We start from the raw sequence: 224,762 nt of genomic DNA, 5'->3' as shown, positions 1-224,762 counted from the left end.
GCTGCCAGGGGGCATTGGGTACAGGCAGAGGTTGAAGCAGGCCGGCAGGCTTGCTGTGAGTCACTTTGTTAGAGGCACACACCGTGCAAGAAGAGACAAAGTCTAGAACATCCTTATGTAGCGTGGACCACCAAAAGTGACGAGCGATCAGGTCTCGGGTTTTACGGACACCGGCGTGCCCAGCAAGTTTAGAACTATGTCCCCAGCGGAGAATTCTTCTCCTGTCCGCCAACCGAACAAAAGTCCTCCCAGGAGGGATGTCTCTAACCTGCAGAGGATTAGCAGTGACGATGCAGGACGGGTCTATGATGGTCTGGAGGGACTCCACCATGTCTTCCGTCTCAAACGATCTGGACAGGGCATCTGCCCTCACATTCTTGTCCGCGGGACGGTAGTGGAGCGCAAACAGAAAAAGGGTGAAGAACAGCGACCACCTGGCTTGACGAGGATTAAGTCTTTGAGCGGACTGAAGGTAAGTGAGGTTCTTGTGGTCAGTGAAGATCAGGATGGAGTGAGCAGCGCCCTCCAGAAGATGTCTCCACTCCTCCAGGGCCAATTTGATGGCCAGCAGCTCCCGATCTCCAATGGAATAATTGCGCTCAGCAGAAGAAAACAGTCTAGAGTAGTAGCCACATACTACTGCCTTTCCTTTGGAGCTCCTCTGGAACAGAAGTGCACCTGCACCGACAGAGGAAGCGTCCACTTCCAGTGAGAACTGCCGAGATACGTCAGGATGATGGAGGATCGAGGCTGAAGTGAAGGCACTCTTCAGGCTATTAAAGGAACAGTGTCATCACAAATAATTTTTTTATATGTTAAAGATGTTAGTGCTTTAATAAAAACGTTTATTTTCATTTGTGTGTTTGTGTTTTACTGTTTCTTATTTTTACACTTTTTCTTCCCTATGGGGGCTGCCATTTTTTGTTCCATTTCTGTGTGTGTCGATTAACGACACACACAGACATGGAATACGGCAGCCACAGTCCCATAGGGACTGTGAACGGCTCCCGTCCCATTGACTGCCGTGTACGGCGTCTGTGTGGGAACTGCGCATGCGCCGCTCCCACACAGTCCTATTCGAAATTGGCGCCGTCCGGCGCCATTTTCCTGTGGACCGGAAGTCGCGGCCGGACAGTAATATTACTACTTCCGGTCGCGGCTTCCGGACTTGTGCACACGGAACAGCGGCAGCAAAGGGAGCGGACGGGCCGGAGGGAGCCGCGGCGGCAGGAGCAGGTAAGAGATTTCAATGTATGTTAGTGTTTGTGTGTGTTTACTACTGTATGTAAACCTACTACACTGTGGGTTACCTCAAAAAATGGCGACACACAGTGTAGGAGGTTAAACCTTTCAAACCCCTCGTTTATCCCGGCACTAGCCAGGATAAAGGAGGGGGGGATGCTGAGAGCTCACTAGAGCGAGGGCTTTTAACCCAATGTTGCAATGCTGCAATTTTGGGAACAGCTCCATCTAGTGACCAAAAATGGGTAGTATTATAAATTAGAAATAATTTATAATATTACATGGACTCGTGCAAAAAAATAAAAAAAATTTGAACAATGTTTAATCACCCACACACTAAATGTTTAATTTTTTTAAAAAAAACATGTTTTTCTGGCAACACATTCCCTTTAAATGCAGACTCTGGCTCTGGAGTCCACACTTTGGCGTTCACACCCTTCTTGGTAAGGGTCGAGATGGGAGACATCAGAGAAGAGAAGTTAGGAATAAACTGCCGGTAGAAATTGGCGAATCCCAGGAACCGCTGTATGGCCCTTAAGCCTTGGGGACGTGGCCACTCCAGGACAGCCTTCACTTTTTCGGGATCCATCTTGAGGCCTTGATCCGAGATGATGTAGCCCAGGAAGGGCAGAGAACTCTTCTCAAAGACGCACTTCTCCAGCTTGGCGTATAAATTATTCTCTCTTAATCGTAGTATAACCTGACGAACATGCCTCCGATGAGTCGTCTGATCTGGGGAGAAAATCAAAATATCATCGAGATAAACAACAACACAGATATAGAGTAGATCTCGGAAGATGTCGTTAACGAACTCCTGAAACACTGCTGGAGCGTTACACAGTCCGAAGGGCATCACCAGGTATTCGTAGTGCCCCTCCCGGGTGTTAAATGCCGTCTTCCATTCGTCACCCCGGCGAATCCGGACTAGATTGCAAGCCCCACGCAGGTCTAGCTTAGAAAAAATTTTGGCCCCTCGTATGCGATCAAATAGCTCAGAGATGAGTGGCAACGGGTATTTGTTCTTGACTGTGATCAGGTTGAGGCCCCTGTAGTCAATGCAGGGACGAAGGGATCCATCCTTCTTTTTAACGAAGAAGAATCCAGCCCCGGCCGGGGAGGAAGATTTTCGTATAAAACCCCTCTCCAGATTCTCCTTTATATAGGCCGACATGGATAGAGACTCAGGCAAGGAGAGAGGATATACCCATCCACGGGGAAGAGAGGCATTAGGAACCAGTTCAATGGGGCAGTCATAGGTGCGATGTGGAGGCAGCATCTCAGCCTCCTTTTTGCTGAAATTATCTGCATACTGAGCAAAATGGGGAGGCAGTCCCGACAGCGACTGAGGCAGAGAAGGCATGACAGGATGGATCTGCAACAGACAACGACCATGGCACTTGGAGCCCCATTGGAGAACCTCTCCAGAATTCCAGGACTGGGGCATGAAGTCGAAGCCAAGGCAGGCCCAGCAGAACAGGATTGATGGCCTTGGGCAAAACAAGGAATGAAATAAATTCAGAGTGAAGTACTCCAACCTGGAGCTTCAACGGCTTGGTTTTAGAGATAATAGGATCAGGCAGAGGCAGTCCATTAACTGAGGCCACAGCCAAAGATGTCTCCAGGGGAACTGTGGGCAGCTGAAGATGATCCACAAGCTCTTTCTGGATGAAATTTGCAGCAGAGCCAGAGTCAAGATAGGCAGAGACTTGATGCGTCCTGTCGCCGGATACCAGGGTCACAGGAATAGTCAGTTTGGAAGCGAATCCTCTGTTAGATTCTGTTCCACCTAGTGTTGTCTCTCCAACCAATCTTAGGCAATGGGGTCTCTCCGGCCTCTGGGGGCACAGACGCACAATATGGCCTCCATAGTCGCAATACAAACAAAGTCCAGAAGTGCGTCTGTGTTGTTTCTCCTGGGTAGACAATTTAACATAATTACTCTGCATCGGGTACTCTGGTGGGACGACTGAGGAGGATTGCGGGACAGCAGAATCCAGCCTAGGAAGTTCTCTCTCCCGGAGAACCTCTTGGGAACGTTCCCGGATCCTCATGTCGACGCGGGAGGCGAGTAAGATAAGATCGTCCAGGGTAGATGGCAGATCGCGAGCAGCCAGCTCGTCCTTGATCCCTGAAGACAGTCCCTGCCAGAATGTAGCCACCAAAGCCTCGTTGTTCCAGGTCAATTCAGCAGCCAGGATACGGAACTGAATGGCATACTCGCCCACGGAGAGGTCTCCCTGGTGTAGGGTCAGCAAGGATGCAGCAGCCGAAGAAACTCTCCCAGGTTCCTCAAAGATCGAGCGGAAGGTCCGTAAGAAGCACTGCAAGTCCCGGGTCTCAGGTCCCTGATGTTCCCACAGAGGATTGGCCCATGCCAGGGCTTTGCCGGTAAGGAGAGAGATGATAAAGGCGATCCGGACGTCATCCGAGCAGAAGGACCTGGCATGTAGTCTGAAATGGATCAGGAACGGATTCAAAAATCCCCTGCAGGACCTCGGATCTCCGTCATAGCGTGGAGGTAGCGGCAACAAACACAGGGGGTTGGTACCGGTACAGACAGGAGGTGTAGCAGGCGGAACCGCAGGAACGGGTGCGGTGATGACTGTGGACGGAGCAAGCAGCCGATGGGCTATGGCGTTCACCGACAGGAGGAGCTGGTCTTGTCGTGACTGGAGATCCTCCATCTCGCCAGCATGGCTTGTGTAGTCAACGTCTCAGGTTGACCAGCGGGGTCCATGGCCTGAGCGTACTGTCACGAAGCGGGTTAGTGGACCCACTAGGCCGTACCGCCGCAGCGGGGAGGCAGCTGGCCAAACAACAGGACACCCCAGAAATACAATGTCCCGCACAAGGGTACCTGAATAGTCCAGATGGTGGCCGCAGCTCTGGCACAGATGAGAAGGGTGCAGCAGATGGCGCCAAACGTGGCGGATGACACAGGAGCCGCAAGTTGCGCCAGACGTGGCAGATAACACAGGACGTGGTGGATTCCTTCGGACGTGGCAGATGACACAGGACGTAGCGGATTCCTCCGGACGTAGCAGATGACACAGGACGTGGCAGATTCCTCCGGACGTGGCAGATGACACAGAAAGTAGCGGATTCCTCCGGACGTGGCAGATGACACAGGATGTGGCAGATTCCTCTGGACGTGGCAGATGACACAGGACGTGGCACAACTAGATACTAGGGCAAAGCACGGGAAACAGGAACGGGGAACAAGGTACGGGTAACAACAGGAACGGGAAACACTAAGGGACCATTTGCAAGACAGACTGGGAAAACTAACAACGCTCAGGCATCGAACTAGGGGGCTGGACCCCTCTTATAGCCCAGGGTACTCACGGGTCAAAGGTCGTTCAAGATGTCCGGTGCGCGCGCTGCCCCTTTAAGAGCGGGGACGAGCGTGCGCGCGCACCCTGCGGGCTCCAGCGGAGGTGAGTGGATGCAAGCGCTGGCGTCTCCTGAGGAGGCAGGGGCCAGCGCTTGCCGACTCGTGGCTGCGGCTGTCACCGGGAGGCTGGAGCAGACAGCCCGCAGCCACGGACATTACAGTATCCCCCCTCTTACGCCCCCTCTTCTTGGGACCGGAGCGAGAGAGAAACTTCTTTAGAAGAGTAGGGGCATTGAGGTTCTCCTCTGGCTCCCAGGACCTCTCTTCGGGACCAAATCCCCTCCAATCCACCAAATACAAGGTCTTTCCTCTCACTCCCTTGGTGTCCAAGATCTCCTTTGCCTCAAAGATGTCCGAGGAGCTGCTGGGAGCAACCGCAGGGCTGGGAGTCTTGGAATAGCGGTTTAGGATCACAGGCTTCAGGAGGGAGACGTGGAAGGAGTTGGGAATCCTGAGGGTAGGAGACAGCCGAAGCTTGTAGGCGACAGGGTTGATCTGCTGCAGGACCTCGAATGGTCCAAGGAACCTGAGAGCAAACTTGTATGAGGGCATCTTCAAGCGAATGTTCCGAGAGGACAGCCAGACTTTAGTCCCTGGAAGATACTGAGGTGGCTCTCTTCCCTTAGTATCTGCCTTTCACTTCATGCGATCTACTGCCAGCAAAATAGAGGACCGGGTCTGTTGCCAGATTTGCAGGAAGTCCCCATATGCAGAGTCAGCAGCGGGAACCTGGGATGAAGTCGACACAGGAAGAGGGACTCTGGGATGTTGACTGTAGACTATGTGAAACGGAGAGGAAGTGGTGGACTCACTTGTGTGGTTGTTGTAAGAAAATTCGGCCCATGGTAGAAGCAGTACCCAGTTATCGTGCTGTGAAGAGATGAAATGGCGGAGATAATTTTCCATGATCTGGTTGATCCTCTCAACTTGCCCATTGGACTGGGGGTGATAGGCAGAGGAAAAGTCCAATCTCACATCCAGGAGTTTACAGAGGGCTCTCCAGAACTTAGAGGTAAACTGAACCCCCCGGTCGGACACAATGTGAAGAGGCAAGCCATGCAAGCGGAAGATGTGCTGGATGAAGAGACTTGCCAGACGAGGAGCAGAAGGTAGGCCGGTCAGAGGGATAAAATGAGCCACCTTAGAGAACCGGTCCACCACCACCCAGACAGTGTTACATCCTGCTGAAGGGGGAAGGTCTGTGACGAAGTCCATCGCAATGTGCTGCCAGGGGGCATTGGGTACAGGCAGAGGTTGAAGCAGGCCGGCAGGCTTGCTGTGAGTCACTTTGTTAGAGGCACACACCGTGCAAGAAGAGACAAAGTCTAGAACATCCTTATGTAGCGTGGACCACCAAAAGTGACGAGCGATCAGGTCTCGGGTTTTACGGACACCGGCGTGCCCAGCAAGTTTAGAACTATGTCCCCAGCGGAGAATTCTTCTCCTGTCCGCCAACCGAACAAAAGTCCTCCCAGGAGGGATGTCTCTAACCTGCAGAGGATTAGCAGTGACGATGCAGGACGGGTCTATGATGGTCTGGAGGGACTCCACCATGTCTTCCGTCTCAAACGATCTGGACAGGGCATCTGCCCTCACATTCTTGTCCGCGGGACGGTAGTGGAGCGCAAACAGAAAAAGGGTGAAGAACAGCGACCACCTGGCTTGACGAGGATTAAGTCTTTGAGCGGACTGAAGGTAAGTGAGGTTCTTGTGGTCAGTGAAGATCAGGATGGAGTGAGCAGCGCCCTCCAGAAGATGTCTCCACTCCTCCAGGGCCAATTTGATGGCCAGCAGCTCCCGATCTCCAATGGAATAATTGCGCTCAGCAGAAGAAAACAGTCTAGAGTAGTAGCCACATACTACTGCCTTTCCTTTGGAGCTCCTCTGGAACAGAAGTGCACCTGCACCGACAGAGGAAGCGTCCACTTCCAGTGAGAACTGCCGAGATACGTCAGGATGATGGAGGATCGAGGCTGAAGTGAAGGCACTCTTCAGGCTATTAAAGGAACAGTGTCATCACAAATAATTTTTTTATATGTTAAAGATGTTAGTGCTTTAATAAAAACGTTTATTTTCATTTGTGTGTTTGTGTTTTACTGTTTCTTATTTTTACACTTTTTCTTCCCTATGGGGGCTGCCATTTTTTGTTCCATTTCTGTGTGTGTCGATTAACGACACACACAGACATGGAATACGGCAGCCACAGTCCCATAGGGACTGTGAACGGCTCCCGTCCCATTGACTGCCGTGTACGGCGTCTGTGTGGGAACTGCGCATGCGCCGCTCCCACACAGTCCTATTCGAAATTGGCGCCGTCCGGCGCCATTTTCCTGTGGACCGGAAGTCGCGGCCGGACAGTAATATTACTACTTCCGGTCGCGGCTTCCGGACTTGTGCACACGGAACAGCGGCAGCAAAGGGAGCGGACGGGCCGGAGGGAGCCGCGGCGGCAGGAGCAGGTAAGAGATTTCAATGTATGTTAGTGTTTGTGTGTGTTTACTACTGTATGTAAACCTACTACACTGTGGGTTACCTCAAAAAATGGCGACACACAGTGTAGGAGGTTAAACCTTTCAAACCCCTCGTTTATCCCGGCACTAGCCAGGATAAAGGAGGGGGGGATGCTGAGAGCTCACTAGAGCGAGGGCTTTTAACCCAATGTTGCAATGCTGCAATTTTGGGAACAGCTCCATCTAGTGACCAAAAATGGGTAGTATTATAAATTAGAAATAATTTATAATATTACATGGACTCGTGCAAAAAAATAAAAAAAATTTGAACAATGTTTAATCACCCACACACTAAATGTTTAATTTTTTAAAAAAAAACATGTTTTTCTGGCAACACATTCCCTTTAAATGCAGACTCTGGCTCTGGAGTCAACACTTTGGCGTTCACACCCTTCTTGGTAAGGGTCGAGATGGGAGACATCAGAGAAGAGAAGTTAGGAATAAACTGCCGGTAGAAATTGGCGAATCCCAGGAACCGCTGTATGGCCCTTAAGCCTTGGGGACGTGGCCACTCCAGGACAGCCTTCACTTTCTCGGGATCCATCTTGAGGCCTTGATCCGAGATGATGTAGCCCAGGAAGGGCAGAGAACTCTTCTCAAAGACGCACTTCTCCAGCTTGGCGTATAAATTATTCTCTCTTAATCGTAGTATAACCTGACGAACATGCCTCCGATGAGTCGTCTGATCTGGGGAGAAAATCAAAATATCATCGAGATAAACAACAACACAGATATAGAGTAGATCTCGGAAGATGTCGTTAACGAACTCCTGAAACACTGCTGGAGCGTTACACAGTCCGAAGGGCATCACCAGGTATTCGTAGTGCCCCTCCCGGGTGTTAAATGCCGTCTTCCATTCGTCACCCCGGCGAATCCGGACTAGATTGCAAGCCCCACGCAGGTCTAGCTTAGAAAAAATTTTGGCCCCTCGTATGCGATCAAATAGCTCAGAGATGAGTGGCAACGGGTATTTGTTCTTGACTGTGATCAGGTTGAGGCCCCTGTAGTCAATGCAGGGACGAAGGGATCCATCCTTCTTTTTAACGAAGAAGAATCCAGCCCCGGCCGGGGAGGAAGATTTTCGTATAAAACCCCTCTCCAGATTCTCCTTTATATAGGCCGACATGGATAGAGACTCAGGCAAGGAGAGAGGATATACCCATCCACGGGGAAGAGAGGCATTAGGAACCAGTTCAATGGGGCAGTCATAGGTGCGATGTGGAGGCAGCGTCTCAGCCTCCTTTTTGCTGAAATTATCTGCATACTGAGCAAAATGGGGAGGCAGTCCCGACAGCGACTGAGGCAGAGAAGGCATGACAGGATGGATCTGCAACAGACAACGACCATGGCACTTGGAGCCCCATTGGAGAACCTCTCCAGAATTCCAGGACTGGGGCATGAAGTCGAAGCCAAGGCAGGCCCAGCAGAACAGGATTGATGGCCTTGGGCAAAACAAGGAATGAAATAAATTCAGAGTGAAGTACTCCAACCTGGAGCTTCAACGGCTTGGTTTTAGAGATAATAGGATCAGGCAGAGGCAGTCCATTAACTGAGGCCACAGCCAAAGATGTCTCCAGGGGAACTGTGGGCAGCTGAAGATGATCCACAAGCTCTTTCTGGATGAAATTTGCAGCAGAGCCAGAGTCAAGATAGGCAGAGACTTGATGCGTCCTGTCGCCGGATACCAGGGTCACAGGAATAGTCAGTTTGGAAGCGAATCCTCTGTTAGATTCTGTTCCACCTAGTGTTGTCTCTCCAACCAATCTTAGGCAATGGGGTCTCTCCGGCCTCTGGGGGCACAGACGCACAATATGGCCTCCATAGTCGCAATACAAACAAAGTCCAGAAGTGCGTCTGTGTTGTTTCTCCTGGGTAGACAATTTAACATAATTACTCTGCATCGGGTACTCTGGTGGGACGACTGAGGAGGATTGCGGGACAGCAGAATCCAGCCTAGGAAGTTCTCTCTCCCGGAGAACCTCTTGGGAACGTTCCCGGATCCTCATGTCGACGCGGGAGGCGAGTAAGATAAGATCGTCCAGGGTAGATGGCAGATCGCGAGCAGCCAGCTCGTCCTTGATCCCTGAAGACAGTCCCTGCCAGAATGTAGCCACCAAAGCCTCGTTGTTCCAGGTCAATTCAGCAGCCAGGATACGGAACTGAATGGCATACTCGCCCACGGAGAGGTCTCCCTGGTGTAGGGTCAGCAAGGATGCAGCAGCCGAAGAAACTCTCCCAGGTTCCTCAAAGATCGAGCGGAAGGTCCGTAAGAAGCACTGCAAGTCCCGGGTCTCAGGTCCCTGATGTTCCCACAGAGGATTGGCCCATGCCAGGGCTTTGCCGGTAAGGAGAGAGATGATAAAGGCGATCCGGACGTCATCCGAGCAGAAGGACCTGGCATGTAGTCTGAAATGGATCAGGAACGGATTCAAAAATCCCCTGCAGGACCTCGGATCTCCGTCATAGCGTGGAGGTAGCGGCAACAAACACAGGGGGTTGGTACCGGTACAGACAGGAGGTGTAGCAGGCGGAACCGCAGGAACGGGTGCGGTGATGACTGTGGACGGAGCAAGCAGCCGATGGGCTATGGCGTTCACCGACAGGAGGAGCTGGTCTTGTCGTGACTGGAGATCCTCCATCTCGCCAGCATGGCTTGTGTAGTCAACGTCTCAGGTTGACCAGCGGGGTCCATGGCCTGAGCGTACTGTCACGAAGCGGGTTAGTGGACCCACTAGGCCGTACCGCCGCAGCGGGGAGGCAGCTGGCCAAACAACAGGACACCCCAGAAATACAATGTCCCGCACAAGGGTACCTGAATAGTCCAGATGGTGGCCACAGCTCTGGCACAGATGAGAAGGGTGCAGCAGATGGCGCCAAACGTGGCGGATGACACAGGAGCCGCAAGTTGCGCCAGACGTGGCAGATAACACAGGACGTGGTGGATTCCTTCGGACGTGGCAGATGACACAGGACGTAGCGGATTCCTCCGGACGTAGCAGATGACACAGGACGTGGCAGATTCCTCCGGACGTGGCAGATGACACAGAAAGTAGCGGATTCCTCCGGACGTGGCAGATGACACAGGATGTGGCAGATTCCTCTGGACGTGGCAGATGACACAGGACGTGGCACAACTAGATACTAGGGCAAAGCACGGGAAACAGGAACGGGGAACAAGGTACGGGTAACAACAGGAACGGGAAACACTAAGGGACCATTTGCAAGACAGACTGGGAAAACTAACAACGCTCAGGCATCGAACTAGGGGGCTGGACCCCTCTTATAGCCCAGGGTACTCACGGGTCAAAGGTCGTTCAAGATGTCCGGTGCGCGCGCTGCCCCTTTAAGAGCGGGGACGAGCGTGCGCGCGCACCCTGCGGGCTCCAGCGGAGGTGAGTGGATGCAAGCGCTGGCGTCTCCTGAGGAGGCAGGGGCCAGCGCTTGCCGACTCGTGGCTGCGGCTGTCACCGGGAGGCTGGAGCAGACAGCCCGCAGCCACGGACATTACAGTATCCCCCCTCTTACGCCCCCTCTTCTTGGGACCGGAGCGAGAGAGAAACTTCTTTAGAAGAGTAGGGGCATTGAGGTTCTCCTCTGGCTCCCAGGACCTCTCTTCGGGACCAAATCCCCTCCAATCCACCAAATACAAGGTCTTTCCTCTCACTCCCTTGGTGTCCAAGATCTCCTTTGCCTCAAAGATGTCCGAGGAGCTGCTGGGAGCAACCGCAGGGCTGGGAGTCTTGGAATAGCGGTTTAGGATCACAGGCTTCAGGAGGGAGACGTGGAAGGAGTTGGGAATCCTGAGGGTAGGAGACAGCCGAAGCTTGTAGGCGACAGGGTTGATCTGCTGCAGGACCTCGAATGGTCCAAGGAACCTGAGAGCAAACTTGTATGAGGGCATCTTCAAGCGAATGTTCCGAGAGGACAGCCAGACTTTAGTCCCTGGAAGATACTGAGGTGGCTCTCTTCCCTTAGTATCTGCCTTTCACTTCATGCGATCTACTGCCAGCAAAATAGAGGACCGGGTCTGTTGCCAGATTTGCAGGAAGTCCCCATATGCAGAGTCAGCAGCGGGAACCTGGGATGAAGTCGACACAGGAAGAGGGACTCTGGGATGTTGACTGTAGACTATGTGAAACGGAGAGGAAGTGGTGGACTCACTTGTGTGGTTGTTGTAAGAAAATTCGGCCCATGGTAGAAGCAGTACCCAGTTATCGTGCTGTGAAGAGATGAAATGGCGGAGATAATTTTCCATGATCTGGTTGATCCTCTCAACTTGCCCATTGGACTGGGGGTGATAGGCAGAGGAAAAGTCCAATCTCACATCCAGGAGTTTACAGAGGGCTCTCCAGAACTTAGAGGTAAACTGAACCCCCCGGTCGGACACAATGTGAAGAGGCAAGCCATGCAAGCGGAAGATGTGCTGGATGAAGAGACTTGCCAGACGAGGAGCAGAAGGTAGGCCGGTCAGAGGGATAAAATGAGCCACCTTAGAGAACCGGTCCACCACCACCCAGACAGTGTTACATCCTGCTGAAGGGGGAAGGTCTGTGACGAAGTCCATCGCAATGTGCTGCCAGGGGGCATTGGGTACAGGCAGAGGTTGAAGCAGGCCGGCAGGCTTGCTGTGAGTCACTTTGTTAGAGGCACACACCGTGCAAGAAGAGACAAAGTCTAGAACATCCTTATGTAGCGTGGACCACCAAAAGTGACGAGCGATCAGGTCTCGGGTTTTACGGACACCGGCGTGCCCAGCAAGTTTAGAACTATGTCCCCAGCGGAGAATTCTTCTCCTGTCCGCCAACCGAACAAAAGTCCTCCCAGGAGGGATGTCTCTAACCTGCAGAGGATTAGCAGTGACGATGCAGGACGGGTCTATGATGGTCTGGAGGGACTCCACCATGTCTTCCGTCTCAAACGATCTGGACAGGGCATCTGCCCTCACATTCTTGTCCGCGGGACGGTAGTGGAGCGCAAACAGAAAAAGGGTGAAGAACAGCGACCACCTGGCTTGACGAGGATTAAGTCTTTGAGCGGACTGAAGGTAAGTGAGGTTCTTGTGGTCAGTGAAGATCAGGATGGAGTGAGCAGCGCCCTCCAGAAGATGTCTCCACTCCTCCAGGGCCAATTTGATGGCCAGCAGCTCCCGATCTCCAATGGAATAATTGCGCTCAGCAGAAGAAAACAGTCTAGAGTAGTAGCCACATACTACTGCCTTTCCTTTGGAGCTCCTCTGGAACAGAAGTGCACCTGCACCGACAGAGGAAGCGTCCACTTCCAGTGAGAACTGCCGAGATACGTCAGGATGATGGAGGATCGAGGCTGAAGTGAAGGCACTCTTCAGGCTATTAAAGGAACAGTGTCATCACAAATAATTTTTTTATATGTTAAAGATGTTAGTGCTTTAATAAAAACGTTTATTTTCATTTGTGTGTTTGTGTTTTACTGTTTCTTATTTTTACACTTTTTCTTCCCTATGGGGGCTGCCATTTTTTGTTCCATTTCTGTGTGTGTCGATTAACGACACACACAGACATGGAATACGGCAGCCACAGTCCCATAGGGACTGTGAACGGCTCCCGTCCCATTGACTGCCGTGTACGGCGTCTGTGTGGGAACTGCGCATGCGCCGCTCCCACACAGTCCTATTCGAAATTGGCGCCGTCCGGCGCCATTTTCCTGTGGACCGGAAGTCGCGGCCGGACAGTAATATTACTACTTCCGGTCGCGGCTTCCGGACTTGTGCACACGGAACAGCGGCAGCAAAGGGAGCGGACGGGCCGGAGGGAGCCGCGGCGGCAGGAGCAGGTAAGAGATTTCAATGTATGTTAGTGTTTGTGTGTGTTTACTACTGTATGTAAACCTACTACACTGTGGGTTACCTCAAAAAATGGCGACACACAGTGTAGGAGGTTAAACCTTTCAAACCCCTCGTTTATCCCGGCACTAGCCAGGATAAAGGAGGGGGGGATGCTGAGAGCTCACTAGAGCGAGGGCTTTTAACCCAATGTTGCAATGCTGCAATTTTGGGAACAGCTCCATCTAGTGACCAAAAATGGGTAGTATTATAAATTAGAAATAATTTATAATATTACATGGACTCGTGCAAAAAAATAAAAAAAATTTGAACAATGTTTAATCACCCACACACTAAATGTTTAATTTTTTAAAAAAAAACATGTTTTTCTGGCAACACATTCCCTTTAAATGCAGACTCTGGCTCTGGAGTCCACACTTTGGCGTTCACACCCTTCTTGGTAAGGGTCGAGATGGGAGACATCAGAGAAGAGAAGTTAGGAATAAACTGCCGGTAGAAATTGGCGAATCCCAGGAACCGCTGTATGGCCCTTAAGCCTTGGGGACGTGGCCACTCCAGGACAGCCTTCACTTTCTCGGGATCCATCTTGAGGCCTTGATCCGAGATGATGTAGCCCAGGAAGGGCAGAGAACTCTTCTCAAAGACGCACTTCTCCAGCTTGGCGTATAAATTATTCTCTCTTAATCGTAGTATAACCTGACGAACATGCCTCCGATGAGTCGTCTGATCTGGGGAGAAAATCAAAATATCATCGAGATAAACAACAACACAGATATAGAGTAGATCTCGGAAGATGTCGTTAACGAACTCCTGAAACACTGCTGGAGCGTTACACAGTCCGAAGGGCATCACCAGGTATTCGTAGTGCCCCTCCCGGGTGTTAAATGCCGTCTTCCATTCGTCACCCCGGCGAATCCGGACTAGATTGCAAGCCCCACGCAGGTCTAGCTTAGAAAAAATTTTGGCCCCTCGTATGCGATCAAATAGCTCAGAGATGAGTGGCAACGGGTATTTGTTCTTGACTGTGATCAGGTTGAGGCCCCTGTAGTCAATGCAGGGACGAAGGGATCCATCCTTCTTTTTAACGAAGAAGAATCCAGCCCCGGCCGGGGAGGAAGATTTTCGTATAAAACCCCTCTCCAGATTCTCCTTTATATAGGCCGACATGGATAGAGACTCAGGCAAGGAGAGAGGATATACCCATCCACGGGGAAGAGAGGCATTAGGAACCAGTTCAATGGGGCAGTCATAGGTGCGATGTGGAGGCAGCGTCTCAGCCTCCTTTTTGCTGAAATTATCTGCATACTGAGCAAAATGGGGAGGCAGTCCCGACAGCGACTGAGGCAGAGAAGGCATGACAGGATGGATCTGCAACAGACAACGACCATGGCACTTGGAGCCCCATTGGAGAACCTCTCCAGAATTCCAGGACTGGGGCATGAAGTCGAAGCCAAGGCAGGCCCAGCAGAACAGGATTGATGGCCTTGGGCAAAACAAGGAATGAAATAAATTCAGAGTGAAGTACTCCAACCTGGAGCTTCAACGGCTTGGTTTTAGAGATAATAGGATCAGGCAGAGGCAGTCCATTAACTGAGGCCACAGCCAAAGATGTCTCCAGGGGAACTGTGGGCAGCTGAAGATGATCCACAAGCTCTTTCTGGATGAAATTTGCAGCAGAGCCAGAGTCAAGATAGGCAGAGACTTGATGCGTCCTGTCGCCGGATACCAGGGTCACAGGAATAGTCAGTTTGGAAGCGAATCCTCTGTTAGATTCTGTTCCACCTAGTGTTGTCTCTCCAACCAATCTTAGGCAATGGGGTCTCTCCGGCCTCTGGGGGCACAGACGCACAATATGGCCTCCATAGTCGCAATACAAACAAAGTCCAGAAGTGCGTCTGTGTTGTTTCTCCTGGGTAGACAATTTAACATAATTACTCTGCATCGGGTACTCTGGTGGGACGACTGAGGAGGATTGCGGGACAGCAGAATCCAGCCTAGGAAGTTCTCTCTCCCGGAGAACCTCTTGGGAACGTTCCCGGATCCTCATGTCGACGCGGGAGGCGAGTAAGATAAGATCGTCCAGGGTAGATGGCAGATCGCGAGCAGCCAGCTCGTCCTTGATCCCTGAAGACAGTCCCTGCCAGAATGTAGCCACCAAAGCCTCGTTGTTCCAGGTCAATTCAGCAGCCAGGATACGGAACTGAATGGCATACTCGCCCACGGAGAGGTCTCCCTGGTGTAGGGTCAGCAAGGATGCAGCAGCCGAAGAAACTCTCCCAGGTTCCTCAAAGATCGAGCGGAAGGTCCGTAAGAAGCACTGCAAGTCCCGGGTCTCAGGTCCCTGATGTTCCCACAGAGGATTGGCCCATGCCAGGGCTTTGCCGGTAAGGAGAGAGATGATAAAGGCGATCCGGACGTCATCCGAGCAGAAGGACCTGGCATGTAGTCTGAAATGGATCAGGAACGGATTCAAAAATCCCCTGCAGGACCTCGGATCTCCGTCATAGCGTGGAGGTAGCGGCAACAAACACAGGGGGTTGGTACCGGTACAGACAGGAGGTGTAGCAGGCGGAACCGCAGGAACGGGTGCGGTGATGACTGTGGACGGAGCAAGCAGCCGATGGGCTATGGCGTTCACCGACAGGAGGAGCTGGTCTTGTCGTGACTGGAGATCCTCCATCTCGCCAGCATGGCTTGTGTAGTCAACGTCTCAGGTTGACCAGCGGGGTCCATGGCCTGAGCGTACTGTCACGAAGCGGGTTAGTGGACCCACTAGGCCGTACCGCCGCAGCGGGGAGGCAGCTGGCCAAACAACAGGACACCCCAGAAATACAATGTCCCGCACAAGGGTACCTGAATAGTCCAGATGGTGGCCGCAGCTCTGGCACAGATGAGAAGGGTGCAGCAGATGGCGCCAAACGTGGCGGATGACACAGGAGCCGCAAGTTGCGCCAGACGTGGCAGATAACACAGGACGTGGTGGATTCCTTCGGACGTGGCAGATGACACAGGACGTAGCGGATTCCTCCGGACGTAGCAGATGACACAGGACGTGGCAGATTCCTCCGGACGTGGCAGATGACACAGAAAGTAGCGGATTCCTCCGGACGTGGCAGATGACACAGGATGTGGCAGATTCCTCTGGACGTGGCAGATGACACAGGACGTGGCACAACTAGATACTAGGGCAAAGCACGGGAAACAGGAACGGGGAACAAGGTACGGGTAACAACAGGAACGGGAAACACTAAGGGACCATTTGCAAGACAGACTGGGAAAACTAACAACGCTCAGGCATCGAACTAGGGGGCTGGACCCCTCTTATAGCCCAGGGTACTCACGGGTCAAAGGTCGTTCAAGATGTCCGGTGCGCGCGCTGCCCCTTTAAGAGCGGGGACGAGCGTGCGCACGCACCCTGCGGGCTCCGGCGGAGGTGAGTGGATGCAAGCGCTGGCGTCTCCTGAGGAGGAGGCTGGGGCCAGCGCTTGCCGACTCGTGGCTGCGGCTGTCAGCGGGAGGCTGGAGCAGACAGCCCGCAGCCACGGACATTACACGGCGTAATGTGTTACCAATGGTTTTCTTGGTGACTGTGGTCCCAGCTGCCTTGAGATCATTAACAAGTTCCCCCCGTGTAGTTTTCGGCTGAGCTCTCACCTTCCTCAGGATCAAGGATACCCCACCAGGTGAGATTTTGCATGGAGCCCCAGATCGATGTCGATTGACAGTCATTTTGTATGTCTTCCATTTTCTTACTATTGCACCAACAGTTGTCTCCTTCTCACCCAGCGTCTTACTTATGGTTTTGTAGCCCATTCCAGCCTTGTGCAGGTCTATGATCTTGTCCCTGACATCCTTAGAAAGCTCTTTGGTCTTGCCCATTTTGTAGAGGTTAGAGTCAGACTGATTAATTGAGTCTGTGGACAGGAGTCTTTTATACAGGTGACCATTTGAGGGTATGTTCACACGGCCAAATTTCAGACGTATACGAGGCGTATTATGCCTCGTTTTACGTCTGAAAATACGGCTCCAATACGTCGGCAAACATCTGCCCATTCATTTGAATGGGTTTGCTGACGTACTGTGCCGACGACCTGTTATTTACGCGTCGTCGTTTGACAGCTGTCAAACGACGACGCGTAAAAATACAGCCTCGTCAAAAGAAGTGCAGGACACTTCTTTGGACGTTTTTGGAGCTGTTTTCTCATAGACTCCAATGAAAACAGCTCCAAAAACGGACGTAAAAAACGCTGCGAAAACGGCGCGAAAAACGCCACGAAAAATGCGAGTTGGTAAAAAAACGTCTGAAAAGCAGGGTCTGTTTTCCATTGAAAACAGCTCTGGATTTTCAGACGTTTTTGTTGACTACGTGTGAACATACCCTCAGACAGCGGTCTTTAATGCAGGCACCAAGTTGATTTGGAGCGTGTAACTGGTCTGGAGGAGGCTGAACTCTTAATGGTTGGTAGGGGATCAAATACTTATTTCTCTGTGCACAATGCAAATAAATATATATAATTTTGACTATGTGATTTTATTTTTTATTTTTTATATTATCTATCTCTCACTGGTAAAAGTAACCTAGCCTAAAAATTCTAGACTGTTCATGACTTTAACAGTGGGCATACTTACAAAATCAGCAAGGGATCAAATACTTATTTCCTTCACTGTATACAACAAATGATGATGCACATGTCAAGAATTGTTTGATATGGAAAATCTTGCCATTTGTCGGGTGTCTAAACATATTGCCCTTTACCATGATGTTGCAATTCACGCAATTCAAGCATGGAAAACATCCCAATTTTTTGGGGGCCAAAGTTAACTGGCGGCTCGTTTGTGAAGACCCCACATCAGCATGTACAAGTTGATCCATTAAGTTTTTTTGACGCCTAACGGCCATCATAGGGGGATTGCTAAATTCGGGGACCGCACCAGACAGGTTCCCAAGAATATGCCACTCTTGACGTATGATATTAGAGATCCTGTAGCTAATGTCACAAAAAGTTGAAACAAATGCTACTCTATTTGAAGATTTTTTACTTTGTGATATTAGTGACAGATTCAACCCTGTCCCTCTGTTTAAGTAGGAGCGTCCGTGGATATTTACGCTGGGCGAATTTCTCACCCATGTCATCGAAACGTGATGTAAGATGTTGAGGTTCTGCCACAATAGGTTTAACCCTCAACATTTGGCTAAAAGGTAAAGATTCAATCATCCGTCGAGGATGTTGACTGTCAAATCGTAACAAACTGTTGCGGTCGGTGGTCTTATGGTATAAATAGTTTGTCATCCACCCTATATACAAGAGTATCCAAGAAATTTAGATGTGTGGTAGAGCACTCCATTTTGAATTTAATATCTTGATCAATGGAGTTGAGAAACCCTTTTTTGAATATAGAAGGAATCAATAAACAGAAAATAATTCTCTGTAAGAATCAATTCCAACAGATCCATCAAGAAGCATGTGCAGCCTCAGAATGTTCCGACCTCTCTAAGGCTTCCCTTACTACATTGAGTCCTCTGTCATGATTGATGGAAGTATAGAGACTGCAAACGTGAAAGGACGCTAAAATGATGTCCCCAGTCAGGGTTACTGGTGTTAATTTTACCAGAAAATCAGTTTGTGTCTTGGATGTAGGATGTTGCAGAGATGGCAAATCCCCTAAGTGTTTTATCAAGAAATACTGCTATGGGATTAAAGAAGGGCTCATTCCTCTTAGGGTATGTTCACACGGCAGCATCCGTAACGGCTGAAATTACGGGGATGTTTTCAGGAGAAAACATCCCCGTAATTTCAGCCGTAACAGAATGTGCAGGCGCTTGAACGCCGCGTCCATTACGGACGTAATTGGCGCTGCTATTCATTGGAGTCAATGAATAACGGCTCCAATTACGTCCCAAGAAGTGACAGGACACTTCTTTTGACAGCGACGCGTAAATATACGCCTCGTGTGAACAGACAAACGTCAGCCCATTGCTTTCAATTGGCAGATGTTTGCCAACGCTATTGAGGCGCATTTTCGGACGTAATTCGAGGCGTAAAATGCCCGAATTACGTCCGTAAATAGTGTGTGTGAACATACCCTTAGTCTCTGCTGTCCATGTGTGTATACTACGTATAACACACGTGTGATCTGCTTGCGATACATTGCAAAATCACGCAAAGATCACAAGCAGCTATTCCCGCGCATGCGCACTAGATCGTGCACAGCGCGGCGGCCATCTTGGCAAAAAACTGCTATGTAAATTTTGCGCATGCGCAGGGTGTACTTCACTACGTGACGGCCAATTTTAAATTATAAATATTTATAGATTGTCTATTTTTTCATTTCCAGATTCTGTCAATGGGCTGGACTGTTTCCTCTGGTTTCCAGAGTCCGTATAGAACTGTTCTAATTATTCACGTGTATGGCTATTTTTTTTCATATCTATTTTTTGGTCCAATATTGACACCCTGTGGTTATAGGGGGCAGTACAGCATGGGATATTTGTTAATTTTATTTAGAGATTAGCATTTACATTAGTTGATATACACCATTTTATATAGGGATCAATTGTAGTATCACATTAATAAGGACACAGTGGCGGATCATCATTAGGGCCCGAACCCCCTCATGCCCAGTGGCGTTGCTCGCACCGGAGGGTGCCTCGGTGCCAGGACCGCACCTGTAATGAGGCGAGGTGAGCTTCGCTCCTACTTAGCAGCCGTGGTCTGTGCTGCTTTAGGAGCTCCCCCTCCAGCCCCCCTTCCCTGCTCTACACACCTGTCCTCCTGCTGCTAGAAGTCGGGACATGGGGGTGGGGAGACTGGGCGGGCTCTGTGTCGGGCTGTGAGCAGAAGAGCTGCAGTGAAGGCTCCCACCACATCAACCTGCTGAACGCCCTTCACAAATATCCTACATAAAAGGTAAGTGCATGTGTGTTTATAATGAGTTTATATGTGTAAAACGTGCATACTCATGGTGTGTGTGTGTGTGTGTGTGTGTGTGTGTGTGTGTGTGTGTGTGTGTGTGTGTGTAAAAACACAATTTCCTCCATTTTTGCTGCAGAAAATGGTGCGTATTTTGCGGCATTTTTCTCAATGTTTGGCGATGGTGACGTCTCCTCTGAAAAAACGCAGCAATTCTGTCACTTCCGGCAGCAGGAACTGACATGCTGCAGTACAAGAAATACGCACCGCAGGACAAAATGTCTGGTTGGAAATTTTACACAGCGTCTGGATGAGATTTGGTAAATCTCACTCACTTTGCCGCTACTATATTCTGCGTATTTTCCGGGGGGAAAATACGCAGCAATTCCGTTAAGTGTGGACAAGCCCTAAAACCATAGCAGCAGAGTAGATTAGATATGAGCAATTCTCATCACACGCTGCGTAAATGATAAGTGGGGAAAAAAAGCTCAAACATTTACCTGTGGTGCGTTTTTTTATTCTGCAGCATGTCAATTGTATTTGCGGAAACGCTGCTCATTTGTTTCGGGTTTTCCCCATTTAATTCAATGGGGAGGTAAAACCTGCAACAAAAAACGCGATTTAGAAAAAATAAAAATAAAAATCTTATACTTGCCCAGAATTCTGTTTCTTCGCCCGGGCCGGCCTCCTGGGATGAAGTTTCACCCCATGTGACCGCTGCAGCAGTCATATGGGATAAAATTTCATCCCAGGGCTGCAGTGTAGCACTATATACAAGGGGAGGGGGGGCGCTGTGTGGCACTATATATAAGGGAGCGCTGTGTGGCACTATATACAAGGGGGAGTGTTGTGTGATGCTATCTATAGGGGGCTGTGTGACGCTCTCTACAGGGGGTTGTGTGTGTGGCACTATTTACAGGGGGGTTGTGTGTGTGGCTCTATCTACAGGTGTGTGTGTGTTGCGCTATCTACAAGGGGTGTGTGTGGCTCTGTCTACATGGGGGGTTGGTGCTATCTACAGGGGGCACTGTGTATGTGGTGCTTTACTTTACAGAGTGTGACACAATTATATTCAGGGGCGCAGTGCATGGTGATATATTTAAGGGCTGCAGAAATGGGTCATGGCCAGGAGAAGTCGTCATTTGCTCTGGACCGGATGGAGAAGACAAGAGGAAAAAAACTACTAGCATCTGAGACGTCGTCACCTGTGAGTCACTGGATTTGTAAAGAATCTGTCCCCTCTCTTGACATGTTTATTATAGGAAATCCTTGTATTACACATAACGTCTTTGTGAAGTCCAGGACTGATAAAAAAAAAAATGGTGTTACCAATCCCCTTGTCAGGAGGCTGTGTCCCTGAATAGTGTGATACTGTCAGTATGTATGGACACAGCCCTGTGAAAGGGGAATCATAACACCCATTTGTTAATGCCTGTGCAAAAAGGTAGTGTTAGCAATAGTTACGGCGCGGCAGGGTGGCGGTGGAGAAGGGGTGCCCAAGTTTGGGTAACAGCCCAGGGCCCATGGTCTTCTTAATCCGCCACTGTAAGGACACTATTATAGGTCATATTTATAGATATTTTGAGGCACAATGCCTTGTGGAAAAAAATAATAAAAAATACAGCAAAAAGAACTTAAAGGGAATGTGACGCTAGTTAAACAATTATTGTATAGGTGATTTTGTATATTGTTCTAATTTTTTTCACGAGTCAGGAAATATTATAAATTAGGATTCTAATTTATAATATTTCCCAGTGCTGGTCACTAGATGGAGCAATTCCCAAAATTGCAGTATTGCATGTGGTAAAGCAACCACATTGCTTTATGCTGCAAAATTTGAGAACACTCACTCGCTCTAGTGAGCTCTCAGAATCCCCCCTCCTTTATCCTGGCTAGTGCCGGGAGAAACGAGGGGATTGAACAGTCAAACCTCCTACACTGTGTGTCGCCATCTTTGAGCTAACACAGTGTAGTAGGTTTACATACACTAGTAAACACACAGTAAAACACTTACATACACAGAAATAACTTAACTGCTCCTGTCGCCGCCGCTCCCTCCGGTCCGTCCGCTACCGCCGCTCCAAGTGCACAAGTCCGGAAGCCGCGACCGGAAGTAGTAATCTTACTGTCCGGCCGCGACTTCCGGTCTACAGGAAAATGGCGCAGGACGGCGCACAGTTCAACTTGGACTGTGTGGGAGCGGTGCATGCGCCGTTCCCACACAGACGGCGTACAGCATAGTGGATGGAACGGGCCCCGTTCGCATTCACTATGGGACTGTAGCTGCCGTATTCCATGTCTGTATGTGTCGTTAATCGACACATACAGAAATGGAAAAAAAAATGGCAGCCCCCATAGGGAAGAAAAAGTTCAAAAAGAAAAAAAAAGTAAAACACAAACAAACAAATAAATATAAAAGTTTTTAATAAAACACTAAAATGAAACTGATGTAAAAAATTTTTTTTTCGTGACACTGTTCCTTTAAAGTAACTTACTTAAAGGGAATGTGTCGCTAGCAAAAAATGTATTTTTTTTTTTAGTTAAACAATTAGTGTGTAGGTGATTAAACATTGTTCTAATTTTTTTATTTTTTTTTTCACGAGTCAGGAAATATTATAAATTAGATTCTAATTTATAATATTTCCCAGCACTGGTCACTAGATGGAGCAATTCCCAAAATTGCAGCATTGCATGTGGTAAAGCAACCACATTGCTTTATGCTGCAAAATTGGAAAAAAATCCCTCGCTCTAGTGAGCGCTCAGAATCCCCCCCTCCTTTATCCTGGCTAGTGCCGGGAGAAACGAGGGGTTTGAACGGTCTAACCTCCTACACTGTGTGTCGCCATTTTTTGAGCTAACACACAGTGTAGAAGGTTTACATACAGTAGTAAACACACACTGAAACACGAACATACATAGAAATCACTTACCTGCTCCAGTCGCCGCCGCTCCCTCCGGTCCGTCCGCTCCGTCTGCTGCCGCTGCTCCAAGTGCACAAGTCCGGAAGCCGCGACCGGAAGTAGTAATCTTACTGTCCGGCCGCGACTTCCGGTCCACAGGATGTCGCTCGGCCGAAGACCTTCCATTTGGACTGTGTGGGAGCGGCGCATGCGCCGTTCCCACACAAACGGCGTACACCATAGTGGATGGAACAAGCCCCGTTCGCATTCACTATGGGACTGTAGCTGCCGTATTCCATGTCTGTATGTGTCGTTAATCGACACATACAGAAATGGAGAAAAAAAATGGCAGCCCCCATAGGGAAGAAAAAGTAAAAAAATAAAAAAAAGTAACACACAAACACACAAATAAATACAAAAGTTTTTAATAAAACACTAACATCAAACTGATCTAAAAAAAATTTTTGGGGTGACACTGTTCCTTTAAAAAAAATAAATGATAAAATATCTTTTGCGACACATTTCGTTTAATCAAGACCAACTGTCCAATATATTTGTATTCCAACAGACTTGTAAGCCTTAAAGAGGCTCTGTCACCAGATTTTGCAACCCCTATCTGCTATTGCAGCAGATAGGCGCTGCAATGTAGATTACAGTAACGTTTTTATTTTTAAAAAACGAGCATTTTTGGCCAAGTTATGACCAGTTTTGTATTTATGCAAAAGAGGCTTGTAAAAGTACAACTGGGCGTGTTGAAAAGTAAAAGTACAACTGGGCGTGTATTATGTGCGTACATCGGGGCGTTTTTACTTCTTTTACTAGCTGGGCGTTCTGACGAGAAGTATCATCCACTTCTCTACACAACGCCCAGCTTCTGGCAGATCACGCTGTGACGTCACTTCCCCAGGTCCTGCATCGTGTCAGACGAGCGAGGACACATCGGCACCAGAGGCTACAGTTGATTCTGCAGCAGCATCAGCTTTTGCAGGTAAGTAGCTACATCGACTTACCTGCAAACGCCGATGCTGCTGCAGAATCATCTGTAGCCTCTGGTGCCGATGTGTCCTCGCTCGTCCGACACGATGCAGGACCTGGGGAAGTGACGTCACAGCGTAATCTCTCGAGAACACGCTGTGTGTCTGTACACTGCCAGACGCTGGGCGTTCTGAAGAGAAGTGGATGATACTTCTTGTCAGAACGCCCAGCTAGTAAAAGTAGTAAACACGCCCCGATGTACGCACATAATACACGCCCAGTTGGACTTTTACTTTTCAAAACGCCCAGTTGTACTTTTGCAAGCCTCATTTGCATAAATACAAAAATGGTCATAACTTGGCCAAAAATGCTTGTTTTTTTAAAAATAAAAACGTTACTGTAATCTACATTGCAGCGCCGATCTGCTGCAATAGCAGATCGGGGTTGCAAAATCTGGTGACAGAGCCTCTTTAATCATAATGAGGGGCTGCTGGTCAATAGTATGTTCTTGGTATAAAAAAAAAAAAAAAAAAAAAAAAATCCACTTCTGGGGAAAAGATGTGACTTGTGCCGCGAGATTCAAACAAGAGATCCCTCGTTTCCTGTTGTATTACTACAGATTGCCCCATAAATGGGCAGATATCCAGAATTAAGCTTTATCAAAGTAATCCCTATACAAGTGATCCACCCGCATTACTGATTTTTGGAGCAGCTTCCTCCATTTCCACATCCCGCTGAGGCTTCTTGGATTTTCTATTTGAGGTGCTGCTCCCAACTTCCATGCTATGGATAGGTTTTTGAGGTTTTGACGTAGGTTCCGCTAGAAACAAGAAATATATAAATATTAGTAAGCACTGTTCAATAAGGTTTTTATTATAAACATATTTTTTAATTTGACGCTTTTTTATGTGACTAGATTAAAAACAATCCTGCAATATTGCGGTTTTCACACTGTTCTGAAATTTTTCTCATGGCAAATACAATCGGTTTGACAGGCAGAATAGTGTAATGGATTACACTATACTACGCCATAAAAGAAAATGGAAACGCGTTTGTTTTACCATTAGAACGGATCGGTCATCAGTTTATAGAGAGGCTTATAATATTGGGACTCCGTGGGTACTCCCGTTCTGGGCACCTTTCAAAAGTGGGTGCCTCATGCCAGGCTGGTTGGGAAGTGCTGGAATTGGCATACGGTACTCGCTTTAGCTCTTGATTAAGGGGATGTTAGATTCCCTTTATGCCTGGGCTACACAGAGATTTTTTTCTAGACTGACTACAGACTTTAAAGTGACATCTGCAGTCCACAAGATTGCATACAACTCAATATATTCCTTTGGACTGCAGATGTAAGGGTATGTTCACACGCAGTGAGCAAAAACATCTCAAAATATGGAGCGGTTTTCAAGAGAAAACAGCTCCTGATTTTCAGAAGTTTTTTGTGCCACTCGCGATTTTCGCGACGTTTTTTACGGCCGTTTTCGGAGCTTTTTTCTATAGTCTATGGAAAACGGCTCCAAAAACATCCCAAGAAATGTCCTGCACTACATTTTCGTGGCCGTTTTTTTACGCGTAAAAAAACGCAGCGAAAAACGCTCCGTCGGAACGAAACACAGTTTTCCCATTGAAATCAATGGGCAGATGTTTGGAGGCGTTCTGCTTCCGATTTTTCGGCCGTTTTTTGGGCGTTTACTGCCCGAAAATAGGCCATGTGAACATACCCTAACAGTTAAAATCAGCAGAACTACAAAAAGTCTTTGTTAAAAGTTAAATCACCTCACCACTCTGTTGGTTTGGGAAAGATCATGATCAATGCTCACAGTGAAGTACTGCTCTCCTCCAATGCAAGAAAACGCTTTAAAGAGGCTCTGTCACCAGATTATCAAATCCCTATCTCCTATTGTATGTGATCGGCGCTGCAATGTAGATAACAGTAAAGTTTTTTGTTTTTTTTTAAACTATCATTTTTGGTTAAGTTATGAGCAACTTTATATTTATGCAAATGAGTATTTCTAATGGACAACTGGGAGTGTTTTCTCTCATTTCCAACTGGGCGTGTATTGTGTTTTTAGCAACTGGGCGTGTTTACTTCTTTCACTGCACAATCACACTGTGCTGTGGATCATGCTGGGCTGGAACAATGAGAAGTGTAGGACACTGATCAGTCACTGATTGGTCAGCCTCATACACTCCTCTGTACAACACCCAGTTAGTAAAAAGTAAAAATACGCCCAGTTGTCCATTGAGAAACTCATTAGCATAAATCTAAACTAGCTCATAACTTGCTCAAAAATGATCGTTTTTCAAAATAAAAACCACTGCAGCGCCAATCAGATTATGTAGGAGACAGGGCACTTATAATCTGGTGACAGAGCCTTTTTAATACCACACCAGCCAATGCATTATCACAGAGGAGTGATTCAAAGCATCACTCAGATCTTCCAATTACCATAGGCTGCAGTGTCTCCAAGCAAGACTTTTATTCCCACTCTTGAGTGGTACTCGCTTTGTACCCCTCTCCTGTGATAACACACTGGCCGGTGGGGCATTAAAGAGGCTCTGTCACCACATAATAAGTGTCCTATTTCCTACATAAGGAGATCGGCGCTATAATGTAGGTGACAGCAGTGCTTTTTATTTTAAAAAACTATCTGTTTTCACCAGTTTATTAGCGATTTTAGATTTATGCTAATGAGTTGCTTAATGCCCAAGTGGGAGTGTTTTTACTTTAGACCAAGTTGGCGTTGTACAGGGGAGTGTAGGACGCTGACCAATCAGCCTCATGCACTCCTCTCCATTCATTACCTCAGCACATAGGGATCCTTTTAGATCCTTATGTGCTGTCTTATACTAACACATTAACAATTCTGAAGTGTTTAGACAGTGAATAGACATTCCACGGGATGTCTATTCACAATCCCTGCACTTCGTTACGGTGTCTGTGGTAGTTACAGCAGAGGAAGCATGATCTCGTTGTAACCTGTCATTTACAGCGAGATCTCGCGAGATTACACTTCCTCTGCTGTAACTACCACAGACAGAGCAACGAAGTGCAGAAATTGTGAATAGACATCCCGTGGAATGTCTATTCACTGTCTAAACACTTCAGTATCGTTAATGTGTTAGTATAAGACAGCACATAGTGATCTAAAAGGATCCCTATGTGCTGAGGTAATGAATGGAGAGGAGGGCATGACACTGATTGGTCAGTGTCATGCACTCCCCTGTACAACGCCCACTTGGTCTAAAGTGAAAACACGCCCACTTGGGCATTAAGCAACTCATTAGCATAAATCTAAAATCGCTAATAAAGTGGTGAAAACAGATTGTTTTTTTAAATAAAAAGCACTGCTGTCCCCTACATTATAGCGCCGATCTCCTTATGTAGGAGATAGGGCACTTATAATGTGGTGACAGTCTCTTTAAAGTGTTTTCTTGTGCTGGAGGAGAGGATTTATCGTCAGCCGGACTTTTCCATACCAACGTAAAGTAGTTAGGTGATAGAACGTTTAAACTTTACCGAACAGTGTATTGTCTCACGCTTCTTCACCTGCTCCATTTTTAAGAGGGCTTGGAGGGACTGTTAGTCTCGGGTGTACTCCAGGCATTACAGTCAAATGACATCTGTAAGGATCAGTTATGTTTTCCATTACGTTAAAAAAAATCAGTAGTGTGAACAGATCCTAACAAACATTTTACAGTTATTTAGATAGCGAGAACAAAATGTATTTATTACAATTTATTATATAGCCCTCATTATCCCCAACAGTACCATCCATGGCCTCTCTCTCTTTCTGGAGATGACGGATTTGTTTAATCATTTTTCTCTTCTTCTTCCCAGAAAGTGTGATATTAGCTCTTGCGCTAGAACTAGAAAGACAAAAATAGAACATTTTACACATAACAGAAATGTGACTATTGACTACAAATAATGGCACAATCCTGGTCACGTGCAGTCATATTAAGGAGTCAGGAAGGACTGTAATTCATAAAAATATATGAAATAAATGGATGAAATGTCCTAACATGGTGTTATTATTAGAATAACTTCTTCCTTTAGCTGCTAATAATACACTAGGGCGGACCTGGATTCTGCTGATGGATGTGCAGGGTCCTTGCCTCGCTGCTCTATCACTTGAGCACTTTCATAGTAAGGCTATTGCTGTAATGGGAAATGCAGTGCATTTAGAAAGTCTTCAGACCCTTTCACTTTTTTCAAATTTTGTTATGATGAGGCCTTGTGCTAAAATAAAAAATCACGTTTTTCCCCTTCATTCTGTACAAAGTGAAAACGGCATTTTAGATATTTTTGCACGTTTATTAAAAATGAAAACCCCAAATTTCGAATTAAGATAAGTATTCAGACCCATTGCTATGACACTTGAAATTTAGCTATGGGGACTCCCATTTCTCTAGATCTTTGAAATGTTTCTACACCTTGATTGGAGTCCACTATGTGGTAAATTCATTGATTGGACAGGATTTGGAAAGCCACACCCCTGTCTATATAAGGTCTTACAGCTCACAATAGATATCAGAGCAAAAACCAAGCCATGAGGAGGAAAAGTACTGCCTGTAGAGCTCAGAGATAGAATTGTGTGGAGGCACAGATCTGGAGAAGAGTACAAGAAAAATTTCGGCTGCACTGAAAGTTCCAAAGAGCGCAGTGGCCTCCATAAATTCTTAAATGAAACATGTTTGGAAAAACCAGGACTCTTCCTAGAGATGGCCACCCCACCAAACGAGGTAATCGGGGGAGAATGTCCCTGGTAAGAGAGGTGACCAAGAGCCCAATGGTCACTATGGCTGAGCCACAAAGATCCTGTGTGCAGATGGGAGAAACTTCCAGAAGGTCAACCATCACTGGAGCACTCCACCAATCTGGGTTTTATGGCAGAGTGGCCAAAAAGACAAAATGATAGCCGCCTGGAGTTTGCAGAAGAGCACCTAAAGGACTATCAGACTATGAGAAACAAGATTCTGTGGTTTAATGAAACCAAAATGGCACTTTTTGGCTTCAATTCTAAGCGTCAGGTCTGGAGGAAACCAGACACTGCTCATCACCTGCCCAATACCATCCCTACAGTGAAGCATGGTGGTGGGAGCATCATGTTGTAGGGGTGGTTTTCAGCTGCTGGAACAGGGAAATTGGTCAAGGTTGAGGGAAAGATGAATGGTGCAAAGTAAAGAGATTTTCTTAATGAAAACCTGAGCCAGAGTGCTCTGGACCTAAGACTGGGACGAAGGTTCACCTTCCAACAAGACAATGACCTTAAAGGAACAGTGTCATCACAAATAATTTTTTTATATGTTAAAGATGTTCGTGCTTTAATAAAAACGTTTATTTTCATTTGTGTGTTTGTGTTTTACTGTTTCTTATTTTTACACTTTTTCTTCCCTATGGGGGCTGCCATTTTTTGTTCCATTTCTGTGTGTGTCGATTAACGACACACACAGACATGGAATACGGCAGCCACAGTCCCATAGGGACTGCGAACGGCTCCCGTCCCATTGACTGCCGTGTACGGCGTCTGTGTGGGAACTGCGCATGCGCCGCTCCCACACAGTCCTATTCGAAATTGGCGCCGTCCGGCGCCATTTTCCTGTGGACCGGAAGTCGCGGCCGGACAGTAATATTACTACTTCCGGTCGCGGCTTCCGGACTTGTGCACATGGAACAGCGGCAGCAAAGGGAGCGGACGGGCCGGAGGGAGCCGCGGCGGCAGGAGCAGGTAAGAGATTTCAATGTATGTTAGTGTTTGTGTGTGTTTACTACTGTATGTAAACCTACTACACTGTGGGTTACCTCAAAAAATGGCGACACACAGTGTAGGAGGTTAAACCTTTCAAACCCCTCGTTTATCCCGGCACTAGCCAGGATAAAGGAGGGGGGGATGCTGAGAGCTCACTAGAGCGAGGGCTTTTAACCCAATGTTGCAATGCTGCAATTTTGGGAACTAGCTCCATCTAGTGACCAAAAATGGGTAGTATTATAAATTAGAAAAAATTTATAATATTTCCTGACTCGCGAAAAAAATAAAAAAAATTTGAACAATGTTTAATCACCCACACACTAAATGTTTAATTTTTTTAAAAAAAACATGTTTTTCTGGCAACACATTCCCTTTAAAGAGGCTCTGTCACCAGATTATCAAATCCCTATCTCCTATTGCATGTGATGGGCGCTGCAATGTAGAGAACAGCAAAGTTTTTTTTTGTTGTTTTTTTAAAAACAATCATTTTTGCCCAAGTTATGAGCAATTTTATATTTATGCAAATGAGCTTTTCAGTGGACAACTGTGCGTGTTTTCTCGTTTTACCAACTGGGCGTGTATTGTATTTTTACCAACTGGGCGTTGTGAATAGAAGTGTATGACGCTGACAAATCAGCATCATACACTTCTCTTCGTTCCCACCCAGCTTCTTTCACAGCAGACACACAGCGTGACGTCACCCACAGGTCATTCAACCTTGTCGTCGGGAGTTGTAGTATTACAACTGATGGAGTAGCGAAGGTTGCTTTCCCCTGATCTACGATATATTATAAATGCTTTATAGAGTATATCTCAGACTAATAGGGAGTCTATGGTTTTGAATGACATCTTGAAGCATACGGGGGGGGGGGGGGGTGCTGAAATGAAGTGAGCTACACTACATATGGTAATGAGCATGAGGCGGCACTCTACCCCGATTCTATTAAAAAAAGATCATGCGAGTCGATTGAGGACTAAACACTGCGCAGCTCCTGTCCATGTCAGGTGATCATCTCAGTGTGACTAAGCTGCAATACCAGACACCACCCATGCACAGGAGAGACGCTGTTTCTGAATGAAAGCAGTCATGTTTTTGGAAACCTCAAAACCCCCTTAACATATGCTGCCACCTTCCCGTCAGCTCCGTTCTGAAATTAGGGATTTCACTTACAGGGGGCATTGACGTCCTGATTTAAAGCGCTCTCTACTACTCTGAGTGGCTTCAATAAGAGAATACAGATACAACAAATATGGCTGCCATCTCAGCTCCCACGGGGCTCTCCACAACTCTGAATGGCCACTCGACATTTAAAAATTGCCATGTATAGCATCACTATATAGCTAATTTGATTTGCTCTTCAGGACCCTAGAAAAGCTGGGTGACCGATGTAATGTGGGTCATGTTGGGTATTTTTCATTTTCCCCTTATATGACTTGGCCTCACAGACTTAGACAATCCACGGGGCTGAGATCTGATGATGGATTTGCAAAATATGAAACCACATCTGAGGTAAATGGATTTTCCGTATAAAGTAACAGTAAGCACAAAGGAAAGACAACACAGGAGTGGCTTAGGGACAACACTGTGAATGTCCTTGAGTGGCCCAGCCAGAGCCCTGACTTGAACCCAATTGATCATCTCTGGAGAGACCACCAACGGCCTTTGTCCAACCTGACAGAGCTCGAGAGGATATGCAGAGAAGAATGTCCGAAAATCCCCAAATCCAAGTGTACAAACCTTGTGGCATCATACCCAGAAAGACTGCATACTGTTATCTCTGCCAAAAGGTGCTTCAACTAAGTACCGAGTAAAGAGTCTGAATACTTATGTCAATGCAATATTATCGTTTTTCCTTTTTAATAAATTAGCAAAGATTACTAACATTCTGTTTTCACTTTGTCATTATGGGGTATTGTGTGCAGAATGATGGGGAAACCGTGAATTTTTATTTTATTTTTGCACAAGTCCTCAACATAGCAAAATGTGAAAAAATTTAAAGAATCTGAAGACTTTCCGAATGCATTGTATATAGTTACATAGCTGATAAGGTTGGAAAGAAAAAAAAAAAAAGAAAAAAGTAGACAGCTCCATCAAGTCAGGCCTATAATCCTATCATGTTGATCCAAAAGGAAGGCAAAAACCCCCATGAGACAGAAGCCAATTGCCCGATTAGGGAATAAAAAAAAAAAGTTTCACCCAGATTCCAAATATAGAAATCCTTGGATCAATGTCTTATCTCCAGAATCTAGTACCCATAAACGTTCCGATTATATTTTTCAAGAAAGGCGTCCAGGCCCTCCTTGAACTTGTCCACAGGTCGTGAAAAGAAATCACGTCGTTACCACAAAATCAATTACTCCCTTTTCAAGTACACACTGTAAAATCCTTTTCTCGCCCAGTCCATTGGGGCAGACAGACCTTTTTCAATAGTATATACAACCCACCTTCAGGCACTGAGCAAGTCAGTCTGTAAAAAAGCAGTAGAAGCAAAAAACACAAGGTAAAAGAAAAACTATTATCATAACCATAGAAGAAAATCGGACGGACAACCTTATGAGCTTCATAACCAAAATAGGGTGGGAGCTAGGTTCCCAAACGGACTGGACGAGAAAATCCTATTTTCGTCTCATTGGGGACATAGACCATGAGACGTCCCAAAGTATCCACAGGGATGGGAACCGAAAGAAAGAAAATAAGAATCTACTCCACAGATGCATGCAACACCTTGCGACTGAGCGAAATGTTTCTGTGGACGCCAAGGTATGCACCCTGTAAAACTTTGTGGCAAGGTAGCTGCCTTGCAGAGCTGAAAGCTGAAGGACCGAAGTCTGATGGCGCACAATCCTGGAAGCACCAACCGGCCTAGTGAAATCGGAGGTAATCCTCACGAATAGTCAACTGCAGAGAATCAAGGGATTGTAGCCTTAGAAGCCGCCAAGCCCTCCCTCGGGCCCTGCGTTTCAACGAACAAGGGGCCAAACTTTCGGTCACTTCCTCCAATCGTCATTCTAACTGCAAGTTGTTGACAATATCAAATTTGTGAACAGGGTGCACCGCAGACTGGCAGAAGAACGCCACCTTATCCTGGTGGAGAGTCATATGGAGGACGACAAAAGAGGGCTGTCAGTTTGGTGACCATCCGAATGGAGGTCACCGCCACAATGAATACCACCACCTGCCAGGTAAGAAGTCGCAACAAAATCTCACAAAGAGGATCAAAAGGAAGCTGACTGCATTGCATAGGAAACAACGTTCAGATCAAAAGATGGAGTCGGGGGCCGATAAGGGGGCACTGCATGCATAGCCCCCTGCTAGGAAATCCAGACTTGAAAGTCAGAGGTCTGTTGGAAAAATAAAACAGACAGCGTCGAGGGCAATCACATAATTCAACCTCTCCTGGAGGAAACCAAGAAGCCTGGGCATGGAGGAAACTAAGGGAGGAAGATCTTGATCCTAACACCACTGTAAATATGTGTTCCAAATACAGTGATAAACGCCGGCCAAAGGCGGGTTCCGGGACTTAAAGGAATAGTGTCACCAAAAAAGAATTTTTTATATCAGTTTGATGTTAGTGTTTTATTAAAAACGTTTATATTTGTGTTACTTTTTTTTATTTTTTTACTTTTTCTTCCCTATGGGGGCTGCCATTTTTTTTTCCATTTCTGTATGTGTCGATTAACGACACATACAGACATGGAATACGGCAGCTACAGTCCCATAGTGAAAGCGAACGGGGCCCGTTCAATCCACTATGGTGTACGCCGTCTGTGTGGGAACGGCGCATGCGCCGCTCCCACACAGTCCAAGTTGAACTGTGCGCCGTCCGGCGCCATTTTCCTGTGGACCGGAAGTCGCGGCCGGACAGTAAGATTACTACTTCCGGTCGCGGCTTCCGGACTTGTGCACTTGGAGCAGCGGCAGCAGACGGACCGGAGGGAGCGGCAGCGGCAGGAGCAGGTAAGTTATTTCTATGTATGTTCGTGTTTCAGTGTGTGTTTACTACTGTATGTAAACCTACTACACTGTGTGTTAGCTCAAAAAATGGCGGCACACAGTGTAGGAGGTTTGACCGTTCAATCCCCTCGTTTCTCCCGGCACTAGCCAGGATAAAGGAGGGGGGGATTCTGAGAGCTCACTAGAGCGAGGGATTTTTTTCCAATTTTGCAGCATAAAGCAATGTGGTTGCTTTACCACATGCAATGCTGCAATTTTGGGAATTGCTCCATCTAGTGACCAGCACTGGGAAATATTATAAATTAGAATCTAATTTATAATATTTCCTGACTCGTGAAAAAAAATTAAAAAAATTAGAACAATGTTTAATCACCTACACACTAATTGTTTAACTAAAAAAAAAAAAAAAATATTTTTTGCTAGCAACACATTCCCTTTAAAGGTAAAAAAAAATTTAGTTAAATAGTTAGTGTATAAATGATGAAACATTGTTCTAATTTTTTCACGAGTCAGGAAATATTATAAATTAGATTCTAATTTATAACATTTCCCAGTGCTGGTCACTAAATGGAGCAATTCCCAAAATTGAAGCATTGGCATGTGGTAAAGTAACCACATTGCTTTATGCTGCAAAATTTGAGAAAACACACTCGCTCTAGTGAGCTCACAGAATCCCCCCTCCCTTATCCTGGCTAGTGCCAGGAGAAAGGAGGGGGTTGAACGGTCAAACCTCCTACACTGTGTGTCACCATTTTTTGAGCGAACACACAGTGTAGTAGGTTTACATACAGTAGTAATCATACACTAAAACACGTACATACACAGAAATAACTTACCTGCTCCTGCCGCCGCCGCTCCCTCCGGTCCGTCTGCTCCAAGTGCTTGCATTAGAACACAAGTCCGGAAGCCGTGACCGGAAGTAGTAATCTTACTGTCTGGACGCGGCTTCTGGTCCACAAGAAAATGGCGCCGGACGTCGCTCGGCCGAAGAGCTTCCATTTGGACTGTGTGGGAGCGGCGCATGCGCCGTTCCCACAAAGACGGCGTACAGCGTAGTGAATGGAACGGGTCCCGTTCGCATTCACTATAGGGCTGTATGTGCCGTTTTCCATGTCTGTATGTGTCGTTAATCGACACATACAGAGATGAAAAAAAAAATGGCAGCCCCCATAGACAAGAAAAAGTTCAAAAAGAAAAGTAAAACACAAACATACAAATAAATTTTTTTTTTTTTAATAAAACACTAAAAGCAAATGGATATAAACATTTTTTTTTTTTCGCAACACCCTTCCTTTAAACATGTTTTCAATTACCCACTGTGACCAGCCTTGAACTTTCAACACTGTGGCTTCTACAACCACATCATTAAACGTAGCGACTGTAAACTCGGGTGGAAGAGAGGCCCCTGGGAAAGCAGCTTGCACCGAAGAGGTAAGCGCCAAGGAAAGTAAGTTAGCAAAGCCACCATGTCGGCATACCAACACAGCGCGACCAGTCTAGAGCAACAAGGATGGTGGGGATCCCCTCGACCCTGGTCCTCTTAAAAACCTTGGGAAGAAAAGGCTGCAGGGGAAACATGTCATTCTACTCGGTGCCAGGGTGCCACTAGAAGGTTGTCCGCATATGCCTTGGGATCTTGAGACAGAGGGGAACCAGGCAATCGAGGCAAGACGCCAGTAAGTCCACATTCAGAGTGCCCCACCTGTAAGAAATTTATACAAACATCTCGTGATAATAGGGCATGAGCCTTTCTGTCGACTCGTTTAGGACTGAGATAATCTGCGACCAAATTATTGCCCCCGGGAATTTGCACTACCGAAAGAGCAGGAACGTGAAGCTCCGCCCATACTAAAGTCTCGGATACTTCCGCCATCACCGCTAAGCTCCAACTGATTGAGGTAGGCAACTGCCATGACTGCCTGCCAGAAACGTCATCCAGTGACTGAGACAGGGGAAGATCGCGCTCAGTTCCAGAATTTTGATAGGGAGAATAGCTTCCTGGTGGGACTAGAGGACCTGAGTCATGAGATTCCGGAGGGCCCCTCTCCAACCCCAAAGACTGGCGTCTGTGATGAGGAGTTGCCAGCCGAGCGAAGGAAAGGAGCGGACCCGAAGGCTCGCCAGGGAGAAGAGCCAACAGAGAAGAGACCGGCAGACGGTCAAGGGACGAAGAATTTGGAAGTCTAGTGAATCTGGGGAGCAGTTTCACCTGCAGAGGGCCTGGAGCAGAAACGTGTGAATTTGGGTAAAGGAAATAGCCTCGATGGCAGCCACTATGGTGCCCAGAATCTTTAGCCAAAACGGAAGAGGGAATAGTATTCCCCACCGCAGAGCACAGACTCCCAGCTGCAGGAGGAACAGCTTCTCCGGAGTAAGGGGCATCTGAGCAGAGTTGGTGTTAAATACCATTCCCAGGAAAGTGAATCTCTGAAAGGGAGTCAGGCTGGATTTAACAATTCATGTGAAACAAGAAAGGGTATTGAGAGTAATTTCTAGACTGGACAAGTTGCCCTCCCAAGACAGTGACATGATAAGGATATTGTCCAGATAAAGGATGATTGAAATCCCTCTGGAACAAAGAATCGCCATGATCACAGACAAAATCTTTGTGAAAACCTGTATGGCCGTTGGCAGACCCCACGGTATGGCCTCAACTATTCGTGGTGAGGGAGGACTGTGAGACACAGAAAACGCTTTTAGGAAGGGCAAACCACGATGTGCAGTTACATGTGCCTGTCACGATCGCAGGGCATGTGGACCCACTAGGCCGCGCCGCCATAGCGGAGAGGCAGCTGGCCTAGTCAAAGTGATAATGATGATGATTTTGTGCGCACCCTACGGGACACAGCGGACCGGAAGTGACCGATTGTGTCTCCTAGGAAGGAGATGCGAGCCAGCTCTTCTTGGGGCCTGAGAATACTATCACGATCACAAGGTATGTGGACCCACTAGGCTGCTCCGCCGTAGCGGAGAGGCAACTGGCCTAGTCAAAGTCTATACAAGAGTCTCTATCAGTTCGTAACACAAGGGTACCTGAGATAGTCCAGACAGTGGCCAAGGCTTCAGCACGGATAGAAGTGGGTGCACCAGGTTGCGCCGGACGTGGCAGACATCGGACGTGGCAGACGACAGCAGGTGCAGTAGGACTCGACTCAAACATTAAGGGACCATTTGCAAGACTTACATGGGATATATGAACAACGCTCAGGCAAGGATCAGAAGGGCAGGGCCCTTTTTATAGTCCAGGGAATCATGGGCAGTTGATGATGGATTTGTGCGCGCTGGCCCTTTAAGACCAGGCACGAGCGTGACACAGCTGACCAGAGCGGAAATGAGATCCATGGCTGCGGCCGCCGGTGGCTGAGTAAACCAGACGGTCCGCGGCCATGGACGTTACAGTCCCTGATATCCACTGGGGAAAGAAAATCCTGATTACCTACTGGAGGGCGATTACCAACTGAAGGGACTCCATGCAGAGATGCCGGATCCTGACAGAGACATTCAGCCATTTTTGGTCCAGAATGGGACGGAGCTGAACTGTCCCTTTTGGGGATGACGACAACGTTTATGTGAAAACCTAGAAATTCCTGGTCTTGTGGCACAGGAACGATGACACCTTCACTCAAGAGGGATTCTATTGCTTGAACAAAGGTGGCTGCCTGGCATCAGACAGAGGGGGAGTCGACAGAAAGAACCTGATGCGCGGTAGACTTAGAAACACGATCTCGTACCCGGAGAACGCTTCCTGCACCCAGGCGTCCGAAATGTGATAGAGCCAGATGTCCTTGAAAAGTAGAAGTCTGACCCCCACCCGATTGGGGACGAACCTTCAGGCGGAACTGGTCTTACTCGCTGCAGGCTTAGCAGCCTGAGGTTGGGAGCGTCAAGAGGATCGGGGCTTGAAAGAAGGTATTCTTAAGAATCCTGTATGACTGCTGTCCGGATGCTTGTGGGCAAAGGAATGTACCAAAACGGACAAATACGAGGTCCCGGTTTCTTGAGGTTAGAAGAACGAGTCCCCAGTAGGTTGGTCGGCAAGGCGAACTAAGATGCCGGTCATGAACTGGGTGACTTTGTTTAGGTCACAAACTACTCTGGAGGGGGAAGAAGTCCCCCTAGTGGCAATAGCCTATACCCGTGGTCTGTCCCCCAATGAGACAAACGAGAAAAGCGACCTGTGGATTTTCTGTAACGGTCGCAAGGTTCCTTGTGACTTTTCCTTTCTTTTTGGAGGCTGGACCCACATCAATCAGACATTTATGGCATTTACTGTAGATCATTTTAAATATTTTTGCAACTTACGATCTCTTCCTTAAGTGATGAACAGTTATTAACTCTTTGTCTACAACAGCTCCAACTATTTTATGCTTCCTCCGTTTCTCCCGAGTAATGACACGACGCCGTTTCAGGATATTTTTTTGCAGGTCCTGTTGTACAAAAACATGGTGAACATTATAGCGGATGGCAATGCTAATAATATAGCAATAAATAAAAGCAAAACATAAAACCCAAACAAGCTTTGTGTCTCACAGAAGTTTTTGATCGAATGGAGCAGTGGCCATGCATGCAAACTACTGCTCCATTCACACGGGGGAACTCGGGACCCACCTTCTTGTGAACGCTGAGGATCCCTGTGGTCGGACCCTCAGCGATCAGACATTTATCCTGTACTTATGCGATAAATATTGTTTATGGGAAAACCCCTTAATGACCAGGCTTTTTGCACGTTAATGAAAAAAGCACTATTCTTTGTTTTTCACCATCACACTTCTAAGGCCGGATTCACACGAGCGTGTGAGCATTGCGCGCACAAAAAAACTGCAGCGTTTTGCACGCGTTGCAGTTCCGTGTGTCATCAGTGAATGGTGCGTGGCTGCGTGATATGCCATCCTTATGACACGCGGTTTAGATGTTTAGAAAAATAAATTAAGAAAGTGCTTTTATTTTTTCCTTCATTTCTTTATCTACTGTTGCACGAATTACGCGCGACACACGGAAGTGCTTATGTGTGCTGCGCGTGATTTTCACACACCCATTGACTTCATGACTTCCTAATAAAGGCCCCCATGTCTGCCTGGAGCGAATGCCTGCTAGATCATGCCGCAGGCATGACCTAGCAGATGCCTGTCCGTTTTAAACGGACAGGCAGTAATACACTGCAATACAAAAGTATTGCAGTGTATTATAATAGCAATCGGAGAATCGCATATTAAAGTCCCCTAGTGGGACTAGTAAAAAAGTTAAAAAAAAGTTTAATAAAGTTAATTCAAAAAAAATGTGAAAAAAAAAATGAAAAACCCACTTTTCCCCCTTACAAAGTGCTTTACTATTAAAAAACCAAAATAAAGTAAAAAAGTTACACATATTTGGTATCGCCGCGTCCGTAACAACCCAGACTATAAATCTATTACATTATTTAACCCGCACGGTGAACGCAGTAAAAAATTTAATAAAAAACTATGGAAAAATTGCTGTTTTCTGTGAATCCTGACTTTAAAAAAATTTGATAAAAAGTGATCAAAAAGTCGCATCTACTCCAAAATGGTACCAATAAAAACTACAAGTCTTCCCGCAAATAAAAAAAAGCCTTCATACAACCGCATCGGAGAAAAAATAAAAACGTTACGGCTCTTCAAATATGGAGACACAAAAACAAACAATTTTGAAAAAAAAAGCGTTTTTACTGTGTAAAAGTAGAACATACAAAAACGATACAAATTTGGTATCCTTGCAATCGTAACAACCCGCTGAATAAAGTTATTGTGTTATTTATATCACACGGTAAATGGCGTAGATTTAGGACGCAAAAAAAGAGTGGCGAAAGGTCAGGTTTTTTTCTATTCCCCCCCAAAAAAAGTTAATAAAAGTTAATCAATAAATAATATGTACCTCAAAATGGTGCTATTAAAAAATACAACTTGTCCCGCAAAAAAACAAGACCTTATACAGCTATGTCGATGCAAAATAAAAAAGTTATAGCTCTTGGAATGCGACGATGGAAAAACGTAAAAAATGGCTTGGTCATTAAAGGGAATGTGTCGCTAGAAAATTGTTTTTTTTTTTGTTTATTTAAACAGTTAGTGTATACATGATTAGACATTGTTATCATTTTTTTTAATTTTTTCACAAGTCAGGAAATATTATAAATTAGATTCTAATTCCCAAAATTGCAGCATTGGCATGTGGTAAAGCAACCACATTGCTTTATGCTGCAAATTTGGTGTAAACACACTCGCTCTAGTGAGCTCACAGAATCCCCCCTCCCTTATCCTGGCTAGTGCCAGGCGAAAGGAGGGGGATTGAATGTTCAAGCCTCCTACACTGTGTGCCGCCATTTTTTGAGCGAATACACAGTGTAGTAGGTTTACATACAGTGGTTATAACACAAAACATACATAAACATGACTTACCTGCTCCTGCCGCCGCCTCTGCCTCTGGTCCGTCTGCTCCTAGTGCTTGCTTCTGAACACATGCCCGGAAGCCGCAACCGGAAGTAGTCATCTTACTGTCCGGCCGCGGCTTCCGGTCCACAAGAAAATTGCGCCGGATGTCGCTCGGCCGAAGACCTTCCATTTGGACTGTGTGGGAGCGGCGCATGCGCCGTTCCCACACAGACGGCGTACAGCATAGTGAATGGAACGGCTCCCGTTCGCATTCTCTATGGGGCTGTATGTGCCGTATTCCATGTCTGTATGTGTCGTTAATCGACACATACAGAGATGGAAAAAAAATGGCAGCCCCCATAGAGAAGAAAAAGTTTGAAAAAAAAAAAAGTAAAACACAAACACACAAATAAATAAACTTTTTTTAAATAAAACACTAAAAGCAAATTTATCTAAAAAAAAAATTTTTTCGCGACACCCTTCCTTTAAGGTTTAAAATAGGCTGGTCATTAAGGGGTTAAATGTCCCCAGCTACACAATGGCAAGTGCCATGGAGGCGGACCCCTAATGTTCAGTGCTCTGGACTCTCTGCACGCTCCTAAGACCCCGAGTGATGGCTCTAGCGTCCAATCAGGAGACAGTTAGAGCCGTCACTCATCAGAGCGTGGCACTTGTGATTGTGGCCCCAGGAAAATGATAATGTAGATGTTTCGCTCGTGCAATTGTCATCATCCCCCATATAGCGCGGTCAGAAGTTGAGGAATCACAGCTAACATGTTACCAATGTAAACCAACCAGATCGTGGCTTTAATTTTCCAAAAGGCCACTGCAAAATAAACTAGAATCCGATTGGCTGCTGTCGACAACTACTGCATTTTCCCTCGCACTAGTTTTGATAACTCTCCCAGACTGGCTTCATGCTTCTACTACTTAGCGGTCACTCAGATTAGTACGTATCAGTACACATGTACCAAATACCATGCTAAGTCTAAAGAAACGTGTCTGGGAGTATCTGTATTTGTGGGTTCCCTCATATAAGTAAATACCGTTTTCGGCCGGTTGATCTTTCCTCCGGGAGCCATGTTGCTGTCACGTGCTCCTTAACAAACAACTTCCGGTTTCTCTTGCGTTCCGAGTCTCAGTTCTAATGGCCTACAGTTCTGACCAATCACAAATTAGTAATTGGGCGGGCCGCGCGTATTGAGGAGGGTATATAAGCGCTGACCACGCTCTGTTCGATCTTTTCGTGGTAATGCAGGTGAGCTGGTCATGAGAGGAGGTGATGGGTATATGGGAAGTTCTGTGTTGTGCCTCCATTTCTTGGCATGCAGGGTTTGTCTGTGCCCATGTGTGTAATGTACGGAGGTAGATGACTTCCGGTGCTATGTCTTCGGTGCCAGCTCTTTTCTGGGCTGGTTCTATCCTCAATCATCGGGACAAGCAATGTGCGGACTCCGCATTGTCTGCTCTGTCGCCGCTTCTTTGTGTATAACGTTATGAGGGCTGATGGTGGTAGCGTGCATGCAGGTGATGTGGCTGCATTGTGTTCTACAGCTTCTATGGATGACTTCAGTAGACTAGACCTGCGGTATATTCTAGTATACTCCCTTTTAATCTGCTGATCTGTTGTCACGAATGGGCTAGGCCTCATGTGGCTTCCGTAGTGACTTGTGACATAGATATGAGTCTTGTGCAATACCTGTGTTTTGCCCCACCCTACCAGCACATTGGAATGGGGTAGACCTATGCATATTAGTATAGTAATGAAGGAGCTGGACTGGTCCACATTCATAAACTGGGTGCATGTCAATCTTACATAGAGTAAAGAAATGGAAGCTCTTCATGGCTGTGTTTGATGCAATGACAGCCCAGTTATCAATTTAAAGTCTGTCACCAGATTATAAATGCCCTGTCTCCTACATAATCTGATTGGTGCTGTAATGTAGATAATAGCAGTGGTTTTTATTTTGAAACGATCGTTTTTGAGAAAACTAAGAGCAATTTTAGACTTGTGCTAATTCGTTTTAGACTGGGTGTGTCTTAACTTTTTACCAACTGGGCGTTGTACAGAGGAGGGTATGATCATACACTTCTCATTTTTCCAGCCCAGCTTCTTTCACTGCACAATCACGAACAATGAGAAGTGTGTGTGTGACACTGGTCAGTGTCATACACTCCTCTGTACAACGCCCAGTTGGTAAAAAGTAAAGACACACCCAGGTGTCTAAAACGAATTAGTATAAGTCTAAAATTGCTCTTAATTTGCTCAAAAATGATCGTTTTTCAAAATAAAATACTTATCTACATTACAGCGCCGATCAGATTATGTAGGAGATGGGGCACTTATAATGTGGTGACAGACTCTTTAAGGCACCCTTGTGTCCTGGAACAAGTAGCGCAAGGGCTTCATAAATCTGGCATTTGTCCTGAATGCCCTTTTATTATGTGGTGTGCATAAACTATGTAATGTGTCAGAGTTCTAGTCTGTATGTAGACCCTTACTTCCCTGGATCATCTCTGCAGGTGGTCATAGAATTTAGTGTACTCTATTAGGCTAATATTGTTTGGTTAAGCTGTAGAACCTCGTGATGTGGTGGTTGACAGTCGTCTGCTTTTGCCTGTGCTGTGTATCCTAACTTATGCTATCTTTCAGCTTCTTTGAGGAGAGAGATCTACGTGTTTCTGTTGGAGGTGTCAAACTACAAATACCGATGTGAATGCACCAAATCGGGATGAAGACTGAGGAATCTTGGTTTGTATGCTTGGATTTAGTGTAGTGGATAGACCCCTTGGTATTGCAAAGTGCGTTATCTGGTCATGATTTAGATACTATACAGGCGATCAGCTGTAGGTGGGGGTAAGTTACTGTGTATTTAACATCGAAATGCAAGTCTCGTGTGTACCTGTTAAGAGAGCCTCCTATATGGCCAAATAGTAATGCTGCTTTGTTTACACGGACAGACCATGGCATTATGTGTGCAGGCTGTTAAAGGGGTTTTCCAGCTTCTGATGATCCGTACATGATCTAAAAGGGTCTGACACCTGGACCCCGCACAGATCAGCTGGTCTGGTGCCTCCGTGCACCGGATGTACAAGCCAGAAGCAATTGGCTCCGGCGACGGAATAGCAGCTGTACTGCAGATCTGCTCTTAAAGAGGCTCTGTCACCAGATTTTGCAACCCCTATCTGCTATTGCAGCAGATCGGCGCTGCAATGTAGATTACAGTAACGTTTTTAGTTTCAAAAAACGTGCATTTTTGGCCAAGTTATGACCATTTTTGTAGTTATGCAAATGAGGCTTGCAAAAGTCCAAGTGGGCGTGTATTATGTGAGTACATCGGGGCGTTTTTAATACTTTTACTAGCTGGGCGTTCTGATGAGAAGTATCATCCACTTCTCTTCAGAACGCCCAGCTTCTGGCAGTGCAGACACAGAGCGTGTTCTCGAGAGATCACGCTGTGACGTCACTCACAGGTCCTGCATCGTGTCAGACGAGCGAGGACACATCGGCACCAGAGGCTACAGATGATTCTGCAGCAGCATCGGCGTTTGCAGGTAAATCGATGTAGCTACTTACCTGCAAATGCTGATGCTGCTGCAGAATCAACTGTAGCCTCTGGTGCCGACACGATGCAGGACCTGTGAGTGACGTCACAGATCTGCACTGCCAGAAGCTGGGCGTTGTGAAGAGAAGTGGATGATACTTCTCATCAGAACGCCCTGTTAGTAAAAGTAAACACGCCCCGATGTACGCACATAATACACGCCCAGTTGTACTTTTACTGTAAACACGCCCAGTTGTACTTTTGCAAGCCTCATTTACATAAATACAAAAATGGTCATAACTTGGCCAAAAATGCTCGTTTTTAAAAATAAAAACGTTACTGTAATCTACATTGCAGCGCCGATCTGCTGCAATAGCAGATAGGGGTTGCAAAATCTGGTGACAGAGCCTCTAAGTGAATAGGAGCAGACAAGCAGTACTGCAGCATGGCCGCTATGTACAGAGCCAATAGTTTCCTTGCTCCTTTCATAGCATTATGTGCCACAACATCTGGTGCCCACAGGCCACTGGAGCAGCTTATCGGTGCAGGGGTCTGGGTGTTGGACCCACACCGATGACATACTGATGACCTAACCGGTGGATAGGTCAGAACTTGGACAACCCCTTTAACATCTGTGTTGAGGCTTCTGTTGCCTGATGGAACCCTTTGACAAGCAGCCTTTGATTTGTTTTGGTAGGGGCAGCAGTGCGAGAGTTTTCTAAACATTGTATTCACACCCTTTGGCTTAAAGAGGCTGTCACCAGATTATAAGTGCCCTGTCTCCTACATAATGTGATTGGCACTGTAATGTAGGTGACAGCAGTGGTTTTTTATTTTCAAAAACAATCATTTTTGAGCATGTTATGAGCAATTTTGTATGTATGCTAATGAGTTTCTTAATGACCAACTGGGTGTCTTTTTACTTTTGGCCAAGTGGGCGTTGTAAAGAGGAGTGTATGAGGCTGACCAGTCAATGTCCTACACTTCTCATTGTTCCAGCCCAGTGTGATCCCCACAGCAGTGTGATTGTGCAGTGAATGAAGCTGGGCTGGAACAATGAAGTGTATGTTGATTGGTCAGCGTCATACACTCCTCTGTACAATGCCCAGTTGGTCATTAGGAAACTCATTAGCATAAATCTAAAATTGCTCATAACTTGCTCAAAAATGATTGTGTTTAAAAATAAAAACCACTGCTATCTACATTACAGCGCCAATCAGATTATGTAGGAGACAGGGCACTTATAATCTGGTGACAGAGTCTCTTTAAAGCATTGCTGAATCTGCCCCAATGTTATCTAATTCTGGCATAAAACAGCTGTAGTAATTAATGTTAGTATGACATTTAATGCAACCTTACTCGCACAGTAATTTAAATCAAAGCCTAGAATATCTGACAGGTCAGTTATTTGATAATCTTCATTTCTGTGTACTTTCCCATACCACTGTTTTAGTGTGTTGCAGGTATACATCTAATGAAAAAATTCCCCATAGTTATCCTATACCCTCCCTATTTTGCTCAGGAATATACAGACACCATAAAACAGGCTTTGCTATATGGATTCTTAAAAGGAAAGGTTTCATGAATTATTATTTTAATGAAGTTGTGTTTTTTTATGTAAAATTATATTTACTACCTTTTTTTTTTTAACACTTGCATTACTGGGGGCTGCCATGTTTTATTTAATCCGTGTATGTCTCCTAATGACTGATGCACACACATGGCTCATGCAGCTTTGTGTACCACCCGATGTGTATAAAAGATGGCCGGACCATTGTACTGAACAAACACTTTTACACTTTGTCTCATTTCCTCATAGATTGTAAGCTCTTGAGAGCAGGGTCCTGAATACTCCTGTCTGAATTGTAAATTAGCATTGTCACGATGTAATGTCTGTTTCTGTTCCCTCCAAATTGTAAAGTGCTGTGTAATATGATTGGCGCTATATAAATAAAGATTATTATTATTATTATTATAGGACGTGTGTTTATTTACAAGTGTAAAAAAAGTGTATATACCAACATTGCACTTTACCAATTATGTAAATAAAGCGTAAACTGTTTTTTGAGGTGGAGTTTGCCCAAAAACCACATCAAATAGTGTGAACCTATCAATTGAAAAGTCATTCACTTCACTTTCATCCTTAGCCTTTTGGTGTGTCCTATAGCTTCTACCAGCTGCGAAGTAAAAGCTCTCCCAAAATGGTAGTTGGACGAAGCTTAACAATTTGAAGACACCTTTTCCTGGCTTGTAGCCAAAAATAGGGAGGGGAGATCCCCTCCCACATTTACAGCAGCGGAGTCAGGTTTCTTTCCCTTCACCTTGCTGTAATCCTGTGAAGTGCTCCCTCTGGTGGCCAACATAAGGAAACTTGTCAAATTATTTAATACTTCCCACCATGTGGAAGAAAAAAAGAAACCTGCAACAAAACTTAATATAAAAATTTACTTAATGTCCATTAAGTTTGCAACGTAGTACTTTTAAATTGAAAAAATACATACTTAAAGGAACAGTTTCATCACAAATTATTTTTTTATATGTTAAAGATGTTAGTGCTTTATTAAACGTTTATATTCATTTGTGTGTTTTACTTTATCTTATTTTTACACTTTATCTTCCCTATGGGGGCTGCCATTTTTTGTTCCATTTCTGTGTGTGTCGATTAACGACACATACAGACATGGAATACGGCAGCCACAGTCCCATAGGGACTGCGAACGGCTCCCGTCCCATTGACTTCAGTGTACGGCGTCTATGTGGGAACTGCGCATGCGCCGCTCCCACACAGTCCAATTCGAAATTAGCACCATTTTCCTGTGGACCGGAAGTCGCGGCCGGACAGTAATACTACTTCCGGTCGCGGCTTCCGGATTTGTGCTCTTGGACCAGCGGCAGCGGACGGGCCGGAGGGAGCCGCGGCGGCAGGAGCAGGTAAGAGATTTCAATGTATGTTCGTGTTTGTGTGTGTTTACTACTGTATGTAAACCTACTACACTGTTAGCTCAAAAAATGGCGACAGTGTAGGAGGTTACACCGTTCAAACCCCTCGTTTATCCCGGCACTAGCCAGGATAAAGGAGGGGGGGATGCTGAGAGCTCACTAGAGCGAGGGCTTTTAACCCAATGTTGCAATGCTGCCATTTTGGGAATAGCTCCATCTAGTGACCAAAAATGGGTAGTATTATAAATTAGAATTAATTTATAATATTTCCTGACTTGTGAAAAAAATTTGAACAATGTTTAATCACCCACACACTAAATGTTTAATTTTTAAAAAAAAAACATGTTTTTCTGGCAACACATTCCCTTTAAAGGGAATGTGATGCTAGAGAAAAATGTGTTTTTTTTTTTTTGTTTTTTTTTTTTTAGCTAAACAATTAGTGTATAGGTCATTAAACATTGTTCTAATTTTTTTCACGAGTCAGGAAATATTATAAATTAGATTCTAATTTATAATTTTACCCAGTGCTGGTCACTAGATGGAGCAATTCCCAAAATTGCAGCATTGCATGTGGTAAAGCAACCACATTGCTTTATGCTGCAAAATTTGAGAACTCACTCGCTCTAGTGAGCTCTCAGAATCCCCCCCTCCTTTTATCCTGGCTAGTGCCGGGAGAAACAAGGATTGAACGGTCAAACCTCCTACACTGTGTCGCCATTTTTTGAGCTAACACAGTGTAGTAGGTTTACATACACGAGTAAACACACAGTAAAACACGTACATACACAGAAATAACTTACCTGCTCCAGTTGCCGCCGGTCCGTCTGCTACCGCCGCTCCAAGTGCACAAGTCCGGAAGCCGCGACCGGAAGTAGTATCTTACTGTCCGGCCGCGACTTCCGGTCTACAGGAAAATGGTGCCGGACGGCGCACAGTTCAACTTGGACTGTGTGAGCGGCGCATGCGCCGTTCCCACACAGACAGTGTACATTATAGTGGATGGAACGGGCCCCGTTCGCATTCACTATGGGACTGTAGCTGCCGTATTCCATGTCTGTATGTGTCGTTAATCGACAGGAATGGAAAAAAAAAATGGCAGCCCCATATGGAAGAAAGTTCAAAAATAAAAAGTAAAACACAAATAAATAAGTTTTTAATAAAACACATCAAACTGATGTAAAAAAAAAATTCCCTGTGACACTGTTCCTTTAATGCCTGTTTGTATACAACTATATTTTATCTTAATACTATAGTGGATTCTAATTGTAATAACCATTCTGTAACTAGGGCTTTTGTTTTTTCAGATTATTCACTGCTAAACCTAAGTTAGATTTTGGATGGAGTTTAATAGACTTTGAAAAAAATTTGACCCCAATCTGATCTTGGGGCAATTTCAAAGCAAGTGTAAGGGCTGGTTTAGAGTTTGATGCAGGAAACGCACCAAAAAATGGCCAGAAATGCCTCCCATTGATGTCAATGGGAGACGGAGGCGGTTTTCCCGTGAGTGGGAAAAAGCAACATGCCTTATCTCTGAGTTTACATCTGACTTCACATCAATGGGAGGCAGAGGAAGCGTTTTGCCCACGGTGCTCAATGGCTGCAGAAGAAATGCAGCACTCTGCCACAAAATTCCAGACCATTTTGAGGCAGTTTAAAATTACTCCTGACAGCACAAAGTGGATGTCAGCGGGGATGAGCAAGGACTGCTCACATGAACTCTTGGTAGGCTGTACATGCACTCCTTACAGCCTGCAATGCATGCAGGAAAAAGTATCAGAAGGAAACGTTAACACCTTCCTGACATGCTGCATCGGTACGCCATGGAAAGCATTGACTACCCGCCTTTGGCTGTACCCATACGCCAAATGTTTGGCACCGGCTCAGAAGCTGAGTCGGTATCATCGTCGGATCTCAGCTGTATCTTACAGCTGACATCCAACTGTAAGGGCGGGGACCGAAATTAGCTTCGATTCCTGCCATTAACCCCTAAAGTTCAGCGCTCAAACTTGTTCGCTGCAAAAAAGGTGTTTGCAGCTCATTGGAACCCCAGCAATGAAATCTGGTGGCTGCAATGGCAACCGGAGGCCTAATACTGGCCTCCCGGTCTGCCTAGCACGGAAACCGGTCAAGATCCACCCGGGGGTGGAGCCTGATCGGCTGCCGGCAAGATGGCGCCGGGTCAGGATCTGATTCTGTCAGGTCCGTATTTCACACCGAATAACCACCTCTGTAAATTGAAAGCTGAAGGCATGCCTGGAGAGAAGTACACCACACAGATGTTTGGTACAGCTTCCCTCTGTCAGGAGGAAGACTGAAAACTTTTTATTCAGAACAAAGACACATGCCTCCGCCCCAGAGATGTGGGAGTGCCCAATCCCCCACCAGTTTCTCAGACTCACTCTTCTTGCATTCCAGGCGGCGGTGTCTTCCATAGGTGTGTCCGACATGAACAAAGAACATGTTATATATATCAGTATATTACACAAAGAACTGAAATGTATATACATATGTGTGAGGATAATATTTTTCAAACAATATACATGGTAATGATCCCTGACAATTTGGCGTCGGCTGTATGTTACAGCTGACGTCCACCTGTAACGGCAGGAACCGGAGCTAGCGCCGATCCCTGCCATTAACCCCTTCGATGCAGCAATCGAAAGCGATTGCTGCATCTTAGCGGTTACTAGCAGATCGCCAGCCCTGACAAGCAATCGGGACTGGTGACTGCTGCTATGGCAACAGGATGATACAATGGTCTCCTCTGCCATTACGGAAGCCGATTAGGCCCCGCGGGGAGGCGTAACCTAATCTGCTTGCTGTCAGTGAATAACTGACAATCTAATACATTGCACTACGTAGGAAGTGCAATGTATTAGAAAAAAAATAAAGCTGACAGCTGGACCTTTAAGTCCCCTAGTGGGACTTGAGAAAAAGTATAAAAAAAAGTGAAAAAAAATAAGTTTGAAAACAATAAGTTGCAAGTAATAAAATAAGAGTAAAAAGGGGATTGCGTTTTATCAAGTCCTTTTATTGAAAAAAATAAATAATGAACCATATGTATTTGGTATCACAGCGACTGTAACAACCTGAGGTATCAAAATATTATATTTATTGCACGCGGTGAACTGCATAAAAAAAACGTAAAAAACTATACCAGAGTTTCTGGTCACTTTGACCTATAAATATTGGAATAAAAAAAATTATCAAAAAGTCGCACGTATTCCAAAAATGGTACCGATTAAAAACTATAGCTCGTCTTGCAAAAAACAAGCCCTCATACTGCTGCGTCGACTAAAAAAATTATGGTTCTCAACTTGGCGACAGAAAAAATACTTTATTTTTACAAAGGTAGTTTTATTGTGCAAAAAGTTGCAAAACAAAGTCCTATAAAATCGGTATCGCCGGAATCGTACTGACCCCATTACTGACATGTAATAACGCTTGGTGAACGCTGTATAAATAAAACTATGCCAGAGTTGCGGTTTTTTGTTTACCTGGCCTCCCAAAAAATAGGGTAAAAAGTGATCAAAAAGTCGCATGTACCCCAAAATGGTACCAATAATAACTACAGCTCGTCCCGCCAAAAAAAAGCCCTCATACAACTACGTCTATGAAAAAATAGTTATGGCTCCAATAAGTCAGGAAATAAAAAATATGCAGTTGTCTGAAGAGGCGATTTATCAAGGACCTAAAATTAGGGAATCAGGAAAGGGAGGGCCCAAACATGTCCGCTAGAAGCGACGGTGCTCGTATTCTACCAGGACAACACTTTCCCAGCAAAATTCCCCAAACTGCAAAGGTGCGGAGTGTGGACCACAAGGGGCGTAAGAAAGGACGACATATATCAGTGCGACACCGGCCTGTGCAGAAAGGATTGCTTCACAGCGTAACACACATCTATGGATAATTTTATTGTTTGTTTTTTTTACCCCATTATTTACCACCTGACTATGCCCCTGATGTACTCTGCCCAGCTTACATGTACCCCCACATTATAAGTGGAAACACCAGCAATACTCAAACAAAACTACTGCCAAGCAATATCTGCTCTCCAAAAGCCAAATGGTGCTCCCTTCGTTCTGAACCCTACAGCGTGCCCAAACAGCAGTTTCCTTCCAGATATATGGCATCGCCATACCCGGGAGAACCCTTTTAACGATTTTTGGGGTATGTCTCCAGTGGCATAAGCTGGGCATGACATATTTGCCACTGAAATGGCATATCTAGGGAAAAATATACATTTTTAATTTGCACCATCCGCAGCGCATTGGAAAGACCTCACTACACCCCTTAGTGACCACCAATACGCCTTTTTACGTCGGTCACTAAGGGGCCTAAGGCTAGGCTGACGACTTTTTACGTTCGTCTAGCCTAAGTCCTGCACGGGTCTCCCGTGCAGCCAGGAGTCGGGGCTCTGCTGTCTAATGACAGCTGAGCTCCTGCTCCAACGCCCGCGATCGAAGTTTACTTCCGCAGCCATTTAACCCGTTAAATGCCGCCGTCAATAGCGACCGCGGCGTTTAACTTTGTTTACAGAGGGAGTGCGCTCCCTCTGTCACCCATCGGCGGCCCGCGAATGCAATCGCGGGTCTCCGATGGGCTGTCATGGCAGCCGGGGGCTTGATAAAAGCCCCCAGGTCTGCCCTGGACATATGCCTGTTAGGACGCGCCGGAGGCACGTCCTAACAGATTGCCTGTCAGATTTACACTGACAGGCAATAATGCTCTGGTATACGAAGTATACCAAAGCATTATAGCAGCGATCGGATGATCGCACAGTAAAGTCCCCTAGTGGGACTAATAAAATAAGTCATCAAAGTGAAATAAAGATTATTAATAAAAAGTACAGTAAAACAAATAAATAAAACCTTTTTTTTCCATATAAAGTGATTTTATTTAGTAAAAGTGTAAAAAAAACACATGTGGTATCGCCGTGACCGTAATGACTCCATTAATAAAGTTAATATGTAATTTAAACCGCAAGGTGAACACCGTAAAAAAAAGAAACGCAAAAAACAATGGCGAAATTGACATTTTTTTCCATTGCCCCCCAAAAAAGTCATAATAAAAATGAATCAAGAAGTCCCATGCACCCCAAAACAGTACCATTCAAAACTACGTCTTGTCCCTCAGAAAACAAGCACAAAAAATCACTACATTGATGGAAAAATAAAAAAATTACGGCTCTTGCAAAGCAATGATGCAAAAACAAATAATTTTAGTTCAAAAGTGTTTATATTGTGCAAAAGTCGTAAAACATAAAAAAACCTCTACATATGTGGTATCGCCGTAATCGTACCGACCCATAGAATAAAGGTAACATGTTATTTACGTCGCATAGTGAACGGCGTCAATTTAAAAACGCATAGAACAATGGCGGAATTTCAGGTTTTTTTTATAATCCCCCCCAAAAAGGTTAATAAAAGTTAATCTAAAAATTATATGTACCCTAAAATGGTGCTATTAAAAAGTACAACTAATCCCGCAAAAAACAAGTCCTCATACAGCTATGTAGACGAAAAAATAAAAACGTTATAGCTCTTTGAATGCAACTATAGAAAAACGAATAAAATAGCTTGGTCATTAGGGCCTAAAATGGGCTGGTCACTAAGGGGTTAATAAATGCTTTGAGGGGTGCAGTTTCCAAATGGGGTCACTTCCCACAGGCGCCCAGAAACCAATCCAGCAAAATCTGCACTCCAACTGGCGCTCCTTCCCTTCTGAGCCCTGCCGTGTGCCCAAATAGAAGTTTCTAACCACATATGGGGTATTGCCGTACTCTGGAGAAATTGCTTTACAAATGTTGGGTTCTTCTTTTCCTTTATTTGTTGAGAAAATGAAAAATTTTGCGCTAAAGCGACGTTTTATTGAAGAAAAAGGATTGTTTTTATTTTCACTGCCCAATTCTAATAAATTCTATGAAACATCTATGGGGTCTAAATGCTTACTACACCCTTATATGAATTCCTCAAGGGTTGTAGTTTCCTAAATGGAATCACTTTTTGGGAATTTTCTTTGTTTTGTCCCCTCAGGGGCTCTGCAAATGTGACATGGCCTCCGCAAACCATTCTTGCTAAATGTGATCTCCAAAAGCCAAATAGCGCTCTTTCACTTCTAAGCCCTGCCGTGTGTCCAAACAGCTGTTTATGACCAGATGTGGGGTATTGTTTCACTCAGGAGAAATTGCCTTACTAATTTTGCGGTGCTTTTTCTCCTTCAGTCCTTGTGGAAATGAGAAAATATTAGCTAAACCTACATTTTCTTGGAAAAAATGTAGATATTAATTTTCACGGCCTAATTTCAATAATTTCTGTAAATAATCTGCGGTCAAAATGCTCACTATACCCCTGCATAATTTCCTCAATGGGTGTAGTTTCCAAAATGGGGTCACTTGTGGGGGGTTTCCACTGTTTTGTCCCCTCAGGGGCTTTGTAAATGTGACTTGGCCTCCGCAAACCATTCCTGCTAAATGTGAACTCCAAAAACCAAATGGTGCTCCATGCCTTCTAAGCCCTGCCGTGTGTCCAAACAGCCGTTTATTACCACATGTGGGGTATTGTTTTACTCGGGAGAAATTGCTTTATAAATTTGGTGGTGCTTTTTCTCCTTTAGTCCTTGTGGAAATGAGAAAAAAAAATGCTAAACCTACATTTTCTTTGAAAGAATGTAGATGTAATGGCAGGAAGGAGGTGAAGGGAAAGTGAGCCCTAATCTACCCACCGCCCTGTCCCTGCCTACTTGCAACGACCCGCCCTAGGCGACGGGGTACCACTGGGCGGCGGTCCCTACGCTGTCTAAGTGCACGGGAGAACAAACAGGGAACACGCAAGGGAAGGGGCAGTAGCCCAAGGAACGCCGCGAGGAAACGGAGCGGTGAATGAGTTGTCAGGACCAGGATGAAGTGGAGTATACCCAAGTGTGTCCAAACAGCTGTTTATGACCAGATGTGGGGTATTGTTTCACTCAGGAGAAATTGCCCTACTAATTTTGCGGTGCTTTTTCTCCTTCAGTCCTTGTGGAAATGAGAAAATATTAGCTAAACCTACATTTTCTTGGAAAAAATGTAGATATTAATTTTCACGGCCTAATTTCAATAATTTCTGTAAATAATCTGCGGTCAAAATGCTCACTATACCCCTGCATAATTTCCTCAATGGGTGTAGTTTCCAAAATGGGGTCACTTGTGGGGGGTTTCCACTGTTTTGTCCCCTTAGGGGCTTTGTAAATGTGACTTGGCCTCCGCAAACCATTCCTGCTAAATGTGAACTCCAAAAACCAAATGGTGCTCCATGCCTTCTAAGCCCTGCCGTGTGTCCAAACAGCCGTTTATTACCACATGTGGGGTATTGTTTTACTCGGGAGAAATTGCTTTATAAATTTGGTGGTGCTTTTTCTCCTTTAGTCCTTGTGGAAATGAGAAAAAAAAATGCTAAACCTACATTTTCTTTGAAAGAATGTAGATGTAATGGCAGGAAGGAGGTGAAGGGAAAGTGAGCCCTAATCTACCCACCGCCCTGTCCCTGCCTACTTGCAACGACCCGCCCTAGGCGACGGGGTACCACTGGGCGGCGGTCCCTACGCTGTCTAAGTGCACGGGAGAACAAACAGGGAACACGCAAGGGAAGGGGCAGTAGCCCAAGGAACGCCGCGAGGAAACGGAGCGGTGAATGAGTTGTCAGGACCAGGATGAAGTGGAGTATACCCAAGTGGGCACGGAGGAGGAAGCAAGCCGGAGGCAAATCAAAGCGGGTTAAGCAGAACAGCAGCAAGGCAGAAGCACGGCAGAAGCAGGCTGGAGCAAGCAGCAGTGGGGCCAGGAATCCAAAAGAATTACAAGCACTGAGGAGGAGAACACAGCAGGTAATAAAGGACAGGGGGCGGAGCTAACTCCAACTGACCAGGCCGCGATAGGCTCTCCCACTCCTGAGCCTGCCACCCTGGTTGGTGGGAGATGGTGTCAGTCGAACAGGTCTGGCCTCAGGTGTGGATTGATTAATCCCAGGAGTATACCTAGACGTAGTACCTGGCAGATCCCTAACAGTACTCCCCCTTTTATGAGGGGCCACCGGACCCTTACTAAGAGGACCCGGTTTAGTAGGGAAGAGAAGGTGGAACCTCCTGATCAATGCCCCAGCGTGAACATCACGGGCAGGTACCCAAGTCCTCTCCTCCGGCCCATACCCTCTCCAATGGACCAGGTACTGGAGGGAGCCCTGGACCATCCTACTGTCCATAATCTTGGCCACCTCGAATTCCACCCCCTCAGGGGTGAGAACGGGAACAGGAGGTTTCCTCGAGGGGGACCAGGACGGGGAGCAGCGTTTAAGGAGGGAGGCATGGAAGACGTCATGTATGCGAAAGGATGGGGGCAGCTCCAGACGGAAGGATACAGGGTTGAGGACTTCAATGATCTTATAAGGCCCAATAAATCGGGGAGCAAACTTCCTGGACGGGACCTTAAGGCGCAAGTTCCTGGACGACAACCAGACCAAATCCCCGACGACAAACCGGGGGTTAGCAGAACGTCTACTATCCGCCTGAATCTTTTGTGCGCTCTGGGACGCCTCTAGGTTCTTCTGAACCTGGGCCCAGACAGTGCACAGTTCCCGATGAACATCCTCTACCTCAGGATTATTGGAACAACCAGGGGAAACGGAGGAGAACCTTGGGTTAAACCCGAAATTACAGAAAAACGGGGAGACCCCTGACGAGTTACTGACCCGGTTATTCAGGGAAAATTCAGCAAGGGGAAGGAATGAGACCCAATCGAATTGACAGTCAGAGATGAAACACCTTAAATATTGTTCCAGTGACTGGTTAGTCCTCTCCGTTTGGCCATTAGTTTCGGGATGGAAGGCGGAGGAGAACGACAGATCAATCTCCGACTTTTTACAAAAGGCTCTCCAAAATAAGGAAACAAATTGTACCCCTCTGTCAGAAACGATATTGACTGGGGCCCCATGGAGACGCAGGATGTGTTTCACAAACAAAGAAGCTAACGTCTTGGCGTTAGGTAGCTTCTTAAGGGGCACAAAGTGGCACATCTTGCTGAAGCGGTCTACTACCACCCACACCACCGACTTGCCCTGAGATGGAGGCAAATCGGTGATAAAATCCATGGAGATATGGGTCCAAGGTCTCTGGGGAATGGGCAAGGAACGTAGTAGGCCCGCAGGTCGGGACCTAGGGGTTTTGGACCTAGCGCAAACCTCACAAGCGGCGACGTAAGCCCTAACGTCTTTAGGCAACCCAGGCCACCAATAGTTTCTGGTAATGAGGTGTTTGGTGCCCAAGATGCCAGGATGACCAGATAGAGCGGAGTCATGGTTTTCCCTGAGTACCCTTAGCCGGTATTGCAGGGGAACAAACAGTTTGTCCCCAGGGACGTTCCCGGGAGCTGCACCCTGATCAGCCGCGATATCAGAAGCTAAATCAGAATCCGTGGCAGAAACGATTATACCAGGGGGTAAAATACAAGCAGGATCCTTCTCGGAAGGAGGATTGGCCATGAAACTACGTGACAGGGCATCAGCCTTAATATTCTTGGACCCAGCCCTATAGGTAACCAAGAAATTAAATCTGGTAAAGAATAGTGCCCACCGAGCTTGTCTAGGATTAAGCCTCCGGGCCGATTCTAGGAAAACCAGATTCTTGTGATCCGTAAGGACCGTTACCTGGTGTCTGGCCCCCTCCAGGAAGTGCCGCCACTCTTCAAAAGCCCATTTAATGGCTAGAAGTTCGCGGTTGCCAATATCATAGTTACTCTCCGTGAGCGAAAACTTCCTAGAGAAGTAAGCACAGGGGCGGAGATGGGTGAGGGAGCTGGTACCCTGGGACAAGACGGCCCCCACTCCCACCTCGGATGCGTCAACCTCCACAATAAATGGCTCCTCTTGGTTGGGCTGAATCAGCACGGGGGCCGAGATAAAGCACTTCTTGAGGGTCTCAAAGGCCTGGACGGCCTCAGGGGGCCAATGGAGGACATCAGCACCCTTGCGAGTAAGGTCCGTAAGAGGCTTAGCGACGACCGAGAAGTTGGCAATAAATCTCCTGTAATAGTTAGCGAACCCTAAAAAACACTGTAACGCCTTAAGGGAGGCAGGTTGGACCCATTCCGCCACAGCCTGAACCTTGGCAGGGTCCATGCGGAATTCATGAGGAGTGAGGATTTGCCCTAAAAATGGTATCTCCTGTACCCCAAAGACACATTTTTCAGTCTTAGCAAACAGATTATTCTCCCGAAGGACCTGGAACACCTTCCTGACATGCTCCACGTGGGAGGACCAGTCCTTGGAAAACACCAGTATGTCATCAAGGTACACAACAAGAAAATTACCCAGGTAATCTCTCAGGATTTCATTAATAAAATGCTGGAAGACAGCAGGGGCATTACACAACCCAAAGGGCATGACCAGGTATTCGAAATGACCCTCGGGTGTGTTGAACGCAGTTTTCCACTCATCCCCCTCTTTGATGCGGATAAGGTTATATGCCCCCCGTAGATCGAACTTAGAAAACCATTGGGCTCCCTGAACCTGATTAAAAAGATCCGGAATCAAAGGAAGTGGGTACTGGTTCCTTACGGTGACCTTATTCAGGTTACGATAATCAATGCACGGCCTAAGACCACCATCCTTCTTCCCCACAAAGAAGAAGCCAGCACCTACAGGAGAAGTCGAGGGGCGAATGTAACCCTTGGCCAGGCATTCTTGGATATACACCCTCATAGCTTCACGTTCAGGACATGAAAGATTAAATATCCTACCCTTAGGAAGCTTGGCACCAGGCACCAAATCGATGGCGCAATCGTAATCTCTATGGGGGTGCAACACCTCGGAGGCCTCCTTAGAAAACACATCGGCGAAGTCCTGAACAAACTCAGGAAGCGTGTTTACCTCCTCCCGGGGAGAAATAGAGTTAACAGAAAGACATGACATAAGACATTCACTACCCCATTTGGTGAGATCCCCAGTATTCCAATCAAACGTGGGATTATGCAACTGCAACCAGGGAAGACCTAATACCAGATCAGACGATAATCCCTGCATCACCAGTACAGAGCACTGCTCCAAATGCATGGAGCCAACCAGGAGTTCAAAAACAGGAGTATGCTGAGTAAAATAACCATTAGCAAGGGGAGTTGAGTCGATACCTACTACAGGGATAGGATAAGGTAAATCAATAAAAGGCATTTTTAGAGACATAGCAAATTCCACAGACATGATATTAGCAGATGAGCCAGAATCCACGAAGGCACTGCCAGTGGCAGACCGGCCAGCAAACGAGACCTGAAAGGGAAGCAAAATTTTATTGCGTTTCACATTAACGGGAAATACCTGTGCGCCCAAGTGACCTCCCCTATGATCACTTAGGCGCGGAAGTTTTCCGGCTTTTTATTCTTGCGCCTGGGACAGGTGTTCAGAAGATGCTTGTCGTCCCCACAGTAGAAGCAGGGACCATTCATTCTGCGAAACTCCCTACGTTGTCGAGGGGACATGGAGGCCCCGAGTTGCATAGGTACCTCCGAGTCCTCCGTGGAGGGGCGAGGAGACGGGACCTCGGGGGGGATCGCAGAAAAATCAGAGGGGAGCACATTGAAGCGTTCAAGCTGACGTTCCCTAAGACGTCGGTCAAGTCGTACTGCTAGGGCCATAACCTGGTCAAGGGAGTCAGAAGGGGGGTAACTAACCAGCAGATCCTTCAGGGCGTCAGATAATCCTAACCTAAACTGGCACTTTAGGGCCGGATCGTTCCACCGAGAAGCTACGCACCACTTTCTAAAATCAGAACAGTACTCCTCAACCGGTCTCCTACCCTGACGTAAGGTCACCAGCTGACTCTCGGCTAAAGCAGTCCTGTCAGTCTCGTCGTAAATGAGTCCGAGGGCAGAGAAAAAGCGATCAACAGAGGAAAGTTCAGGGGCGTCAGGAGCCAAGGAGAAGGCCCACTCTTGGGGCCCTTCCTGGAGTCGGGATATGATGATACCGACCCGCTGGTTCTCGGAACCTGAGGAGTGGGGTTTAAGGCGGAAATACAGTCTGCAACTCTCCCGGAAGGAGAGAAACGTCTTACGGTCCCCTGAGAACCGGTCAGGTAACTTGAGGTCGGGTTCTAGAGGTGAGGTGAGGGGAACTACTACGGCAGCGTCACCCTGGTTGACCCTCTGGGCCAGGGCCTGGACCTGTAGGGAGAGGCCCTGCATCTGCTGGGTCAGGGTCTCAAGGGGGTCCATGATAGCGTCAGCGTAGGGGAAATGGTAGACTAGGTAAAGGCTTGTAATTATGTAATGGCAGGAAGGAGGTGAAGGGAAAGTGAGCCCTAATCTACCCACCGCCCTGTCCCTGCCTACTTGCAACGACCCGCCCTAGGCGACGGGGTACAACTGGGCGGCGGTCCCTACGCTGTCTAAGTGCACGGGAGAACAAACAGGGAACACGCAAGGGAAGGGGCAGTAGCCCAAGGAACGCCGCGAGGAAACGGAGCGGTGAATGAGTTGTCAGGACCAGGATGAAGTGGAGTATACCCAAGTGAGCACGGAGGAGGAAGCAAGCCGGAGGCAAAGCAAAGCGGGTTAAGCAGAACAGCAGCAAGGCAGAAGCACGGCAGAAGCAGGCTGGAGCAAGCAGCAGTGGGGCCAGGAATCGAAAGAATTACAAGCACTGAGGAGGAGAACACAGCAGGTAATAAAGGACAGGGGGCGGAGCTAACTCCGACTGACCAGGCCGCGATAGGCTCTCCCACTCCTGAGCCTGCCACCCTGGTTGGTGGGAGATGGTGTCAGTCGAACAGGTCTGGCCTCAGGTGTGGATTGATTAATCCCAGGAGTATACCTAGACGTAGTACCTGGCAGATCCCTAACAGTAGATATTAATTTTCACGGCCTAATTTCAATAATTTCTGTAAAAAATCTGCGGTCAAAATGCTCACTATACCCCTGCATAATTTCCTCAATGGGTGTCGTTTCCAAAATGGGGTCACTTGTGGGGGGTTTCCACTGTTTTGTCCCCTCAGGGGCTTTGTAAATGTGACTTGGCCTCCGCAAACCATTCCTGCTAAATGTGAACTCCAAAAACCAAATGGTGCTCCATGCCTTCTAAGCCCTGCCGTGTGTCCAAACAGCCGTTTATTACCACATGTGGGGTATTGTTTTACTCGGTAGAAATTGCTTTATAAATTTGGTGGTGCTTTTTCTCCTTTAGTCCTTGTGGAAATGAGAAAAAAAAAATGCTAAACCTACATTTTCTTTGAAAGAATGTAGATATTAATTTTCACGGCCTACTACCAATAATTTCTGTAAAAAACCTGTGTGGTCAAAATGCTCACTACACCTCTAGATAATTTCCTTGAGGTGTGTAGTTTCCCAAATTGGGTCACTTTTGGGGGATTTCCACTGTTTTGGCACAGCAAGAGCCCTTCAAACCTGACATGGTGCCTAAAAATAAAATTTGGTAATAAAAATAAGGCCCCAAAATCCACTAGGTGCTCCTTTGCTTCTGAGGCCGGTGCTTCAGTCCAGTAACACGCTAGGGCCATATGTGGGATATTTCCTAAAACTGCAGAACCTGGCCAATAATTATTGAGTTGCATTTCTCTGGTAAAACTTTCTTTGTTATAAAGAAAATTGGATTAAAAATTAATTAATTTCTGCAAAAAAATATGAAATTTTTTAAATTTCACCTCTACTTTGCTTTAATTCCTGTGAAAAGTCTAAAGGGTTAAGACATTTTCTAAATGCTGTTTTGAATACTTTGAGGGGTGAAGTTTTTAAAATGGGGTGACTTTTTGGGGGTTTCTAATATATAAAGACCTCAAAGCCACTTCACAACTGAACTGGCCCCTGTAAAAATAGCCTTTTGAAATTTTCTTGAAAATGTCTGAAATTGCTGCTAAAGTTCAAAGCCTTTTAACGTCCTAGAAAAATAAAAGGATGTTCAAAAAACAATGCCAATCTAATGTAGACAAATGGGGGATGTTAATTAGCAACAATTTTGTGTGTTATAACTGCCTGTCTTACAAGCAGATACATTTAAAGAGGCTCTGTCACCAGATTTTGCAACCCCTATCTGCTATTGCAGCAGATATGCGCTGCAATGTAGATTACAGTAACGTTTTTATTTTAAAAAAACGAGCATTTTTGGCCAAGTTATGACCATTTTTGTAGTTATGCAAATGAGGCTTGGGTGTGTTTAAAAGTAAAAGTCCAAGTGGGCGTGTATTATGTGCGTACATCGGGGCGTTTTTAATACTTTTACTAGCTGGGCGCTCTGATGAGAAGTATCATCCACTTCTCTTCAGGACGCCCAGCTTCTGGCAGTGCAGACACAGCGTGTTCTCGAGAGATCACGCTGTGACGTCACTCACAGGTCCTGCATCGTGTCAGGCGAGCGAGGACACCGGCACCAGAGGCTACAGTTGATTCTGCAGCAGCATCAGCGTTTGCAGGTAAGTAGCTACATCGACTCTTTAAGTTGAGAAAAATGCTAATTTTTGCAATTTTTCGCTACATTTTGGTGTTTTTCACAATTAAATACTTGAGCAAATTTTGCCAGTAACCTAAAGTCCAATTTGTCACGAGAAAACAATCTCAGAATCGCTTGGATAGGTAAAAGCATTCCGGAGTTATTACCACATAAAGTGAAACATGTCAGATTTAAAAAATGAGGCACTGTCAGGAAGGTCAAAAGTGGCTAAAGAGGGAAGGGGTTAACAAACCGGACCTGGAGTGTATGTAAACAAACGGTGCTAAATTCAAAGAAGTGATGTAAGTGGATTTTTATTTTTTTTAAATACTGATTTATTTAGGTTGTCTGTATAAGGGGAAATGTAAAACACTATGAAAATATGATGGTATCTCGGATAACCCCATATATATATATTTATATATATATTAGACAAAAACAGACAGCACTCAAATGTGGATGGAAAAAGGTGATGTGTTTTAATCACCCCATAGGCAGGCAACCTTTCAATCCAACTCAATGCAATCTTTGTCAAGGCTTGACAAAGATCCAATTGAGTTGGATCAAAACGTTGCCTGCCTGTGGGTTTGTTAAAACAGATCACCTTTTTTCACCCACTACTTTATGGAGTGCTGTGTTTTTTTTTTGGTCTATATTTACAAGGGTTTGCAACCTGAACCTAGGAGGAGTTGCACCCACGACTGGAGTGGTGCTGCTACACACACACACACACACACACGCACACGCACACGCGCACACACACACTTTATTTTTCGGAAATGAGCAGGTAATCCCAATCCAAGGGATATGTGTAAATATAGAAGAAATCCCACAGCACTCTGATGTAAGAAAAAGTGGTTTATTCAGTCAGCACAAGCTGCAACGTTTCTGTCCTGCTATAGGACCCTTTTCAAGCATAGTGATACAACATGTGTGGAATATATAGTAAGTGTCTTAAAATAATGAGCAATCATTAAGACAGTATGCAATCAAAAGTTGTACTGATATACACAATAGTAGAAACCCCCTTAAGGATACAGCCTGTTTTGGCCTTAAAGGGAAGGTGTCATGATTATTTTTAATTTTGTGTTTTTATTTAATAAAATATATTTGATTTTTTCCTCCCCACTCCCTATCTAACGGCACGAGGCAAGGTTGTCCCTTGTCTCCTTTAATTTTCATTTTGTGCTTGGAGCCCTTCCTGTGTCCGGTTCGCTCCAATCCAGACATAGTGGTTGTATCGCTGGGAAGACGGTCCGATACGGTCGCAGCATATGCGGACAACTTGCTTTTCTTTCTCACCGCGCCCCGGATCTCCTTGCCCAATCTCATGGCAGAGATGAGTAGATACTCGAAATTGTCCAACTTCAAAATTAACTATCAGAAGTCGGAGGCTCTCAATGTCTCATTGCCTCAGTCTCTGGTGGAAGATCTGTAGGAGTCCTCTTTTAAGTGGGCTAGAAACTCACTCAAATATTTGGGGGTCCAGCTCTCCAGGGATCTATCTTGCCTTTATGCAGTTAACTCCCCTCCAACGTGTAAAGAGCAATTTGGACGACTGCCACTTTTACTTAGTTCGGCAGGTGTGCAATTTTTAAAAAGAATATCCTGCCGTGGATCTTGTATCTCTTCCAGGCCCTGCTGATTCATATCCCTCGTACCTTCTTTCGCACGCCCTGTTGTCCTTACTCCATAGATTCATATGGGTGGCGAAACCAGCCCGTATAGCCCGCGCCATGCTTTTCCGTTCTAGGTGTGAGGGTGGAGTGGGTCTTCTGGACTTTGTCTCCAATCACCAGGCCTCACACCTGGCACGAATTCTGGATTGGTTCAGGCACACAGAGGTTAAACAGTGGGTGTCTATGGAACAGACCTTTCTGGCAGTCCCTTTGCAGACTCTGCCTTGGTTGGGCAAATATATCCCCTTATCGGCGGGGACACACCCAACGATTGTACCCACCTTGGCGGTTGCGTCCCGGCTCTTTCCCTGGAAAGAGATCTCCCAGTCTCCCTCCTCCTGTTTCCAGTCCTGGGCAATTCCGCATTCCCTTCGGGGCGAGAAAGGGGTCCATTTCGGCGCTGGTTGCGGGTAGGTAAGAGACATGCTGCTCATTTCATACAAGGGGAGACCTGGATGACTGGCCCACAGTTAGCGCCGCTCCCTTTTACCTCTTGGCAGATTACTCAATTGAGACATTTTCTCGTGTCCTTGCCTAACCCATTGGAATATGCATGGGATAGTTCCCCTTTTGAGTTCCTTTGCACAGGTATGGGCATGTTGCGTCACTCTCTGTCCAGACTATATATCTTACTGATTTCCCCGTCCAATCTTCTTACACCTTCCTACCTGCTCAGCTGGGAGAGAGACTTGGACCTAACATTTACAGCAGAACATAAGGGTCGTTTGTTTACAATGACACACAAGTCCTCCATGGCTAGCAGGTTTCAGGAGGTGGGATTTAAGATCTTATCGTGTTAGTATAGAGTGCCTTTCAGATTGCATGCAATGATTCCTGCGGTCTCACCGCTGTGTTGGTTTCAGATTGCATGCAATGATTCCTGCGGTCTCACCGCTGTGTTGGAGATGTGGAGACCAGGTGGGCACGATTTTACATATCTTCTGCTGCCAGATTTCTGGTCGCAGGTGTGGCGCATCTCCAAATTCACGGATTTCCTCCCGCGTACGCCGGCCTTTTTCCTGCTCCATTTGTGCGAGGCTCCATTATCTTCGTACCGACGCTCGGTGGTTTGCCACTTGGTTAATGCAGCTAGAGCGTGTTTCCTGCGCTGTGAAGACAAACTTGCCCTCCATCGATTGATATGTGGTTCGGTAAGATCCAGGAGGTTATGAGAATGGAGGATCTCACGGCATCCATGAGAGGGACCCATGCTAAATGCCTCAAAACTTGGTATCACTGGGTCAGATTCCAATCTTCTGTCGAGTTCAGGAATATTGTGGCTTCATGAATATAATCCTGAGGCATAGGGGGCATTGTTAGTTTTCTTTCCTCTCTCTGTCTCTCATCTTTTTTGCTTTACTCTCTCTCTCTCTAATATGTCTCCCTGCTCTCAGCTGGCAGAGGTAGCTGAGGGCTGGGGGCATCGCTGCTCGAACGTGTGAGATCGATATTAGTATCGATCTCACCTGTTTAACCCCTCAGATGTGGCGCACAATAGCGAGCGCCGCATGTGAGTTGTTTTGGAGAGAGGGAGGGAGCTCCCCCTCTCTCCCGCCGACACCCGGCGATAAGATCACCAAGTGTCTGTCTTCTGTGGCAGCCGGGGGGCCCAATAAAGGCCCCCAGGTCTGCCTGTAGAATATGCCTGCCTCTGGCATGACCTAGCAGATGCCTGTTAGTTTTACAGGGACAGGCATAATAAACTGCAATACCGAAGTATAAATGTGATCGTATAATCGCATATTGAAGTCCCCTAGTGGGACTAGTAAAATAAGTTTAATAAAAAGTGAAAAAAAATAAAATTAAAAACCCACTTTTTCCCCTTACAAACTGCTTTATTATAAAAAAAAAAACAACAAAATAAAGTTAAAAAGTTACACATATTTGGTATCGCCGCATCCGTAATGACCCCAACTATAAAGTTATTACATAAGTTAACCCGCACGGTGAAAGTCGTACAAAATAAAATAAAAAACCATGCAAAAATTGCTGTTTTCTTTGAATCCAGCCTAAAAAAAAAGTGATCAAAAAGTCGCATCTACTCCAAAATGGTACCGATAAACTAAAAGTCGTCCCGCAAACAAAAAAAAAGCCCTCATACAACGGCATCGGCGAAAAAATAAAAAAGTTATGGCTCTTCAAATATGGAGACGCAAAATCAAATAATTTGGAAAAAAAGTGTTTTCACTGTGTAAAAGTAGTAAAACCTACAAAATCTATATAAATTTGGTATTGTTGCAATCGCAACAACCCGCTGAATAAAGTTATTGTGTTATTTATACCACAAGGTAAACGCCGTAAATTTAGGCTGCAAAAAAGTTTGGCAAAATTGCAGGTTTTTTCCTATTCACCCCCAAAAAAAAAGTTGATAAAAGTTAATCAATAAAATCTATGTACCCCAAAATGGTGCTATTAAAAATGACAACTTGTCCTGCAAAAAACAAGACCTTATACAGCAATGTCGACGCAAAAAGAAAAAAGTTATAGCTCTTTGAATGAGACGATGGAAAAACATAAAAAATGGCTTGGTCATTAAAGAGGCTCTGTCGCCACATTATAAGTGCCCTGTCTCCTACATAAGGTACAAACATACAAATATAATGGTGGTTTCTCTTGGCTCAAATACCCACAAAATCTCTCTCAGACCGGAGCAGGCAAAACTAAATTGGGTATGATCCAACAAATACCCTAAATAACATATATAAAGTACAGTGAAGTTTACCGCTCAGACGGCACTGGTAACAGTCCAATATCATCATGCCCCAGAGGAAGCCGGAAGGGCAAAACCCAGGGTCGGGCGAGTGTGTTTGGCGTGCCGCCTAGAAATTTTAACGATTTTTACTTACCTTGATGCTTTTATTTCTTGTTACTTCTAGACATAAGATCCTTTTCCTACCAGGAGTTCTTTGAATGTGGAGAGAGACGATAAGGAGCTTGGTGGAACTACAAGGATAAGAATTACCATCCACCCCCTCATTGGATTGCGGACTGTCCACTGCATTTTTCTGGGAGAGAGCCCATACTGAATGATATTGGACTGTTACCAGTGCCGTCTGAGCGGTAAACTTCACTGTACTCCTACATAAGGAGATGGGCGCTGTAATGTAGGTGACAGTAATGATTTTTATTTAAAAAAACGATATTTTTTCACAAAGTTAGGAGCGATTTAAGTTTATGCTAATGAGCTTTCTTAATGCCCAAGTGGGCGTACTTTTACTTTCGACCAAGTGGGCGTTGTACAGAGGAGTGCATGACGCTGACCAATCGGCATCATGCACTCCTCTACATTCATTTACACTGCACTAGCGATATAGATATATCGCTATGTGCAGCCTCATACACAAACCCTAACATTACTACAGTGTCCTGATAATGAATACACATGAAATCCAGCCTGGACGTCATGTGTACTCAGAATCCTGTCACTTCTGACTCTTTTTTTGTGAGATTCCAGCAACGGATACGAAATCTCGCGAGATCTCGGAGCTAAACGAGATTTGGTTTCACTTGCCGGAATCTCACAAAAAAAGATTCAGAAGTGTTTTACTACTTTATATAGGCGCATTACCTGACCTCTGTGTCTTGTCACCACCTGTGACCTATACAGTGCACTCCGTCCCGCTCCTGTATTTTTAGGGATCACTTTTTAGTTATATTGTTTATGGGGAGTTTTATTAGTTATTATATACTGTACCATACCAATATGGCCCAGAGAGTTTATAGTCTAGAGGAGGCATATGCCATGTTATGCTCAGACACCGACTGCAAGTGATGATGAGATGGAATTTGTTATTTCATCTTCATCATCATCTAGCGAGTCTGGCAGGGTTCAAAACTGGACCCCCACAGACCCAGTGGAACTCCGAAAATTTTGGGGCCTATTGTTAAACATGGGCCTCATAAAAAAAAAACACGTATCCGGGACTACTGGTCTTCTGACGTATTGTACAATACACCCCTCTACAGTACGGTGATGAGCAGAACACATTTTGAGGCCCTGCTCAAGTTCTTGCATTATAACGATAATTCCCGTTGCCCACCACCCCAGGACCCCCATTATGACCGGCTATATAAGATTAGGCCTGTCATCGACCTCTATAATATAAAATTTTCTGAAAATTACACACCTGAAAAAAATATAGTAGTCAATGAATCCCTCGTAAATTTCAAAGGGAGTCTGCACTTCAGGCAATACCTCCCAAACAAAAGGGCCCGGTACGGAATAAAATTATACATGGTGTGTGAGAGTGCCACCGGGTACACACACCGTTTTACAATTTCTGAGGTGAAAGATTAAAAAATTGAACCCCCAGACTGCCCCTCATTTCTTGGTATCAACGGCAAAATAGTTTGGGACCTGATACACCCTTTACTTGGTCAGGGATATCACCTATACGTGAACAATTTTTATAACAGTATTCCCCTCCTAAAGTCCCTTTTGTCCAGATCCACCGTGGCCTGTGGCACCATCCGGAAGAATCAGAAGGGCCTCCCCAAAGCCCTGCTGGGACAGACGTTGTGGAAAGTAGTGCCGTCTGCAGCGATAATCTGCTCTTTCTTAAATTTAAGGACAAAAGGGATGTACACATATTGTCCACCATTCATAATGCTAGCAGCAGAACTGTTATAGTACGTGGATCCAGCACCCCAAGCACCAAGCCTACCTGCATCCTGGACTACAATCGCTTCATGGGTGGGGTGGACCTATCCGATCAAGTGATCAAACCATACAGTGCCATACGTAATAGCAAAACATGGTACAAAAAGCTGGTCGTACACCTCACCCAATTTGCCTTTTATAATGTGTTTGTGGTGTCCAGGTATGCAGGCAATCCTGAAACCTTCCTGCAATTCCAGGAGAAGGTCATCAAGGCCCTAATATTTGGAAACCCAGAAGGGGAGGGTACCTCAAGTAATATATGTTGCATTATTTCAGGCCAGCATTTTCCAACAGAAATACCCACTACCGAGAAAAAAATAAGACCCCCAAAAAAATGTAGGGTGTGTACAAGAAGAGGGATCAGAAGAGACACCACCTACCAATGCGATACATGCCCCACAAAACCTGGCCTATGCATAAAAGAATGCTTCAAAATTTATCACACCTCATTAGAGGTTTAAATTATTTTTTATTCATCAGTCCCCTCTTTCTTCATATTAGACATTATAAAGTAATTTTATTTATTTCCCATTTTCTGCCCACTGACAAATTTTAATAACCCCAAAACCAAACTAAAAATTCTCACTATACCCCTAGATGAATACCATAGGGGGTGTAGTTTCCAAAGTGGGGTCACTTTTGGGTGATTTCCACTGTTTAGGTCCCTCCAGTGCGTTGCAAACGCGACATGGCTCCGAAAACCATTCCAGCAAAATCCAAATGGTGCTCCTTCTTTTCTGAGCTCTGGCGTGGGTCTAAACAGCAGTTTATTACCACATATTGGGTATTGCCGTAATCGGGAGAAATTGGTTTACAAATATTGGGGTGCTTTTTCTCCTTTATTCCTTGTAAAAATTCAAAAATTCTATGTTTTTTCAGAAAAAAAGTAGATTTTTATCTTCACAGACTAATTTCAGTAAATTTAGCAAAAAAAACTGTTGGGTCAAAATGCTAACTATACCCCTAGATGAATTCCTTGAGGGGTGTAGTTTCCAAAATGGGGTAACTTTTTGGGGCTTTCTATTGTTTTGGCACCACAAGACCTCTTCAAACCTGACATGGTGCCTAAAATATATTCTAAAAAAAAGGAGGCCCCAAAATCTAGGTGCTCCTTTGCTTCTGAGGCCTGTGCTTCAGTCCAGTAGCGCACTAGGGCCACATGTGGGATATTTTTAAAAACTGCAGAATCTGGGCAATAAATATTGAGTGCGTTTCTTGGGTAAAACCTGTGTTACAAAAAAAAATGTATTACAAATGAATTTTGGCAAAAAAATATGAAATTTGTAAATTTCACCTCTACTTTGCTTTAATTCCTGTGAAATGGTTAAAAGGGGTTAAAACACTTTCTGAATTGCTGTTTTCAATACTTTGAGGGGTGCAGTTTTCAAAATTGGGTGATTTTATGGGGACTTTCTAATATTTAAGGCCTTCAAAGCCACTTCAGAACTGAACTGGTCCCTGAAAAAATAGCCTTTTGAAATTTGAAAAATGTCTTGTAACGTCCTAGAAAAATAAAAGGACGTTCAAAAAATGATGCAAACATAAAATAGACATATGGGATATGTGAAATCTTAACTATTTTGTGTGGTATTACTATATGTTTTACAAGCAGATACATTAAATTTTAGAAAAATGCAAATTTTTGCAAAGTTTCTCTTAATTTTGGTGTTTTTCACAACTAAATATTAAATTTATCGACCACATTTTTTCACTAACATAAACTACAATGTGTCACGAGAAAATCTCAGAATCGCTTGGATACGTAAAATCATTATTACCACATAGTTATTACCACATAAAGTGACATGTCAGATTTGAAAAAAATGGGCCTGGTCCTGAAGGCCAAAATGAGCTTGGTCCTGAAGGGGTTAAGCATCATTGAGGCCATTGGACATAGACTAGTGACATCGACATACAGTGCACCATGCTGTGAATTGATTATCTCTCTACTGGAATTGATTCTGACCTCAAATTATTTTTTGTTTGACAATAATCTTTATTTGCAAGAAAGGGGCACGGCCATGGGTTCAAACATGGCGCCTACTTATGCCAACATTTTTGTTGACATGATGGAGGAGATGTCAATCTATGTATCCCACCACTTCTCTCATGTTTTGAGGTGGTGGAGATACATAGATGACATCTTCCTCATCTGGACAGATTCTGAAGAATCTTTACTTGAGTTTCATACTTTTTTGAACCATATAGATTCAGATATTCAATTTACTATCACATACTCCACGACAAATATCTAATTTTTGGATGTCTCTGCATGCATTGGCGATAATGTTTTTCAAACTAGTCTTTACACTATACACACCCATCAGAACACATTGCTCAGATTTGAGAGCTGTCATCCGAAAAAAATGGCACGCTGTCTCCCACACAGTCAGATGCTTCAAGCAAGACGTATATTTGATGATAGTGTTAAATTGGATTAGATGGTTATTAACTTCTCCCAGAGGGGTTATACAAATAAATTGTTGCATACATGTGGAGAGAAAATTAAATTGACTTCTAGAATGAGTGTCCTTGATGGTTCAAAAGTGTCTAAACCACAAAACCGTATCCCATTTGTTACAACATACAATGATTTGAGTGGGGAGGTGTCTAAAATAGTAAACAAACATTGGGGCATTATCAAAAATGGCTACAAACATATTGAGACATTTAACAATACACCCCTTATGTCATATAGACGCCCACAGAATTTACGGGACAAACTTGTCAACAATCGAGTCGGTACAGCACACCAGATAGACCAACAAACATTACGAAGACTCAGAAAAATTGGGAATTTCCCTTGTCTTCATTGTGTCAATTGTTGATTTATGTGTAAGGGGAATGCTTTTTTACATCCTGTTACTCAAACAATGAAAAATAAATAATTTCTTACTTGTGACTCTGATCGGGTAATTTACGTGCTCTGGTGTCCTTGTTTACTCCTATACGTAGGTTAGACTACATGTGACTTTAAAGAGGCTCTGTCACCACATTATAAGTTACCTATCTCCTACATAAGGAGATGGGCGCTATAATGTAGGTGACCGCAGTGCTTTTTATTTAGAAAAACTATCTATTTTTACCACGTTATTAGCGATTTTAGCTTTATGCTAATGACTTTCTTAATGCCCAACTGGCCGTGTTTTTACTTTAGACCAAGTGGGCGTTGTTCAGAGGAGTATATGATGCTGACTAATCAGTGACCAATCAGGGTCATACACTTCTCTCCATTCATTTAGTCAGCGCATAGTGACACTGCGTTGTTCACTATGTGCTCTCTTATACTGACACATTAACGTTACTAAAGTGTTTAGACAAAGTGTAATCTCGCTGTAACCAGTCATTTACAGCGTGATCTCGCGAGATTACGCTTGCTCTGCTGTAAGTACCACAGAAACGTTAACGAAGTGTTGGGATTGTGAATAGACATCCTGTCCTGGCTGGAAGGAATGTCTATTCACTGTCTAAACACTGTCTAAACACTTCAGTAACGTTAATGTGTCAGTATTAGGCTATGTTCACACGGGGTATTTTGCCGAGTTTTTGGACGCGGAAACCGCGTCGCAAAACTCGGCAAAAACGGCCCGAGAACGCCTCCCATTGATTTCAATGGGAGGCGTCGGCGTCTTTTTCCCGCGAGCAGTAAAACTGCCTCGCGGGAAAAAGAAGCGACATGCCCTAGCTTCGGGCGCTTCCGCCTCTGACCTCCCATTGACTTCAATGGGAGGCAGGAGAAATCGTATTTCTCGCTGTTTTATGCCCGCGGCGTTCAATGGCCGCGGGCGAAAAACGGCGCGAAAATCGGCGTGCAGGGAGAGGAATATCTGCCTCAAAGTTCCAAACGGAATTTTGAGGCAGATATTCCTCCCCAAAAATACTCCGTGTGAACATAGCCTAAGACATCACATACTGATCTAGCAGGATCCCTATGCGCTGACTAAATGAATGGAGAGAAGTGTATGACGCTGATTGGTCAGCGTCATACACTTCCCTTTACAACGCCCACATGGTCATAAGTAAAAACATGCCCAGTTGGGCATTAACCCCTTAAGGACGCTGCCACTTTTGGACCATATGAGACAGCCTCATTTTTTAAATTTGACGTGTCACTTTATGTGGTAATAACTCCAGAATTCTGTTACCTATCCGAGCGATTCTGAGGTTGTTTTCTCATGACATATTGTACTTTATGTTAGTGAAAAAATGTGGTCGATAAATTCAATATTTATTTGTGAAAAACACCAAAATTTTGAGAAAATTTGAAAAAATGTGCATTTTTCTAAATTCAAATGTAACTGCTTGTAAGACAGATCGTAATACCACACAAAATAGTGACTTGTTAACATTTCCCATGTGTCTACTTTATGTTTGCATCATTTTTTGAACATCCTTTTATTTTTCAAGGGCGTTACAAGGCTTATAAGTTTAGCAGCAATTTCTCATATTTTCAATAAAATTACTATTTTGTCAAGGACTAGTTCAGTTCTGAAGTGGCTTTGAGGGCCTTATATATTAGGAACCCCCACAAATCACCCCATTTTAAAAACTGCACCCCTTAAAGTGTTCAAAACAGCATTTAAAACGTTTCTTAACCCTTTATGCTTGTCACAGGAATTAAAGCAATGTGGAAAGGAAATTTGCAAATGTAATTTTTTTTTGCAGAAATTGCATTTTAATCCATTTTCCCTGTAATACCGAAGGTTTTTACAAGAGAAACAAAACTGAATATTTATTGCCCTGATTCTGCAGTTTTTAGAAATATCCCACATGTGGCCCTAGTGCGCTACTGGACTGAAACATAGGCCCCAGAAGCAAAGGAGCACCTACTGGATTTTTCGGCCTTTTCTTAAATTATATTTCAGGCACCATGTCAGGTTAGAAGAGGTCTTGTGGTGCAAAAACAAAGGAAACCCCCCAAAAGTGACTCCATTTGGGAAACGACACCCCTAGAGGAATTCATCTAGGAGTGTAGTGATTATTTTGACCACACAGGTATTTCATAGATTTCATTAGAATTGGGCAGTGAAAATGAGAAATGACATTATTTTCCAATAAGATGTAGCTTTAGGTCAAAATGTTTAATTTTCTCATCAAATAAAGGAGTAAAAGCACCGTAACATTTGCAAAGCAACTTCTCCAGAGTACGGAAATACCACATATGTGGTAATAAACCACTGTATAAATACACATCAGGGCTCAGAAGGGAAGGAGCGACATTTAGCTTTTGGAGTACAGATTTTGCTGGATTAATTTCTCAGCACCATGTCTCATTTGTAAAGCTCCTAAGGTACCAGTACAGTGGTAACCCCCAAAAGTGACTCCATTTAGGAAACCACACCCCTAGAGGAATTCAACTAGGGGTGTAGTGAGCATTTTGACCCCCAGGTGTTTCATAGATTTCATTAGAATTGTGCAGTAAAAATTAAAAAAATTTCCACTAAGATGTAGCTTTAGGTCAAAATGTTTAATTTTATCATCAAATAAAGGAGAAAAAGCACCGTAACATTTGCAAAGCAACTTCTCCAGAGTATGGAAATACCCCATATGTGGTAATAAACCACTGTATGAATACACATCAGGGCTCAGAAGGGAAGGAGCGCCATTTGGCGAGCAGATTTTGCTGGATTGCTTTTTCTGCACCATGTCGCTTTTGCAAAGCCCCTTAGGTACCAGTACAGTGGAAACTCCCCAAAAGTGACTCCATTTGGCAAACTACACCCATTGAGGAATTCATCTAGGGGGGTAGTAAGCATTTTGACCCAACAGGTGTCTCATAGATTTTATTACAAATGGGCAGTGAAAGTGAAATATGACATTATTTTCCAATAACACGTAGCATTATTTCTAAATTTTTCATTTTCTCAAAAAATAAAGGAGAAAAAGCACGGTAACATTTGTAAAGCAACTTCTCCAGAGTAGGGAAATACCCCACATGTGGTCATAAACTGCTATTTGGAAGCAAGGCTCTAAAGGGAAGGAGCGCCATTTAGTATTTGGAGTGGAGATTTTACAAGATTCGTTTTTTGACACCATGTTGCATTGAGCTATAGTACCAGTACAGTGGTACCCCCGAAAAATTACCCCATTTTGGAAACTAGATCCCTCAAAGAATTGATCTAGGGGTGTAGTGAGCATTTTGACCGCACAAGTGTTTTGCAAAAATGAGTAAACCATAGATGTTGCAGATTGATATTGCTGTTTTCCACAGATATGCCATTTCAGTGCCCAATGTGTTGTGCGTTTTGAGAGTCATAACGTGTTATTTTTCCGTCGACGGAGCTGTGTGAGGGCGCGTTTTTTGTGGAACGAGCTGTAATTTTTATTGGTTCCATTTTAGGGTACATGCGTTTTTTTTTTTGTTTTTTTTTAATCACTATTTATTCCATTTTTTGGGAGATGAAGAAACCAAAAAACAGCCATTGTAGCACGTTTTTTTTTTTTTGTTTTTTTTACAGTGTTCACCGTGCAGTATAAACAACATGTTAACTTTATTCTGCGGGGCGATACGATTACAGCGACACCAAATTTATATAGTTTTTTTACGTTTCACTACGTTCCCACAATAAAAATACTCTTTTCTAAAAAAAAAATCATGTTTTAGTGTCGCCATTTTCTGACAGCCATAACTTTTTTATTTTTTAGTTGATAACGCTGCAGGAGGGCTTGATTTATGCATCACTAACTGTAATTTCTATTGGTACCATTTTGCGTTACTTGCAACTTTTTGATCACTTTTTATAAAAAAAAATGTTGAGACAAGATGACCAAAAAATAAAATGCTGTCATTGTTTTTTATTAAAAATTTTTACGGTGTTCACCGTGCGGTAAAAATAATGTGAAATTTTTATAGATCAGGCCGTTCCGAACGCGGCGATACCTATTATGTATAGTGTTTTTTTCATGTTTTCATTTTTTTAATAATAATAAAGGAGTTGATCAAGGAAACAGGGCGATTTATTGTTTTTATTAGTTAAAACTTTTATTTATTTATTTTTCTTTCACATTGTTTCTTACTTTTTGGACTTTTTCTTTTACACTGACCTGGGGACTTGAAGATCTGGTCTTCTGATTCCCGGTACAATACACTGCACTACTTATGTAGTGCAGTGTATTGTAACTGTCATTCATCAACTGATAGTTAGCCTATTAGGACCTAATAGGCTTGTAACGTCTAGTAACGGCTTCCTGGTTGCCATAGCAACAATCGCCACCCGCGATCCATCATGGGGAGGGCCCGCGGGGGGGGTACAGAGGGAGCTCCCTCCCTCTATGAACCACTTCAATGCGGCGGACGTCATTGACAACCGCATTGAAGGGGTTAAATGGCTGCGATCGGTGGTAACAGCTATTGCAGTGGCATGTCAGCGGTGTATGACAGCTGACAGCCGTTGAAGATAAAGCACGCACAGCTCCTGTGCACGCTTTATCTACTGGGCGTGACTGTACGCCCGTGTGCGGGAAAGCACTTTGTATTTGGACGTACAGTCACGCCCGTGTGCGGGAAGGGGTTAAGAAAGTAATTAGCATAACGCTAAAATCGCTCATAACGTGGTAAAAATAGATTGTTTTTCTAAATAAAAAGCACTGCTTTCACATACATTATAGCGCCCATCTCCTTATGTAGGAGATAGGGCACTTATAATGTGGTGACAGAGCCTCTTTAAGACCTCATTTGAATAACCACAGGCTATCCGTTAGAAGAGATGTGATTTGCCAGTGGCAAAGCACTTTTCTGATTTGGGACATTCTGAAAGAGACTTTAGGTTCATGATACTTGAACATATTCCTGTTTCTCATAGGGGTGGAGATAGGCATATGTTATTACACAAATGTGAATTAAAGTGGATACACCTATTAGATTCTTTATAACCGAAGGGTCTGAACATTTAATGTGGCGAGATTAAGCAATTAAAATGTACATAATTTCTATTTCTTCAGTATCCTTGCAGTGTCCTTCTTGATGAACGTACACACACACACACACGTGCGTCTATGTGCATGTGTGTTTGTGTGTGATACATGTTGTATTTTTTGTTTCTCACAATTGAATAATCATTTGCTTATTTATATGTATTATGTTTCTCGTTACAGATATCAGTTGAACATCGTGATCACTCACCATGATTGATTTTTCTATGCAATAATGGTATACGGAGATGTCTCATACACAAGAGAAAAAGCAGAGCTTATAGCCAAATTTCTAAAAAATGTAAATATTTTATTGAACACATATAACAAACAATGTATTAAATGTATTAAAACCATACATAAGGACAAGACTCCAGTAGGATAAATAGAGCAATTGGTCAAAAATACTGAGTTATATATATAAATGCTGTAGGCTAAAATGAGTAATTTAGTGGTTTTGTATTTAGATGAAGGATGGGTTCCCTATTCCTAGTATATAATCCCCATACATATTGGATTCTATAGTACAGAGAAGGGAGAGGGGAAGTTAGGATAAAGTATCAATGCTTCTGTAATGACAGGGTAGGGAGACAGACAGGTGAGCCCTAATCTACCCGCCACTCGGTCCCTGCCTACTTGCAACGACCCGTCCTAAGTGACGGGGTACAACTGGGCGACGGTCCCTACGCTCAGTAAGTGCAAGACAGACAAGGGTACACAGAAGCTAGGGAAAACGGGGCAGCTGCCCACTGAGACACCGTGAGCAACAAGAGTAGTGAACGAGCCGAGTCAAACCAGGAGAGAACGAGGTACAAAACGCTGAGCAGGAGAGTGGTCCAAAAGCCAACGTCAATAACAAGCAGATGATGAGTAGTACAAGCAGCAGCAGCAAGCCAGGAAACAAGCATAGAAGAATCACAGGCAAAGGAGGAACAGGAAAGGCAGGTATAAATAGACAGTGGGCAGGAGCTAGCTCCGTCTGGCCAGGCTGTGATAGGCTCTCCCACTCCTAAGTCTGCCATCCTGAGTGGTGGAAGATGGAGTAAGTCTCACAGACATAGGAGCAGGTTCAGACTGATTGCCCATGGGCGTCGACACAGAAGCTGTGTCTGGCAAATCCTTTAGGGTATGTTCACACGTAGTCAACAAAAACGTCTGAAAATCCAGAGCTGTTTTCAAGGGAAAACAGACCCTGCTTTTCAGACGTTTTTTTACCAACTCGCATTTTTCGCGGCGTTTTTTACGTCCGTTTTTGGAGCTGTCAAACGACGACGCGTAAATAACAGGTCGTCTGCACAGTACGTCGGCAAACCCATTCAAATGAATGGGCAGATGTTTGCCGACGTATTGGAGCCGTATTTTCAGACGTAAAACGAGGCATAATACGCCTCGTATACGTCTGAAATTTGGCCGTGTGAACATACCCTTACAGCACCGATCCATAATAGGTAACCCTAGCCTTACCCATAGCAACAGCAAAAGAGTAACTCAGTACTTGCTCCTCCACATGGACCCCAACGCACGTTTCGCTTCCAGTGCTTCCTCGGTGTGTGTGTCCTGACAGAAAGTCGCCCTTAAATAGTGAGGAGAGAATGCGAAGCAGGTGTCATTTAGGCGACGAGTAACGGCGCATGCGCAGTGGCGCGGCCGGAAACGGGGCCTGCCCCACTTACGTCTCCAAGCACTGCAGCGCACATCCGGATTCCCGACGCGTAACGGGAGTTCCGGACATGCGCAGTGCGCCCATAGGAGCCGGAGGGGACAAGACATCGTCACCGACAGCCTCCACATGCATGCGCATCTCGTCGTCAAACTTGAATATGGGATGAACGAGATCAATTATAATAAATAAATAGGGAGGACATAGATGATTTAACTGACCTGTGGTATTACGTAGCCAAAAATATATATATATATAACCCTGAAAAGAGGTATTATGTGAATACATAAAAATTAAGGGGTGTGGAATAGTGTGGAAAATAATTAGAAAAGGTAAGTGAAAAATAAAAAATGTATGAATAAAACACATGTGGGGAAGTAGTAAAACATAAAAATAGGAAGACCCCACAAAAAGTCATACTGCACAGCAACAGAAAATACAAAGTGAAATGGACAAAATAAAAAAAAATGTGATATAGGATAAACATTATATTCGAATAGTGCATAATTAAATAACTTGTTAATCCCAATTAGGGCAAAATATAACAGTGCAGTGCTGAAAATATGTTTAATAATATTTTTACATAAGAAAATATATATATATATATATATATATATATATACACATAAGTGAGAAAACACTAAGGCCTCATGCACACGACCGTAAAAACTCCCGTTATTACGGGTCGTAATTACGACCCGTAATAACGGGCTCATAGACTTCTATTGGCGACGGGTGCCTTCCCGTTTTCTCACGGGAAGGTGCCCGTGCCGTTGAAAAAGATAGAACATGTCCTATTTCAGGCCGTATTAACGGCACGGACAGTCCATAGAAGTCTATGGAGCTCTCGTAATGACGGGTGGCTACATGTGTGCACCCGTCATTACGGCAGCGTTGCTAAGCGACGTCAGTAAATAGTCACTGTCCAGGGAGCTGAAAGAGTTAACTGATCAGCAGTAACTCTTTCAGCACCCTGGACAGTGACTACCGATCAGTATAAACCTGTAAAAAATAAAAATAAAAGACTTTCATACTTACCGACAACTTCCTGCTTCCTCCAGTCTGGTCTCCCGCCCGTTGCCTTGGTGACGCGTCCCTCTCGACATCCGGCCCGACGTCCTGGATGACGTTTCAGGCCATGTGACCGCTGCAGCCAATCACAGGCTGCAGCGGTCACATGGACTGCCGCGTCATCCAGGGATGTCGGGCTGGATGTGAAGAGAGGGACGCGTCACCAAGGCAACGGCCGGGTAAGTATGAATTTCTTTAACTTTTATTACAGAAAAGGCTGTCCCTTCTCTCTATCCTGCACTGATAGAGAGAAGGGGCTGCCGATTAGTGTAGTGCTATTTTGCCGCCAAAAACGTGCCCGTAAATACGGGTGGAATACGGGTGACACCGGACCCATATTTACGGGCACGGGTTCGTAAATACTGGTGCAAAACGGGTGGAATACGTGTGACACCGGACCCGTATTTACGCCAGTATTTACGGGTGGGAAAAAATACGGTCGTGTGCATGAGGCCTAAAATAGTGGATAATAATACTACTATTCAGGGGTTTACATCAAATTAGCAAATCAACCATTGTGCATCACACAAAGCATAACCGAGTACGATGGACAATGGGTATCTATCATAGTAATGAAAAAGATTTTTTATACTCATTAATGATAAGTAAACAAGAGTCAAATGTCTCATAAATATGCATTTCTAATCAGTTATAGATGGATATTCAAGATGAAAGAATTCATCCATTTGATTTAATATAACTAAGGTAGAGACGCAAATTCCCATATTCACGATGTTGTTTTGTATGATGTTTGAAGAGTATCTTCTCCCCAGTTCAAAGTATCAGGCAAAGGACAAATATGTATATCGTACACGGAACCTAATAAAAACATGCAATACAGAACACAATTAACCCGTTAGTTACCGGCCCATAGTGTTTCTAGGTCGGTCACTAACGGGCCTTATTCCCATGCAATAAACTTTTTACGTCGCTGCATCGGAATAAGTAAACAGAGCAGGGAGCTGTCAAATCTCCCTGCTCTCAGCTGCCAGAGGTAGCTGAGGGCTGGGGGGGCGTCCCTGCTCGAATGTGTGAGATCGATATTAGTATCGATCTCACCCGTTTAACCCCTCAGATGCGGTGCTCAATAGTATGCACCGCATCTGAGTGGTGTTGGAGAGAGGGAGGGAGCTCCCTCTCATCTCACTGACACCCGGCGATAAGATCGCCGAGTGTCTGTGTCTCCGATGGCAGCCTGGGGCCTAATAAAGGCCCCCAGGTCTGCCTGTAGCGAATGCCTGCTAGGTCATGCCGGAGGCAGTAATACACTGCAATACATAAGTATTGTAGTGTATTATAATAGCGATCGGAGAATTGCATATTAAAGTCCCCTAGTGGGACTAGTAAAAAAGTTAAAAAAAAGTTTAATAAAGTTAATTTAAAAAAAAGTGAAAAAAAAACAAATGGAAAAACCCACGTTTCCCCTTACAAACTGCTTTACTATTAAAAAAACAAAATAAAGTAAAAAGTTACGCATATTTGGTATCGCCGCGTCCGTAACTACCCCGACTATAAATCTATTACATTATTTAACCTGCACGGTGAACGTAAAAAATTTAATAAAAAACTATTGAAAAATTGCTGTTTTCTGTGAATCCTGACTTTAAAAAAATTTGATAAAAAGTGATCAAAAAGTCTCATCTACTCCAAACTGGTACCAATAAAAACGAGTCTTCCCGCAAAAAAAAGGCCCTCATACAACTTCATCGGCAGAACAATATAAACGTTACGGCTCTTCAAATATGGAGACACAAAAACAAATAATTTTGAAAAAAAGCATTTTTACTGTGTAAAAGTAGTAAAACATACAAAAACTATACAAATTTGTTATCGTTGTAATCGTAACAACCCGCTGAATAAAGTTATTGTGCGATTTATACTACACGGTAAACGGCATAGATTTAGGACGCGAAAAAGAGTGGCGAAATTTCAGGTTTTTTCTATCCCCCCCTAAAAAAGTTAAGAAAAGTTAATCAATAAATTATATGTACCTCAAAATGATGCTATTAAAAAATACAACTTGTCCCGCAAAAAACAAGACCTTATACAGCTATGTCGATGCAAAAATAAAAAAGTTATAGCTCTTGGAATGCAAAGATGAAAAAACGGCTTGGTCATTAAGGTTTAAAATAAGCTGGTCATTAAGGGGTTAATAAAAAAGAGACTATAAAAATGGAACAAAGCTGAGTTTTTGATTTAATCCTTGGGGTGCCATGGATCCCACCATGACAATCCATTTGCACTCTCTTTGTGCTAACACTCTCTTCACATTGCCCCCCCCCCCCCCCCCCCCTAATGCCACCATGTATTCTGTCAATTCCTCTCACTAATAGTGTTTTAGGATTGCAGCCATGGTATAGCTTAAAATGTCTGGGAAGGGTCTTTAGCTGTGTTAAATCCTCTATCTTATCAGCCCCTACAATGTCGCGTACGTGCTCACATACGAATTCTCAGCTCTCTGGAAGTTAATCCAACGTAAATTTTAGGACAGCCACACGTGGCACAATATACCACATGTGTGGTGCTACATGAGATATACCCTCTAATTTCAAAGTCCCTCATTCCGTCGGCTGAGGAGAAGTTGGTTGCCCTGCAGATATTTGCGCAGGCTCTACAGTCGCCACATGGGTAGCATCCCTTTCTCAGTCTCCTGGAGCCAAAGGGACATATCTGGCATGGTATATAATGGCTTTTAACGAGGAAGTCTTTCAGATTTTTAGCTCTTCTGGCTGTCATCATCGGCCTATCTGATAAATTTTGGGCCAATAGTGGTTCAGATCTCAGGATGGGCCAGTGCTTTTCCAAGATGGTTCTCATCTTGTTCCACTGGCCATTATATGTAGATATAAATCTTACACCTGATTCACTGATCTGTTGTTGTTTAGATCTCAAGAGATCATTGCATAAAGTAGCTCTTGCTCTCCTATACCCCAATTTGATGGTTCTGTTACGTCTATGGCCGGGGGTCGTCGTTCAGACTTACCCCTTGACGATCCCGGCCATGGGCAGCTCTCTTCTCGGCGTCCGCTCCCTCCAGGGAGACGCCGGCACTCTCTTCCGGGTCCTCGGAAGGTTTCCTGCAGGGCGCGCGTGCCCGCCCGTGCTTGCACGGCCTTAAAGGGCCAGTACGCGTCCAGTTGTCTAACATCAATTATTAGACCAAATGGCTGCTGGACTATAATAAGGGGCCCTGCCCACTGGTTCCTTGCCTGAGCGTTGTTGTATACCCTAGTTTGTCTTGCAAAAGGTCTCCCAGTGTTTTCCAGTTCCCAGTGTTACCCGTTCCTGGTGCCTGTACCCTGCATCCCGTGCTATTGTATCTACAAGTGAAAGTCAAGTCGTGCCTTCCCGCTGCATCCGCGGCATCACCTGCTGTGAAAGTCAAGTCGTGCCTTCCCGCTGCATCCGCGGCCTCACCTGCTGTGAAAGTCAAGTTGTGGTCCCGCTACTGTCTACATTGCTTCAGGCACCCATTCTGAACTATAGACATTGTTTTGTACCTTGTTGGCCAGCTGTTACCCCACTACGCGGTACGGTCCAGTGGGTCCACACCCCGCGCCGTGACAGTTACTATAGCCCTTCTCTCTAAAACTTGATCTCAGGTCTTTAGATTGTTGTTCGAATAGGGCATCTGAGGAACAGATCCGCTTCATCCTGAGGAACTGGCCAACTGGGATGGCTTTAATGGTTGACGGAGTGTGGGCTGATGTTGCATGCAGTAAAGAGTTGGCTGATGTCGATTTTCGAAAGACATCAGTATGTAAAAAACCTAGAGTGTCTGCAAAAATGCGTATATCCAGAAATTCTGTACATTGTTGATGGTATTTGTAAGTCAACTTAATATTAAATGAGTTATTATTAAGTTCCTGCATGAAATTCATCAGACCAGACTCCGATCCTTGCCAAATAAAGAAAATGTCGTCAATGTAACGTAACCATAAATAATATACCACATGCGGCGCCATCCCCATGGAAAGCCCGTCTCTCCCACAAACCAGGAAACAGGTTTGCATAGGACGGAGCACACGCCGCACCCATTGCAGTGCCCTGTTTCTGTAAATAATAACAATCCTTAAATACAAAAAAATTGTGACTCAGAATGAATTGTAATAAATCCAAAATAAAATCATATAGTTGGCCATCCCGGTTGCTGGTACCCAGGATGAATCGGACCGCCTCTAAACCATCACTAAGCCTTATACTCGTGTAGAGTGATTCTACATCCGCTGTCACAAGATACATATCTGGTTCGAATTGGATCCCATTGATCCTCCCAAGCATGTCCGTCATGTCCTTGACAAATGAAGGTAAATCATTCACCAAGGTTTTCAAGTAGTGATCAATAAATTTACTCACAGGATCGCATAAGCCATCAATCCCGGACACGATCGGACGTCCCGGGGGGTCAGTGGGATCCTTATGTATCTTTGGTAGGAGGTACAGCGTGGGAATTTTGGGATCATTTATCAATAATCCCTCATAAAAAAATTTTTAAGAATGAATCCCCTATCAAGGGCTGTGTCCAAAATTCCACGTAATTCCTGGGCAAAGATAGTAACTTGGTTTGTTGGTAATCTAGCATAGGTCTGCCTGTCCCGCAACTGTCTGAATGCTTCCTTTTCATATTTTACTGTTGGCCAAATCACGTTTCCTCCCTTGTCCGCAGCCTTAAAGACTACATCGTCCAATGCTTGGAGTTCCTTAAGTGCATTTCTTTGCTCTAGGGTTAGAGTATCATTAGTCCTATATGTAGATAACCTTTTAAAGTCATCAATGACCAATTTGGTAAAAATTTCTACCTGAGGGCATAGGGACAAGGGGGGAAACCTGGTTGATCTGGGCACAACAGTTGATGGAAACATACCTGGCACTTAAGCTGTTTGTTCTTCCAGTGCCAGCAAGGCTTCCCTTTACATCTGGCTAGTAATTTTCGAGGATCCCCTACTGTATAATTTCTTTAAAACCAACTTCCTTGAGAACAGATGTAAATCTTTTAGAGCTGTAAAGAAATTGAAGGAGTTAGTGGGTGAAAAATTCAGACCTTTACCCAAGATCTCGCATTGGAGAGAGGTTTATTACCTCCAAGTTGTTCTTAGGTTTTTTATCCCGTCGATGATTGGATATGTTCTTTCGTTTTGCTTGACGATCAAAATGCCATCGTGGGCCTTGGGAACCCTGAGTAGTATTGGATTCTAACATATTTCTAGTCTCTCTAGATCTAGGGGGCTTATCTATCTCGCACCTCCAATTATTTTTCCACACTATTTCACACCCCTTAATTTTTATGTATTCACATAATACCTCTTTTCAGGGCTATATATATATTTTTGGCTACGTAATACCGCAGGTCAGTTAAATCATCTATGTCCTCCGTATTTATTTATTCTAATTGATCTCGTTCATCCCATCCGGGAATCCGGATGTCCGCTGCAGTGCTTGGAGACGGAAGTGGGGCAGGCCCCATTTCCGGCGCACCACTGCACATGCTACACCTGCTTCACATTCACTCCTCACTATTTAAGGCCGACTTTCTGTCAGGACACACACACACACCCCCTGAGGAAACGCGCGTTGGGGTCCATGTGGAGGAGCAGGTACTGAGTTACTCTTGCTGTTGCTATGGGTAAGGCTAGTGTTACCTATTATGGATCGATAGACTGACACTTTATTCTAACTTCCCCTCTCCCTTCTCTGTACTATAGAATCCAATATGTATGGGGATTATATACTAGGAATAGGGAACCCATCCTTCATCTAAATACAAAACCACAAAATTACTCATTTTAGCCTACAGCATTTATATATATAACTCAGTATTTTTGACCATTTGCTCCATTTATCCTACTGGAGTCTTGTCCTTATGTATGTTTTTAATACATTGTTTGTTATATGTGTTCAATAAAATATTTTCATTTTTTAGAAATTTGGCTATAAGCTCTGCTTTTTCTCTTGTGTATGGTTCATGATATGGAGCTGCCTTTGTGGTAAATGATGGGGGGATGTTTTGTTTCAAACAGTGCCCAGCCCGCATTATAACTGCTTTTGGAGTTTATATAGTGATTATACGGAGATGTCTGTTTGACTTGTCTGATTGTATTTCTCTTTCTCTCTGGTCTTATTATACTCCGTTCTTGAAGTACTGAAGTGCATATAATATAGTCTATGTGTTACATTGTAATTTTCCCTGTTGATATCATTAACGATGAACACTTTAACCCCTTAAGGACATGGCCAATTTTGGCCTTGAGGACAGAACAATTTTTTTACATTTCCCTCTTTGCATCCCGACGCTCATAACTCTTTTATTTTTTGTACGACGTAGTTGTATGAGACTTTGTTTTTTGCGGGACGAGTTGTACTTTATGTAGGTACCATTTTTTGGTACAATACATTATTGTTTCATTTCTCAAAATTTTTATTTTGGTCAAAATGCAGAAAAAAAGCAGTTCCGCAGCAGTTTTAATGTATTTATTTTTTTTTACACCATACACCGATCATCATAAATAATGTTATACATTTGTTGTACAGGTTGTTACGGTTGTGGTAATAGCAAATATGTCTATATTATTTCATGTTTTGGGACTTATATTTTAAAAAGTTAATTTATTATAAAAAAAAATAGTTTTTGTGTATTTTCTTTACTTTTTATTTATTTATTTATCATAAAAAATTTTTTACATTCATTAACTTTTTTTTTTTTAATCCCATAAAGAGATTTATCGTTTTGATTTTTATTTTGTAACTGTAATGTACTGGCATAGATCTATATGCCAGTACATTAGCCTGTGCACTGATTGTACACAGGCAGTTGTTAGGGCATACCTCAGTATGCCCTAACAACAGGAAATATGTTCAGACAGCCCTGGGGTCCTTCAATGGACCCTGGGCTGTCTGGACATACGAGTTGTGTGCTTTGATCGTGTCACAGTTATTTTCTGTGACGCGATCAAAGGGCATTCCCCTCTCCTTGAACGCCGCGATCAGCTTTGATCACGGCATTCAAGGCGTTAACGACGAAGAGAAGATGTTTCTCTCCTCTCTGCTGTCAGAGCGGGGCCATGGCTGTGTATTACAGCCGTTGCCCCGCTCTCGATCGCGCGCACAGACGGCTGTCACACAGGACGAGAATGCTCGTCCTAATGCACCAAGTACCCGCCGCTGAGGACGAGCATTCTCGTCCTGTGTCGGCAACCGGTTAATTTGAAACAAATAATGGCACCACTATAATATTAGGATTGTCATGTTTTATTGCATATCATCCTTTAACCCCTTAATGACCAGCCTATTTTAAACCTTAATGACCAAGGTATTTTTTACGTTTTTCCATCGTTGCATTCCAAGAGCTATAACTTTTTTATTTTTGTGTCGACACAGCTGTATAAGATCTTGTTTTTTGCGGGACAAGTTGTATTTTTTAATAGCACCATTTTGGGGTACATATTTATTGAAGAACTTTTATTAACTTTTTTTGGGGGGAATAGAAAAAAACCTGAAATTTCGCCACACTTTCTTGCATCCTAAATCTACGCCGTTTACTGTGTGGTATAAATAACACAATAACTTTATTCAGCGGGTTGTTACGATTGCAACAATACCAAATTTTTATAGATTTTGTATGTTTTAGTACTTTTATACAGTAAAAACGCTTTTTTTTTTCAAAAATATTTGCTTTTGTCTCCATATTTGAAGAGCCATAACTTTTTCTTTTTTTGCCAATGCAGTTGTATGAGGGCTTTTTTTTTTTGCGGGATGACTTGTAGTTTTTATTGGTACCATTTTGGAGTAGATGTGACTTTTTGATCACTTTTTATCCCATTTTTTTTAAGGCAGGATTCAAAGAAAAGAGCAACTTTTGCATTGTTTTTTTATTTTATTTTTTACAACGTTCACCGTGCGGGTTAAATGATGTAATAAGTTTATAGTTGATGTCGTTACGGACGGGGCAATACCAAATGTGTGTAACTTTTTTACTTTATTAATAATAAAGCAGTTTGTAAGGGGGAAAAGTGGGTTTTTCATTTTTCACTTTTTTTTTCACTTTTTATTAAACTTTTTTTACTTTTTTACTAGGGGACTTCACTATGCGATTATCCGATCGAATTTATAATACACTGCAATACTTTTGTATTGCAGTGTATTATGCCTGTCCGTGTAAAACGGACAGGCATCTGCTAGGTCATGCCAGCTCCCTCCCTCTCTCCAAAACCTCTCAGATGCGGCGCTCGCTATTGAGCGCCGCATCTGAGAGGTTAAACGGGTGAGATCGATACTAATATCGATCTCACCTGGTTGAGCAGGGATGCCCCATCCCTCAGCTATCTCTGGCAGCTGAGCGCAGGGAGATTTGACAGCTCCCTGCTCTGTTTACTTATTCCGATGCAGCGCCGTTAAAAGGCTATTGCATTGGAATAAAGCCCGTTAGTGGCCGCCGTAAAAACACTATGGGGCGGTCACTAACGGGTTAAAGAAAATGGTCTCCTTTTTTAGTTAAGTTCATCCATGCTTCATTATAGGATTTTCATTGAATGTAGTGTGTTTACATGGTGAGAGCAGTATACTCTAATTGCGATAATCTTCTCAATTGCTTACTGTAATTCAAGGTTTTACTGACTAAGCGTAAGTGAACACATATCTGAAATTCTGCAGATTTTCTGTCTGGTTTTACAGACTTAAAGTCCAATGGAATAAAATACTTGCCAAATCTACATGATGCAGAATTGTTCTACGTATAAATTGATTTGCGATGTGGAATTTAATCTGCAACATGTTAATTTCTGTTTGATTTTCTTAGCGGTTTTCACTTTTTTCAATGAGGCAAGACACCTAAATTAAACATAGATTTTGCTGTAAAACCGGTAGGCGGACTTTTGCTGTAAGAGTGCTTGTACACAATGCGGCCAAGCCATAGTATTTGCTGCATGGTAGAAAAACGTGCTTTACCACAAGTTGTCGTGGTTTTGGGGAATATACAGGTGAAACCCATAGGTTTTGTGCTTCCTGTACTTGGCTAAGAAATAAGCTGCATGTAATTACTGGGCTGCATCATGTATAGGCACTTTTAGGCCTCCCACACACAAGCGTGTTTGGTCCGTGATATACAGTCCGCATTTCCCGGACCAAACACTGCAGGGAATGGGCTCCCAGTATCATATTTATCTATCACAGTCGGGAATGGAAGATCAGGCTAGGAAGGGGGAGAAGCTGTATGATTGGACAGCGTCATACAGAAAACATTCCACTGCCCAGAGTAAAAAGTCACCTATTTGGCTATTATAGCTACATTAGCATATTTAGAAAGACTCATAACTTTGCAAATAAGCGTTTCTGGGGGAAAAAATCATGCTAGTTATCAGCATCATAGTGCCTGTTAGATTAGTTAGGAGATAGGGAATTAATAAACTGGTCACCGATCCCCTTTAAAACTGCATGGGAAAAATGCCATCAGATTTGACTGCTCTAAATCAGCCTAAAGGGGTTCTCTCATAAGAACTTGATGGCCTATCCTTAGGATCGTCCATCAATATCTGATCGGGGGGGGGGGGTTCTGATTGCCGGTACCCCTACCAATCAGCTGTTTTGAAGGGGATGCAACACTCCATATAAAGAGGATCTGTCATCAGTTTATAACTGCCCTATCTCCTACCCAGTGCCGCATCTGCCATGAGGCCAGGTGAGCCGACGGCCTCAGGCGGCACCACCTACCCAAACGGGGAGGGGGCGGCATTTTCAGCCCGGAACGGACTGGACCGGGGAGAGACGTGCCGAACGTCTGTAATACTCCTCCTCTCTGACACTGCACACAGCACATGCAGGCAGAGAGGAGCAAGTCTGCAGGAGGAGCGACTAGCAGCAGAGGTAAGTTCCTGCCTTGCTGGGACCGGGACCCGTGACGTGAGTATACTGCAAGGGGGGGGTCTGGGCATTTTACCGACAGTAGAGGGCTCTATGGGGCTGGAATAATCCACCCCATAGAGCCCTCACATCACTATAATGAAAGGATTAGTGTGGGTGGGGGAGGGTCTGAGCGTCTGACTTACTGCAGAGAGCTCCATAGGGGGGGATTCTGCCCCCCCTTTAGAGCAGTCAGTCAGATGCTCAGACCCCCCTAACCTTTCAGTATAGTAACTAGTCAGGGCTCTATGGTGGGGGGATAATTCCCCCCTATAGAGCCCTCTGCTGTCAGTAAAACGCCCCCCCCCCCCCCTTGCAGTATACTCCTGGCTTCGTAGCTTTCCTGTGCTTAATTAGCGTGGGAAAGCTATAAACAGGGCTGTGACTGGTGAGTCTCACAGTCACTCACAGTGCACACCGAATGCGGCAGCCAGTCTGACTGTGAGTCTCTGACCAGTCACCACCCACACGCAGCGGAGAGACGAATAGTGCCTGTCATTGAATAAACCCTGAACTACTACAGTTTCACAGGGATTGACTATGACAGCTTCTATTGTGTAGAGGTTAGCTTGTCTGCCTTACACATGGAAGGTTGCTGGTTCAAATCCCAGCTGGGGTTTTTTTTTTTTTTTTTATATTAATATCTTGTATTGGGCTTTGTTCACACTAGCATTAATATACGTTTACCTCTCCCGTCAGAGGGAGAGGATCGATACGTTAAACGGAAAGCAACGGTTCCATTAGAATTACCATTGCTTTCAATGGTAATTCTTTTGTATCAGTTGCTTTCCGTTTGTCTCCGTTCACTAGGTTTCCGTTCTTTTGAACGGAAATAAAAGTTCTGCAGATTGCACTTTTGTTTCCTTTAAAAAAAACGGAAACTTAGCGAACGGAGACAAACGGAAAGCAGCTGATACTAAAGAATTACCATTGAAAGCAATGGTAATTCTAATGGAACCGTTGCTTTCCGTTTAACGTATCGATCCTCTCTTCCTCTGACCGAAGAGCGGTAAACGTATATTAATGCTAGTGTGAAAGAAGCCTTAGGGCCTGTTCACATCAGCGTTGGCTTTCCGTTCTGGGGTTCCGTTGGAGGTAACGCCACAACGGAAAGTCAAACTGAAACCACAGCTTCCGTTTCCGTCACCATTAGCGCAGTCGACTGCGCTATTGATTCCGTCACAAAAACGGAAACCTGCCGGAATGGTGACGAACGGAAACCATTAGCAATGTTTTCGTCACCATTGATTTCAATGGTGACTGAAACGGAAGCTGTGGTTTCAGTTTGACTTTCCGTTGCGGGGTTCACCCGACGGAAACCTCCCACGGAACCCCGGAACGGAAAGCCAACGCTGATGTGAACAGGCCCTAATCCTTCCCCATAAACCTGCCCCCGCTAATTAAAATAAATAAATTATATAATGTATATAGCGCTGTATCCTGTATCCGTCAGGTCAGCGGGTCCTGCAGGATCGAGCTGTTACCGATGACATCTAAGTTCATAACTTAGATGTGATCGGTAATAGGCGACCTAATGGATTCAGGTCTCAGCGCTATATACAGCTGCTCTGTATACAGGATACAAAGCAGCTGTATCTCAAAAAGTACAAATCATTTTCAATAAAAAGTAATTAAAACTTGCACCAATCGCATTAATAGATATCTTTATATATCATAGTGACATGTCCGAAGTTTTCATCTTTGGGGGACCGAGCACTGAGGCCCCCACCGATCGCTAAAACGAAGCAGCATAAGTGCTCGGGTGAGCGCTGTGCCGCTTCATTTGTGATTGACTTTCAGCCGAGTGAGCGGTGTACGGACTCCTAGACTTTCTATTGAGCCCGTACACTGCTCCAAGGAAAGCCAAACAGAATTGAAGCGGCACACCGCTCACCCGAGCACTTCTGTTGCTTCGTTTTAGCGACTAGTGGGGGGTCTCAGTGTTCGGACCCCACTGATCAAAACTTCTGACATGTCAAAAGTTTTTAAAAAAGTTGTTACACTTTAAAGAGAATCTTTCACCTGCCCACAGATTTGCATTTGAGTGCAGCATGTAATGGTCAGGGCTGCACAAACTCTGGGGCGCTTTACATTTTTTTTCCTACCCTCTTTCCTTACTTAGATATCGGTGCCGTAATGTTTGGCGCCGATATTTAAATAACCCCATGAACTGCCAATGGGGCGGTAATTGGCAAGGGGGCGTGTAACATCGCTGTGACACTGTCCAATCAGCTACGGACAATGTCGACAGCAAGAGCTGGAGAGAGGAGAGCATGTGCGCGTGCACACACTCTCACTCTTCAGCTCTCGGCAGGCAAGTACAAGACTGTGATCTCAGGTGAGAGATCAGTCTTGTCGTCCTTGTCTGCCGAGAGCTAAAGTGTGAGAGCGTGTGTGCACGCACAGCTCTGATGCCATGGAACAGAAGAAGAAGAATTCACACTCTTCTTCTGTTCCTTAGTGGTGGCGGAGCTGCGCGCACGCGCTCTCTCCAGCTCTTGCTCTGAAACTGTCTGTAGCGGATTGGACAGTGTCACAGCGATGTTACACGCCCCCTTGCCAATTACCTCCCCATTGACAGTTCAGCGGGTTATTTAAATATCGGGCACCAAATATTACAGCACCGATATCTAACTAACGAAGGAGGCTAGGAAAAATATGTAAAGTGCCCCAGAGATTGTGCAGCCCTCCCCATTACATGCTGCACTCAGCTGTACATGTATGGGGAGGTGAAAGGTTCTCTTTAAAAGAAAGGTGTTATAATTTTTTTTTTTTTAATTTGATATGTTTTATTTTATGGGCCTAATTTTTCTAATTATTTTAATATGTTCCCGAAGGTAGCTATTTATTCATATGTCTGTGGGGGCAGCCAACTTTATTTTTATTTTTCATACTGCTAATTTTTGTTTTGCAGGTTCTGCTGGACCATTTGGACTACGTCGTAGATTCGTTGGACTACTTCGCTGATGTAAGCTTTTTTTCTTTTTTTTTTTAATAAAATGGTTAAAGTGGATTGTGTGGAAGAGTTGTCATTTCAATAAAATAAATTACTTTATGTCTCTGTTTTTTAATACTTCATTACCGCCTTAGTAATGGCTGCTGTCTGATTGAGAGCGTCCATTACTAAGAAGGGGCTTAGTGTTAGCCAGTAATAAGGCCATCAATAAGCCCTATTATTACCCCGGTACCCACCGCCACCAGGAGTACCGGGAAGAGCTGGGTACGATCCAGCACCCGACCATCTGAAGTGAAGGGTACTTGGGTGGCCGCAGGCTGGTACTATCAGGCTAGGAAGGGACAAAAACCATGGCCCTTCCCACCCTGGTGATGCTATGCTGCTGCTGCTGCTTTATTGTATCTGGCTGGCTATGAAAAATGGTGGGGATCTCACGTAATTTATTTTTCAATTTATTTTTAAAAAATGACGAGGGGTTTCCCCAATTTTTCATAACCAGCCAGATACAATAAAGCAGCTGCAGCCTAGCATCCCCAGGGTGGGAAGGGCCACTTTTTTGGCCCTTCCCAGCCTGATAATACCAGCCTGCGGCCTAACAGTCGTTTCAGATGGCCAGGTACTGAATCGTACTCGACTCTTCCCGGTATCCCTGGCGGCAGTGGGAACCGGGGTAATAATAGGGGTTAGTAATAGCCTTTTTACTGGCTAATGCTAAGCCCCAGCCTTAGTAATTGAACGCTGTCAATCAGACAGCTGCCATTACTAAGGCCATAATAAAGTATTAAAAAAAAAGACATAAGATTTTTTTTTTATTGAAATCAAAACTCCCCCATGCAACCCTCTTTCACAATTTTTTTTTTTTTAAAGTAGATCATTGAAGTAGTCCAATGAATCTACGACGTAGTCCAAACGGTCCAGCGGAACCCACCCAAAAAAAGTTAGCAGTATAAAATGTAAAAAAAAAATTAATTTGCCACAATAGAAACCCCTACTCCGCCATTTGCTCTTGTAGGCCACAGCTTGGTTTAGGCCTGAGGCCTACAAGAGATCGGGAGCACGCTGATGACGTCAACTGCCCGGCACGATTACGTCACTGCATCATGCCGACCACGCCGGGCCACTGAACTCGGTTAAAAATCATAAGTCAATTAGGTAATAAAAAGGGGGCATAGAAGATGTTAAACCATTTTCAGTGTTAATGCTGCGTTGCTGATCTATGATACTAAAGTAATACAGTAAAAAGAGTTCTTCTCTATACATTAAACAGCACTTTACAAATAAACAACAAATGTTTTCCTATTTAATTTTTTTTTATATATTGCGTGTTTCATGTGTAAAGGTAGTAATGAGAAAACTCCGATAGATTGGGGGGGGGGGCGCCTTTTTATAGTTCGCCTCAGGCAGCAGAGGGGCTAGGTTCACCCCTGCTCCTACCTAATCTAAAAAACACTTTGATGTAGATAAGTCAAATTTTTTTTTTAACACGTTTATTTTCGAGAAAGTTATGAAGATTTTAAGACTTATGCTAATTTTTTATTTCTTACGTTTTTCTGTCTTATACTACAACAAAAGATATTATATATCAAATCCGACATATAAAATGCCCCAACCCCCCCTCTCCCATACAAGTGAAGTTTAAAAATAAATAAATAATAATAAATTAAAAAATTATAAAAATAAGAGACCTTTATTTGAAGCTCAGAACATAGTTAATAAAGCAGGGTTTCCATTTACTATAAAAATTTTCTCAGAAATTTACCCAAATAATGATTTTTTATATTTCAAAATCTTCCACACCTGCCCTTTCCATTCACGAAGGTGGGGAGATCTCTAAACATGCTAAAAAAAAAAAGCAGTTGGAGAATCAATTGAACTCTAACTTTATTATATACTTTATCAATTCAATAGAATCCGCTAAGAGAATTAGAGTAAGATCTTGATCAGGCCAAAGGTGTAAAGTCAATTTAATACATTCTATTATCTGTGACCAATAGCGATGTTATTTGGGACATCTCCAAAGCAAATGTATAAGGTCTGTACTTGCAGACCCACATTTAAAGGCAATGTGTTGCCAGAAAAACATGTTGTTTTTTTTTAAATGAAACATTTAGTGTGTGGGTGATTAAACATTGTTCAAATTTTTTTTATTTTTTTCACGAGTCAGGAAATATTATAAATTAATTCTAATTTATAATACTACCCATTTTTGGTCACTAGATGGAGCTATTCCCAAAATTGCAGCTTTGCAAAATTGGGTAAAAAGCCCTCGCTCTAGTGAGCTCTCAGCATCCCCCCCTCCTTTATCCTGGCTAGTGCCGGGATAAACGAGGGGTTTGAACGGTGTAACCTCCTACACTGTGTGTCGCCATTTTTTGAGCTAACACACAGTGTAGTAGGTTTACATACAGTAGTAAACACACACAAACACGAACATACATTGAAATCTCTTACCTGCTCCTGCCGCCGCGGCTCCCTCCGGCCCGTCCGCTCCATTTGCTGCCGCTGGTCCAAGTGCACAAATCCGGAAGCCGCGACCGGAAGTAGTAATATTACTGTCCGGCCGCGACTTCCGGTCCACAGGAAAATGGCGCCGGACGGCGGCAATTTCGAATTGGACTGTGTGGGAGCGGCGCATGCGCAGTTCCCACACAGACGCCGTACACTGAAGTCAATGGGACGGGAGCCGTTCGCAGTCCCTATGGGACTGTGGCTGCCGTATTCCATGTCTGTATGTGTCGTTAATCGACACATACAGAAATGGAACAAAAAATGGCAGCCCCCATAGGGAAGAAAAAGTGTAAAAATAAGAAAAAGTAAAACACAAACACACAAATGAATATAAACGTTTTTAATAAAGCACTAACATCTTTAACATATAAAAAAATAATTTGTGATGACACTGTTCCTTTAAGACAGTCATCTATAGTTCTATACCCCATTTGAACCAATTTTTTCGGCGTGTAGTGCAATCTATAAATCACTATGAACTGTGAAAAGCGGTGAGCTACATTACATAGTTACATAGTTTGTACGGTTGAAAAAAGACACATGTCCGTCAAGTTCAACCAAGGGATGGGAAAGGGGAAGTAAAACATTTCTACACATAGGAGCTAATATTTTTTTGTTCTAGGAAATTATCTAAGCCTTTTTTAAAGCCATCTACTGTCCCTGCTGTGACCAGCTCCTGCGGTTGTCTATTCCATAAATTCACCGTTCTCACAGTAAAGAAGGCTTGTCGCTTCTGCAGGTTGAACCTTTCTTTTTCCAGACGGAGGGAGTGTTCCCTTGTTTTTTGAGGGGGTTTTACATGGAACAGGATTTCACCATATTTTTTGTATGTGCCATTCATATATTTATATAAGTTAATCATGTCCCCCCTTAGTCGTCTTTTCTCAAGGCTAAATAGTTTTAGTTCTTTTAATCTTTCCTCATAACTTAGATTCTCCATGCCCCTTATTAGCTTCGTTGCTCTTCTTTGTATTTTTTCCAACTCCAGGGCATCCTTTCTATGAACTGGAGCCCAGAACTGGACTGCATATTCTAGATGAGGCCTCACTAATGCTTTGTAAAGTGGTAATATTACATCCCTGTCCCGTGAGTCCATGCCTCTTTTGATACACGACAATATTTTGCTGGCCTTTGAAGCAGCTGATTGACACTGCATGCTGTTATTTAGTTTATGATTTACAAGTACACCCAGATCCTTCTCAACAAGTGACTCCCCCAGTGTAGCTCCCCCTAGGACATATGATGCATGCAGGTTGTTCGAACCCAGGTGCATAACTTTACATTTATCTACATTAAACTTCATTTGCCAAGTGGACGCCCAAACACAATCCGCTTGCAATTCACAAACATCTTCCATAGTCTGAACTATATTGCATAGCTTGGTGTCATCTGCAAAAATAGAAATAGTGCTATTAATCCCATCCTCTATATCATTAATAAATAAGTTGAATAATAGTGGTCCCAGCACTGAACCCTGGGGTACACCACTTATAACCGGGGATCATTCAGAGTAGGAATCATTGACCACAACTCTCTGGATACGGTCCTTGAGCCAATTCTCAATCCAATTACAAACTATACTTTCTAAACCTATAGTCCTTAATTTACCCATTAGACGTCTATGGGGGACTGTGTCAAATGCCTTTGCAAAGTCCAAAAACACTATATCCACAGCGGCCTCTCTGTCTAGGCTTCTGCTTACCTCTTCATAAAAACAAATCAGGTTGGTTTGACAGCTTCTGTCCTTTGTAAAACCGTGCTGGTTGTCACTTATAATACTATTTATTGTCACATAATTCTGTATATAGTCCCTCACTAGCCCCTCAAACATTTTCCCCACAATTGATGTTAAGCATACTGGTCTATAATTACCCGGCGAAGACCTAGAGCCCTTTTTGAAAATAGGGACCACATTTGCCCTGCGCCAGTCCGGCACTATACCAGTCATGAGAGACTCTCTAAATATTATGAAGAGGGGGACAGAAATAACTGAACTAAGCTCCTTAAGAACTCTAGGGTGTAACCTATCTGGTCCTGGGGCCTTGTGTACGTTTATTTTATTTAATTTAGCTTGCACCATATCTACATTCATCCAATTCAGTATATCAACTGATATATAACAGCACTGGTAGCGGCTACATCAGCTGCTCTTTCTTCTGTTGTATATACAGAGCGGAAGAACCCATTTAGTAACTCTGCCTTCTCTTGATCCCCTGTGACCAACTCCCCATTACCACTATCTAAGGGTCCTACATGTTCAGACCTTGGCTTTTTTGCATTTATATGCTTGAAGAATTTTTTAGGATTTGTTTTACTATCCTTGGCCACCTGCCTTTCATTTTGTATTTTTGCTGATTTTATTATCTTTTTACAGATTTTATTAAGCTCTTTATATTTTACAAAGGCTACAGCTGTACCCTCAGATTTGTATTTTTTAAATGCCCTTTTTTTTGTCACGTATTTCCCTTTTTACAGAAGGTGTAAGCCATGTGGGGTTTAATTTTAGTCGTTTATACTTGTTACCTGTAGGAATAAATTTTGCACTATAATTACCCAAAGTAGATTTGAAAATCTCCCATTTATCATTTGTACCATTATTTAACATTAGTTCTTCCCAGTCTATATCCTGAATTGCAGCCCTCATCCTGGGGAAATTGGCCTTCTTAAAATTAAGTGTTTTTGCCCTCCCAGCCTGTGTTTGTTTTTTACTGTATATTTAAAATGTAACTACAGGGTGGACCATTTATACGGCTACGCCTAAATAAAATGGGAATGGTTGGTGATATTAACTTCCTGTTTGTGGCACATTAGTATATGGGAGGGGGGAAACTTTTCAAGCTGGGTGTTGACCATGGCGGCCATTTTGAAGTCGGACATTTTGTATCCAACTTTAGTTTTTTCAATGGCAAGAGGGTCATGCGACACATCAAACTTATCGAGAATTTCACAAGAAAAACAATGGTGTGCTTGGTTTTAACGTTACTTGCACTTACACTATTCATTTATTATTTCTTACTACACATCCCATGCACCACACACACCACTCCCCTCAAGACTAGTGGGAGTGGCTATTATTATTTAAAGCACCTGCTCACTCTCCCTCATCAGCGTTTCTGACCTGGCTGTGTCCATTTGTAAGTATGACCTTTTTCGGTGTTTTTGTATATATGTCCCCTTGTTTTTATCTGTGTTGTCTGTGCATCAGGAACATTCAGTTCCAGTTAAGGAGTTAGGGACTCGCAAGTCTGGGGATCCTTGTCGTGGATTGCGAGCTTGCGTCCTTTTGGCCAAAATGATCACTAATACCCCAGGTATATTCGCTTCTCTTGGACACAGCTGGGTCTTTGATGCTGGGTGTTAGGGATCTGCCAGGTACTACGTCTAGGTATACTCCTGGGATTAATCAATCCACACCTGAGGCCAGACCTGTTAGACTGACACCGTCTCCCACCAACCAGGGTGGCAGGCTCAGGAGTGGGAGAGCCTATCGCGGCCTTGTCAGTCGGAGTTAGCTCCGCCCCCTGTCCTTTAGTTCTCTTCCTCAGTGCTTGTAATTCTTCTGGATTCCTGGCCCCACTGCTGCTTGCTCCAGCCTGCTTCTGCCATGCTTCTGCGTTGCTGCAGTTCCGCTTTACCTGCTTCGCTTTGCCCCTGGCTTGCTTCCTTCTCTGTGCTCACGTTGGTATACTCCACTTCATCCTGGTCCTGACTATTCGTTCACCGCTCCGTTTCCTCGCGGCGTTCCGTGGGCTACTTCCCCTTCCCTTGCGTGTTCCCTGTTTGTTCTCCCATGCACTTAGACAGCGTAGGGACCGCCGCCCAGTTGTACCCCGTCGCCTAGGGCGGGTCGTTGCAAGTAGGCAGGGACAGGGCGGTGGGTAGATTAGGGCTCTCTTTCCCTTCACCTCCTTCCTGCCATTACACTGGGAGAGCATGGTGTGTTGTTGTTTGGCATAGCAAGCAGGGTAGCCCGCTCTATGAACTATCAAGGCGTCACAAATAGGCTTCTACCTGGCTATACACGTTGTGCCTCATGACGTACACACTATTCCTCCATGTTTCAAACACTTGCACCCCATTATTCATTTATTTCTATTGAGGCACTTCACTCATTACTGCTGTAAAGGATCTGCCAGGCACAGCTTCGGGGTTAACGCCCATAGATAATCAGTCTGCACCTGCTTCTATGTCTGTGAGACTGACTCCATCTTCCACCACTCAGGGTGGCAGGCTTAGGAGTGGGAGAGCCTATCACAGCCTGGCCAGACGGAGCTAGCTCCCGCCCTCTGTCTATTTATACCTGCCTTTCCTGTTCCTCCTTTGCTTGTGATTCTTCTCGTTTAGTTTCCTGGCCCTGCTGCAGCTCTTGTACTATTGTCCTTGCTTCATATTGACCCCGGCTTGCTGACTACTCTCCTGCTCTGCGTTTGGTACCTCGTACACTCCTGGTTTGACTCGGCTTGTTTACTACTCTTCTGCTCTGCGTTTGGCACCTCGTACTCTCCTGGTTTTGACTCGGCTTGTTCACTTCTCTTGTTGCTCACGGTGTTGCAGTGGGAAACTGCCCCTTTCTCCTCCTAGCTCTGTGTACCCTTGTCTGTTTGTCTGTCGTGCATTTATTGAGCGTAGGGACCGTCGCCCAGTTGTACCCCGTCGCCTAGGGCGGGTCGTTGCAAGTAGGCAGGGACTGAGTGGCGGGTAGATTAGGGCTCACTTGTCTGTCTCCCCACCCCCGTCATTACAACTGCCCCCTATATTTCACTTATAGTATTACACTTGCACTTACACTATTCATTTATTATTTCTTACTACACATCCCATGCACCACACACACCACTCCCCTCAAGACTAGTGGGAGTGGCTATTATTATTTAAAGCATCTGCTCACTCTCCCTCATCAGCGTTTCTGACCTGGCTGTGTCCATTTAAAAATAGAATCCTGCAGCACAGGCTTAAATGAAAGGGGGTGCAAGCCTTAGGGAACTGATCACTGTCCCTATAGACATAAAGCAGTAAATAGGCAGTAAATAGAACAGAAACGAAGCAGCTGAGCGCTCACACGAGCGCTTCAGCGTCTTCGTTTTAGCGATTGGTGAGGGTCTCAGTGCTCGGACCCCCACCAATGCAAACTTCTGACATGTCACTATGACACGTCAGAAGTTTGTTAAACGTTTACCAAACACTTTAAGTATAAAAATGCCTAAATGGATTCTCCATATGGAGTTAAAAGGGTTATCCAGTCCCTAAAAGTTCATGACCTATCCTTAGGATAGGCCATCAAAAGATGATGGGTCGGGGGTCCGACTTCCGGCACCCCCTGCTGATCAGCATTTTTGAAGGGGGTTCAGCGCTCGAACGAGCGCTGCTTCCCCTTCGTTTTTTCTTGTTCACTGTGAATCTTCGACACAGATGTAGTGGCGATTCACAGTATTGCAGCCTTCTAACATTGAAGTGAATTGGGAGAACAGGCTGAAATACCTGTGAATCGCCGCTGCATCTGTGTCGGAGATTCACAGTGAGCAAGAAAAAACTAAGGGGAAGCAGTGCTCGTACAAGTACTGCACCCCCTTCAAAACAGCTGATCGGCGGGGGTCGGAGGAGTCGGACCCCGAGCCATTAGCTATTGATGGCCTATCCTGTGAATAGGCCATCAATTTTTAGGGATTGCAAAACCCCTTTAAAGGGGGTTTCCCACAACCACATGTATCCCCTATCCATTGATACAATGTTCGCTGAGGGTCTGACCACTGGGATTCCCAGCGATGAGATCGGGGGACCGAAATTTCCCTGAAGTACTCCATGAGAATGGAGCACTAGTGCACTTGCTCGACCATTGCTTTATTAATTTCTATGGAGCTGCCGGAGATAGTGGTCCCCTAAGTCCCTAGAAATGAATGGACCGCTGGCCACTTCGGGGGACTTTCAGTCCCCAGTTCTCATCTCTGGGGTCCCCAGTGGTCGGACCCCCAGCGATCACACATGTATCCCCTATCCTGTGGATAGGGGATACATGTGTTTGTGGGGAAAACCCTTTTAATTTGTAATATATGACATTTCAGAAGTTCATTGATGTCTAGTTTCTATTGCATCGCAGGGAAGAAGACAGAAGACTGCTGGAGGTGAGTATAAAAATTTTTATTTTTCAAATTACTAAATTCATTTTTATTTTTTTTGTTTTGCATGTTCCGCTGGACCGTTTTATTTAGGTCGTAGATTCGTTGTACTACTTCGATGATCTACGTATTTTTTTTATGTGGGGAAGTTCTTATTTCAATAAAAAAATATTTTCTTATGTGTCTATGTTTTCTTTAATACTTTAATAGCGCCTTAGTAATGGCAGCAGTCTGATTGACAACGTCCATTCCTAAGGTGGGGCTTAATGTTTGCTAGTATAAAATGGCTGCAACTAACCCCCCATTATTACCCCTGTACCCACCGCCACCAGGGGTGCTGGGAAGAGCCAGGTGCGATCCAGTACCAGACCAACTGTAGTGATGGTCGGGCACTGGGCAGCAACAGGCTGGTATTATGAGGCTGGAAAGGGCCAAAAACCTTGGCCTTTCCCACCCTTGTAATGCTAGGCTGCTGCTGTGTTGTATCTGGCTGGTTATGGAAAATGGGGGGGACCCCACGTCGATTAAAAAAAAAAAAAAAAAAGAAAACGACATTGCTTTCCCCCCATTTTCCTAACCAGCCAGATTCAACAAAGCAGCAGCAGGCTAACATTACCAGGTTGGGAAGGGCCACAGTTTCTGGCCTTTCCCAGTCTAATAATATCAGCCTGCGGCCGCCCCAGTGTCCGGCCATCACTACAGATGGTCGGGTACTGGATTGTACCCGGTTCTTCCCGACACCCCTGGTGGTGGTGGTCACCAGGGTAATAATGGGGGGTTAGTTGCAGCATTTTTACTGGCTCACACTAAGCCCCACCTTAGTAATGGACGCAGTCAATCAGACAACTGCCATTACCAAGGCGCTAATAAAGGATTAAAAAAAACACAGACACATAAGAAAATATTTTTTTTATTGAAATAAGAACTCCCCCACACAACCCTCTTTGACCATTTTATTTTAAAAAAACCGTAGATCATCGCAGTAGTCCAACGAATCTACGAAGTAGTCCAAACGGTCCAGCGAAACCTGCAAAACAAAGTAATAAGGTTCGTAATATGAAGAATAAAAATACTTCTCACCTCTAGCGACTTCTGTCTTCTTCCCTTCGCTGCGATATATACTAGACGTCAATATAATTCCCCTTCATGTAACTCTGCTACCTGTCAGCTGAAAAGTCATCCACCACAGGGAAAAATGTTTCCCCACCATGTCTGATTCCCCAGTGTTTCTTTGTGGTACTCCGCCATGGGCAAACATTTTTCCCTCTTGCAGATGATTTTTCCATTGACAGGTAGCAGAGTTATACCGCAAAAACAATTCCCCATCATGTAACTCTGCTACCTGTAAACTGAAAAGTCATCCACCACAGGGTCTCCCTCTTGACTTTCATTGTTCTCAGCCTGTTGGTTTGTCCTGCAGCTGCTGCTGCCGTGATGAGCAAATGTTATACCCAAGTTAGGAAAAGTAACATAAAGACGATATAACCTGAAATATAATATCTGTGATATCCAGACAGTCTAGAGATCCGCAGTGAGAATGTGCGCACGTTATTTGAAGAAGGATCTGGCCGTGATTTGATGGGCTTATGCAGGATATTGGGCGTGGTTAGGGGACGTGGCTTAAAATGTCCCTCTTTTCCGAATTCAAAAGTTGGGAGGTATGCCATAGAGCCCTCACATCACTATAATGGAAGGATTAGTGTGGGTGGGGGAGGGTCTGAGCGTCTGACTTACTGCAGAGGATTCTACCCCCCCCCTTTAGAGCAGTCAGTCAGATGCTCAGACCCCCCTAACCTTTCAGTATAGTAACTAGTCAGGGCTCTATGGTGGGGGGATAATTCCCCCCTATAGAGCCCTCTGCTGTCAGTAAAACGCCCCCCCCCCCCCCCCCCTTGCAGTATACTCCTGGCTTTGTAGCTTTCCTGTGCTTAATTAGCGTGGGAAAGCTATAAACAGGGCTGTGACTGGTGAGTCTCACAGTCACTCACAGTGCACACCGAATGCGGCAGCCAGTCTGACTGTGAGTCTCTGACCAGTCACCACCCACATGCAGCTGACAGACAGGATAGATTGATAAACCCTCAACTACTACAGTTTCACAGGCATTGACTGATGGCTTCTATAGTGTAGTGGTCAGCTTGTCTGCCTTACATGTGGAAGGTTGCTGGTTCAAATCCCAGCTGGGATTTTTTTTTTTTTTTAAACCCCTTAATGACCGGGTCTGTTTGGGCCTTAATGACCAAGCCAGATTTGTTAAATCTGGTATGTGTGACTTTATCAGAGAATAACTCAGCGAAAGTTTTGAATATCCAAGTAATTCTGACATTGTTCGTCACATGTTGTACTTTATTTTAGTGGTAAAAGTAGACTGATACGATTTGCGGAAATTAATAAAAAAATAGAAAAATTGAAGAAATTTTGTAAAAATTATCATTTTTCCCTATTTTTAACGGCAATATGTCACATATGTACATACATACAGTACAATTTTTTTTATTAAATATATATTTCCATCTCTTTACTCTATTTTGGCAGCACTTTTGAAAAAAAAAATATTTTTTTTAAGCAATTTAGAAGACTTACAAGTTTAGTAATAATTTTATACATTTTGAAGTACATTTGGTTTTCCTCCACCAAGCCAGGTTTTCAGAGGCTCATAGGTGTCAGAATGGTGGAAACCCCCACAAGTGACCCCATTTTGCAAACTACACCCCTTAAGGTATTTATTAAGGGGTGTTGTAAGTATTTTGACCCCACAGTTTTTTTGTAAGAATTCATGCAAAGCAGGCGTAAAAAAATATAATCTCACTTTTTTCATAAAAGTATCACTTTGAAGACCGATTTCTTTGTAAAGCGACCATAAGAATGAAGAAACACACCCCAAAATCTATCACCCTGTTTCTCCTGTTTTCAAAAATGCCTCCATTGTGACCCTAATGTGTTGCCTGGACACACAGCAGGGCCCGAAAGAAAGGGAGCACCCGGAGGCTTTCAGGACTCCTATTTTGCTTGAAAATGTTTTAGGCCCCACTGTATATTTGGAGAGGTTTTGAACTACCAGAACGATAGAAACTCCCCATAAACGACCCCATTTAGAAAACTAGACCCCTTAAGGTATTTATCCAGGGGTGTAGTGAGTATTTTGACTCCACAGTTTTTTGCTAAATTTAATGCATAACAGGTGGAAAAAAAATAAATCACTTTTTTCATAAAAGTATCAGTTTGAAGACCGATTTCTTTGTAAAGCGAACATGAAAATGAAGAAACACACCCCAAAATCAATCACCCGGTTTCTCCGGTTTTCAAAAATACTCTCATTGTTGCCCCAATCTGCTTATAAGACGTGTGGCTGGGCCAAAAAGAGAGGGAGCACCCTTTGGCAGCATCGGCGTTTGCAGGTAAGTCGATGTAGCTACTTACCTGCAAAAGCTGATGCTGCTGCAGAATCAACTGTAGCCTCTGGTGCCGATGTGTCCTCGCTCGTCTGACACGATGCAGGACCTGGGGAAGTGACGTCACAGCGTGATCTGCCAGAAGCTGGGCGTTCTGAAGAGAAGTGGATGATACTTCTCGTCAGAACGCCCAGCTAGTAAAAGAAGTAAAAACGCCCCGATGTACGCACATAATACACGCCCAGTTGTACTTTTACTTTTCAACACGCCCAGTTGGACTTTTGCAAGCCTCATTTGCATAAATACAAAAATGGTCATAACTTGGCCAAAAATGCTCGTTTTTTAAAAATAAAAACGTTACTGTAATCTACATTGCAGCGCCTATCTGCTGCAATAGCAGATAGGGGTTGCAAAATCTGGTGACAGAGCCTCTTTAAAGGTATTCATCTAGTGGTGTAGTGGGCATGCGGACCAAACATTTTTTAAAGGAGGAAATAAAGGGTATCATTTCAGACACTATGGGTATATAATGTTTTCTTCAAACTCTTATTACGTTTCCACATGAAATAGAGGAGACGTGGTAGAAGGTTATTTAGTTAGAAATATGCCACATTAATAAATTTGTGCGGCATACAGAAGAGAAGTGAAGCCGTGTATTCATGACGGATACATGTTGCTATAGACGTATTTGCCTGTACTTATGACTATGTCTTGCTGAAGAAGCAGTTGGTGCCATTATGATGTCATTGTGGACAGAATTCTGTCCTAATATAAAATCAGTCAGAGAGGAAAAAATAAACTGTACTGGAGTGACGGGCAATATCTTCAAACAAATGGAGGAAAATGTATCCAACTATGTTGCAAACTCGAGTCTGTTCCCTAGATAGAAGAACACCTGTAGGGCTGTCAAGACAAGCTTTTTTTTCAGTGACTGGTTGTACAACGTCTCTTTAGCTCCATCAATCCTTATGAGGGACGAATGTGCCAAGTGACGCGGTACACCATAACAGGCCCCTGCCCGGCAAGGTAGGAACCGCTATGTGCACAAAACAACCAATCACCTACAGAATATATAGAGGGGCAATGTCCAAAACCATCTATAGGAACAGTAAAGGATCAGTAATCCCCAAAATGATGTCAGTATTTCCATAAGAACCGTAACAAAGCCCATGGTGTATTGATAAGGAACAGCTCAATTAATAGAGATCCTCCAAAAAAAAAATATCATGCCCGTATCACGGTACAGAATTAGGAATGTAACAGCTGTATGTGGCAGGACATAGTCATAAGAAAAAGGAAATACATCCCCAATTTATTCTTGTAACCATTGCTAAAATGCACGACTTCCACTAATTCAGGGGCGGCACGGGTCGCAGGTGTTGGATTTATCTACTAATAAATGCAATGCCCACATTTATTTTTTATTTCAAGAACACTTGTGGGGTCCATGTTCTGAATAGACAGATGTGGGCTCCTGCACAATAAACTGTATCCATTTGTGATTGATCAAGTCCAGGATTTAATTGTCCAAGAATTGTATAAAAAAAATCATAAAGGGGAAATTTAGTTTTACAGTCTGAAATAAATAAACCTCCCCATGAGAATCCCTCCCTCCCTTGGAAAGCCCAGAAACTAAACAAAAAAATATGCATAAATGAAATTGACTCCCTAAAAAGAATCCCCCCCCCCACCCTTTTTGGTTTTCCATAAATTATAGATAAAAATAATAATTAGAAACGGTGTGGTAGGTCTCAAAACAGGGGTAGTTGCCCAGGCCTGGAATTGAAGGGCACATGGGGCAGTAAAGCCGGGAATCGCTCCTCCTTCCGTGTTTACTGCACACCCGGCATCTCTTTTGGGGGTATCTTTGGTTCACAGAGGCAGGGACGGGGTGAAGGAAGTGGCGCTCAGTGAGCCTTTTGACATCCTCTGACTCGAAGGAGTCTCTAGGTGCGGGGGAGTCAAACAGGAGGTGCTCTATAATTTTCTCCTGATACTGGAGGAAACTGAGCGTTCCCTGGGTCTTGTACAGCACGTAGCTGTTGTAAGTGACCATCTGGATAAGGTAGATCGCTACCTTTTTATACCAGGCCCTAGTTTTGCGCTTGACCAGGTACGGTTGTAGGACCTGGTCAGATAGATCGACTCCCCCCATGAACTTGTTAAAGTCCGCCACGCAGACCGGTTTCCTCTTATCAGAGGTAGAGCCCCTCTCTCTTACTGCCACTGTGGTGTCCTCGTGCACGGTGGAGAGCATGTACACGTCCTTTTTGTCACTCCATTTGACAGCGAGCAACTGGTCACTTGCAAATGAGAGTGACGCACCCCTTAAGTCGCCTGGACACCAGTCGTTGAGGGAAGCCGACTCTATTTTTCGTACCGTCCCACAGGCCCCTGTATTCGCAGCATGGAGGGACTTATACAGGGGGACACTGGTGTAGTAATTGTCGGTGTACACATGGTACCCTTTTTGTAGGAATGGCACCATGAGTTCCCAGACAATTTTCCCACTAATGCCAATATCCTCTGGGCATCCTGGGGGATTAAGGTGGCGGTCCCTGCCCTCATAAATGAAAAAGCCACAGGTGTAGCCCGTTGTGCTCTCGCACACCTTATAGAGTTTCACTCCGTATCGGGCTCTTTTGGAGGGGATGTATTGGCGAAACGATAGACGGCCCTTGAAGGACATAAGGGACTCATCTACCGCTAGTTTTTGGCCTGGGGTGTATAAATTGAAAAATGAGTCACTTAGGAGGGAGATTAGGGGTCTCAGTTTGTTGAGGCGATCATAGGCTGGGTCACTTCTTGGGGGGATTTGTGTATTGTCAGAAAAATGCATGAAACGCATTAGAGTCTCATAGCGCGTTCGGGCCATAACGGCTGCAAATACAGGCGTGCTATGGATAGCGCTGGTAGCCCAATAGGAGCGGATAGAGTTGTTTTTTTACTATGCCCATGTTTAGGGTAATTCCCCAAAAATTTTTTATTTCAGAAACTTGTGGGGATCCATCCTCTGGCATAGCAAGACCTGGGATTTTGGGTGCCAAATTGCCTGGCGTATAAATTCGTCTGCTGGACAATTAGTTCCAGGACCTGATCGCCTATAAACAAATGAAAAAAATTATAGGGACTAAAATTTGAGACATCTGCGTTGATGCCTGGAGTCGCTGTAAAGGGCAAAACTTGGGGGGAGAAAGCAATTGCAGGATCCCAAATTGCGGAAGGGACTGCAGTACTAGGCCCGTCTCCTGACGCTTCACCGCTGACCGCTGCGTCCACCACCATAGGGCTGGGGGATCCAGTGGCAGAAGCAGAACTTGTGTCGCTTTCTGAGCCAAGTTCTGCTTCTGACGCAGTGTCCGTATCACTGCTGGAACCGCTAGAGCACAGCATGGCGTATGCCTGCTCTGCAGAGAACGTTCTGCGGCTTCTGCGGTTCATGTTCACCACACTAATAATTATTTTATTTTTTTTAGAAGACAAACAAAAAAACGGGGGTGATTACGTGTAATCTGGGGTGATTACTGGTAATCTGGGGTAATTACGGTTAATCTGGGGTAATTACGGGTAATCTGGGGTAATTACGGGTAATCTGGGGTGATTACGGGTAATCTGGGGTAATTACGGACAATATTCGGATAATATCGGAACACTGGCGAGTAAGTATGTGGTGTATTTTACAGTATAATAAAGCACAAGATTTGTATAGTATCTCTCTCTCTCCTCTCACAGATCAACTACAGTGAGAGGAGGGAGGGAAAGAGCACAAATCTTGTGCTGTATTTTGAAAATATGGGACTATGGTCACTGTGATAGGTATATCACAGTGACCATCTGATCAGGGACCAATTATAACGGTCCCTGATCAGTTTACATTTACAGGCAGAATAGCTGCCTTTCAACTGACAGCGCATGCGTGCGCCATTTTTATTTTTTTTCCCCGGCGGTTGGGGGGAGGGGGGGCACGATCGGGGGCCTAACAAGTAGTTTTTTATCTTCTCTCACCAAACATTCATGGTGAGAGGAGATAAAAAGTTAGATTTCACTGCTGCACTAATTGTAACGGCGATCGCCGGTATTCGTTGAATACCGGCGATCGCCGGTTTGGGGACCGCAAACAACGGTCCCCAGACTGTGCTCCAAGCCCTCAGCTACCTCTGGTAGCTGAGGGCAGGGAGCTATCCCTCTGCACGGCGCTGCAATCTTAATTAGATTGTGTGCGCATGCGCGGGCGCCATTTTTTTTCTCTTCCCGGCAGCTGCGGGAGGAGAAGAGAAGGGGGGCCACGATCGCGGGCATCGGAGGCCCTTCAGGTTAGTTTTTTATCTCCTCTCACCAAACATTCATGGTGAGAGGAGATAAAAAAGTTAATTTTCCACCGCTGCGTTAATTGTAACGGCGGTCGCCAGTATTCGGCGGTCGCCAGTATCCGGTTTGGGGACCGCAAACAACGGTCCTCAGACTGTGCTCCAAGCCCTCAGCTACCTCCGGTAGCTGAGAGCAGGGAGCTATCTCTTTTCACGGCGCCGCAATTTTATTCTGATGCAGCGCCGTGAAAAGGCCTATGCATCAGAATAAAGCCCGTTAGTGGCCGCCGTGAAAAGGCGTATTGGCGGTCACTAACGGGTTAAATATTATTAATATCTTACTTGTATTGGGCTTTGTTCACACTAGCATTAATATACGTTTACCGCTCTTCCGTCAGAGGAAGAGAGCATCGATACGTTAAACGGAAAGCAACGGCTCCATTAGAATTACCATTGCTTTCAATGGTAATTCTTTTGTATCAGTTGCTTTCCGTTTGTCTCCGTTCGCTAGGTTTCCGTTCTTTTGAACGGAAATAAAAGTTCTGCAGACTGCACTTTAGTTTCCTTTAAAAAAACGGAAACTTAGCGAACGGAGACAAACGGAAAGCAACTGATACAAAAGAATTACCATTGAAAGCAATGGTAATTCTAATGGAACCGTTGCTTTCCGTTTAACGTATCGATCCTCTCTTCCTCTGACGGAAGAGCGGTAAACGTATATTAATGCTAGTGTGAAAGAAGACTTAGGGCCTGTTCACATCAGCGTTGGCTTTCTGTTCTGGGGTTCCGTCGGAGGTAACCCCGCAACAGAAAGTCAAACTGAAACCACAGCTTCTGTTTCCGTCACCATTAGCGCAGTCGACTGCGCTATTGATTCCGTCACAAAAACGGAAAACTGCCGGAATGGTGACGAACGGAAACCATTAGCAATGTTTCCGTCACCATTGATATCAATGGTGACTGAAACGGAAGCTGTGGTTTCAGTTTGACTTTCCGTTGCGGGGTTCACCCGACGGAAACCTCCCACGGAACCCCGGAACGGAAAGCCAACGCTGATGTGAACAGGCCCTAATCCTTCCCCATAAACCTGCCCCCGCTAATTAAAATAAATATATTATTAATGTATATAGCTCTGTATCCTGTATTCGTCAGGACAGCGGGACTGACTGATTCAGTGTCAGCGAGTCCTGCAGGATCGAGCTGTTACCGATCAATCTAAGTTCATAACTTAGATGTGATCGGTAATGGGCGACCTAATGGATTCAGGTCTCAGCGCTATATACAGCTGCTCTGCATACAGGATACAAAGCAGCTGTATCTCAAAAAGTGCAAATCATTTTCAATAAAAAGTAATTAAAACTTGCACCAATCGCATTAATAGATATCTTTATATATCATACTGACATGTCAGAAGTTTTCATCGTTGGGGGACTGAGCACTGAGGCCCCCACCGATCGCTAAAACGAAGCAGCAGAAGTGCTCGGGTGAGCGATGTGCCGCTTCATTTATGATCGACTTTCAGCCGAGTGAGCGGTGTACGGACTACTAGACTTTCTATTGAGCCCGTACACTGCTCCAAGGAAAGCCAAACAGAATTGAAGCGGCACACCGCTCACCCGAGCACTTCTGCTGCTTCGTTTTAGCGACTAGTGGGGGGTCTCAGTGTTCGGACCCCACTGATCAAAACTGACTTGTCAAAAGTTCTTAAAAAAGTTGTTACACTTTAAAGATAACCTTTCACCTGCCCACAGATTTGCATTTGAGTGCAGCATGTAATGGGGAGGGCTGTACAAACTCTGGGGCACTTTATATTTTTTTTCCTACCCTCTTTCCTTACTTAGATATCGGTGCTGTAATATTTGGCGCCCGATATTTAAATAACCCCATGAACTGACAATGGGGCAGTAATTGGCAAGGGGACGTGTAACATCGCTGTGACACTGCCCAATCCGCTACGGACAATGTCAACAGCAAGAGCTGGAGAGAGGAGATCATGTGCGCACGCACGCTCTCACTCTTCAGCTCTCGGCAGGCAAGTACAAGACTGTGATCTCAGGTGAGAAATCAGTCTTGTCGTCCTTGTCTGCCGAGAGCTAAAGAGTGAGAGCGTGCGTGCACGCACAGCTCCGATGCCATGGAACAGAAGAAGAAGAATTCACATTTTTCTTCTCCTCTTGTGTTTCTTAGTGGTGGCAGAGCTGCGCGTGCACGCGCTCTCTCTCCAGCTCTTGCTGTAACGCTGACCGTAGCTGATTAGACAGTGTCACAGAGATGTTACACGCCCCCTTGCCAATTACCTCCCCATTGACAGTTCATGGGGTTATTTAAATATCAGGCGCCAAATATTACAGCACTGAAATCTAAAGTGCCCCAGAGTTTGTGCAGCCCTCCCCATTACATGCTTAACTCAGCTGCACATGTATGGGGAGGTGAAAGGTTCTCTTTAAAAGAAAGGTGTTATAATTTTTTTATTTGATATGTTTTATTTTATGGGCCTAATTTTTCTAATTATTTTAATATGTTTCCGAAGGTAGCTATTTATTCATATGTTTGTACATCTGTGGGTGGGGGCAGCCTACTTTATTTTTATTTTTCATACTGCTAATTTTTGTTTTGCAGGTTCCGCTGGACCATTTGGACTACGTCGTAGATTCGTTGGACTACTTCGCTGATTTAAGCTTTATTTCTTTTTTTTTTCTTAATAAAATGGTTAAAGTGGATTGTGTGCAAGAGTTGTCATTTCAATAAAATAAATTTCTTTGTCTCTGTTTTTTTTTTTTAAATATCCTTTTTATTGTCAGTTTTCACATTTTCTTACAAACATTTCACGTAAAAGTTACATCATGAGTGCGCAGCACTCAGCTGTTATTGAATTAACTTTGAATTAAATTCAACATAACATAACATATAAACATATAAACATGGCATAAGTGTCGATATTCAAATGGATCGAAAACATGACTTCCCCCAACCCCGACACGACCTAGGTCATCAATGAGTGTCTACTTATCATTTATCACCCAACTAGTTCAAAGTTGCAACCCCCCTAAAGTGCCTGCCAAGAGCTGTGTGTAGTACCACTTTGTGTGCTGGAAAGGCTTAACAATTTCCGCTATTTCGGCTGCTGTACATTGCGATTCTATGAATATTTGCCACTTATCAAATAGATTCTTGGTTCCTGTTTCTTTCCGCCTTTCCACCTCCACCCTCTCAAGAACTAATAACTGTTTCAGCCGTGACACAATCAGTTCTAACCCCGGCGTGTCTGCCTCCAACCATTTACACAGCAGGCATCTCAAGGCTACCAGTAAAATCGTGTGCACCAGCACTGGAGGTGATCCCACTCCTCGAGCACCCTCTTCCTCCGGCGGCCGCGCCTGATGTAATAGTAGCGCTTGAGGTGTCATTGGGAGGTTCGCTTTCCAATGATCCACAATATATTTTTGTACCATCCCCCAAAATCGTTTCGTATGTACGCACCCCCACACTCCATGCCATAAATTCGTCAGAGGTGTATTGCATTTGGGACAGCACGTAATGCGGTCAGGGAAAGATTGTGAAGGCAAAATATTAAAGCCATATATAGCTGAATACATCAACTTAAAATAGGTTTCCCTCCAGCTCTCATTTATAACACTCTTCCGTACCATCTCCCAACCCCCCAGTATGATCTCTCCTATACCTGGATCTTGGGTCCACCGTTCCCAGTTTTTGAAACAAATCCTTGATTGCGGACAAACAAAACCATCTCTCAGTGCTCTATACAACCCTGAAATGGTCGCCCGCCCAGTTGTTGGACCTATGACCTCATCTAAAGTGTGCGAGGTAGCTTCCTTACTCAAATCCCTGAGCCTGGAGGTGCAGAATGCTCGTACCGGAAGTATTTGTAAAAAATTGACCCTACCTGCTATGGGTCTGAGTTTAGTGGTGATTTCCTCCCCAGTTAACCACCTCCTTTCCTCTATGTGCATAAGATCCCCTGCGTTGTCAATGCCTACCCTCCCCCATGAGACAAATCCGTCCCCCTTGCCTACTCCCGGTAAAAATTCCGGGTGTCCGCTCAATGGCATATATTTCGAAACCAGGTGAGGTAACCCAAACTGCTTACGTACCACTTTCCAAGCTAGGACTGTATCTCTCAATACAATGGAGGTTTTGAGACGGCACGGAAGAGAAGCAACTCTACAATGTAACAAAGCTTTCAGGTTCCAGGGTGAGGCATACTCCCCCTCCAGATCTAAGTTGGAATAATTACTCGTTTCGTGAAGCCAATCTACTACATGACGAAAGAGACAGGCCACGTTATAACCCCTGACATTCGGAAAGTTCACACCCCCTTCTTGTTTGCCCATCATGAGCTTGGTAAGTGCTATGCTAGGCCTTTTTCCTGCCCATATAAATTTAGTGAATGAGGCCGTCAGTTTAGAGACATCCACATGGTTCAATAAGAGAGGGATTGTTTGAAAGGGGTATAGCAATCTGGGGAAACTAACCATCTTAATCAGGTGGCACCTTCCCAGAAGGGACAACGGCAGTTGGCCCCATCTAGTGAGTTCCGCTTGTATTTTTTTAATTAACGGGGGATAATTTAGGCCATACAGGGTGTCCGGCACCCTCCCTATTCTGATACCCAGATAAGTAATGCAATGTTCAACCGGGGATATCCCACACCCCAAGGATTGCCAAAAGGTCTTAGGCAATGGCCTGCCCAACTCCAGCAGTTCGCTTTTAGCTAGATTGACTTTATATCCCGAGCATTGCCCAAATTCCTGCAAAAATGGAAAAACCGTCCTTAAATGCTCTTGAGGATTTGACATAAAAAGTATAACGTCATCAGCGAACAGGGCTAACTTCACTGCCCGAGACCCTACTTGAATGCCTCTGAACATATCCGATTCCTCCAGAAATCTAGCCATAGGTTCCAATGCGAGATAGAATAACAGGGGCGACAAGGGACAACCCTGTCGTGTTCCTTTATGTAATTGGAAGGGATCCGACAGGAACCCTGAGGAGTGGACACGTGCCTGCGGGTTATTGTAGACACCCTTCAGGAAGAACCAGAAGTCTCCCTGAACGTTCATTTTGTCCAGCACCATCCCCAGCCATTCCCATTGTATGTTATCAAAGGCTTTCTCTGCGTCTAATGCTAATAGTGCCGGCCTGGTACCTGGCTGGGGATCGTGCCTGACTGTTTCTAGCACCGTCAGCACTTTGCGTAAATTCGTCACTGCTGCCCTGCCCTTTACAAATCCTACTTGGGATTTTCCCACCAGTGTGGGTAGATACATAGCCAGCCGATTGGCCCAAATTTTTGTGAGCAATTTCTGATCTTGGTCTATCAGTGAAATGGGACGGTACGACCCCGGGTCAAGAGGATTCTTCCCCTTCTTGGGTAACACCTTTATATGCGCTACTTTGGCCTCTGCTGGTAAAGCACCCGTCCTTAGTAAAATATTATAGTATGCCACCAAGGTAGGGCTGATTTCTTCTCTCAGAGATTTAAAAAACTCTCCTGTGAATCCATCCGGACCCGGGGCCTTTCCGTTAGATAAGGTCTTAATGGCGCTCCGAACTTCCTCTAATGTAATCTCTGCGCTCAAGTGACCGTTCTGCTCCTGAGTGAGCCCTGGCAGCTTCACCTTCTCCAAAATTTCCCTCCCTTTTTGGAGATCTATGGGTGTTTCTGAGTAAAGGGCTTGGTAGTATTTACTTAATATGGTGTTGATTTTTTTTGGGTCTGAGGTAGAAGTTCCATTAGATTCGTTAAGTGTTGAAATGTGTGACGGTGCATACCTCCCCTTCGCTAATCGCGCTAATAATTTGCCCGCTTTATTGCCGAAACGCATTAGATCGGCATCAAATTGGGACCGGTAAATACTCTCTCTTTTGTCTAACCACTGATCAAACTGTCGCTTGGCTTCCCTCCATTTCTCCCCCAATGGCGGTGATGGAGAGTGTAGAAATGCTGTGTATGCACACCATAATCTGTCGCTCGCTGCCTTGTATCCTTCGGTCGTCTTACGTTTAAGATTAGACATAAATTGCATAACTTTCCCCCTTATTACCACTTTGGCTGTACGCCAATACAATGACGGTTCCGAACGATGCGATACATTATCCCCATCAAATTCCATCCACCACCCCTTAAGCTTCTGTATAAAGCCCTCATCCTTTGCCAGAAAGGCGGGAAACCTCCAGATAAAATCCGTTCCTCTAGCTACTGTGTCGGCCAAGGTAATGGTAACCGGGGCATGGTCCGAAATAACTAGATACTTCATTACCGCCTTAGTAATGGCAGCTGTCTGATTGCGAGTGTCCATTACTAAGAAGAGGCTTAGTGTTAGCCAGTAATAAGGCTAGCACTAACCCCTATTATTACCCCGATACGCACCGCCACCAGGAGTACCGGGAAGAGCTGGGTACGATCCAGTACCCGACCGTCTGAAGAGAAGGGCGGGTACTCGGGTGGCCGCAGGGTGGTAATATCAGGCTGGGAATGGCCAAAAACCATGGCCCTTCCCACCCTGGTAATGCTAGGCTGCTGCTGCTTTATTGTATCTGGCTGGTTATGAAAAATGGAGGGGATCTCACGTAATTTTTTTTTTATTATTTATTTTTTTAAAAGACGTGGGGTTCCGCTATTTTTCACAACCAGCCAGATACAATAAAGCAGCTGCAGCCTTGCATCACCAGCGTGGGAAGGGCCACCTTTTTTTATCCCTTCCGAGCCTGATAATACCAGCCTGTGGCCGCCCTGCTGCCTTACCGTCGTTTCAGATGGTCGGGTACTGGATCGTACTCCCCTCGCGGCAGAGAGAACCGGGGTAATAATAGGGGTTAGTGATAGCCTTTTTACTGGCTAACACTAAGCCCCTTCTTAGTTTTGGACGCTCTCAATCAGACAGCAGCCATTACTAAGACCATAATAAAGTATTAAAAAAAACAGACATAGGAAGAACTTTTATTGAAATCTAAACTCCCCCATGCAACCCTCTTTCACCATTTTTTTTTTTTTTTTTTAAAGTAGATCATCGGAGTAGTCCAAACGCTCTAGCGGAACCTACCAAAAAAAAAGCAGTATAAAAATTTAAAAAACTTAAATTTGCCACAATAGTCACTCGATATAACTATACTGTAATCACTTATATGGTCTGCAGATATCTTGTGTATAAGTGGCATCTACCTCTATAAGGTCACTATATGGTGGTAATATTGGTCTATATATAGTGTGATTTATTCACTAACAGTATGGTGGGTTTTTTCTGACACTATGTTGTAGTAATATGTGATCATGGTTTGGTAGTTTTATTCAGTAACCGTATGGAGGTATTATTCAGTAACAGTATGGAGGTATTATTCAGTAACAGTATGGGGGTATTGTTCAGTAACAGTATAAATGTATTATTCAGTAACAGTATGGGGGTATTATTCAGTAACTATGGCGGTATGATTCAGTAACAGTATGGCGGTATTATTCAGTAACAGTATGGGGTATTTGTTATGGCAGGAAGGAGGTGAAGGGAACAAGTGAGCCCTAATCTACCCACCGCCCTGTCCCTGCCTACTTGCAACGACCCGCCCTAGGCGACGGGGTACAACTTGGCGGCGGTCCCTACGCTGACTAAGTGCAAGGGGATACAAACAGGGAACAAGCAAGGGAAGGGGCAGTAGCCCACGGAACACCGTGAGGAAACGTAGTGGTGAACGAGCCAGTCAGGATCAGGATGTAGTGGAGTATACAAACGCAGAGCAGGAAGCAAGCCAGGGGCAGAGCGAAGCAGGATAAGCGGGAACTGAAGCAAGGCAGAAGCACAGCAGAAAGAGGCTGGAGCAAGGCAGCAGTGGGGCCAGGAATCCAAGAAGAATCACAAGCAATGAGGAAGAGAAAACGGCAGGTATAAATGGACAGGGGGCGGAGCTAACTCCGACTGACCAGGCCGCGATAGGCTCTCCCACTCCTGAGCCTGCCACCCTGATTGGTGGGAGCCGGTGTCAGTCTAAGAGGTCTGGCCTCAGGTGTCGACTGATTAATCCTGGGAGTATCCACAGATGTAGTGCCTGGCAGACCCTTTACAGTACTCCCCCTTTTATGAGGGGCTACCGGACCCTTACTAAGAGGACCCGGTTTAGTGGGGAAGAGAAGGTGGAACCTCCTGACCAATACACCAGCGTGAACATCTCGAGCAGGTACCCAAGTCCTCTCCGGCCCGTATCCTCTCCAATGGACCAGGTACTGGAGGGAGCCCTGGATCATCCTACTGTCCACAATCTTGGCCACCTCGAATTCCACCCCCTCAGGGGTGAGAACGGGAACAGGAGGTTTCCTCGAGGGGGACCAGGACGGGGAGCAGCGTTTAAGGAGGGAGGCATGAAAGACGTCGTGTAAGCGAAAGGATGGGGGCAGCTCCAGACGGAAGGATACAGGGTTGAGGACTTCAATGACCTTATAAGGCCCAATAAATCGGGGAGCAAACTTCCTGGACGGGACCTTAAGGCGCAAGTTCCTAGACGACAACTACACCAGATCCCCGACGACAAACCGGGGGTTAGCAGAACGTCTTCTATCAGCCTGAATCTTTTGTACGCTCTGGGACGCCTCTAGGTTCTTCTGAACCTGGGCCCAGACTGTGCACAGTTCCCGATGAACGTCCTCTACCTCGGGATTATTGGAACAACCAGGAGAAACGGAGGAGAACCTTGGATTAAACCCAAAATTACAGAAAAAAGGGGAGACCCCTGACGAGTTACTGACCCGGTTATTCAGAGAAAATTCGGCGAGGGGAGTGAGGTTTTAGACAGAAGTAAAGTCTGCAACTCTCCCGGAAGGAGAGAAAAGTCTTACGGTCCCCTGAGAACCGGTCAGGTAACTTGAGGTCGGGTTCTAGAGGTGAGCTGAGGGGTACTACTATGGCAGCGTCAGACTGGTTGACCCTCTGAGCCAGGGCCTGGACCTGTAGGGAGAGGCCCTGCATCTGCTGGGTCAGGGTCTCAAGGGGGTCCATGATAGCGTCAGCGTAGGAGAAATGGTAGACTAGGTATGGGCTTGTGATTATGTTATGGCAGGAAGGAGGTGAAGGGAACAAGTGAGCCCTAATCTACCCACCGCCCTGTCCCTGCCTACTTGCAACGACCCGCCCTAGGCGACGGGGTACAACTTGGCGGCGGTCCCTACGCTGACTAAGTGCAAGGGGATACAAACAGGGAACAAGCAAGGGAAGGGGCAGTAGCCCACGGAACACCGTGAGGAAACGGAGTGGTGAACGAGCCAGTCAGGATCAGGATGTAGTGGAGTATACAAACGCAGAGCACGGAGCAGGAAGCAAGCCAGGGGCAGAGCGAAGCAGGATAAGCGGGAACTGAAGCAAGGCAGAAGCAGGCTGGAGCAAGGCAGCAGTGGGGCCAGGAATCCAAGAAGAATCACAAGCAATGAGGAAGAGAAAACGACAGGTATAAATGGACAGGGGGCGGAGCTAACTCCGACTGACCAGGCCGCGATAGGCTCTCCCACTCCTGAGCCTGCCACCCTGATTGGTGGGAGCCGGTGTCAGTCTAAGAGGTCTGGCCTCAGGTGTCGACTGATTAATCCTGTGAGTATCTACAGACGTAGTGCCTGGCAGATCCTTTACAGTATTATTCAGTAACAGTATGGGGGTATTATTCACTAACAGTATGGGGTATTATTCAGTAACAGTATGGAGGTATTATTCAGTAAGAGTATGGAGGTATTATTCAGTAACAGTATGGGGGCATTATTCAGTAACAGTATGGGGGTATTATTCAGTAACAGTATAAAGGTATTATTCAGTAACAGTATGGGGGTATTCTTCAGTAGCAGTATGGAGGTATTATTCAGTATCAGTATGGGGGTATTATTCAGTAAGAGTATGGAGGTATTATTCAGTAACAGTATGGAGGTATTATTCAGTAACAGTATGGGGGTATTATTCAGTAACAGTATGGAGGTATTATTCAGTAACAGTATGGAGGTATTATTCAGTAACAGTATGGCGGTATTATTCAGTAACAGTATGGGGGTATTATTCAGTAACAGTATGGGGGTATTATTCAGTAACAGTATGGGGGTATTATTCAGTAACAGTATGGGGGTATTATTCAGTAACAGTATGGAGGTATTATTCAGTATCAGTATGGGGGTATTATTCAGTAACAGTATGGGGGTATTATTCAGTAACTGTATGGCGGTATTATTCAGTAACAGTATGGAGGTATTATTCAGTAACAGTATGTGGTATTATTCAGTAACAGTACGGGGGTATTATTCAGTAACTGTATGGGATATTATTCAGTAACAGTATAAAAGGTATTATTCAGTAACAGTATGGGGGTATTTTTCAGTAGCAGTATGGAGGTATTATTCAGTAGCAGTATGGAGGTATTATCAGTATGGGGGTATTATTCAGTAACAGTATGGAGGTATTATTCAGTAACAGTATGGGGGTATTATTCAGTAACTGTATGGCGGTATTATTCAGTAACAGTATGGAGGTATTATTCAGTAACTGTATGTGGTATTATTCAGTAACAGTACGGGGGTATTATTCAGTAACAGTATAAAGGTATTATTCAGTAATAGTACTGGGGTATTATTCAGTAACAATATGGGGGTATTATTTGTAATGTTGGTCTTACAATCTATGTACATTACTGTGGTGGGGGCTGTGGGGAATTGTGAGTGTGGCAGCAGATGATCAGGCTAAGAGACAGTCTGCAGAGTGGCATGTGATGTACTTTGACATGTAGGTGATACTTACGAGTGGTATGTGGGCCCATAACTTGTGTACAGCCCAGGGCCTAAGATCATATTAATCCACCACTTGCATCAAGTCAGCACAGGCAGACCACAACAATACAGCAGGTAGAGCAAAGAAACCAGCCCCGGATGTGCCGCTTCAAAACAGCGCTAAGCACGATCCGTCCTGGACTGGCCTGAATGTAATTGCAGAGAGTGACGCCACAAATGAGACTGGCTGCCGAGGAGAGATATGGGGCCGTGCAGACTGTACTATTTGCACTGCACTGATTGGCAGTAAGAATAAGTCTTTAAATATTTTCCATACTTCAAACAGCACTTTAGGCTATGTTCACACAGAGTTTTTTGCAGGAGGAAAATTCTGCCTCAAAATTCTGTTTGGGATTTTGAGGCAGATTTTGTCTTTCCTGCATGTCGTTTGCCGCGATTTTTTAGCTCGCGGCGATTGAGTGCTACGGGCAAAAAACTCTGCGAAATACCCTTTCTCTGCCTCCCATTGATGTAAATAGGTGGTCAGAGGCGTAAACGCGCGAAGATAGGGCATGTCCCTTCTTTCTCGGGAGGCATTTTCGGACTGTTTTTGACGAGTTTTGCGGAGCGGTTTCCGCGCCCAAAAACTCGTCAAAATACTCCGTGTAAAGAGGGCCTAACAAATAAACATCAAATATTTTCCTATTTAAAAAATGTATATATTGCGTGTTTGATGTGTAAAGCTAGGAATGAGAAAACTCCGATAGATTGGGGGGTGGGGGGGGCGCCTTTTTATAGTTCGCCGCAGACGGGCTAGGTTCACCCCTGGTTAGCAAGTAGTATAATGTATACATGTGTCTGTCTTACTTATGGAGAGACTGTGACTGACAGTTTTGGGGGTACTTTGGTTGTCTCTGTTAAGGTATGTTCACACAATGAGAGGCATTTACGTGTGAAAAGACAGACTGTTAACAGCTGCCTTGTTTCACACGTAAATGCTCCTCCTCGCATTTTGCGAGCCGTCTGAGACGCTCGTAAATCTTGAGCTGTGCTTCATTGAGTTCAATGAAGAACAGCTCAAATTACGTGGCAAAGAAGTGTCCTGCACTTCTTTGCCGAGGCAGTCCATTTACGCGTCGTCGTTTAACAGCTGTCAAACGACGACGCGTAAATTACAGGTCGTCGGCACAGTACGTCGGCAAACCCATTCAAATGAATGGGCAGATGTTTGCCGACGTATTGTAGCCCTATTTTCAGACGTAAAACGAGGCATAATACGCCTCGTTTACGCCTGAAAATAGGTCGTGTGAACCCAGCCTAAGATGGCACTGGTATGGAAGTAATTCCGGCTATCCGTGATTAACATATGGTGGAATGTGGTTGGCACTGTTATGTGGAAAATGTCAGATGTTAGAAAAAGGTATTTGAAAGAATTTCCACATTATTGTATTACATCATCACAATTTGAGTTCTACAAGATAAAGAATAAGAGCTCTTTCAGCTTGCTCGTGACGTCACGTTTTCTGAATGAAGAGTGTATGGGCGGGGTTTTATGATTGATCGGAACTCAGGCCAATTAAAGCTAGAAGCGATGACATCCTCCAATCCCCATAGTAGAAGCTTCCAGAATTCACCAGCCAATTCACAATACACAACTCGACCAATAGATCGCAATCATTCAGAGGGGAGGGTTTTAATGATGCCTGGCAACTCCTGCAAAGGATAGAGAGGGGAGCGGCCTTTTGATTGACATAGAAGTTGTCCAATCCACAGCGTGCATTTAAAGACATCCACGAATGGTGTGGCACTGACTGGGCAGGCTTTGAACTGTCATCTTTTAGTAGGTTCGAGAAGACGCGTGGAGAGGCCGGAATACAGTGCAGCTATGGAGACGGTGAGAGGGCTCGGGGTATGAACAGGTTTAATCGGTTGAATCTTTACGTCGTTATATCAGGGGGAAGAGGAGGGGCTGTACCGTGCCTGGTTACTGTGTGTATTAGAGCGGAAGACTGGCAGTAGTGACTGGCCTGTTACATGAGGCAGGTTTATTAACTTTACTTGCAGTTTCCTGTGCTGGCCTGCACTTTACATGGACGAGCCTCTGCGTACGTAGTGGTGATGGCTGTATTGGTCAAATGTTGATACCACCGATGAAGGACGTGGCATTGAGCTGGTATTTGCTCAGTGTGGTGACGCATGGGGCAGTTTCAGAGTCTTGATCTGGTCATAGAGGCCCATTTACATAGAGATGAGTAAGGCAACGTTCACACTGTTTTTGTCCTCCGTTTAATGTATATGCTAAATATGGACATGATGGATGCCTGTGGCTCCTGCACACGTAGCGTAGTTGCTGCGGATTTGAAGTCAGGATTAGCTGACTGAAAATCTGCTGTGTATTGGGGCATGTTCACACGTGGCGGAATTGCTGCGGACAGTCCGCACTGGAAATCCGCAGCAGACCGTTTGTCCTTTTGGCTTCCACACCTTTTTAGGTATCTTCGTGCAGACGTTGCGGACCGTAGGCTGCGGTGCGGAATTTGGTGTCCGCAGCATGCACTAGCTGTTGTGGACTTGATGTGTAATTTCTCCATTGACTTCAATGGAGTTGCAAAATTCCGCAATGAAATCCGCAAATGTTATGTGCGTTGCGGATTGCTTTCAGGAACAGGATGTTTAATCATTCTGGCTGGACCTATGTATTTCGAGGTCTGTAGCCAGACTGAGATGGAATGTTTTAAAATCGAGCAGGATGTTCACCTAAATACGCAACGGCTAATCCGCAGCAATTTACTTCACATTTTAGGCAAAGGCGCAACGGAATCTGCAACGCAGATTATGTGCGGCATTGATGCGGACAATGTCTTCAGAATTCTGCCACGACTGCTGCTACTGTAAGGGCATGTTCAAAGTGTCTGAGATTATAAAAAATCTCATCCACATCCTGGAGAAATTGATCTGTGGATTTTTTTAATAGTTCCTTATTTTGTTCTGGACTTTCCACTTTGAGTTTAACGGGGAAGTGAAATTCCGCAACAAATATCAAGTTTTGCGATGTGTTTTTTTTTTTTTGCTGTGGTAAAGCTGCAATTTCGCAGCAAAATGTACAAGTAAAAACAAAAATTACTGCACCTGGCGTTTCCATAGCGACACATCACTCCTCCCCTGTCTGGCCTCAATGATGATGTTTCATCCCATGTGACCTCTGCAGCCAATCACTTTCTGCAACAGGCACATGGGAGAAAATGTCTTCCCAGTAGGCCGGCAGCACGGACACCAGCCCTGGAGGGAGTTATGTATCGCTACGGGAGACCAACCAGAGGGTGGTACAGAATTATTTTTACTTTGGTATCCATTACCCTGAGGTTAATATGGTTTGTGTTTAATGGATGCCTTTCTTTTTTAAAAGGATACCACAAGATGCATTAGCACAATACACGCCCAGTTGGTAAAAACACAATACACGCCCAGTTGGTAAAAACACAATACACGCCCAGTTGGTAAAAACACAATACACGCCCAGTTGTCCATTGAAAAGCTAATTTGCATAAATATAAAATTGCTCATAACTTGGGCAAAAATGATAGTTTTTAAAAAAAAAACAAAAAAAAACTTTACTGTTATCTACATTGCAGCGCCCATCACATGCAATAGGAGATAGGGATTTGATGATCTGGTGACAGAGCCTCTTTAACCTCCTAACATTATATCCCAAGCTGCGCTCGGGCTGCAGGAAAAGGTCCTTACAATACGGTTCGGGCAGTGTATCTGTAGTGGCAGTTTCTACCCTAAATGCTCCGGCTAGAACAGGCTGGAGACGTGGTTTTGGTCTGGTTTTAAATCTAAGAGCTAGAGCAGGTTGAGGTGGGTGCTGCATTTACTGTACTTGCAGCTTTCACTTCAGCCTAATGTAGATGAGTGGGGCAGCGGGAGACGTGCACTCTGAAGGGAGAGGCGAGGGTAACATGGAATTTTGTTTGATATCACCTCCCCCTTCTCCCCTTATTTATCAGAGAGCATACTTACTCCCTTATTACATATGGGTTTGTCTTTTTATTTACTCCATGACCCGGCCATTTTGGGAGGGTTTTTCCAATTTTGAGTTGACTTTTATGGGGTTAAAATGACTACACTAATACTACTATAATTTAAATGTCGCCAGGGCTGAAACCCCATTCTTTATCCTTTAGGATCACGTTAGTGATTTAAAATGATTGTCCGGTTTATGTATAATATTTACAAGTGCATTGGAATTGGGAAAATAGCCAACTTACTAAAATAGTCATTAAAAGTTCTGCGCTGTTTATTCACCCTGGCAAGCCACGACCCCTTTCAAGCAAAGCCTTCTCCACCTGACAGCAATGCTGCTCTAAAAATGGCAGGAAATGTATCGGCAACTTCTAATGAAACACACTGCACCTGCGCTAGTTACCTAGACATCCAGGACCTGCGCAAGCGCAGCGTCCACGTGAAAAATCCTTTCTGATGTTTTCCGCAGGCCTGTCCGCAGTATACAGGCTCTCCATAAAATGGTATTTGTAGAAAAGCTACAGGGAATCTTCATTGTCCTATAGCTTCTTATAATGGAAGTATATCAGTTCTCCAAAGGGTCTTTGGCACTTTATCCACGAAGCTCCCATATAAGGCCTCATGCACACGACCGTAAAAACTCCCGTTATTACGGGTCGTAATTACGACCCGTAATAACGGGCTTATAGACTTCTATTGGCGACGGGTGCCTTCCCGTTTTCTCACGGGAAGGTGCCCGTGCCGTTGAAAAAGATAGAACATGTCCTATTTCAGGCCGTAATAACGGCACGGACAGTCCATAGAAGTCTATGGAGCTCTCGTAATGACAGGTGGCTACATGTGTGCACCCGTCATTACGGCAGCGTTGCTAAGCGACGTCAGTAAATAGTCACTGTCCAGGGAGCTGAAAGAGTTAACTGATCGGCATTAACTCTTTCAGCACCCTGGACAGTGACTACTGATCAGTATAAACCTGTAAAAAATAACCATAAAAGACGTTCATACTTACCGAGAACTTCCTGCTTCCTCCAGTCCGGTCTCCCGCCCGTTGCCTTGGTGACGCGTCCCTCTCGACATCCGGCCCGAGGTCCTGGATGACGTTTCAGGCCATGTGACCGCTGCAGCCAATCACAGGTCAATCACAGGCTGCAGCGGTCACATGGACTGCCGCATCATCCAGGGAGGTCGGGCTGGATGTGAAGAGAGGGACGCGTCACCAAGACAACGGCCGGGTATGTATGAATTTCTTTTACTTTTTTTACGGAAAGGGCTGTCCCTTCTCTCTATCCTGCACTGATAGAGAGAGAAGGGGCTGCCCATTAGTGCAGTGCTATTTTGCCGTCAAAAACGTGCCCGTAAATACGGGTGGAATACGGGTGACACCGGACCCATATTTACGGGCACGGGTTCGTAAATACTGGTGCAAAACGGGTCGAATATGTGTGACACTGGACCCATATTTACGGCAGTATTTACGGGTGGGAAAAAATACGGTCGTGTGCATGAGGCCTAACTAAGCACCAAAATGTACGTTTTTGGAATTGAATACTCTGAGAAGTCTTGAACTGTGGCGGCAGGACTGTGCACGCTCTGGAGCCTGTCCATATAGGCTATGATAATCCTTAAGCTCCTATGTATGCAGTTTATATAAAGGTAAGTTATAGAATATATATGCCTTTTTTAAACTTTTATTTTTTCCCCTCCGTCGTAACTAAACTGCTTCCTGGCTAATCTTGGCCTAAGTGATAAAATTATACCGTAGCCTATGCTTGAGATAATTACCTTGCAGCTCACGAATTCTATGGATCGCGATACAAAAGAAAATGGTTACAACTGTGCCGTCTTTCTCTATCCAACCCACGCTGCCCTGAGTGAGTCAGAGCGGGGGTGGTATGGTTAGAGGGTTTCTAGAACATGAGGGGTTAAGTGATGGTTTGCAAACTATAGCAGGGAAGTCTGTCATCTGCGTGGTACCGTAACAGGGCTGTCCAAATATTTACACGTTACATATGAACAGTACATGGCTTCAGGCCAAATACTTTGTATGTTGGAGACTGGGGGGAAAAATGAAGAATATTAGCTGGAGATATCAAGATCCAGAATGATAATTGTTCAGGGAACCAGGGATGGTATTACACCGTTGGATGTCATGTGAAGATATTGCTTTAGGTACCGGTGAACAGGAGGCTGACCATTTTCTACATAAGTAGTTCATTCGGCTCGGACTCCACAGCAACACGGAGTCACGTACAATTAGCAGTAAAATTTTGGCATTACCGTAACACCTGGTCGACTGTTTCCTGAGATTGACGTTTTTTTTTTTTTTGCAGTGGTAACCAGGTTTCTTTCAACTCTATATTCTCTCTATCTAAGGCCTCATTTACACGAGCGTAATATACGCGCGTGCGACGCGCGTGCTTTTCACGCGTGTCGTACGCACCTATATTACTCTATGGGGCAGTTTAGACGATGCGTGAATTTTGCGCAGCGTGAGTGCGTTGCGTAAAACTCACGACATGTTCTATAATCGTGCGTTTTTCACGCAACACGCACCCATTGAAGTCAATGGGTGCGTGAAAACAACGCATGCCACACGGACGCTACTGCGTTGCATGCGCGAAAATCACGCAAGAGCTGTCAAAAGGATGAATGTAAACAGAAAAGCACCACGTGCTTTTCTGTTTACAAACATCCAAACGGAGTGTCAAATTAGAGATGAGCGCACCGAACTTCACCGGGTTCGGCCGAACTCGTTTTGACCGAACCCGGCAAAAAATGTTCGGGTACGCGACGTCAGGAGACAGTCACTGCCCACGGTGCTGAAAGACTTAAACTGGTTCAGCACCGTGGACAGTGACTTTCGATATACATATACGTGTAAAAAAAAACAGAAGTTCGGCCTTACCGATAAGTCCCAGCTCCTTCCTCCAGTCCGACCTCCCGGGATGACAATTCAGGCCAAGTGACAGCTGCAGCCAATCACAGGCCAAGCACAGGCTGCAGCGGTCTCATGGACTGCCGCGTCATCCTGGGAGGTGGGGCCGGATGACAAGAGAGGGACGCGTCACCAAGGCAACGGCCGGGAGACCGGACTGGAGGAAGCAGGAAGTTCTTGGTAAGTATGAACGTCTTTTTTTTATTCACAGGTTGGTGTATATTGTGATCGGCATTCACTGTCGAGGGTGCTGAAAGAGTTACTGCCGATCAGTTAGCTCTTTCAGCACCTTGGACAGTGACGGGCGTCGACTAGCCTCATCTCTATGATGGCGGCTGCGCGAAAATCACGCAGCCGCGCATCATACACGGATGACACACGGAGCTGTCAAATGCCTTTTGCGCGCGCAAAACGCAGCGTTTTTTGCGCGCGCAAAACGCACACGCTCGTGTAAATCCGGCCTAATGCTGATAAAGATTTCACAAGTAAACCGAAAATAAAAGCTTATTGTGCTATTTACATTTCTTCGTTACTCTTTTTGTTAGGCTAATGAATTAAAAGAGAAGGGCAACAAAGCGCTTTCAACTGGGGATTTGGATGAAGCCGTGCGATGCTACACAGAAGCCATCAAACTAGACCCCAAAAACCATGTGCTGTATAGCAATCGCTCCGCAGCCTATGCCAAAAAGAGGGACTTCTCCAAAGCGTTAGAAGATGGCTGCAAAACTGTTGAGCTGAAGTCTGACTGGGGAAAGGTAGAACCATATTGGATTATAAAAAATGAAATGGATTAAGTTGATGTAGCGGAAATCTGCTGCAAGATTTGGGAAGACAGATTATTTTTGTGTAGGCTGTATCACTCAGTGGGGTGGTAGAAGTCTATGGAATGGCATGGGGCTCAGTGGATCACTATGCCAAATAGGACAAAATAGTACTTGTGTTTTTGAGATACCAGCGATAAAATAGTGGGGAATTGTTATTCGTAGTAGTTCTTCAATACATAGTTTCTGCCAGAGTGCCCACAAGAAGTTGAAATGGATCCTGTCCGCAAACTATTGGCTGCTGATCAGAAGTCTGCAAATGGGATGCGCAAAGAAGACCGATGTATAAAAGTTTATCTGCTGACCTGGAGTTTACATTCCCCCTTTTTAGTTGCCCTTTACGTAAAAATCAGGCTTCAAATATGGAGGTGGACATTAGAGATATTAACAGCACTAGACCCTCGGGTAACATGGTTCATTAACAGCACTAGACCCTCGGGTAACATGGTTCATGCTGACATCAGATTTACACTACTTGCTTTTGACAAGTGGCAGTAAATAGTTATTATAAACCTAGATTTTATTTCCTATTCCTGGCTGTCGTGCATGCTCCATGATGTACTCTGCAGATGTAACGTCACCTTGCATGATTATAAGGGCTTATTTAGACGAACGTGATATACGTCCGTGAAAATCATGCGCGTCGCACGGACCTATGTTGGTCTATGGGGCCGTGCAGACTGTCCATGAGTTTCGCGCAGTGTGTCCGCTGCGTAAAACTCACGACATGTTTTATATTTCTGCGTTTCTCGCACATCACGCACCTATTGAAGTCAATGGGTGTGTGAAAATCATGCGCAGCACACGGAAGCACTTCCGTGTGACGAGCGCGATTCGAGCAACAGCAGTAAAAAGTATGAATGAAAACAGAAAAGCACCACGTTCTTTTCTGTTTACAAACAGTGTCATAATGATGGCCGCTGAGCGAAGATCACGCAGCCACGCATCATATGTGATGACTCACGGAGCTGTTAAGTGCCTTTTGCGCGCGCAAAACGCTGCGTTTTTTGCGCGCACAAAAGGCACATGCTCGTGTAAATCCAGCCTAAGATTGGTTAGAAAAGTTCTTTCTGCCTAGATAGAACCGGTTTAATGACCACCTGTTTAATGTCCTTCTCTTGTATAGGGATACTCGCGTAAAGCTGCAGCCTTGGAATTTCTTAATCGATTTGAAGAAGCCAAGAAAACCTATGAGGAGGGTCTAAGACATGAGCCAACAAATGGACAGCTTAAAGAGGGGCTGCAGAATATGGAAGCAAGGCTAGCGGGTACAAATTTAGTTCAAATTTAGTTCAAATTGAGCTGTAAAGAGCATCTCTCTCGTCTTATTTTTGGGGGTTTTTTTTCATTATTTTTTTTTCATACTCCACAGAGAGAAGGTTTATGAATCCCTTCAACTCCCCTAACTTATTCCAGAAATTAGAGTCTGACCCTCGTACACGAGCCCTCCTTAGTGACCCTAGCTACAAAGAACTTATAGAACAACTGAAAAACAAACCATCTGATCTTGGCACGTGAGTACTGAGCAACTGAAGAGGTTAATTTGCAAGCTCCATAGGTGTATTATGTATATTTAACTTCAATGTGGGAGTGTCTTTCACTTGTGTACTAATCCATGTAAGTACAGTTGTATAACTAGAAAAATAAGATGTATATAGGGAAAAAAAAACGCTGCCACATTCATTGCAGTGACCCCTTACTGACCTTTGAGGTAAATGTATGTCCTAGTGGGTGGGGGAGTGTGGAGCAGGCTCACTGAGTGTCCGCTGTATATTACACTCGCACTAATGGCTGCGGTCAATAGCAAACATAGCATCTAAAAACATTAGGGGCCCACCCTTGTTACTCCAAGGCCCCCAGGTCTGCCCTCTGGTTGCGACACAGGATGAGAATTCTCGTCCCGAGTGGCGAATACTTGGCGCATTAGGGCGAGCATTCTTGTCCTGTGTGACAGCCGTCTGTGCACGCGATCGAGAGCGGGGCACCGGCTGTAATACACAGCCACTGCCCCGCTCTCTCTGCCATTAACCCCTTAATGACCAGCCTATTTTAGACCTTGATGACCAAGCCATTTTTTACGTTTTTCCATCGTCTCATTCAAAGAGCTATAGCCTTTTCATTTTTTCGTCGACATAGCTGTATTAGGTCGTCTTTTTTGCGGGACAAGTTGTAATTTTTAATAGCACCATTTTGGGGTGCATAGAATTTATTGATTCACTTTTTTTTTTGGGGGGGGGGGAATAGAAAAAAAGCAGCAATTTCGCCACACTTTTTTTTTTGCGTCCTAAATTTTCGCAATTTACCGGGTGGTATAAATAACACTATTTTTATTCAGCAGGTTGTTGGGATTGCAATGATACCAAATTTGTATAGTTTTTGTATGTTTTACTACTTTTACACAATGAAAACACTTTTTTTGAATTTATTTTTTCTGCATTTTTGCCAAAATAATAATTTATTGAAATTAAATGATGTATTGGTACCAAAAAAATGGTACCTACATAAAGTACAACGCGTCCCGCAAAAAACAGTGTCATACAACTACGTCGTACAAAAAATAAGAGTTATGAGCTTCGGGATGCAAAGAGGGAAATATAAAAAAATTGTTCTGTCCTCAAGGCCAAAATTGGCTGTGTCCTTAAAGGAACAGTGTCATCACAAATTAATTTTTCATATGTTAAAGATGTTAGTGCTTTATTAAAAACGTTTATATTTATTTGTGTGTTTTTGTTTTACTTTTTCTTATTTTTACACTTTTTCTTCCCTATGGGGGCTGCCATTTTTTGTTCCATTTCTGTATGTGTCGATTAACGACACATACAGACATGGAATACGGCAGCCACAGTCCCATAGGGACTGCGAACGGCTCCCGTCCCATCCACTTCTGTGTACGCCGTCTGTGTGGGAACTGCGCATGCGCCGCTCCCACACAGTCCAATTTGAAATTGGCGCCGTCCGGCGCCATTTTCCCGTGGACCGGAAGTCGCGGCCGGACAGGAAGATTACTACTTCCGGTCGCGGCTTCCGGACTTGTGCACTTGGGGCAGCAGACGGAGCGGACGGGCCGGAGGGAGCCGCGGCGGCAGGAGCAGGTAAGAGATTTCAATGTATGTTCGTGTTTGTGTACGTTTACTACTGTATGTTAACCTTCTACACTGTGTGTTAGCTCAAAAAATGGCGACACACAGTGTAGGAGGTTAGACCGTTCAAACCCCTCGTTTATCCCGGCACTAGCCAGGATAAAGGAGGGGGGGATGCTGAGAGCTCACTAGAGCGAGGGCTTTTTACCCAATTTTGCAATGCTGCAATTTTGGGAATAGCTCCATCTAGTGACCAGCAATGGGAAATATTATAAATTAGAATCTAATTTATAATATTTCCTGACTCGTGAAAAAAATAAAAAAAATTTGAACAATGTTTAATCACCTACACACTAAATGTTTAATTAAAAAAAAAACAAACATGTTTTTCTGGCAACACATTCCCTTTAAGGGGTTAAGCCCTGCCAGAGGTAAAAATCACAATACACTGCAACTGCAATACATAAGTATGGAGTAAAAAGTGCTCAAAGTTGTATGCACCACTAAAAACTACAGCTCGCCGCACAAAAGAAACACGCCCTCACAGCGCTCAATCAACGGAAAAATAAAAAAGGTATGGGTCTCGGAATATAGGGACACAAACAGTTTTGTTTTTTTTTCTCCTCTTTTGAAAGTAGTAAATCCATAAAAAAAACAAAAACACCATATAAGTTTGGTATCTCTGTAATCTTATTGATGCGCAGAATAAAGTTAACATTTTTTTACCGCATAGTCAACAGTGAAGGAATCGGTGTTTGTGTTTTTGTTTTCCGCCTCGTAACGTGTTTTTTTTTTTTTTTTTTTTTTGCAGTACAGTAAATGGTGTTGCTAAAAATTACCACTCCTCCTGCCCCAAAAAAACCACACGCCCTCATATGGCTATTTGCTGGCATGTATGTAATGCCACATAAAATTTGTGTTCCCTCTTTATAACAACTGACGGGGGTAGAGTTGCCAGACTACTGATGATCGTCTGATCGCCATGATATCCTCTTCAGAAAAAAAAGGGGTTGTCTTCAAAAGAGTATTTCTTTAACGAAGGCGACTTATGTTTTTTTGAAGAATACCAATCCTAAATACATGGTCCCAACCAACACAAGTGTGTCTTGACTTTTAGGCACATCCTAGCCGCTGATGTCCCATGCAGCTATGGCATATAGATCATCTACAGTCCTAACTTTAATGGTAGTCCACACTGTATAGCACCCTGCTAAAAAAGAGATGGGGCTGTCACCGACACACTCCTGAGGCGAAATTACCAGAACTTGACCACAAAAAGCGCTAAACACTGCGTTCAAAGTGACCACTGGGAACTGAATTCAGGATGCTTCCTTCCTGCCTTCAGGCCATTGCCATTAAAAGCTGCAATGATTTCAGATACCTACAACTCTTAAATGCAGAAGAGGAGAATCCTCGGAGGACATGATAGGTGCCCTCCCATCATTCCTCTGTATGCCAGCAGCCATTTGATCACTTACATCTGATTATGTCAACTTTTAATCATTACCATTATAAAAAGGGTTAAATTAGGGCTGGGCGATTTTGCTAAAAAAAAAAATTCTAGATTTTTTCTTTTTTTTTTCTTTCAGCACTAATGGGCGATTTTTGATTTTGAATCTCGTGTTTTTTTTTTTTTTTGTTTTTTTTTCTTTTCTGTTAAACAGTAATAACGAGAGATTCTTTAATTTATTTTCTTTATATAAAAAACGTAACCTGTATTGCTCTAATAATTGCACAATTTTTAACCTCTGCAAATACTTTTTTTTAAAATCAGAAATACAAAATAGGAAAAAATGTATATCTAATTGATTCCCCGGCAGGGCACAAGTTAACGGAATTTATAATCAATTATGCGCTGCATGCCCTAACGCTGCCCGTCAGCACCTCAGCCGGTCTCCAACATTTCAGGCGAGAGCAGTCTGAATTGCAGCAGGGTCAGGCAGATTGCGCCGAGCAGGCACTCTGGGGAGAGATTACGTTAGTGTCTGAAGTGTGAGCAAGACCCTGTGCAGTAACTGTCCCACGATGGTTTTTAAATAAATGACATGAAGACCGGATTCATACGACCATGAAAAACGGTTTGTGTGTCAGCCAGATTTCCCTGCCCAACCACGGTACATGTGAATTGTACTCCTGGCATCGTTCATTTAGGCTACAGTAATACGACTGTGGAAAAAAAAGGCCATTAAAAAACTAACCAACTGTTCGGTTTTTCATGGCCGTTTTGCATCAGTGTCTCCAAATTCTTATCCATTTCCAGTCCGTCTGTTTGTTTTTAATGGCCTTTTGTCATCCATTTGCCATCTCTTTTTCATGGCCGTTAAAAAAACCTGATGGATTTAAAGAGACAGGGCACTTATAAACTGGTGACCATCTCCTACCTAAACTAATCTGATAGGTGCTGTAATGTAGATAACATTAGTTTTTATTTTGAAAAACTAATTTTTGAGCAAGTTATGAGAATTTATGCTAATTAGTTCTTAATAACCAAGTGGGCGTTGTAAAGAGAAGTGTTTGACGCTGACCAATCAGCGTTATACACTTCTCTTCATTCCAGCCCAGCTTGTTTCACTGCACAGCGTGATCTCGCGAGATCACACACTGACGTCCTTCACCGGAGCGATGGAAGAGCCAACAGACATCGCCTCCAGCCGCTACAGGACGTTTAGCCGAATCTCTAGCGGCTGGAGGTGATGTCTATTCAGGCTTCCGTGGCGCCGATTTAAGAACCTGTGTGAGGAAGTCCTGTCACAGCGTGATCTCGCGAGATCACTCTGTACAGTGAAACAAGCTGGGCATAAATGAAGAGAAGTGTATGATGCTGATTGGTCAGCGTCATACACTTCTCTTTACAACGGCCACTTGGTAAAGTAAAAAACGCCCACTTGGTCATTAAGCACTAATTAGCATAAATCTAATTGTTCATTACTTGCTAAAAAAAAATTATAATTTTTCAATATAAAAACCGCTTATCTACATTCTAGCAACTATCAGATTAGGTAGGAGATAGGGCACTTATAAACTTTTTTTTTTTTTTTTGTCCCCATCCCCTGAAAACACCACAGTGCCCATGTAGATAGTGCCTACACTGTGCCACCACCCCTCCATGTAGTTCCCCCTCGTAGATTGCACCACCGCCCGCCCCCCCGCCTTGTAGGTCGCATCACCCTCCCCCACTCTATATATGGACAGGCGTCAGGGACTTCCACTAGGAGCAGAATCCCTGGCCTGAGTTTGCCGGCACCTTGGCTGGTGATTTGGCTCCTAGTGGGAGCTACAGTGGTGCTATTTTTCTTAAGGGGTGGTGGTGCCATCTGCAAGGGGGTGGTATTTACAGCGGGTGGTGGTATATACTAGGAGTCCTTTCTTCCCCGTGGAACTGCTGTTCTGTACTGAAAAAATAAAAATACCGTAACAGCAGTTCCATGGGGAAGCAGGGACAGAATGGGGCGCAGCTTATTAGACTGGGCAGACAAGGCGGTGGGGCAGAGCTTCTTCCTGCAGGACGGTGCCGCTAAAGAATCTAGCCAACGTTTCTGTTAAACAGAATCGTCAGAGGCCTTGGGGGCGAATGAATTTGATCGTCCAGCCCTAGTTTAAATAGACTAACCGGCCAAACGGATAACAAAAATGTAGGATGTCTAATTGTCCCGGTACCCGATGCACACTGTCGCCGACAGTGTGCATCGCAAACGGCAGTGACGTCCTGTGACTCTGACAAAGTCTATCAGGAGGCTGATCCTGATAGGCTTCCGTACATGGCAGACACGGAGGCCATTACTTGGCCTCCAGTCGCCATGCTAGCCGTCTGCAAACTTCACGATTTCATTGCGAGGTCTGCCGATGTGCTAGAAACCCCTAAATTGCGGTGATTGCATTAGATCACCGCAATTAAGGGGTTAATTACCGAAATAAGGCCCCATGCCCACTTCAGTTTTTTCCTTCAGGGTGCTATCCGTTTTTGTCACTGATGGCACCCTGAACCCATTCATTTCCATGGGGCCATGCACACTTCAGTTATTTTTTTTTGACGGTCCGTTGCTCCGTTCCGATCCAAAGTAGAGCATGTCCTACTTTGGTCCGGGATTCCGTGATCGTGATGCCCATGCAAGTCAATGGGGCCGTCAAAAAAACTGAAGGCATCCGTGTGTGACGGAGCCGTTGCCTAGCAACCGCCGGGCGGGCAGTAGAACATAACATAAATATTACACTAATCGGCAGCCACTTGTCTCTATCAATCACTGATAGAGAAAAGAGGCTGCTGATTAAAAATCGGTTCATACTTACCCGGTCGTTGTCTTTGTGACGTGTCCCCCTTCTTCCTCCAGTCCGACCTTCCAGGAGGCCGCGGCGGCCTGTGGTCGGCTGCGGGGAGGCCGCGGCAGCCTGTGGTCGGCTGCGGGGAGGCCGCGGCAGCCTGTGGTCGGCTGCGGGGAGGCCGCGGCAGCCTGTGGTCGGCTGCGGGGAGGCCGCGGCAGCCTGTGGTCGGCTGCGGGGAGGCCGCGGCAGCCTGTGGTCGGCTGCGGGGAGGCCGCGGCAGCCTGTGGTCGGCTGCGGGGAGGCCGCGGCAGCCTGTGGTCGGCTGCGGGGAGGCCGCGGCAGCCTGTGGTCGGCTGCGGGGAGGCCGCGGCAGCCTGTGGTCGGCTGCGGGGAGGCCGCGGCAGCCTGTGGTCGGCTGCGGGGAGGCCGCGGCAGCCTGCAAAGGTGGTCACGTGGGATGAAGCGTCATCCCTGGAGGCTGGCCTTCTGACGTGTGTGACCGCCACTACAGCCTGTGATTGGCTGCAGCGGCGACATGGATGAAACGTCATCGCTGGAGGCCGGACAGTAGGAAAGTAAGTATACATTTTTTTTATTTTATTACATTAAAATTTTATTTTCCACGCACCGAGCATGGTACTGTCAGGGGGCTGAAAGAGTTACCGGCGATCAGTGCAGTCCATTAACTCTTTCAGCACCCTGGACAGTACCATGCTCGGTGCGCGGAAACGGAAACACGGAGTGCACACGGGATTGCACACGGCCAACAAAACGGACGCACGGATCCGTCAAAAACGGCCGTGAAAACCGTGTCGGAAGTGTGCAGGAGGCCTAAGCCGCTGATCGGCATACAGTGGAGTGTCGGCTGTCAGGGACAGCTGGCCTCCCGGTTCCTGGTACTGTGCAGTAGCTGTACGTCCCCGTGCGCTAAGACACTAGAGGTTAACGTTCCCTTATTCGCACTTTCAGCTCTCTTGTTGTGAGCCAAACATAAATCTTCGGGCAGGGACATTGTGCGTAATAGATGACCCCTCTGGTATTGGGCCATGTAATTTGATATGTTACTGACCTAGCCGAGTCGCAGAAGTCCTTAACTTGTGTCGATATTTGGGCAGACGATGCATCGTCCACGACGAGCGGCTGATATATCCACCCCAAGCAGGTGTTCGTTCCCGCATAGCGACAGATATATCAGTCACTCTGATCGGGTGGGTCCTGCTGTGTACCCACAGCCTGGCTCCTGCCCACAACTGCCGGATTCGAAGTGTGCTATAAAGTCCCTCAGGTCTACAAGATGCATGGCCTAATTGCCTGTCAGTTTTACACTAACCGGCAATAAAGCATTTGGTATACCAAAGCGATCAGCAGATCGCATGGTGAAGTCCCCAAGTGGGAGAAAAAAAAAAAAATTCAACCGTTAAAGTTTATGGGAAAAAAAAAATTACAGTAAAAAAAAAAAAAATTCTCTCCCAAAAAAGTGTTTTTTATTTAGTAAGTGTAAAAAATAAATATATAGTATCGCCGCGATCGTAATGACTCAAACAATAAAGTTAACACCCTAATTAATCTGCTTGGTGAACGGCATCCAAAAAAAACAATGGCAAAATCATTTTTTTTTTATATATTTTTTTTTCTCCTATTCCCACCGTATAAAATAAAAGTTAATCAATAAGTCCTATGTACCTCAAAATACTACCAATGAAAACTACACCTTGTCACGTATAAAATAATCCCACATATGGCTACATCTACGGAAAAATAAAAATAAAATGTTGTGGTTTTTAAAGGGTTTTTATTTTGAAAATATAGGGAACATGTTATTTATGCTGCATAGTGAACGGCGTAAATTTATAACGTGAAAAACAATGCTGGAATAGCTGTTTATTTTCAATTCTTTCCTAAAATAAAGTTAAAAGTTAATAAATATATTATATGCATCCAAAAGTGGTGCAGTTGAAAAATACAACTCGTCCTGCAAAAAACAAGCCGCGGCTATGTCGACGGAATAAAAAACAACTTATGACACTTAGGCCCCATGCACACGAACGTAAAAACGCCCGCAATTACGGGCCGTAATTACGGCACGTTTTTACGGGCCCATGGCCACGGGTACCTCCCCGTATGCTTACGGGAAGGTGCCGTGCCGTTGACAAATATAGAACATGTCCTATTTCAGGCCGTAATTACGGCACGGCCAGGCCCATAGAAGTCTATGGGGCTCCCGTAATTACGGGTGACTACGTGTGTGTGCCCCTGTAATTACGGGAGCGTTGCTAGGCGACGTCAGTAAATAGTCACTATCCAGGGTGCTGAAACAGTTAAACGATCGGCAGTAACTCTTTCAGCACCCTGGACAGTGACTTCCGATCACAATATAGATCAACCTGTAAAAAAAAAAAAGACGTTCAAACTTGCCGAGAACTCCCTGCTTCTTCCTCCAGTCCGGCCTCCTGGGATGACGTTTCAACCCATGTGACCGCTGCAGCCAATCACAGGCTGCAGCGGTCACATGGACTGCCGCGTCATCCAGGGAGGTCGGACTGGATGTCAAGAGAGGGACGCATCACCAAGACAACGGCCGGGTAAGTATGAATTTCTTACTTTTTCTGTGGAAAGGGCTGTCCCTTCTCTCTATCCTGCACTGATAGAGCGAAGGGCTGCCGATTACTGCAGTGTAATTTTGCAGCGAAAACGTGCCCGTAAATACGAGTGGAATATGGGTGACACCGGACCTGTATTTACGGGAGAACAAAAATACATTCGTGTGCATGAGGCCTTTGAATGCAACTGTGAAAAAAACAAAAAAGAATCCTTGCTCATTAATGTGTCAAATGACCTGGTCATTAATGAGTTAAATATCATAAAGGGGGTTAAACCAGGAAACTGACGGATGGCCCTGGTATAAGGCGGCAAGTTTATGCCCAAGTACACTGGCACACCTTAAAGGGGATTTCCCATCAGGGACATTTATGGCATATCCACAGGACATGTAGATATTCATATATTACATATTGTTATACACTGCAGAAAGGGAGGCTTCTATTTTGCTATAAAGCTTTGTGTTTTTTTTTGGGGGTTACAGTAATTCCCTTCTTTTTTCTCCCCCCCTAATATAAAACTAAAAAATGAAGTTTGGTTGAGAAAAGAAAGTTCACATGGCAGTATATTGGTGCAGAAACACGGAAGAGGTGTGAATCTTTCCATTGTAATTTTCTCTTTATGTTCTACTTCCGGTTTTAGAAATACTGACAAATACTGTTGTCTAAACGGTGACACATTCCTGTGGACATTCAGGGTTTTGAAACTCTTGGTCCTGAGAGGGTTAAATTAATAAGACAATACATTACTTATTATTATCAAACTCTTGCAAACCTTTTTCTTTTGGTTTCCAGAAAGCTCCAAGATCCGCGAGTTATGACTACACTAAGTGTATTACTTGGAGTGGATCTTGGAAGTGTTGATGATGAGGAAGAGGAACCGCCTGCACCACCTCCCCCTCAGCCCAAGAAAGAGACTAAGCCAGAGCCAATGGAAGAAGACCTCCCAGAAAACCAGAAAAAGGTGAGGAGGGATAAGTACTGTATTTTTCGGAAAAGACTCACCTGACCATAAGACACACCAGGGTTTTAGATAACAGAAAATAAGGGAAAAATTATTGTTAAAAGGTGTGAGAGGTTTTTTTATTGGCACCATTTTTTGGTACGGTTATTTATTTTATGCCGTTCACCGTGCGAGTTAATTGCATATCGTAAAAGATTGGACTTTTATGGACGCAGTGATGCCAAATTATTTAATTTTTTACATTGTGCTTGGGGGAAAAATAGGAAAAGTTGTATTTGTTTTTTTTAACTTTTTTAAAAAAACATATATATATATATATATATTTATTTTTTTTACATGTTTTATTAGTTCCCCCTTGGGGACTTGAACCAGCGGCCACTTGGTTACATGTTGAGTTACTGAAACAGCGTAACTCACTGAGCTACACTGTTTCCGTAACTCCCATAGGAGTGAGTGGGAGTTACGGAAACAGCGTATCTCAGCAAGTGCCGCTGTTTCAGTAACTCCACATGTAATCAAGTGGCTGGGAGAGCACAGAAACGTAGTATGGGGTTTAGCGGGCCCCGTTCCAGAGATAGGTGGGACCCGCATCTATCTGACATTTGACATATCCTGTGGATATCATAAATGTCCTTTATGGAAAAACCACTATAAATGCCGCGGTCGCTATTGACCGCGGCATTTAACCAGTTAAAGGGGTTTGCCATAAAACATGTATTTACCCCCCCCCCCACAGGATAGGGGCTACATGTGGGATCACTGGGGGTCTGAACGCTGGGACCCTCCGCAATAAGAGCAGGGAAACAAAAGTCACCCAGAGCGCTACATGAGAAGCTTGGACTTCCGGGTTCTGGGTCCGGCTTTTGTTCGGCAGCTCCATAGAAATCAATGGAGAGCCGCTCACGCGTGCGCAGAAGAGTCCCATTTAGCTCTGTGGAGCTGCCGGACACAGAACGCAGAAGTCAAAGCTTCTCATGTAGCGCTCTTGGTGACTTTCGGTCCCCTTTCTCTTTATCCCTAGGGGTCCAAGCGGTCACACATGTATCCCCTATCCTGTGGATGGGGGATACATGTGTTTTATGGCACAATCCCTTTAAATGGCCAGGACCTGCAAAATTGCTGTTCCTGGCAGTTAGCAGCGTGTCGGCTGTAAAACACAGCTGACACCTGCAGTGTATCCATGCATCACCCCCCCCCCCCCCCCCCACCGCTCCATGATGTGGCACGTCATTGGCCAGAAAGGGGTTAAGTAATGAAGAGGTCGCCGGGTCCCTCGACTACGGGCCATAGGACGCAGGGACTTTTTAGCAAGATTTATTCTTGCTAAAAGCTGCATCTTGTAGTCCGAGAAATAGTGTTTATTAACTTTTTCTTGTAATAAACTTGCTTCAAGATTATTTGAGAGCACTTTATTTTTAGCAATTCATTTTTTTTTTTTTCCCCCCTGCCGTGCTTTTTACATTGTCATGACTATTCTACCAAGAAATAAAAGGCAACGCTAATTAATGTTCCCAAATAAAGTGAGTCCTAAAACATATGCATAAATGCACAGCCAACTCGAGAGAATCATGCAGGACATGAATTTTCCTCCAATATGAAACCAAAATATTTATTAATTTCCTTTTAAAAGAAATTCTGTACCATACAAAAAAAATTGTCTCAGAGAACACACGCATAGAGGAGGGGCCCCTTGAAACACAATAGTGACCCCCAAATAGATATAACAAATATATGGTACATGAGACCGATGTGTTAAGTACTGTAAATACAAGATCCTGGATATGATTAATCTAAAGTAACTTAGTAGCCTCCACTGTAGGAATAAGAAGGCGAACAGATAAAATCCAATATAAAAAAAATAGTACCTCCGAGTTAATGTCCAAAGGGTAAATGGTCAGAAGGCTAAAGTCAGGGAGTCCACCACACCCGATGTGCATTTGTCACTGAATGCTTCATCTGTGGGGGGTATGGGACAATTTAAAAATAAAATATTTTTTTTTGTTTTTTCCCCTTCCAGAAACTGCCACTATTGTCCTTGGGCTGTGTCTTGTATTGTACCTTGGCCCCAAACAAGTAAGCTGCAATACCCGCTAAAAATCATGGACAAGAGTGGCTCTTTGTCTAAAAATAAATGTCATAAATCCCTTTTACTTTTTATTATATTCTTCACCAAATAGAGGGAATTTAAAGTTTGCCATGTGTACCATTAATCCCTTAAGGACACGGCCAATTTTGGCCTTGAGGACAGAGCAATTTTTTTTTTACATTTCCCTCTTTGCATCCCGACGCTCATAACTCTTATTTTTTGCACGACGTAGTTGTATGAGACTTTGTTTTTGCGGGACGAGTTGTACTTAATGTATTTGTACCAAAAAATGGTACGTACATAATCGTTTAATTTCTATAAATTTTTAATTAGATTAAAATGCAGAAAAAAGCAGTTGCGCAGCAGTTTTAATAATTTTTTTCTTTCACCATACACCGATCATCATAAATGTTATACATTTGTTGTACAGGTTGTTACGGTCGTGGCGATACCAAATATGTCTATTTCATGTTTTGGGACTTATATTTTAAAAAGTTTATTATAAAAAATGTGTTTCTGTGTATTTTACTTTTTTATTTATTTTTTTTTTACATTCATTTAACTTTTTTTTGTTTTTTTTAATCCCATAAAGGGATTTATCATTTTGATTTTGTAACTGCAATGTACTGGCATAGATCTATATGCCAGTACATTAGCCTGTGTACTGATTATACACAGGCAGTTGTTATGGCATACCTCAGTATGCCCTAACAGGAAATATGTTCAGACAGCCCTGGGGTCCTTCAATGGACCCTGGGCTGTCTGGCCATATGAGTTGTGTGCTTTGATCGCGTCAGTTATTTTCTGTGACGCGATCAATGTGCAGTCCCCCCTCTTTGAATGCCGCGATCAGCTTTCATCGCGGTGTTCAAAGGGTTAACAGCAGAGAGAAGATGTTTCTCTCCTCTCCGCTGTCAGAGCGGGGCCGTGGCTGTGTAATACAGCCGCCGTTGCCCCGCTCTCGATCGCACACGCAGAGACTGCTGTCACACAGGACGAGTATGCTCTTCCTAATGCGCGAAGTGCTCGCCGCTCAGGACGAGCATCCTCGTCCTGTGTCGGCAACCAGTTAAGGAATTTCAGCTGTCAGAAGCAGCAAAAAAAAAAACGGGTAAGAGACGGACTAAATATCACACTTGCATAGTAACAGTCTGAATCAGCTCTGTTTTTTTTCTACTTCAATTGGCTTAATCTGGTCACTCATACAGGCACCAGAGCTTCCTGTGTGATGAAAGTGCATGGACTATTCCACACAGGCTTTCCACGGGACACGCAATCTCCTATTACAGTTACTGCTGTTGGTTATACACGCTTCTGTCATCCAGTTCTAATGAAGAGGATCACCGTTCATCCTCGAGCTGTATACTTAAAATCTTATATAAACTTATGAGTGTATTGACAAAAGATTAACCAGACTGAGTTGGTATTTGCTGCTGCTTCTCATGTGATTCTGTACTAAGACATCATGGCATTGATAAAATAGCACATAGGAAGAGAAAGAAGGGTGAAATCTAAAATTCAAGATGTGTGATCAGAAACAAATTTCAGGTTAAACTGCAGGGAAGTGAGTACAATATATAGACAAACAGATGGGGGAGGGAGCAGTGATTGTAAGTTTGTCTTTTTGCTTGAGGTCTTCTTCTTTAATGGCTTGACAAATTTTCAAACTTTCTGATCTTCCTCAGGCTCAAAAGGAGAAAGAACTTGGAAATGAAGCCTATAAGAAGAAAGATTTTGAAACGGCACTAAAGTACTACGCTCAAGCCCAGAAACTTGATCCAACTAATATGACTTATATTACAAATCAGGCAGGTAAGTTCCAAGCTCGGTCGTCTTTTGTAAATATATCAGGATTTTTTTTAATTATTTTTTTTTTTTTTCCATCACTAATTTATACAAAATAAAACTTATTTTCCAAAACCTTACTGACCATTATCTTCACTTCCAGCTGTATACTTTGAACAAGGGGATTACAATCGATGCAGAGAGCTATGCAAAACAGCAATTGAAGTAGGAAGGGAAAATCGGGAGGACTATAGACAGATTGCCAAGTGAGTAGAGTCACAATGTAGTGGTGTTTGATCAAGGTTTGCACTTTGCCTATGTGGTCCCCTAGCCAAGATCTTTGGGACTGTATTGGAGGCAGTTTGTGTTGTGTATACGCACATTCGTATTGTAGTCTATAGGTGCACACTGTGTTGGTAGACATCCGTGTACGCAGCAGGTCTATAGACTGTAGTACGCATTGTCTATATAAATACACAGTACCTCTGGATAGCCACACTGGCCAGGATCTCCTCTATCTATCTGTCCATATAGACACCACATGCTTTATACTGATTTCTAGTAGCCAAATATGTTATTTTTGTCTCTTTCTGATGCAAAACATATTGTCTGAATTGGCAACTTGGTGGCCCCCCTTGGGTTTTGTAGCATGTATAATTTAAGTAAAATGCAGCTCTGGCCGTGGACTTAACCTTATGAAAGATTTCTCTTCCCAAGTGCCTCTTGAGAGATATTGCTGTGATTGATATCAGAAGAGTTTCAGACTTCAATTTCTTCTATCTGTCCTTGTTGAGAATGTTTTCTTTCTGCCTGCAGAGCATATGCTCGTATTGGAAACTCTTATTACAAAGAAGATCAGTACAAGGAAGCCATTCAGTCCTTCAACAAATCTCTGGCAGAGCACAGAACACCCGATGTTCTCAAGAAATGTCAGCAGGTCTGTATTCGTAGAAGCGGAAGATAAGTAATAAACTTGTAATGGCTAAATGCATAGGATAATACCCAAAATACTGTATATCATTGAAGAGATTTATTAATCTCCCCCCCCCCCCCCTATGAGCGATACGCTAGTTTCCACCCTGCTGACTCATTTTGTTGTCTGTCTTCTGACAAAGTTGGAAAACTTTTATAAATCCCCAACCACTTTTCCAAAACATTTGTACGTGTTTGAAAAAGCAGCTCGAACGCCATATTTTTCAATGTATTTACACCAAAAACTGGCCTAACTACATGGACAAATCTTCCCCAATTAGTATTGTAATGAGAAGTCATTGCAATTTGCTGATCTTTGAAATGTTCCAGTCAGGTTTTACGTGTTGCAAATACAATATTACTTGTGTAAGGATTGGTGTCCTTGAGTCATAATACAGGATTTCATATTGCTCAGTATAAAACTAAAGATAAAATCAGAATATCTCTTATCTGTAGGCAGAGAAAATCCTGAAGGACCAGGAACGACTGGCATACATCAATCCTGTGCTGGCTCTGGAGGAGAAGAATAAAGGCAATGAAGCCTTCCAAAAAGGTAAAGTACTTTATCTGTCTGACAAAACGGTGTATAGAAATACATAGAATATATATTTATGATCTATCATGTCAAACGTTGTAGAACATCTCCGTTTTTTTTATTAATTACACCGGTTAATGTCTCAAACGTACTTTAAAATGAAGGCTTAGAAGAAAAAAGTTAATATGAATAAAAACACTGGATTACCTTTGTTTCAACAAATTAAATCTAGACTTGTGACTCTTCACACTAGCCACCTCTAGCTGATATAACCGCTTTACACAATCCAGGCGTTCTCTCTACAATTGTATTCAGAAATTTCTTCCTAACATTGTTGCAGAAGTTCCCACAAATGTGCTGCGCTTGTAGGTTGCTTTGCTTTCACCGTTCTGTCCAATTCATCCCAAACCAGCCCAATGGGGTTTAAGTCTGGAGACTGTGCAGGCCATTCTATTATTTGAAGTCTACCAGCTTCTTCTTGACTTCTTAGGTAGTTCTGACATAACCTAGAAGTATGTTTTGGATAATTGTCTTGCTGTAATATTAACCCCTGACCAAGTAGGCGTACACCAGAGGGTACTGCATGGCGCATCAAAATGCTGTGGTAGCCCTCTTTATCCAGTGTGCCAGTAACCCTGTGAAAGTTGCCAACTCTGGATCCAGCAAAAAAACAAAAAAAACCCTAGACCATCGCGCCTCCTCTTCCTTGGTCTTGTTTGACAGTTGGTGTCACACACTGAGGAAGAATCCGTTTACGTACTCCACGATGTACAAAAACCCTTCATGATGTACTTTGTGCTGTGATGTGCCGATCACGAAAACTATTGACTATAAACGTGTCATGTGATTTTTGTAGTGGCCTTTGGTCTGTCAGATCTTTCTGTCGGTTTCCACATGCCTTTTGACGGTATTGGAAACTGTTCTGACTGCCACCTTGGCTTTCTTGGCAGTTTCTATGTACGACAGACCTACACTTCTAAGGGTTATAATTGTCTGTCTTGTTAACTGCCTCTTTCTTGCTATCATGATAGCAATGCGCTCTGTTGTGAAGAGCAAAACTGTCCAAACCCTGCCCTCCTGTGTGTTGTAATGCAGTCTGTTCAACACTGGTTATAAAGAAACAGAGTTTGAAAGTAATCTCCAAAAGTTGAGACGCCTGTAGGAATAGTTTGCCTCTAATTCCAAACCATAATTTGCTTTCTGTGCTGCAGAGCAGCTGTCCTCGATGTCAGACTATTTGTTGCGTTTTGAGGTTAAAAATTCATGTTGTGTTTAACTTACTTTTGAACCAATTTCACATTATTTGCTGTACTAGAACTGTGTTAATGTAAAAAAATAACTGGAAACATTGAGGTTTTCTAAAGCTTTTGACCGATGGTGTATATCCATATTATTTTTTTTTTTTTTTTTTAACCCACTTTGGTATTGACCTGCAACGGCTGTATGCACTTTCACCATTGTAAGTGGAGTATCACGTCTTGGACACATCCGATGCATTGTTTCTCTTAATGTTTTGCCCCATAGAAAAATGGCGGGCACCGCAAATATTGTAGGGGTACAAAAACCGCAAGATTATTATGGCGACAACCCGATCATCAGTAGGGTAAAACTAACCTGTTCCACGACGGTCTAATCCCTGCTCTTGTTCCCTATTAGTGTGTGAACAATCTAACGCTTGGTGAATTCTGCTTCTCAATGATAGGATGAGCACCCACAGAAGGCTTGCACACCCAAAATAATATACTTTATTGGCAAATAATATATAAGAAAATAATTATATACAGACAATATACTTTAAAACACCACTAAAAACAGATCCGAATGAGGGTCACAAGGAATAATGTGACCCTCTTGTGGTGGAAACCAAAAAGGAGGCTGAAAACCATATCAAGATATACCTAACAAATACTCTATGAATAATGTATACTCCAAAGGGCTATGCTGTAAAGGTATAGTGTACAAATCAAAATGTATAAGGGTAGGAACACACAGCGTTTTCATGGTCGGATATGCTGCGTCAATGTTCGTAGCGTATCCGCCCTGAATAGCGCAGGGAATGCCGTCCGAAAAACCGCACCACTTTGTAATGCGCTTTTCCAGAGGAATGTCTGCTACGATAAAGCAGCGCCAAAAAAAACAAACCCTGTTCATACTTGCCCCCTCCCTCTTCTCTGTGCGGAGTCCGGTCTCCTGGGATGGCGTTTCAGGCAATGTGACCGCTGCAGCCTGTGACCACTGCTGCCTGGAGGCAGGACTGGAAAAGAAGCAGGGAACTCTGGGTAAATAACTTTATTTTTTTATTTTTTTTATTTTTTTTTCTACTCATTCTTTGTTGCGATTTTTGTGGCGGAATCGCTGTGATTCCGCTGCAAATGTCGCAACACACACCACTTTGTTGTGGCTTTAAGCATCCCATTGAATTCAGTGGGGAAAACACGGAAAAGAGCTGCGATTCCGCAGCATTAATTGACATGCTGCAGTTGAGGAAACCGCACCGCAGGTCCATTTATGTGCATGTCTTTTTCGGCTGTTTTTTCCGCTGTGGGGATGAGATTTGTTGAAATCTCACTCACACTGCTGCTACTGTGATATGCTGCAGATCTTTCACAATGAATCCGTTGCGGAAAATCCGCAGTGTTTACACGGCGTGTGTTTGTGCCCTAACAGATAAAAGTTTATAAAGAGCAGGTGATAAAACCGTGTAAACAATATCGAAAATTTCCAAGTCCACCAAACGCCGGGTAAATAGTATGCGCAAAGCACACCAGTGAAACAATGCACTGAATAATACGAAGAGTACATGAGATAAAATAGTGGAGTCAGGTCAGAAAAAACACTGCAAAGAGAACTCCCGCGTATCGCTGATCTCCATAACCTCTTCCCATGCCACGACGTACTATTGCGTCGTGGTGCGTGAGGTGATGTTTGGAGCGGGCTCACCCTCTCCGTACGCAGCGGGTATCTGCTTTGCTTTACAGCTGACACTCGGGACTAACGTCCAGGAACAGTGGTCGCGCTGTTCCTGGCTGTTTAACCACTTAGATGCTGCGGTCAAGCATGATTGCAGCATCTAAGATGTTACAAACGGGGGCGCTTCCTCTGACAGCTCATCGCCCCCCCCTGAGTTCAGGGGGGCGTCAGTGGTTGTCATGGCAGCTCAGGGGCCTAATCAAGGCCGCCAGGGCTACAGTCTTTCATCTCCTGTTAAGCCATGTCTCTGGCACGGTGTAACCGAAGCCTGTAAAAATTACAATATACTGCAATACATTATTATTGCAGTGTATTGTACCAGCGATTTAACAATCGCTCTTTCAAGTTCCCTAGGGGGACTAAGTGTGTAAAAAAAAAAAAATAAACTACAAAATTGGTATTGCTGCATCCGTAAAAGTCCTAACTATTACGCTGTAGCATTATTTAATGCGCATGGTGAATGCCGTAAAAAAATTAAAACCACCAGTCCACTTTTTTTTATTTTTTTTGTCACTACATATCCCATAAAAGATCAAGATGGTAGGAAAAAATGAAAGCGGAAATCCAAAAAATGACTGTCCTTGAAGGGGTTAATGGTTTGAGTATAAATGTTAAACACGCGATGTTTGCAAATGCAACGATGTGCCCAATACTTCTTGGGAGTATTAGGCTATGTTCACACGGGGTATTTTGGGGGAGGAATATCTGCCTCAAAATTCCGTTTGGAACTTTGAGGCAGATATTCCTCTCCCTGCACGCCGATTTTCGCGGCAATTATCGCACTGTTTTTCGCCCGCTGCCATTGAGCGCCGCGGGCATAAAACAGCGAGAAATACGCTTTCTCCTGCCTCCCATTGAAGTCAATGGGAGGTCAGAGGCGGAAGCGCCCGAAGATAGGGCATGTCGCTTTTTCCCGCGAGGCAGTTTTACTGCTCGCGGGAAAAAGACGCCGACGCCTCCCATTGAAATCAATGGGAGGCGTTCTCGGGCCGTTTTTGCCGAGTTTTGCGACGCGGTTTCCGCGTCAAACTCGGCAAAATACCCCGTGTGAACATAGCCTAATAATTATTGTGTGCATTGTTTTAATAAGACATCAACCAAGCCTCACTTACAGCAAACGTTAACCCTTTGGCAAACCTTTGCTTGTAGATGAATGTTGTATGTATGGAGTTGAATTATCAGACACTTTCTAATATACTTCTATTATTCTTTCATATATTGCCATCTGCTGTAATACTGTTCAGTCTGGGGTGTGACAGATCAAACATATCAGTAACAAAATGTTGTACACAATGGATGATGTTGTTATTATTATTATTATATTTTTTATTTGTTTCCCCAAGCTAAATTTAGGATTGGAGGAAATATGCACCTTGTTAATGTGGTAGCGCCAAGCTATTGTCAGGTTGGTGACCAGGCTGACCGCCCACCTGGAGCTAGGAGAGAAAAGTAATAAAACTAAAGTAGAAAATAGCAGCAGTTTGCCTCCTACAGACACTAGGCTAAAGCGAATTTAACTAGTGTCTGGGAAGGTGACCAGAGGAATTGAACAAGCGATCAGTTGATCACTGTACAATGCAATACTGTTGTATTGTTCTATTTACCGGTTCCTATTAAAGGGGTTTTCAGAGTTAACACTTATGTGTCGGTGCTTTTAACCACTGCCCTGTTTCCTGCTGCTCCCATGGGGCACATGATTGGTGGCATCACTCTTTGCCCCCTCTGTTTACGAGCTGTATACCTATCATGTGGTCAAACTGTTACGTTTTGCCTGCATGCGCGGTCCCTGCTGTTCTCTCACTTGTCCGCTTGATGGTTTTTTTTTGTTTTTTTTTTTGTTTGTTTTGTAAACCCCTAACTACCATACTTCAAAGATGGAATACATCTAGATTCTCTATTTTATTTCTTTGGCAGGAGATTACCCACTAGCGGTGAAACATTACTCAGAGGCAATAAAGAGGAATCCAAAAGATGCCAAACTGTACAGCAATCGTGCAGCATGCTACACAAAGCTGCTTGAGTTTCAGCTTGCACTAAAGGTAATAAATATTCTAAATCGAAATATTATTAGAGGGGTTGTCTGGGCATGGGATGTTTTTTCATACTGATGATCTATCCACAGGATAGGTCATCAATATGTGATCAATGCGGGTGTCTGACCCCCACCAATCAGCTGCTCCGGCTGCCTTTGGGCAACAGATGTTATGCAGTGTGCCGGAAGCAGGTGGCTCTGTACACTGGAGAGTGGACGTGCTGCAGAACTGCTCCTATTCACTTGAATAGGAGCAGAGCTGCAGTACTGCAGCTATGCCGCTATACTGTGACCTGAGCCATCTGCTTCCGTCATTGACATCTATTGTCCAGAGGCAGCCGGAACGGCTGATTGGTACGGGTGTCAGACCCCCACCGATCATATACTGATGACTTATCTTGTGGATAGGTAATGCGTATGAAAAAAACACTGTGTGCCCAGAAAACCCCTTTAAGTCTAAAGAATTCGGACTATTTGACATGGTCTCCGGGCAGCGTGTGTGTCATGGACACCGCTCCCTTCCTGCACAGTGACATCTGCACAGGTCACCGCATGTCTACAAGTCTTTCCCATAGAAGTCATTGAACATCTCTGGTCTAAAGATTCCTATGGTACATGTAGAGACTGTAAAGCAGATCTCTAAATGCTATATATATATATCTCTAATTTTATTATTAATTAGTAACAATATATAAATGATCAATTCCTTATAAATACTAATTTGCAGTAAATCTAATTTCAATTCACTGAGATATCTTAGGACTTTATACATGTCAGAAAATGATCTTGTTTTGCTCCTCTTCTTATCCCAGGACTGTGAAGAATGTATACGGCTAGAACCTGCCTTCAGTGAGTATATTTTCATTCTGTGTTTTGCAGTTAGTGGAGAATACTATTATACATGTTTTAGTAGACTGTTTGCATAGTGAGGTGTTCTTCTTTTAGGAGAAAAAAGTTTTGTGTAACGTGCCTAGTGATAATTGATACCTATAGTGCACCCTTTGGACTTATGTCATTCACTCTTGTGGGTTGTTTCGCTGTCACTTTAACCCCTTAATGACCGCCGATGAGCCTTTTCACGGCGCTGCATCAGAATATAGTAAACAGAGCAGGGAGCCGTTAAATCTCCATGCTCGAATGTGTGAGATCGATATTTGTATCGATCTCACCCGTTCAACCCCTCAGATGCGGTGCTCAATAGCGAGCGCCGCATCTGAGTGGTTTTGGAGAGAGGGAGCCCCCTCTCTCATCACACTGGCACCCGGAAAATAAGAAGGCCGGGTGTCGTGTCTTCTATGGCAGCCGGGGGGCCTAATAAATGCCCTCAGGTCTGCCTGTAGTGAATGCCTGCTAGGTCATGCCAGACGCATGTCCTAATAGGGCCTGTCCGTTTTAAACGGACAGGCAGTAATACACTGCAATACAAAAGTATTGCAGTGTATTATAAAAGTGATCGCATATTAAAGTCCCCTAGTGGGACTAGTAAAAAAGTTGAATAAAGTTAATACAAAAAAAAAAGAGAAACCCACTTTTTCCCCTTACGAAGTGCTTTACTATTAAAAAAAAAAACACCATAAAGCAAAGGTGACACATATTTGGTAACGACTCCTACTATAAAGCTGTTGCATTATTTAACCCGCACGGTGAACGCCGTAAAAAAATAAAAATAAAAAACAATGGAAAAATTTCTGTTTTCTGTTAATCCTGACTTTAAAAAAAAATGTGATTAAAAAGTGATCAAAAAGTCGCATCTACTCCAAACTGGTACCACTAAAAGCTACAAGTCGTCCGGCAAAAAAAAAAAACCCCTCACTACTGGCGGAACAATAAAAAAAGTTATGGCTCTTCAAATATGGAGACACAATCAAATAATTTTGAAAAGTGTTTTTACTGTGTAAGTAGTAAAACATACCAAATCTATACAAACTTGATATCTTTGCAATCGTAACAACCCGTTGAATAAAGTTATTGTGTTTATTTCTACTTATGACGTAGATTTAGGACGCAAAAAAGGTGGCAAAATTTCAGGTTTTCTTCTAAAAAAAATAATTAAAAGTTCATTAATAAATTATTAGTACCCCAAAATAGTGCTATTAAAAAGTACAACTTGTCCTGCGAAAAACAAATCCTTATACAGCTATGTCGACGCAAAAATAAAAAAGTTATGGCTCTTGGAATGAGACTATAGAAAAACGTAAAAAATGGCTTGTCATTAGGGCCCAGAATGCAGGCAGGGGGAAGGGGTTAGCCCCTTAACGCTCAGCGACGGAATATTACGTCGCAGGAGTAACGGCCATTTCGGCCGTCTTCCCGACACGTGCAGGAAGTATGTCAGCTGCTGTCTCGTACAATACCGAACGCGGCTTTTTAGGGGTTAAGCTACCATCGCCGGCCTGCTACACGATAGCGGCCGGCGATGGTAACTATGGCAACCGGACACCTAACAATGGCGTCCGGCTATGCCATCGACGGAAGCCTAGTGGGTCCTGACAGTCAGGACCCACTGTGCTTGCTGTCAGTGAGTAGCTGACAGTTCTAATACATTGCACTACGCATGTAGTGCAGTAGAATAGCGATCAGGGCCTCCTGCCCTCAAGTTCCCTAGTGGGACAAAGTAATAAAGTAAAAAAAAAAGATGTGTGAAAATAAAAGTTTTAAAAGTAAAAATCCCCCTTTTTCCCTTATCAGTCCTTTATTATTAATAAAAATATATATATATAAACAAACAAACTATACATAATTGGTATCGTCGCGTCTGTAACGGCCTGAATTCCAAAACTATTTCGTTATTTATCCCGTGCGGTGCACGGCGTAAAAGAAAATAATAATAAACCGTACCATAATCACAATTGTTTGGTCACTTCACCTCCCAAAAAATGGAATAAAAAGAGATCAAAAAGTCGCATGTACATAAAATTGGTCCTGATCGAAACTACAGTTCATTATGCAAAAAGTCCTCGCACGACTTTCTTGATGGAAAAATAAAAAAATTCTGGCTCTTAGAATAAGGTAACACAAAAAGTGAATGATTGCACAATAAAATACTTTTTGTAAAAAAAAACCGCTATAAGACATAAAAAAAACTGTAAACATCTGGTATTGCCGTAATCGTATCGCCCAGCCGAATAAAGTGAATGTCATTTATAGCGCACGGTGAATGCTGTAAAAAAAAATAGAAAAAACAATGGTAGAATTGCTGTTTTTTAGTCACCACGCCACTTAAAAATTTAATAAAAACGGATCAAAAAGTCGCATGCACCCCAAGAAAACTGCAATGAATTCCTCAAGGGATCTAGTTTCCAAATTGGGGTCACTTTTGGGGGTTTCCCAATGTTTTGGCACCACAAGACCTCTTCAAACCGGACATGGTGCATAATAAAAAGGAGGTCTCAAAATCCTCTAAGTGCTCCTTTGCTTCGGAGGCCGGTGCTTCAGTCCATTACCGCACAAGGGCCACATGTGGGATATTTCTCAAAACTGCAGAATCTGGGCAATAAATATTAAGTTGCGTTTCTCTGGTAAAACCTTTTGTGTTCTAAAAAAAAAATGGTATAAAAATGATTTTCTGACAAAAAAAAATAAATATGGAAATTTCACCTCTACTTTGCTCTAAATTTCCGTGAAACACCTAAAGGGTTCATAAACTTTCTAAATGCTGTTGTGAATACTTTGAGGGGTTTAGTTTCTAAAATGGGGTGTTTGATAGGGGTTTCTAATATATATATATAGGTCCCTCAAAGCAACTTCAGAACTGAACTGGAACCTCAAAAAAAATAAAAATGAGGCAACACTTTGCTTCTTACATTATACTGATGATGATGATGATGATGATGATCATCCGTGCCCACCCCGAGATGACCCCAGTTTTGACCATTTGTATAAACTGAGACCCCTATTAGATAGTTTCAGTGCCCGGTTTTCCCAAGCATACACCGCCGAGAATTGTATTTCTCTTGATGTGTCCTTGGTAGATTTTAAAGGGAGGCTTCAATTCCGCCAGTACCTGCCGGGTAAGAGGGCAAGGTATGGCGTGAATATGTATAAGCTGTGCGAGAGCGCATCAGGGTATACCTACAAATTTAGGATATATGAAGGGAAGGACACCAGTACTCAGCCCCCAGAATGCCCCCACTTACTGGGAGTTAATACAAAAATTGTGTGGGATTTGGTGCTGCTGGACCAGGGTCACCAACTCTACCTGGATTAATTTTATACCGGCGTCCCACTCCAAGTGCCTCGCTTCCAGAAGTACTGCGGCATGCGGCACTGCTAGAAGAAATCTGAGAGGCCTCCCTAAGACTCTGCTTGGGCAAACACTCCGAAGGGGTGAGAGCAGGGCACAATCTAGCAGCAACATATTGTGTGTCAAGTACAAGACAAGAGAGATGTCCTTGTATTGACAACAATACATGGCGACACCAGTACCCATGTACCTGTACGAGGTACCAGTACAGAAACACCCAAACCAGACTGCATCCTGGACTACAATAGGTACATAGGAGGGGTGGACTTGTCAGATCAAGTCCTGAAGCCCTACAGCGCCATGCGGTGTGGTATAAGAAGCTGGCCGTGCACATCATACAGATGGCATTGTACAATGCGTACGTGCTACGTCGATGTGCAGGCCAGAGGGGAACTTTCCTGGAATTTCAAGAGGTGGTTATCAAGAATCTAATCTTTAGGGACCAGGAAGGGGGGCACCCAGTACTTCTGGAAGCGAGGCCACACGTATCGTACCAGGGCAACACTTTCCAGGAGAAGTTCCCCAAACTGGCAAGAAGGGAAAAAGTCAAAAGGTGCAAACTCTGCTATAAGAGGGGGATAAGGAAGGACACAATATACCAATGTGACACGTGTCCCGAAAAATCAGAGCTCTGTATGAAAGTGTTTTAAAATGTATCATACATTCCTTGATTTTCAATCTACCCCAGTTTTACTTACCCTGATGCACTCCGCACAGCTTATCCCCCTCATCTTTCCCTTCTGAGCCCTGCTGTGTGCCCAGGCAGCTAACAGCCACATGTATGGTATTGCCGTACCCGGGACAACCCACATTACAGTTTATGGGGTGTATGTCTCCGGTCAAAATGCTCACTACACCTCTAGATGAATGCCTTAAGGGGTGTATTTTTTAAAAACGGGGTCACTTATTGGTGGTTTCAACTGTACTGGTACCTCAGGGGCTTCTGCATACATGACTTCGCACCAGAAAATCCCCAGTAGGCCAAACGCTGGTCCTTTCCTTCTGAGCCCTCCCGTGGTCCCATACGGCAGTTTATCACCACAAATGGTGTATTGCCGCACTCAGGACAAATTGGGCAACAAAATGGAGTATATTAACAAAAGTTCTGTGAAGAAACTATGTGGTCTAAATGGTCACAACACCCATGAATGAGTTCCTTGAGGGGTGTAGTTTCCAAAATGGGGTCACTTCTGGTGGGTTTCCATTGCTTTGACACCTCTGGGGCTTTGCAAATGCGACATGGCACCCAAAAACCAATCCAGCAAAATCTGCACTCCAAAGAACACACAGTGCTCCTTCCCTTCTGAGGCCTCCGATGGGCCCAAACGGCAGTTTATCGCCACAAATGGGGTATTGCTGCACTCAGGAGAAATTGGGCAACAAAATGGGGTATTTTGTTCCCTGTGAAAATAAGACATTTTGATGAAAAATGACATTTTATTGGAAGACATTTTTATTTTTTTAAATTTCACAGCCCAATTCAAATACGTGCTGTGTAAAAACTGGAGTCAAAATGGTAACAACCATAAATAAATTTCCTGAGGGGTGTAGTTTCCGAAATGGGGTCACTTTTGGGGGAATCCTACTGTTTTGGCACCTCAACACCTCTTCAAACCTGGCATGATGCCTAAAATATATTCTAATAAAAAAGAGGCTTCAAAATGCACTAGGTGCTTCTTTGCTTCTGGGGCTTGTGTTTTAGTCCACGAGCACACTAGAGCCACATGTGGGACATTTCTAAAAACTGCAGAATCTGGGCAATACATATTTAGGAGTGTTTCTCTGGTAAAATCTTCTGTGTTACAGATTTTTTTTTTTTTAATACAATTGATATTCAGCAAGAAAAATGAAATTTGCAAATTTCACCTCCACTTTTTGCTTTAATTCCTGTGAAATGCTTAAATTGTTAAATAAACTTTCTAAATGCTGTTTTGAATACTTTGAGAGGTCTAGTTTTCAAAATGGGGTGTTTTATGGGGGTTCTAAGCCCGAACTCAGTGCAGGGAGCCGGGCTCCTAGCATCATAGTTATGTACGATGCGAGGAGTCCCTGCCTCTCCGTGGAACTACTGTCCCGTACTGAAAACATGATTACAGTACGGGACAGTAGTCCTGCAGAGAGGCAGGGACTCCTAACATCGTACATAACTATGATGCTAGGAGCCCGGCTCCCTGCACTGAATTCGGTCCGGGACTTCCGGCCGAAATACGTCCGTCTATTACGGACGTTAATGTGCTCGTGTGAACCCAGCCTAAGGGGTTAAAGAATCAATGGCCATGTGAAGCATGATTAAAGAAAAACAACCGCGGAAAGCAGTGTGCCGCTAGTGGGGACTACGAAGCCTAAAACAGATCCTGTTTTAATACGTTGGAGCCTTCAACATAGAGATATTAACTTACGATATTATTTAAGAATACAAATGTCTTCAACCCTTTAAGGACGCAGCCTATTTTGGGCCTTAGGGCTCAGAGCCCATTTTTCAAATCTGACCTTTCACTTTGTGATAATACCGTCGGAATTCCTAAACCTATCCAAGTGATTCTGAGATTGTTTTCTCGTGAGACATTGTGCTTTATGTTGGTGGTAAAATTTGGATGATCTATTCAGTGTTTGTGAAAAATTGCAAAATTGAGAATTTAAAAAAAATAGCATTTTTCTGAATTTAAATGCATCTGCTTGTAAAACAGATGGTTCTATCAGCCAAAATATTTACTAGTTCACATTTCCCATATGTCTACTTTAGATTGGCATCGTTTTTTGAACATTCTTTTATTTTTCTTTGACCTTACAAACCTTAGAACATAAACAGCAATTTCTCAAATTTTTAAGAAAATTTCAAAAGGCTTTTTTTGAAGGTACCTGTTCAGTTCTGAAGTGGCTTTGAGGGGCCTATGTATTAGAAACCACCATAAAACACCCATTTAAAAACTAGACCTTCAAAGTATTCAAAACAGCATTTAGAAAGTTTTTTTTTTTAACCCTTTAGGGATTTCACGGGAATTAAAGCAAAGTGGAGGTGAAATTTGCAAATTTAATTTTTCTTCCTGAATTTCAATTTTATTCTATATTTTTTTTTTTTCTCTGACACAGAAGGTTTTACCAGAGAAATACTACTAAATATGTATTGTACAGATTCTGCAGTTTTTAGAAATGCCCCACATGTGGCTCTAGTGCGCTCGTGGACTAAAACACAAGCCCCAGAAGCAAAGAAGCACCTAGTGCATTTTGGGGCCTCTTTTTATTAGAATATCTTTTAGGCACCGTGCCACGTTTGAAGAAGTGTTGAGGTGCCAAAAAAAAGTAGGAATCCCCCAAAAGTGACCCATTTTGGAAACTGCACCCTTCAAGGAATTCATTTATGGTTGTTACCATTTTGACCTTAGTTTTTTCACAGCGTGTATTTGAATTGGGTTGTAAAATTAAAAAAATAGATTTTCTTCCCAATAAGGCGCAAAGAGCCACAGGGACAGTGACTGCCGATCACAATATAGATAAAGCTGTAAAAAAAAAAAAAGGCGTTCATACCCAGAACACCCTGCTTCTTCCTCCTGGGATAACGTTACAGCCCATGTGACCACTGCAACCAATCACTGGCTGCAGCGGTCACATGGACTGCGCGTCATCCGGGGAGGTCGGACTTGATGTCGAGAGTGACGCGTCACCAAGACAACGGCCGGGTAAGTATGAATTTCTTTTACTTTTATTACGGAAAGGGCTGTCCCTTCTCTCTATCCTGCACTGATAGAGAGAAGGGCTGCCGATTACTGCAGTGTAATTTTGCAGAGAAAACGTGCCCGTAAATACGGGTGGAATACGGGTGACACCGGACCCGTATTTACTGGCACGGGTCCATAAATACTGGTGCAATACGGGTCGAATTCGTGTGACCAAGGACCCGTATTTACGGGTGGACAAAAATACGGTCGTGTGCATGGGGCCTAAGATGTAGTTTTGGCTCAATGTCTTATTTTCACAAGGATTAAAATGCCCCAATTTGTCCTGAGTGCGGCAATACCCAATTTGTGGTGATAAACTACCGTTTGGGCCCATGGGAGGGCTCAGAAGGAAAGGAGCGCTATCTGTTCTTTGGAGTCCAGATTTTGCTGGATTGGTTTTCGGGTGCCATGTCGCATTTGCAGAGCCCCAGAGGTATCAAAGCAATGGAAACCCACCAGAAGTGACCCCATTTTGGAAACTACACCCCTCAAGGAATTCATTTATGGGTGTTGACCATTTAGACCCCACAGTTTATTCATAGAATTTATTTGAATTGGGCTGTGAATTAAAAAAATAATAATTTTTTCCAATAAGATGTAGTTTTGGCTCAATGTCTTATTTTCACAAGGAATAAAATACCCCATTTTGTTGCTCAATTTGTCCTGAGTTCGGCAATACCCCATTTATGGTGATAAACGGCTGTTTGGGCCGATGGGAGGGCTCAGAAGGAAAGGACCACCATTTGGCCTACTGGGGATTTTCTGGAGCGAAGTCATGTATGCAGAAGCCCCTGAGGTATCAGTACAGTTGAAACCCCCGAGAAGTGACTCCATTTTAAAAACTGCACCCCTTAAGGCATTCATCTAGAGGTGTAGTGAGCATTTTGACCCCACAGGTATTGTCTAAAAGGTAATGCGCAGCAGATGGTGCAGTGTTAGATTTGCAATTTTCTATACATGTATGCCATTTCAGTGTCCGATATATTGTGCCCAGAATGCGCCACCGGAGATACACACCCCATAAATTGTAATGTGGGTTCTCCCGGGTGTGGCAATACCCTACATGTGGCTGTTATTGGCTGCCTGGACACATGGCAAGGCTCAGAAGGGAAATATGAGGGGGATAAGCTGTGCATCAGGGTAAGTAAAACTGGGGTAGATTGATAATCAAGGTATGTATGATACATTTTAAAACACTCTTTCATACAGAGCTCTGGTTTTTCGGGACACGTGTCACATTGATATATTGTATCCTTCCTTATCCCCCTCTTATAGCAGACTCTGCACCTCTTGACTTTTTCCCTTCTTGCCAGTTTGGGGAACTTCTGGAAAGTGTTGCCCTGGTACTATGCTTGTGGCCTTGCTTCCAGAAGTACTGGGTGCCCCCCTTCCTGGTCCCTAAAGATTAGGTTCTTGATAACCACCTATTGAAAATCCAGGAAAGTTACCGTCTGGCCTGCACATCGATGTAGCACATACGCATGGTACAATGCCATCTCTATGATGTGCACGGCCAACTTCTTATACCACACCGCATTGCGCTGTAGGGCTTCAGAACTTGATCTGACAAGTCCACCCCTCCCATGCACCTATTGTAGTCCAGGATGCAGTCTGGTTTGGGGGGATTCTGTACTGGTACCTCGTACAGGTACATGGGTACTGTATTGTCAATACAAGGATATCTCTCGTGTCTTGTACTTGACACACAATATGTTGCTGCTAGAATGTGCACTGCTCTCACCCCTTCTGAGTGTTTGCCCAAGCATAGTCTTAGGGAGGGCTCTCAGATTGCCGCATGCCGCAGTACTTCTGGAAGCGAGGCACTTGAAGAGTTGGACGCCGGTATAAAAATTATCCAGGCAGGGGTGGTAACCCTGGTCCAGCAGTGGGTGCACCAAATCCCACACAATTTTTGCATTAGCTCCCAGTAAGTGGGGGCATTATTGGGGCTGAATACTGGTGTCCTTCCCTTCATATATCCTAAATTTGTAGGTATACCCTGATGCGCTCTCGCACATCTTATACATCTTCACGCCATACCTTGCCCTCTTACCCGGCAGGTACTGGCGGAATTGAAGCCTCCCTTTAAAATGTACCAAGGACACCTCAATAGAAATACAATTCTCGGGGGGGTGTATGCTTTGGATAACCGGGCACTGAAATGGTCTAATAGGGGGTCTCCGTTTAATACAAACTGTCAAAACTGGGGTCATCTCGGGGTGGGTGCTGCTCATTATTCGTATAGTACAAGAAGCAAAGTATTGCCTCATAACGCATCCTGTACATGGCCATGCGGTACATCGGGGTGTGGTATAAGAAAAAGGCTTTTTTTATTTTTATTTTATTTTATTTTTTTCCCCCTGTAAAACAGAAGGTTTTACCAGAGAAACGTAACTCAATAGTTATTGCCAAGATTCTCCAGCTTTGAGAACTATCCCACAGTGCGGTGGCCCTAGTGCGGTAATGGACTGAAGCACCGGCCTCCGATATACGATTACGGCGATACCATATGTTTCGTTTTTGTTTTGTTTTATGGGGTTTGCACAATAAAATACTTTTTATTAAAAATCATGTACTTTTTGTGTCGCCATAACGTAGTTTCGATCAGCACCATTTTTAGGTACATGCGACTTTTTTTTTTTTTTTTTTGTATTTTTTTTTTATTCCATTTTTTGGGAAGTGACGTGATCAAAAAATTGTGACTAGTATGGTTTATTTTTCTTTTACGGCGTTCACTGTGCGGCATAAATAACTAAATACTCTTGTAGTTCAGGCCATTACAGACGCAGCGATACCAATTACTTATAGTTTATTTTTATTAATAACAAAGGACTGATTAGGGAACTTTTTAGGATTACTTTTAAAATGTTTTATTTTCTTATTTTTACACAACTTTTTTTTTAAACTTTATTACTTTGTCCCACTAGTGTACTTGAGGGCAGGAGGCCCTGATCGCTATTCTAATACACTGCACTACATGCGTAGTGCAGTGTATTAGAGCTGTCAGCTACTCACTGACAGCAAGCATAGTGGGTCCTAACTTAGTCAGGACCCACTAGGCTTCCGTAGATGGCATAGCCGGATGGCATTATTAGGCGTCCAGTTGCCATAGCCACCATCGCCGGCGGCTATCGTGTAGCGGGCTGACGATGGTAGCTTAGCCCCTAAGAAGCCGCTATCACTATTGAACGCGGCTTCCAAGGGGTTAATCAGCGAGGACACAGTGATCGGTCCCCGCTGAAGGAGCTGTGGCAACTGCTGTACGAGACAGCAGCTGTCACAGCTCCTGTATGTGTCGGGAAGACGGCCGACATGGCCGTTACTCCCACGACATACTATTCCGGAGCTCAGTGCGAACGATGCACTTAGCACGGCGGAATAGTACGTCACTGAGCGCAAAGGGGTTAATATAATAATTTTTTTCTCCCTACAGTTAAAGGCTATACTCGCAAAGCTGCTGCACTAGAGGCCATGAAAGATTACACTAAGGCTATGGATGTCTATCAAAAAGCACTAGAGTTGGAATCTGCTTGCAAGGTAGGGTACAAAGACCTGCCATAGGTTACCATCTATTTGTGGATACTCTTCACAACCTGTGTATTAACCTTCGCTATGATCAGTATGATGCTTTCATGATTTTATTTAAATGGGTTCTCAGGCAATAAGAAAAACCCATGAGGCTCCACCAAATTGGAAAAAATAAACTTGTAATATACTTTTACAATATTCTTTGGTCTCCCACCACTGTCCTCTATTCGTCCCAGTCATTATGGTGCTTTGATCATGGTGCGGTGATGTCATTCATAATAACCATTCTGTTACGCCAATTAGAAAATCCCCTGAAGTTGGCAAACTCCTTTAACCCGTTAGTGACCGCCAATACGCCTTTTAACGGCGGCCACTAACGGGCTTTATTCTGATGCATATGCCTTTTTACGGCACTGCATCAGGATAAGTAAATAGAGCAGGGAGCTGTCAAATCTCCCTGCTGTCAGAGGCAGCTGGGGGCGTCCCGGCTCTGCCGTGTGAGATCAATATTAGTATCGTTCACCCGTTTAACCCCTCAGATGCGGTGCACAATAGCTTGCACCGCATCTGAGTGGGTTTGGAGAGAGGGAGGGAGCTCCCTCTCTCTCCCACCGACACCCGGCGATAAGATCGCCGAGTGTCTCCGGGGGCCTAATAAAGGCCCCCAGGTCTGCTTGTAGCAAATGCCTGCTAGGTGATGCTGAAGGCATGACCTAGCAGATGCCTGTCCGTTTTAAACGGACAGGCAGTAATACACTGCAATATAAAAGTATTGCAGTGTATTATAATAGCGATCGGAGAATCGCATATTAAAGTCCCCTAGTGGGACTTGTAAAAAAGTTTTAAAAAAAAGTTCAATAAAGTTAATTTAAAAAAAAAATGTGGAAAAAAAAATATGAAAAACCCACTTTTTCCCCTTACAAACTGCTTTACTATTAAAAAAACAAAATAAAGTAAAAAAGTTACACATATTTGGTATCGCCGCGTCCGTAACGACTCAGACTATAAAGCTATTGCATTATTTAACCCGCACGGTCAACGCCGTAAAAAATGTGAAAGTATGGAAAAATTTCTGTTTTCTGTGAATCCTGACTTAAAAAAAATGTGATAAAGTGAGCAAAAAGTCGCATCTACTCCAAAATGGTACCAATAAAAACGACAAGTCTTCCCGCAATAAAAAAGCCCTCATACAACTGCGTCGGCGGAACAATAAAAAAAGTTATGGCTCTTCAAATATGGAGACACAAACAAATAATTTTGAAAAAAAAAAAAGCGTTTTTACTGTGTAAAAGTAGTAAAACATATAAAATCTATACAAATTTGGTATCGTTGCAATCGTAACAACCCGCTGAATAAAGTTATTGTTATTTATATCACACGGTAAACGGCGTAGATTTAAGACATGAAAGAGGCGAAATTTCAGTTTTTTTTCTATATATGTACCTCAAAATTGTGCTATTAAAAAATACAACTTGTCCCGCAAAAAACAAGACCTTATACAGCTATGTCGACGCAAAAATAAAAACTTTATAGCTCTTGGAATGAGACGATGGAAAAACGTAAAAAATGGCTTGGTCATTAAGGTCTAAAATAGGCTGGTCATTAAGGGGTTCACTGGTTCCCTACCGCTGGCTGTGTTTTTATTGCGAGCTGTCAGGGTCCTTAAAACCCACGCCATAGACTCTTTACGGCCCTGGTTTTAACTTTCTGCCCGCGTGATCGGGCAGCTGAATGTCGGGTCTACGGCTGTCAGTGACTGCCGGGAACCCTGAGGAGAGGATAGAAGCAGCTTTCGCTGCTTCTGTCTTCTCTAATCACTTGTACACAGCGCTCAATGCGCGCTGTGTATAGAAATAGAGGCAGCGGCCGTGCCGCTGTCTCTCTTGCTCCCAATGTTCATGTGACTGGTCACATGATCGCCGGGTGCCGTTACTGACAGACTGCTGCTGGTTCTAACTAGACCCAGCACAGCCCTATTCGTGACAATCGTCACTATGAGAGGACTGATTTCCCTCTGTAACTGGGGCTGCTGTGCAGCTCCAGTTAGGGTATGTTCACACGGCTTATTTACGGACGTAATTCGGGCGTTTTCCGTCTCAATTTACGTCCAAAAATGCGGCTCGATAGCGTCGGCAAACATCTGCCCATTCATTTGAATGGGTCTTACGATGTTCTGTTCCGACGGCCATTTTTTTTACGCCCTGCTGTGAAAAGGCGGGGCGTAAATAGACGCCCGCGTCAAAGAAGTGCATGTCACTACTTCAGACGTTAAATGGAGCCGTTTTCCATTGACTCCATGGAAAAACGGCTCCATTTACGTCCGTAATTGACGCAGCGAAAAAGCACCTCAACATGCCATGACGGCTGAAATTACAGAGCTGTTTTCTCCTGAAAAAAAACCCTGTAATTTCAGCTGTAACGGACGCTGCCGTGTGAACATACCCTTACAGTGAAAAAGCATGGTGTAAAAAGAAAAAAAATATATAAAGTCCCCCAAAGGTCTTTTTTGACCTTTTGAGGGACAGACCATAGTAATAAATAGTAAAGTGCAAAAAATTTTTAATAATAAATACACATAAAATACCCACCCCCAAAAAAAGCCGCCCCCCGCCAATCATTGTTGTAACGCTAGCGCTCACCCAATTACCCTAATATAGACTTGTAATATGTTAAAATTTACGGTAGACAATGATGATCACAAATAAAAGGTCTATTTTAGGGTAAAACTATGTCATTACCAAAAAAAAAATAGCTGAAATGTAAAAAAGCTTATTTTTTTTACAATTTTCAAACTTTAAGAATAAAAATTCTTAAATAGCAAAAAGGATGTGTATAAAAAAAGAAACCTGCATTATCTACGAAAAAAAACATCGCAATTATCACGTTTACATCCGTTCGCAATTTACTGTGGCATCTAAGGGGTTAAACTAGCGGGATTCCTCTAGTTAATCTAGATAAAATAATCTAGGTAAGATACAGCCGACACGCTTGTTCTATGGAGATACAGCCGACACACTTGTACTATGAAGCGGGCTCAGCCAGAGAGCGCGCTCCATACCCGGCACCCTGCAGCGTGTCTCTATCTATCTCGGGAATGGGTTAAAGATGCTCAGGACAATGTTGGTAAATTTTATTATATAATCCAACTTTTATATGTGCTGTTAGTTTAAGGGGATGTTTACAGATGTGCAAATGGATAGAAATGGCATTAAAATGACTTATGAAGTGTGGTCAATATATCCGAAGAGCCACTAGCTAAAAAGACCAGAATGAAATCTGTGCTGTGATTGGTTGCTATAAGTAACAATGCCGGTCTTGCATTGCATTTTAGTGTTTTATTACATGTACAATAACCAAGTGATGGTGTCTCGGTACTTCTCTCATCTCTTTATATCAGAGTTTCCCAACCTTTTCAGGCTCGAGGCACCCCAAAAAAAATAAAAATTCTCAGGGCACCCCTACCAAATTGTTTACAAAACGACAAAAATGGCTAAAACAAGCACTACACTCTTAGGGTATGTTCACACAACGTTTTTTTTGTAAGGCAGAAACTAAAAATCTGACTCCAAATTCATCTTACATGTCCAGGCTGTTATTATGGGATATTATAAGTCATTACAGGAGGAGGTATAAGAACTACAACTCCCAGCATGTCCAGGCTGTTATGGGATATCCGAGGACATTACATGAGGAGGTATAAGAGGAGAGGACTACAACTTCCGGCATTCTGGCTCCATTTCTCACACAACTGCTAACAATGTAAAGAAAAAAAAACACTTACCCTGCCCAGCGTTAAAGGCTCCTCTCCCTCAGTCAGTGGGAAGTGGTGGGCGATACTCGTAGCAGACGTCCGCGCGTCACGTCTGCTACAACGGGGGCGGAGCTTGAAGCAAAAAAAAAATCTATATATATTTTTTTTTTAATATTATTTTTTTTTTTTGCTTGCAGTGGATCAGCGGAGTGCCGCGGCACGCCTGGACGGCTCTTTGCCGCGGCACCCCGGTTGGGAACCGCTGCTTTTATATGCTGTTGAATGATCTGGAAAGCAGCTATGGCATGTAATAAAAATGCATCTGTTTTATTTATACAGGAAGCAAGTGAGGGTTATCAAAGGTGTTTGATGTCTCAGTACAACAGAAATGACAGTCCCGAGGATGTAAAGCGCAGAGCTATGGGAGATCCAGAAGTACAGCAAATAATGAGTGATCCAGCAATGAGGCTTATATTAGAACAGATGCAAAAGGACCCACAGGCACTGAGCGAGTAAGTAATACACTTGAACTAACTGTCAAATGCATTAACATTTAATATACAGGGTGGGCCATTTTATATGGATACACCTAAATAAAATGGGAATGGTTGGTGATATTAACTTCCTGTTTGTGGCACATTAGTATATGGGAGGGGGGAAACTTTTCAAGCTGGGTGTCGACCATGGTGGCCATTTTGAAGTCGGCCATTTTGTATCCAACTTTAGTTTTTTCAATGGGAAGAGGGTCATGTGACACATCAAACTAGAGAATTTCACAAGAAAAACAATGGTGTGCTTGGTTTTAACGTTACTTTATTCTTTCATGAGTTATTTACAAGTTTCTGACCACTTATAAAATGTGTTCAAAGTGCTGCCCATTGTGTTGGATTGTCAATGCAACCCTCTTCTCCCACTCTTCACACACTGATAGCAACACCGCAGAAGAAATCCTAGCACAGGCTTCCAGTATCCGTAGTTTCAGTTGCTGCACATCTCGTATCTTCACAGCATAGACAATTGCCTTCAGATGACCCCAAAGATAAAAGTCTAAGGGGGTCAGATCGGGAGGCATTTCTTCTGCGGTGTTTCTATCAGTGGGAGAAGAGGGTTGCATTGACAATCCAACACAATGGGCAGCACTTTGAACACATTTTATAAGTGGTCAGAAACTTGTAAATAACTCATGAAAGAATAAAGTAACGTTAAAACCAAGCACACCATTGTTTTTCTTGTGAAATTCTCTAGTTTGATGTGTCACATGACCCTCTTCCCATTGAAAAAACTAAAGTTGGATACAAAATGGCCGACTTCAAAATGGCCACCATGGTCGACACCCAGCTTGAAAAGTTTCCCCCCTCCCATATACTAATGTGCCACAAACAGGAAGTTAATATCACCAACCATTCCCATTTTATTTAGGCGTATCCATATAAATGGCCCACCCTGTAGAAGTACTGTCATAGGCTTTAGCAATTAAAATATAAAATAATTCTGTCAGTAGCGAGTACAACGCGGTGTTGGTAAACTAGTTGTTGTTTTTTGATTTGTTTTTTTACTACAATCACAGAATATTACTCAAGCTCTCTAATACGAATTCATGGCAAAGGAACCATCTCAATAAAGATTTAAAAAAAATATAATTTGGTGAAGCTATCCATGATTTAAATTGATATTGTTAAGAAAAAAAAAAATCTTGGTAAGTTCACACAGGGCGGATACAATGCGTAAAAAACAGTGTTATCGCCCTGGGTGCTGCAATGGAATTGCGGCCAAAGAAAACGCAAAAAATTGTGTTGTCGTTTTTCAGCTGCAATGTCGACTGTGGAAAACTGCACGTAAAAAGTAGCCATGGCGACGCGTCCCTCTGCAACCCGGCGTGCTGGGATGATGGCTCATCCTATGTGACTGCTGCAGCCTGTGATTTGGCTACAGAGGTCACATGGGATGAAATGTCATCCCAGGATGCCAGCCTAGATGAGGCTCAGAATTCTGTGTAAGCATAATATTGAGTTGTGATTTTTTTTTTTTTGCAGCGGAATTGCAGCTTTTCTGCCGCAAAAACTGGTTTTACCTCCCCGTTTAACTCAATGGAGAAAATCCGCAGCAAAAAAGAAGCGCATTCGCAAATACAATTGACATGCTGTGGATTTAAAAAATAAATAAAATAAAAACGCACTGTAGGTCAAGAGCGTTCTCCACATGCTGGATAAATAAGCAGAAATTAGAATTGTTCAAATCTCATGCACTCTGCTGCTACTGTATTCTTCTGTGGATTTTCCACAACTAAATCCGTTGTGGAAAATTTGCAGTGGTTTTTGCTACGTGTGAACTTACTTACAGAAAAAAAAACTGAAGCAGGAAAAAAGTATTAACATGACTGGCCAGGCCTGACAATCTAAGACCCAGAACAGGGTCATAGTCTGAGCAGACAGGATTTTTGAGTCCCAGATTAAGTGCTTTATGACCGCTCATATTTCATAGCTTCCTGGTCAAGTGTTTTTATTATTTTTTTTCTATAGGGCAAGCCATGTCTTACTTTCTCCTTTTCTCCTCAGACATTTAAAGAACCCAGTAATTGCCCAGAAAATCCAAAAACTGATGGATGTTGGATTAATAGCTATTCGGTGATGAATTTCCTTGCACCTTTTTCTCCAATGTCAACAGCTGGTTTCCCTCCTCCCTTCTGCTACTCCTTTTATTTCTCTCCACTTGTGAGGAAGCAGCTCAGAACTGATGGACATGCTGGAAAGATCCGTCTTGATTCTGCAAAGTATAAGGGGAGAGATCCATGCGCCAGACACTCTTAGTATTGCGCTGTTCTGTCAATCTCTCCCAGTTGTTAAGTTGATTTGTAATCCTGTTAATAAAGAGCAGCATGTGACAAGATTTTTGATTTACTCATGCAAGTGTTTAGTTTATCACGAACTGCATGTGCAAATCTCCGGATTGTAATATTGCCTTATTCTTTTTTGTAATTTAGTTTCTCACTCTAGAGGTCCCTGTAATACAGGCTTCCACAGCAGAGCCTATGGAGCAGATGTCTCTTCATACGCCAGTCTTCACGCTCTGCTCTGCAGAAGTAAGGTGCAACAGATTTATTAAGAAGTGAACGCCTCATTATTAAGTTGTTGCTTCTTTCCGCTAAACATGCACCATAATTGTGGTGTAACAGCGGCACTGCGCTAACCAGTTCTCTAACCCTAAAATCCTATTTGCTTTTGCAGCTGCTGCCTGACATTGAGTGCTGCTGCTTAGCTTATTTTTACCAGAATACTCTGGTCCTTCTCTTGTTCAGTTATCCCCAGTTTTATTCCATTTCATGTATATGAATTAATGCTATTATTGCCTCCTAAATTCATTACTTTACATTTTGTCAATGTTAAATTTCATCTGCCATGTTTTGCCCATGCTGCCAGCTTATCTAGGGCTTTCTGTAATATGTTCTAGTCAAGCTGAGTTTTAAGTATCCTACAAAGTTTTGTATTGTCAGCAAAAATTGACACCTTGCGATCAAGCCTATCCACAAGATCATTAATAAAGAAATTAAAAAGAATTGGGCCTAACACCGATCCTTGTGGTGCCCTGCTGCTGGCTTCAGCCCGTTTTGAGTAAGTTTCATTTAAAACAACTCCGTTTTCTGTCTCTTAACCAATTCTTTATCCACTTGCATACATGGTCCCCGTCCCCCCCAGTCCCCGTGGCTTCAGAACAAGACTATTGTGTGGAACAGTATCAAATGCTTTTGCAAAATCAAAATAAATCACATCAGCCGCGTTGCCAACATTCACATTTGCACTTACCGCCTCATAGAAACCGAGCCTGTTGGTTCGGCACGACCTGTTTTTCATAAATCCATGCTGGTTACCAGTAACTTTTCTCTGCTATGTACTTTTGCAGTTTATTTCTTAGAATACCCTCAAATACTTTACATACCACAGATGTCAAACTTACTGGACGGTAATTTTACTCGGTTCCACCTTTTTACCCTTCTTAAATATTGGTACAACATCAGCCGTCCTCCAATCCTGTGGCACTGATCCTGTTACAAGAGAGTCTAAGAAGATGAGATACAATGGTCTGTCTAACACTGAGCTTAATTCCCTTAATAGTTGGGGATGAATGCCGTCTGGGCCAGGGGATTTATCGGTATTTAAGTTGCTCAGACGTAGCTGTACTCCTCCTGTGTTAAAGGCTCCCCCCCCCCCCCCCCCCACATTACCTGCTTATCACTGTCCCCCTGAATATCTGGTACTGGCAGCTCATCAGTGAACACAGAGGAAATGTACGTGTTTAAGGGTATGTGCACACACACTAATTACTTCCGTAATTGACGGACGTATTTCGGCCGCAAGTCCCGGACCGAACTCAGTGCAGGGAGCCGGGCTCCTAGCATCATACTTATGTACGATGCTAGGAGTCTCTGCCTCTCCGTGGAACTACTGTCCCATACTGTAATCATGTTTTCAGTACGGGACAGTTGTCCTGCAGCGAGGCAGGGACTCCTAGCATCGTACATAAGTATGATGCTAGGAGCCCGGCTCCCTGCACTGTGTTCGGTCCGGGACTTGCGGCCGAAATACGTCCGTCAATTACGGACGTAATTAGTGTGTGTGCACATACCCTTAGATCTCCACCCTCCCTTTGTCCTCTACAATTGTATTCCCATGTTCATCTTTAACCCCTTCCCGACCAAAACAACTTTCAGATTTTTCATTTTCGTTTTTTCCTCTCCATTCCAGAAGCCATAGCGTCTTTGTTTTTCTGTCGACATAGTACTATGAGGGCTTGATTTTTGCGGGACGAGTTGTAGTTTTTCGTAGCATAATTTATTTTGCCGTATAATGTACTAGGAAACGGGGGGAAAAAATTATTTGTGGGGTAGAAAATGAAAAACAGCGATTCCTCCATAGTTTTTTTTGCGCGCTGGTTTTTACGGAATTCACTGTGCAATTAAAACATGTTCACTTTATTCTGCGGGTCAATACGATTACGGCGATACTAACTATGTATGGTTTTTAATTGTAAAATATAGAAAAACTAAAGTGTAAAAAAGATCACTTTTTATTTCATTTTTCGTGGGAGATGAGGTGTTTACAATTTTATTTTTTACAGCGTACACCGTGCGGGTTAAATAATATATTGTAATAGTTCAGACTTTTATGGACGCGGCGATACCAATTATGTATATTTATTTTTTTTACTATGCTCTAATGGGAAAAGTTTTTTGTTTTTTTTGTTTTAAGTTTTCATTTTTTCAATTTTTTTTCTTTTACACAAAGAAAAAAATGTAACTCCATTTTTACTTTTTTTTTTAATTAGTCACTGTGACGTCACTCACTGCCTGCCCCAGGTCCTGCATCGTGTCGGACGAGCGAGGACACATCGGCACCAGAGGCTACAGTTGATTCTGCAGCAGCATCAGCGTTTGCAGGTAAGTAGCTACATCGATTTACCTGCAAACGCCGATGCTGCTGCAGAATCAAATGTAGCCTCTGGTGCCGATGTGTCCTCGCTGGTCCGACACGATGCAGGACCTGGGGCAGGAAGTGAGTGACGTCACAGCGTGATCTCTCGAGAACACAGTGTCTGTGCACTGCCAGAAGCTGGGCGTTGTGAAGAGAAGTGGATTCACAACGCCCAGCTAGTAAAAGAAGTAAAAACGCCCAGATGTAACGAACACAATACACGCCCAGTTGTACTTTTAGAAAGCCTCATTTACATAAATATAAAAACGGTCATAACTTGGCCAAAAATGCTAGTTTAAAAAAAACAAAAAACAAAACGTTACTCTTATCTCCATTGCAGCGCCGATCTGCTGCAATAGGATATGGGTTGCAAAATCTGGTGACAGAGCCTCTTTAAATGCTGCGGTCGGTATTGACCGCGGCATTTAACTAGTTAAACTAGCGCGATGCCGCTAGTTACTCTGAAGTGTCGGCTGTAACGACACCGGCATCGTATGGAGCGAGCTCACTGCGTGAGCCCGCTCCATACTGCCCCTTCCCGGCTATGATGTAACTATGTCATATGTCGGGAAGGGGTTAAGAGGGCCAATATTATCAAATTTGGTCTCTTTGGCATTTAATATATTTATAAACATTTGTGGGATGCTGCTACACATGAGACGAGTAAAGTGTAGATAAAGTAATTATGGCCTGAGGAAGATGCTGGCCCAGCGTTGAAATGCGTAGCCTGACCTTATTTCATTAAAGTACAGAGGGGCTAGACAGAGGGGCCGCTGTGGATTTAGTGTTTTTGGACTTTGCAAAGGCATTTGACACTGTCCCCCATAGACGCCTAATGGGTAAATTAAGGACTATAGGTTTAGAAAATATAGTTTGTAATTGGATTGAGAATTGGCTCAAGGACCGTATCCAGAGAGTTGTGGTCAATGATTCCTACTCTGAATGGTCCCCGGTAATAAGTGGTGTACCCCAGGGTTCAGTGCTGGGACCACTATTATTCAACTTATTTATTAATGATATAGAAGATGGGATTAATAGCACTATTTCTATTTTTGCAGATGACACCAAGCTATGTAATATAGTTCAGTCTATGGAAGATGTTCATGAATTACAGGCAGATTTAAACAAACTAAGTGTTTGGGCGTCCACTTGGCAGATGAAGTTTAATGTAGATAAATGTAAAGTTATGTATCTGGGTACCAACAACCTGCATGCATCATATGTCCTAGGGGGAGCTACACTGGTGGATTCACTTGTTGAGAAGGATCTGGGTGTACTTGTAAATCATAAACTCAATAACAGCATGCAGTGTCAATCAGCTGCTTCAAAGGCCAGCAGGATATTGTTAAAAGAGGCATGGACTTGCGGGACAGGGATGTAATATTACCACTTTACAAAGCATTAGTGAGGCCTCATCTAGAATATGCAGTTCAGTTCTGGGCTCCAGCTCATAGAAAGGATGCCCTGGAGTTGGAAAAAATACAAAGAAGAGCAACGGAGCTAATTAGGGGCATGGAGAATCTAAGTTATGAGGAAAGATTAAACCTATTTAGCCTTGAAAAAAGATGACTAAGGGGGGGGGGGGGGGGACATGATTAACTTATATAAATATATTAATGGCACATACAAAAAATATGGTGAAATCCTGTTCCTTGTAAAACCCCCTCAAAAAACAAGGGGGCACTCCCTCCATCTGGAGAAAAAAAGGTTCAAGCTGCAGAGGCGACAAGGCTTCTTTACCGTGAGAACTGTAAATCTATGGAATAGCCTACCGCAGGAGCTGGTCACAGCAGGGACAGTAGATGGCTTTAAAAAAGGGTTAGATAATTTCCTAGAACAAAAAAATATCAGCTCCTATGTGTAGAAATTTTTTCTTCCCTTTTCCTGTCCCTTGGTTCAACTTGATGGACATGTGTCTTTTTTCAGCCGTACTAACTATGTAACTATGTAAAGTAGCTTATCTACACTTTACTTGTCTCATGTGTAGCAGCGCCTCCAGTAGTCCCTATATATTTTTTTTCCTTTTAGCCCCTTCCTATTTTGACCTTCCTGACAGAGCCTCATTTTTCATATCTGACATGTTTCACTTTGTGGTAATAACTTCAGAATGCTTTCACCTATCCAAGCGATTCTGAGATTGTTTTCTCGTGATACATTGGACTTTGTTACTGGCAAAATTTACGTTCAGTATTTAAATGTGAAAACACCAAAAAGTTGAATTTTTCTAAATTTAAATGTATCTGCTTGTAAGACAGGCAGTTATACCACACAAAATAGTCGCTAATTAACATCCCCCACATGTCTACTTTAGATTGGCATAGTTTTTTGAACATCCTTTTATTTTTCAAGGATGTTTACAGGGGCCAGTTCAGTTGTGAAGTGGCTTTTAGGGCCTTATATGTTAGAAACCTCCAAAAAGTCACCCCATTTTAAAATCTCCACCCCTCAAAGTATGCAAAACAGCATTTAGAAAGTTTTTTAACCCTTTAGAAGTTTCACAGGAATTATACCAAACTAGAGGTGAAATTTACAAATTTCATTTTTTGTTGCAGAAATTCATTTTAATCCATTTTTTTTTGTAACACAAAGTTTTACCAGAGAAACGCAGCTCAATAGTTATTGCCCAGGTTCTGCAGTTTTAGGAAATATCCCACATGTCGCCCTAGTGTGCTTATGGACTGAAACACAGGCCTCAGAAGTAAAGGAGCACCAAGTGGATTTTGGACACTCCTTTCTATTAGAATATATTTTAGGCACCATGTCAGCTTTGAAGAGCTCTTGTGGTACCAAAACAGTGGAAACCCCCCCCCCCAAAAGTTACCCCATTTGGGAAACTGCACCCCTCGAGGAATTTATTTAAGGGTATAGTAAGCATTTTGATTGGACAGTTTTTTTTTTTTTGCAGAAATCTTTGGAAGTAGTCCATGAAAAGCTAATTTTTTTTCCTCATTACCACAAGGATTAAAGGAGAAAATGCACTGCAAAACTTGTAAAGCAATTTCTCCCGAGTAAAATAGTACCCTACATGTGGTAATAAACGGCTGTTTGGACACATGGCAGGGCTGAGAAAGGAAAGCGCACCATTTGGCTTTTGCGGGCTCAAATTTAGCAGGAATGGTTTGCGGAGGCCATGTCACATTTGCAGAGCCCCTGAGGGGACAAAACAATAAACGCCCAAAAAATGACCCCATTTTGGAAACTACACCCCTTTAAGAATTCATCTATGGGTGTAGTGATCATTTTGACCCCACAGGTGTTTCATAGAATTTATTAGAATTGGGCAGTGAAAATAAAAACAATCCTTTTTCTTCAATAAGATGTAGCTTTAGCTCAATTTTTCATTTTCTCAACAAATAAAGGAAAAAAAAAAAAAACAACATTTGTAAAGCAACTTTTCCCGAGTACGGCAATACCCCATATGTGGTCATAAACTGCTGTTTGGGCATACGGCAGGGCTCAGAAGAGAAGGAGCGGCATTTGGCTTTTGGAGCACAGATTTTGCTGGGTTGGTTTCTTGACACTGTCGCTTTTGCAAAGCCCCTACGGTACCAGTACAGTGGAAACTACCCAAAAGGGACTCCATTTGTGATACTACACCCTTTGAGGAATTTAATCTACGGGTGTAGTGAGCATTTTGACCCCACAGCTGTTTCATATATTTTATTTGAGTTGGGCAGTGAAAATAAAAATAAATTTTTTTCCCCCCATAAGACGTAGCTTTAGTGCAAGATTTTTCATTTTCTCAAAAAATAAAGCAGGAAAAGAACCCCAACATTTGTTAAGCAATTTCTCCCGAGTATGGCAATACCCCATATGTGGTTATAAACAAATTTTTGGGCACACGGCAGGGCTCAGAAGGCAAGGAGTGCCATTTGGCTTTCGAACTACAGATTTTGCTGGATTGGTTTCTGGTCGCTATGTAGCATTTGCAAAACCCCCGTGGGACCAAAACGGTGGAAACCCCCTAAAAGTGACCCCCATTTTGGAAAATACACCCCTCAAGGTATTCACCTAGGGGTGTAGTGAGCATGTTAGCCCCGCAGGTGTTTTGCATAAATTAGTGTGCACTCGATATTGCAGAGAAAAATGGGATTTTTCTATAGATATGCCAATATGTGGTGCCCAGCTTGTGCCACCATAACAAGACAGCTCTCTAATTATTATGCTGTGTTTCCTGGTTTTAGAATCACCTTAACATGGGGCCCTAATCTTTTGCCTGGACATTTGACAGGGCTCAGGAGTGAGAGAATACCATGCGAAATTGAGGCCTAATTTGGCGATTTACACAGAATTGGTTCAAAATTGCAGAGGCTCAGATGGGAAATAATAAAAGAAACCCCACAGAAGTGATCCCATTTTAGAAACTACAACTCTCAAGGCATTTATTAAGGGGTGTAGTGAGCATTTTCACCTGACAGGTCTTTTCCATAATTAAATGCGCTGCGTATGGTGCAAATTAAAAATTTATAATTTTTTCCCCCAGAATTGCCAATTCAGTGGCAAGTATGTCGTGCCCAGCTTATGCGACTGGAGATACACACCCCAAAATTTGTTAAAAGGGTTCTCCCGGGTAAGGCGCTGCCATATATGTGGAAGTAAACTGCTGTTTGGGCACACTGTAGGGCTCAGATGGGTGGGAGCGCTATTTAGCTTTTGGAGCGTGGATTTTGCTTGGTGGTAGTTTTGTTTGGAGTTTTACTGGTGTTTCAGTTTATAATGTGGGGCATATGTAAGCTGGGCAGAGTACATCAGGGACTTAGTCATGGGATATAATAATGGGGTAAACAATAAAATAATCCATAGATGTGTGTTACGCTGTGAAGCAATCATTTCTGCACAGGCCGGTGCCGCAGGTCTAGTGGTGCCAAAACAGTGGAAACACCACCAAAAAGACACCATTTGGCAAACTACACCCCTCAAGGAATTTATCAAGGGGTATAATGAGAATTTTGACCCCACAGGTTTTTTGCTGAACTTAGTGGAATTAGGCTGTGAAAATGAAAATCAAAATTTTTTTTTTCCCAATAAAATGTAGACATTTTTACAAGGCATAAAGGAGAAAAAGCACCTCTTGATAGATGAAGCAATTCCCCCGATTACTGCAATACCCCATATGTGGTAATAAACTGCTGTTTGGACACATGGCAGGGCTCTGGAGGGACGGTGCACCATTTGGCTTTTGGAGATCAAGTTTTGCTGGAATTGTTTTTGGGTGTCATGTCGCATTTGCAAATTGCCTGAGGGGGCAGAAACTCCCCAAAAGTGACCCCACTTTTGGAAATTACACCCTTAAGAATTCTAGGAGTATAAGGAGCATTTAGACCCCACAGGTCTTTTGTAGAATTTTTTGGAATTAGGTTGTGAAAATGAATATAAATTTTGTTTTTCCCACTAAAATGTTGACATTTTTTTTCATTTTCACAAGGGATAAAGGAGAAAAAGCACCCCAACATTTGTAAAGCAATTTCTCCCGAGTACGGCGATACCCCATATGTGGTCATAAATTGCTGTTTGGACACAAAGCAGGGCTCATAAGGAAAGAAGCGTAATTTGGCTTTTGGAGTTTCAATTTTGCTGGAATGTTTTTTGGGTATCATGTTGCATTGGTTAAGCCTCTTAAAGAGGCTCTGTCACCAGTTTATAAGTGCCCTATCTCCTACCTAATCTCATAGTCGCTGTAATGTAGATACGTTTTTTTTTTTGTTTTTTTTTTTAACTTTTATTTTTGATGGAGTTATTACTTTTTAGTTTTATGCTAATTTCTTATAAATGCCCAACTGGGTGTTTTTTGTTTTTTTTTTACTTTTGAGCAAGTGGGCGTTGTAAAGAGAAGTGTATGACACTGACCAATTCATGTTCAGCTGTGCTGTCACTCCCACAGTAACGTTACCGGAGTGTCGGGAGAGTGAAAAGACATAGCCTCCTGGCTGGAGGCCATGTATTTCATTCTCCCGTCAGTCCGGTAAAGTTAATGTGGGAGTAAGTGACAGCATAGCGTGATCTCGCGAGATCACGCTGTGCTGCGAGTACAGCTGAACATGAATGAAGAGAAGTAAGACACTGATTGGTCAGCGTCATACACTGCTCTTTACAACGTTCACGTGCTCAAAAGTAGAAAAAACTCCCAGTTGGGCATTTAGAAGAAATTAGCATAAAATGAAACTTAGTCATAACTCCGTCAAAAAGAAACTTTTTTTTAAAAACGTATCTACATTACAGTGACTATCAGATTCGGTAGGAGATAGGGCACTTATAAACTGGTGACCGCCTCTTTAAGGATCAAAACTGTGGAAGCACACCAAAAGTTACTTTTTTTTGTTTGAAATCTAACATTTATTTAACTACATATATATTGTATGACATTACATCCTTACAAGCCAATCCTCAGAAGCAGTCTTCTCAGCTTTGCTGTATATATTTTTTATTTTATTTTTCCTTTTATATTATATATATCTTTATTTTCCAAGTCAATTATAGAATAACATTCGACATATCCATAACATTAGGATTTCTGAAAAAAATTAATACATATAGACGCTTAACCCCTTAATGACCAGCCTATTTTAAACCTTAATGACTTACGTTTTTCCATCGTCGCATTCCAAGAGCTATAACTTTTTTTTTTATTTTTGCGTTGACATAGCTATATAAGGTCTTGTTTTTTTCAGGACAATTTGTATTTTTTAAAACCCTGTTTTTCAAAATTATTTGTCTTTGTGTCTCCGTATTTGAAGAGCCATAACTTTTTTCTTTTTCTGCTGATGCTGCTGTATGAGGGCTTTTCTTTTGCGGGATGACTTCTAGTTTTTATTGGTACCATTTTGGAGCAAATGCGACTTTTTGATTAGTTTTTATCAAAAATTTTTATGGCAGGATTCATAGAAAACAGCAATGACCTTATTTTTTTTTTTTTTTTTTTTTAATAATAAAGCTTTTTGTAAGGGGAAAAAGTGTGGTTTCTTTTCACTTATTTTTTTTAATTAACTTTATTAAACTTTTTTTTTTTTTTTTACTAGTCCCACTAGTGGACTTTACTATGCTATCATCTGATCGCTTTTATAATACACTGCAATACTTTTGTATTGCAGTGTATTGCTGCCTGTCCATTTAAAACGGACAGGCATCTGCTAGGCCATGCCTCTGACATGGCCTAGCAGGCATTCACTACAGGTAGACCTGAGGGCATTTATTAGGCCCCCTGGCTGCCATAGAAGACACGACACCCGGCGATCTTATTGCCGGGTGCCGGTGCGATGAGAGAGGGTGCTCCCTCTCTCCAAAACCACTCAGATGCGGTGCTCGCTATTGAATGCCGCATCTGAGGGGTTAAACGGTTGAGATCAATACTAATATCGATCTCACACGTTCGAGCAGAGCGATTTAACGGCTCCCTGCTCTGTTTATTCTGATGTAGCGCCGTGAAAAGGCGGATGCATAAGACTAAAGCCCATTAGTGGCTGCTGTGAAAAGGCATATTGGCGGTCACTAAGGGGTTAAAGACAATATTCTAAATCCGAGCAATTACAGGTATTTTCTTTTTTTTTTTTCCCCTTTTTCCTTCTCTTTTCCCTTCCCTCCTCCCTCCTTCTCTTTTATCTTTGCATTTAGTTCCTTTTAACATATTATTTTCCTGGGGATGGCCATCCGAGGTACAACAGCCTGTATAAAAACGCTGAGCCGAGTGCCTATTTACCAGTGGTTATCCTATGTGTATTCCTTAATCCCTTTGCCCATTCCCTCCTCTCCTTTCCCTCCTCCCTCCTTGCATTATAATTACTATTATTCACTGGTTGGCACCGTACGATTTGTACTGAGCTCTAGCATTTGATATGATCTGATCTCATATTTACTCTACAACAGCCTAGGTTTATATAGAAATTATAACCCTTCTCTAACCTACGAAAAACCCAAAATAATCATATACAGAGAACAAAAGAAAGTGAAGAAAAAGAAGAGAGAAAATGTAAAAAAATCCAATTATACTTTTTATAAGAAATATAGACGGGTCCTTTTTCTGTTCTTCTCTTTTCCTCTTTATCTCCATTTTATTACGCTTTACCCACTACTTAGGGCTTATTCAGACGAACGGGATATACGTCTATGGGGCCGTGCAGACAGGTCTGTGATTTTTACGCTGCGTGAGTCCGCAGAGGAAAAAGTCACGACATGTCCGTTCTTTGGGCGTATTTCGCGCATCACGCACCCATTGAAGTCAATGGGTGCATGAAAATCACGCATGCCACACGGAAGCACTTCCGTGGGACAAGCGTGATTCGCGCAACAGCTGTGAAAAGGATAAATGAAAACAGAAAAGCACCATGTGCTTTTCTGTTTACAAACATCCAAACAGTGTCATAATGATGGAGGCTGCGCGAAAAGCACGCAGCCGCGCATCATATGGGGCTGCCACACGCAGCTGTCAAGTGCCTTTTGCGCGTGCAAAATGCCGCGTTTTTTGCGCGCGCAAACGCACACGCTCGTGTGAATCCGGCCTCAGTCTTTCAGCTCTTCATTATATTTAACCCCTTCCTCCTGCTTGCATTCTGGGCCCTAATGTCCAAGCCATTTTTTACATTTTTACATTGTCACATTCAAAGAGCTGTAACTTTTTTATTTTTGCGTCGGCATAGCTGTATAAGGTCTTGTTTTTTGCGGGACGACTTGCAGTTTTTATTGGTACCATTTGAGAGTAGATGCGACTTTTTGATCACTTTTTATCGCATTTTTTTAAAGTCAGGATTAACAGAAAACAGCAATTTTTCCATTGTTTTTTATTTTATTTTTTACGGCGTTCACAGTGCGGGTTAAATAATGTAACAGCTTTATAGTCGGGGTCGTTACGGACGTGGCGATACCAAATATGTGTAACTTTTTTGCTTTATTGTAGTTTTTTTTAATAGTAAAGCATTTTGTAAGGGGAAAAAGTGGGGTTTTCATTTTTTTTGTTTCACTTTTTTTTTTTTTATTAACTTTATTAAACTTTTTTACTAGTCCCACTAGGGGACTTCCCTATCCTCCGATCGCTATTATAATACGCTGCAATACTTTTGTATTGCAGTGTATTACTGCCTGTCCATTTAAAACGGACAGGCATCTGCTAGGTCATTCCTGCGGCATGATCTAGCAGGCATTTGCTCCAGGCAGACCTGGGGGTCTTTATTAGACCTCCGGCTGCCATAGAAGACACAGACACTCGGAGATTTTATCGCCGGGTGTCAGTGAGATGAGAGGGAGCTCCCTCCCTCTCTCCAAAACCATTCAGATGCGGTGCTCGCTATTGTGCACCGCATCTGAAGGGTTAAACGGGTGAGATCGATACTAATATCGATCTCACCCGGCAGAGCAGGGACGCCCCCAGCCCTCAGCTGCCTCTGGCAGCTGAGAGCAGGGAGATTTCACGGCTCCCTGCTCTGTTTACTTTATTCTACAGCAGCGACATAGAATAGCGGCGCTCTAGAATAAAGCCCACTAATGACCGCCGTAAAAAGACGTATCGGCGGTCATTAAGGGGTTAATTTATCACTTCCTAGCCAATTAAGGTATCATACCTTCTATACTTTTGTCTTTTTTGACAAAAATATTTGACATTGCATTTTTTTGGCCGAAATTCATTTGTAATACATTTTTTCCCGTAACACAGAAGGTTTTACCAGAGAAACGCAACTCAATATTTATTGACCCAGGTTTCCGTTTTTAGAAATATCCCACATGTGGCCCTAGTATGCTAATGGACTGAAGCACAGGCCTCAGAAGCAAAGGAGCACCTAGTGGGTTTTGGGGGTCTCCTGTTTTTTTAGAATATATTTTAGGCACCATGTCAGGTTTGAAGAGATCTTGTGGTGCCAAAGCAGTGGAAACCCCCCAAAAGTGACCCCATTTTCGAAACTACACCCCTCAAGGAATTTATCTAGGGGTATAGTATAGTTCGTATTTTGACCCCTTATTTTTTTGCTAAATTAAATTAGTCTGTGAAGATGATAATCTACTTTTTTTCTGAAAAAACATTGAATGTTTTAATATTTTACCAGGACTAAAGGCGAAAAAACACCCTAACATTTGTAAAGCAATTTCTCCCGATTACGGCGATACCCCATATGTAGTCATAAACGGCTATTTAGACCCACATCAGGGCTCAGAAAGGAATAAGCACCATTTGGATTTTTGAGTGCAGATTAGGCTGGAATTGTTGTCGGTGCTATGTCGTGTTTATAACGCCCTTGAGGGATGAAAACAGTGGAAATCCCCCAAAAGTGACCCCATTTTGGAAACTACACCCCTCAAGAAATTTTTCTAGCGGTATAGTGAGCATTTTGACCCCAAGGAATAAAGGAGAAATAGCACCCCAACATTCGTAAAGCAATTTCTCCTGATTACGGCAATACGCCATATGTGGTAATAAACTGTTGTTTGGAACCACGGCAGGGCTCAGAAGAGAAGGAGCGCAATTTGTAGCACAGATTTTGCTGGAATGGTCTTCAGGTGCCATGTCACATTTGCAGAGCTCCTGAGGTACCAGTACAGTGAAGTGACCCCATTTTGGAAACTACACCACTGAAAGAATTTATGTAGGGGTGTGACCACTTTTATGACTGCATAGTTTTTCTGGCTTGAAAAATAAAATGTTAAATTTTTTACAAATGTGCCATTTTTTTGGGCAGATTTTTCAGACACCGCATATAAGTGAAATGAAGCGCCTCAATATTTATTAAAGTGGTCTAAATATGTTGTCTGGACACATAGCAGTCCCTGGAAGTGAAGGAGCACCACAAGGATTTTGAGGCCTTATTTTTACTTGTATGATTTTTAGTCACAAGCATAGGCCTAAAACATTGTGCAGATCATACACATTTGTTAGAGTATTGAGTATTCATCTAGGGGTATAATGAGGGTTTTTAGTTTTGTTATGTTTCTTTTAGACTGTCCAATTTTAAAAGTGGGAAAAAGACCAGAATGATAAAGGGAGGGGTGTGGGTTTCAAAAGTATAATTTTTTTTTAATCCAGGGAGGTGTGGAAGATGCGGAAGTAGTCCTTTTTGCACAGACATGGCACCTTTTTTGTGCCCTCTGTTTTTTTTGTGTTGTAGGCACTTCACTTGGAAAGTGCTGCCCAGGAATGATACGGCAAGAACTACATGAAGCAGCAGATGTTTCCCCCCCCACCTCGTCTCCAAGCAAAATGAATGTTAGAATTTTTTCTTGGTACTCCAAGTAGGTACCTGGGTGGCCAGTTTTACGGAAAATTAAAAATGAATTGTATCATCTGTACAAGGTACACTGCCAATTTTTTGTACCAAATTTTGCTTTTCCTCACGGCACTATATGGATTTAACACCTGGTCATTAAGGTCAACCCCATTCCCCACCCTCCCATGAATTTATTATGTGCTTGAATGCACACAGGCTTCACCGTGAATGTTGTGAGTCCACATGTGGGGACAGGGGTGCAGCTGGTGTCATGCATGGATGTCAGAATGCATACATCTTTTTATCCCGGTATTTCAGACACAGGACTCCAATTCGCAGGAATTGGCCAATTAAGGTCTTGGGAAGGTGCCGCTGTTTTTTTACGGTTCGTCCCACATGCCACAGTTTTTTTTTGTCTTTTAGAGATTTGAACAGGGGTACACTTGTGTACCAGTTGTCCAAGTACAAGTTGTACCCCCGATCTAACAGTGGGTGCAGGAGGTCCTACACTATCTTCCCTGTTGTGGACAGGACGGGGGGACAATTTGGGGGCTGTATTGTCCTGTCCTTCCCCTCATAGATCCGGAAAGCATGTGTGTATCCGGTCTCAGACTCACACAGCTTGTAGACCTTGATCCCGTAGTTGGCGCGCTTATTGGGCAAATATTGGCAAAACTTCAGCCTACCCTTTGAAGTCCACCAGGGATTCATGAACTGAAATCTCTTTGTTAGGGGTGTAGATTTTGGTAATTTTTTTGGGAAAAATGTTGATAATGAGGGGCCTAATTTTAAAAAGTCTGTCGGAATTGGGGGTCATCCTGGGGGGGCACTGGGAGTTGTTTCAGGGTCAGGCAGAACCTGGCACTAACCGTCCTGCGACTACGAGGAAGTTCCTCACTGTCACTAGAGGAGGAGGAGGGCGAGAGAAAGAACTCTGGTTCCTCACCGCTTGCTGAGTCCGTATCGGATGCGATCATGGCATACGCCTCTTCAGCGGTGTAACGCTTCGCCGCCATTTTATTAACTTGTGTGTAAATATATAAGTAGTTTATACACACGTAGCTGTAACAAACCGTTGTAGAACAAAGATTTTTTTTAGTTTTTCACATAAACCACTAAACACTAACTAACGATTGCTAAAGCTAACACTGACACACTAAGTTTTTTTTTAATTTTTTCACGGAAAACACTAAACACGTAGTACCACTTACTAACCGACACTAACGCTGACTAACTGACAAGTGACGAGACTGACAGTGACGGATTGACACTAACTGACAAGTGACACTACAGATTGACGCTACGGATTGACGCTAACTAACAACTGATGCTACGGATTGACGCTGACCAACTGACGCGATGAATTGACGTAGACAACCTAGACAACTAAATTATTAATATGGATGGAAAAAAAATCCCCCTTACACACTGGGAGGTGTGTGGGGTCACACACTAGGAACAGGGGAGAGGGAAATTAGGGGTTAATTCTGATTTTAACTTTGTGTGGAGCACATAACACGACACAGTCTGTTTCCGGGCTAATTTCAAGTCCCGGGACACTTCTTAACACTTTATTTGCAGAAAAGATGTAATCGGCGGATCTGCATAGATCCACCGATTACATCAATCACCAGCATTGGACCACTTTTACGGGTCCATTACTGGTGACTGGGAAGTGTTAGCTGTGGGGGGGGGGGGGGGGGGGTATTTTTTTTACCCGCCCCCGGCTAAAAACGCACTGTGATTGGTGGGTCTGAAGAGAAGTGTGCATCGGGAACCGCGCAGTAACTGTATGTCCTGGTACGCTAAGACGATGGCTACTCTAGGAGTATAGTGAGCATTTAGACACCTCTGGTCTCTTACAGTATTTGTTGGAATTAGGTAAAAAAAAAACAGCTTTCTTTTCCACTAAAATGGTGAATTTTCACAAGAGATAAAGCAGAAAAAGAAACCTAACATTTGAAAAGCATTTTCCCCTGAGTATGGTAATACCCCATATGTGGTAATAAACTGCTGTTTGGACACACGGCAGGGCTCAGAAAGGCAGGAGCGCCATTTGGTATTCAGATTTTGCTGGATTGGTGTTTGGGCGCCCTGTCGCATTTGCAAAACCCATGAGGTACCAGAGTACAGTGGAAGCCCCCAAGAAGTGAGCCCATTTTAGAAACTACGCCCCTCAAGGCATTTATCATTTTCCTGGACATATGACCGCTCAGAAGTGAAGAGCACCATGCGCATTTGAGGTCTATTTTTGTGATTTTCACAGCATTGACCCACATTTCCAGGGCTGTGAGGTCAAATAGTAAAACAAACCACCAAGTAGTGATCCCTATTTTGTAAACTACATGTCATTTTAAGGGGCGTAGTGAGCATTTTGACCCCACAGGTTTTTTTTCTTTAGAAAAGAATGCGTAATTTTCCACTGATATGTCATTTTAGTGCACAATATGTTGTGTCCAGTTCGTGCTACTGAAGACAAATATCTCATAAACTGTTAAGCGGGATCTCCCCGGGTATGGCGATGCAATATATGTGCACGTAAACTGATGTTTAGGCACCCTGTAGGGCTCAGTAGGGAGGGAGCGTCATTTGGCTTTTGGAGCGCAGATTTCGCTTGGTAGTTCTGTTTGGAGTTTTGCTGGTATTTCAGTTACTAATGTAAGGGCATATGCAGGGGCGCAGCTAAAGGCTCATGGGCCCCGATGGAAAGGTTCTTCTTGGGCCCCCCCAAACGTCTCATGGCCGATGGCTCGCTGCTTTCAGCTGCATCGCTGGGTCTCCTAAGTGATCCAACAATGCAGCACTAGCAGCCATGGCATCACTAAGGACTTAAAACATCAGGGGGAATAGCCCCAATACATATGTGCCCGCCAAAAAAAATGTGTGCGTGTTTGTGTATATATATATATATATATATACACACACACAGAATATCTATAGCAATATGACAGTATATCTATAGCAATAAGACCCTATAGCTATGGATAGGATTAGATACAGCGGCTCAGCAGACAGTATCACACATGATAGGATTAGATACAGTGGCCCAGCAGACTGTATCACACATGATAGGATTAGATACAGTGGCTCAGCAGACAGTAACCATCTAATCCTATAATGTTTAAGTAGCTCAGCAAACAGTATCACACATGATAGGATTAGATATAGGGCCCAGCAGACAGTATCACACATTATAGGATTAAATACAGTGGCTCAGCAGACAGTATCACACATGATAGGATTAGATTCAGGGCCCAGCTGGCTTACATTGCGGCTCCAGCGCTGGACCTAGGAAAGGTAAGTATAAGAATTATTTTCCTTTTTTATGTTTTACCAATTATTTTTGTGTGTTTGTGTTTTTTTACAAGTTCGGTGGTTGGACTACTTCGATAACTGTGTTTTTTCTATTCTCAATAAAATGGATAACGAGGGTTGTGTGGGATTTTTATTTCAATAAAATAATTTATCTATGTCTTTGTATTTGTTTAAACTTTATAACTACCACCTTAGTAATAGCTGCTGGCTGATTGACAACGCCCATTATTAAGGCGGGTCTTAATGTTAGACATGAAAAGGCTAACACTACCCCCCATTATTACCCTGGTACCCACTGCCACCAGGGGTACCGGGAAGTGCCAGGTACGATCCAGTACCCGACCATCTGTAGTGACGGAGGGGCACTGGGGCGGCCTCAGGCTGGTATTATTAGGCTGGGAAAGCCCAAAAGCACTGGCCCTTCCCACCCTGGTAATGCTAGCCTGCTGCTGCTATGTTGTATCTGGCTGGTTAAAAAAAATGAGGGTCCCCCAATTTTTTCATAATCAACCAGATACAACATAGCAGCGGCAGTCTAGCATTACCAGGGTGGCAAGAGCCACTCTTTTCGGCCTTTTCCAGCCCACTAATACCAGCATGTGGCCGCCCCAGTGCCCGACCATCACTACAGATGGTCGGGGACTGGATCGTACCCGGCACTTCCTGGCACCCCTGGTGGCGGTGGGTACCGGGGTAATAATGGGGATTAGTGTTAGCCTTTTCACCAACTAACACTAAGCCCCGCCTTAGTAATGGACGCTGTAAATCAGCGGCCATTAGTAAGGTGGTAGCGATAAAGTTTAAAAAAAACTACAAAGACATAGAAAAAATGGATTTATTGAAATAAAAAAACCCACACAACCCTCATTAACCATTTTATTGAGAATAAAAAAGTCGTCATCGAAGTAGTCCTCGCATCCGACGTAGTCCAACGACCGAACCTGTAAAAAAACATTAGTAATGGCCTGTTCACATCACCGCTGCCCTTTTGTTGAGGGGTTATGTCGGGTTAACCCCTCAGCAGAAAGGCAAACTGAAACCTCTACTTCCGTTTCCCCCACCATTGATCGCAATGGTGGCGGAAACATTGCAAAAGGTTTCTGTTTATCACCACTGTGGCAGGGTTCCGTTGATTTTTTTCTCCAGATCATATGACGCATCACAGACATGTCCGTCAAGTTTTGCTGCAGTTAAGGGAGAATCGTCTGTACGCCAAGTTGGAGAAGTGCGTGTTTCAAAAAGATGCTCTACCCTTCTTGGCTACATTGTCTCGAATAGAGGTCTCAAGATGGATTTTGAAAAGGTAAAGTCTGTCCTTGAATGGCCTCGCCCTCAATGCTTGAGGGCCATACAGCGCTTTCTGGGATTCGCCAATTTTTACAGACAGTTTACTCCAAACTTCTCCTCACTGACTTCTCCTATCTCTAACCTCACTAAGAAGGGCAAGAACATCAAGGTGTGGACTCCTGAGGCAGAGCCCGCATTCAATAGTCTGAATAGTGCCTTCACGTCAGCCTCTATCCTCCATCATCCAGATGTTTCTCTACAGTTCTCGTTGGAGGTGGACGCATCCTCTGTCGGTGTTGGCGCACTCCTGTTCCAGAGAGGTTCCAAGGGCAAGTCAATGGTATGTGGATATTTCTCTAAGCTCTTCTCTTCCGCAGAACGCAACTACTCAATTGGGGATGGGGCGTTACTGGCCATCAAATTGGCTCTGGAAGAGTGGAGATATCTACTAGAGGGCGCAGCTCATCCCATCCTGAATTTTACGGACCACAAGAACCTCAACTATCTTCAGACAGCCCAATGGCTGAACCCTCGTCAGGCCAGGTGGTCACTGTTCTTTACCAGGTTCCAGTTTGAGCTCCATTATCGCCCGGCCGACAAGAATGTGAGGGCTGATGCCTTGTCCAGGTCTTTCAAGACAGTAGACACCATTGAAATTCCACAGAATATTATTGATCCGTCTTGCATTGTCTCTCAATCTGCAAGTTGGGGACATTCCTCCAGGGAGGACTTTGGTGCGCCTGGCTGACAGAGGGAGAATCCTCCGCTGGGGACACTCCTCTAGACTGGCATGTCACGTGGGTACCCGTAAGACCCAGGATCTGAATGCCTGTCATGTCTTGTGGCCCACGCTGCCCAAGGACATTATTGACTTTGTTTCTTCTTGCTCAGTGTGTGCAGCTAACAAGGTCGCTCACTCCAGACCTGCTGGCCTGCTCCAGCCATTGCTTGTGCCCGATGCTCACTGGCAGCTATTGACTTTATCACTGACCTGCCTCTCTCTGCTGGATGCAGTACTGTCTGAGTGGTGGTGGATCGATTTTCGAAGATGGCCCACTTCGTTCCTCTGACGGTCTTCCTTCTGCTCCTCAACTGGCCAAGCTTTTCATCCTACACATCTTCCGCCTGCATGGTTTGCCGCAGAATATTGTGTCTGATCGGGGGCTTCAGTTCACCTCGAAGTTCTGGAGAGCCCTCTGTGGACTCCTAGGTGTAAAGTTGGACTTTTCCTCGGCCTACCATCCTCAGTCCAATGGTCAGGTCGAGAGGATCGATCAGATCTTGGAGAACTACTTACGCCACTTAATCTCCAAGCAGCATGATAACTGGGTGCAGTTGCTCCCGTGGGCTGAATTCTCATACAATAATCACACCAACGAGTCCACAAGGAAGACACCGTTCTTTATCGTCTATGGCCAACACCCACGAATTCCTCTCCCGGTGCCTGATACATCTGAGGTACCAGCTGCTGATACTGCTTTTAGGGACTTTCCGCAGATCTGGCAGCAGACTCGATCCTCCATCCTGCTGGCGCTCGACCGCATGAAACAGAAGGCGGATACAAGGAGAAGAGAACCTCCTCAGTTTCTACCTGGCATGAAGGTCTGGCTGTCCTCCAGGAATATTCGACTGAGGGTGCCATCATACAAATTTTCTCCCAGGTTCCTCGGAAGCTTCGGCTGCCTCCTACCCTCAGGATCCCCAACTCCTTCCATGTTTCTCTCCTGAAACCAGTGGTTCTGAACCGCTTTACCAAAACTCCTAGCCATGCGGTTGCCTCCAGCAGCCCTTCAGACACCTTCGAGGTTAAGGAGATCTTGGACACCAAGAAAGTGAGAGGAAAGACTTTTTATTTGGTCGATTGGAGGGGGTTTGTCCTGAAGAGAGGTCCTGGGAGCCAGAGGAGAACCTCAATGCTCTTACTCTTCTGAAGAAGTTTCTGTCTCGCTCTGGCCCCAAGAAGAGGGGACGTAAGAGGGGGGATACTGTCATGTCCATGACTGCGGGCCATCAGGTTCAGTCATCTCTTGACGGCTGCAGCGATTGGTCGGTGAGCGCTGGCCCCAGTCTCCTCCTCAGGAGACGCCAGCGTTCACTTCCACTTACCTCGGCCGGGTCCCGTAGGTTGCACGCGCACGCTCGTGCCCACTCTTAAAGCTTTAATGCTAAATTAGCCCATGAGCACGCTGGACTATAAGAGGTGCCCAGCCCCTTCCTGCAGTGCCTGAGCATTGTTTGTCGTATCCTAGTTTGTCTAAGCAAATGGTCTCCCAGTGTTTTCCAGTTCCCATTGTATCCTGTATCCCGTGTTATCCTGGTCAAGTGCCGTGCTGAGCTGTCTTTTTGCTGTGCTGTATTCCACGCCTGTCCTGCTACTTCATGCCTGACTTCTACTCGCTGCCCAGCCCCAGCCGAGCCTGCCTTGCTACTGTCCGAGCTGCCACAGGTACCCTATATGAACTACTATAGACTTTGACCTGCGCCCTGTTGGCCAGCTGCCATACCACCAAGGCGGTACGGCCCAATGGGTCCATCAGCCCTACGTGACAGCTCTGATATATAAATCCTCCTCCTTCCCTTGGCAAAAGGCTACCCGTCACCTTAAAGTTAACACTTTTCTAACTGTATCATTCCATATTAACACTAATACCAACTTGCCAGCCTGCTTTACCCCCAGTCCAGGGAGTAATCCACTAGGCTGCACCCTTTCCGTTCATTTCTGTATAATGCTGCAGTATATATATCCTATATAGAAACTCTATATCATGTTGATGTGTTTATGATACCACTCTTAATCTTGCCCTAGCTTCATTTGAAAGTACGGCTGAGAGCACAACTGCCAGCCAAGTGGCAGTAAAAAACACAACGTCTATGAAAATTCCCAGCATAACCTGATCAGAGCCCGCTGGAACAATGGTACCACACACTATTAGGCCTGGTTTACACGAGCGTGTTATTCGTCCGTGCGACGTGCGTGATTTTCACGCGTGTCGTACGGACCTATAATAGTCTATGGGGCCGTGCAGACAGTCCGTGAATTTTGTGCAACGTGAGTCCGTTCGCTATTATGATACACTGCAATACTTTTGTATTGCAGTGTATTACTGCCTGTCCGTTTAAAACGGACAGGCATCTGCTAGGTCATGGGAGACACAGAGACTCGGCGATCTTATTGCCGGGTGTCGGTGGGATGAAAGGGAGCTCCCTCCCTCTCTCCAAAACCACTCCGATGCGGTGCTCGCTATTGAGCACCGCATCTGAGGGGTTAAACGAGTGAGATCGATACTAATATCGATCTCACCCGGCAGAGCAGGGACGCTCCCAGCCCTCAGCTGCCTCTGGCAGCTGAGAGCAGGGAGATTTGACAGCTCCCTGCTCTGTTTACTTATTCCGATGCCGCGACGTAAAAAGTCTATGACATCGGAATAAGGCCCGTTAGTGACCGACATAAAAAGACTATGGGCCGGTCACTAACGGGTTAAAATTCTTTATAATGTACTGGGAAACTGAAAAAAACCTCTTTATTGGGTGGAATTGGAAAAAACTGATTCCTCCATTGTTTTTAAGGTTATGTTTTTACGGCTTTCACCATGCGAGTTAAATAATGTTATATTGTAATAGTTTGTACTTTTACGGACGCGACTATACCAATTTTCTCATTTAATATACATTATAATTCTGATTAGTACTTTCCTAATTCACTACTATGGTGTTACTGTATTATGGTATTCTGCCAATAAAACAACAGATTATTTATCTCATGCTCTGTTCAAACTGGTGTCATTGACTGATAATGGATTTCCATCGGGGTTCCAGTATTCTTCATGGCGAGAATGGCGCTGCAAACCATGAAAAATTAAAGGTACCGCTGATGGAACCAGAAAAACACCAATGTGAACAGAGCATTAATTGTATAATATGTATTGTTGCTTACATTTTGGCAACATCTATCTAAACAAGACTCTTTAAGGACTCATGCACACGTCCGTAGCCGTGCGCACGGTCCTTGATTATGGAGTGTCATCCACAGGCCATCCGCAATCACAGATTTGTGCACACAGAAGATGTGTATTTATTTCAATGGAGACGAGCCGCAATTGCGGACTGTAAAATGACTTGTCCTGAGTTTTTGTGGTCCGCAATTGCAGCCCCCACACGGTCCGTGTAAACCACGGTCGAGTGCATGGGCCCATAGAAATGAATGGGTCCGCAATTCATCCGCATTTTTGCGGATGAATTGCGGAGGTAAATTTATGTTCGTGTGCCTGAGGCCTAAGAACTTATTATATTTCTATACATTTCTAAACGTCATGTTTTCTTATTGTTTTTTTTAATAGTTTAACTATTTTTATCAATAAGAACGTTAATAGAGACCCTGAAGAACGAAAACCCTTAAAATAAACACTCCCCTGGACACCATGGTATCCTTCTCTAACACACGAAAACAGGTAGAACAGAAAAATGGTAACACTGATCAGGGTAAAACTCTTCAATATAAGGTTAAGAGCATGTTATATTTATATAAATGTAAGTTATGTCTGTCATTAGACCATGATGTCCTTACATAGAGCAGCATAGTCTGATGACAGATCCGCTGTAAACCCATCATGGTGGGGTATTAGTCACAAGCCTTCACTTAGCTGCAATTACGCCTCGGATATACAGTGAAGGAAATAAGTATTTGATCCCTTGCTGATTTTGTAAGTTTGCCCACTGTCAAAGACATGAACAGTCTAGAATTTTTAGGCTAGGTTGATTTTACCAGTGTGAGATAGATTATATAAAAAAAAACAAAAAAACAGAAAATCACATAGTCAAAATTATATATATTTATTTGCATTGTGCACAGAGAAATAAGTATTTGATCCCCTACCAACCATTAAGAGTTCAGCCTTCTCCAGACCAGTTACATGCTCCAAATCAACTTGTTGCCTGCATTAAAGACAGCTGTCTTAAATGGTCACCTGTATAAAAGACTCCTGTCCACAGACTCAATTAATCAGTCTGACTCTAACCTCTACAACATGGGCAAGACCAAAGAGCTTTCTAAGGATGTCAGGGACAAGATCATAGACCTGCACAAGGCTGGAATGGGCTACAAAACCATAAGTAAGACGCTGGGTGAGAAGGAGACAACTGTTGGTGCAATAGTAAGAAAATGGAAGACATATAAAATGACTGTCAATCGACATCAATCTGGGGCTCCATGCAAAATCTCACCTCATGGGGTATCCTTGATCCTGAGGAAGGTGAGAGCTCAGCCGAAAACTACACGGGGGGAACTTGTTAATGATCTCAAGGCAGCTGGGACCACAGTCACCAAGAAAACCATTGGTAACACATTACGCCATAATGGATTAAAATCCTGCAGTGCCCGCAAGGTCCCCCTGCTCAAGAAGGCACATGTACAGGCCCGTCTGAAGTTTGCAAATGAACATCTGGATGATTCTGAGAGTGATTGGGAGAAGGTGCTGTGGTCAGATGAGATTAAAATTTAGCTCTTTGGCATTAACTCAACTCGCCGTGTTTGGAGGAAGAGAAATGCTGCCTATGACCCAAAGAACACCGTCCCCACTGTCAAGCATGGAGGTGGAAACATTATGTTTTGGGGGTGTTTCTCTGCTAAGGGCCAGGACTACTTCACTGCATCAATGGATGGAGCCATGTACTGTCAAATCCTGAGTGACAACCTCCTTCCCTCCACCAGGACATTAAAAATGGCTCATGGCTGGGTCTTCCAGCACGACAATGACCCGAAACATACAGCCAAGGCAACAAAGGAGTGGCTCAAAAAGAAGCACATTAAGGTCATGGAGTGGCCTAGCCAGTCTCCAGACCTTAAAGAGGCTCTGTCACCAGATTTTGCAACCCCTATCTGCTATTGCAGCAGATAGGCGCTGCAATGTAGATTACAGTATCGTTTTTATTTTTAAAAAACGAGCATTTTTGGCCAAGTTATGACCATTTTTGTAGTTATGCAAATGAGGCTTGCAAAAGTCCAAGTGGGTGTGTTTAAAAGTAAAAGTCCAAGTGGGCGTGTATTATGTGCGTACATCGGGGCGTTTTTAATTCTTTTACTAGCTGGGCGCTCTGACGAGAAGTATCATCCACTTCTCTTCAGAACGCCCAGCTTCTGCCAGATCACGCTGTGACGTCACTCACAGGTCCTGCATCGTGTCAGACGAGCGAGGACACATCGGCACCAGAGGCTTCAGTTGATTCTGCAGCAGCATCGGCGTTAGCAGGTAAGTCGATGTAGCTACTTACCTGCAAACGCTGATGCTGCTGCAGAATCAACTGTAGCCTCTGGTGCCGATGTGTCCTCACTCATCTGACACGATGCAGGACCTGTGAGTGACGTCACAGCGTGATCTGCCAGAAGCTGGGCGTTCTGAAGAGAAGTGGATGATACTTCTCATCAGAACGCCCAGCTAGTAAAAGTATTAAAAACGCCCCGATGTACGCACATAATACACGCCCACTTGGACTTTTACTTTTAAACACACCCACTTGGACTTTTGCAAGCCTCATTTGCATAACTACAAAAATGGTCATAACTTGGCCAAAAATGTTCGTTTTTTAAAAATAAAAACGTTACTGTAATCTACATTGCAGCGCCTATCTGCTGCAATAGCAGATAGGGGGTTGCAAAATCTGGTGCCTAAAAATTCTAGACTGTTCATGTCTATGACAGTGGGCAAACTTACAAAATCAGCAAGGGATCAAATACTTATTTCCTTCACTGTACTGTGCACACATATAGAGATATATGTCATGTTGATATATTTAACCCCTTTGGGGAGGACTTTTTTTGCTCTTGTCTTTAATTAGAACTGCCCTAGAGAAGCTTGAGAATCAACCATCATGTCACTACTTTGGCCACTATGGTATCAGTCTCACATGTAAAAAGTAGCACCATCCATCTTAGAAGGATTCTTGCTACATAAGGTAAAAACATTTTTATACTTAGAAACTTTCAGGTCATCATTGTGGAGTATTAGACTGTCATGGAAGTCAATGGCTCAAAATATATTAGACTGAAATTTAGATGAGTGTTCCAACAGACACTCACGCCAGGAACTTTATCCAGCATCCTAATCAGGATATTTCATACCGATATATATCGAGAGAGGAGAAAAAACACACAGACGCTGCTGATATGCTCAAAATACTCTTCTGGAGGTTTATTTCCAAACTCAACTATAATAATATCATTCAAATGGGGTGTAGACTTGAGGTTAAACAATCAGAGACAATGTGACAATATTTGTTATTCAGCCAATTACAGACATACGATACATTCCAGATACATCATTATAATTCTTCACACATTAGGTTTGCAGGTGGCCTTATCTTTCTTGGCTAGAATGTTCGTGTAAGATGGGGGAGGCATTCCCACAAGCATATTTGCCACCCTCCCATCTCACTCTCTGTGCCTTCTCTGCAAGCTTCGTATGGGAACCAGGGTCAAAGATAACTGACTAAGAAACATACGAAATCAACATTACTTGTGTTAAAGGAACAATTACTTTCTTATTCACTACAAAAGAACCAAGATGGGAACTCCAGACAAGATGGCTGCTGCACGAAATTAAATCATTTAAACATTATTATAATCACTTTCACATAATACATATCTTAGTAATTCGGCATCCTGTTTGATAAGCCACCCTCCCATCTCACTCCCTGTGCCTTCTCTGCAAGCTTCGTATGGGAACCAGGGTCAAAGATAACTGACTAAGAAACATACGAAATCAACATTACTTGTGTTAAAGGAACAATGACTTTCTTATTCACTACAAAAGAACCAAGATGGGAACTCCAGACAAGATGGCTGCTACACGAAATTAAATCATTTAAACATTATTATAATCACTTTCACGTAATACATATTTTAGTAATTCGGCATCCTGTTTGATAATTCAAAATGTAATTTCATACACAGAATATAAGCAAATAAACCATCCTTCACAACCCCCCCTTTTTATCACATTAAATTACAGAAATTATATATTATGATTATAAAATTCAAACAATATGTCAATAGGGCCACAACTAATATGATGCCATCACCAATGTCAGGTTTGGTTATAGGGTCCCACCAGTGCATTGGCAAGTCCTGTACATCATCATCATCCTCTTCTATCTTCTGCTCTTCACTGACTGTCACCCTCAGGGTAACCCACACAATTATGGTGTCAGACTGTACGGTGGTGTCCAGTGGGGGATTTATTATTACCCCCTCCTGGTCATTTACTTATTAAAACACTTGGATGCTGCTAACGGGTTCACTTTTTTTGGTCTTTGCTTTACTTTGACCTTTGCTGATGTCATCAGGACTTGGCTTGGTCCTCCTCATCTCTCATACACGGTCTCTTTTAGTATACATCACCGGGTTGTACTGTGAGCCTGGGGTGAGTTCCCACATAGACGGATTAGTGGAGTTTTATTATGACTACCACAAACCCTCCGCATCTGTCCTCTTCCTCCGGTAAGTTGCTTGTCTGGGCGGCTGCTTAGAATTGTGACACTGCCGTCAGTTCATGACAAACGTGTTGTACTGGCTCAGGCTGCGCCTGTCGCATCTCAGTGATGGAGTTCATCATGTTAAAAGTCTTTTAGTTCATGTTTACTGGCACTTGCTGGGGACCCCCAACCCTTGTCAATTGTTAAAACAAATGCTAATCTGGTGATATCATCTACATAATATAAAAATTGTTCTAGGTACATACAATAACAATGTCAGGCCCTTAAACTACATCAAACACACACCTTTATATAAGAAAAACTTCTCTGTTACAATGGACAGGGCACCTAGAAAATGTGTAGTTACTGGGTACATTGTATTTGCACTTGGTGTTACACTTTTCAGAAGGATTTGTACCTTGATCTGAGCTGATTGCCTGGAACAGCTCCAACTCAAAAAAATATACACAGATTCCACATGTTTATCTGACAAATGTCGCAAATCAATTTTTTTTACTCTGATTTGTATTGCCTAGGAAGGCCTCTCAAGGTCTGTTCTCTTCGTGGGAGGCGGGTATGATAAAGTTGGCACCGGTCTGCCACCGTTCTGGAAAGATCTGGAACCATCTATACAGAAAAACCTCAACATTTAGGTTACTATCATACACATTTAATCTGGATTACTCATTGGGGTCTCATACACATTTTGTAGACATCCTAGAACCAAATTCATTAATTCAAAACAAAATAAAATACAAAACAAAACAAAATTGTACCTGATCAGTCCACTCACTACTCCCTCCTATTTGGACTCTGCAAAAGTAATGTAGCAGGGTTCAAAACTGCATATCTCAACATAATAAGGTCGAGCACTATATCTGGGGGGTACTAGTTTGGCCCCCTGTAATACACAATAGCCTGGAACAAAAATGACATTCTCCTGACAAAAATAAATGTTATCTTTACAATGACTTGCAACCATTTACCGGTAAAACATCATACATTTTCAAAAATAACATTTGGGCAGCACTATACCACGTGCCTCATGTGTGAAAACAAAAACAAAACAATTGTAATTCGTTATTCAATAAAACAGAAAATAATATATCTGCTAATATTAATTACTGCAAACCAATAAACTATATATAAGAATAGGGAACAGTGGGGGTACATAAGTTTTCAAGACCCCATGTCTCACAATATCTGTATTTTAATTCATTTGAATTAACATCAAAACATTCCAACATTACATCTTATCACATCATAACACATAAATATGCAACATAACTTTCATCTTTTTGCAGACAAATCCAGCCGGCTGTAATATTTTTCTCGCTTGCTGTAGTTATGGACAACAGCGCATGCACAAAGATAAGAAACATTCCTTTACACAGAGGAGAGGAACTGATTCTAAGAATGTAATTTTTTTAGACATTACTGGTGTTAAAAATAAGAACATACAATATAGATCTGCTCTATTGTGGCCACTAGTTTCAAACTTCACACATGTTACATTACACACGTCTCACACATCACACAGATGTCACATCACACAGATGTCACATTACCCTCCCCCCGTTCTGACCCACATTAGTCACTGCAATGTACCTGGCTGCTCCGTTTTCTTCACTCTTCCTATCAAAATTTACACCTGTATTCAAATTGTTCTTTCTCACATCAACTTACTTGTAACCACCTGTAATCACTTACTTTGTCCTTTTAACTTATGCCTTGTACTGGCCATCCACCGTCCCCTTCTCAACTTTCCACAAACCATTCTATTTATCACATGCAAACATCCATGTTACGGCTACCAGCCTCTTCAACAATTTTTTACAGTTTGTTATTTTGCCTTCACATACTTTACAATTAAAGCCCCAGCTCCTTTTGCTCATTCTACTATAATGATGGCTGGGACCCGTGCCCCAAGGCTGTCCCACATTTTTGTCTCACTTTCTGCTGACCACATGGTCGGAGAACAGTAGGGTGATTTCCGGTAAATCCCCCACCTCCAGGCAAACTGGCCATGTTTGCCGATGGATATCTCAGACCAGTCTATCTGCTTAACTGTCTTACCAATACGATATCAAAAGTCGTTCCTCCAGACATTCTAGCAGTAGGATCTCCTTTCCTCTCACCCCTCTCTTTATTGAACATCAAGAACAGACAAAATGCTGCCAATCAACAATTGCAAGAGCAAATTCTTCAACACAATCGACATTCATGAACCTCCATTGAATCAAACAGGAGTTGGTCACATTCATTTCAAACATCTACAAACCCCTCACTGCCGGGGTATAGCTTTTGGTTCATACAGAAGGACCCTTACACACAGTATTACAAGCTGGCAGTGTGTGCTAAAAGTGTATCAATGATTATTCAAAACAACGTTCAAAGTTTTCCCTGTTGCACTGGATTCTCCATTATCAGGACTTAACCATTGAAGCCCTTGTGGTACAACAGGATATTACTCACAAATATCCAACTTTCCTTTCAACTACAGTCAGTACCTTCCAACTACAATCCCAGACAAATGGGTAACAGAACAGCTAATAATCCTCAAAGATTTTACACAACTAAATAACAAGTGACACACTACAACAGAGCAGCAAGCACAAGTTTTTTTCCTCACTGTCTAGACTACAATCCTTTCTTTTCAAATACTTCACATGTAAGTTACAACTTCTCTCCACCATGCGCTACGTCATTCCAAGGGGGGGAGGTCTTACACTTTTCACAATTTTTCTGGTTAACAATGTAATTGCTGGCAAAAATTCTCTCATATCTTTCATATCAACAGTTCAAGATCACATACGCACTTGCAATCTTTCATCACACAAAAAGTTTCAACATACCTTTTTGGATCCATCTTTCATACCACTGCTGGATAAAGTGCCACGTCCAGAAGATGTGACGTCATGAAAGCTAAATTCCGAGGCTTACGCAATGCATGTGTGAATGGTGTAAGAATAAGCTCGTTACCTACCGCGGTTTTTTTGTAATTCACAGATGCAAAGCCACACCTCTCTAGAGACAGCTATCAGACGAGCAATCTCCCAGGTTTTTTCGGCACCATTACTGTCGTGGAAGTCAATGGCTTAAAATATATTAGACTGAAATTTAGATGAGTGTTCCAACAGACACTCACGCCAGGAACTTTATCCAGCTTGTCTGCTCAAAATATAAATATGTTATTTGCAAAAAATAAAGCTAAAAAAAAAATAACACAAAATAATTTATTTTCTCTTCCAACAAATGTATCTGAGTTTAAAAATGCTAAAAGTACAATTAAATACTGAAACATGAACTTTTTTCGGAGAAATGCTTCAATAAAATGTTATTATAGGGTGCTTAACCCATTCCCGATATCCACCGTATATATACACAGTGGAGGTCAGGCGGGGGAGTATGGAGCGGGCTCACAGGCTGAACCCACATCATAGAAAAAGCAGTGTAAGGGTATGTTCACACGGCTTATTTTCGGCCGTTTTTCGGGCTGTAAACGGATGAAAAACCGCTGAAAAATCGGAAGTAGAACGCCTCTAAACATCTGCCTATTGATTTTAATGGGAAAAACTGTGTTCTGTTCCGACGGGGCGTTATCACTTCTTCAGCCGTTTTTTAAGCTGTTTTTCATTGATTCTACAGAAAGCGAAAAACGCGAGTTGCTAAAAAAACTTCTGAAAATCAGGAGCTGTCTTCCTTTGAAAACAGCTCCGTATTTTCAGACGTTTTTTATTTTGTGTGTGCACATACCCTAACAAGCGGGATCCTACTCTTGAAATTTGGAGTTCTGCCTCTTTTCCTTGATGTGTCTACATTTGAGGGAAGTCGGATTCCTGGAGGCTGGCACCCTATTAACCCTTGTGAGGGGCAGTTCTGCTGTGCTGCTCTTACTATTACTGTCCATATATGGACAGTGATGTCACAGGCTCCTCTTAGAGTGGAATCCCCAGCCACAGAGTGGCCAATGCTCTGTCTGGGGATTCCGCCCCTAGAAGGCGTCCCAATGGCTACAGGGGGTAGCGCTATCTACCGTGTGTCACTACATACATGGGTACTGTAGAACTATCTACAGGGAACACTGTGGCGCTAACTACATCGGCACTGTGTTTGACACTATTGACATGGGCAATGTGGCACTATGTGGGCACTGGCACATTATATGTGGGCACTGGCAGTTAAGGGAGCATTATACTGTATGGGAGCCCCGGTAGGGCATTATATGCATGGGGGCAGCTAAGGGGGCATTATACTATGTGGGGGAATCTATAGGGGCATTATACACTCTTATACTCTCTATTATTGCTCTCTTTTGGGCTTGCTGGATTAAGTGGCTTGTGTAACAAGTGGAGTTATAAAACCGGAGTTGAAAATAGGAGTTAAAGTCCCTGTAAGTACTCTTCTTTTTTACTTTTACTTTTTGAATTGTTCACTTTTTTTTGTAGCTGGGATAATGCACTGCAAGATTGTAGGTTTTCTTCACACAGTTTGCCACAGTTACCTCTGTGGCAGATGTGAGCATGTTGTTCACCTAGAAGCTCGCATTAGAGATCTGGAGGAACAAAATGGAACACTGAGGGCAACAGACAATATTGAGCGGAGCATGCTACTCACTGAGCAAGCAGTTAGTGGGGTAGACCTGGAGGGTGAAGACATGGGTCAACAGGACCAGGCAAGTAGCTGGGTTAATGTAGTTAGGGGCAGTAAAAAGGGGTCCAAGAAAAGGAAGGCCAATCCTGTTTCTGTTATTCCAAGCAAAATTGCCAAGTTGGGTGATGATGCGAGGGTGTCGGTCTCAGAAATGGCAGCCCTAGTGGATACTGAATTCACCAACAGCCGTGAGGACAGCCCAGCTAGTAGTCGGCGGGATGGTAATGCAGGTAAGGCAAGACAATTGGTAGTTGTAGTGGATTCTATAATCAGGAAGACGGATAGAATAATTTGTCACCAAGACCGCCACAACCAAATGATTTGCTGTCTCCCTGGTGCCAGGGTTTTGCATGTGGTAGAACGGGTGGATAAATTACTGGGAGGGGCTGGTGATGATGCAGCTGTCGTGGTCCATGTGGGAACCAACGACAGAACAAATAGTACGTGGAGGAGCCCTAAGAATAATTTTAAAGAACTAGGCTACAAGCTGAAAGGAAGGACCTCCAAGGTAATATTCTCAGGAATACTGCCTGTGCCATGCGCATCACAGGAAAGACAGCGGGAGCTCAGGGAGTTAAATGCATGGCTTAAGTCCATTTCCATAGGTCCGCTGTGCTGGGGGAGAGAATTCTAGCTGGGGTGGCGGAATATTTAAACTAGGGCTGAGGAGGTAGGTAAATGTAGAAAATAAAGGGGTAGTTAGGTTAGAGAGGGAATAGAGAAATAGACTGTGGAGAGTGGACTAGACAACAGGATAAGGAGATCCATTTGTTACAAAACAGCAATGAAAAAATGCCCAAATAATGTAAAATAATCACATTTCTGATACCAAATGTGGCAATTTGAATAGCAAGTTAAAATGTATTTGTTCACAAATGCCAGAAGTCTAGCAAGCAAAATGGGGGAAATTGAGGCCTTGGTACTGGAGGAACATATTGATATAGTTGGTGTTGCTGAAACATAGCTAGACTCTTCACATGACGGGGCTATAAATCGACAGGATTTTACACTGTTTCGGAAAGACAGGACAAATAGGAAAGGTGGTGGTGTATGTCTGTATGTGAGAAGTGATATGAAGGCGAGAGTGAAGGAGACAATAGTGGGTGAAGAATGTGAGGCAGTTGAAACCTTGTGGGTGGAATTACAAAAGGAGGTAAACATTGAAAAAATAACTTTTGGTGTAATCTATAGACCCCCAATATAACTGAGGAGATGGAAGGTAAGTTACATAAACATATGGTGTGGGATTCACAGGGGCGTAGTGATAATGGGAGATTTTAATTACCGGGATATTAATTGGTGTCATGGTTCGTCTTCAACTGCGAAGGGGAGAAATTTCCTCAACCTGTTGCAGGAAAATTTTATGGGCCAGTTTGTGGAAGACCCGACTAGAGGTGAAGCTCTGTTGGATCTGGTCATTTCTAATAATGCAGAGCTTGTTGGTAATGTCATTGTTACTGAAAACCTCGGTAACAGTGACCACAATATAGTTATATTTTACCTATACTGTAAAAAACAAACACAGACTGGGAGGGCAAAAATACTTAATTTTAAGAAGGCCAATTTCCCCAGGATGAGGACTGCAATTGAGGATATAGAATGGGAAGAACTAATGTCAAATAATGGTACAAATGATAAATGGGAGATTTTAAATTCTACATTGTATAATTATAGTGCAAAATGTATTCCTATAGGTAACAAGTATAAACTACTAAAATTAAACACATGCCCACATGGCTTACACCTACTGTGAAAAGGGCAATATATGACAAAAAAAGATTGATTACTTACCGGTAATCGGTTTTTCAAGAACCTATGACAGTACCCCTGGAGAGACATCCCATCCGCTGGACAGGAAACCTGAGGATATAAAAAGGGACACACCTCTCCACACACCCAGTCTTTAGAAAGAACTCAGGATGAGAAATAGTTTAGTTTATATTGTTGTTTTGATTTTTTTGCGCCACCCAAGTGAAATTCCCTCACACCTTTATATATACAGTATTTACAAGGAACCCCTTTGTATTTATATTAGCGATCTACCTTATGAGGGCTCTATCTGCTACAAACAATAGGGAGGGTAACAGAGGGGTTTTGTCATAGGTTCTTGAAAAACCGATTACCGGTAAGTAATCAATCTTTTACCCTTTCACCTATGACAGCACCCCTGGAGATGTAAAATAGAAATCGGTATTTAGGGTGGGACCACCGCTTGTAGCACCTTTCTACCAAAGGCCAAGTCAGATGCTGTATGCAGTTGTAATCGGTAATGCTTGAAAAAGGTGTGAGGAGAGCTCCATGTAGCAGCCTTGCATATCTGGTCTAGAGATTCTTCTGCTCTCTCAGCCCACGAAGTGGACACAGCTCTGGTGGAGTGAGCTCCGAAGAACTCTGGAGGTTTGAGCTTCTGATTTATATAGGCTAATTGTATGGCCTGTTTATTCCACCTAGCTATAGGGGCTCTACTGGCTGCCAAACCTTTGTTATGACCCTGAAACTGGATAAAGAAATTTGATCCTTGGTAATCTTTAGGTACTGAACTAGGCATCTTCTTACGTCTAGGCAGTTAAACTGTTGTTCCCTCTGATTTTTTGGGGAGTCGCAAAAGGAGGGAAGAATAATCTCTTGGTCTAAATGAAAGGGAAAGACCACTTTAGGAAGAACTCCTGGTAAGGTTTTTAGGATTACTCTATCATCTAACAGTAGGGTATAGACAAAACAGATAAAAACAAGGACACACTTGCATCCCATTATTCATTTATTTTTTAGGCACTTTACTCATTACTGCCCCCTATATTTCACTTACATTATTACACTTGCACATACACTATTCATTTATTATTTCTTACTACACATCCCATGCACCACATACCACTCCCCTCAAGACTAGTGGGAGTGGCTATTATTATTTAAAGCACCTGCTCACTCGCCTTCATCAGCGTTTCTGACCTGGCTGTGTCCATTTGTAAGTATGGCCTTTTTCGGTGTTTTTGCATAAATGTCCTTGTTTTTATCTGTTTTGTCTGTACATCAGGAGCTTTTCGCTCCAGTTAGGGACTCGCAAGTCTGGGGATCCTTGTCGTGGATTGCGAGCTTGCGTCCTTTTGGCCAAAATGATCACTAATACCCCAGGTATTTTTCATTATTACTTATATTCGCTTCTTTTGGACACAGCCAGGTCTTTGATGCTGGGAGAGCATGGTGTGTTGTTGTTTGGCCTAGCAAGCAGGGTAGCCCGCTCTATGAATTATCAAGGCGTCACAAATAGGCTTCTACCTGGCTAGTCACGTTGCGCCTCATGACTTACACACTATCCCTCCATGTTTCACACACTTGCATCCCATTATTCATTTATTTTTTAGGCACTTTACTCATTACTGCCCCCTATATTTCACTTACATTATTACACTTGCACATACACTATTCATTTATTATTTCTTACTACACATCCCATGCACCACATACCACTCCCCTCAAGACTAGTGGGAGTGGCTATTATTATTTAAAGCACCTGCTCACTCGCCTTCATCAGCGTTTCTGACCTGGCTGTGTCCATTTGTAAGTATGGCCTTTTTCGGTGTTTTAACAGTAGGGTATGTGGAGGGTAGGCGGAAAGGGCCTGAATCTCACTCACTCGATGGGCTGATGTAATGGCTAACAAGAATGTCATTTTAAAGGGAATGTGTCGCTAGAAATTATTTTTTTAGTTAAACAGTTAGGGTAAGTTCACACGAGGTCATTACGTACGTAATTGACGGACGTATTTGGGCCGCAAGTACCGGACCAAACACAGTGCAGGGAGCCGGGCTCCTAGCATCATAGTTATGTACGACGCTAGGAGTCCCTGCCTCGCTGCCGGACAACTGTCCCGTACTGTAATCATGTTTTCAGTATAGGACAGTAGTTCCACGGAGAGGCAGGGACTCCTACCGTCGTACATAACTATGATGCTAGGAGCCCGGCTCCCTGCAATTCCCAAAATTGCAGCATTGGCATGTGGTAAAGCAACCACATTGCTTTATGCTGCAGATTTGGTGTAAACACACACGCTCTAGTGAGCTCACAGAATCCCCCTCCCTTATCCTGGCTAGTGCCAGGAGAAAGAAGGGGGATTGAATGTTCAAGCCTCCTACACTGTGTGCCAACATTTTTTGAGCGAATACAAAGTGTAGTAGGCTTACATACAGTGCTTATAACACAAAACATACATAAACATGACTTACCTGCTCCTGCCGCCACCTCTCCCTCCGGTCCGTCTGCTCCCTCCGCTTGCTTCTGAACACTTGCCCGGAAGCCGCAACCGGAAGTAGTCATCTTACTGTCCGGCCGCGGCTTCCGGTCCACAAGAAAATGGCGCCGGATGTCGCTCGGCCAAAGACCTTCCATTTGGACTATGCTGTTCCCACACAGACGTCGTACAGCATAGTGAATGGAACGGCTCCCGTTCGCATTCTCTATGGGGCTGTGTGTGCCGTATTCCATGTCTATATGTGTCGTTAATCGACACATACAGAGATGAAAAAAAAAATGGCAGCCCCATAGAGAAGAAAAAGTTTGAAAAAAAAAAGTTAAACACACACACACAAATAAATAAACGTTGTTTTAATAAAACACTAAAAGCAAATTTATCTAAACATTTATTTTTTTCGCGACACCCTTCCTTTAAGTGTCAGCATTTTCATGGAGATAGAGTCTATTGGTTCAATTGGTGGATTTATCATAGCCTGGAGAACGATGTTTAAGTCCCAGGGAGGAACTGGGGATGTTATCTGGGGTTTAAGTCTGCAGGAAGCGGTTAGGAATCTCTTAATTCAGGGGTGGACTGCTAATTTAGAATTAAAAAAGGAACTTAGAGCAGAAACCTGAACCTTTAACGTTCTAGGCCTAAGGTTTTTATTTAATCCTGCCTGGCGAAAATCCAATATTAAAGAGATATCTGGTTTGGTTAAAGGATTAATATCTCTGCCTGCAAAATTCAAAAATGCTTTCCAGGCTCTTAGATATATTTTTGAGGTAACCTGTTTACTACTGGCTAGTAGGATGGAAATCACAGATTCTGAGAATCCTCTTTGCCTAAGGATTATCCTTTCAGTTTCCAGGCTGTCAGATGGAGTTTCTGAATGTCGGGGTGCATTACTGGGCCCTGGTATAGGAGATTTGGTATGTTCGGTAGAACCCATGGTTGGTCCGAGAACATCTTTCTCAACCACGTGAACCATGGTCTTTTTGGCCAGAAGGTGGCTATTAATATTACACTGGCCTTGTCTTCTCTGACCTTTCTGTTTACTCTTGGGAGTGACTCCAACACTGGGAGAATGCGTCTATTGCTGTTGTATGCTGGGATGCAGGAAAAGAGAGAGTCTCCATGGGCGCTGCTGCACTGAGCGGAATGTATCAATACATGAACTGAATAAACTCACGTAAAAGTAGAAGTAATAAAAGATTTAGTTTATTGATAATAAGGCTACGCGTTTCAATGCCGCACCGGCATCTTCATCAGGCCATAAAAAAATATAAAAACTTGACTGCTTAAATAACTATACTATTCGAAAAAATACGCCAATGTGACCAGGGTCAAAGAACTTCAATGACGTCATAGGTCAAAGTTTAAACATAGAATATAGATGTTAGTAAAAAACATAAGCGGTTGTACATATGAGGGCAAGAAAACAATGACTAACAATGCTAAGAGATAAACACATGAGATATTAATAAAAAATGACATAATAATATAAAAACTCACTTACAATTGTAGCACGGCACGCTAAACATCCAATAGGATGTTAAAAACAAAAACATCCATTTGGATGTCAAAGTAACATCCATTCAGATGCTGAGAGACACATGCATCCATTTGGATGTATAATAAAATATAAGACATTCGTATGGATGCCAAAATAACATCCATTTGGATGTTAAAATCAAACCGTCCATTTGGATGCATGAAAGACATCCATTTGGATGCTAAAAGACCAGAGCGTCCATTTCGATGCATAAATTAAATATAAGACATCCGTTTGGATGCCAAAGTAACATCCATTTGGATGATACAACCAAAACATCCATTTGGATGCATAAGAAACATCCATTTGGATGCTAAAATATTAGACGTACTTTTAGAACAGCAGAACACAGCGGGTCACATAAGAAAAGCGCAAGGGAAGTGATTACACATAAAATAAGTTGTTAATAAGATAAAAATGACAAACCATATAGAGGCTAAAATAAATAATATAATATAACAGAATATGATAATGCATTATTGGAATTATTTAAAAATTATATAAAACGGATATGTATATAAAAATTGAACTAATCAGAGTTATACATATAGAACTTATTACAGTGTAATTTCGTTAGAGAAGATAATATAATGTTTGAAAAATGTAATAGAAAATTGATATTGATTCACTCGAAAAAACGGAAAAACTGAAAACCGAATTTATGGAGAAAACGAAAAAAAAACAAAACAGTTAGCAGAGTGCTATAAGCTCCTGAGAGATGGTAAATGAATGGGTAAGCATACCTAAATAGGAGACCACTTAAAATTCGTATAGAATTGGCACTGTGGGGAAAAGGGGAACATGACTTCAGAGTGTTAATTTTTCAATGGAAACTGAACATTTATATGATATTCATTCAAGGGTTGATTCCGATATATCGTTCAGACCATCTGGTTGCAGGGTTTTGAGCTTAAATATCCAGTAATTTTCACGCTGTTTCAGACTGCTAAATCTGTTAGCAACATTAAATGTGATCTGTAGAACGAAAGGAGAAGAAATAAATGCTGAGAAACAAAGAAATATTGAGAAATACAAAAATACTTTATTCACATAATAAATTATACACTAGTAAAAGAATCCATAAGCCAACAGTAAAAACATGGATACTCAGCTGGGGATCAGCCTAAATATGCACAAATAATGCATGAAATATGTGTAGATCCCCCAATGGAAATATAATGGGAGATGTATAAGGAGATATTATAGAGTAATCAACTTAATTACATAGATCAAGCATGTGCACATGCACAATGGCACAGAATAAATGTAATGAGAACATAAGTTAATCTCTAAAAGCCATTTGCTAGTAGTGGCTAATGTTATAGTCATGACACGACAGCCTATGTACCATATGTATACTGTGCATGCGAGGGAACCAGATATAAAAGGGATATGTTACACAAAAAGGTAGAATATGGTATAGAAGTTTAACATACCCATGGTCAAGAGACGGAGTAACCACAGCTGAGCTCCACCCCAATGCGCGTTTCGGCGCTAATGCCTTCGTCTGGGGGTGGTGTCAGAATGAGGTCAGAAGTTCTTTATATGGGAACAAACCAATGGACTGAGCTTATTTTACCTGACATGTGTGCTGAATAATAAAGTTAATCGTCCTGTATGATTACAGGTCGCTGTCTCCTGGGGGCCGATGAGGCCGCGCCCACGTCGGCGCCAGCAGCGGCGAGCCCGAGCCGGAAACACGTGACCAAATCAGAATGACTCGGTCACGTGGATCAAGCAGGAGACACGTCACAGGTGACGAAGACGGTGGCCAGACACTGGCCGCCAATGAGAGAGCGACACAGGAAGAACAAGCCACATATGGTAGGATACGTGAAACATCAGTGCATTGTAAAACAACACCGATGTGGATTTACAGAGTACATTAGTGATATAGGGGATAAATAATGAACATAGTGCATCTATAATCGTAGGTATATACATACAATACTAATGAGTTTGTTATATTGAACTTGTATTGAAATACATGGGAAATGCTCATATATGACAGTGCATAGCGGTAAAAACCGCATCGTATGTGAACATTGGTGAAAGAAGTGTAATTGGACCGGCTTAAGTGTATGATTGACAATATGTGCATGATTAGGCATAACTGACAAATAAATAAGTGAAGCTACATATTAATGAATATTGAAATAAATATGCTTAGAGGGAGAATAGTGAATGTGACATGATTAAAAAATGTATAAACTGAAAAGTAACATGTGGGATGAAAAATGTGAAAATCCCGTCTAATAAATACACAGATATAGGCATAAAATATGGGTATAGGGAGGGATGTAAGTGCTGAAAAAGTGTGAAAGTAAGAAGGTGTCATAATGTGTACATAAATATGTACAGGTATGCATATCGGACAAATATGTGAGTTAAGATCAACTGAGGTAGTTGAATAAGGAAAGAAATTCGTTGGTGCAACAATGAAAACAGAAAAAGTCTAAAATAAATGCTGATATGATACAAAATAAATAGATAAAAAGATATACATAAATAATTTAATGAATATAAATACAAAAAAAATTAAAAAAAAATATATAAATATATAGCTAGTGATGGTAAATACGTATAAATAAATAGTTTAGTATGCTGTGTATCTATATGGATAAATAATCAAGAAAACACGATGTGCGGTGTATTACAATATATACATATTGCTCATATATCGATATATATAGCTGTGTATAAAAAAGAAAATAAAATGAAAAAATGTAATATCAATATTGTCAACAAGCGAACAGACATGTGAGGTACACTGGATATAAAGTGATGTAAATAAGTAATTAAAATGATGTATGTCTATTTATATGGTTCTGTGTCTAGATATATAGAAAACTAATGTAATTAGTCATAGCCTAGTATATAGTTTACACCATTTCAATTAGTATTTGATCCCTTGCTGATTTTGTAAGTTTGCCCACTGTCAAAGTCATGAACAGTCTAGAATTTTTAGGCTAGGTTAATTTTACCAGTGAGAGATAGATTATATATATATAAAAAAAAAAAGAAAATCACATAGTCAAAATTATATATATTTATTTGGATTGTGCACAGAGAAATAAGTATTTGATCCCCTACCAACCATTAAGAGTTCAGCCTCCTCCAGACCAGTTACACGCTCCAAATCAACTTGGTGCCTGCATTAAAGACAGCTGTCTTAAATGGTCACCTGTATAAAAGACTCCTGTCCACAGACTCAATTAATCAGTCTGACTCTAACCTCTACAACATGGGCAAGACCAAAGAGCTTTCTAAGGATGTCAGGGACAAGATCATTTACCTGCACAAGGCTGGAATGGGCTACAAAACCATAAGTAAGACACTGGGTGACAACTGTTGGTGCAATAGTAAGAAAATGGAAGACATACAAAATGACTGTCAATTGACATCGATCTGGGACTCCATGCAAAATCTCACCTCGTGGGGTATCCTTGATCCTGAGAAAGGTGAGAGCTCAGCCAAAAACTACACGGGGGGAACTTGTTAATGATCTCAAGGCAGCTGGGACCACAGTCACCAAGAAAACCATTGGTAACACATTACGCCATAATGGATTAAAATCCTGCAGTGCCCGCAAGGTGCCCCTGCTCAAGAAGGCACATGTACAGGCCCGTCTGAAGTTTGCAAATGAACATCTGGATGATTCTGAGAGTGATTGGGAGAAGGTGCTGTGGTCAGATGAGACTAAAATTGAGCTCTTTGGCATTAACTCAACTCGCCGTGTTTGGAGGAAGAGAAATGCTGCCTATGACCCAAAGAACACCATCCCCACTGTCAAGCATGGAGGTGGAAACATTATGTTTTGGGGGTGTTTCTCTACTAAGGGCACAGGACTACTTCACCGCATCAATGGGAGAATGGATGGAGCCATGTACCGTCAAATCCTGAGTGACAACCTCCTTTCCTCCACCAGGACATTAAAAATGGCTCGAGGCTGGGTCTTCCAGCAAGACAATGACCCGAAACATACAGCCAAGGCAACAAAGGAGTGTCTCAAAAAGAAGCACATTAAGGTCATGGAGTGGCCTAGCCAGTCTCCAGACCTTAATCCCATCGAAAACTTATGGAGGGAGCTGAAGATCCGAGTTGCCAAGCGACAGCCTCGAAATCTTAATGATTTACAGATGATCTGCAAAGAGGAGTGGGCCAAAATTCCATCTAACATGTGTGCAAACCTCATCATCAACTACAAAAAAACGTCTGACTGATTTGCTTGCCAACAAGGGTTTTGCCACCAAGTATTAAGTCTTGTTTGCCAAAGGGATCAAATACTTATTTTTCTGTGCACAATGCAAATAAATATATATAATTTTGACAATGTGATTTTCTGTTTTTTAAAAAAAATATAATCTATCTCTTACTGGTAAAATTAACCTAGCCTAAAAATTCTAGACTGTTCATGTCTTTGACAGTGGGCAAACTTACAAAATCAGCAAGGGATCAAATACTTATTTCCTTCACTGTATATCAGAAAATAAATAAATAAGTAAAATGTCAATATCCATAAATACCATAATCGTGTATGAATTAGATTTAACAAATCATGTGGCTTAACACAGGTGTCGAGACACTATAACGTAATAAAACATTTAAGTCATTAGTCATTGGTTGTCAAGTACATTGATATAAATATACACATATCTTGAGATAGTGGCATTTTTGAATCAGTTGTCATAGGGTAAAATTGGCATCCAAGTTGTCCATGGAGATCCCAGAAGAAAAAGGAAAAGACCTCAACCGTTAGGGTAGCAACATTGATATGTATCTCATCTGTGTAACGAGAAATATAGTTGATTAAAATCAAAACATAAAGATACAGACTAATTAAAATGTATTAAACCCAACACCGCTAAAATTGGGCAGGCAATCAGAGGAAAGCAGAGAACCCAGAGGTTTCATTAAGACCCTTAGGAAACATCGTTTGGAGTTTCCAAATCCATTTACACTCTTTCTGTAAGAGACGTTTTTTTATGTCGCCACCTCTCATGTTGGTATTAATATGGTCAATACCTCTGACTTTCAAAAGTTTGGAATCGCATGCATGATGGGAACGGAAATGTCTAGGAGTTGTTTTTAGTGATTCAATATCTATTTCTGTTTTGGCATTTTCAATGCTTCTAACATGTTCCCTTACTCGAACACGTAGTTCCCGAGTAGTCATGCCTATGTATATTTTTGGGCATGGGCAGGTGGCATACTAGATTACTCCCTTAGTTTTACATGTAATTGGCCAGCAGATTGTAAATTGGTTCCTACCACTGGAGTCAGTAAAAGACTGGGAGCGTTCAATATTAGGGCAGCTCAAGCAATCTCCACATGGCTTACAGCCCCACTTTGGACCTTTAGTGCCAAAGATTTTTCCTGGTTTAGTAGGTGTAAGGTAGCTATGTACTATAGAGTCACACAAATTGCGTGCTCTACGAGGTGCCATAGCAGGGTAGTCAGGCAGTATCTTTTGCAGTATTGGGTCAGTTAATAGAACTGTCCAAAATGTATTCAAGATGTTGCGCATTTCAACCCAACGTGAGTTGTATGTTGTAACAAGTCTCACCTTGCGTTCATGTTGATCTTTGATAGATGTTTTAAGAAGTTGGTCACGTGGGGTTTGTTGGGCTCGGTGATATGCTTTGCGAATATTCCGGTGGCTGTAGCCCCTTTGGGTAAATCTATCTTTAAGTTCGTCCGATCGAATTTTGAAATCTTCGGGAGTCGAACAAATCTTCTTCACACAAAGAAATTGACCAGTTGGAATTGCTTCAATTACGTGTCGAGGATGCGACGAGGTTGCATGTAACAAGGAGTTGATTGATGTTGTTTTGCGATAGAGATCTGTCTGTAAGAAACCATTAGGGTCTTGTTTAATGATAATGTCCAAAAAAATCTACACTTTGATAGCTCCACTTGTATGTAAGATTGATGTTGAGAACATTTTGATTGAGTATTTTGATGAATGAAGATAATTCATCTGGGGTACCCTGCCAGATCAAGAAAATGTCATCAATGAATCGGGCCCAGAAGAGAACCCGACTCATCGATGGCATTCGATCTGACAGAAACAGGTCTCTCTCCCACAGCCCAAGGAACAAATTGGCATAGGAGGGAGCGCAGGCTGCCCCCATTGCCGTTCCCTGGAGCTGTAGGTAAAATGAATCATTAAATGTAAAAAAATTATGTTTGAGGACAAAGTCCAACAAAGTTAAAATTAGTTGGGAGACCTCACTCTCGATGTTACTCATCAATAAAAAGGTCCCAACTGCATGCAAGCCATCTTGATGATGAATGCTTGTGTAGAGGGACTCAATGTCGCATGTGACTAAGATATGATCAGGATCTAGATGTATCCCGTAAATTTTCAGCAGAAGATCAGCTGAATCTCGAAGATATGATGGAAGGCATTCAACTAATGGTTTCAAATGGAAATCAATCCATTTACAAATTCTCTCAGTTAAACCCCCGGACCCTGAAATGATGGGCCTACCTGGAGGGTTTTTGACGTCCTTATGAATTTTCGGTATTAACCCCTTCCCTCTTTGGCCACTTTTGACCTTCCTGACAGAGCCTCATTTTTCAAATCTGACATGTTTCAATTTATGTGGTAATAACTCCGGAATGCTTTTACCTATCCAAGCGATTCTGAGATTGTTTTCTCGTGACACATTGGACTTTATGTTACTGGCAAAATTTGCCCGATACATTCAGTATTTATTGTGAAAAACACCAAAATTTAGCGAAAAATTGCAAAAATTAACATTTTTCTCAATTTAAATGCATCTGCTTGTAAGACAGGCAGTTATACCACACAAAAATGTTGCTAACTAACATCCCCCATATGTCTACTTTAGATTGGCATCGTTTTTTGATCATCATTTTATTTTTCTAGGACGTTACAAGGCTTAGAACTTTAGCAGCAATTTCTCACATTTTCAAGAAAATTTCAAAATGCTATTTTTACAGGGGCCAGTTCAGTTGTGAAGTGGCTTTGAGGTCCTTAGATATTAGAAACCCCCAATAAGTCACCCCATTTTAAAAACGGCACCCCTCAAAGTATTCAAAACAGCATTTAGAAAGTTTCTTAACCCTTTAGACATTGCGCAGGAATTAAGGCAAAGTAGAGGTGAAATTTACAAAGTTCATTATTTTTTTCCAGAAATTCATTTTGAATCCATTTTTTTTGTACCACAGAAGGTTTTACCCAAGAAATGCAACTCAATATTTATTGCCCAGGTTCTGCAGTTTTAGGAAATATCCCACATGTGGCCGTAGCGTGCTACTGGACTGAAGCACCGGCCTCAGAAGCAAAGGAGCACCTAGTGGATTTTGGGCCTCCTTTTTATTAGAATATATTTTAGGCACCATGTCAGCTTTGAACAGGTCTAGTGGAACTAAAACAGTGGAAACCCCCCAAAAGTGACCCCATTTGGGAAACTACACCCCTCGAAGAATTTATCTAGGGGTGTAGCAAGCATTTTGACCGGCCAGTTTTTTTGCAAAAATTTTTGGAACTAGGCCATGAAAATGAAAATCTACATTTTTTCAAATAAAATGTAGGTTTAGCTAATTTTTTTTCATTTCCAAAAGAACTAAAGTAGAAAAAGCACCACAGCATTTGTAGAGCAATTTCTCCCGAGTAAAATAGTACCCCACATGTGGTAATAAACGGTTGTTTGGACACACGGCAGGGCTTAGAATGGAAAGTGCGCCATTTGGCTCTTGGAGCTCAAATTTAGCAGAAATGGTTTGCGGAGGCCATGTCACATTTGCAAAGCCCCTGAGGTGACAAAACAGTGGAAACCCCCAACAAGTGACCCCATTTTGGAAACTATACCCCTCGAGGAATTTATCTAGGGGTGTAGCAAGCATTTTGACCGGCCAGTTTTTTTGCAAAAATTTTTGGAACTAGGTCATGAAAATGATAATCTACATTTTTTCAAATAAAATGTAGGTTTAGCTAATTTTTTTTCATTTCCAAGAGAACTAAAGTAGAAAAAGCACCACAACATTTGTAGAGCAATTTCTCCCGAGTAAAACAATACCCCACATGTGGTAATAAACAGTTGTTTGGACACACGGCAGGGCTTAGAAGGGAAAGAGCGCCATTTGGCTCTTGGAGCTCAAATTTAGCAGGAATGGTTTGCGGAGGCCATGTCGCATTTGCAAAGCCCCAGAGGTGACAAAACAGTGGAAACCCCCAACAAGTGACCCCATTTTGGAAACTATACCCTTTGAGGAAATTATCTAGGGTATAGTGAGCATTTTGACCCCACAGGTTTTTTGCAGAAATTTTTGCAAGTAGGCTGTGAAAATGAAAATCTACATTTTTTCAAATAAAATGTAGGTTTAGCTAATTTTTTTTCATTTCCACAAGGACTAAAGGAGAAAAAGCACCATAAAATTTGTAAAGAAATTTCTCCCGAGTAAAACAATACCCCACATGTGGTAATAAACGGCTGTTTGGACACACGGCGAGGCTGAGAAGGGAAAGTGCGCCATTTGGCTTTTGGAACTCAAATTTAGCAGGAATGGTTTGCGGAGGCCATGTCGCATTTGCAAAGCTCCTGAGGGGACAAAACAGTGGAAACCCCAACAAGTGACCCCATTTTGGAAACTACACCCCATGAGGGAATTATCTAGGGGTAGAGTGAGCAGTTTTACCCCACAGGTTTTTTACAGAACTTATTGTAACTAGGCCGTAAAAATGAAAATCTACATTTTTTCAAAGAAAATGTAGGTTTAGGTATTTTTTTTTCATTTCCACAAGGACTGAAGGAGAAAAAGCACCACAACATTTGTAAAGCAACTTCTCCCGAGTAAAATAATACCCCACATGTGGTCACAAACATCTGTTTGGACACACGGTAGGGCTCAGAATGGAAGGAGCACCATTTGGATTTTGGAATGGTTTCTGGGTGTCATGTCATATTTGCTGAGCCCCTGTAGTACTAGTACAGTGGAAACACCCCAAAAGTGACTCCATTTGGGAAACTGCACCCCCTGAGGAATCATCTAGGGGTATAGTGAAAATTTTGATCCCAAAGGTTTTTTGCTGAATTAATTAGAATTAAGCCATGAAAATGAAAAATATATTTTTTTTCCAACAAGATGTAGTTTTAGATACACATTTTTCATTTTTACAAGGAATAGAGAAGAAAAAGCACCCCAACATTTGTAAAGTAATTTCTCCCGAGTACGGTAACACCCCATATGTGGTTATAATCGACTGTTTACATATATGGGAGCATTCAGAAGAAAAGGAGCGGTATTTATCTTTTGGAGCGTAGATTTTGCTGGAATGGGTTGCGGATGCCATGTTGCATTTGCAAAACCCCTGATGTACCAAACAAAAGTGACCCCGTTTTAGAAACTACACCCCTAAAGGCATTTATCAAGGGATGTAGTGACAATTTAGACTCCACAGGTGTTTTTCAGAAATGAATACGCAGTGGATGGTGCAAAGTGAAAATTGCAATTTCTCCACTGATCTGCCCATTCACCGCACAAGATGTTGTGCCCCTAGAGAATCTTACCCCATAAATTGTTAAGCGTGTTCTCCCGGGCATGGTAATGCCTTACTTGTGGCCATAAATTGCTGTTTGGGCACACTGTAGGGCTAAGAAGGGAAAGACCGCCATTTTGAGCATGGATTTTGCTTGGTAATAGTTCTGTTTGGGGTTTTGCTGGTATTTCAGCTTATAATGTGGTGGCATATGTAATCTGTGCGGAGTATATCAGGGCATAATAGGAGGGTATAATCATGGGGTAAATAATACAATTATCCATAGATGTGTGTTACGCTGTGAAGCGATCCGTTATGCGCAGGCCGGCGTCACACTGATAAACGGTTTTCTTTCTTATCCCTCCTTTGTAACGCTCTGCACCTTTTCGGGACTTTTTCTCCTTCGTAGTTTGGGAAATATTACTGGGAAAGTTTTGCGCTGATATAATACGGGCACCCTCGCTTCCAGCGGATGTGCTATGTCCCTGCCCTTTCCTAGTTCCTAAATACTAGAGCCCTGAAACTGAAGGAATGTTCCCCTCCGGCCTGCGCATTGAGATGTTTTTTCATCACCGCATTACTAGTGCCGTAACTTTTTTATTTTTCAGTTGATTGAGCGGTGTGCGGGCTTGTTTTTTGCGAGACGGGCTGTAGATTTTATTGGTACCATTTTAGAACACATGCGACTTTTTGATCACTTTTTATTTCATTTTTTGGTAAAGGAAATTACCAAAAACAAGCAATTCTGGAATAGTTTTTTATTGTTTTTTTTTCTCTGCATCCACAGTGCGCCCTAGATTACATGTTAGCTTTATTCTGCGGGTCGATACGATTACGGCGATACCAAATTTATATAGTTTTTTTTATGTATTGCGGCTTTTGCACAATAAAATCACTTTTTTTATAAAATCATTTGTTTTCTCTGTCGACATATTCTAAGACCCATAACTTTATTATTTTTGCGTGCACAAAGCGGTGTCAGGGATTATTTTTTGCGGCACGGATTGGCGTTTTTTATTAGTACTATTTTGGAGTAAATGTGACTTTTTGATCACTTTTTATAGCATTTTTTGGAAGGAGATGTGACCTAAAAACAAAGATTCTGGCGTTGTTTTTCATGTTTTTTTTTTACCGCGTTCACCGTGCGGGATAAATTACATAATAGTTTTGTAGTTTGGGTCGTTACGGACGCGGCGATACCAATTATGTATAGTTTTTTTTATTTTTACGGTTTTTCCCATAATAAAATACTTACTATGGGAAAAAAGTCAGTTTAGCTTTATTTTTATTTGAAATGTGTGTGTTTTTATTGTTTTACCACATTTTTATTTACTTTTTTTTACTTTTTTTACTTGTCCCACTAGGGGACATGAGGGCCTGATGCCCCGATCGCTACTCTAATACACTGCACTACATACGTAGTGCAGTGTATTAGCGCTGTCAGTTATTCACTGACAGCAAGCCTATGAGGACTCGCCACAGGCGGGTCCTCATCGGCTCCCATACAAGGCAGACTCGGACGCCATTTTCTGGCGTCCGATTGCCACAGCAACCCAGCGATTGCATCACTGGGTTGCCGATCGAGTGAAAACCTATCAGATGCTGCGCTCTATTGAGCGCAGCATCTGAGGGGTTAATCTGCCGGATCGGAGAGTAGCTCCGGTCCTGGCAGTTACAGGAGGGTGCCAGCTGTATAATACAGCTGTCCCCCCGCAGTGATAGTGCCGGCTCTGCTTCTGAGCCCGCACCATCACTGCGCCGTATATATACGGCGCTTTGCGGGAACCACCTCCCGACAGCGCCGTATATATACGGCGTATGTCGGGAAGGGGTTAAATATAGTGTCGGTATAGTTGGTTCCATTACATATAAGGAATCTTTCAAGGTTTTAGAAATAATGCCGTTATCCATGGCATCCTGTAGGATCTGTATTAGTTCCGTACTGAAAGATAACAGAGGGTTAATTCGCCTGATTTACATACATTTGCCGTGGCCACAGTACCACGTTACCCCCTTTATCTGCTGGTTTTATCACTATGTCATGCCATGATTTAATTCGTTCCAAACTTCCTCTTTCAGATTTTGTCAGGTTATCATTTTTAATGCTACTTGAAATACTTGCCCATTCATTTGAAACTAATTTAACAAAAAGATCCACAGCAGGACAGATTGTGAGAGGAGGAAATTTAGTAGATTTTCTCCTTACACAATCAGGTATCTTACCTCCGGATGTGGGTTCGTCTTGGTTGTATAACTCCTTGTAATGACAGGGATAGGGAAACAGACAAGAGAGCCCTAATCTACCCGCCACTCAGTCCCTGCCTACTTGCAACGACCCGCCCTGGGCGATGGGGTACAACTGGGCGACGGTCCCTACACTCAGTAAGTGCACGACAGACAACCAGACAAGGAAACACAGAGCAAAGGGAAACAGGGCAGTTGCCCACGGCAACACCGTGAGCAACATGAGTAGTAAAAGAGCCGAGTCAAACCAGGAGAGTACGAGGTGCCAAACGCAGAGCAGGAGAGTAGTGAACAAGTCGAGTCAAACTAGGAGTGTACGAGGTACCAAACGCAGAGCAGAAGAGTAGTCAGTAAGCCAGGGTCAATACGAAGCAGGGACAAGTAGTTCAAGAAGCTGCAGCAGGGCCAGGAAACCAAACGAGAAGAATCACAAGCAAGGAGGAACAGGAAAGGCAGGTATAAATAGACAGAGGGCGGGAGCTAGCTCCGTCTGGCCAGGCTGTGATAGGTTCTCCCACTCCTAAGCCTGCCATCCTAAATGGTGGAAGATGTAGTCAGTCTCACAGACATAGAAGCAGGTGCAGACTGATTACCTATGGGCGTGGATACAGAAGCTGTGCCTGGCAGATCCTTAAAGGAACAGTGTCATCACAAATAATTTTTTTATATGTTAAAGATGTTAGTGCTTTAATAAAAACGTTTATTTTCATTTGTGTGTTTGTGTTTTACTGTTTCTTATTTTTACACTTTTTCTTCCCTATGGGGCCTGCCATTTTTTGTTCCATTTCTGTGTGTGTCGATTAACGACACACACAGACATGGAATACGGCAGCCACAGTCCCATAGGGACTGCGAACGGCTCCCGTCCCATTGACTGCCGTGTACGGCGTCTGTGTGGGAACTGCGCATGCGCCGCTCCCACACAGTCCTATTCGAAATTGGCGCCGTCCGGCGCCATTTTCCTGTGGACCGGAAGTCGCGGCCGGACAGTAATATTACTACTTCCGGTCGCGGCTTCCGGACTTGTGCACATGGAACAGCGGCAGCAAAGGGAGCGGACGGGCCGGAGGGAGCCGCGGCGGCAGGAGCAGGTAAGAGATTTCAATGTATGTTAGTGTTTGTGTGTGTTTACTACTGTATGTAAACCTACTACACTGTGGGTTACCTCAAAAAATGGCGACACACAGTGTAGGAGGTTAAACCTTTCAAACCCCTCGTTTATCCCGGCACTAGCCAGGATAAAGGAGGGGGGGATGCTGAGAGCTCACTAGAGCGAGGGCTTTTTACCCAATGTTGCAATGCTGCAATTTTGGGAACTAGCTCCATCTAGTGACCAAAAATGGGTAGTATTATAAATTAGAAAAAATTTATAATATTTCCTGACTCGCGAAAAAAATAAAAAAAATTTGAACAATGTTTAATCACCCACACACTAAATGTTTAATTTTTAAAAAAAAAACATGTTTTTCTGGCAACACATTCCCTTTAACAGTACCCCCCCCCTTTTATGAGGGGCCACCGAACCCTTTCTAGATGGACCTGGTTTATTGGGGAAACTAAGGTGGAACCTCCTGACCAATACCCCAGCGTGAACATCCCGGGCGGGTACCCAAGTCCTCTCCTCAGGCCCGTATCTTCTCCAATGGACCAGGTACTGGAGGGAGCCTTGGACCATCTTGCTGTCCACAATCTTGGCCACAGCGAATTCTACCCCCTCAGGGGCGAGAACGGGGACAGGAGGTTTCCTCGAGGGAGCCAAGGACGGGGAGCAGCGTTTAAGGAGGGAGGCATGAAACACGTCCTGTACTCGAAAAGATGGGGGCAACTTCAGTCGGGAGGAGACAGGATTGAGGACTTCAATGACCTTGTATGGCCCTATAAACCGGGGAGCAAACTTCTTGGACGGGACTTTAAGGCGCAAGTTCTTTGACGATAGCCACACCAGATCCCCGACCATAAACAAGGAGTTAGCAGAACGTCTTCTATCTGCCTGAGTTTTTTGTATGCTCTGGGACGCCTCTAGGTTCTTCTGAACCTGGGCCCAGACTGATGAACGACCTCTACCTCGGGATTGTTGGAACTACCAGGTGAAACGGAGGAGAACCGTGGATTAAACCCAAAATTACAGAAAAAGGGGAAGACCCCTGACGAGTTACTGACCCGGTTATTAAGGGAAAATTCGGCGAGGGGAATGAATGAGACCCAATCATATTTACAGTCAGAGATAAAACACCTTAAATATTGTTCTAGAGACTGATTAGTCCTCTCAGTTTGGCCATTAGTTTCAGGTTGGAAGGTAGAGGAGAAGGACAGATCAATCTCCAACTTTTTACAGAAGGCTCTCCAAAACAAAGTAACAAGTTGTACCCCTCTGTCAGAAACAATATTTACAGGGACCCCATGGAGACGCAGGATGTGTTTGACAAGCAAGGTAGCTAACGTCTTAGCATTGGGTAGTTTTTTGAGGGGCACAAAGTGGCACATCTTACTGAAGCGGTCTACTACAACCCACACCACCGACTTGCCTTGAGATGGAGGCAAATCGGTGATAAAATCCATGGAGATATGGGTCCAAGGTCTCTGGGGAATGGGCAAAGAACGTAGTAAGCCCGCTGGTCGGGACCTGGGAGTCTTGGACCTAGCACAAACCTCACAAGCGGCGACGTAGGCCTTAACGTCTTTAGGCAACCCAGGCCACCAATAGTTTCTGGCAATGAGGTGCTTGGTACCCAGGATGCCTGGATGACCAGATAGTGCGGAGTCATGATTTTCCCTAAGTACCCTTAGCCGGAATTGCAGGGGAACAAACAGCTTGTTCTCAGGAAGGTTCCAGGGAGCTGAACCTTGATTAGCAGAAATTTCAGAGACTAAATCAGAATCAATAGAGGAAATGATTATACCTGGAGGCAAAATACAAGCAGGATCTTCCTCCGAAGGAGGGCTGGCCATGAAGCTACGCGACAGTGCATCAGCCTTAATATTTTTAGACCCAGCCCTATAGGTAACCAAAAAATTGAATCTGGTAAAAAATAACGCCCATCGAGCTTGTCTCGGGTTTAGCCTCCGGGCCGATTCTAGGAAAACCAGATTCTTGTGGTCGGTAAGGACCGTTACCTGGTGCCTAGCCCCCTCCAGGAAGTGGCGCCACTCTTCAAATGCCCATTTAATGGCTAAGAGTTCACGGTTGCCAATATAATAGTTACTCTCAGTGGGCGAAAACTTCCTGGAGAAGTAGGCACAGGGACGGAGATGGGTGAGGGACCTGGTACCCTGGGACAAGACAGCCCCCACTCCCACCTCGGACGCGTCAACCTCCACGATAAATGGCTCCATTTGGTTGGGCTGAAACAACACCGGGGTCGAGATAAAGCACTTCTTAAGGACCTCAAAAGCCTGGACAGCCTCAGGAGGCCAGCGGAGGAGATCAGCACCCTTGCAAGTGAGGTCCGTAAGAGGCTTAGCGATGACCGAGAAGTTAGCAATAAATCTCCTGTAATAATTAGCGAACCCCAAGAAGCACTGTAACGCCTTCAGGGAGGCAGGTTGGACCCATTCCGCCACAGCCTGGACCTTTGCGGGATCCATGTGGAATTCATGAGGAATGAGGATTTGACCCAAAAATGGTATCTCCTGCACCCCAAACACACATTTTTCGGTCTTCGCAGACAGTTTTTTTTCCCGAAGGACCTGGAGCACCTTCCTGACATGCTCAATGTGGGAGGACCAGTCCTTGGAAAACAAAAGTATATCATCAAGGTACACTACAAGAAATACCCCCAGGTAATCTCTTAAAAGCTCATTTATGAAATTCTGGAAGACCGCGGGAGCATTACACAACCCAAAGGGCATGACGAGGTATTCGAAATGACCTTCGGGCGTGTTAAACGCAGTCTTCCACTCATCCCCCTCTTTGATGCGGATAAGGTTATACGCCCCCCGTAGATCAAACTTAGAGAACCATTGGGCCCCCTGAACCTGATTAAAGAGATCAGGAATCAAAGGAAGGGGATACTGGTTCCTTACAGTGACCTTATTCAAGTTACGGTAGTCAATGCATGGCCTAAGACCACCATCCTTCTTCCCTACGAAGAAGAAACCAGCACCTACCGGAGAAGTAGAGGGGCGAATGTAACCCTTGGCCAGGCATTCTTGGATATACTCTCTCATGGCTTCACGTTCGGGACAAGAGAGATTAAATATCCTACCTTTAGGGAGCTTAGCTCCTGGTACCAAATCGATAGCGCAATCGTATTCTCTATGAGGAGGTAACACTTCGGAGGCCTCCTTAGAGAAAACATCAGCGAAGTCCTGAACAAACTCAGGTAGCGTGTTCACCTCCTCAGGGGGAGAAATAGAATTAACAGAAAAACATGACGTCAAGCATTCATTACCCCATTTGGTAAGATCCCCAGTATTCCAGTCAAACGTGCGATTATGCAACTGCAACCAGGGAAGGCCTAAAACCAAATCGGACGATAATCCCTGCATCAACAGTACAGAGCACTGCTCCAAATGCATGGAGCCAACAAGGAGTTCAAAAACAGGGGTATGCTGTGTAAAATAACCATTAGCAAGAGGAGTGGAGTCGATACCCACTACCGGGACTGGTTTAGGCAAATCAATCAAAGGCATAGCTAGAGACATAGCAAATTCCACAGACATGATATTAGCAGACGACCCTGAATCCACGAAGGCACTGTCGGTAGCAGACCTACCACCAAAAGAGACCTGAAAGGGAAGCAAGATTTTATTACGTTTCATATTTATGGGAAATACCTGTGCGCCCAAGTGACCTCCCCAATGATTACTTAGGCGCGGAAGTTTTCCGGCTGCTTATTATTACGCCTAGGACAGGTGTTCACTTGATGCTTGTCATCCCCACAATAGAAGCAGAGACCATTCTTCCTGTGGAACTCTCTACGTTGTTGGGGGGACACGGAGGCCCCGAGTTGCATAGGTACCTCCGAGTCTTCCGTGGAAGAACGAAGCAACGGAACCTCGGGAGGCATCATGGGGGAGTCAGAGGAGAAAACACATAAACGTTCACGTTGTCGTTCCCTGAGACGTCGGTCAAGTCGTACCGCTAAAGCCATAACCTGGTCTAGGGAGTCAGAAGAGGGATAGCTAACTAGCAGGTCTTTCAGGGCGTTCGACAGACCCAACCTAAACTGGCACCTTAAGGCAGGGTCATTCCACCGAGAAGCTACGCACCACTTCCTAAAGTCAGAGCAATACTCCTCAACAGGTCTCTTACCCTGACTTAAGGTCACCAGCTGACTCTCGGCAAAGGCAGTCCTGTCAGTCTCGTCATAAATGAGTCCGAGAGCAGAAAAGAAAAGATCAACGGAGGAAAGTTCAGGGGCGTCAGGAGCCAAGGAGAAGGCCCATTCTTGGGGCCCTTCCTGGAGCCGGGACATAATTATACCCACCCGCTGGCTCTCAGAACCTGAGGAGTGGGGCTTTAAATGAAAATAGAGCCTACAACTCTCCCGAAAAGAGAGAAAAGTCTTCCGGTCCCCTGAGAACCGGTCAGGCAACTTGAGGTGGGGTTCAAGAGGTGAGGTGAGGGGCACTACCATGGTAGCATCAGGCTGGTTGACCCTCTGTGCCAGGGCCTGGACCTGTAGGGAGAGACCCTGCATTTGCTTAACCAGGGTCTCAAGGGGGTCCATAGTGGTGTGAGGGACCAGGGTAGAGTAGGTATATGGGCTTGTGATTATGTAATGACAGGGATAGGGAAACAGACAAGTGAGCCCTAATCTACCCGCCACTCAGTCCCTGCCTACTTGCAACGACCCGCCCTAGGCGACGGGGTACAACTGGGCGACGGTCCCTACACTCAGTAAGTGCACAACAGACAACCAGACAAGGAAACACAGAACAAAGGGAAGTGGGGCAGTTGCCCACGGCAACTCCGTGAGCAACAAGAGTAGTAAACAAGCCGAGTCAAACCAGGAGTGTACGAGGTACCAAACGTAGAGCAGAAGAGTAGTCAGTAAGCCAGGGTCAATACGAAGCAGGGACAAGTAGTTCAAGAAGCTGCAGCAGGGCCAGGAAACCAACAGAGAAGAATCACAAGCAAGGAGGAACAGGAAAGGCAGGTATAAATAGACAGAGGGCGGGAGCTAGCTCAGTCTGGCCAGGCTGTGATAGGCTCTCCCACTCCTAAGCCTGCCATCCTGAGTGGTGGAAGATGTAGTCAGTCTCACAGACATAGAAGCAGGTGCTGACTGATTACCTATGGGCGTGGATACAGAAGCTGTGCCTGGCAGATCCTTAACACCTTGCTTCATTTTTGACCCTGGCTTTACTGACTACGCTCCAGCTCTGCGATTTGTACCTTGTGCACTCCTGGTTTGACTCGGCTCGTTCACTACTCTTGTTGCTCACTGTGTTGCCGTGGGCAACTGCCCCATTTCCCTTAGCTTCTGTGTACCCTTGTCTGTTTGTCTGTCGTGCACTTATTGAGCGTAGGGCCGGTTGCCCAGTTGTACTCCGTCGCCTAGGACGGGCCGTTGTAAGTAGGCAGGGACTGAGTGGCGGGTAGATTAGGGCTCACCTGTCTGTCTCCCTACCCCGTTATTACACTTCTGTCCCCCTTTTCATAATATTCAGTGATTCTCTGGTGACTGGTATAGTGGCAAGGGACTGGCGCAGGGCAAATGTGGCGCCTATTTTCAAAAAGGGCTCTAGGTTTTCCCCGGGTAATTATAGACCAGTTAGCTTAACATCAATGGAAAAATGTTTGAGGGGCTATTGAAAGACTATATACAAGATTATGGGACAAAAAATAGTATTATAAGTGACAGCCAGCACGGCATACTAAGGACAGAAGTTGTCAAACTAACCTGATTTGTTTTTATGAAGAGGTGAGCAGAAGCCTAGACAGAGGGGCCGCTGTGGATATAGTGTTTTTGGACTTTGCAAAGGCATTTGACACTGTCCCTCATAGACGTCAAATGGGTAAATTAGGGACTATAGGTTTAAAAAGGATAACTTGTAATTGGATTGAGAATTGGCTCAAGGATCATATCCAGAGAGTTGTGGTCAATGATTGCTACTCTGAACGGTCCCCGGTTATAAGTGGTGTACCCCAGGGTTCCATGCTGGGACCACTATTATACAACTTATTTATTAATGATATAGAGGATGGGATTATTAGCACTATTTCTATTTTTGCAGATGACACCAAGCTATGTAGTATTGTTCAGTCTATGGAAGATGTCCGTAAATTGCAAGCTGATTTGGACACACTGTTTTTGGGCATCCACTTGGCAAATGAGGTTTAATGTAGATAAATATAAAGTTATACATCTAGGTACCAACAATCTGCATGCATCATATGTCCTAGGGGGAGCTATACTGGGGGAGTCACTTGTTGAGAAGGATCTGGGTGTATTTGTAGATCATAAACTAAATAACAGCATGCAATGTCAATCAGCTGTTTCAAAGGCCAGCACGATATTGTCGTGTATTAAAAGAGGCATGGACTCGCGGGAAATGGGATATAATATTACCACTTTACATTAGCATCTAGAATATGCAGTTCAGTTCTGGGCTCCAGTTCATAGAAAGGATGCCCTAAAGTTGGAAAAAAATACAAAGAAGAGCAACGAAACTAATAAGGGGCATGGAGAATCTAAGTTATGAGGAAAGATTAATAGAATTAACCATTTAGTCTTGAAAAGAGACGACTAAGGGAGGACATGATTAACTTATATAAATATATGAACAGCACATACAAAAAAATATGGTGAAATCTTGTTTCATGTAAAACCCCCTCAAAAAACAAGGGGGCACTCCCTCCGTCTGGAGAAAAAAAGGTTCAATCTGGAGAGGCGACAAGCCTTCTTTACTGCGAGAACTGTGAATCAATGGAATAGTCTACCGCAGGAGCTGGTCACATTAGCTCCAGTAGATGGCATTAAAAAGACTTAGATAATTTCCTATAACGAAAAAATATAAGCTCCTATGTCAATGTGTAAAAATGTTTCTCTTCACTTTCCCATCCGTATGTTGAAGATGATGGACATGTGTCTTTTTTCAACGGTACTATGTAACTATAATGTATGGGGCAGCTGTGGGGGAATTTTAGTTTATGGTCAGCTATGGAGCATTATACCGTATAAGGGCAGCTATGGGGGCATTATACTGTATTGATCAGCTATGCGGACCTTATGCCTTGTGGGGCAGCTATGGGGCATTATACTGTATGGAGGCAGCTATGGGGGCATTATACGGTATGGGGGCAGCTATGGGGGCATTATGCAGTCTGGGGGCAGCTATGGGGCATTATGCTGTATGGTGTACATTTTTGGGGCATTATACTGCATGGGGGTATCTGTGCGGGCATTATACTGTATGCGGGCATCTGTGTGGGTGCACCTGTGGGGGCATTATACTGTATGGTGGCAGCTATGGTGGCATTATACTGTATGGTGACAGCTAGAGGGCATTATACTGTGTGGAGGCAGCTATTTGGCAGTATACTCTGTAGGAGGCACTATAGGAGCATGATACTGTGTCGGCTGAACCGGGTGTTTATGGATGGGGATTGGGCAGGATTAGAGGCGTGGTTTAAAAGGAAAACAATGGCCCTGCGATACTTGAAAGTTGCAAGGTATGCTCTTTACTAGTGCTGCATTTACTGAACTGCTCTCTACCAAAGCTGCATTTACTGTACTGCTAGCTAAAGAGCAGTACAGTAAATGCAGCACTGATAAACAGCAGTATAGTACATGGAGCACAGTCAAAGCAAAGTGTAAGAGCAGTATATTACATGTAGTACTGTAAGAAAGCAGTATATTACATGTAGTAGGTAGAGAGCAGCACCGGTGGCGTAACTGCCGCTGTACAGGGCTGGAATTAGAGGGGGCAAACTGGGCAATTGCCTGGGGCCCCCATCCTCTTAGGGCTCCCTAACCGTGGCTGCCATGGGGCCCGCACCACCCAGCCCGTAACATTTATGGGCTGGGCGGTACAGGGCCCCTCATGCCCCGTGGCGTCGCTAGCACCGGAGGGGGCTCCGCTGCTAGCGACAGCCACATTCACTTTTATTTGCGTCCACCGGACGCAGATACAAATGAATATTATAGGCTGCAGGCCATGTTAGGCCTACAGCCTATAAGACGCTGGGAGGACTCCCTGCACAGGCCAGCGTAATGACGTCACCTCTTTACGCTGGTCTGCGCATGTATCCCACGTGGAGGTAGTGCATTGCTCCGTCCGTCACGGGAATGGGGCAAGATAAGTACAAAATGTTTATATTTTTTGGAGAGCCTGCGTGGCAATATACAGCGTTAGGGGCTATACTATATACAAGGGGGGGGGGCGCTGTGTAAAACTATATATAAGGGGGGGCGCTGAGTAGCACTATATACAACGGGGGGCGCTGTGTGGCACTATATACAAGAGAGGAGGGGCTGTGTAGCACTATATACAAGGGAGGGGGAACTGTATATATAAGGGAGTGGGGCTGTGTGGCAATATACAGGCGGGGCTGTGTGGCACTATATAGTAGGCGGGAGCTGTGTGGCACTATATACAAGGGAGGGTAGCTGCGTGGCACTATATATAAGAGGGACTGAGTGGCGCTATCTACTAAGGGGGGGGTTGTGTGGCACTATATATTAGGGGGAAGACTGTGGTGCTATCTACAAGGGGGCTGTGTGTGGTGCCATCTACAGGGGGCTGTGTGTGGCGCTATCGAGAGGGGGCACAAAGGGGGCATTACTACTGTGGGGGCACAAAGGGCGCATGGTTACTGATAAGACACTTTTATTGTGTCGAGCACTGAGGGATCATTATTACCATCTGGGGCACTGTGGATTACGAGTCCGTTTAGAGGATAGGGTATAGGGAGGGAGGGTGCTTGAAAAGCGAAAAACCAGCATGTCTGTGTGTCAAATTCGAGTCGTGGCTGGAATAAGTCGTCACAGTGGTCTGGGCTGGATGGAGAAAAAAAAGGAAAGTGAACAAGACTAATCAGAGAAAACATTACCTGTGAGTCACTAGATATAAATGGTCACCACATAGTGGTAATATTGGTCTTCGTATAGTGTTTTTTATTCAGTAACTATATGTGGGTATTATTCAGTCACTATGTGGTTATGGTGTCGCGGTATTATTTAGTAATAGTATGGGGGTATTATTCAGTCGACTGTGCTATTGTTTCCGCAAAAAAACGGAAATGGCAGGGCTTCCGGCAGGGCTTCATAGGAGACTGTCAATATAACGATATATTGCAATAGATTAGTATTGAAGTATATTATATTATATACATATTAACCCCTTCCCTCTGCAGCCATTTTTCAGATTTTCATTTTAGTTTTTTCCTCCCTACATTCCAAAAGCCATAACTTTTTTATTTTTCTGTCGATATAGTCCTATGAGGGCTTGATTTTTGTGAGGCGAGTTGTAGTTTTTTATAGCACCATTTATTGTGCTATATAATGTACTAGGAAAAGGGGAAAAAATTATTTGTGGGGTAGAAAATGAAAAAAACAGCGATTCCTCCATTGTTTTTTGCGCTTCGTTTTTACGTAATTCCCTGTGCAATTAAAACAACATGTTAACTTTATTCTGTGAGTCAATACGATTACGGTGATACCAAATATATATAGTTTTTTTTATATTTTACTACTTTTACAAGTAAAGACCTAAGTGTAAAAATAAAATTGATTTTGTGTCGCCAAATTCAGAGAGCCATAACTTTTTTATTTTTCTGTCAATTAAGTGGTATGAGGGCTTATTTTTTGCAGGATAAGCTGTAGTTGTTAATGATACCATTTTGGGGTACTGCAACGTTTTGATCACTTTTTATTTCATTTGTTGTGGTAGATGAGGTGACCAAAGAATAGAGATTCTGGCGTTTAAATGTT

General features: G+C 43.8%; 2 protein-coding genes, 1 long non-coding RNA gene and 1 other non-coding gene across 5 annotated transcripts; 3 read left to right on the top strand and 1 right to left on the bottom strand.

Annotated features, from left to right (window-relative positions):
- Positions 1 to 24,253: 24,253 nt before the first annotated feature.
- LOC142660254 (uncharacterized protein C11orf98-like) lies at positions 24,254 to 40,994 on the bottom strand. The gene is made up of 4 exons (XM_075836841.1): positions 40,888 to 40,994; positions 37,761 to 37,885; positions 27,523 to 27,620; positions 24,254 to 24,570 (listed from the first exon to the last, which is right to left on the bottom strand). The coding sequence occupies exons 1-4, from the start codon at positions 40,921 to 40,923 to the stop codon at positions 24,422 to 24,424; spliced, it is 408 nt and encodes a 135-aa protein (XP_075692956.1). The 5' UTR covers positions 40,924 to 40,994; the 3' UTR covers positions 24,254 to 24,421.
- Positions 40,995 to 41,151: 157 nt separating this feature from the next.
- LOC142661338 (small nucleolar RNA SNORA57) lies at positions 41,152 to 41,283 on the top strand. Its single transcript, XR_012850704.1, has one exon. It is a non-coding gene; the product is annotated as a small nucleolar RNA SNORA57 (small nucleolar RNA).
- Positions 41,284 to 42,177: 894 nt separating this feature from the next.
- LOC142660255 (uncharacterized) lies at positions 42,178 to 109,656 on the top strand. Its single transcript, XR_012850440.1, has 2 exons — positions 42,178 to 42,698; positions 109,556 to 109,656. It is a non-coding gene; the product is annotated as an uncharacterized LOC142660255 (long non-coding RNA).
- A 9,806-nt stretch (positions 109,657 to 119,462) lies between these two features.
- STIP1 (stress induced phosphoprotein 1) lies at positions 119,463 to 164,864 on the top strand. 2 transcript variants are annotated; one of them, XM_075837244.1, is made up of 14 exons: positions 119,463 to 119,571; positions 125,184 to 125,393; positions 126,586 to 126,727; positions 126,832 to 126,973; positions 136,192 to 136,360; positions 140,132 to 140,258; positions 140,395 to 140,497; positions 141,048 to 141,168; positions 141,660 to 141,756; positions 146,623 to 146,747; positions 147,553 to 147,589; positions 158,133 to 158,236; positions 162,318 to 162,490; positions 164,534 to 164,864. In XM_075837244.1, the coding sequence occupies exons 1-14, from the start codon at positions 119,563 to 119,565 to the stop codon at positions 164,604 to 164,606; spliced, it is 1,632 nt and encodes a 543-aa protein (XP_075693359.1). In that variant the 5' UTR covers positions 119,463 to 119,562; the 3' UTR covers positions 164,607 to 164,864. The 2 variants fall into 2 exon arrangements, with proteins under 2 accessions (XP_075693359.1, XP_075693360.1); XM_075837245.1 differs by having other exon boundaries at positions 119,479 to 119,586.
- Positions 164,865 to 224,762: the final 59,898 nt, after the last annotated feature.

The sequence above is a fragment of the Rhinoderma darwinii genome, chromosome 9, assembly GCF_050947455.1.
Source record: "Rhinoderma darwinii isolate aRhiDar2 chromosome 9, aRhiDar2.hap1, whole genome shotgun sequence".
Classification (NCBI taxonomy): Eukaryota; Metazoa; Chordata; class Amphibia; order Anura; family Rhinodermatidae; genus Rhinoderma; species Rhinoderma darwinii.
The sequence above is the reverse complement of the archived record's forward strand: the minus strand, read 5'-3'. Positions and strand labels throughout refer to the sequence as shown.

Excerpts from the sequence above, each read along its gene's own strand:
- LOC142660254 (XM_075836841.1), bottom strand. The coding sequence starts at position 40,923 with ATGGCTCCCGGAGGAAAGATCAACCGGCCGAAAACG. Across the intron at positions 37,886-40,887 it reads AGATCAACCGGCCGAAAACG|GACCTGCAAAAAAATATCCT; the intron begins GTATTTACTTAT and ends TTTGTACAACAG. Across the intron at positions 27,621-37,760 it reads CATCACTTAAGGAAGAGATC|TTCTAGCGCAAGAGCTAATA; the intron begins GTAAGTTGCAAA and ends TTGTCTTTCTAG.
- STIP1 (XM_075837245.1), top strand. The coding sequence starts at position 119,563 with ATGGAGACGGTGAGAGGGCTCGGG. Across the intron at positions 125,394-126,585 it reads TGAAGTCTGACTGGGGAAAG|GGATACTCGCGTAAAGCTGC; the intron begins GTAGAACCATAT and ends TCTCTTGTATAG. Across the intron at positions 136,361-140,131 it reads TCCCAGAAAACCAGAAAAAG|GCTCAAAAGGAGAAAGAACT; the intron begins GTGAGGAGGGAT and ends GATCTTCCTCAG.